Source organism: Stegodyphus dumicola, chromosome 8 (assembly GCF_044657685.1).
Source record: "Stegodyphus dumicola isolate Sdum_Otavi_A_Nest chromosome 8, ASM4465768v1".
In the NCBI taxonomy this organism is placed as follows: Eukaryota; Metazoa; Arthropoda; class Arachnida; order Araneae; family Eresidae; genus Stegodyphus; species Stegodyphus dumicola.
Genome location: NC_140775.1, coordinates 30,450,286 through 30,738,643, shown reverse-complemented (window position 1 = coordinate 30,738,643; position 288,358 = coordinate 30,450,286). Strand labels below are relative to the sequence as shown.

Sequence of the window (288,358 nt, the reverse complement as noted above, 5' to 3'; positions counted from 1 at the left end):
CTCTTTAATAGAAATGACAAAAGCTATGCTAATAAACTCTAAATTACCGAAAGGATTCTGGGCTGAAGCAGCAGCTACTGCTGCATATCTTCAAAATAGGTTACCAACTAAAGCCACAGATAGAACACCATATGAATTGTGGAATGGTAGAAAACCAAACTTAAGTCACTTACGAGTATTTGGCTGTACAACATTTTATTATGTGAACAAACAAAAAGGCGTAAATTCGACAACAGAGCCGAAGAAGGAATATTCGTAGGATACGATTTACGAAGTAAGGGATACAGGATTTATGTAGGTGGAAGAAAAATAATAGTAAGTAGAACTGTTAAATTTTCAGAAAACGCGTCTTTACCTGACAAACTTGCAGAAAATAATGCTGAAGATTTAGAATTAATTCACTTTAATAACTCACAAGAAGATGAAGAAAATAATGAAGAAACATCTCTTGGCGATGATTTTACAGAAGATTCAAAAAGTTCCGAAGAGTTAATTAAATGTGAAGAAAATGTAGAAAGAAGGGTTTCTAGCAGATCAACCAAAGGGGTCCCACCGGAAAGATTCTCTTATAAAGCAGAAGACGAAGAATCATTCTTATTTAAAATTAAAGATCCAGAAAGCTTTGAAGAAATTCTAAACTTACCAAAACGTGAACAAGAAGCTTGGATCAAGGCTATGCAAGAAGAAATACATTCTCTAAAAGAAAATGAAACCTATAAACTTACAGAATTACCACCAGGAAAACATGCAGTAGGCAGCAAATGGGTGTTTAAGACAAAATATGATGAAACTGGTAAAAATATAAAATACAAAACACGCTTAGTAGCCAAAGGATTTACTCAAAAATACGGCAGTGATTATGATGAAACTTTTTCACCAGTAGTGAAACACACTACGATAAGAGTTTTCTTAGCATGGGCAGCGTATAATAATGCCAAGGTACATCAACTAGATGTTAAAACAGCTTTTTAGTACGGCAACTTAAATGAAGAAATATATATGGAACAACCAGAAGGATTCGTGGTTCCGGAAGAAAGACATAAAGTTTGTAAATTACAGAAGTCGATTTATGGTCTCAAACAAGCAGCTAGGTGCTGGAATGCAGAAATTGAAAATACACTGAAGAATCTGGGGTTCAGTCAAAGCAAAGCAAATCCGTGTCTTTTCACAAAAGTGGTTCGTGATAAAAGAATTAATTTAATAGTGTATGTTGATGACATCCTAATAAGTTCTACAGTAGAAGGACTAATTCTTCAAACAATTAATGATTTAAAGAAACGTTACCAAATAACGCATCTTGGTGAAGCTAAATATTTCTTAGGCATGGAAATAAATCGCAAGGAAGATGGAAGTTATCTCTTATCACAGAAAAATAAAATAAATCAACTTGTCAAGCAATTTCAACTTGAAGAAGCGAAACACGCTAGCACACCAATGGAAACGAACTATTATAACCTAAACAAGGAAGAAAAATCTCCTAACTTCAAATGATAAATTTCGCCAAGCTATTGGATGTCTTTTGTATATATCGTCTATCACAAGACCAGATATCACAGCTTCAACTCACATACTCAGCAGAAGGTGTAATAATCCACGTCAAAAGGACTGGAATGCTGTTAAAAGAATCATTAGATACTTAAACACGACAAAGAATCTATCCTTACAAATTTCGTCGAGTGAAGAACCTAATATTACAGTTTATTCAGATGCTGATTGGGGACAAGATATTGAAGATAGAAAATCTACATCAGGAAGTGTTATTTTATTAGGAAGGAACTGTATTTCATGGTTTTCAAGAAAACAAACTTGTGTTTCTTTATCCTCAGCAGAAGCTGAATATGTTGCACTATCGCAAGCTACGCAAGAACTATTATGGCTATTAAAATTAACAGAAGATTTCAATCTACCCCAAACTCTACCGATAAAGGTATTTAAAGATAATAAGTCTACTATAAGACTTGTAGAATCTGAAAAATTCAGTTCACGCACTAAACATATTGATACAAAAGTTCATCATATACGCGACTTGAATAACAAATGAATAGTAAAACTTGCTTATCTTTCAACAGAGGAAATGGTTGCTGATATTATGACTAAACCAATTCCTAAAGCTAAATTTCAGTTTTGCAGGAAGGAATTACAATTGGTATGAGTTTCATTAGCAAAACAGGGGCAATGTTAACATAAATTTAGGTATTTTGCATAATGAAACTCGAAAGGCATACTAAACGAACGTGCGCCAAGGTATATATTGGCGAGAGAAATTAAAGCTCGTGTGCAATGCAGTATATTTGATTTTCACCCTAGCTACTTGTACCTGGCCAAAGGTCTAATCCAGTAGTACTTTCTTCTCTTTCAGGTACGATGGCAAAGTATATTCCTGTTTATTTTTCTTATTGCCTAATATAGGTAAGCCTGATGATATTTAGTACTGATGAGGATTCTATGTAAGTTATTCTTTTGAATACTTCAATTTTAATGTCCTTGAACATTATTACTTTTTGTTATGCTTAAGTTAAGCAAAATTATCCTATTTTATAAAATAAAGATTTCGTAGTTAAAATTTTTGACTTATGATTCTTTAATTCTGTGCTTGAGGAAACGGTACTCATTACGCCTTCAGTGCTAATGCGCAACCAACATAAATACTAAGATGTATTTTAATTCTTGCATTATTTCTTGAACCCGAAGGCTCGATCCATTTTTGTGCTGACATACAGATTAGAGCGAAAATTGTAAACTTTTACTTTCACTGAAAATAAACCCTTTCACTGAAGGAAAAGTTTTTTTTTTTTTTAAGTAACATACATTTGTACCTTCATAATCCATTATAATCTCTTTAGCATCTATAACGCTTAATCAAGGAAAATAATCTTTTAAAATTATGCTTTAGCATAATTTCAGAATAAAAATACAGTGAAGGAATAATACTTATCTCGCTGGATGAATCAATAATAGTGTGACAGAACAATTTTTTATAAAATTCCATCTGTAAAAATTTTTTTTCGTTTTTAATTATTTCTTCGATTTTATTTGAAATATCTGATATTTTAATTCCTTTTGAATCGTGGAAAGCCAGAAAATGAATTTATCATCTAAAGCCAATAATTATTTTGGAATCCGTAACCCTTTTACAATAGCAGATCTTCTAGGATATACTTGACGCTTTGCCTGAAACTGCGTACAGTGCTTTTGATGCTTGAAAGGTACTAAAAAAAAAAAAAAAAAAAAAAAAAAAAAAAAAGTCTGAAAGCTTTCAGATCTTATATTACGCCTAGAGAGGCGTTTACAAAATATGAAATAGATAAAAAACATATTTCAAATTCCAAACCTGGGCTTTCAAATGCCCATATTCGAGTGGAGGACTACGTCATTAAAAATTCGAAGTCTCTGATATCGCTGTTTTTTCACACTGCGAGAAACACACATACATTCATTAACATTCTTCATTATTTAATTTCTTTAAATATAATGCAGGGCTCGAATATTTGGTGCAACAATTTGAAATGTGAAACGCCGTTTATAGTGAACCAACGCAAAATGCGAAAACGAAATTAATAGCCCTTCTGGGCAATTATCCCTTTGAACTAATAATATTTTTTTACAGCTATTTGTTTTATAAATAAGATTTAGCAGTATGAAACTGACACAGATTAAGATTTAATTCCTACCATTTTTTCCCCTTTTACCTTAATTACACTTCCGCTTTAAAAAAAATGCTAGTGGCTTTCCTTTTCGTCTAAAATTATCCGCAGCTAATCGTGTTCATTAAGGTAACTATTTTTATGTTAGCATCTAATGCTTCAATAAAATTAGAAGTATTATGAATTTGATGATTTCGAGAAAAAGGCCTAATCCAACTTAATAAATGACCTATTGTTAATGCAAATGGACGAGCACTTTTTTTTTTTTTCGTAGCGGGAATGTGGTAGATTCTTTTAAGCAGGAAGCATTTCATGAACTACACAGATAAGGACAAGTTAGCAGCAATTTTCTTTTCTTTGAACAATTTTGAAATAAAGTTAACTCTACGATAGTAATGGGAATCCTTTATACCAATAATCTCATCTCGAATTGCAGAAGTTTATAAATGTTTATAGCAAAAGACAACATATCAAAATTTTGAAGGAAGAATTCATGATACATAGGATGTCCTGAGTATGTTGATTCTCAGATGTCCTGAGGAGATCGTAATTTAACATCCTGAGGAAGTCTTATTTAAGTCGCTATGTCCAGGGATATGAGAGGATGTCCTGAAAATGTTGATTCTCAGATGTCCTGAGGACTTCACCAATTCCACATCCTGAGGATGTTCATACTGCATTGTCCGGAGGACTTCAGTTGCCAAACATTCTGAGGATATTTGTTCTCAAATTTACCAGTTTTAGTTTTTTGACACTGCACATCTGAAACTGTACATTAAAAATATTGATATGATTGATGATTTATTCTTGTTATTTTGTTATTAATTTTAACTGCTATTTTTCTGAATTCTTTAAAAATTTATTTAGTCATGAAGAAGATTTTTTTCAATGGATTAGCATTTTCTAGAATATTTGCTAAATTCTAAATAACACATAGTTTTTTATTAAAAAAAATGTTTAAATTACATGTATAATTACTTGCAGATTACGAACCCTACTATAAATATAGGCAAAATTAGAATTTTTTTTCTTTTTTTTAATAACGGAAACAAATTTTTTTTAAATTTAAATTTTTCCCCTAATTACAGGACGGAACATGTTTTCCAATTGCGCGATCTGTTATTGATATTGAATTACAGTCGTGCGATAATTTCGCAGTAAAAAGAATTCTTTCTGATGACTATCCAAGATTTTAGAAGGTTTGGTCTTATATAGAGATGGTCGTCTTAGAGAAATAATGCTTAATATCAGTATTGATTTATAATCTCAGAAATATTGGTCACTTTCAGAAGTGGTCGTTTGAGAGGCGATATTCTATCCATTTATTTACTAATACTCTCAGATTCCAAAATTTGTTTATATTCTCAAAAATATTGGATAGAAGGTGGTCGTCACATACATGAAAAATTGAGATTAAATTAAAATTAAAATTAAGATTTCAATGAAAATGAATTCAGCATTATTTAACTGTTTCCCTATTAATTAATTAATGAGATAAAGAAAAAAATTCTGAAATAGTACTGTTTATTACAGAATAATGTAGGAAGTTCTGAAGAACTATATTCTTTCGCGACATTGCACACTGCATCCGACAAACTACTAGTTCCTCGTATTCTTCCATAAATCAGTAAACGTCCATCTGATTTGAAACGAAATCCAAGAAGGCTGCGCCATGAGGTTTACTTGTTCTATGGATATTTTTTGTTTCATGAAAGGTAAGTTCAGTTGCAATACTTGTATGTTTACGTTTCTGCTTTTCAAATTTATGTCATTAATTACGTTTCGAATTTATGTTATTTATGTCATTTTGACAGTTAAATGTGTTAGCTATCACAGCTTTATGAGTTGTTACAGTTATGTCGTGAATTACGTGTATATCTCAATGGCTGTCTCTTCAAATATCTGATTTTCCCTGCTATCCAAATGTTTATGGCTGAATTTTTTTTAGTTTAGTTTATGCATTCAGGGTAAAATCCTAGTATACGGTGCAGCCTTGGCGCTTTTTTGAAAATTATCGCCAACACCAAAAATGACCCAAAGAATGTCTATGTATATACTATACACTATATATATATACATATATACTATGTATAACTATATATATTCATTGAATGACCCGTTTACTACTCATTGTATATGTCCTGTTTTTACTGCTCATTATAGAAGTCGACAAAAGTAGCCAAATCCCGTGTGCACCGGATACTAGGATTAAACCGCATTCAAAACATTATGTGTGATCAGATTCCTTATTATTTTATTGCAGCAATAAATTTATATTAAAAAATTTGAACAATTGTATAAAAATAAGAGTTTGCATTGTTTTGTCCAAAATATGTATGGTTGAAACATCTAGTTTGTAATTCAATTTTAAAACATGGAAAATTAGGAGTTTTAAGTTTTTTTTTTTTTTTTAGGGGGGTACTGTTCTGTTATCGGAACCGGATTCGAAAATATATGAACTTGTGTTTGTATGTATATGTATTGTATATACACATATTATTATATACACATATTTGTATATACACATACATATACAAATATACAAGCATACATAAATACATTCCTGAACCCGGTCCTGACAGGGAAGCACTTCCGCAGAGAACCCGGTAAATGTAAACATTGCCAACTTTGGCGATAATAGTTCAAACCTGGTAACCTAGCTAATTCATCCTATTCGCTTATGCGAAGGTTGTCGTTGATCGCATTTGGAGATTTATATTATTTTTCTCTTATTTATTATTATTTTTTCTGAATTTTTTAACAACGAATAGATAGAAATATTTTCGCATAATTAAAGAAGTTTTCGTCGAAAGATGCCGGTTCTCGGGTCGTCAGTTCGGGATCAAAGGAAGAAATTATGGCGGGAGGGGTGAATGCTAATTTGTAACATGGCTGTTCACGTTATGTTCTTAATTATTAACAGCTGTAAGCACGCAGAACCATGAGGTTTCCAACCCCTATAATAATTTTAAAATGTATAAAGTTCTAGTTTTATTAAAAATGCTACTGAAGAAAATTTGATTACTGTTGAAGGTTATTTGTATTGTGAAATATATTATGAAAAAGGATAGGTATTTGTTTCAACGTAAAATGCTTTAAGCTGTATGCAAGTAACTTGAAAAAAAAAATACTTAAAACTATGTAAAATGGATATATTAAAGGTCATGCATTCATTAATTTATTACATGGGCACCGAAATACATCAATCAACAGGCAAAGTACTTAATAGTGAAAAAAGACATTTGTAATAGAAATATTAGTATTCTATATGAATTAGAGAAAATACATATAAGTATATTGTAAACGTAAGTATAAGAATACTAATTGTTATTTTTTAAATGAATTTTTACTTCCCGTTATGTTTAATACATTGTTTTCTGTGCTAACTTGAATTTAATAGAAATTTATTTTCGTATATCACGTTTAACCTGTTAGTTTTATATCTACATACTTATTATCTGTGAATTTTTACTACCATTGTCTGTTAACTTGAATTTACATCACTAAAAACCACGTTTACAAAATATCACGCTTACGGTTCGGCTCATCCTCGATGAGCCGCGAGCTTGGCGAGTAAAACTGCAACGGCGCCAAAGGGTTCTTTCCCGAAGCGCCAACGGGTTCTCTGCGGATGAAAACCCGAACAGTACCTTTTTTAAAATCTTTTTGAATTTTTATAAAAGATTAAGCATTTTTTTCAAACTGCATATCATTTTAAGATTCGACTTGCAGGAAGACAAAATATGGTCATTCAATCAAATGCTTATGATTGCTTTTAACATTTTTTCATAAATATTTTTTGCATACAATTCATGCTAAGATAATTTATTAATTCAAATTCCCATCCTAAACTTAAGCCCTTTAGCATCCACTTTTAATTAATAAAATGTGCGTTTGTTTGTATAGGGGCGCATTAATGTGATGCATAATCCTGCATATCTTAAGATGAAGTGTTACATTAAAAATTCATCATGCAAGTAGAATTTCTGCTTCTTCAGCAGTCTAAATGAATAGTTGTACATCTGAAATTTTTAGACCACAATAATCTGGAAAACTGTTTATAAGAATATGTATACATAATGAGAGAGAGTATTTCACAATAATTTTAATTAACGCTTACATTTTGATTTATAAAGAAAAAAGCTTTCAGATGCTTTTACAGCTTTTTGTAACTCCCTAAAAATTTCAGTTTCTTTTAGAATATAAGGAAATTAATTTAATTTTACTACTAATATAAGTTTTAAGCGACTGAAAGTTTAGAATTATCCGTTAAATATACAGTTTTTTTATAGGATAGCAATCAGAAGATCTGTTGTTGAGTCACGGAAAAAGCTTAGCTCATTTTTTATACTCTCTGCACTGAGAAACTCCAAGTTTACAGTGAACCCGAATTAAAATGTGGTAGTCGATAATTCACGTGAATTAGGTTGCCTGCGTCTCGTGCCTTTTCTTACTATTAAAGTAGAAAAAAATAGGAAGAACTATGGCATTTCATCGAACATCATTTTTCTGATGGTATAAATAGAAACCCATCCAGCTAGCACTTGGAAGATCCTGTTGTTCGAATCACGGTGAGCGCATACCTGAATTTTCACACTTTTTTCTTCAGGGGATAAAACCTTAATGTTTCTGGATGGTAACTTCCTGTTTTGCAGCTTTCAAAATTCTTCCTAATTTCACAAATTTGTTAAACTTACTTTTCCTTATATTGCATTTTTTCATTTTTGCATGATATTAGGTAAAATATTATACAAATATCTATCTAATTTCAGTGCAGATATCTTTGTTAAAATTTTATCAACTTTTTATTATTAAAATTTTATTTCTCTAAATAGATAAGTGAAAATTCATTTATACCTTCTAAACGGCTATCCTGAACTGGCTTGGTTTCTTTTCAACATCAGTAGTAAGCCGGGGTAACCGGGATCCCAACAGATGCCGCCATGACGTAATAGAACAATAGATTACGTAAGAAAACAATAGATAACGCAACAGGGGATATGTCCTTGATGTGCCGCCACCGCCATCTTGGGTCACGTGATAACCGGAAGTGACGTAAATGGATGGGATGACGTAAGCGTGTTGAGTTTCGTTTTATGGTGTGGCAACGATCTTTTCAAAGCTTTTATTTTTTGTGGCAACGTGTGAACCACGTGTTTGGAATCACATCACTTTTAATTTATTATTTTTAATTATTTACGTTTTTTAATTATTTAACACTTTATTAATATTAATTATTTACTCTTTTTAATAAGTATTTTAATAATTTTAATTTGTCATATTTTAATTACCTTTAATTAATTTATATTCAATTTAATATTATTTTCCCTGAATTTTAAAAGTTACTGCACGAGCGGGTTTCGAACCCACCATCTCTTGCTTAAGAGAAAAGCACGTTACCTCAAGGCTATGCTTTATCTTTTGAATCTTGCCCGCTTTGTCCCTTTGACTTATTTGCACCATTGATATCATAAGTTTGAAAGTCTGCGCATGCGCTTTGACATGAAAACTGAGACACACATTTGTTTTTACACGAAGGCTAGGATTTCTTTTGGATTCTTAATCATTACTTTATTCATTGCTGTTTTAAATGTAAGATTTTCCCACAGTTTAATTTCTTTTATTATTAAAATATTTTTAATTGTTTTCATTTTGCATCTCATTCTTACTTTTTTTTAAGTTATTAGTTAATTTATTAATTTTTTATTTCATTTTTTTCCCTTTCCCAAACATAAATTTTATTTTTAACTTTCGCAAATTGACGTTTACTTCCACAAAAGTGAATTTAAATTTTCTTTTTACTTTTTATCTTGAAAAGTTTATTTTTTTATATTTATTTATTTATTTATTTATTTATTTTTGGTTTTACAAAAGTAATATTTATTTTTACAAAATAAATTTTCCTTTCCGCTTTTTATTTTAAAAAAAAGGTGTTACTACATTTTTAACTTAATTTTTTTACAAAAGTAATATTTAGTTTCATAATTTTATTTTTTTGAGTTTTTTGTTTACACAAATGCAGTTTTTTGTTTTCTTCCTTATGCCTTTTACTTCCTAAAATAAATTTCATTTTTTCCCCCTTTCCTTTAAAATTTTTTTTTTGTTACATTTTTATTTTACCCTTAACTTTTTTCCCTTGTTGCGGAAGTTCTGTACGGAGAACTCAAATCCATATGGAATACTGCACAAACTAGCAACCTCCAAAGTCTTCAAGCCGGATCATCTGTACGCCGAGACCACAAATCCACCCTCCACCGGCAACATAGCAGAAGATACTGCTACCACATATCTGAATGCCGTTTTCAGGGAAGATAACCCAGAGGATGACACGCCACAACAAAGACTAACAAGAGACTGTCAAGACGTCCCAGATACCCCGGATGATATCCCTTTCGAAACGGAGGAGATTAAGCAAGTCTTCAAATATCTTCCGCTCAAGAAAGCTCCAGGCTCTGACGGACTGGACTATGCAATCATCAGGGTCGCATACACTGCCTGCCCAACATACTTCAAGGCCTTCTTTAATAAATTGCTAAGACAGCAGATATTTCCATCGGCTTTCAAAAAGGGCCAAGTCGTATTCTTTCTTAAAAAGAATAAATCAACAGAAGACCCCAGCTCCTACAGACCGATATGTTTATTGTCTGCGCTGGGGAAGGTTTACGAGAAACTTCTGGTGAATAGGCTAAAGTACCACCTTCACCGTACCAAATTCCTTAGCAATAACCAATATGGGTTCAGAACTGGCCTCTCTACAGTACACGCTCTAGATAAAGTTAGAAGCCACAATAACGATAATAGAGCCAATAACCGGCACACGGCATTTATATCACTAGATCTTCAGAGTGCCTTTGACTCCCTCTGGTGGCCTGCAATCAAGCATGCCCTCAGGGAGGCAAACTGCCCCAGGAATCTATATAACATCTTCAACGATTATCTGGACTCAAGAAGTCTCATAATCGCAAACAATAGTGGTGTCTATACAAAGAAGCAGGAGAGGGGCTGCCCACAAGGCTCTTGCGCGGGGCTCCTGCTTTGGATAATTACGTTCAATGCGCTACTGAAACTCAATTGGCCTGACCACACCAAAGTAGTGGAGTATGCCGATGATGCGGCACTGCTAGTTACTGGCCGTACGCGAGACGAACTGGAGAGGAACGGCTCCGGCACTTGCTCCAAATTCTATGACACGTGCCAAAAGCTGAAACTCGTTATCTCAGCCCAGAAATCTACGGCCATGGTCATACCGCGTCCAGGTACAAACCCCACGAGACGACCTTGTATTAAGCTACTGGGCAGAAACTTGAAAATGACCAAAACGTTGAAATACCTTGGAGTCATGTGGGACCAAGGCTTGACCTGGCTACCACATCTACAAGAAGTCAAAGTCAGAACAGCCAACATTGCAAAGAAAGCCAGGCAGTTTCTGGGACAAAACTGGGGGCAGAACCCTTACATTCAAAAACTGCTCTACTTGACGGTTGCAGAAAGGATTGTACTCTGTGCCTCAGCTATTTGGGCACTACCAATGGGCAGCCGTAAAATAAAATCCCTGTCAACAATACAAAGACCTTTTGCTCTCAACATTAGCAAGGCATATAGAACAACCGCGACAAATGCAGCACTTGTGCTTACCAGGCTCACACCCCTTCACATCAGGGCCAAGTTAGAAGCAATATATGAGCGGGTAATAAGATTAAAGTAGAATGCTGCACTCGGCACCACAGTCTTCAGCACGCTGCAGTACGAAACACCAGGCAGCACACACCACGTGCACCCAGCACATAAAAACTCGGGCATACACTTCAAAATAGCAAAGAGATCTACGCCGCGAATAGAGGATGTACCAGTCGCCTCGCAATTCTACACAGATGGCTCCAAACATGATAACGGAGTGGGTTGTGCTTATGCTTATTATGAGCATGGTACACTTCATAGTCAATGGAAAGGTCATCTTGCAGCTCACAATAGTATCTTCCAGGCGGAGGCCATAGCAATTGAAGCGGCAATACAGTACGCACATGACATACAACTTGCACGAACAGAAATCTGCACAGACAGCATGTCAGTGCTGCAGGCATTAAAGAATCATCATCACACATCTCCCATAATCCTGCAAATCCAACAGACACTGCATAGCAACCAGCAATCTAACATCAAGCTAAAATGAGTAAGAGGCCACTCTCGGATCGCAGGCAATGAGATGGCAGATCAACTGGCCAATGAGGCAGCAATCAACAATACTGCACAGGCTGTCTCAGCACTAATCCCGCCGTCATTTTTAAAAAGGCAACTAAGAGACATAGGGAATAAACAATAGCAACACGAATGGGAGAATGGAGATACCGGCAGAAGGACTTTCGAATTCTACCCTGTAGTAGATAAAGAACGCTTACAGGCCATATTCCCTTTAGTAAACTATATCACGGGGCATGGCCCTTTTCCCACCGTCTTTTATAAGCGTGCTATCTCCATGACAGAAGCGTGTGTGTGGGGGGAAATTGGCTCCCCCGACCACTACGTGTTCAACTGTAGCCTCACGACGAGCCATCACCTACCATATCCCACTACGGATATAGTACCTTAGAAGAGGTTCATCATCAAACACGCACCTGCGATAAGAAATATATGTAAAATTATACAGCAGCTGAGCGCCCTAGGGCAGGATGTCTGCCAACCAACATAGGAATAATAGCATACACAGCGCAATAATTCTATGTCTCTATTGTAACTTAGCAGGTGTTATGTCTAAAATTGTAAATATTTAAGTGTATAAGTAACTGTGTAATGTAAGTAATGTAAGTAATAGTGTAATGTAAGTAATTTAATCAATGAGTGTAATACGTCGTACTATGTGTACTTTTAACATAACGTAATCGGTAATGTAGTCATTAGCGCATGTAACGCGTGCCCCATGTGTATTATTTTAAGTAACGCATATATGATTATAAGGCAAAGTATGTGTGCCTATCTTGTTATATAGCATAATGTCATTTAAGAAGTAATAGCAATAATGTAAACTATAAGTAATCCAGTTATAAAGTAACTTAGCAATTTCGCAATACAATTAGCTTAACGTAGTACACAGTCAGGTTATAACTGTAATAAGTGTAGATTAATGTCATGCATTATGTATGTGTAGTCTAATGTCATGTGAAGTGTAAAGTATGTATGTACTAATTCATGCAAGTATTATGTATAAGTTTAATGTCATGTCATATATCATGTATGTAATGTTATGTTTCATGTATGCATTATGACCTATGAACACCCAGGTCAACCATTAACATAAGAATCTGTACAGAACCAATGTCAAACTGGAATAGCCCCTGTATGGCCATGTAAACTTTTTCATGAAGGCTCAGTAACTCCCGGTGCGCCCTTGTGGGACCCCAGGGAGTTCTTGTATCTATATAGGGGAGGGCGTGGGACATATGCCTGTTTACCTCCGTTAAACCCCAGGCGTCCCCGTCCTCCGTCACCTGTCACCTGTATACAGTAACACCAAAAATTCACACTAGCAAAGCAAGACTAACGAATGTCCGCTCTGTCCGCCTACGAGACTGGGACAGAATTCCAAAATCTTAAGCGTAACCACAGCACAACCTACTAGCTCGGAGTTACAGCTCAGAATAGATTGCAGTTACGCTCTCTACCAGTATAGATCTCGTTGGTCGCAGTAGTTCCTCAACTTTCAATTGCACTGCTTAAGTGCAATTGGTGGGGGCGTCTCCTGCAGGACTTCTCCTCCTCATTTACCCTATCGAGTGACTGGAATCTGTTACTGTTCGCAATTTCCATCGCTTCCGGCTTCTCGGGAATTTTTATCTCTCTCCCGTCTCTTCTCAGGAAACCGAATTTTATTTCTCTCTGTGTCGTTACTTGCGCTGAACTCCCGGAGGGGGAAAATTCCTTCACTCGTACAACAAAAGTTTCATATCCTGATCCTGATGAAATGCTTCTTTTAGCTCTTTGTCCATTGGAGTTACCTTCGAGGCTGCAGCCGGAATCTTTAACAAATGCCCCTCATTGCACCAGGATTTTATCACTGAAAATGGTAGTATTGCAATCTGAAATCATTCATTCTAGACAAAGACCCTCTATGCGACCTTACCACAGCGCTACAACCTATCATGGACTTCAGAGGCTTTATAAAAGTGAAGACACGTATCTTTCAGATGAGTCAGAGACGATGATGCTGACTTTCCTTACCCAATTTTACTTCCCTCGGATCATCCGTTAGCATTAAAATTGATCAACTCTGAACATGAAAGGCTAAGTCACACTGGAGTACAACTCATTATGTGCGCTCTAAGTGAAAAATATCGAATTATAAAGAATAGGAAGATAATACGTAAAGTTTGTAGAGACATTAGGATATTTAGGAAGCAAGAGAGATTGAAAAATTAGCAATGCCTTCGCCGGAAATCGAACCACGGGCCTCTGGAATACGCGCCCAGCGTGCAGACCACCACATCACGAAAGCATGCCAAGAAGGCGGGAGAAATACCTTATATACTCCCTCTTTTAAAAGGCAATGGGGGTTTCTAGGGAACCCAATCGCCAAATCCTGGGTGTGGAGAGTCATCATTCACCACCCTTTTAGTTAAGGCGCCACTGTAGAGACATTGGAATTTTTTGGAAGCAAGAGAGATTGAAAAATTAGCAACGCCTTCCCCGGGAATCGAACCACGGACCTCTGGAATACGCGCCCAGCGTGTAGAGCACCACACCACGAAGGCATGCCAAGAAGGCGGGAGAAATACCTTATAACTTTAAAATTAGGTGCGATGTCAAAGATTTGACTCTCATTCATGTAAGACTCCTCAGGCGCCACTACCTGAAAACAGAATAAAAGATGCTTTAATTTTTAAGATTACTAGTGTGAATCTGACTGGTCCCTTAATTTTGAAAGGAGGTCAGAAAACATGGATCTTCAATCTAATTTGAGCAGTATATAGAGCAGTTCACGTTGAGCTGATCTCACCTCTGTCAACCGGAAGTTTCCTGCAAGTTTTAAGCGGTTCATCACTCGAAGGGGTAGACCAATCACTGTATACTTCGACAACGGATGCAGTTTTGTTGGATCAAATAATTTGTTTACGACGAAATATTGGAATTCTGTCTTAGAAAATGCAACAGTTAAGAAAATTGAATGAAAGTTTATACACCTTTCCCGCCATTGTGGGGAGGGTGGTGGTAAAAATTAATCGGAGTACTAAAGAGAATTCTTCGAAAGGTACTTAGAAATTCTTCCCTGTATTACGAAGAGTTGTTGCAATCATTCGTGACTGCGTGAGCATTATGAACAACAGTACTCTCACTTATTTGTCAGAAGGCGTAAATGACTTGTAAGTTGTCACCCCAGAAATGATTCTAACAGAAATTCCAGAGACTGAAGTTCCTAAATTATATCTTTTGGATCAGTCCATCAATCATACGTTTACTCAGCCAAATTGAGAAAAAGCTTACAAAAAAGATTTTGAGCAGAGTATTTAGGGCAACTAAAACATAGCTCAAAACGAACCATAGTCTGTGAAAGTTGGTGATCTTGGTTATCGTGTCCAACAATGAAAAAAAGATAAACTGGCCTTTAGCTAGAATCCTGGAAAATTTTCTATCTCACGACGGATTGAAGTCTTAAAAGACTTGAGCTATAGGTCAGTTGAGGTCCATCCTCTGTTGATATGGGACCTCTGGCAGTAAATGGCTTTCAGGATAGACTAACGGATGTTAGTAGTAAGCCGGGGTAACCGGGAGCCCTAAAGATGCCGCTATGACATAATAGAACAATAGATTACGTAAGAAAACAATAGATAACGCAACAGGGGGTGTGTCATTGATGTGCCGCCACCGCCATCTTGGATCACGTGATAACCGGAAGTGACGTAGATGGATGGGATGACGTAAGCGTATTGAGTTTCGTTTTTATGGTGTGGCAACGATCTTTTCAAAGCTTTTATTTTTGTGGCAACGTGTGAACCACGTGTTTGGAATCACATCACTTTTAATTTATTATTTTTAATTATTTACGTTTTTTAATTATTTAACACTTTATTAATATTAATTATTTACTCTTTTTAATAAGTATTTTAATCATTTTAATTTGTCATATTTTAATTACCTTTAATAATATTATTTTCCCTGAATTTTAAAAGTTACTCCACGAGCGGGTTTCGAACCCACCATCTCTTGCTTAAGAGAAAAGCACGTTACCTCAAGGCTATGCTTTATCTTTTGAATCTTGCCCGCTTTGTCCCTTTGACTTATTTGCACCATTGATATCATAAGTTTGAAAGTCTGCGCATGCGCTTTGACATGAAAACTGAGACACACATTTGTTTTTACACGAAGGCTAGGATTTCTTTTGGATTCTTAATCATTACTTTATTCATTGCTGTTTTAAATGTAAGATTTTCCCACAGTTTAATTTCTTTTATTATTAAAATATTTTTAATTGTTTTCATTTTTCATCTCATTCTTCCTTTTTTAAGTTATTAGTTAATTTATTAATTTTTTTATTTCATTTTTTTCCCTTTCCCAAACATAAATTTTATTTTTAAGTTTCGCAAATTGACGTTTACTTACACAAAAGTGAATTTAAATTTTCTTTTTACTTTTTATCTTGAAAAGTTTATTTTTTTATATTTATTCATTTTTTTTTTTTTGGTTTTACAAAAGTAATATTTATTTTTACAAAATAAATTTTCCTTTCCGCTTTTTATTTTTTAAAAAAAGGTGCTACTACATTTTTAACTTAATTTTTTTACAAAAGTAATATTTAGTTTCATAATTTTAATTTTTTTGAGTTTTTTGTTTACACAATTGCAGTTTTTTGTTTTCTCCCTTATGCCTTTTACTTCCTAAAATAAATTTCATTTTTCCCCCCTTTCCTTTAAATTTTTTTTGTTACATTTTTATTTTACCCTTAACTTTTTTCCCTTGTTTTAAATACAATACGATGTTACATTTCCATTTCTCCAAAAGTAAACTTACCTACATTTCTCTGTCTTTAAAATTTTAAGCTGGAATTTACATGCATATAACTTCACTAGATAATATTTTCTGTAACATTAAGCCAATATACACAATGCTCTTTCTATATAGTTTATCTGGAATACTACATTTCTTTGTGGCGTTCCGACAGATACTTCAACTTCTATTCATGAGATGGCGCCACGTGTAAAATCCAGTTCTTAATCGGAGCAGCAAAGCGACATCTTTACTCACTCAGACTTCTCGTCGGACAAGTGTACGCGACGCTAGCACGAACTGTGTTCCGAGCTCTGTGTTGATCTCTGCAATGTAATTTAAATTGTAATTTAGTATTTAATATATTCTTTTGTTATAGGAGATTGTCTACTCTTATTTTCTTTAATTATATCACGCATTAAGCACACTCGACCACCAAAAGTGGTGACCTTTTGACTGAGCACGCTACTGACAATGGATTTTCAACGACCCTAAGCCACGTGCATCCAAGGCATTCTGAACTGACTAAAAATAACAACGAATATGGACATTAAACGTATGCTACAACGTACCCCTTCAATTATTTCTAGAAGTATTGATATATATTGCTTGTGTTTTTTTTTTTCAAAGTCGTGCATATCATCGCAAGGAGCTTCAGCAAATCATCAATGTGATCTGTTCCGTTCCGCTGACTTCGCCAGTCGTGCAATAATTCTTCGATCATTCAACTTTTGTGACAAATGTAATACAATAGTGATTTTCGCTAAATGTGCTACATGAGTAATTTTTCTGCAACGTGCTACGGCAAAATTCTTCCCTCAGTGTTCGAAAGTAGCGAATTCTTTTCCCATGTGCTACAGGAGTGATTTCATTTTTCCTTCGAAAGTGCCTTTCATTGTGAAGTGGTGATATTGTGCGCGCGCAATACAAAATTAACGCATCATTTTTTTTTCTCAAATAAGGGTTTCTTTTCAAATGCATTTCGGTAAAATATTATTTGTGTGTGTAATTGCTGACCCTGTCTTATTTGTGTGTGTATCGTTACGTAAATTTTTTCTGCATGGTTAAAATATTTATTGTTATCATGGTAAAATATCAATAGTGTATCTTCATGCTACAATATTTGTGCTGTTAAGTGTTTATTATTTAAAGTGAAAATTATCTATCAGTATGCCCGACGATATTCCACCAGAGCCACAAATCACACGCGTTGCGGTGAAGCCACCGCCTTTCTGGAAAAATAACCCTTCATTGTGGTTCACTCAGATCGAAGCACAATTTTCTATCGTTCGCATTAGTGAGGATTCTACAAAATTCAACCATGTAGTTGCAGCAATTGAGTCTGATATTCTGAATTCAGCGCATGACTTAATTCTCAAACCACCTGATTGTGATAAATACTCCAAACTGAAACAGCGGCTCATTGAAATCTATTCAGAAAGTGAATCTTCAAAAATACGTACTTTACTACAAGGACTTGAACTTGGAGATCAGCGACCTTCATACTTGCTGTCACGAATGCGTGATCTGGCAGGAAGCCATTTTAGTGACGACTTGTTGAAGTTACTATGGCTTTCGCGTCTCCCTAATAACATACAAATAATTCTTGCTGTTTCCAATGAAGATCTAACCCGTTTAGCAGCAATGGCTGACAAAATTAATGAACTTGTTACTCCAGCTTATGTCAGTGCTGCTAATGCTGCACCTTCCAGTTCATCCCTCGAACAACAAGTGGCTGAATCGACCAAAAAAGTATCTGAACTCTCTACAAGTCTTCATGCTTCACGGAGATACAATCGATCAAATCAGGGCCCACGTAATAAATTTCGTGCCCGAAGCAGGAGTCAATCTCGTCATAATACTCGAACGCAGTACAAAGAACCCACAAGTGGCATATGTTTTTATCATATGAATTTTGGAGATCAAGCTCGCAAGTGTGCCCCTCCATGCACTTTTGAACAAGCGGGAAACTAAATGGGCGGTCTTCTGCTGGCCAACAGAATGTCCGCCACATCGACAGAATAGTACTGGCTGATCGTTCAACTCAGTTATGTTTTCTAGTAGATACTGGAGCTGACATATCAGTGCTCCCGAGAACTAAAACAAATGCTCACCAACTTAATAAACTTGTACTGTATGCAACCAATGGTACCCAAATTGCAACCTACGGCACCAAACTATTGACACTTGATTTAAACTTGCGCCGGACTTTCAACTGGCCTTTTATTATTGCGGATGTAACTCAAGCAATTATTGGTGTCGACTTCTTGACACATTTCCACCTTCTAGTGGATGTCAAGAATAATTGCTTAATTGATGCTACAACTCAGCTGACATCACAGGGCCAAGCTTCTCACATATCGAATGTACCTACCAACATAAGTGTTTTATCGGGCAGCACACGGTTTCATCGGTTATTAGCAGAATTCCCTGACATTTTAAACCCATCCAAATCAGGACAGCATACTCATCAGCCAGAAGTGTATCATCACATTGAAACACATGGCCCACTTGTATTTTCCAAGCCTCGTCGTCTTTCTCCAGAGATGCTAAAAGCTGCTCGCAAAGAATTTGAATTCATGCTAGCACAGGGAACCATTCGCCCATCTAAAAGTCCATGGGCCAGTCCACTTCACATGGTTAAAAAGTCTAATGGTGACTGGCGGCCTTGTGGAGATTATCGTCGACTTAATGCCGTCACAGTCCCTGACAGATATCCAGTCCCACATATCCAAGACTGTACCCATCTTTTTCATGGAACAAACATATTTTCTACCCTCGATCTTGCCAGATATCATCAGATCCCAGTGCATGCTGAAGATGTGCCCAAGACCGCAGTGACTACACCATTTGGCCTCTTTGAGTACTTATATATGCCATTTGGCCTTCGCAATGCTGGCCGAACATTTCAGCGTTTCATACACCAAGTACTGTCTGGCCTCGATTTCTGCATCCCATATTTTGATGATATCCTGGTTGCATCTACAGATGCGGAAGAACATTTTAAACATCTGCGTCAGATTTTCACTCGCCTTAAAGATCATGGATTAAAACTAAATCCATCCAAATGTGTACTTGGTCAACCCTCAGTTTCCTTTCTTGGATGTCTTATCACCCAGAACGGAGTTAAACCTTTACCGGAAAGAGTCAAAGCAATTAACGACCTACCTCAGCCCAAAACCATTTCTGAACTGAAGCGTTTTCTAGCAATGTTAAATTTCTACCGACGCTTTCTGCCAAATGCCGCAAAAACACAAGCCTGCCTACATGAGTTTCTGAAGAATAGCAAAAAAATGATCAACGAGCTGTCCCTTGGACTGAATCTGCATCTGCAGCATTCGTGCAATGCAAACACGATCTGGCAAATGCAGCCACACTTTCTTATCACTCACCTAGTGATCAGCTCTCTATAATGGTAGATGCATCTGACACGGCCATAGGAGCAGTGCTTCAAGCCCATACCACTAAAGGACTTTCCCCAATGGCATTCTTTTCCAGAAAACTCACTACTGCAGAAAGGAAATACAGCACATATGACAGAGAGCTACTTGCTGTGTACTGTGCTGTTAAATACTTCCGGCACAACTTGGAAGGACACAACTTCATCATTTTCACCGATCATCGACCATTAACCTTCGCTTTTAGGAAAAACTCTGACTCATGTTCTCCTCGTCAGCTTCGACATCTGGATTTCATCGCCCAGTTTAGTACAGATATCGGATATGTCTCTGGTACTGATAATTGTGTCGCTGATGCCTTGTCTCGAGTAAACAATATCAACTTCACTACCCCAGATTTCTCTGAAATTGCAAAAGCTCAATTGCATGATGAGGAACTCAAGAACCTAATCTCAAATCCACAAACCTCCCTTCAGTTAGAACCGCTGCACATTGATCCAACGCTTAAAATTTACTGTGACATAGAGAACAATAGAATACGTCCCTATATTCCTGTCAATTTTAGACGTGAAGTGTTTAATGCCTTGCACAATTTGGCACATCCTGGAATCCGGGCCACCAAAAAGCTGATCGCAGACAGATTTGTCTGGCCAGCAATGAATCAAGACATCACAGAATGGACTCGTTCATGTATTAGATGTCAACGGTGTAAAGTATCCCGTCACACTCACAGTCCCATTCAACAATTTAACCTTCCAGCAAGACGCTTTGATCATGTACACTTAGACTTGGTTGGCCCATTGCCTCCTTCAAATGGTTAACTTACCTCCTCACTTGTATTGATCGGTACACAAGATGGCCTGAAGCCATACCTATTGAAAATATATCCGCTGAAACTGTAGCTCGAGCATTCATCTCCCAGTGGCTTTCAAGATTTGGCATGCCTACCACCATCACTACTGACCAAGGCCGACAATTTCAATGTCACTTTTTCACATCCCTCACCTCTCTTCTTGGCATTCGCCATATTCGCACAACACCATACCATCCATCTGGAAATGGGATGGTGGAACGCTTTCACCGATCTCTCAAACAAGGTCTGAAGTGCCACAGTAGCACACACTGGACAGATGCCTTACCCCTAGTCTTGCTTGGTCTTCGCACAGCATTCAAAGAAGACATTGGTAGCACTTGTGCTGAAATGTTATATGGTGCAACCCTCCGTCTGCCAGGTGAATTCTTTCACCCAGAATCTACTCCAGTTATCGACCCTCCAACATTCCTTCAACGTTTACGTGAGACCATGAGCAATATCTCGCCAACCCCAGCATCTTCGCATAACCAGCCAAGCTATTTTGTACATCCTGCGCTTGAGACATCTTCGCACGTATTCGTGCGCAACGATGCAATCAAGCCAACTTTAACACCTTCATATGATGGTCCATTCAAAGTTGTCAAACGAACACCGAAACATTTCACCATCATCTGCAATGGCAAACAATCAGTGATTGGAATCGATCGTCTCAAACCAGCATTTCTAATGCAAGATCCAACAACTTCCTCATCAACATCACTCCCGGAAGAAAGCTTACATCCCGTTAAAGAGCAACCTAAAACTACCAGATCTGGAAGAAAGGTTAAATTTAACCCAAAGTACTTATAACGTACCGATGGTACTTGGGGGGGGAGTACTGTGGCGTTCCGACAGATACTTCAACTTCTATTCATGAGATGGCGCCACGTGTAAAATCCAGTTCTTAATCGGAGCAGCAAAGCGACATCTTTACTCACTCAGACTTCTCGTCGGACAAGTGTACGCGACGCTAGCACGAACTGTGTTCCGAGCTCTGTGTTGATCTCTGCAATGTAATTTAAATTGTAATTTAGTATTTAATATATTCTTTTGTTATAGGAGATTGTCTACTCTTATTTTCTTTAATTATATCATGCATAAGTTGGAGATACTCAGAACTTTTCCTTCTAATGCATTGTACTAACTATTAATGACTGTATTAACGTTTTGGCCAACTATACAAAACTTTGTTGATTCCCTTTTACACGTCTTACTTTTATTCAAAGGATTCACCAAACTATGTCTGACAAATGTAATTTTTACACTTTCCATTTACACATTTACCCTTATATTTAACTTATAAAACATATTCATGCTGTATTTCTGATTCCTTTTTTCCCATAATAAATACAGACTTACACATGTTTCTTTATTGTAAGACCTACTGACTTTAAACAAATCTTATAAGGAGCAATAAATTTTCATGGTATGAAGCCCACTCAAACCAATGCATGGAGCATTTCTACCCAGTTAAGTTTAGATACGTACCAATAGTACTTCATTTCTTCTTATTTTACTCTACAGACATTTATACATATATATTCAGAACACTCCCTTTTATTCAGTAAAATTCATTGATACTACTAACACAAATTTTGCTAACTCTTTGAAATATTTTACAAAAATATCTTGCATTTTCTTGCACACATCCTACTTAAATCACCAAACATACACTGAACCTTGATTTTTCCTTCATGTGAAAACGTCACTCGGATTCTTAATGATTCCACCATTTACCGCAGAACTTTATAAACACTACTCTATTCGAACTTATCACAGCCTAACTCTCTTAACAAGGTACAGAAGATTGAATTATATTTTAACTACAGAGAAGAATATCCACATTGTAACGTATTATTTTAAACTTGAATTATAGTCACATTTTGTGAAGGAGAATTTAAAGTCTATAATACACATGGAATTAATATTCAGCCATGGAAATGAAACTTTATCGCCTTTCTCCCAATTTGGAATATAAAAATGTGTTAACTTGGAATATTCTTAACGTATTCATTGTAACTTAACTGAAAAATACCCATATTTCACATTGTCAATAATTTATTTAGCACTGAACTCTTACAGCCTTTTGAGAACGAAATTTAATTTATCTTACCTGATAAATGACTCCTACATAGTTATGATACATTACACGAAATATTGAGTAGAGTTCCAAATAAGGATCTAACATAGTAATTAACATAAAAGACATAACACAAATAATTTTAAGATAGAAATTTCAAACTGACATTGCCTAATAATGAACTTTTACAGCTTTTTTGACATTTAACTTCTCATAGATAATAAATAAAATTACACACAAATAATTATACAAAATAGGTAATAATGACAGAAAGTCCATATAGTGATCTACTATAGTCACCAACTTTAAAAATTTTAACGCACTTTGAATATGTCATAAGAAAGACCACACTTTTTTGAAAAGCATTATTTTAATTAAACATTGGAACCACGCAGTCCTGCGCACATGTATAACATTTTTTATTTATCATAAGCATGATACATAATAAGTAAATAAAATTTTCACAAAGTACGAAACACATTTCTCTTTTAACTGAACTGTACTCTTAAGAAAAATGCAGTATGGAATGCTTAGAACACTCAGGGCCACAATTCCTCATTTCCCCACGCATTGACCAAAATATACATGTACTTTAAAATCAGTTAAACAAATTCAAATGTTAGTATTCAAAGAGGAATACTTCACAAATTAGATAAAAGAAAGGTACACAATGAACTTGAGTGATAAATACAGAAAAGCATGTAAGGACCGAGAAAAAGATGTATTCGTGGAGAACTTTTTTAAGATAAACTTGCTCTATTTTTTACACATGGGTTACATTTTGCATTTCAGATTAAGGAAACATTCAAGATAATTCCTGTATAACTAGGGATTTTCACATGTTAGTAATGTAATTTATTAGAATAGTCACAGATATATAGGACAAGTATGCCATTTCCAAGGAAAACAATTTTCCCAAGCTAGACTTTAACAGTGAAATATAAAATAGAATAAGAAAATCCCATATTTAAAACAAAATTAGTATCTGAGTATGCAAAAACATGAACAAGAAATGAATATTTTTTCTGAAAATGTTCCAAATGGTTTAAGTCAGGACTAGTTTCATGAACAGAGCATGAAAAATAATGATGAATTTTTAATTTTATTTTGACTGTAGTACATTTACTTATGCTAAAATCTTTCATTTGGTTGACTGTACTTTACATTTAGACCTAAGTTGATAAATCAGAGTGATTTTGTGTTTTAAAGCTTCAGATTCAGAAATAGTACAATTTCAGAAATAATACAACTCAAAAGCAAAAAGATTAAAACGACAAGAGAATATACTGCAAGCAAGCGAACGTGATAAATGACTTTTTGGGCTGAATTTCATGAATTCATAGATGGGGTGCAAAATTTTAATGCACTGTATATGAACTATTTTTCAAATGTATTACGATCACCAACTTTACATAGACTTTAAGTAAACATTTCATGTTAATTTACCATTTTTTCCTGAGATTTATCTACGTATTTACTAAATTTTTCCATTTTGTTTATAAATGTAATACCAAAAGGACATAAGAGAACATTTGTTTCTTGAAAATGTCCATAATTTTACCCAACTGTTATTTCTTTCATAGCTTTGAAGTAACCTATTAAACATATAGTTATCTTGAATTGACCAGACAGCCGTTTTTCTTGCCAATGTCTGAGTTAAGTCACAAAGCTAGGGAATTTAAGTAATATTTTACCAGTACGGAGAACTTCTTACAGCGTTTTTGATGAAAATTGACCGAATTTAGTAGTTCATTACTAACCTATGAGCCTTTAACTATTTTTTTTTATTCGAAAAAAACACACCAGAAATTATCCTCAAGATTTTCCATACAGATTTTCCATGTACTACTTTTCATGAAATTACATTTCCAATGAAATTTGATTCATTGTCCAGATAGTTAAATGTTTGTTATTTTTTCGCATAGGAATGCATTTCGTGTCTCACATACGCTCATTACATATGATTTAACAAAATTACAAACGAGTTAGAAGTTAAGTCAATATTTCCTGAAATACTGTACATTTCATTTCGGAAAGTTTACACGAGTATCTTCATTTTGAATCCTTTAATGTTTCTTTTCCTGCATCCAAAGTAAATTTAGAGTAAAAAATTTTCAGTTTGGACGAAAGTTATTTACCGATGGTTGTGACGTGTTCGTGTTTTCATATATTTTTTTTTTGTGAAGTACCTTATCGATAACCTTTTGAACACTTTGAATGTTAGGGCCACTGCAAATCATTGCATTTTCAAATATTTTCGTATTTATCTTTTACAAGTCCTTGTAAAGATTTGAGAACAAATTTTTATTAAATAGTTGTATTGTATGATTTAATAACTTTTTACACGTTTGGAAGATTCAACTTCAACAACACTACCACACTGAATCAGAAATTAAGAAAAGAAATGGAATTTTTTATCTTGGTATACTACAGGAATAGATAAATTTTCTCTAATGTATTCGAATGTAGTAGATAATGGAGACTTTTAACACAGATCATACAGACTTTGAATATTTTCTCTAAGTCACCAAAAATTGCATTGTCATAGATTTTTCTCATAAAGTCTATTTCTTTCTTAAAAGAAGTTTATATACTAATTTCATTAGAAACATATCTAAGAAAATATCTCACATTCATAAGAAAATCAGCGCTTGTTTCTTTACCAAATTTGTACTTTCTGACTTCATTCTACTGAAACGAAAACATTCATAACTTATTGCGAAAAAAATTTTATACTTTTTTTATTAATTTTCATACCACAGTATTATCTTTGAAAATTTTTTCCTAGTACACTGATAATATATTGCTAATTTTCGTACGTGACAAAAAAACTCAGTTTAGAAACTTTTCTACTTAAAACCTTGTATTGCATTGCTGAACTGGGGCCATGCTTTCATTTTTATCACATATCATGCGAATATTTTAAAAAAAGCATATTTTTTTCCTTCTGTTAGCACAATTTTAACCAACATTTTTACTATTACAGAGACTTTTTTAGTAAAATTTCAAGTGTTAAATTGAACGTTTCATTACTAATTTTGAAGATTCTGGATATATCCTACTTAAAAGTTCATAACCGATTAGCAAAATAATTTATATATGTACTTCGTTGTACTCTTGGTTAATTTTCAAATCGTTGTTCAACTATAACACTTGATTTCTAGTGAAGTATCGAAATGATTATTTATTTTCCGCTTTTTCCAAAGAATTTTGTAGACACATATGTTCAGTACAGAAAATTTTCCTAACTTATCAGTATCATTACGAAAATAGAAAACATGCAAAATTTTCCTAAAAATTTATATATTTGTTTTTTTTACAAACATTTACACGAATACCCACATTTAATTATTTAATGTGTATTTTCCTATATCAGAACTAAAATTTCGAACGAAAATTTTTAACTAATGTTATGTTCCGTAAAATTTTTGTATTTGTGATGTCATCTTTTTTTCGCAAACGTTTTCAGGATAAGTTAGGAAAATTTTCTGTACTGAACATATGTGTCTACGAAATTCTTTGGAAAAAGCGGAAAATAAATAATCATTTCGATACTTCACTAGAAATCAAGTGTTATAGTTGAACAACGATTTAAAAATTAACCAAGAGTACAACGAAGTACATATATAAATTATTTTGCTAATCGGTTATGAACTTTTAAGTAGGATATATCCAGAATCTTCAAAATTAGTAATGAAACGTTCAATTTAACACTTGAAATTTTACTAAAAAAGTCTCTGTAATAGTAAAAATGTTGGTTAAAATTGTGCTAACAGAAGGAAAAAAATATGCTTTTTTTAAAATATTCGCATGATATGTGATAAAAATGAAAGCATGGCCCCAGTTCAGCAATGCAATACAAGGTTTTAAGTAGAAAAGTTTCTAAACTGAGTTTTTTTGTCACGTACGAAAATTAGCAATATATTATCAGTGTACTAGGAAAAAATTTTCAAAGATAATACTGTGGTATGAAAATTAATAAAAAAAGTATAAAATTTTTTTCGCAATAAGTTATGAATGTTTTCGTTTCAGTAGAATGAAGTCAGAAAGTACAAATTTGGTAAAGAAACAAGCGCTGATTTTCTTATGAATGTGAGATATTTTCTTAGATATGTTTCTAATGAAATTAGTATATAAACTTCTTTTAAGAAAGAAATAGACTTTATGAGAAAAATCTATGACAATGCAATTTTTGGTGACTTAGAGAAAATATTCAAAGTCTGTATGATCTGTGTTAAAAGTCTCCATTATCTACTACATTCGAATACATTAGAGAAAATTTATCTATTCCTGTAGTATACCAAGATAAAAAATTCCATTTCTTTTCTTAATTTCTGATTCAGTGTGGTAGTGTTGTTGAAGTTGAATCTTCCAAACGTGTAAAAAGTTATTAAATCATACAATACAACTATTTAATAAAAATTTGTTCTCAAATCTTTACAAGGACTTGTAAAAGATAAATACGAAAATATTTGAAAATGCAATGATTTGCAGTGGCCGTAATATTCAAAGTGTTCAAAAGGTTATCGATAAGGTACTTCACAAAAAAAAATATATGAAAACACGAACACGTCACAACCATCGGTAAATAACTTTCGTCCAAACTGAAAATTTTTTACTCTAAATTTACTTTGGATACAGGAAAAGAAACATTAAAGGATTCAAAATGAAGATACTCGTGTAAACTTTCCGAAATGAAATGTACAGTATTTCAGGAAATATTGACTTAACTTCTAACTCGTTTGTAATTTTGTTAAATCATATGTAATGAGCGTATGTGAGACACGAAATGCATTCCTATGCGAAAAAATAACAAACATTTAACTATCTGGACAATGAATCAAATTTCATTGGAAATGTAATTTCATGAAAAGTAGTACATGGAAAATCTTGAGGATAATTTCTGGTGTGTTTTTTTCGAATAAAAAAAAATAGTTAAAGGCTCATAGGTTAGTAATGAACTACTAAATTCGGTCAATTTTCATCAAAAACGCTGTAAGAAGTTCTCCGTACTGGTAAAATATTACTTAAATTCCCTAGCTTTGTGACTTAACTCAGACATTGGCAAGAAAAACGGCTGTCTGGTCAATTCAAGATAACTATATGTTTAATAGGTTACTTCAAAGCTATGAAAGAAATAACAGTTGGGTAAAATTATGGACATTTTCAAGAAACAAATGTTCTCTTATGTCCTTTTGGTATTACATTTATAAACAAAATGGAAAAATTTAGTAAATACGTAGATAAATCTCAGGAAAAAATGGTAAATTAACATGAAATGTTTACTTAAAGTCTATGTAAAGTTGGTGATCGTAATACATTTGAAAAATAGTTCATATACAGTGCATTAAAATTTTGCACCCCATCTATGAATTCATGAAATTCAGCCCAAAAAGTCATTTATCACGTTCGCTTGCTTGCAGTATATTCTCTTGTCGTTTTAATCTTTTTGCTTTTGAGTTGTATTATTTCTGAAATTGTACTATTTCTGAATCTGAAGCTTTAAAACACAAAATCACTCTGATTTATCAACTTAGGTCTAAATGTAAAGTACAGTCAACCAAATGAAAGATTTTAGCATAAGTAAATGTACTACAGTCAAAATAAAATTAAAAATTCATCATTATTTTTCATGCTCTGTTCATGAAACTAGTCCTGACTTAAACCATTTGGAACATTTTCAGAAAAAATATTCATTTCTTGTTCATGTTTTTGCATACTCAGATACTAATTTTGTTTTAAATATGGGATTTTCTTATTCTATTTTATATTTCACTGTTAAAGTCTAGCTTGGGAAAATTGTTTTCCTTGGAAATGGCATACTTGTCCTATATATCTGTGACTATTCTAATAAATTACACTACTAACATGTGAAAATCCCTAGTTATACAGGAATTATCTTGAATGTTTCCTTAATCTGAAATGCAAAATGTAACCCATGTGTAAAAAATAGAGCAAGTTTATCTTAAAAAAGTTCTCCACGAATACATCTTTTTCTCGGTCCTTACATGCTTTTCTGTATTTATCACTCAAGTTCATTGTGTACCTTTCTTTTATCTAATTTGTGAAGTATTCCTCTTTGAATACTAACATTTGAATTTGTTTAACTGATTTTAAAGTACATGTATATTTTGGTCAATGCGTGGGGAAATGAGGAATTGTGGCCCTGAGTGTTCTAAGCATTCCATACTGCATTTTTCTTAAGAGTACAGTTCAGTTAAAAGAGAAATGTGTTTCGTACTTTGTGAAAATTTTATTTACTTATTATGTATCATGCTTATGATAAATAAAAAATGTTATACATGTGCGCAGGACTGCGTGGTTCCAATGTTTAATTAAAATAATGCTTTTCAAAAAAGTGTGGTCTTTCTTATGACATATTCAAAGTGCGTTAAAATTTTTAAAGTTGGTGACTATAGTAGATCACTATATGGACTTTCTGTCATTATTACCTATTTTGTATAATTATTTGTGTGTAATTTTATTTATTATCTATGAGAAGTTAAATGTCAAAAAAGCTGTAAAAGTTCATTATTAGGCAATGTCAGTTTGAAATTTCTATCTTAAAATTATTTGTGTTATGTCTTTTATGTTAATTACTATGTTAGATCCTTATTTGGAACTCTACTCAATATTTCGTGTAATGTATCATAACTATGTAGGAGTCATTTATCAGGTAAGATAAATTAAATTTCGTTCTCAAAAGGCTGTAAGAGTTCAGTGCTAAATAAATTATTGACAATGTGAAATATGGGTATTTTTCAGTTAAGTTACAATGAATACGTTAAGAATATTCCAAGTTAACACATTTTTATATTCCAAATTGGGAGAAAGGCGATAAAGTTTCATTTCCATGGCTGAATATTAATTCCATGTGTATTATAGACTTTAAATTCTCCTTCACAAAATGTGACTATAATTCAAGTTTAAAATAATACGTTACAATGTGGATATTCTTCTCTGTAGTTAAAATATAATTCAATCTTCTGTACCTTGTTAAGAGAGTTAGGCTGTGATAAGTTCGAATAGAGTAGTGTTTATAAAGTTCTGCGGTAAATGGTGGAATCATTAAGAATCCGAGTGACGTTTTCACATGAAGGAAAAATCAAGGTTCAGTGTATGTTTGGTGATTTAAGTAGGATGTGTGCAAGAAAATGCAAGATATTTTTGTAAAATATTTCAAAGAGTTAGCAAAATTTGTGTTAGTAGTATCAATGAATTTTACTGAATAAAAGGGAGTGTTCTGAATATATATGTATAAATGTCTGTAGAGTAAAATAAGAAGAAATGAAGTACTATTGGTACGTATCTAAACTTAACTGGGTAGAAATGCTCCATGCATTGGTTTGAGTGGGCTTCATACCATGAAAATTTATTGCTCCTTATAAGATTTGTTTAAAGTCAGTAGGTCTTACAATAAAGAAACATGTGTAAGTCTGTATTTATTATGGGAAAAAAGGAATCAGAAATACAGCATGAATATGTTTTATAAGTTAAATATAAGGGTAAATGTGTAAATGGAAAGTGTAAAAATTACATTTGTCAGACATAGTTTGGTGAATCCTTTGAATAAAAGTAAGACGTGTAAAAGGGAATCAACAAAGTTTTGTATAGTTGGCCAAAACGTTAATACAGTCATTAATAGTTAGTACAATGCATTAGAAGGAAAAGTTCTGAGTATCTCCAACTTATGCATGATATAATTAAAGAAAATAAGAGTAGACAATCTCCTATAACAAAAGAATATATTAAATACTAAATTACAATTTAAATTACATTGCAGAGATCAACACAGAGCTCGGAACACAGTTCGTGCTAGCGTCGCGTACACTTGTCCGACGAGAAGTCTGAGTGAGTAAAGATGTCGCTTTGCTGCTCCGATTAAGAACTGGATTTTACACGTGGCGCCATCTCATGAATAGAAGTTGAAGTATCTGTCGGAACGCCACAGTACTCCCCCCCCAAGTACCATCGGTACGTTATAAGTACTTTGGGTTAAATTTAACCTTTCTTCCAGATCTGGTAGTTTTAGGTTGCTCTTTAACGGGATGTAAGCTTTCTTCCGGGAGTGATGTTGATGAGGAAGTTGTTGGATCTTGCATTAGAAATGCTGGTTTGAGACGATCGATTCCAATCACTGATTGTTTGCCATTGCAGATGATGGTGAAATGTTTCGGTGTTCGTTTGACAACTTTGAATGGACCATCATATGAAGGTGTTAAAGTTGGCTTGATTGCATCGTTGCGCACGAATACGTGCGAAGATGTCTCAAGCGCAGGATGTACAAAATAGCTTGGCTGGTTATGCGAAGATGCTGGGGTTGGCGAGATATTGCTCATGGTCTCACGTAAACGTTGAAGGAATGTTGGAGGGTCGATAACTGGAGTAGATTCTGGGTGAAAGAATTCACCTGGCAGACGGAGGGTTGCACCATATAACATTTCAGCACAAGTGCTACCAATGTCTTCTTTGAATGCTGTGCGAAGACCAAGCAAGACTAGGGGTAAGGCATCTGTCCAGTGTGTGCTACTGTGGCACTTCAGACCTTGTTTGAGAGATCGGTGAAAGCGTTCCACCATCCCATTTCCAGATGGATGGTATGGTGTTGTGCGAATATGGCGAATGCCAAGAAGAGAGGTGAGGGATGTGAAAAAGTGACATTGAAATTGTCGGCCTTGGTCAGTAGTGATGGTGGTAGGCATGCCAAATCTTGAAAGCCACTGGGAGATGAATGCTCGAGCTACAGTTTCAGCGGATATATTTTCAATAGGTATGGCTTCAGGCCATCTTGTGTACCGATCAATACAAGTGAGGAGGTAAGTTAACCATTTGAAGGAGGCAATGGGCCAACCAAGTCTAAGTGTACATGATCAAAGCGTCTTGCTGGAAGGTTAAATTGTTGAATGGGACTGTGAGTGTGACGGGATACTTTACACCGTTGACATCTAATACATGAACGAGTCCATTCTGTGATGTCTTGATTCATTGCTGGCCAGACAAATCTGTCTGCGATCAGCTTTTTGGTGGCCCGGATTCCAGGATGTGCCAAATTGTGCAAGGCATTAAACACTTCACGTCTAAAATTGACAGGAATATAGGGACGTATTCTATTGTTCTCTATGTCACAGTAAATTTTAAGCGTTGGATCAATGTGCAGCGGTTCTAACTGAAGGGAGGTTTGTGGATTTGAGATTAGGTTCTTGAGTTCCTCATCATGCAATTGAGCTTTTGCAATTTCAGAGAAATCTGGGGTAGTGAAGTTGATATTGTTTACTCGAGACAAGGCATCAGCGACACAATTATCAGTACCAGAGACATATCCGATATCTGTACTAAACTGGGCGATGAAATCCAGATGTCGAAGCTGACGAGGAGAACATGAGTCAGAGTTTTTCCTAAAAGCGAAGGTTAATGGTCGATGATCGGTGAAAATGATGAAGTTGTGTCCTTCCAAGTTGTGCCGGAAGTATTTAACAGCACAGTACACAGCAAGTAGCTCTCTGTCATATGTGCTGTATTTCCTTTCTGCAGTAGTGAGTTTTCTGGAAAAGAATGCCATTGGGGAAAGTCCTTTAGTGGTATGGGCTTGAAGCACTGCTCCTATGGCCGTGTCAGATGCATCTACCATTATAGAGAGCTGATCACTAGGTGAGTGATAAGAAAGTGTGGCTGCATTTGCCAGATCGTGTTTGCATTGCACGAATGCTGCAGATGCAGATTCAGTCCAAGGGACAGCTCGTTGATCATTTTTTTGCTATTCTTCAGAAACTCATGTAGGCAGGCTTGTGTTTTTGCGGCATTTGGCAGAAAGCGTCGGTAGAAATTTAACATTGCTAGAAAACGCTTCAGTTCAGAAATGGTTTTGGGCTGAGGTAGGTCGTTAATTGCTTTGACTCTTTCCGGTAAAGGTTTAACTCCGTTCTGGGTGATAAGACATCCAAGAAAGGAAACTGAGGGTTGACCAAGTACACATTTGGATGGATTTAGTTTTAATCCATGATCTTTAAGGCGAGTGAAAATCTGACGCAGATGTTTAAAATGTTCTTCCGCATCTGTAGATGCAACCAGGATATCATCAAAATATGGGATGCAGAAATCGAGGCCAGACAGTACTTGGTGTATGAAACGCTGAAATGTTCGGCCAGCATTGCGAAGGCCAAATGGCATATATAAGTACTCAAAGAGGCCAAATGGTGTAGTCACTGCGGTCTTGGGCACATCTTCAGCATGCACTGGGATCTGATGATATGCTCTGGCAAGATCGAGGGTAGAAAATATGTTTGTTCCATGAAAAAGATGGGTACAGTCTTGGATATGTGGGACTGGATATCTGTCAGGGACTGTGACGGCATTAAGTCGACGATAATCTCCACAAGGCCGCCAGTCACCATTAGACTTTTTAACCATGTGAAGTGGACTGGCCCATGGACTTTTAGATGGGCGAATGGTTCCCTGTGCTAGCATGAATTCAAATTCTTTGCGAGCAGCTTTTAGCATCTCTGGAGAAAGACGACGAGGCTTGGAAAATACAAGTGGGCCATGTGTTTCAATGTGATGATACACTTCTGGCTGATGAGTATGCTGTCCTGATTTGGATGGGTTTAAAATGTCAGGGAATTCTGCTAATAACCGATGAAACCGTGTGCTGCCCGATAAAACACTTATGTTGGTAGGTACATTCGATATGTGAGAAGCTTGGCCCTGTGATGTCAGCTGAGTTGTAGCATCAATTAAGCAATTATTCTTGACATCCACTAGAAGGTGGAAATGTGTCAAGAAGTCGACACCAATAATTGCTTGAGTTACATCCGCAATAATAAAAGGCCAGTTGAAAGTCCGGCGCAAGTTTAAATCAAGTGTCAATAGTTTGGTGCCGTAGGTTGCAATTTGGGTACCATTGGTTGCATACAGTACAAGTTTATTAAGTTGGTGAGCATTTGTTTTAGTTCTCGGGAGCACTGATATGTCAGCTCCAGTATCTACTAGAAAACATAACTGAGTTGAACGATCAGCCAGTACTATTCTGTCGATGTGGCGGACATTCTGTTGGCCAGCAGAAGACCGCCCATTTAGTTTCCCGCTTGTTCAAAAGTGCATGGAGGGGCACACTTGCGAGCTTGATCTCCAAAATTCATATGATAAAAACATATGCCACTTGTGGGTTCTTTGTACTGCGTTCGAGTATTATGACGAGATTGACTCCTGCTTCGGGCACGAAATTTATTACGTGGGCCCTGATTTGATCGATTGTATCTCCGTGAAGCATGAAGACTTGTAGAGAGTTCAGATACTTTTTTGGTCGATTCAGCCACTTGTTGTTCGAGGGATGAACTGGAAGGTGCAGCATTAGCAGCACTGACATAAGCTGGAGTAACAAGTTCATTAATTTTGTCAGCCATTGCTGCTAAACGGGTTAGATCTTCATTGGAAACAGCAAGAATTATTTGTATGTTATTAGGGAGACGCGAAAGCCATAGTAACTTCAACAAGTCGTCACTAAAATGGCTTCCTGCCAGATCACGCATTCGTGACAGCAAGTATGAAGGTCGCTGATCTCCAAGTTCAAGTCCTTGTAGTAAAGTACGTATTTTTGAAGATTCACTTTCTGAATAGATTTCAATGAGCCGCTGTTTCAGTTTGGAGTATTTATCACAATCAGGTGGTTTGAGAATTAAGTCATGCGCTGAATTCAGAATATCAGACTCAATTGCTGCAACTACATGGTTGAATTTTGTAGAATCCTCACTAATGCGAACGATAGAAAATTGTGCTTCGATCTGAGTGAACCACAATGAAGGGTTATTTTTCCAGAAAGGCGGTGGCTTCACCGCAACGCGTGTGATTTGTGGCTCTTGTGGAATATCGTCGGGCATACTGATAGATAATTTTCACTTTAAATAATAAACACTTAACAGCACAAATATTGTAGCATGAAGATACACTATTGATATTTTACCATGATAACAATAAATATTTTAACCATGCAGAAAAAATTTACGTAACGATACACACACAAATAAGACAGGGTCAGCAATTACACACACAAATAATATTTTACCGAAATGCATTTGAAAAGAAACCCTTATTTGAGAAAAAAAAATGATGCGTTAATTTTGTATTGCGCGCGCACAATATCACCACTTCACAATGAAAGGCACTTTCGAAGGAAAAATGAAATCACTCCTGTAGCACATGGGAAAAGAATTCGCTACTTTCGAACACTGAGGGAAGAATTTTGCCGTAGCACGTTGCAGAAAAATTACTCATGTAGCACATTTAGCGAAAATCACTATTGTATTACATTTGTCACAAAAGTTGAATGATCGAAGAATTATTGCACGACTGGCGAAGTCAGCGGAACGGAACAGATCACATTGATGATTTGCTGAAGCTCCTTGCGATGATATGCACGACTTTGAAAAAAAAAACACAAGCAATATATATCAATACTTCTAGAAATAATTGAAGGGGTACGTTGTAGCATACGTTTAATGTCCATATTCGTTGTTATTTTTAGTCAGTTCAGAATGCCTTGGATGCACGTGGCTTAGGGTCGTTGAAAATCCATTGTCAGTAGCGTGCTCAGTCAAAAGGTCACCACTTTTGGTGGTCGAGTGTGCTTAATGCGTGATATAATTAAAGAAAATAAGAGTAGACAATCTCCTATAACAAAAGAATATATTAAATACTAAATTACAATTTAAATTACATTGCAGAGATCAACACAGAGCTCGGAACACAGTTCGTGCTAGCGTCGCGTACACTTGTCCGACGAGAAGTCTGAGTGAGTAAAGATGTCGCTTTGCTGCTCCGATTAAGAACTGGATTTTACACGTGGCGCCATCTCATGAATAGAAGTTGAAGTATCTGTCGGAACGCCACAAAGAAATGTAGTATTCCAGATAAACTATATAGAAAGAGCATTGTGTATATTGGCTTAATGTTACAGAAAATATTATCTAGTGAAGTTATATGCATGTAAATTCCAGCTTAAAATTTTAAAGACAGAGAAATGTAGGTAAGTTTACTTTTGGAGAAATGGAAATGTAACATCGTATTGTATTTAAAACAAGGGAAAAAAGTTAAGGGTAAAATAAAAATGTAACAAAAAAAATTTAAAGGAAAGGGGGGAAAAATGAAATTTATTTTAGGAAGTAAAAGGCATAAGGGAGAAAACAAAAAACTGCAATTGTGTAAACAAAAAACTCAAAAAAATTAAAATTATGAAACTAAATATTACTTTTGTAAAAAAATTAAGTTAAAAATGTAGTAGCACCTTTTTTTAAAAAATAAAAAGCGGAAAGGAAAATTTATTTTGTAAAAATAAATATTACTTTTGTAAAACCAAAAAAAAAAAATGAATAAATATAAAAAAATAAACTTTTCAAGATAAAAAGTAAAAAGAAAATTTAAATTCACTTTTGTGTAAGTAAACGTCAATTTGCGAAACTTAAAAATAAAATTTATGTTTGGGAAAGGGAAAAAAATGAAATAAAAAAATTAATAAATTAACTAATAACTTAAAAAAGGAAGAATGAGATGAAAAATGAAAACAATTAAAAATATTTTAATAATAAAAAAAATTAAACTGTGGGAAAATCTTACATTTAAAACAGCAATGAATAAAGTAATGATTAAGAATCCAAAAGAAATCCTAGCCTTCGTGTAAAAACAAATGTGTGTCTCAGTTTTCATGTCAAAGCGCATGCGCAGACTTTCAAACTTATGATATCAATGGTGCAAATAAGTCAAAGGGACAAAGCGGGCAAGATTCAAAAGATAAAGCATAGCCTTGAGGTAACGTGCTTTTCTCTTAAGCAAGAGATGGTGGGTTCGAAACCCGCTCGTGGAGTAACTTTTAAAATTCAGGGAAAATAATATTATTAAAGGTAATTAAAATATGACAAATTAAAATGATTAAAATACTTATTAAAAAGAGTAAATAATTAATATTAATAAAGTGTTAAATAATTAAAAAACGTAAATAATTAAAAATAATAAATTAAAAGTGATGTGATTCCAAACACGTGGTTCACACGTTGCCACAAAAATAAAAGCTTTGAAAAGATCGTTGCCACACCATAAAAACGAAACTCAATACGCTTACGTCATCCCATCCATCTACGTCACTTCCGGTTATCACGTGATCCAAGATGGCGGTGGCGGCACATCAATGACACACCCCCTGTTGCGTTATCTATTGTTTTCTTACGTAATCTATTGTTCTATTATGTCATAGCGGCATCCTTAGGGCTCCCGGTTACCCCGGCTTACTACTAACATCCGTTAGTCTATCCTGAAAGCCATTTACTGCCAGAGGTCCCATATCAACAGAGGATGGACCTCAACTGACCTATAGCTCAAGTCTTTTAAGACTTCAATCCGTCGTGAGATAGAAAATTTTCCAGGATTCTAGCTAAAGGCCAGTTTATCTTTTTTTCATTGTTGGACACGATAACCAAGATCACCAACTTTCACAGACTATGGTTCGTTTTGAGCTATGTTTTAGTTGCCCTAAATACTCTGCTCAAAATCTTTTTTGTAAGCTTTTTCTCAATTTGGCTGAGTAAACGTATGATTGATGGACTGATCCAAAAGATATAATTTAGGAACTTCAGTCTCTGGAATTTCTGTTAGAATCATTTCTGGGGTGACAACTTACAAGTCATTTACGCCTTCTGACAAATAAGTGAGAGTACTGTTGTTCATAATGCTCACGCAGTCACGAATGATTGCAACAACTCTTCGTAATACAGGGAAGAATTTCTAAGTACCTTTCGAAGAATTCTCTTTAGTACTCCGATTAATTTTTACCACCACCCTCCCCACAATGGCGGGAAAGGTGTATAAACTTTCATTCAATTTTCTTAACTGTTGCATTTTCTAAGACAGAATTCCAATATTTCGTCGTAAACAAATTATTTGATCCAACAAAACTGCATCCGTTGTCGAAGTATACAGTGATTGGTCTACCCCTTCGAGTGATGAACCGCTTAAAACTTGCAGGAAACTTCCGGTTGACAGAGGTGAGATCAGCTCAACGTGAACTGCTCTATATACTGCTCAAATTAGATTGAAGATCCATGTTTTCTGACCTCCTTTCAAAATTAAGGGACCAGTCAGATTCACACTAGTAATCTTAAAAATTAAAGCATCTTTTATTCTGTTTTCAGGTAGTGGCGCCTGAGGAGTCTTACATGAATGAGAGTCAAATCTTTGACATCGCACCTAATTTTAAAGTTATAAGGTATTTCTCCCGCCTTCTTGGCATGCCTTCGTGGTGTGGTGCTCTACACGCTGGGCGCGTATTCCAGAGGTCCGTGGTTCGATTCCCGGGGAAGGCGTTGCTAATTTTTCAATCTCTCTTGCTTCCAAAAAATTCCAATGTCTCTACAGTGGCGCCTTAACTAAAAGGGTGGTGAATGATGACTCTCCACACCCAGGATTTGGCGATTGGGTTCCCTAGAAACCCCCATTGCCTTTTAAAAGAGGGAGTATATAAGGTATTTCTCCCGCCTTCTTGGCATGCTTTCGTGATGTGGTGGTCTGCACGCTGGGCGCGTATTCCAGAGGCCCGTGGTTCGATTTCCGGCGAAGGCATTGCTAATTTTTCAATCTCTCTTGCTTCCTAAATATCCTAATGTCTCTACAAACTTTACGTATTATCTTCCTATTCTTTATAATTCGATATTTTTCACTTAGAGCGCACATAATGAGTTGTACTCCAGTGTGACTTAGCCTTTCATGTTCAGAGTTGATCAATTTTAATGCTAACGGATGATCCGAGGGAAGTAAAATTGGGTAAGGAAAGTCAGCATCATCGTCTCTGACTCATCTGAAAGATGCGTGTCTTCACTTTTATAAAGCCTCTGAAGTCCATGATAGGTTGTAGCGCTGTGGTAAGGTCGCATAGAGGGTCTTTGTCTAGAATGAATGATTTCAGATTGCAATACTACCATTTTCAGTGATAAAATCCTGGTGCAATGAGGGGCATTTGTTAAAGATTCCGGCTGCAGCCTCGAAGGTAACTCCAATGGACAAAGAGCTAAAAGAAGCATTTCATCAGGATCAGGATATGAAACTTTTGTTGTACGAGTGAAGGAATTTTCCCCCTCCGGGAGTTCAGCGCAAGTAACGACACAGAGAGAAATAAAATTCGGTTTCCTGAGAAGAGACGGGGGAGAGATAAAAATTCCCGAGAAGCCGGAAGCGATGGAAATTGCGAACAGTAACAGATTCCAGTCACTCGATAGGGTAAATGAGGAGGAGAAGTCCTGCAGGAGACGCCCCCACCAATTGTACTTAAGCAGTGCAATTGAAAGTTGAGGAACTACTGCGACCAACGAGATCTATACTGGTAGAGAGCGTAACTGCAATCTATCCTGAGCTGTAACTCCGAGCTAGTAGGTTGTGCTGTGGTTACGCTTAAGATTTTGGAATTCTGTCCCAGTCTCGTAGGCGGACAGAGCGGACATTCGTTAGTCTTGCTTTGCTAGTGTGAATTTTTGGTGTTACTGTATACAGGTGACAGGTGACGGAGGACGGGGACGCCTGGGGTTTAACGGAGGTAAACAGGCATATGTCCCACGCCCTCCCCTATATAGATACAAGAACTCCCTGGGGTCCCACAAGGGCGCACCGGGAGTTACTGAGCCTTCATGAAAAAGTTTACATGGCCATACAGGGGCTATTCCAGTTTGACATTGGTTCTGTACAGATTTTTATGTTAATGGTTGACCTGGGTGTTCATAGGTCCTAATGCATACATGAAACATAACATTACATACATGATATATGACATGACATTAAACTTATACATAATACTTGCATGAATTAGTACATACATACTTTACACTTCACATGACATTAGACTACACATACATAATGCATGACATTAATCTACACTTATTAGAGTTATAACCTGACTGTGTACTACGTTAAGCTAATTGTATTGCGAAATTGCTAAGTTACTTTATAACTGGATTACTTATAGTTTGCATTATTGCTATTACTTCTTAAATGACATTATGCTATATAACAAGATAGGCACACATACTTTGCCTTATAATCATATAAGCGTTACTTAAAATAATACACATGGGGCACGCGTTACATGCGCTAATGACTACATTACCGATTACGTTATGTTAAAAGTACACATAGTACGACGTATTACACTCATTGATTAAATTACTTACATTACACTATTACTTACATTACTTACATTACACAGTTACTTATACACTTAAATATTTACAATTTTAGACATAACACCTGCTAAGTTACAATAGAGACATAGAATTATTGCGCTGTGTATGCTATTATTCCTATGTTGGTTGGCAGACATCCTGCCCTAGGGCGCTCAGCTGCTGTATAATTTTACATATATTTCTTATCGCAGGTGCGTGTTTGATGATGAACCTCTTCTAAGGTACTATATCCGTAGTGGGATATGGTAGGTGATGGCTCGTCGTGAGGCTACAGTTGAACACATAGTGGTCGGGGGAGACTATTTCCCCCCACACACAAGCTTCTGTCATGGAGATAGCACGCTTTTAAAAGAAGGTGGGAAAAGGGCCATGCCCCGTGATATAGTTTTCTAAAGGGAATATGGCCTGTAAGCGTTCTTTATCTACTACAGGGTAGAATTCGAAAGTCCTTCTGCCGGTATCTCCATTCTCCCATTCGTGTTGCCATTGTTTATTCCCTATGTCTCTTAGTTGCCTTTTTAAAAATGACGGCGGGATTAGTGCTGAGACAGCCTGTGCATTATTGTTGATTGCTGCCTCATTGGCCAGTTGATCTGCTATCTCATTGCCTGCGATCCCAGAGTGGCCTCTTACTCATTTTAGCTTGATGTTAGATTGCTGGTTGCTATGCAGTGTCTGTTGGATTTGCAGGATTATGGGAGATGTGTGATGATGATTCTTTAATGCCTGCAGCACTGACATGCTGTCTGTGCAGATTTCTGTTCGTGCAAGTTGTATGTCATGTGCGTACTGTATTGCCGCTTCAATTGCTATGGCCTCCGCCTGGAAGATACTATTGTGAGCTGCAAGATGACCTTTCCATTGACTATGAAGTGTACCATGCTCATAATAAGCATAAGCACAACCCACTCCGTTATCATGTTTGGAGCCATCTGTGTAGAATTGCGAGGCGACTGGTACATCCTCTATTCGCGGCGTAGATCTCTTTGCTATTTTGAAGTGTATGCCCGAGTTTTTATGTGCTGGGTGCACGTGGTGTGTGCTGCCTGGTGTTTCGTACTGCAGCGTGCTGAAGACTGTGGTGCCGAGTGCAGCATTCTCCTTTAATCTTATTACCCGCTCATATATTGCTTCTAACTTGGCCCTGACGTGAAGGGGTGTGAGCCTGGTAAGCACAAGTGCTGCATTTGTCGCGGTTGTTCTATATGCCTTGCTAATGTTGAGAGCAAAAGGTCTCAACATTAGCAATTATTGTTGACAGGGATTTTATTTTACGGCTGCCCATTGGTAGTGCCCAAATAGCTGAGGCACAGAGTACAATCCTTTCTGCAACCGTCAAGTAGAGCAGTTTTTGAATGTAAGGGTTCTGCCCCCAGTTTTGTCCCCGAAACTGCCTGGCTTTCTTTGCAATGTTGGCTGTTCTGACTTTGACTTCTTGTAGATGTGGTAGCCAGGTCAAGCCTTGGTCCCACGTGACTCCAAGGTATTTCAACGTTTTGGTCATTTTCAAGTTTCTGCCCAGTAGCTTAATACAAGGTCGTCTCGTGGGGTTTGTACCTGGACGCGGTATGACCATGGCCGTAGATTTCTGGGCTGAGATAACGAGTTTCAGCTTTTGGCACGTGTCATAGAATTTGGAGCAAGTGCCGGAGCCGTTCCTCTCCAGTTCGTCTCGCGTACGGCCAGTAACTAGCAGTGCCGCATCATCGGCATACTCCACTACTTTGGTGTGGTCAGGCCAATTGAGTTTCAGTAGCGCATTGAACGTAATTATCCAAAGCAGGGGCGCCGCGCAAGAGCCTTGTGGGCAGCCCCTCTCCTGCTTCTTTGTATAGACACCACTATTGTTTGCGATTATGAGACTTCTTGAGTCCAGATAATCGTTGAAGATGTTATATAGATTCCTGGGGCAGTTTGCCTCCCTGAGGGCATGCTTGATTGCAGGCCACCAGAGGGAGTCAAAGGCACTCTGAAGATCTAGTGATATAAATGCCGTGTGCCGGTTATTGGCTCTATTATCGTTAATGTGGCTTCTGACTTTATCTAGAGCGTGTACTGTAGAGAAGCCAGTTCTGAACCCATATTGGTTATTGCTAAGGAATTTGGTACGGTGAAGGTGGTACTTTAGCCTATTCACCAGAAGTTTCTTGTAAACCTTCCCCAGCGCAGACAATAAACATATCGGTCTGTAGTAGCTCGGGCCTTCTGGTGATTTATTCTTTTTAAGAAAGAATACGACTTGGCCCTTTCTGAAGGCCGATGGAAATATCTGCTGTCTTAGCAATTTATTAAAGAAGGCCTTGAAGTATGTTGGGAAGGCAGTGTATGTGACCCTGATGATTGCATAGTCCAGTCCGTCAGGGCCTGGAGCTTTCTTGAGCGGAAGATATTTGAAGACTTGCTTAATCTCCTCCGTTTCGAAAGGGATATCATCCGGAGTATCTGGGACGTCTTGACAGTCTCTTGTTAGTCTTTGTTGTGGCGTGTCCTCTGGGTTATCTTCCCTGAAGGCTGCATTCAGATATGTGGTAGCAGTATCTTCTGCTATGTTGCCGGTGGAGGGGTGGATTTGTGGTCTCGGCGTACACATGATCCGGCTTGAAGACTTTGGAGGTTGCTAGTTTGTGCAGTATTCCATATATGAGTTCTCCGTACAGAACTTCCACCAGCTGGCGATCTTCGCCTTTAGGAGGTTAATCTTGTACGCTGCTCTTTCCTTTCTGAATGCTGCGAGGATTGTAATCTTTGCTTCCTCGTCTGTCGTAGAGCGTAGACGGCGTCTTAACGCCCTGCACTTCTGCCGTTGTTGGCGCAGTTCTTTCGTCCACCACGCAATACCCTGTATTCGTTTTGCAGTCCTGGTGGGCAGGTATTGATCACATATGCATCGGATGGTGTCTAGAAGTTGTTCTGTATGGTCATTAAGGTCATTCTGATTATTGCATAAATCCAACGCTTGCTGCTTTTGTTGAAGCGCCTGCGAAAAGGCCCTTGTGAGTGCCTGTATTCTATTCTTTGGTAACTTAAATCTCCTGAGTATGCTAATGCTCGTATCACCTTCTATATTGAAGTAAATATATCGGTGGTCCGAACAACTTTCGTCTTCGGCCACCTGCCAGTCATAGACATTGTTGGCGATGTCCTGGGTAGTGATAGTGATATCCGGCCAGCGCTGATGGTAGGTATTATCAAAGGTTGGCTGTGCATGAGGTGCATTGATAATTTGAAGGCCGTTAGAATTCAGGAAATCTTCTAGCAGTTGCCCTTTAGGGGTAGTGGTGGGGTACCCCCATATGGTACTATGGGCATTGAAATCACCACCGAGTAAGTGCGGGATCGATGGGTACTTAAAGCTAATGTCCTCAATGCTTGAAATAGTCTCTTGAATGTCATCTGGAGGGGGGCTGTAAATTGAAGAGATAATTAACTGCATCCTCGCAAAACTTAATAGCATTGCTGCGTGGTCTCCCTGTTGCTTTATAATGAGAGGCGACCAGGCTGTGTTGCAGCAAACTATTGCAGTTCTTGGTGCAGGTTCATTTGCTGCGGCTTTGCACTGGTAAATCTTCCAGGCAATTGGTAGGCATGCCACCTCTCCAGTTCTGCAGTACGGCTCCTGTATTAAGAGTATATCTGGCTTATGGGTTACTGCGTGCTGTGCAAGATGCGCCGTTGCGGCTTCAGCCTTCTGCAGGTTTATTTGAATACATTTTATAGAGTCTCCTGGGGTACGCGATGCTGTCAGTTGTTGATCAGGCGGTTGCGGCTCAGTCATATTTTGTGCCTCTTCTGATTGTAGCGACGTACCTGCCGTACGACGGGCAGTTGACATCGTAGACAGGGTGGTTACAAGAGATGCTTCTGCCGGTCCTGTAGTTGTAGTCCGCGCAGTTAATGCAAGCAGGTCGTTGTGCACGGCAGTTTCGCACTTCGTGGTCGTCTGTACAGAACGCGCAGTAGTTTCTATTTTTGCAGCTTTTCTGGACGTGGCCAAATTCCTGACACTTATAACACCGCTTGGTGTTAAAAAACTCCGAGATTCTATAGACTCGCCAGCCAGTGTAAAGTCTTGGGGTCTGCAGGAGGCGTTTGAAGATAGATGGTTGACACTCAATGACCCACTTGACAGTGTTCCATCTGTCCCGTAGTTTGTAGAGGATTCTGGCTGTCGCTTTGGTGGCATTGAATTCTGATGCTAAAGTACGTTCCAATTCTGTCTCCTGTATATCAACTGAGACTCCGTGTATGGCAATTCTTGGTAGGCGTGTGGCCGGAACTTTTGTGTCCACTAACTCTTGGCCTTTATCACTTGTCAGTGAGCTTTGCAGCTTATTAAGATCATTCTCTGAGTGGCAGTCAACTGCCAGTCCTCCTTTTTCTATGTTTCTTATAGCCGCGACCTTTACTCCTAGCTTTGGCAGTGGGAACACCTCGCTGAGTTTAGTTTTGAGTTCCTGGCTCGTAGAGCAGGTGGCCTCCTTCGGATATATTAGTAGCGTGTGACTTGGCGCTGCCACTTGGTGTTGACTTTTTATCTTCGCTGTAACTGCCGCGTAGGTTTTCTGCTGCTGTACGTGCGGTTGCTGCGACTCCTCGTGTATGCTACTGTCCTGTTGCACTGTGCTCGGACTGCTGCCGTGTGCGAGATCACAACACAGCACTGTTGAAGTGTTTGCACTTGCTTCGGTTGTTGGTGGCTTGACTATAGGGGTTGGACCCTCAAGGGCTAACTTTCGCAGAGCTTCTAAAGCCTGTAGTAAGTCCTCTCTAAGATTGGTGGGCAGACAGTACTTACCACCTCTATACGTAAGTACTGCGCTTTTGATATGTTCGTGAACTGTATCCACTTTACTCTCGTAGGTAAGGTCAGAGTTCAGTAACACTGTTAAATTTGTGCAGCTGGGAGTTACGTCCCCGTCAATTGGTAGTACAGCTTGACGTGGCATGATGCATTTAATTGGCCTGTATTCACTGGCGTTGTCTCTCAGGTAGTCTCTGTTGCCACTTAGAGACACTGAGTACGTGATAATATAGTACTTAGTACTGAAATACACTATACACGGAACACACAAAAACACTGGTTCATTCAATTGCACTTATCACTGATGCACTGGATTATGTTACTGATGCACAGCACTAATACGCTTAGCATTAATATGCGCTATACATGGGAACACACAGAATATGCTGTTTCACATGTGAAGCACAATGCACGGTAGCACGCACCTGTATAAATATTAAGGCACTATGCACAAAACACAAAAATGGTGGTTCACGGAAACCACTATGCACAGTAGCACTTTAGATGTTAGAAATTCACTTCACTATCGCTTAAAAGGCCTTTAACATAATTTCACAATTCACTTCAAAACTCAATCACTATGTGCACTTCACAAAGGCAAATTTGCACATTTCGCGACTAATTTTAACTTTCACAATAACGCTTATGCGCTTGTTGCACTTATCACTTGCACCGGTAGCACTCACTATATCACTTATGCACTATTTGCATTTAACATAATTTGTACAATTCACTTAAAGGCTTATTCACTATGCGCAATTCACAAAGGCAGATTGTACACTTCGCGAATAACTTCCACTTCACTATATCACGTAAGCACTTGTTGCACTTCACTGACTGCACTTCATTTGTGCATTATTTGCTCGTACACTTATTGCACTTCTCTTATTAGCACCTCACAATAACACAATACAGATTTAAAATACAAATAATTGTGCTGAACCCTGAATAATGGATATACACTGAGTAGTTGAACCAAACAAGAGCACATTAACACTGAGAAGTATCACTATGAAAAATTATTGCAAATACAGAGTAAGTATACAAGGGAATCCACAAAAATTAAAACATAATGTAAGCATACTATACATTCAATAAAATATAAGCATTCAATAACAACAGAACCTGTGTTCAATAAGAATCGCATCTGTAATTAATCTAATTAATTTACAAATTCAGTTACTGCAATTGAGATGCTCATACCGATTAGAGTTGAAAGTTATCAAATGCTGAAAGACACTTATATGAAAACACACAAGGTATTTTTAAATGTCTGTATATGCAATTAACCTAATTAAAAATACCAAAACACAAGTAGTTGCAACTTATAAGATCAGCTAGACAAATTAGGGAGAAAAATCAGATGAAAAACACATATGAAGGCACATTATGTAATCAATATCTCCGAAATCAATTAATCAGTAGCTGCATTCAACAATTCATTGTCTGTAATTAGCCAACAGTTATTGACAGTTATTGCTGCTTTACTACTCTTGCCAGTTAGGATAAATAAGATAATCTTATGCTGAAACACACGTTATTCATGCGCAGTATACAGTGGTCAGTTGGACCAATGAATTGTCTTATAATTAATTACATTTAAAGCCTGCCCATGTAACAACCAAATTACTAAGCAACGTGACAGGACATACATAACGAATACATGAATCAACTTAGAATGTGCTACATACAAATTCAAATAATCTAGTGACTTCTAACCTAATAATTAAACTGAATTATGAAAGTTAATCAGAGAGCCTACCTTCTTGCTCGGCTCTGTTCTTCTGTACTCAGCATTGGTAAAACATTTGCACAGAGATTACGGAAACACAAGAGCTTGAACACTGCACACGCATTTCACAATTGCACAATTAAGACACTACGCTAATTAGTCATTAGCATGAACCGTAGCACTGGGATCGATGTTGACACTTGCACTAAGTTGGAAATGGAAAATAAATATGCTAGAAATTTAGAACTCTTTAACTACCAGTCCGATCAGTTCCAAATTTAGATACTCATAATCCCCTCTTAATGACAGGGACAATGCTGCTGGAATTAATTAGCTGACTCAATTAGATCCGGGGTAGCACTCTGGAAAAAAAGCCCCACTCTCTTTAAGTATCCTTTTGTTCTCGCCCTTCGAATTTCGCTCAGCAGGGGGTTGTTGCTTCCGGGCGACCGTTAAGATTCGCGAAAGGTCAGAGGTCACTGTTACCTCGTGGTTAAAAAAGGAAAATTATCTAAAAATTCGTATCTCTTGATCCAGCTGTCGGAATGTCTTGAAACTGGTATCCTTAGAATCCTGAGACAATGTCCTCTCCGATGATACCAATTACTAGGCATGTCGGGTGGCGGCGGCTGCTCGGCGGGCGTGAGAAGACATTCTTCAGTGCTAACAATGGGATACGCAATGGTAAGCGCTTAATTAGCTCGTAATTAGTAAACCAAGGCACGTAAAAACACAAATGATTATCCTCGTAATCCTCTAAACGTTGATTATCCGGTGCAACTGCTTTTGGAGCTCTAAAATTAAAACTTCCGCTGCTATAAAAGCTTAAATTGGAGCTGCGTGGTAACCACCTTCACTCTCGGCGTCCACGGCGCGTCTACTGTTACTGTATACATGCGACATGCGACGGAGGACGTGGGCACCACCCCTCTACGATAGGTTAATTGGTATAGCACCACATCCACCTTTATCTAAAACAACCCCTGAAGCCACACAAGGGCCCCACACCTGGCGCCCAAACCCAACGCCTAATTCACCCGGTGGCGGTCCTACTGACCAAAACTGCCCCCGGGAGTTCACTCCATCCTACCGCCCGGGCCCAGTATTTATTAAATCATAGAATTAATATAAAGATGGCCTTACAAGGGCTACTCATATGATTACATGCATTTTCTGGTTTTACATACAGATTTTGCTTTCTGGCACATTATATTGCTTTCTAGTACATTATAATTCTGTTTGTTACATTGTTATTCGATTATTACATATGAGTGTCTGTAATTACTGATACATATAATACAGTCATTGGATTTCTGTTTATTAGTTCGGTTCATTGGTAGTAGTTCATGTGTTATAAGCTTTGAGACATTCATAGTGTCGTCCATCCTCGGGTTCCTGCTAAACTTATTTGCTGCAGTTTATATTCACATCCCTTATTTGCTGCAGTTTTATATTCATATCCTGTTGTGAACGTTTGCTTTTGCACCTGTAATGGTGCTTGCTATCAATAGAAACTTATTTACATATTTACACCATTACATAACTTTCTTTCCACATTGAGGTATCACTTGTAATGTTGCTTGCTAGACTGAGGAGGCTTAATTACATATTTGCACTATTTATGCTGAAATCAATTTGCGACGCACTCGATTAATACTTTTGCATCAATCATATTTACATATTTACATACGCGGAGCATATTACATATTACAAGCGATGCTTATGAAATCTATTTACATATTTACATTCTTGAGTATTCTCTTAAATACTAGATTTATAATCTTTACTGATACCATTGGGTCTTATGATTGCATAAGATTTCTTATATTAAGGATGGCCTATGTGCACTATATGCACATTTTCGAGTATACAATGCACATTTTCGGGTACATATGTGATAATGCTGTGTGCCAGTAAATTGGAGTACACTTGGAAACACACTTGATTAACACGCTTGCTTAATAAACACATTTGCACTGAGCATATTTACATGTATATAGCGTTGTACTTTGAGGGGGATGCACTGTACATTGCTTGCTTGCACCACTCTACATTTCTGTTTGCATTGCTTGTTGAAGGTATGACTCATGCACATTTATATAGTATTACTCGCAAGCTTATTATATTTATTTACATATTTACTTTCTTAATACTCTCATTGATTCTGGGTCTATAATTTGTACTGCTGACATTAAATCTTATAGTTGCATAGGGTATTTTATTTTGAGGATAACATACGCTTTATGTTACGGAGCTAAATTTGGCACAAATCCAGATTGAGTTCCGCTAATTTGTCCATTAATTGCACAATCTTTTTAATTAGGTGCCGTTGCTTAATCAGATATTTACAGAACGGCTGTCTGTTATTGGCTGGTAGTCTAATGTGGAGACCCTCAGTCAGCGGGCATGTCTCCAAGTAATGCTCTGGCGAGCCCGGTCCTCCACATGCGCACTGACTTGTATTGCAGAAACCACGTTTGTAGAAATAGTCAGGAAAGGGACCGTGCCCTGAGAAAAACCTTGCGAGCTGCGTGTTTGCTATATTTCTGTCTGTGTCCACATAACCACAGAAGTAATGGGTCCTCCTCCCAGTGTTGCTCTCGTCCCATTCACATTGCCACTTCCCCATGGCTTTCAATCTCAGCGTACGCTTGAAGTAAGAACGCGGCCATGGTATAACTGTCTCTGCTATTGCTGTTTCTGTGGTGGCCTCCTTGGCAAGCTGATCTGCCATTTCATTCCCTTCATGGCCCGCGTGTGCTTTTATCCATTCTAATGTAATCTTAAAATTTGGATTATTTCTAAGGGCCTTCTGTATCTCTTGAATAATTTCAGAGGGATGGTCGGGGTTCCAAATCGCATGTAATGTTGACAAGCTGTCAGTTTTTACTGTGGCCTGCCTGCATCTTATGGAATGTACATAATGGATTGCTTGCAATATGGCCAAGGCTTCACTTTGAAAAACGCTGTTGTTTTGTCTGAGCCGGCCCTTCCATTTTTCTATGATGATCCCCTGCCTCTAGCTCAGCGCATAGCCTTAGGGTAATTAAAATTTCCTTATTTAGGATGCCATGTGAATCTTCTGATGATTATTTAGAATCTGGCCGATCGCTGAGATCAACGAAATCGCTCCAATTCCCGCTAAAGAAAGATGTTTTCTTCAAGTCTCCTAAAAAGAAGAGCAAAAAAGAAGAAGCTTAAAACAGCGACTGAATCGGACTTTGAGATAACGAAGCCGATAAATGTCAGCGAAGAGGAAGAGAAGTTAGAGCAACTGTTAAGCTTATTCAATAATAAAGGTGTAGGATATGTCAGCGAGCTGATGTTAGAAAAAGAGAAAAAAATGGCAACCCAGAAGGCCGCAGAGAATCTTATTGATGTAGAAAAAGATGGTCTTTGGATCTCGCCAAACTAGACGGCTAAAGTAACTCAAGAAGTGGAGCTGATGGAAAGTGTAAAAAAACCGTTTTGATAGTCTGGTTACGGAAAAAAAGGTGGAGAAAATATCAAGAACCGGTAGAGCGAGGGGGAGTCAGAGGGAGTGGCCACGCAGAAGGAAACGCCCCCACCTATTGTATTCCAAAGCGTAGCTATTGATTGGTTGAAAATCGAATAAATTTTGCGTTCTACCTGTTCGGAAGAATTTGAAGCGGAAACGAAAAGTAAATCTATATTTGTTAAAGTTAAAAATCTAATGGACTACTGAAACACCACATCTGTTTTACAGAAAAGAGGTATCCCCTTCCACACCTTCCAATTGAACTGTGAGAAACCCACCCGGGTGGTGCTGAAAAATCTCCCAAGCCATGTTACGAAAGAAGCAATTTTTTAAGGAGCTCGAAAGACGTAAATTCTCTATCGAGAAAGTAAAGCAGTTTTAAAGAAGTAAAAGGAACAATTTTGAAAAACTGGGAATCTATCTGCTAGAATTGAAGAAAAACAAAGCTGGTCACGCTATCCATAGTTGAACAATATGTTCAGCGTGAATGTTCGTATCGAAAATTTTGCTCCGAAGAAACGCCTCACTCAGTGCTATCGTTGCCAGGAGTGGGGTCACTCACAGCATTTGTGCAACAACGCGGAACGCTGCTATAAATGCGGAGAAAACCATAGAAGTAATAAGTGAGATTTAAAACCTGAAGAAACCCTCCAGCTGTATTTTCTGTCAAGAAAAACATGTATCCAGTTATCGTGGATGTAAGGAGTACCGTAAAAAATTTGAAAGGAAAAATATTCCTCAGATCATCAATCCCGCCACCAACAGATGCAGATTTTCCGGTATTCATAAAGCAGGTAAAAGGAGAAAAGCAGAAAATGGCCGAAGCAACCCTCTACAGTGACAAATTGAAGAGAAAACTCAAGCCACCCCCAGAAGTGCAAAGTGAAGCTCTGGATTGGTTAAGAGACAGACAAGTAAACAGTTTCTTGACAACAATTATTTCGCAGGTAGAAAAAATAAGAAAAGCAAAGTCGACTGCAGAGAAGGTACTCGCCGGTTTTAATGCAGCAATGACACTCATGAAACTTGCTGAATCTGAAGATTAAGAAGCAGGTGTTACATGACATGCACGAACTTTAATGGATTACTACACACAGCCCCACGACATCTATTTCCAGGCATCATGTAGACTTCGGTCTATTTTAATTTCTCTCCCTCTTATTTCTCCGCTCAGAGGAAACTCATTCAGGATTCTTCATTTGCCAGGCTCCGCATGGAACTCTTTGCATGAATGGGAAGTATTGCTTCGGCAACAGAAACCTAGTATAATACATTATATCACAGTATCTGCAACCTCCAACTGGTTCCAACATTAGTATCACGTGACTGCTGGTCGAATTCCGAATGTCAGGAAATACTTTACATTCATTTCTATACGACGAAAGACGCCTGCTCTGCTCGGTCACAAAATGGTTATCCGCTGCAGCGCCTATGGATGTAAAGAAAGTTTTGCAAAAGTAGGACTATAACCTTTCATTGTTAAGTTAAAACTGCATAATTTATTATTTTATTTCCAGTATTTTCTGTCATTTTACTATCTCTGTTGAATTGGTTGGAAAGTTTCAGCCATATTGTAAAAGAAAATTGCCGCTGTATATGACATTTTCATCATGTATTAATAGCATCAAAATGCATTAAATACTGTGACATTATTTACTGGAATCACGTTTTACAAATAATTGAATTTTATGTTCTTTTTCCGTGTACTCCGTTGAAATAGAAAGCTGCGCCAATTGGCGCTAATCTTTTTTCGCCAAGTCGTACGCGTTTTGGTTTCGTAAACAAGTACTGCCTGCGATTTAAAAAAAATGCTATTATTATTATTAAATTATTGAGATAAGATTGCGCGATATGTTTACTTTGTTAAAAAAAAAGCTAATTCAAAATCTATAAATGAGCTGAAAATTTGTACAATAGTGTATCTTAGCTAATAATGCATGAATCAATCCTAAATTTTTTTAAATTTAAGCTAATGTATAAGAATGATCTGGTAAAGCATGAATAAAGTGGCAGTGAATTCAAACTTACCAAACATTATAAGTATAAGGAATAAAATGGTATTAACTCGTAATGTCAACAGATTGCCTATACTTAAAAGTGCCACCTATTTATAACTTAATCATCTCAATATTTGATTGCAGAATTTTTGCTTTCATAGTAATATTTGTTTAATTTAGGATTTTTAAAAATATTTTTCCTTTAACACTATTTTTAGCAACATAAATATATCATAGCATAGAATTTTTTAAAATTTATAATGAGGATTAAGTGTGTATTAAGATTTTTAGTAAGAGTTAAATTTTAAAAAAATCCTTGAAAACAGGCCTTAACTTTTTGTTGCATACAAACAGTATATATATATATATATATATATATATAGTTTGTCCAAAGGAAAAAAAACCATCAAAACTATATCTGAGTGAACTTTTGCAGGTTTGAATGAGGCTTTCATCATTATATCTTTACTAGTTTTCACTTTCTATTCATAAAAGCTTTTTTTTTTCTTTTCTGTGAAAGTCAGTTTTATTTAAGCCCTGTATTTGTTAAAATTAAAAGCATGTATTTTAATTTGTACTTTATATTTTATTTACACTGCTTTATGTATTCATTTTTTAAAAGTAAATATCACATTCTTTATATATCTATAAAGATTTCCATGGTTTTACACGCTAATTTTTTTTTTTTTTTTTAAATTTATACCATCTCCAAAAAAATATTTGATAAGTCAAATTTCCCATATCAGAACCATATATAGGGTATTGTATTTCATAAAATTATTCATGTAGTACATAATAATACCTAGTTTCTATATTTCGGCCAAATTGTGTGTCTTTGTTTTAAAAAGCTCAGTACTTATTCACAAATCAAAAATAGGAAATTTGGAATATACTTGACTACCAGTTTGAGTAGGTGATTTTTGGTACTTGTTTCTAATATACTTTAGAAAAAATAATTTTAATAAATAAAAAAGTATTAATCCACTTAAAATAAATATATACTACTTTGGAATACCAAACTTTTAAATATGAGCAAGACATGCTTTTCAAATGAAAAGCTTTATTTCTTCAACAGATGCAAATTGGAATCCTTTGCAGCTGGTGAAGCACGAAAGCTTTTTGTTCAAAATGTGCGTCCTGCTCGCATTTAAAAGGTTGGTGTTCATACAAAGTAGTATATTTTTGTTTTACTTAATTTTTGAGTGTTTATTTGTAATTAAATCCACTTACTTTATAGTAAATACTATATTTAAATGCACATTTTCATAATGCGTTTATTTAATTGGGATACAGGAATAAAATAGAATATGTATTTCCATGTTTGAATTTATAATTCAGAAAGAAAATTTTATTTTGGAAATGTGCATTTTACAGCTGATCTGCAAAATATGAAATCTTACTAAATTTAATGTATAGCAGCATACAGTTAAGGCAGTAGCTTCCAAGTTTGCATGAAATTATTTTCTGGACATTGCTAAGTTTATAAGCACTTTAATATGCAAGTAACTGAATAAAATGGGCATTTACAACCAGTGAAAGATCTTTTTAAAAATAAAAATTTATTTACTATCGTACATTTCCAGAATGCAAGTACTATTGGTAACACTGAAAGGTCAAAGGTAAATGAAATTCTTCCAAAAACTATTTCTGACTTTAAATTAAGTAAAATCACGTTTATGTAAATATAAGAAAGTAAAATATTTTTCTGTAATAAGATTTCAGTATAATTTATCTTTTTGTATCATAAACTATATTATAAGTTTGGAAAGTAACAGTTTATAGTTCCAGCTGAAAGTCAACAGTCTGTATTTATATATTTCATCAATTGCATAAATACATATATTACAATGTGATTTTCTTTTTCTCTTTAGGATGCAATGCATTAAAAATAAAAGAGAATTTTTTTACCTTCTCAAATATTATAACAGTAGTGCAATTAATTTTTAAATGTTATTCAAAATTAAAGTTTCCATCTCAATTTTTTTATTATTTATTTTAGATATTCTTCCTAAAATTATTCAACCTAAACATCTTAAACAAATGTGCAAATAATTTAAAGCAATTATTAAAAATATAGATAAAAAATATTCAGGGGTTAAGTTATATCTAAAAATAATTGTAAAAAATCGAATAACACGAGGTCGTTGTCTGCCAGCAAACGGAAATAAAAAACACTACCTGCCATATCAAAAGATCGCCAAACTGGCGATGAACATCCTAAGCTATCACTCCCCAAAAGCGCCACGACCTAAGTCACGTGGTATATGTTGGAGACGGCGATACTGCGATATACTGTATTGTACTGGGTTTCTATTGCCGGAACAATACTTCTCAGTCATACAAGGAGTTCCATGCGGAGCCTGGTAATAGAAAATTCCTGATTGAGTTTCCTTTGAGGGGAGAAATAACAAGGAGAAAAGGGGATTACGGCGCAATTTTTCGCCAGGGCTCAGAAGCTGACGCGAGCATATTTGCAACACTGGTCCAACCAAGAACAAGTCCAAAGTAATTACTCCAAAGTCCGAACGATGCTCGTAGCCTGTTGGCACTTCACTGTGATTGGTCGAAATCTAGATTGGAATCCTTGTCAGAAGAGATGATGTGGAAAGATGCATACGGAGTACTGACGAGTAACACTTAATTATTGGCTTGCCTAATTGAGTGTGCAGCATAAGGTCGGATGAACAAATCGTCCGGGATGATTTCATGGCTCAGAATATTCTCAAAGTTAGCTGTACTGCTGGTCTTTGCTTTCCTGAAAATGGTATGCAGCTAATAAAAAAATAAAATGTTCTGAATGTTATCAAATAATGGCCATAGATAACACTATAGACATTTGCGAAAAATATGTCTTCATAAGAAACCTGGATAGAGGAAATCTAAAATATCCTTCCGAGGAAGTTATTCAGATTGTAATTTACAATTACATTATAATCACAAAATTATTATCACCTGACCACAAAGTGGATTTTTGTGAAGTCCAGAATCAAAGATCACTTGTGTTTAAAATTACATCAGCAATATTAAGTTCTAAAGAAATATATCTAGAATCAGTAAATTGTCCTTCAAGTCATTCTTCAGAAATTTTAATTTCAAAAATTATTTGGCCTTCAACAAATATTTTATTAAAAAATTTTTGTAAGAAAAAAAAAAAAAATGATGAAATTCAAAAAGACAATTTTGAATCTGTGTCTAAAAAGTGCAAGATTCAGACATTAATAAAATTATCTTAAATTTACAAATATATATATATATGAAGTATAAATTGAAATGGAAAAGTTAAACTTACGTTCTTCATTTCATTTTTATCTCCTCGTACTTGTTTGATAAGTATGTAGATATTGTATTTAATGTATGTATATATTGTATGTGTACTCGAAATATTTCCTAGTCTATGATATTATTGTTGTTTTATTTCTTTACTTTGTGCATAAAGTAATTTTGTGTGTTTTTGGACCTATTGCTGTAAAATAAAGGTAGTAAATTAATATATATATAACACAAAGAGAGATACATATCATATTGTATTCTTTTCAAGAATTTGTGATAAAATGTACATATTTCATTACACTTTCTAAATAGCATTTATATGCTGTTCTAATTTAAAAAATCATGGTTGCATTTGGATTTTTTGGAGTGAATGAATTTTCCATGAACAAATTTTAAATTGTATGTACAAATTTTAAATGCAACTTTAATTAATTTTACTATTTTGAAAAATGGCACGTTTTTAACCTTGAATTGTATATGAAATCTAATAAGATTTTATTCGGTAAATGTAAAATAAACTGCTATTTTATAATTCCATTAAATACCGTTAGTCAATTCTTAATGTTTATAATGTTTATGTAATTATATGTATTGTGTAAATCTTCTTAATTTTAACTAGCCCTGTGTATTAATTTTTTCGGAACAACTAGAAATTTTTTTATCTGCATGAATATTCTCTGGTTCAAAAATTATATTTTCCATCATCCTTTTAATTAGCTTAGCTATAGTCATTTCTCAGTCATACAGGTCTTGCAACTTCTAGAAAAAATTAATCAGATATAATTTTTAATAAACTTATTGTATTATACAATAATTATATTTTTAATAAACTTATTGTAAAATTCAATTTTTTTAATCACTATGTTATTATTAATATAAAACAGTTCTATGATAAAAGTGAGAAAAATTAGCAGTGAGCAGTGTTTATAATTGTGAAATATGTTCATTACTTTGTTAAATACTTGTCGTTTGAATATAGCTTCTAGAGGGCAATTTTAAAATATTTGTAACGTTGAGTGTTTGTATTTGCGTAGTTATGCAATTTAAAATAAAATTATAACTTTTTAGAAGCTAAGAATTGTCTGTTTAATTTTATCTAATAAAATTTAAATGTAATGAAATGAACTAGTAATAACAAGGACCTTCAATTTATCAAGTCAAAAGATCTTCAGACAACTAATTTCCACACAATATGTTACATAGGTCTCATTTTTTGTACTTTATTTGCTCTTAATCATGGTTTTTATGTGTGTACTAGTACCACTTTCTGTAAAATACAATATATAACTTCTACAACTTGCAACAATATTCTAATAATTAATACTAACTTAAGTTACACATTTTATAAAAATATTGATTTAAAAAAGTTAATTTAGATTTTAAAATTACAATCTTGATTTAAATCAGAAACCCAATTTGCAGCCTTTTCTTTATAATAACGACTTTTTAATACAACTTAATAAAATGTTCACTATTTTTGTTCTGGAAACTGATCATAGCAGATTTATAATTCTGGGCTAATTGAAATGAATACTATGTATAACCTTCCAGTGCATTTTATTCGGTCGCGGACACTTAGCTGACAACCATTTTACCGACACCAATTAGCCAACACGGACAGTTAGCTGTCCGTGTTGGCTAATTGGTTGGCTAATTTAGTTAGACATTTAGCCGACACGGACACTTAGCCGACAAGGACACTTAGCCGACAGGACAGTTAGCTGATATGACATTAAGCCGACAATGAGTCTCACTCTTCCCAATGGTTTTAAATTTCTAATACTTTCACATTTCATTACTACTTTGCTCAACACATCACACTACATTCATTCCCGTATAAAGCCATTTCGCTCCTCCCACTAAGGAAATTTCCTTTCCCTGTCAGGAAGTTGAGTGATTCGCCCTACTGCTCGCCACACTGGAACTACTTTTTATAAATCTAAAATGCTATTTACACTCTATACAATTACAGGTTAGGCATCGCATATTTATTAATATGGGATAGTACTCCGGCATGGGAATTCCTACCTCATGGCCTGCGAACAGAAGTAGGTTTGGTTTATGTAATTACAGCTAAGCCAGAGAGCTATTTGCCTAATGGGAGGGATGCACTCGTGGAGGACTTTCTAAGGAAAACTAGCTCGTATACAAGTTACACATGGGGAAACACCCGTGCAGACTGTCGTTCGCGGGATTCGAAATTCGGACCGAACTGCCAGTGTTCAGTGACTTTACCGCTCAGCCGCTGCTGGGCCTAACATAAATAGAGTAACCGTTTTACTTAATATATAACCAGTCTCTTCCAATAAAATTGCCTTTTTAGGCTAGAACTTTATAAATGCATTCAGGAAAATAGACACCAAAAATTTCCCTATTACCAGGTAGCTACAACAGAAACGAGAAAGAGAAGGAATGAAAGAGAAAAAAAAAGTTAATGTTAATGAAAAGTGAAATGAAAATTTATACATTTTTAACAGATACTGAGAAAGTTACATTTTATGAGAAAAACATGACACAATATAACACATTATATTGAAAATTACGCATCGCGACTTTCAAAACAGAGTACATAATATTATCTAGTTACATGACTGATTTAGTTAAATCTAGCTTTGATAGATGGCATTACATTAAGGTGACTTTTCAGGATGTCTCGCTTTGCTTCGCCAACGTCCAGAATTTCATATCAGCAACGTTTTCGATGTATGAAGAGTGAAAATTGTAGTTTTTGAGAACAGAATTCAGTTATGAATGAAATAAAACCTTAAAGAATATTTTACTTCAAAATGAAACATAATGCACCAGTTTAGTGCTATAAACATTAACCCAAGTATTTTAAGAGAGAGGCGTGATCAATAAAATGTTACAGAATTTTTATCTCAAATATGGTGGCATGAACAGCCCATTATAGAGGTCAATAATTTATACCTTTGCTTGTCTTGATGCACTTTTTTAAATTTTTTCTAATAACAAAATAATATATATTTCGAAACTAACCCTTTACCACCATATGTTTCTATAAAAAGTATAATTCAAGAATAACAATTTTTATTGCATTATTTAGATTTTTCATGACAGGGAAGGGAAATTTTATTTGTGGGAGGAGCGAAACGATTTTGTAAAGAAAAGAATGTAACATGATGTATTGAGTAAAATAGTAATGAAACGTAAAGGTATTACCGAAATTTAATTCATATTCCCTGACGAGAAATTTCAGCGCTTTTCCAGTTTGGCCAATATATACCAAACAGCACGATACATATCAAACAATGCTAACACAATAATTAAAAATTAAAAGCACATGTGAGATCTATAATAATCGAAAAATGAATTTTACTGATAGGTGAAAAAATAACTTAAATAATGAACTTATGGAGAAGTCGAGAAATTTTGTAATTGATAGTAAGTTTAAATAATTATTGGGTACGTGCCAGTTAAACGTCACTGTCGGCTTAGTATCCTGTTGACTAAAATTTTTCGTCCCTAGTGTGGACTCCTTATTCACTTCTCTCTCCGTAAACACTTAACGGTTTCGTTCATTTCCCTTTAGCCATTGCTTTTTCTTAATTATTTCAGTTTTCTTATCGAAGTTGTGGAGGTAATTGCATTAATTTGCAAAGGTACTCCGGAAGTCAAACGCCTTGGGCTTGAAGCTATTATTTGTATTCGAGAAACTTCTGTGGTCTCGAACACACGGCAAACATCTCAACTTTATGTTATGATGTTGTATTTGATTTTAGAGAGTGTAGTGGTGGGTAAAGTGTGAAATACATTTATGTTTACAAAGTTAAAGCCATGTTGGAAGAAAACAGTAATGATGTAAACACGGAAGAACACTTGAGTTTGGAGGACTGCAATGCTTTGCTGCAGTTTCCGTATCATAAATACACGGCTGAAGTTAAAAAAGAAATTAATGCTGGTATATCGGATTCAAAAGTGGAAGTGCCGTCGATTGTGAACAATGAAATAAGTATGAATTTTGTATCTCTCACTAAAGAAAATTATTTTAAAGATTATTTTCTTATTGAAATGCGGCTTACTTGCATATAACCAATTTTCTTAGCGCCTCTCTTTTCATCTTGTAAATGGCAGATAGCGCGCCATTTATGGCGGCATTTCAAACATGTCAATAAGACGCAAGAAGCGGGAAAATCTTCCTACGTTCTATATCTGTGGAATTTACTAGAGCTCTTTCTGTTTTTATTTATTTATTGTTGTATTATTTTTTTTCTTTAATCTGATATGTTCTTTTTAATATTTCATTACCATTTAATTTTTTTTGGTAATAATATATGGTAAAAATATATTTACGGGTGCCCCTTGGCGATTTTTGGCGGTACATGGACACCGAGTTTGTGCAAGTCAAAGAATTGCACAAACTCGGCATCCATGTACACATCGACCTATTTTCACTTAAAAAAATTCAGAGAATTGCACAAATTAGGCATTGTGCTCTCCCTTGACTTTGTCCATGTACACATTGATCTATATTCACTTAAAAAGTTAAAGGAGCAGCCAGCAAAAACTATATAATCTCAACAAACTACATTTTAAATCAAGTATTGAAATAACATAAAAAAGGAAAATCATCTTTTCACTATACAAAGGAAATATCCACTTACCTTATTAACAAATTTACTTGTCTTCAGTCAAACAAAATTCCTTAACAGCATCTAAATACTTCCTAAAATTATCTGATCTAGACTCTGTGTACTGGTGTCACCACATAAATTCACAAAAATAAGAGTAAAAACTATCCGGTAAAATCCTAGTATACGGTGCAGCCTTGGCGCGACTTTGAAAATTATTGCCAACACCAAAAATGATCCAAAGAACGTCTATATATATATTATACACACATAGTATATATACTATATACATACTATATACTATATTTAACTGTATATTTTCTTTTAATGACCCGTTAACTACTCATCGTAAATGCCTCGTATTTACTGCTCATCATAAAGTCGCCAAAAGTAGCCAAATCCCGTGTGCACCGGATACTAGGATTAGACCAAATATCCTTCACAGCTCCGGTATCTTCCGATGTTCGACCATACACAATTCCTTCCTACAAACAGGACACTTAATAATGGCTAACCTAATAAGTAAACCTTCATTTAACACCAGTCAATTAATGCTTTTTTCCCTTTCGTTCTAACTCGTACAGAAACTTCAAATTAATCTTAACTACATTTAGCAGTTTTACCGTGTAAATCCCAAAATAACAATGTAAAATCCAACACATACTTTCCAAATCTTTTCCCATGGTTCAAATTGACCGCAATCACGCAACCAATTTCATCATAATAGGGTTTCCATAACATTCAACTACTCAGGTTACCATAAATGAAACAATAACTTGGCGATAAATGAAACAGCAACTTATCGATAATCCAAGGGGTATCCTTAAATCTACTCTAACGTAATATATTTCACCGTTCTTACAGTGGCTTGAATTTGAATATTAAGCTGCGTTCAGACAGCGGCATAAAGGGCATAAAATATAGGAGTTTCGTTCACACCTGTGAGACGGGTCTAAGCTGTGGCCAATGAGAGAAGCTAAATTTGCGCATGCATGCATGGATGTTTACACCTTTCGTGCGCTGTTTTCTCGCTTGATTGATTTCCTGCGTTCGCTCTGCTTGTTTTCATTATTTTGTGTCATGGCTTTTTCAGCTCACCACAAAGTTTTACTGGCTCAACAGAATGCTATTTTATCTTCCCTTCTTATGAGCGAAGAGGCAACGAAAGAAGGTAAAATAAGAAAAAGAACTAAATGGTCTAGAGATATTTTTTTGGAAAGACGAATACTTGGTTTCACATATTTCTGTGCAAAGCGGTATGGAATATTTCTGCATTGCACTGTAGTACTCTTTATACTATAAACATGCATATTTATATATATAAAACCTTCTTAAATTTTTATGTGTAATTTATCGTAGGAGAAATGCAATATTCTAAATATGTTTAATTACAAAACAATTTTGAGGATAAGCGACAGATAGCCTGTACATAATATTTTTCTATTTTGCAGATGTAAAGCAGTTACGCGGAAAACAGTACTTTTCATACATTAATTATTATTTTTTTAAATTTTCAATCAAAAGGAAAATGTTTCTGTGCTTAGCGCTCCTGCAATGCCTTGCCACATAAATTCTATGGGATATGAGTTCTAATGTGGTCTGTCAATGTATTTCGTGGATCTCCAGAGTCTTTCTATGGTCTATGTGTATTGTTTGATTTCTGGATCAACAAAGTTATGGTAATGAATTGTTTTCATATGTTGAAATTCAGCTTCCTCTTATTTAAGTTTCTAGTCTTACCAGCAGTCTGAAAAAATAATTAAGTCGTCCTCAGTGAGTTCAACAATTTACTCGAAAAGCATAATAGTTTTCCGATTATGCACAACAAAGCATTTCTGCTTCCACTGCTACAACAAAGCATTTCTTGGTCTTGCATGGCTGTATTGTCCCTAAAACCAATTAATAAATTACTTTTACACAAAATTCTCAGTTGGCGTAACATGTTATTGTGAGGGCAGGATGTACAAATAATAGCAGTATTTCCTATGCTGCAAACACTTTTCAAGTATCAACATGTTTTAAAAAGGTGTGCAGAAAAAATGTCACTCGGAAAAAAAGGAAATGGAAAATAAGGAACGGAAAAAAAGGAACTCTAAAATCTCGCCAGATAATATCGCCAATCTGAGTTTGGGAAAACAGCCAAATTTTCATTTAATCAGGAGGGTTATAGTGCGCCGTATTCAGGGAGTGTTAAGTGTAAGACGCTGAGCTAGCTGCATCTTACCAAGGTCACTTAGAAAAGAGGTTTTTTTTTTTAAGATGCCTCTGGGAAGATCTAATTTCTTCCATTTCTCCCACACTTTGTTTTGCATTGTTCTGGAAAGTGATCCAGTTTCAGGGTAGGTCACCTGGAAGAAAAAAATTAATGGAGAAACAATTCTTCTGCTCTAACGCTTTAATGATTACCATCTGTCGAATTAAACGATTTCATCTGTCCCCATCCTAGCTGAGAACGAAACTAACAGTTCGTTCTCAGCTAGATTTAGTCCCTTATTTATGTTGCTGTTAAAGGCCTGGAATTCGCTGTTTTATAAAATAACTTATTTCATGAATTACCTGAATGAATCAGATAAAGTATATAAAATTATTGGATTTTGCAATATAACTAGTTATTTTATAGAATATTGATGGCCTAATCGTTATGAAGTATTAAAAAATACCTTCATTATCATATTAGAAAATGCCTGATCATTAGCAAAGATGGCACGTGTTAGCTGCTTTATTGAAAGCAGGATTAAGTAGCCTAATTAGTTTTATAAGTTGTAAAAATATAACTATTGGTGCAGTATAGTCTGTTATTTTTAATTGCTGTTTAATTAATACAGCAACAATATTTATTATTAGTCCAAAGGGGCTTTGTCCCAGAGGGACTATTGCTTTCGTTTGGTGACTTTGCGTCGAATCGCTCTGAATGTCACAAAATAAATTTAAAAAAAGTGTATCTTTAGAATTTCCGATATATAGTTCTTGCACGCTAGAGATAAATATATTTTTTCGTACAATGTTACCACTGCTGCTTTGGGATTGTTGAGTTTGTTAATCAAAAATTGGTTCACAATTTACAAAATATGAGGTAGATAATAAGATAGATAACAAATTCCAAACTCCAAATTTGGGCTTCAAGATGCTCATATTCGAGAGAAAGACTACATTATTCAAAATTTGATGTCTCTAGGTACTGCTGTTTTTTCATAGTGAGAGAAACATACATACATTCATGCAGATTCTTCTTTATTTAATTTCATTAAATGTAATTCTAAGATTTGGTGGCAAAATTTGAAAAGTGAAATGTCGTTTATAGTGAACAATACAAAATGCGAAAAAGAAATTAATATCCCTTCTGGGGAATTTTCCCCTTTGGGATAGTAATAAAATAAAATAAATTACTTGTCAGTGAATGGACTATCTGCATATTTAACAACTACCCTATTAAATCATTTTAAATAACAAGGATTAGGATTATTCAATTATGGCAAAGCACATGAGGGCTATCTGCCTAAACGGAGGATGCCTTCGTGGAGGACTTTCTAAGGGAAACTGGCTCGTATACACGTTACACATGGGGAAAACCACGAAAACGCCCATGCAGCCAGCCCGTTCACGGGATTCGAACCTCGCACCGAACTACCAGTGTTCAGCGTCTTTACCGCTCGGCCGCTGGTGGGCCTTTAAATTGCTAGATGACAAAGGAAATAAAATTCATTGTATTGAAAGCATTGAAGTTCACATGCTTTCTATATTATTCCAAAAAAAGTTTAATATTTTTGCTATATATGTTGACTTAACTGAAATTCGAAATTAAAGCAAAAATAATCACTCAAAATTATTTTACCGTTTTTTCTTCCCTATTTTGTGCAATATTTAGATAATAAGTAGCAAATCTCAAAATTAAATACTACAGCTTATTTTTTTCCTTTTATGCTTATTTTCTTTAACCATTATGCTTTTAGATACTTGGTCTGAAACAAAAGGGCCTTTTTCTTCTTTAGTGACATTAAGCTTGATAGCTAGAGTGAAAGCTGGACCTGATACGGAGGGTTATTCAGAACAAAAGCTTTACGACTTGAAAGTATCACCTAACCTTCGAAGTATTTTCCCTCCACTTGTTTGCTGAGGAAGAATGACTTTTCCTGATCTTACTTCTAAATGGAAAACAGTAGACTTTTTGGTCATTCTTTGTTAATCACATGATTGTTTTGGGAAGCGGGAAAGCAGTATTTTAATAAAACGTAAGTCTTATCTATTGAAAATTATTTAGGACTTTTTTTAAGTATAGGTAGTGCTGAAGCGGGAGGGCGTCAAGGGCACCCCCTTTAGCTATGTGCCTGTAGTTTCTCTTTTCTTCATTGAAGAAATGATTCCTTCTGCAATAAAACCTCCATTTCCAAAAGAACAAACATCCGATTCTTCCATTCTCGCCTCCTGTCAATTCTTCAGATTGCAGCTTTTTTTGTGGCTATATACGGTGTAGAAAGAAGAGGGTATTATTCTGTTTTGAGGACCGTAAAAAATTGCAGTGAAAATCAATCTGCAAAAGCACCAAATCTAGCAAACATGCTCATTTAACAGCACACCAAATCTAGCGTATGTGCTGATTTCAGATTGTGTGTTTATGTAGTTCTGTATTTCTTAAGACTGTCATTGAAATACTAGTTTAATTTTTAAATCCTTTTTTGATATCCTATGTATTTAACAATTTGGGAATTGCCCATGACGAAAAAGTCTGCAATAGAATTTTGGGTAAAATGCAGAATCACCCACTGCTTGACACGTTTTTAAAAATTGCACATACTTGGTATCCATACTTATACACATTGACCTATCTTCGCTTAAAAAAAAATCCCAGAATTGCACAGAAATGGCACTGCACACACCCTTGACATTATCTATGTACACATCGACCTATTTTCACGTAAAAAGTAAAAGAAAATTAACAAAAATCTAATTGTTTTTACCCTTGTACAAGGCGGCAAACAAATAAGTGGGCGATTCTACACTTTTAACGAGAATTTTTTCAAAGAAAAGGCAACATTCATTATAGAAAATTATGTTTGGACAACCAACAAGATGAAATTATGCTTTAGCGATAACTTGGTAGAAAAATAGCAATGCAGGTATCCATTCAGTTATGTTTAGCAATTTTTATATAAATTATAATAATGATCTGAAATAGTTATTTACTCTTCTGCTTCCATTCAGTCATGTTTAGCCTTTTTTTATATAAATTATAATAATAAAAAGTATTATATGAAATTAACCTTTCAATCTAAATTAAAACTTCAGTCTTAGATAGTTATTTACTATTATACTTGCTTTAGGGTTGTTGTAATTATTTTTGGCAGCACTGGCATCAACAATAGTTTAGCGCTTTTTTTTTTTTTTTTTTTTTTTAACGGCCCTCAAAACCTAATAGTACCAAGAAGAGTTTCCAATTCTTCAAGATCATTCCACAGTCTTTCTGTTAGTGAAACATTAAGGTTATTTACATCTTCTAAAAAAGTTCTTAATTTTGAAATCCTCTTTATCATCAAATATGTACTTCCTTATCGCGTTGCTAGATCAATAATTGCTCCTTTTCCTGCTCGCTTCCTAGGAATGGCATCAATTTTAGGAGCCACTATTGCTGCTTACTGAAATTTACCAGCGAGATTTGTAACTAAATGAATCAGTTTAATTACTAATTTTAAATATCACATCCATCCTCCTCCCTTATATTTATTTATTAATATGTTAATAAAATAGAAAATAACTATTTATTAATGTATATAGTCCATAAATACAAATAATAACTCAGCTTGTCATTAATTTTTTCAATTCGTCTAAATTTCATTTCAAATTCAAGCTGTCCACCAAGAACTGGAGTTGACCTGTTTTAGCGGCTCCTTTTACCTCAAAATCTGCCCGACTCTAATTTGGACTCCACATGTTGAGCTAGTAGAGAGCACTGATGAGTGTGGCATATAAAAGCTTGCTCGGCTAGCAGATGAGTGCGGCTAGCTGGATTCTTCATTTCCCGCACAGACCTTGAGCATCGTGTATTGTTATACCATTGCGGAGCTTACTGACATACGTTTCATGTATGGGGCTGCAGAAGGATATGAATTAGCTACTGAAAGGATGTACAGGGAGCGATTCCCGGAGAGGAATCGGCCTGATAGTAGAACATTCAAGCGTCTTCATTGAGAGTTATAGGGTAGTTCATCTTATGTGTCCAGGTGTTATAATGGCATTGGAAGAAATCTCAGAATTCTTCAGTGGAAGAAAGAATACTAAATTCAGTAGGGGATGATCCTTCATCAAGCTGGAGAGCTGTAGGAAGTGTGCTGGGTGTGAGCCATGCAACTGTTTTGAGGACTTTAAATGAAGATGGAATGCATCCGTATCATTCAAGCAATGACTCCTGACGATTATCTTCCACATCTCAAGTTTGCTCATTGGTACCTATAGCAGTCATTAGGCAATCAAATTTTTCCTGCTGCAGATGCTTTATTCACTGATGAGGCTACGTTTACACGGTCGGGTACATTTAACATTCATCATTCTCACCTGTGATGCATAAGCAAAGTTTAAAGTTATAAAAACATTTAACAGAAATAGCAATAGAAGCTCCCTAAGGTTATATTCTGTGCAGACATTGAAGACAAAAGTTTTAAACTTAACCAATTTGTTAACAATATATATAAAAATAAAAATACAGTAAATAAATTTAATCAATATCAGAAACTTAAAGAGTGTAACATTATCATTATCAAATTACACTTAGTTGACTATTCATAAACCCCAAGGGTTTTTCCTTTAAGAATATTACACTATTAATGATACAGTAAATATATTACCTGATCTTTAAATACTACCATTCAATATGTGAAAAACATATCACAGAACAAAAACTACACGGTTAATATGAAATTCACTTCACTATAAATAGGTCCATGCTTTTTGGCCAAGAAGGCACCTGAAAAAATTAAACTAAACTTTGAGTGCACTTGAAACGGCAAAAGCTGCTCACTGTAGTTACACACAAGAGATCATAGCTTGGAAAAACATTGCCGCTAGTCCTGGAAAAACACTTGTATTGAAGATGTCGCCTTCATGAAAACAGGATGCCGCCCACGGCAGTTGCTCACCGGAAATCACAGTTTGGGATCTATCGTCGCCAAACCGTAGAAACAGGATGCAATCCACTGCAGTTGCTCATATCGTAGCCACCTTGCAGAATACAGGAACCATCATCTCTCGGACTGGAACCACAGTACTTATCGCTGGACGGCACGCATCGCAATATCGTCTTCCAATGGGCACTGGAACAGCACACCAGGGAGCAATGAAACAGAAACCAGAAGGAATAAGCCAGAGCGATGCAAGATACTTGTACCTGAAGCAGACATGACGTCATATCACAGCAACCATCAGCTATCGGCACGACTCAGCTTTCCAGATGACATAACATCAAGTTTCGTTTTTGCATCTTAATTAAGCTGGAACAGTCCGTTCTTAATGCAAACAATGGCAGTGAAAAAGAAGTAGAAGCAATTGCTATATCCCTTTAAAATAAGAACTAAACCTTATGTAAAGATTAGAATTATTTCAAGGAGGAGAGATGATGCAGAAAAAGGGTTACAATAGGTCATATTTTCCAACAACCTGTGCGCTCACGATAACCCACGTGGCACAATTACACATGCCTAACAAGAAAGGTTTTCCATTAATGTTTGGGCAGGCATTGCACATGATAACTTAACCATACATTTTCCCCAGTCATTTAACTTGCCACATGAACAGCATCTTCCTACAGGATGTCTTACCTGAACTTTTCGTCGATGTTCCTTTAGCTGTTCGCGGACGAATGTGGTTCCAGCACAATGGAGCCCCAGGTCACTTCAGCCGGAACATCAGGAATCACCTGGATGTGTCTATTTTATGTTGCGAATTTTAATTATATTAATGTTTGTTTTAAGTTATCATTGTTCTAGTATTTTTATTTGTACTCATGTATATTTTAGTCTGTTAAAAATAGTATTCTTAAATTGTTAAAGCCTTATTTAGCTGGTAGTTTTTGAAACTGTAGTATAAAAAAAGACAGAAAACGTTGCGAGAAGACACATGGTTTATGGCCTTTTGCTAACATTGGAAGCAGTTAGGGATTTGCCATCTTGTTACTACAGAGGTCGTAAATCGGCTTTCTCATGTTCACTTGCTTTCGCTTTGTTATAGTTGCAATTTTCCTTCAAGATAGTGGGGATTATTGTAAGCTTAGGTAATTGGATTTCTCTTATTGCTAGTTTCCCCTTGTTAGCTGGGGGGGGGGTCTAGTTCCCACGTTTTTCCCAAAGTACAGATGGTCAGGACTGCATTGTCCAGATTGTCTTATTTTGATTCATTTTGGGGGTGTAATTTTCTCAGTTAAAGATAAAGTAAAATTCTGGGATTAGGGAGATTTAATTTTATGATTTTTTGGTAAGCCTGTGAAATTTTTATGAGCGGAGAGACGAGTTTACTTCGGAGCCTGCACGTTGTAAGAAGTTAGTCTGAGTCTTGAGTCTGATTTTGAGCAAAAAGGAGATGCGGCGGGGCTCCTCCTTTGAGGGACAAACACTGGCTGTTGATTCAGTTTCGGAGTAGAGTCTGATATGGAGTGATTTGAGTTGTAGCATTTTAAGTCTCGTAAGAGTGCGCGGGGGCTTTCGCCCTGCAGCAGGCTTCGGCCGAAGTGGTTCAGGATTGCATTGACTAGCCTACTAGAAGAGCATTTTGTTCTAGAAAGATTTAAAATAAAGTGAATACTTTACTGACAACCTTTAGTGCTGATTACTTCTGGTATCTTCTTTATTCTTTAAGAACTCTCTGCTGTTATGAATACAGCATTGAAGGCAAATCATTTTAAAATCCGTGAGGAGTATCCGCCGCTGTGCGGGTTTCGGCAACAGTTCTTCAGAGGGCAAGGGAAAATATGAAAGACGAGGTTTGGATTACTAAGGCTCACCTATCTACTGGTTATGTTAACTATCTCCTGCAACAGAGTTGTGTCTTCAAGGAAAGGAAAGAGACTTTCTCTGTGAGTAGAAGGATTGTATGTTTCAGAAGAAATCTAAGAGATGAATCCACAAAAAGGAAAGAGACTTTTCTCTGTGAGTAGAAGAATTGTAATGTTTCTAAGAAATCTAAGAAATGAAATTAATTAAAGGAAAGAGACTTTTCGCTGTGACTAGAAGGATTGTGTATTTTAGAAGAAATCTAAGAGGTAAATACACGAGAAAGGAAGAGACTTTTTCTCTGTGAGTAGAAAGATAAGAAATCTAAGAGATGAATTCACGAAAAGGAACGGGACTTTTCTCTGTGAATACAAGGATTATATGTTCTGGAAAATCTGTGAGTGATTTTTTAAAATTTGTCTACCTCTCTATCGTTTCAAATTATTTAGAAGAAAAACATTTATTTTATATGTGTAAACTATTAAGTGATTGGAATATTTTTAATAATGACCAATTAATTTAAAGTCTGTAAATGAAGGTTTAAAGATCTGTTTTTCCAGCTTAATTAGTGAGCTACTGAATGTCAAAAATAGGAAACTTACAAATAATTATGAGTATTTTAATTTTGGAATGAACGAGTGTTATTTTTCATCTTAAGATTTATTAATTACTGTAAGCTGTAATTTGGTGTGATAGTCTGTGTTATTTTGCATAGTATTATGGTAGGGAACTGATCAGTTTATCCCGTTAACTTATGTTATAGTATTCTAGAAATTAATAAATGTGTGTGCTTAAAATTTAATTGCATTTGTGTATTTATTTTGTGTGTATATATTTTTATGGTGGTCTGTCAAGTCACTCCATTTGTTTGAGCCAGGAGGCTTTTTAAAAAAGATGGAATTTTAGTGAATTTGGTTATTGTTATTGATTTTTCCTTTTTGCGTAGGTTTACTCACAATGCGAACCTAACATTTATTGTACTACCACTATAGGATTGTTCTTATGATGAATTTGATTTGATTATTTGTTAGTTTGGCACCATAAGTCAGTTAAGTTTAAGGTGTAAAGTATATAAGTTTAAAACCTGTAATTTACAGAAATGCAGCATCTATGGCCAGAACTAGATAGGATAGGGCGGACCAGTTCCCTGACCACTGCTTTCTCTTGATTTAACCTGCTTAGATTTCTTTTGGGGTCATATTAAAAACCTCATGTACGAGAGTGCAATTACATCTGCAGAAATTCTTGTTGCCGCTGGACATGTGCTCTACATTCCTGACAGCTTTTCTAATGTATGCCGATTCATGCGCCGCCATTGTGAATCTTGTATCGCTGTTGGTGGCCGCTCTTTCGTGCACCTATTGTAAACTGTTAATAATTTTTTTTGTCTTTACTTATCTTTTAAGTTTCCTGTGATTCATACTGCTTTATGTGCTAGCGCTTTAATGCGGCATTACCGCACACACATTTGAAATCTGCTTATTGAGGTTCCCTCTACCTGCCTTTACATTTTTGACATATAGTTTTGAACCATCCTGTGTGCTAGGTAGAGTCATCTCATGAATGTAGCTTATTATTAATAAATCATCATTTTGAGGAAGTGGATTAAAATTTTATGTTTCTTTTCCATCGAAATCATTCTGACTTTCAACTTATGTCGTGGTGATTATAATAGTATTTAGTCTGAGGACATTAAAACAATTCATTAGACTAAGCTGTTTATACTTTTGGGTAGATATGTAAAGGTATTAAGTATTTTTTTAAAGTAGGAGGGATGAAAAATGAGCAATACCCTCACCGGGACTCGAACCACTGACCTCTCGAATACGCGCCGAGTGTGCTGACCACTACAACAAGAAAGCGAAAGAAATACCTTATAGATATTCACAGAATGTCATAAAACTTGAGCATGAGAACAGGAGATCACTAGAACAAAAAGAGAAGAAAAAAAGCAATGGAAAAAGTCTTACTGGTAAAAAAATATTATGGATATACACACCCTTTAGAATAATTAAAACTATCTCTATGGTACATCATTCTTTAATGTTCAACAGTATAATTTTTTTAATATAAAAGATGCACAGCGTAAGAGATAAATAATAATTTTAAAAAAGCATTCTTAAATATTCGATTATTTGTAGTGTAATTTTATTTTTTTTCTTTTAATCTTTTAGGTAAGTCATAAATGGTTTTTAAAAACATTCTACTTCAGCAGTAGTGATATTTTTAACCCTTAGAATAATTCATAAAATAGTTTCAAGTTCCCCCTCTCCCGCCCATAATTTATTGTGTTTCGCTGATTTTATGCTCTTTTCTTCCTTTTATTTAATTCTGCAGATAATGTGTTCTTTTAGAATCCAGCAAAGGATAAGTGCATCGCGATATTTTGTCAATAAGCACTGCTTGTTTCATGTCTTAGAGTCCTATCACATTTGTGCTTTTTCATACTTTATGTTTTGAAAATTTGTATGTTAAAGCATTTAAGGCTCTTTTTATGATGATTGTGAAATTAATTCAATTAATAATCTTACGAATGTAATATTTAGCAATCATACGTATAATTTGCAATTCCAATTTTCCAAGACATCACAAAGTCCAAAAGATTTTGCAAGAGAATATATGATTTAGTACTTTGCAGCTTAGTCACACTTGATCAAACAAATTATAGGCTTGTAAACATTCGTTCGGGAGTAATTTAGTCAGGTAATTTTTTTTTTTAATATTAAGATGCAAAATGCAGTACTGATGTTAAATAATGCATAAATTTTAGACTTGATTTTATTTTAATTATGTAAGTAAAGAAGTTTTTGACTTAATATAGAATTACCATTTTTTATCTTACGAATTTTGCATGCGAAAAGTTTTACATTTAGCTGGAAATAAGGTTTATGTATTCTGCAGCAAAGATTTACATTCATTCGTATAATGATTTATGTGTATTGAAAATTGTTTTTTCATTTTATGGAAATTTATGCGGCAGAAGTGAATTTAGAAATTTTCTGCATTGGTTACAATTTTCACCCTTCTGCAGAGATGGATATATAAGCAAAACGCATTTGTCGAATTACAGCATTGGTATTTATTTAAATGGCGTTCCCATCATTAACTTTTGCTAACTTTTTTTTAGGATCCTAACATGTTCAAAAATTAAAAAATTTACTGTACTATTATGTAAATTATATCCTTATATGTTACATGGTGATTAATTGAATACAAACTCAACTAAAATACTTACATGCCTTTTTACTAATATTTCTAGTAATTTTATTTTTATGAGAAATGGTACCAGGCTTTGATGATATAAGGAGACTGAAGTCATTTGTGCTCTAAATTCATAAAGCATGATACATAATGCAGCCCATTAGTGCTACAGCGGTAAGATGGCTTAACACTGATCATTTGATCGGGTTGCAAATCCCAGCTAACAAGTTGGTTCCAAGAGAAATTTATTGTTTTTTCCAAAGTAAATGAAAGCCAGTTTCCCTTAAAAGTCCTCCACGAAGACATCCCTTCTCTTAGACAGATAGCCCACATGTGTTTTTATCATGATACAAGTAACCTAAGAAGAAACAAGGAGAAAATGCAGTATATATAGCTGGTCAAGCGATAGAACTATAATTAATAGATGTAGCAGAACATTTTTGAAATCATTTCTTGAATACAAATGTCTGGAAGTTCTAAATTGCTGAGAGTTCTTAAATGAATTCCTTGTCTTTATTGAATCTTAAAGTTTAGTTGACTGAGTTGTATTTATTGAATCTTAAAGTTTGCAATTAGCTAGGAAAGACAAATCATCTACAGTAGTGCTTACAACAATTCTGAAAATTCTAAATTAGTGAATCCATGTGCGATATGCATGATTAATTACTTCAAATGCTTCTAATAATTAATGTAAAAACTCTTAAAATTGGGGCGGGACTGTAAAAAATCTATAGATATTTAGAAATACAAGAAGATTTGACAGTTGAGGAAAATTGAAAAATATACTAATTGTCATAAAAGATGAACAGAAAATAATTATAATGTATGAATATTTTTTTCCCCTTTCTTTTTGTTTATTTTCACAAATTTTAAAAAATAATATAAATTTAAAATTTTGTTACTTAGGGAAACTGCTATAAATTAAGCGTATAACAGATCAGTGTGAGAATGGTTTTGCCTATGAAACTGAGACTGCAACACGTTTCAACCAGTTTTAACCAGCTTGAGATGTTAAAAAGCTCCATAATTATGATTTTTTCATTGTAAATGCACAAATTTTAAATCTGTCATTAAATGACTTAGCATTTACAGCCTGAATAATGAAATTATCATAATTAAAGATTTTGAATTTTTGTAATAATATGCGTACAAACTAATGATAAACAATTGATTCAAAGCTTTCTTATGAATACAATAATCCGAATGCAATGTAAAAGATTATTACTATTCTAATTTATATTAAACGTTGTTATACGACCTTGAAAAATCAAATTATAATTTATAAGGCAGACATGTTAAATAAACTGAAATTATTAAATGTCACAAAAATGCAAATATAATAAGACATTTCTAATGTGACCACTAACGGCTTCAAGCGATTTGGGCCACTTATATATAGATGGTTGCATTAGAGAGGCAAATGTACAAAAGCCTGCTTATTTATGTTGTAGGAAACACTTTTAGAGTTCATTTTCATGAGATTCTCTGTACTTATATGTAAAACAGTTACAAATAATATGTCTTACTAAAACGATCAGACATATTTAGGCTTCTAAAATGATGTTAAAAATTTAAAAAAGGAAATCTAACAAAAAAGTTGCTGAAATAGTTAAAGTAGTTAACACAGTTTATGATAAATAAAACATTAATTAAAGCATCGCAAGCTGCAGTATGAAAGTAGATTAGCATGATCATCTAATCAGATTATTTAGGTTATGTCAGAGTTTTCTAAGATTATCTTCCGAGAGGATATGGATGCCTTCATGGAGGATTCTTTATAGTCTGGAGTTGATACAAAAATGATTTCATACGTCTGATAGAAACTGACTAATTTTTATGTTACATGTGGAGAAAACCATGAAAATCTCCTTGTAAGCAGCCCATCTGCCATGGTTTGAGCATCAGTTTAACTACCAATATAATTCTACCAATATTCAACCGAGAGATTTTTACCTCTCGGTTGCTAGTGGGCGAAGGTCATCAAAGTTATTCTCTGAATTTCAAAGTTATGGATGTGTGTTTTATTACATGATTATTCATGCTCAGATTTTTGGAAACTAGGGATAAATTAAAAGTTGGAATTCTGCATAACCAAGTTAAATAATTAAATTTATTTAATTTTCTGTTGTGATATGTTTTAGGTTCTGAATACGAAAAGCTCCCACGTATGATTTATTTGGAGTTTAGACAGTAAAATGAATAAGTTTCTTTAATTTGGTTTGAATTATAACGAAGCACAAGAAAGCTATCTGCCTAAGAGTTGTCTTCGTGGATGCCTTTCTAAGGAAAACTCGCTCGTAACCACGTTATATGTGGAAAAAACCACGAAAAGCCGCTTTGTTAGGAATCGAACCCAGGTCTAACTACCCGTATTCAGCAACTTAACCGCTTGTCCGCTTACAAGTTTCCTTAAGCTTTACATGTAATTGTAATGAATGTAACTATTATGAGTAAAAATTTTTCTAAGATATCCATCCATGTTTCTACTTGATTTTTGGTATTCTGTGGAGGTGATCACCTTAGAAAGATGGTGTTCAGTGCAGGTGTTTATTTATACCTTTAGAAATGCTAGTAACTTTTGGAAGTGATCGTCTTAGGGAGGTAGTCGCCAATCGTTTATGGGCTACTAAATGGTCCAGATGTAGGTGGATCGTGCACTGGTGCATCGTAAAAGTGTATTAAATCCTCTGTTAGACGATCATCCACATTTTCCAGTTATTTTGGTCTTTGGTGGAGGTGGTCATGATAGAGAGATAATGCTCAGTACAAGTGTTTATTTCTACTCTGGGAAATTCTTCTGGAAGAGGTCGCTACTAGAGGGTTCATTGTATATTAAATCTTTAAATCCAGATCACATGGTTATAGAATCTATTTTAATTAGATTTTAAAATTTTAATATAATTTTGAAATAAACCTCTTAATTTTTAATAACTATGATTTTCTTTTTTTCCTATTTAGCCTTAAATGCAAAATTAAACAATTGTTTCCTGTGCAAACCTGTTACTTTTAATTAAAATCAAATGAGAAAAAAAAATATACGACAATTAATTAGCTGAAAAATTGAGTACTATTCTTATCGCAAACCATGACTTTAAATTGCATCTATAACTGTTTGTTATAATATTGTTTTATACCAAAGCTCAGATGATTTGTTTTCAATTATGCGACAATAACTGTTTCACTAAACCACAGCTTAAGGCTATAACTACGTGGGGTGCAAGGAGAGCAATTACTAATGATCTGATAATGACACCAGACTTCGCCAGCTGGGCACCACTCTATTTTTACCATAAGGGAGAAGCAGCAACTTGCACATCTTCTTGCAATCATTCTCAGAAGTTTCCGCTTATCCAAAGGTATGATTGCTATCATAGGTAATTGAGTCCTCTGTAGTATTATAGATAACTGAGATATTGCTAAACCCAACTAACGTTTTTAAGCTTTTCCCTCGGATGGAATTCTGAGGAAGAACACCTTGGGAGGGGGGACAGTATAAGGATCTTCCACCAATCTTCCTCTACCATCAAACTGTTGAGAAGATTTCAGTGTACCATGTATTTTGAGTACCTCCTTGCCACATAGATGCTATGCGCTTACAAACATCAGTGCCTTCTCTGGGAGGCCCACCAGCGGCTGAGCGGTAAAGTCGCTGAACACTGGTAGTTCGGTCCGAGGTTCGAATCCTGCGAACGGGCTGGCTGCATGGGTGTTTTCGTGGTTTTTCCCATGTGTAACGTGTATACGAGCCAGTCGCCCTTAGAAAGTCCTCCATGAAGGCATCCCTCCCCTTAGGCAGATAGCCCTAGTGTGCTTTGCCATAATTAAATGCACCAACACCAATACGCCTTCTCTGGGATTTGAGCTTGCGGCCTTTGGTACAACAGTCATTGACACTAATTACTGTTTTATGTATTACTAATCACTGTTTTACTGTTATTACAACACTAATTACTAATTCACTGTATCTGGGTGGCAGCCCATTGTAGCAAAAATTTTGGTGCTGACAAATGATGTTCTTAAAGGAATTGATGCCTCAAAGGTAATGAAAGTATTTTTGGATCAAATATCGCAGCCTTCTATAGTTAGTGCATAAGAGAGAGAATTTTAAAATATACTGTAAGATAATTCCTGAATGATTGAAATTAATGAAAGTTAGTTTAACAAAAAGAATGAAATATCATTGCATTGGTCAGTGGGTATTGGGAGAACTAGAATACAAGACTAGAAATTTCTTTTTGTGTAGCTGTTTATGATCGCACAGGCACACAAAGATCAGACACTTAATCACTTAAAGATCATCCTCAGACAGTCGGTGTTATTCAAGAGTAGATTCGCCAGAAACAACTATCATTTTAGACTGCTGGAGGACTTACTGAAGCCTACATACAATTGGCTTTGTCCATTTAGATGTATACTATAGTATTATATTTGTAGGTGAAATATCACGGACTCGTACTAAAATGATTGAAGATACATGACTGTACTGCCCCTCTATATGACAGAAATGGAAACATAACATTTTCGACCGAACTTTTGTGTGATTAAATTGAACTATGAAAAGTAGGGTAAAAATATATTTATGGGTGCCCTTTGGCAATTTTTGGTGGTACATGGATACCGAGTTTGTGCAATTCTTTTACTTGTTATTTTGGCTTTGTGTAGTGGCGATTTTTGCCCCAAAAATCTTTCGCTTCTCTGATAAAAACTTGACAACTGAAAAGTTTATTAGGTGTCTTTAGGTCTTCTAATTAACTGTAATATTTTAGTGATAAGTCTGAAAATTTTGTGTATTAAAAATTTTCCCCCTTTGAATGAGAATGAAAAATAATGTGATGCTCCTTTGCAGCAATTTAAGATTACATGTCAAAAATCTTATTAACTGCTACAAAATTTAAATTTTTTTCTTTTGATTGATAAATTACCACGATTTTATCAATATATTTCGCTGATGCACAATATTGGCTGGAAAATTAATATTTTAAGGTAATTGTTTCATCTTAAGACAGATTTAAAAAGCCTTAAAGAATTTATCATTTATCATCAAAAAATGGTTTTGATTAATTTGGGATGATGTGCAATGAGAACAAAATTTGCATAAATTTTCACTGCATTCCCCCCCCCCCCCCTGCTTCAGTTAAAAAAAATGCTGGAGCTATAAGCCAGAATTCAGAAACTGAACATATTTTTTCTATGAATTTCAAATTTTGTTCTATGATTATATTCTTTTGGAACTGATATTCCCTTATTATAAATAAAACCTGCAATTTTATTATGCACAGCACTACAAGAGTATGAAATTTCTCAAAGTCTTCTTGAGAAACACATCCTTTTTTTTTCTTTTTCTTTCACCTTTTATAAAAACATGGCTTGCAGATTTATGTCTTAAGTAAAATTTCTAGTATAATTTCATTTACTACTTTAATTCAATAATATGAGTTTCTGTATTAAAGCAATACTCGGAAGTTATGCACATTTGTAAACGGTAAGTATTGATATAATATAAATCTCATACTGCAAGTACAAATAAACAACTTTTTTAAGCCAGTGTGGTTTGTCTCCATATGTGTAGCAATAAGAACTGTGCATCATCAGTTTTGCTGGCTAACTTGTGATTGATTGAAGTAAAATAAATATATATCAAAAGTACCAACCAAAATATATATCATTAGAAAAATCCAAAATACCAGAATACTGAAATGTCTCTCTCTCTGTGTGTGGCTGGCAAATTAAATTTACTGATTGCACCTATGTGGAAAGTTCTTCCATTTTACCACAGTTGTGTCATAGCATATATGCTTGCAGTGACAAGACCTTAGTTTGTTCATTCTATTTGTTTTTGCTTCAACAGTCTTTCGCATAACCTCAGTTTGTATTTCTGTGTTTCTAAAACTATAAGAATTGTAATTAAGACACAATAACACGCCGAACAAATACTAATTCAGAAGTCAAACAACAAAAATCAGTGTTATATTTTCAAATTTTCACAGGACTAGTTTCGATGGTTTTACCGAACCACCATCATCAGCTGCAAAAGCGCAAATGAACGAGATAGGATATAATGATCAGATAAGATAAGCCTGGACAGAAAATAAGCTAGTGGCACCATCTGTTGATGAGACCAGAACTAAAATATAATTTCTTTAAAGGCCGAAGGCAAAGATGGATTGGAATTAGGATTATTAACTAGAACAGAAAGATTTTTTTGAATGTGAAATGCCTCTAGAAAATCCAGTTCTCCAATGGAAGATGTTTTTTGAATAATTTTGGCATCAGAAAAATAGAAAGTGTGATTTTCAAACCAACAATGTTGGGCAACAGAAGACTTCCATGTTTCCTTTCTAACATATGCCTCATGTTCCTTGACACGAAATTTTAAGGCTCTCTTAGTTTGGCCAATGTAAATTAAACCACACTGGCAAGGAATCCTATAAATACCCCAAGAATTCATATCCGGAATGGAGTCCTTGAGTCTGGGAACTCGGAATTTAATTGATGGGAGAATAAATGACCCGAAAGTTAAATTTCTGCAAAATATGTGCAGCTTTATAGGTAATTGATGGAAAGAAGGGAATGACAACAGAATTTTTATAATCTCCTAAAACAAGAGTGTGCCTTGTAGTGTGTTGAGATGAGAATTTTTTAACTGCTTGATTAATAATGTTGGGTGAAAAGCCCCTGTCAACAGCTATTGCTTTTAAATAATTTAGTTCTTCATCAAGAGATAGTTTGGAGGAGTAAACTTAAAGAGCATGGAAAACATAGGAATAAAATGAAGCTAACTTTTGTTTAGTCGGATGACATGATTTAAAGTGCGGTGGAAGGCAAACCAATGAAGGTTTATGGTAAACCATAGTACTGATGTTGGATGTGTTACGCCGACCAGAATGTTTTCATTCAAATCAAATCTAATCAAAAACCTTCCAGTCGCATTTCAAGAATTCGGTTAAACTGCAAGCTTGCCTTACTTCGGTCCATCATGAGGGATACATGTCAACAATTGTCCAAAATTGAACAGGAGCTCTATGAGCTTCATCTGGAACTCCCTAATTCATATCCAAACTTCACTGCCCTTGAACAAAAGTTTTGGTCTAGAACGGAGAATGCAGTTAACCATCATAAAAACACACTTGGAGTTAAATTCGTAAAACTTCTTTTACAGTCGTCCAGTTCAAGTAGTTCAAAAAAATCTTCCCATTGTAAACATTAATCCAATAGTTAATATTTCTAATGTTAGTTTTTCAGAAGAACAAAAAAGAATCCTAAAATATAATTTTAACTTCTCACAACCCTGTAAACCCTCGATTCCAAAGATTTTGGCTCCTATCGAAAAAGCTTTCAAGTTCGGTAAAGTTTCAGATTCACAGAAAGAAATGATTAGGCATCTTATCACTCATAATGTGAAATTCAATAATAAACCTTTGAAATCAAATCTAACTGCGAGAGAAAGAGCTACAATGCGCGAAATTCATTCTAACCCTGATATCATTTCAAAGGCTGAAAAAGGCGGCCAGGTAGCCGTCATGGATAAGAACATTTACATCGATGGTGTCACTAAACTCTTAAACGAAGGACCATATAATCTGATCCCTAAAGATGCTTCACCTTCGGACCTGTCAAAAATAAAAACTGCGATCAAATCTTCACAAATCTTTTCAAGCAACTTAAAACATTCGCTTATCCCACCTGTTGCGAATTGTGCCAGATTATATGCTCTTCCTAGAATTCATAAAAGTGGTATTCCTTTCCGCCCTATTGTATCAAATTTAAGTACCGCCTCGTATCCATTAGCTAAATATTTAGTTTCTAGATTTTCAACTCTATTAGACAATAACATTTACACCATAAAAAATTCAATAGAGTTTGTAAAAAAAGGTTAAAAACATTTCTCCTTGAAATTTACTCATGGTCTCTTTTGATGTAAAATCATTATTAACCAATGTTCCAGTGGAGGGTGCATTAAGATGTCTAGAAACCAGACTTCGTGAATTTCCTTTCTCTTGCATTCAAATTGATGAGTTAATTTCTCTCACTCAACTCTGTTTGAAACAAACACATTTTGTTTTCCAAAATAAATATTACAAGCAAACTGAGGGATTAGCCATGGAGAAGCCCCCTCAGTCCCATCCTGGCTGATATCTACATGCATTATTATGAATCAAAATTGTTTGAAACTTTGAATTTCCCGGTATGGTTCCGCTACGTAGACGATACTTTTACCCCTTTTGAAGGTAATAAAGATGATTTAAATAAAGTTCTTTCAACAATGAATTCTATTGATCTTGCTATTCAGTCCAATTGTGAACTTGAGACTTGCAATTCTCTTCCATTTCTTGACATTCTGGTCACACGTAACACATCCAACTTCAGTACTATGGTTTACTGTAAACTTTCATTGGTTTGCCTTCCACCACACTTTAAATAATGTCATCTGACTAAACAAAAGTTACCTTCATTTTATTCCTATGTTTTCTGTGCTCTTCAAGTTTGCTCCTCCAAACTATCTCTTGATGAAGAACTAAATTATTTAAAAGCGATAGCTGTTGACAGGGGCTTTTCACCCAACATTCAAAAATTCTTATCTCAACACACTAAAAGGCACATCTTGTTTTAGGAGATTATAAAAATTCTTTTGTCATTCCCTTCTTTCTATCAATTAGCTATAAAGATGCACATATTTTGCAGAAATTTAACTTTCGGGTTGTTTATTCTTCCATCAATAAAATTCCGAGTTCCCATACTCAAGGACTCCATTCCGGATATGAATTCCTGGGTTATTTATAGGATTCCTTGCCAGTGTGGTTTAATTTACATTGGCCAAACTAGGAGAGCCTTAAAATTTCGTGTCAAGGAACATGAGGCATATGTTAGAAAAAAGGAAACATGGAAGTCTTCTGTTGCCCAACATTGTTGGTCTGAAAATCACACTTTCATTTTTTCTGCTGCCAAAATTATTCAAAAAACATCTTCCATTGGAGAACTGGATTTTCTTGAGGCATTTCACATTCAAAAAAATCTTTCTGTTCTAGTTAACAATCCTAATTCCAATCCATCTTTGCCTTCGGCCTTTAAAGAAATTATGTTTTAGTTCTGGTCTCATCAACAGATGGCGCCGCTAGCTTATTTTCTGTCCAGGCTTTCTTATCTTATCTGATTATTATATCCTATCTCGTTCATTTGCGCTTTTGCAGCTGATGATGGTGGTTCGGTAAAACCATTGAAACTAGTCCTATGAAAATTTGAAAATATAACACTGATTTTTGTTGTTTGACTTCTGAATTAGTATAAGAATTGTGTTTACAACAAGTGTGTAACTAAAATATATTTGCAGGCCATGTGAAATTCCTTTGAGGGCCACTAGTGTAAGACCACTGCCCATAATAACTGTGCCGTTTTTCATGAGTATGAAAAGATTTATATAAAATAATTTATTTTATAAATATATTCTTTTTCCCCTCTCTTTAGAATAAAATTAAACTGAGCTGCTTGTCATTTTATAATTGATGCGTTTTAAAAACTTAATGCACAATTGCCAAACATTTTATATTAACAACAGATTTGTTGATTTCATAAAAGTATGGAGACACTTCCCCCCCCCCCAATAAAATTTAGATAATAATGTGCTGTATATTTCCGTTTATAAGCCAAGAATTTTTGGAACTTTTCCTAAAGCTAAATTATGGGATCAGTTTATATTTGATATATCTATAATTTAGCTTTTTCTAAAGTTAAATTATGTATCTGGTAATCTTATGAAAAATATAGGTATTTTTCTGTTAACTAGGTGCAAGTGATCTCCAAATATTGTATTTGTTTTTAATTTATGAAAAGTAGTTTAATAAAATGAATTGTTATTTTTTCAAAACTGTTTGTAAGGCTAATTTGTTGCTTCATCACCAAAATAAAAAATCTGATGTTGGTGAAATTTGTGTCCAGCTTTTCCACTGTTGAACTTGGGTTTTCATGTATGGAGAAATGCTCAGCATTCATAGTGTTGCTAGAATTTTCAACGAACACCATCATTTGTAATTTGAAGTATGTTATGTGAGAATTTCTTTACCTGTCCAGCTTTTAAACAAAAAATAAAATAGAACAGAAAATAAAACTGACACAGATACCAAGATTGTAAGCAAGACAGTAAATGAATGAAAAAATTGTGCTAGCTTCAAATAAAATTACTAAAGTTAAAACTGTGATTGGTATGCAGCATTTTACCTTTTTAATGATTTAATTGGAAAATATTCCACCCGTTTTGCTGGCTTGGCAGCAAATTCACATTCATGGCGATATGTTTAAATGTTGCATCCCCCCCCATTCTGGCTTATATATAGGTTTGGATTTTGGGTAAATTTTTGAAAAAAAAACTTGCACTTTGGGATCGACTACACAGGCTTACACGGATTGACTTATATTCGAAAATGTAAGGTACTTTAAATCTGTTTTATAAGGATTTTTATAGTAAGAACTATGGTATTGTAAAGTATATGGTATTTAAAAAAAACATTTGCATTAATCTAGCATCATAATAATATTTTTGCATTATACTACTAAAATTTACTTCTAATATGAAAGATTGTTTTTTTTATTTACATTCTGTTTAATTATTTTTATTTTATTTTATCTATATATTTTTTACTGCACTGAGCTTCATGATTTGTAAGCTTTTATAAGTCTTATTTCTTTTCGAAAGTTCAACACGTTTGATTGCTTACAGTGTTTTATAATCTAAATCCCATTTCAACTATATAAACAGCATACTAGTTGTTGAAAGTTAAAACTGCTGCACTGGTATTTTGACTCGGGTTTAAATATTGGCAGATAGTCTGGCTGCATGAGAGTGTTTGTAATTTTTCCTCTATGTGCAGTAAATAGAAGTCTGTTTCCCTTAAAAACATTCTGCATGAAAGCATCCCTCCTCTTAGGCAGGTAACTCTTATGTGTGTTATGTGCTTCAGCATGATGTAAATAATCCAATGCAATCCAACCAAATGAAGAGAAAAATGCTGAAATGAAAAACATTAAGGAAAATTTTAAGTTAGATTGTTTATCTATTATGGCAAAGTACATGAGAGCTACTTGCCTGAGTGAAAGGATACCTGCATGAAGGACTTTCTAAGGAAACTGGCTCATATTCACATCACATATGAGGAAAACCATGAAAACCAAACATGCAGTCATTTCATTTATCTGAGCTCAAACTACCTGCATTCGGAGGTCTTAAGAAAATGGCCATTCTTCGGGCTCGTGAATTTTAGGTTGTCTAATTATACCAAATTTTCAAAATAATTTGAAAGCCTTTACTGCTTCTTTCACTCAGCTGAAGGAAAGAAACTCACTAGAAGCCAAGAAAGGAAATTATAAGACTGTTTACTGTATTAATAGACTGAACAATAGGGCCTACAGCAACTTATACAAAAACATTTGACTAGTAAAAAGCCATAAAATAAAATTTGAACTTCTGAAAGTTTTACAAATAATGAATATAATGATTAAATGCAAAGTTTCAAGTAGTAATGATGTTAAATTATGCAAAAGCATAATAGTTAAAAATGAACTAAATTATTTGATACCTCTTTTTTAATTTAATATTATAATAGTATTTCAGAATGCACAAACAAATATTTTTATTATCACCATAAGATACTTTTTTTTATTGTAATATTTTTTTATTGTAACTTATGATTTTGCAGGGCTCAGAGTAAAGAATGAGGCTAATAACCGCCTTATCTTTCCTTTGTCAAATTTATCCAGGATTTAATTATAATAAAAGCTACTATATATATATAAACTTTTATTAGCTCTATACACAAAGCTTATAGTAATTGAAAGGACATGCATAATTTTAAGAACTTATTTCTATTTTGAAACACAAATACAATGAAGTTTTAAAATATATTTCTTTGTGGAAATTGGAAAATAATGGAAAAATTATTGTCTGGTGTACCATATATGTATCCATGTGGGCTTTTGCCACTGCAGGCATTTATGAATCTTCTCCCTTTTTTCTTTTTCAGATTCATCTGTTTCCAAGCCTGCTGAAAAGGTTAGTCTCTAAGCTTTTCTTTTTATAGTTTTTTTTTAAAAATTATTTTAGAAATCATTGTTGTCATTATTTATTTATTTATTTATTTTATCAAGCAGGTTGTTACTGATAACTTAAAGGAAGATTTGAAGAGGTTTCAGGGAAAAAATCTTGCTGTTCAAGAAAAAATTGTTGAGGCTTTGAGTAGAATTGAGACTACAATGCAAAGACTTGATACGTGTCGAGTAAGCACTGTTCTTTCTTCTGCAGTACAGAACTCCAGCATATTTAGTTGTATCTTTGTTCCAGTTTTGTGTTTCTAGTACTTCAATGCCTTTAATATAGAATTTGTAAAAATTTGTAAAAGTATTATTTACCATGGCTTGTTCACTGTCACAGTGAATGTAACTTGCTAAGATTCTAGCAATTATAATTAAAGAAGATAGTGTGCATATTTATATAAAATGGGTCAGTCATTATACTTGACAATGGAATCTTCTTTTAGTACTGTTATCCTGTCTAATAGAAATTAAGTTATGGTAATGTTGATACGGCATTTATTGTAAGAATAAGAGTAAATATGGTTGTATAATTTTAATTCTAAATTTTATGACAAATGCACTCATTTCCCCCATAAAAATATTACTAAAAATAGAATGTATGAAGTAATTAATTTTGAGGCACTAGATGCTATTTTTAATTAACCAAGGCCGACTGTTGCAGAAATATTTGCTTCCTGCATTTGAATGGTTTCATTTTATTTATTTTTTGCATAGAAGCAGTCCTTTTTTTATGGTGGTACTTAAATTAAATGTTAAATTAAGAAGTGTAGCTTAGACTCAATATGGTTATAATAAAAAATTATTTCCTAAGCCTGTTAAAAGTTGCTGTATCCACATATGCAATTTTAGTATCGGCAGACAAATTAGAAGGGTCTTCATTGTTCTTCCTAGCTCTTACGATTGTTGTTGATAGTTTCAGTAGCTGCAAATACTTTAAAGAGCTGAAGAGCAAAATCAAAATGTTTTCATAATTCTTAATATTTTTGCTATTGCCTTCATAATTTCCACACTTGCATGTTTTTATTAGTTGCAAGCAAGATCAAAATGCCCTGATAATTTTGTTTGTTTTTATGATTACCAATTATCAATGGCATTATCTTTAAATTTCCTCCCCTCTTCCTGTTGTAATAAAACATTCATATTTTTTGTGCATTGGAATTAGCAAAAAGCTTATTAGTTTTTTTTTTTTAATTAGAACATTTATTTATTATTTTACAATGTAGAAGTTTGTGTTTTCTATATGTACCACCACATGTCAAAAATCAAGTAAAAGTTTACTCTTTATCTGTCAGTTTTATACTTTTTTCTTTTCAAAGTAAAGCTCTACATGTTGAATTTAATGTGTTACAGTATTTTAGTAACAATTCAAAACCTTGGAAATAAATTTTGAAATTTTGTGACACCCCTTTTAGTACTGAAGGCATGGTTGTTTTGTATCCTCTTTATGCATTTTCAGTGTTAAAAATACCCAGAAGTCACCTGCAGTTTAGAGTATATAATATAGTGGGTCATAAAAAAATTCCCCAACATATGAACTTCAAGTGGCCTATCTGCTAACCAATCGAAATGAAATTTCAGATATTGTTATTTGAAGTTGTGCAGTCAAGATTATGATGATTTAAAACAACAGAGCTCTCACAGTTACAGTTACAGTGAAGAATTTCAAAATTTTCAAATGGCAACACCCACTTTTTTTTTGCACAAATTGATCAGTGCATTGAAAAACCATAAATGACATTACGCATGACGAAAATTGTGAGCATAAAACATTTGCGAAGAAGAGCACTGTAAAAGACCAATGACAATACAGAGTAGAGGTATACTGATTGCATAGTTTATATTACATATTGCATAGTTTAGAGGGATTAGGGGAAACAAAGATAAATTGATGAAACTGTTCTATCTAAATGGGGAAAATGCTGTTGAAGCATTGTGCGTTTTTTGATGAAGTCATAAGCTGAGGCCAAATTGTGATGTGATTTGGTAAAAATATTTGAAGAAATGGATGCACATGTGATAGACTTTTGTCTGGACCAGCATGTGTTCTTGTTTGATGCTGTGGAAGTATATAATATGATTATTGCAAGCCTTTTGCATACTTCAAGAAGTGTTACCCGCTTGATGTGGCGCCATTACGGAGACATTTATTCTCAGTCCATACTTCTTCTAAGAGGTCAGTTCCACAGGTATGAAAATATGCTTCATTGCGAGTGCTCGGTATAGAGCAATGTTGCAGGATTACATAATTAAAGAATTGTAGCAGTGAAATATCGTTAATGACATTGTATGGATGCAAGATGCTGTACTTAATATGAAAACCACTCTGCCTGCAGGGCTGAAAGGAGATATAATAAATAAAACAGCCTCTGACTTGTTCCTGTAAAATACTGTAAAAAGCGTAATTTAAGATGAAGAACTTTGGGAAAAAAATGTATAAAATTGTACAAATATTCTGAAAAAGGGAGTTTTAGGAAGTTTGCATTACAGTCTTAGTTCACTGGTGGGGGGTATATTATCACCATGCCTATGCCATAAAATTTCAAATGTTTTAATATTGCTTTTCTCAAGTTTAATGAAAATTTTATTTAAACTTGTGGTGTACTTTTACAAGATTATTTTCCTTGCAAACCATGAGAAAATGTGCTAGGTTCTTTTGCCTGTTGCCTTCAAGCACTGAAAACCACAGCCTTGAAATGGCAGCTTCTGACTCTTGAATGTATATTATTTGAAAATACAGAGTGAAAAACCTTGCACATAGCTGCTATGTCTCTAATACTGGCAAAGAGATTTAGAGGAAGTCTTAAAATAATTCAGTCAGCTCTTTCTGTCGATATATTTAGAGTTTCTAAAAATTTCAGATTAGACAACAGAAATAGACACAGGTTTATTGTATTAATTGCCATGGCTGCCTGATTATAATATGGCCTCACAAATAACATTATTGTGAATTTTAAAATAATTTGCAAGAAAATACTTTGGCTCATAAGGCAGCATTATATAGCACACTTGGTATGAAGAAATTGTTTAAGACAATTAAATGATCTAAATACTTTGGTGTACTGTGAAACTAAGTAAACATATTTTCTTTAACTTATAAATTAAGGTATTAAAATTTGTCTTAGCATGTTTATTAAATGCTAAAATGTGCCCATATTGTCAGTTTGACTTTAAAAAGGTATTTTAAAAGTCATATTGGTGCCAGAATGGGAATTAAATTTATTTTAAAGTAAGGTATTAGTTGAAATTCTAAAAAAATGTAACAAAATGTTTTAAATTAAAAATTAATATCATATGTTTGAAATTCTGTTCCAGAATGAAAATTAGGGAAGAAAAAGGTATTTTTCTTAAATATAGTGCGAGCAAATGTAGTAATATAAAGAAATTTTGCGTGAATAGAAAAGAAACTAGCCAATGTGACAATTGAAATCGCAATAACAACCTTTTATTTAGTATACATGAGTGTTAAAACACTCAAACAATTTCGAGGGCAGCTGAAGGTTCCTCCTCATCAGGAGAACGAAATTACCAGAAAGGGGAAAAAGAAGAAAAATAAAGCATTGGCAAAGGAGTCTCAGAAACACGTGGTCTTATCAGCATACACGTGGTCGTAACCGGATTTTGAATCGCATTACACTGGCCACCTACTTTTATTGAGCCAGGCTATCTGATCAAACATATAACACATAGACTAAAACGCAAACAAATCAAGAAAGTCAAAAAATAGGGAGTGAGGGGCAACTGCACCTTCACGCACCAAGACTGAACCTCAAATAAAGGGAAAGCAACCTCTGTAACAGCTTTTTATACCCTCCGGTAGTAGCAAACGCAAGAAGGCAACGCCATCTATTGGCAAAAATAATAAAGAATTATGATAATAGAATTTAAAGGCGTTAGGCAGGACTCGATTAGACTTAAAATCATTCACTAAACAGGTTAAATCCTTGTGAATATGAAAAGCCTCAAGAAAATCCAATTCACCAACGGAAGAACCCTTTTGGATAATTTTTGCAGAACCAAAGTCAAAATTATGATTAATTTTCCAACTATGATATGCTATTGAAGGCTTGTTAATTTCGCCTTTTCAGACATAGGATTCATGCTCCTTGATACAAAACTTTAATGCTCTTTTTGTTTGACCAATATATCTCAAGCCACACTGACACGATATACTATAAATTTCCCAAGAATTAAAGTCAGAAGCACAATCTTTTAGAACCGAACTGTGAATTTTATTGATAGGGAAGTATATGAGTTGAAAATTGAATTTCTGGAGAGTCCGTGCAACTTTATAACTAACAGAAGGATAAAATGGAAGCACAACAAGGTCATTAATATTATTTCTAACAATGGAATGTCTTCTTTGATGGGAATATGAAAATTTTTTAACGGCTTTATGAATGATCACACGAGAGAAGATCCTCGGTCAATAGCAACTGCTCTCAAATAATTAATTTCCTTGGTAAGCAAAGATTTTGAAGAGCAAACTTTGAGTGCGCGAAATACATAATAGTAAAAAGAAGCCATTTTTTGCTTAACAGGGTGGCATGACTTAGCATGGGGTGGTAAACAAACTGCAAAGGGTTTACGGTACACAGTAGTGCAAAAATCAATTTTATTGCGGATTATAAGAATATCAAGGAAAGGGAGGGAATTGTTGGATTCAATTTCAATAGTGAATTGGATGGCTGGATCAGTTGAATTTATAATAGATAAAATCTCGGATAAATCATTTTTATTACCATCAAAAAGCGTGAAAGTGTCGTTGACATACCGAATCCAAAGATGAAAAGATAGTTTATCAAATAATTTCAGCTCAAAATAATGCATATAAATGTCAGCAAGTACAGAACTGAGAGGATTACCCATAGGCTATCCTTCAATTTGACAGAAATATTCCTTTTGGAAAACAAAGTGGGTTTGATTCAGAGAGACTTTAGTAAGCGAAACCAACTCATCAGTTTCAGTATGTGTGAAATGGAATTCCCGAAGCCGGGTTTTAGTGCTCCTTCGACTGGAACATTAGTAAAGAGTGATTTGACATCAAATGAAACCATAATACAATGCAGTGGAGAAATATCTTTAAGTTTATCGATGACTTCAAAGGAATTTTTTGCGGTGTGAATATTGTTAACAAGTAGAGGAGAAAATCTGGAAACTAAATATTTGGCCAAAGGATATGAATCTGTATCTATGTTGGAAACAATTGGGGGAAAAGGAATACCAGTTTTGTGGACTTTTGGGAGAGCACAAAGCCTAGCGCAGTTAGTACTAGGTGGAATAAGTGATTTCTTCACCTATTACTAACTGCGCTAGGCTTTATGTTTTCCCCAAAGTCCACAAAACTGGTATTCGCCCAATTGTTTCCAACATAGATACAGATTCATATCCTTTGGCCAAATATTTAGTTTCCAGATTTTCTCCTCTACTTGTTAACAATATTCACACCGCAAAAAATTCCTTTGAAGTCATCGATAAACTTAAAGATATTTCTCTACTGCATTCCATTATGGTTTCATTTGATGTCAAATCACTGTTTACTAATGTTCCGGTCGAAGGAGCACTAAAATGTCTTGAAACCCAGCTTCGGGAATTCCATTTCACACATACTGAAATTGATGAGTTGGTTTCGCTTACTAAAGTCTCTCTGAGTCAAACCCACTTTGTTTTCCAAAAGGAATATTTTCGTCAAATTAAAGGATTGCCTATGGGTAATCCTCTCAGTTCTGTACTTGCTGACATTTATATGCATTATTTTGAGGTGAAATTATTTGATAAAATATCTTTTGGTCTTTGGATTCGGTATGCCGATGACACTTTCATGCTTTTTGATGGTAATAAAGATGATTTATCTGAGATTTTATCTATTATACATTCAATTGATCCAGCCATCCAATTCACTCTTGAAATGAATCCAATTCCCTCCCTTTTATTGATATTCTTATAATCTGCAGTGAAATTGATTTTTGCACTACTGTTTACCGTAAACCCTTTGCAGTTTGTTTACCACCCCATGCTAAGTCATGCCACCCTGTTAAGCAAAAAATAGCTTCTTTTTACTATTATGTATTTCACGTGCTCAAAGTTTGCTCCTCAGAATCTTTGCTTACCATTGAACTTAATTATTTGAGAGCAGTTGCTATTGACCGAGGATTTTCTCCCATGATCATTGATAAAGCCGTTAAAAAATTTTCAGATTCCCATCAAAGAAGACATTCCACTGTTAGAAATAATATTAATGACCTTGTCGTGCTTCCATTTTATCCTTCTGTTAGTTATAAAGTTGCACGGATTCACTAGAAATTCAATTTTCAACTCATATACTCCCCTATTAATAAAATTCACAATTTTATTCTTTGAGATTGCATTTCTGACTTTAATTCTTGGGGAATTTATAGTATATCGTGTCAGTGTGGCTTGAGATATATTGACCAAACAAAAAGAGCGTTAAAGTTTCGCATCAAGGAACATGAATTTTATGTCCAAAAAGGCGAAATTAACAAGTCTGCAATATCATATCATAGTTGGAAATTTAATCATAATTTTGACTATGGTTCTGCAAAAATTATTCAAAAGGGTTCTTCTGTTGGTGAATTGGATTTTCTTGAGGTTTTTCATATTCACAAGGATTTAACATGTTTAGTGAATGATTTTAAGTCTAATCCAGTCCTCCCTAACCCCTTTAAAATTCTATTATCATAATTCTCATTTTTGCTGATAGATGTCGTTGCCTCCTCGCGTTTGGTACTACCGGAGAATATAAAAAGCCAAGATAGTGGTTGCTTTCTTTTTATTTGAGGTCCAGTCTTAGTGTGTGAAGGTGCAGTTGCTCCTCGCTCCCTATTTTTTGACCTCCTTGATTTGTTTGCATTTTAGTCTATGTGTTATATGTTTGATCAGATAGCCTGGCTCAGTAAAAGTAGGCAGCCAGTGTACCGGTTACGACCACGTGTTTCTGAGACTCCTTTGCCAATGCTTTATTTTTCTTTTTTTTTCCCTTTCTGGTAATTTCGTTCTCCTGATGAGAAGGGACCTTTAGCTGCCTTTGAAATCAATTGAGTGTTTTAACATATGTACGCTAAATACAATTATTGTTGTTATTGCAATTTGAAATTTTGCCTGGTTTTTCAGACTGAAGTATAACACATTAAGTGGAAAAAAAATAGTCATTGAAAAGTCAAATTTATGTATGTACTAGCTTGGGTACCCGGCTTCGCTGAGATAATTGATGTGAGATTGTGTGGTAGTTGGAATAAAAGGAAAAATTTTTAAATGTAAGAGGTAAATTTTTTTTATTGAAAACATATTCTAAGTATTTAAAGTACTTATTTATAAACAAAATTTTTCATTTTGTTATTTGTTTGTTGCATATGTACACATTTTTTAAATTTCCTACTTGAGCAAGCTACGTACAGCTGACCGTGAGAAAACCATAAGTCTTTCAGGTTGATGCCACAGTGTTTTAAAGTTTTTCCTTGTACTTTATTAATTGTAAAACTATAGACTAATTTGATTATAAATTGCAGTTTTTTTAATTGGAATGGCAGTTCACTAGATATCAATGGTATTCTGAGGATAAATACTGTGTGTCCTTTGACCTTTCAAGTCATAAGTTCATCTTCGATGGTGTTATTAAATAGCTGCTTGACGACCATCCTTGTTCCATTACATAATTTTGGTGCGTTGAGAATTCTGAGTAGTATCATCGGAGATCCAATTTTCAGTTGATGTAATGGCATTTGCAAAGAGTTTAAAAATTCTGTAGGGAAGTTAATAGTTTCTTCAATGTTTACCATCGTGCCAATCGATTTATATATTCTCTCTTCACCAGGAAATTTCTTTTCAATATTAATGTTGATATCGTCAGCAATATTATTTTTAGTTGTTGAAATAGCCATTCCAGATTGGTGTGTTTGTTGTATTGGGTCGTAGTGAAATGCTTCATTTGTTAGGTTGTACTGTTTACTTGCCTTCGTCAGCACTTCTCGTAGGGTGATATTTTTGTGGGTGGCTTGCATTCACAGTCTTATTATTAGATTATGTTGCAATTCTTGAATTTGTTCATTTTGTTGTTATTCGGTTTCTCTGCTTCTCACGACACTCATTCTCCTTCGTTAGGAATGTAAACGTGCTTCACGCTCTTCGACTGTTTCACTTTTCCACTGTTCCTTTTGTTTTTTCCATCGTGCTTCAGAACTGACAAGATCTTCTTCTCTTTTGGGCATTCTGTAAAATATAAATCAAATCAACTTTTTACTAAGGAATAAACTAAGTACACACACTTTTCGTGCTTTATTTTCGATTTATATTCATTCATCATATTACTTTGATTACTCACATTTCACTGATAAGAAACTGACGTTCTAGCCTATGACAGATCTCGCTTTATATATCCCTACCAATGGGAAGCCCTACCGATACCCCCCCCCCCAAAAAAAAAAAAAAAAAAAAAAACTGAAATGTTTCAGATTTTAAATTACGTCCAAAGGGGCGTTTTTTTAACATTTTGTGTGTTACCTTTCTTTATTAAATATCATGTTCCTCGCACTTAAACCATAAGATCCAGTGCAACAGCAATATCGCAAAATAGTTTTAAAACGAGCATATCTTTAGAATTTCCGATACAGAGACTCACGCGCTGGAGATAAAAATGTTTTTTTCTGCACAACGTTGCCATTGTTCGCTTTGAAATCCTTGAGTTTGTTAATCAAAAATTCGTCAAAGTTTTAAAAATAGGAAATCGATCATAAAACAAATTTCAAATTTCAAATTTGGTCTTCCACATGCTCATATTCGTTGGAGGATTACGTTATTCAAAATTCGATGACTCTATGTACCGTTATTTTATGACAATGTGAGAAATATACATACATTTACGCAGATTTTCATTATTTAATTTCTTCAAATATAATGCAGGAATCTAACATTTTATGGCAACAGTTTGAAAAGTGAACCGACATTTATCCGTCCGACGCAAAATGCCAAAATGAAACTAATAGCCCTTCGGGATTCAAATCCCTTTAGACTAAAAAAAAAAAAAGGCTTCAATTGGTCTTCAATGTTCCAAAACATTGCACAACATTTGAGAGTGTTCTGGGGTGTTCCCAAACACTACACAGACTATTCCTGAACATTCTGGTATACAGGTAGCTCTCCTACAACATGGTATCCTGTAACAGGGTTTCGCTATAATACGAATCATAAATTGCAAGAACCCTGCTACAACACGGCATCCTATAACACAATAAGAAAATTGCCCAAGCAATTCCAAGAAATTTAATGAACTCCACATGATGTTTTTCCATATTGAGCAAAGCACCACCATAGTCCACTTTAAAGACAGCGGCCAAAATATAGGCCAGATTTGCAGGGTCTCCAAAAAGAAAAAAAGGCTCTGACCCAAATATCGGTCAGAAGTATTCTGCCACCCTCATCCTTTAGAATGCATAGATAGTCAATGTCCGACAACCTTTCCTGTCACTCATCCGATGACCTTTTGCACCTTCACCCTAGTCTGTTATCTGAAAATTAACTAAGGGGGCATACTAAAGGAAAGGTTTCAAAAGAGTGGTAGTTTCCCATTGAAATGGCAGTTGAAGGGGGTGGAAGTAACATTCCTATTTCCTGTCTTTTTAAGTAAACCTTTCCAAACTTTTCAGTCTTTTCAAGGTTAATACACAAGAATCCTTGTTTTATAAACCTTGTTTATGTTAATCCTTGTTGTTTCTTGGGAACCAGATCTTAGAAGAAAACTTGTTCTACCAGTTTTCTTCCAAGATCTGGTTCCCATAAGAACAAAAGTCCTGAGGGAGATGAGCACATGGTGGAGACCGACCGTTAAATTTTTAACTGGTAACAAGGGAAAATCGTTTACTTCCATGACCATCAAAGTGTAGCACAATAGAAACAAAACTCAGTCACAAAAGACCACACTCACCAGATAATCCAGATATCCTTCATTGGAAGGAACCTCAGTATTGCAGAAAATGAATGACATGAGGTCACAATGAGAGCTCCAGACACACAACTTGAGCATTCGATTTCCAGAATTCGAATCCTCATCTATGTGGCCTGAAAACAAGAATCTCACGCCGCTGGTCGTCAGTCTGTGTGGAACCACGGTTGAATAACTTCTTTGCAAGAATAACTTCTTTGCATTTAAGACATTAAGTTTCTGCCCCGAAACATGTCCGATAAAGATAAAAAAATGTTTAAGAAGAGATTTATTTCTTTAGAAGTAAAGCTACAAATCTTGGATCGTCTTTTAAAAGGTGAAAAGTCATCTGACATTGAAAAAGGTCTTTGAATGAAGCTACGGTCCAGACTATTAAGAGAAATGAAAAAGAAATAAGAAGTGCAGTTGCTGCAGGATCTTCGACATCTGCAAGACATGCAGCTCATCCCCGGGCACCAGTAATTGAGAAGATGGAAAAGGCACCCAGCATTTCTATTGATGATAGTTATAAAAAAGAATTCCGTTGGATGGTAATATCATTAAACAGGCACCTTAAAGAACATGAAGAATCCTCTGTCAATGCAGATTTTGGCAAGTAAAGGTTGGTTCAAAAATTTCAAAAAGCATTTTGCCATTCATAGCATAAGAATTCAAGGAGAATCTGCATTGGCTGAATATGAAGCTGCTAGGACGTTTCCTGAAAAAATTCAAAATGTTAGGAAGAGCAGGGATACATAGCAGATCAGTTTTCAATGCCGACAAACTGGGCTGTGGTGGAAAAAAATGCCCAGTAGAACCTTTATATCAAAAAAAGAAAAACTACACCTGGATATAAGGTGTCTAAATATCGTTTTAACCCTATTTTTGTGCAGTAATGCGTCAGTGGACATTTTGACAGATATTTAAATCCTTGTACACTTAAAGGCATAAATAAAAACACTTTACCGGTATATTGGCAAGCAAATCCAAGAGCTTTAACTAGAAATTTAAAGACTGGTTTTAAAATTGTTTTGCGCCAGACATTGAACGTTATTTTAAGACAGAAAAATTTGAGCTTCAAAGCACTATTGCTATTAGATAATGCTACATGTCACCCACAAGATTTGAATCATCCCAATGTCAAAATACTGTTCCTACCACCTAATACTACGTCGTTACTCCAAGCACTAGATCAAGGTTTTATTCATACCTTTAAAACGTATTACATAAGAAGAGCATTACAGCAGATTTTAGACGTAACCAATTCAAAATCAATTAATGTAATGGAAGTTTGGAAGAAATTTTCAATTAAGCACTGTATCGATATTATATCGTTGTCGCTGAAAGAACTGAAAACACCAACATTACATGTGTGTTGGAAGAAGATAGGGCCCTCTTCATTTGAAATAGAAAACTTGTATGAATCATCAAAAAATGAAATTGGTGGCACGTTAGAACTTGCTAAGTCAATAGGAGATGAAGGTTTTATCGATATGGCTATTGAGGATGTTCAAGATTTATTAGTGGAAGAAGAAATTGTCGAAGCAGATTCGATGGAAATGTCATCTGAAGCTGTAAATCAAATCGGTTCTGATGACACTAGCACTGATGAAGATTGTGCAGTTAATAATTTAAGAGAAAAAAAAAAATTAAAAGAAGGTTTAAGCTTATCTGAAAATCTCATTATTTTTCTTGAATACAAACCCCTCTAATGAAGTAAGCCGGAAATTCAAAAGGGAGCTGCAAGATATATAGAGATTTCAGCTTCTTCTTTATTATCTATTAAAAGTGTTTAAACACTGCTGCTTTATTCTGACATTTATAAAAACATGAAAATAAAAATACTTATTAAATACTGAAAAATCACATTTTTCTGCACGTTACATTGAATTGCAACAGATTTTATGATGTTTAGCTGTGTATTGTAATAGTTTTTGAAATACTTTGTTATAAATTGCTTCACTTTTTAAGATATGCTGTTAGTTGTTTATTCCTCCCCCTAATATATTGTATTTTCTTCAGTAAACATTACAGAGTGGAAAAGAGTAAAATATTCTTTATTTCTGAAAATAAAGTGCGAAATACTTTTCCTATAAAATTAAGCAGTGGAGTTGTTTTTTGGTACTATTCGGTTGGAGCGGTGTCAGTTAAATATGAAGAAAGAATTCTAAGTCAACAGTACTACAACAACTCGTCAGTTTTTTAATATAACCGATGCCACATAAATTTTAGCAAGTAAGACTCTAAAAGGTGGTGAGCAGTGGCTCAAGAATTTAATGTTTGAAGTATCATGGGTCGAGATTTCTAATTTTCGTTTGAAATATCGCCACTCACTATTTTGAGTATTTTCTATTTATGTGTGAAATATCCTGGCTCCAGATTTCTAGTTCTTGTTTGAAGTATTATCACTTTTTTTTTTGCCACACTTCACCAATTTTGTAATCCATAATACAATGGATTACAAAATTTTGCAATTATCTAATCACGAAGAGGCTGCCAAGGCTGCCATTTTTCAGAAGAGGCTGCCATTTTTCAGTATTTAATAAGTATTGACAAAGGAATAATTCATAGCAAGAAACTTTGTTTTTAAAATCATCTGATGAAGTCAACTTTACTCAAACAAAGCTCCTATATGACGTTGTAATGCATGTTCTTGCTGTGAAAAAAAAAAAAAAAAAAAAAAAAAAAGGATTGAGAACCAAAACATGGTTTGAAGGCTTGCATCTTTCTTTCCTCAATGCCATTTGTTTATCTATCTGTGGTGTCTAGAATTGACGTCGATTGAATTTTGCCAACTTCAGTTAGAAATCAGCCATAGTATGACAGTAGTTTGGAATAACTACTTTAAAGTCCTTTCACAAGGAGAAAAAACAACGTTGGACGTGTTCTTGTAGAACAGTGAGTATTAGGAGGTTTATGCCGGGAAAGCAAAGAATGTTTTCTGATCGCCGTTCTTGATCATTGTTTTACAGTTTTGATGAGTGCCATTCAGAGAAACATCGTAGATGGCAGCATTATATTTCCAGACTGCTGGAAAGAATATAAGAAAGAGGAATAAAGAAATGCTGTGTATGAACATTTCATCGTGATTCACAGTTATAATTTTGTAGACTCCGAAACTAGATGCCATACCCAAACTGCATAGCAATTGTGGGGCAGTGCTAAATAGAGAAATTAACGTCAGTGGAGCACCGCTCGCAAGCATTTAGAGTCATATTTGATAGAATTTATGCAGCATTGGTTATATTCAAAAACTGACATTTTTTCTGCAACACTGGATGAAATCATTTGTAATTTTATGCCACCTGTTTAGATTGAATTTTATTTTATTTTGTTATTTTTTTATTTATGTGTAGAATATTATAGATTAAAAAAATCATAAGGAAAAATTTACTTCTTTTAAGAATTAAGAAATTTAAAAAATTACTTTTGATGAAAATAATTTTTTTTTTAGCTTTTTCAACTCTATTATTATTCCATAATTTTTTACTTGGCAACAATTGGTGGCTAGCGCACTTTTAACTGACGCTGCTCTAACAGAATAGTACCATTTTTTTTTATTTGTCTGTATGTGCAGCTCATTTCTTTTCGAACTATAATGAAATGAAATGAAATTTATTGTTTTTACATGAACAAAGCTAAATGCATTATCCTGTGTTTATTTTTACTGTACTAAATATTGTTACTGTTTATTCTGTACTTACTGTACTAACAATAAACAAAAAAGCAAACAAAAAAATAAACATGCATAGATAAATAAAAACGTGTAATTTTATGTGGCCTAAAAAGAAAATAAGCAATCTGGAATAATTAATCTGCTGTCCAAATAACTAGAGATTTATCAAATGTCAAGCTTAACTTGATGTTTTTGAAAAATTAAAGTTCTATAATTGTAGAGTTCTGCATTAACTATTTTTAGCTGAAGTGTGTTAATTTTCTTTATGAATTTAATATTTTTAATTTTCATATTTTCTTAGCTTTTCCTTAGAAAGCATTGCTAATCATAATGAGGGATTTTATGTAGTTAAACTGTATTTTATTTTTCTTGATATCAGTATTTAAATTTTGTGTGATGAGAAATTAAGTTCTTTGTTTTTGATGTTAGAATTACATTTTTCTGTACACAATTTTTGTTTTTGGTGTTTGCATATTGTATGTTAGCTGTATCATGCATGTTTGTTCACATAAGGTTTTCAAGAAAGTAGAAAATGTAAGACAAACTTAATGAAAAATCAAATATATTCCAAAATGTATTTAGTAAGAACTTTATTTATTAGAAAAATACATTTTCATAAGAAATTAGTTATTATAATATATTAGCAAAAGTATATCTTTCAGTTATATTTATGTATTACTGATTGTGTTTTAGAGAGAGGCGAGGACACTACATAAGGCACTATTAAAGGAAGAAAAGCCAGATAAAAGCAAACGAGGAGCCTTATTAAGACCAATTTCTTTATTTGCTGCTCCTTATTTTCGGGACGTCAGAGGAATGGTATGTAAATTCTTCTCTTCCGAATAGAATAAAGTTTTTAATATGAATGAAATAAATGTATTTTTCCTGCATATATTGTTATAGCAGATAAATTAATTAGAATGAATTTTCTTTTCAATACTTCATTCAGGTTTTCTTTTTCATATTCCATTCAAATTACTTTTTTATTTACTGTAATTTATTTACTAATATATTTACTTTGGATTTTCAAAAGCTTTTTAACAATTTTTCATTTTCTTTGGTTTGAAATTTATTTAAATATTTTTGTAATTGAGCAACAATTATAGATTACCGACCACTTCCTTTGGAATTCCACACTAATGATTGGTGATTAGCGACGGTTGCCGAAATTTCCACCAGCAGTCAGTGGGATAATACATAAAAAAATACAAAACTGCTAAAAAACTTTGCAAATCAAAAGTAAATATATTTGAAGTAAAATTTTTTTGAGGAAATGAATTTATTTTAGAAGAAATTTGCTAAAAGTAAAATAATAACAAGTTCTAAAATATAATGGGTACTTCACCTTTTTTTAACCTTTTGATTGTCATGAACAAGCTCAGCTCGCATTTCAGTTACACACCATAGTGAGTGCAAATGAACACAGCTTGCAATACAAATTTATGACTAACAGATATTGCACATATTGGAAAGATATACATTGGAAAGAAAGGATTGTTTTAATCTCACCATCAAAGGATTAATTAATATGTTTTGTGTGAAATCCAAGGTTGGAAAGCTTGCTTCAATAGAAAAAAGAGCTGGAAGAAGTGAAACTGTTTTTTAAATTTATTTCAGATCTTTTATTTTTTAAACTTATTTTAGATGTATTTATTATCGTCTATTTTATTCATGTATTGCACTGGTATATTAGTAGTTTAAAAATTTTTATTTTCACAGTAATTTAACTAATTTTATTTACATGCTTGCAATATTTGATGTTTTGGTTATATATATATATATATAAAATAAAGTTAGAAATTTTATGATTTATTAGATTCATGCAGTGTGCTATCAAATTAATTAAATAATAAGGAGATAATAATTAAATCAGAACACTGGGTTTGATAAAATAACATAGTAAAATTAATATAATTAAGATAATAAAATTAATGTATAAAATTGTTGAAAATTCCTTGTACCTTTTTCAAGGAGCAGACAAAGAATTTTCTACAGAGCCATGTTTCTGAATTATATTTGAATTGTGAATTCTTGAAATAATTCAAATGAAAAAGCCAAATAAAAAGTTAATTTAATTGAAGTGATTAATTAAAATCCATTGAAAGTGCAGTAAAATAAAATGAAAGAAAAGTTAATCATTGATATATAATTTGCTTTGACGTGATCCTAAAACAAAAAGTACAGTAAAAATAAGCAGTATAAAAAAGAATAATTAAAGTAAGAAACTAGAAAAACCATTGGGTAAGTTGAAGGCATGTGCCAAATACATATTAAAATAGATTTTAAACCAAAGAAAATGCGGTAATTATGTATTATCCCATCGACCAGCCAGTGTAGTTTAGCACCAATTAGTGTAATTGAGTGACAATTATAGATTACCGACCACTTCCTTTGGAATTCCACACTAATGATTGGTGATTAGCGACTGTTACAGAAATTTCCACCAGCAGTCAGTGGGATAATACATAAAAAAATACAAAACTGCTAAAAAAACTTTGCAAATCAAAAGTAAATATATTTGAAGTAAAATTTTTTTGAGGAAATGAATTTATTTTAGAAGAAATTTGCTAAAAGTAAAATAAATAACAAGTTTTAACAATAGCTATTGCAGGAATGGTTTCACAGTTGAGAAACAAATGAAAAAAACCCTTAAAAAAATGGAGGTTTTATAGCCTAAAATAGGAAAAAGAAAAGATTAACAATTGAAAAAGGGAACATGCCTGAAATTGGGAAAAATTAAACTCAGACAGTTAATTCAGATAAATTAATTAGAATGAATTTTCTTTTCAATACTTCATTCAGGTTTTCTTTTTTCATATTCCATTCAAATTAATTTTATTTACTGTAATTTATTTACTGATATATTTACTTTGGATTTACAAAAGCTTTTTAAAACAATTTTTCATTTTCTTTGGTTTGAAATTTATTTAAATATTTATTTAGCACATTGTTTTTAATTTACCCAATACTTTACCGGTTTCTACTTCAAGAATTCTTCATTATACTGTTTTTGCAATATTTTGTGTTTTAGAGCCTTGTTGGAGCAGATAAAGTCTTGATGATTAACTAATACAAAAAAAAAAAAAAAAAAAAAAAAAAAAAAAACTTTATTGTACTTTTAATGGACTTAAATAATTTCAAATTTAGCACTTTCATTTGAATTATTTCAAGAATTCACAATCCAGATGTAAATCAGAAATATGGCTATGGCTGTGTTGAAAATTCTTCAGCTGCTCTTTGAAAAAGGCCAAGGAGTTTTCAACAGTTCATTATATTATTTTTATTATGCTATGTTAATTTGATTATATTATTTTACTGAATTTTTTCCCCAGTTTTGATATATGTACTTCTTGTTAGAGGGTTAACTTAGTTAAATTCCAGTTGAGTCTTTTCGTCTGATCATTTCCCAACAAAACTGTACCCCCTTCATTTAAGACAATTTCCCTTTTTTTCCTTATACACTTCTCGCAATAGTCCTAAATACTCAGCTGTAAAAACTCTTTCTTAGATCCCTTTTCACTCTAATGCGATAAGCAGTCTCTTCTTCAACTTATTTTCTTCCAAGCTATCAAACTTGGGTGCGCTGACTTTCCTAATATCTTTTAAGAACATTTCAGGAGTCAGAGGTTCCAAGTCTTCGGGACCTTCTGAAACATAAGTCAGCAGTCTTGAGTTAATGAAACTTTCACAATTGCATAAAACAGCATTCAGTTCGTGATGTTTTTCCTAAAATTTTCTTTAAAACTCTCTTCATAAGTGCAATGAATATTTCCCAGAAACCTCCCCAACATGTTAGGATCCAACAAATGTTAGGATGTAGGAATTTCCATGTAATTGGATATAGCTCTCCTATATTCTTCAACTTCTTTAAATCCACTTTCTCTAAGAGCCTAGAAGTGCCTTTGAAGTTAAAACCATTGTCTGAATAAATGACAGCTGGTCTTCCTTGTGCTATAAATCTCCTCAAGCCAAAAAGAAAATTTTCAGTCAAGATTAAGGTTAACAATTCAAGATGTACAGCACGGTAGAAAGCACAAGTCAGGATCAGAATCCAAGCCTTTTTCCCTCCCATGAGAATGAGAAGACCTGCAAGATCTATTCCTATGATTTTGAAAACTGCTGCATCTCTTATACAATCTGGATGTAAAAGTTGTTCTAAATACAGTTACAAGTTTCGTCTTAAACCTGTTGCAGATGATACAAGACCCGATTACTTCTTTAACAATTTTTCTAGTTTTCAGATTCCAATAATTCTTTCTAAGATGGCTCATAAGTAATTGAACTCCTGCATGTCCTAAACTTTTGTGCTTATAAATAATGAGATTTTTCACAACTGGATGGAAGTATAATTGGTAAGTGAAACTCTGATGATCATCTCTGAAATATATTTTGATCTTCAATCTCAAAATACCATCTGGGTCTGCAATTACCTGTAAAGAACTCAGTCTCATTGTTGAATATATTCTTGTGTACTTGCTTAAGCAAGATATGTTCACCTTTTATATATCATCAGTCATCAAATTCCCTGTTGTTCTATTACCTTTTATTTTCTTCATATTTGTTAAACTAATTATTCATGCTGTAATTCTTACAAGTTTAACGTAAGAAGAATAATGATGGTAATACTTTTCTTCACATTGCTCAGAAACTGCCATTATAATAGTTTTCTGCTCTGAATTAACTGCTTCCATATTTGGAAGGTGTTCCAGTTTTTGCCAATCCTCTTCCAATTCCGTGAGTCAAGAAGGCCCTTTCCACCAGTGTGGGATATCAGCAGGGTTCAGTATACTTGGTAAATATGTCCAGCTTTGCTCTAGATAGTAGTCTTCTTATTTCTTCCACTTTGTTGGCAATGGACATCACCCATGGACCTTCACTTTTTATCCAGTGAAGAACATGCATAGAGTCTGAACAAAAAGTTGATGATACATTTTCTCTATGCAGGTCTTTTTTTATTGATGCAGCTAACCTTTTTCCAGTTGTGCAGGCTAATAACTTTAGCTTTGGAATTGATATTCCCTTTAATGGTGCAACTTTCAATCTTGCTTCAATCAACTGGCACATTACTTCTCCATCCATTTCTGCTCAGAGAAAGCCAGTAAAAGTAGCACAGGACCATTTGGAAGCAATTAAAAAAATTGTAACGCAAGATTGGCATTTTTGAGGTCAAGGCTCGAGAGTCTTCAGGGAATTTTGTTGTTTTCTAAATCTACAAGCAGAAGCTTCTATTTTCTGTGGAGGAAGTAGTAACATTTTCCAATTTTACTAGATTCATTGAAATCAACCTTTTGGATAACATCCTCATTTTTCTATTCATTAAACACCTGTTCATAATGAGTTAGCTTTCCTACATTTCCTACAGTTTTCAAAGATCTAACAGTACGCTGCAGTTCTTTTTCAGTCAAGTCAAAATGATCTCCAAGTTTTGCATGACCTTCCATCTCTGGAATGCAAGTGATGTATCTGCCATCTTCATTTCTAGATATCACGTTTTTAAAATGCTTGAAAGCTAGATCTTTTAATTCTAACTTTGTTCACTTATCACTGGTATCTTTTATGCCTAAGTTCCCACAGATCTAATATATTTATTTTAAGATTTTAATCAAAGAGTGCACCAACATTGAATTTTTTGGTTCAATGTCAGATTCTCAATAAGATTTTCCTAAAACAGTCCATCCTAAATGTGTTTTTACTGCGGTGAGTACATAAGAAAGTTGTTTTACATGACCAGTCAATAATTTTCCAACAGTGTCAGTGTCCAATAAAGTAAGAATTTCATTAGCACCTTTCTTGGACAAAACAAAACAAAACAAAACAAAACAAAACAAAAAAAAAAAAAAAAAAAAAAAAAAAGAAGTTTATTAGTCATGTAAGAATTTGTTACAAATATATCCAATCCTTGCAAATGTTATAAAATGTTATAATTATTAGTTTTAGGTATGCCCAAGCAAATATTTTTCTGATCATTGACTTCCATAACAAATTCAAATTTTCCATCATGCTTACATAACTTAATCCTCTATCTATCATGAACTGAGGTCATTTTTTTTACCTCTGAAAGGTCCAGGTGTATCCATGTTTCTTTTCCAATATTGTTCAAACCCAATGTTTTCATAACATGTTTTGAAATTTAACTTTTCTGGTTTCCGGTGTCTAAAATCACTCTCACCAGTGGCTTTGAATTTTTTTTTTTCAATGTAAACAATTAAAGTTTGCAAAAAAATCCTCTCCCTTGGTGTGATTAGTTAAATCGGTAGACTCTGATTTGAATATTATTTATTCTTTCCTTTTTTTTACTGCACAAAACAAAAAAATTATGATGTAGTCCCAAACATAATTCACGTTTAGTTTTCTTAATGGGACTGTTCTGCACGGGTTTCTTAATGGGAGACATGTATTAGGATTCTAAACTTCTTAATTGCACGTTACAATTATTGACTAATTTCTTAAAAGTATTTAATAGAGTTTTTTTAATGGCTGCATAGCTAAAGTCTTAATGTGTGCTTGAATCGGTATCTCTTGATTGGCAAATTTGTCTTTTAATAACTTATCATAGTGTTCTGCTGAAATAGGAAATCCTTCTACAGTGTTCAAGGCAAATCGCCCCAAATGAGCCTTTAAATAATTAAATTTATCTACTTTGTTTAGGGACTCATTATTGTGAACAAATATTTCAAAACTATTCCAAAACATAAGCCATTTTGAACTGTCATCTCCACAGAATCAGGCAATATGGTACTTTGGAACTTTAAAAAGAATGCTATCCGTGTTCAAAATTTGTTCTAATTGAGGGGCTGCTGTAGGCCTATTGGTTGTCACGACTTGAGCTTTCGAAAATTCTTCAATTCCGAAATTGCCAAAGCAATATTTTTTCTCTATATTCTTGTGTAGTTTCAAATTCGGTATCAAACTCCTTAGGCTTCAAAAGTGGTTCAAGTTATTAATCAACTGGAGCTAGAAGTTCAAATTTAATGGGAAGAATTTCTATAAGATACCTTTCCAGCATTTAAATATGTATTCGATACTTCACTTTCGCCTTTGTAACAGCTGTTCTCAGCGATTGAATTTCCTTTTTTAATAACTCATATAACTGTGCTTTGGCCATATTTTAATACATATACAAATTTCTGAGAGCACTGTTAATTCAAATTAAGTTCAGAATTCAGAATAGTTTCAGAATATAAAAATCAATTAATTAAGCTCGCATCTCAGTAGGAGATGCCATGTTGAAAAGTTATAACTAAATTTTTCATTTCAAAAAGTTTGAAATTTCTGAAGTTTAAAATTTATAAGTTCAAAATAAATTCTTAGAGGAGCTTAATAGGTAGAACATCATCAAATAGTACTGGAAGACTAATTTCTGTAGAAAACACTTTTATTTTCACTTTTCTTACAATGAACACAAAAAGAATGTAGCTACAAAAACACAGCATATCTAGACCAAATCACAGATGATACTAAAAGAATTACAGTCAATGTTAGCTGTTTCTTTTTTTAATTGAACTACTGTTGCCATTGTTAGAAACAAAAATGTCAGTTCTTTTTGTTTGTGTTGAGGCCATTTTAGACACTGTTGGCTGCTTTGATGAATTCAGTTTTTTCAGTCTTATATGTTCATAAATCGTGCATTTTTTGCTTTGAAAGTAATTGAATTATGTTGTTCTTATGTTCCTCTTAAGGTTTTTATTTACGCCTTTAGTTAATCTGCGTGCAATAATTGTAGAATTATCAAAAATTTAAAAGTTGTTTAAGTGCCACTATGCGTAAACGGAAACACCATTTGTTTACATTTAAAAACTCGTAGTAGAATAGTGAATTAAGTCAGTTTCTGCATCCTCAGTGTCTTTTTGCTTAGTGCGACCAAAAGTAAACTTTCAGTTTTCAATAAAGTAAATCTGAACATTATACCAATTAAATAGTCAAATGTTATCAGTTGTCGAACGGAAACATTCCCGAAAGAAAATATACATAGTATTTATTTAAACACAAGTGATAACAAATTTAATTAATTTGAAGAATGTTTTGCTGAAACGAAATGCCATTGAGAAAATTTTAATAAACTTTACCAGTGATGATTAAGGGGAAAGTTGAATCTTATATTTTCCACAATACTCTATATTTCCCTTAAAATGAAATTTGATGGTAGAAGCATAATGGTTTGAGTTTATTTCTCAACTCACCCACCTGAAATTATGAACGCAGATACTGCCACAATATTTTAGAATTTTCTATATTACTTTGACTGTAAAAAAAGTTTGGTAAAGGCCGATTTTTATTTTAGTACCACTATATTGTCATCAATTGAGAATATACAGAACAGAGTAGATTTGTTGACATGGGTGTTGGAGAATTGGTATGATCTGCTTACAGTGCCATAGCTAGGGTGGTGCAAAGGGGGACACATCTGTCCCCGGGTGCAGCATCCAGGGGGTACCAAATTGATGATAAGAAATTTTAGAATGATCTGTTTTCCCATTCTTGGTACACAGAAAGGGGCACAAAATCTTCAATTGTCCCTGGGTGTTGAAAACCCTAGCTACGGCTCTGTCTGCTTAAAGCCCTAATTTCAGTCATATAGAGCATATGAGTTGGAATGTTAGCTTTAAACTGTGTTACGTCTCTGACAGACTCCTGTTCTCTTATAGGAATGGTATTCAGTTTAAATTGCAGTGTTCCAAAAATTAGGGGATGGTCTTCCTGATCGAGTGACAGATATTGTAGCGAAAGGTGCACCCTTGTCGTATTATTTCATTCTTATTTTCAAGGGAAGTATATTGTTGTGAATTTTTTACATATGTAAATAATTTTAGTGAAATTGTAGTATTTTTTGTATAATGTAATATGAAATGATTGAAAGAGAAGATGCTATGCCGGAAAAATAAGAATACAGGTGCAAGTCTATTTAACCTTGAGTGTATAAATGGCTATCTCACTAAATTGGCAAGAAATTACCAAGACAACTAATTTTGTCCTGAATGTGGGGACATTTTGGTTCAGTCCATGTATTACTGTACTTGGTATTGTGATTGAATAAATGTAATTAATCTATATATGTAACTGTAACCATATCCGGTCCTCACATGACTTCGAGTAATTTTGAGAAGTGAAAGGTACTAGAGATTTGTTGGTGACTGGGAGAAAACTATATAATACTGAGAAGAGCATTAGTTTCTCAGTTGTTTAGTTCAGTATGAGTTTGGAGTACTGAGAGATCTCCATAGGAGCTCTACTTTTTTAGATGCACTTTGCATTGTGTTGTCTTTAATGTTCTTAGTAGTTTCAAGTGTAACTATTGATTGTGTTTTGTGATACTGAGAAGAGCTGTATGAGTATTTCCGTAGAAAGTTCCAGAACTGTAAAGAGTTCCTTTTGGTAAAATAAATTTTATCAAGCTATCATCAGTTCTGTGTGCATTTGGTTTTTTATGAACTCACACACATGTAACATTATTAAAGTGTCTTGATACTTTTGATTAATGTTTGAGTGATTGTAAAATACTTCTTAATTGTGTGTAATATTTTTTATTTTATTATTTTTTTCATTCACTTATATAGACTTTTCATTTCCATGCATTTTGAATAAAATTTATTATAGGTGAGACATTAAAACATCATTATTGCAACATTTTGCTGAGTTCTTATATTCTTTTGTGTTTATATTGTTCTTATTATGATTCTTTATCGAGTTCTTATTTATTATTTTACTTCTTTATATAGTGTTTGTTTAATTTAAAATTCTACTCTTATTGCATTCCCACATTACGAATAATTTTGATATGCCTTATACTGTATTGTACTAGTTGTTTTTATAAAATATTAAGTATCTATTTAGGTTCCACCTGATAATGAAGATACCAAGGCGAAAATGAAAAACAATATTATTAATGCCTATTTAGTACCACCTAAGCCCTGTAAGTTTTAATTTTTGTTGGTTATCATACTGTTTGTCTTATTAGTGAAAGTCTTGTTATTCTAAAGTATAAAGATGTATGGACCTAATTTCCTTAATGTTAATCTCTGAATCTGTCAAGGCAGTCATGTGACTTACCATCTCTTCTTAATCTCTCAGCGAAGTAACCACGAGATAGGAGAAAGTTTAGAATAAACATTTTTGTTAGTTTGTTGGCCTAACAATTACACAACCTGTGTAGTAACAAAAATTATCTCTGCTGCTTATGAGAATAACAGAATCAAAATTAAACTAAAATTAAAGCATTAAAATATGAGATTTATAAGATAAAACAGGCCTGCAGTCTGTGGTTCAGGCCTTCAGTTTACACAGGCAGTTAAAGCTAACCAGGCTAAAGCCGATTTAAGTAATTCAGTCACTTAAATAATAGCAAGATGGTCAGCAATAGCAGCTGCAAGCTCTCTCTTAACCACTTGTGCTATGACTAAACTTTACGGTTGCAGTGCTGTGCGCTCTAATATAACAAGTGGTAAAGTGTCTCATTTACGCTGCTCCGCATCTGCGAGTGCAATCCAGAGCTGTAACTCGAGAAATAAACAATCTCGTTGTTAGGCGACATGTGCACCACGTTATTTTCATTTTTGCGATAAATGCCTATTGACGTGGTGTTCACGTCGCTCGCGGTTTGAGACAAAAGCATCTTGATGTGCGTGGCACGTCTTTTTAGTGCAAGTGGTTAAACTCAAGAACTCTGCTTTCATTTACATTAACTAATTTGCATCTTTGTTGTAGCTAACAAAAGTGATGGTAAACACAAGAATAACAATTGGTTAATAAACTTAAAATCCTTCAGCTGCCCTTCCTAGTCTTCTGGACCTTGTTAGTGAATTTTATAATTCTAAAATTCAGATTAAGTCAAAACTTATGAAGTTTATACATCTGAGGAAAGAAAAAGTTTTTTTTTTTTTTTTTTTTTTTTTAATATGAGATTCAGTTTGATGTATCTGAATTCCCTTCTAGACTTCTGGAAGGAAAAATATTTTAGCAAAGTATACAGACACTTTCAGTCACATAAATAGTGCACATAGACATATGCATATGAATTTACTTTAATATGATTTAAAACTTCTTGCTCTTCAGTTTTGCAGTGTGTGGAAAGCTATGTTATGTGGTATGTTATGTTTAAACAGTTTCTCTCTCCTGTTGCAGATTGTACATGGTTAATTAACTCGACTCAAACTCAGATGCCATACTTCAAAATCCAGGCTCATGTCTACACCTTAATTTAATTGAATGTCAAAACAAAGTGTTTTTGGAGATCCTTTGACTAAATTTATAATACAGTTTTCACATACATATATAAACTTTCTAATTTATTCAGTTTTACCGAATTTTTCGTTACATTACTAGATTTCTAATTTCATATAGGCAACACATAAATAGTATAATAAATTGCTGCTGTTTATAACTGCGCCAGTTTATGATTTGTTGACTGTTTTCAATTTCAATAATACTAATAAAAATTCAGGCTTGTGGCCATAACCTTCATGGTAGCATGCAAAATAAACTTTACAGAACATATTTAAATGTTTAGACAAAAAGCCCTCTAGCTGTTACTTAGAATTCTGAAGTTTTTGTTTGAGGTAAATTATAGACTAAAAATAACTAAGTTCTGCTTAAAGTCGTTAAAAAGTTTTTAATTTCCTTTTAAAGAAATGTGATAAAACCTGTGTGTTATATTAACACAAATATGTCATTCAATCATTCTTTAGCTTAAAGATATTAGTTAATTTCTCTGAAAGTGGAATGATTTTCTGATTCATACAAACTAATATTTGTGACATTGCATCAACATTGTATAAGATTTAAAGTTAATAAGAAGGGTTTGTTGGTGGCATTCGGTACATAACCTAAAAAGTTATGTTGTACCAAACTCATGGTCCATTAATAAACAAGAACGAAGTTATTCAAAACATAGTGTATTTAGAAAACTGCTAATGTTCATATAGCATCTAGTTTCAGTTCTCAAATTTATTGGCTAAATGTGGAAAGCAACTATAATGTTTCTGCCTGAAATATTATACATATATTCATTTCAACTGAAGCACTGCTTCAAAAAACTGTACGTGTTAGGTGATCCATTTTGTAATAGTGCTTGTTATGCTTACTGCCATTCAATATGCTAATTTGTTGGATTGAGGAATAAGAATTTATAAATGTTTTTTGTGAGCTTGATTGTAAATGAAAAATCTTTACCCAATCGATCAATCTATGAATACTCTCTGCTATTGCTTGTGACTTCTTTCTATCATGTAATAAATTTTTCAGTGCCTTAGTGATAGAAATCACTTAGTCTCAATTCAAAGAATTTGATCAACCAAACCTTCATGTCCACGACATTATTGAATGATGTCATGCACAAAGCATTTTGAAATTAATTGGAAGAGATGAATGTCTGACAGCTCAAAGTCAGATGATTATGGAGCATGAGGCAACATTTTCCATCTAGTTACTGAATTGAGACTTTGGTCATATTGGCAATGCAAAGACAGGTGTTTGGCATACCATTTTGCCTATTAAGTCATATTTGTTGAAATACTTTATTGAGTTTGTGTAGTTGTTGAACATAGAGACTCGCATTGTTTGGTTGCACTCAAGCATTTTTAATGAATTTTGCCTTGCTAGTCCCACCATACCTACAACATGATCTTCCGAGGATGAAAATTTTGTTTTACTCAAGGAGTTGCTCGTTTATGTTGTTTTATGCTGTTTTATGCTTGTTTATGTTTATAATGTACATTGGGCTGAGCCATTCTTTTTCTGGCCTCATATTGGCATTAAGGTACCATTTTTCAGTGCTAATGACAATGCAATAAAGAAAATGCTGTTTGTGACCGTGTGTCAAGCAATAGCACAGGAGCAAACTTGAGGGATTGTAGAACATTGAATTTTGTTGTTTCTGCTCAAAGTGTGTGGCATCCAAGCTCTGAGTTTCCAAACCTGCCCACTGAGTGAAAGAAGTTCACCACAGTTTTTTTATCCTAATCAATCTGTTCTACTAATTCTCTGGTCATTTGACATGCGTTCATATGAAAAAAAGTCCTGCATCTTTAAGGTCAAAATTCCCAATTTTAAACCATGAAAATTAATGTGGCAGGCAGTACTTTGAGGCATTGCTTCTTCTCCATAGACAGTACAAATCTTATGAATAGTTTCAGTGGCTTTCACACCTCAGTTAAATGCAAAAAGCAAATGGTGTTGAAAATGCTCGGCTTTGGGCATTGACATTGCATTTCAGTGATCAGAAAAGGCACAAAAATTAGTAATACAATACATTCACATGAGTTAAATAAAATTAAAATACACTATCCTATAGAGCAAATAGATTTCCTTTCAAATTGCATAAAACCATAGCAGAAACTAGAAGCAGTATTTTCCAGCAACATGTCATTTGCTGCAAGTACATATCAGACTTATGTCACTGAATTAAATTAGTTGAAATTCTTGAAAATGTAAACCTTCAACAACGAACAGTTTATATATTTGTTAAGAATACTACAATATCCCAAGTCTGAGGTACCACTTGAGTCTTAATGTGTTTTCATATAGGCTGCTGATTTTTATCTTCTTAAGGCTGAAATTAAATGAAAGGTGCATATGTTTATTATTATAATATATATAAACCATTTATTTTCAGTTTGTAATTTTGAAAACTCATTTTTTGATAAATTCCTTTTTCAACTGTAGCATTATGCATCTTGTATTTTATGTATTGCACTTTTTTGTGTGCTTATCTCATAAATTGTGAGTGCATTATTGGACTTTTTATTATTATTATAAAATAAATTATTAAAATTGATGGTTTGCTTGTTTATTTAGTTTCTATGATTTGTTTTAATAGGGCTTGCACGTGAAAACAAGATGCTTTTGCATGGTGTTATGTCTAATACACTAGCTGAGATTTTGAAACCGTATCAGATAAAGTGAGTGTTTAATTAAGATTTCACATTTTATTGATTTATCATTGTGTGATATGTAAATATTTTCTATAAGTCCTAGTTGAAAAGATTGCTAATAACATCATTTTATACTATTGTGTGCCACAATAGTAGGTGAAATTAAAAAAAAAAAAAAAAAAAAAAAAAAAAAAAAAAAAAAAAAAATGTTGATACACAGTAGAATTTATTCACCTTGGGACCAAATCCATATCTTGGGACCAATTCCACTCACCTTAGGACCAAATCATGTTATACCTTTATAAATTACATCTTTCTGAGTTCTGTTTACTTTTTTCCTTTATATCTTTAACATTACATTTGTATTGCTTGCACATAAATGACTGAAAGGTATTCTAACAGATATATTTTAATGTATAAAGAAAATGTTATCAGTACAAGGCAAAAACAGAGAGAGAAGAAAAATGAAAGGGAAATTTCTTGAAGAATGTCATGGTAAAAATGTATGATATTTAAAGTCGAAAATTTTTCGCTTTTAACAGGGTTCGTAGCAGTCCTTATAAGTGCTTATAAGTCCTTATATTTGAAAATAAAATATAAAGGCCCTTATAGGTGCTTACGTTTTCTTTAAAGCCCCCCTTTTTTTTGTTTTTAGTGCTTATTTTTTGCTTTTAGTGCTTTTTTTTAAATGAACGCGCAATTTTTCCCCGTACGAAAGCCGAAACTAAATAAACAACTTTTCTTCCTAATATGGAATGTCAGATGGTGAATCATATTCTCTGAAATAGCTATTCCCCCTTTCTTTGCACTAACATAACCTTTGGTGTACGCGGAGAGTATAGACAAGTGCCTGTCGTTGTGTTGGTCAAAGAATTACAAAAGCAGTAGAAAATTCCGGTACACTCTGCATTCTTTTCCTCCAACCCAAATACTATACATGTTTGAATTTCTATCAAGATCTTAATAATTTGCATTCTCGTTCCGCTTGGTCAGTTCATATTCATGTTTATTATGATTGTTATGCTTATATTATGAGCATATGTATGAATGTTTATAATAACATAGTTGCAGTAACTGCTGAAGTATAGTAAACTTCCAAAAATGATTGTGTTTTAACACAGATTAGCTTTCTAAGGAATAATATTCGGAAGGGCTTAAATAAAGGGAAAGTAATCAAATAGTCAAAATAATTTCATTTTTTTGGCCAATACATTACACAGTACGAAGGTTGGGAGGTTTTCCCCTTTCTCCGCAAAATCTCGAATATTGAAACTGTTACAGTTCGCTGCAAAACAAGCAACGGACTTTTTTTTTTGCCTCTTTCCAATCTGGATTGAATAGGACTAAAAGTTCTGTGGTCTACCAACCCAAGCGAAGAATGATTCTATATTCTGGAAATTTAACGCAGTCTGTTGAAAATTAGAATGAAAAACACCCCAGATTGGTAAGTATCTTTCTTTTCCTTTATTTAGTTCTTTATTCTCCCAATACCGGCAGCTGTTGAATCCAATTGTGTAATATCATGTAGGGAAGAATTACGGCATACGTATTGCACAATAACGTTTGCGATATTTTGCGGAGATAATTAATTTTGATGTTCGGTCTGAGATTTGTTTATGAATACTTAAAAGAGTTTTACTGTGCTTGCTAAGCATAATATTTTTCTGTTCCATTGGTTTGTTTTTGTACGATGCGCATATCGAAATGTCAAAAGCATTTATTTAGCGGAAAAATCTAAAGAACGGCTACAGTCTATCCCCCCTTCTGCTCCTCTTTTTCAAGTTACGCTTGACTGTACGAATATTCACCAATTTTCAAGTATGCAGGTAGTTAAGCTTTTACTGTTAAAGGATGACTGCATGAAACAAATTTCTGTCTTCTGATTTCAGAAATGTTGCTCTTTTTTACTTAAATTACTTTGCTTGCAATATCTGTTAAGAGAGAAACTGATATACGATGAAAATTTAGAAAATGTTCAGAATTTAGATTTAAATTAGTTAAATATCAATATGAGTGGAAAAATAAATTGTATTTATTGTTAAGTTCCAAGCGAATAGAATAAATATGCCTTATTGTTATTTATTTCCTCTATTTTGAACTGAAATTTCAGGGTGGAGTAGACTTTAAGGCAGGGGTCGGCAAAGTGGTTTATATAGACCCCTAGGGGTTTATTTAACAACAGTAGGGGTCTATCTGACCCAAGGGGTCGAATGGGGGTTTATTGGGACTCGAAGGAAAAACAGTTCTTAATACGCAAATCACACATATCTAACTGCGTACGTAAAAATTAAAAATATTTTTATAATTGACTTAATATTATATTCTTTATAGAAAATAAAATAATAAATCAGAAAACAATCTGCCCCTTTTTTCCTTATGGGTTTTCGTATGTATACCGTGACGTCACAACTTGACCTTGTGACCAGTTTGTAATTTGCACAACTCATAGTATGTAGCCAGAAGAGCGATTGAGGCTTATTCGTGTCTCTTGCTGGCGAACCCATCAACCAATTAAAAGCCTTTGGCGCAGACTTGGCGAGCGACGACACTGCCGTTGGCTTTCTATGCATTAAGCGCGAAGGAAATCTTCAGTACTCTGTTTTCTTTCTTCTTATGTGTGTGGTTTTAGTTCTTTTAGTTTTTTTCTTTTTTATACGGCAGTTATGCATTGTGTCGTTGGTTCGCCCTTTGTCTCCATCGCAAACCATATGAGCCTTGCATATGAGTCAGATGCATATGTGCGCTTGTCCAATTCTACACTGGATGCTACAAACGCAAATATCATATGCATTTTCAGCTATCTTTGTGAACTGTGAACAGTATTAAATGCTTGTAGTGTCATTATTACTACTATTATATCTACCATTGGATAATGAGTTATTTTTCTATAAAACTATTCGTTTAGTTTTGATATCAATTTTAATTATTGTTACTTGTGAAAAGGTAAGCTTTAATAATGTGGATTAGTATAATATACAACTTAATTTTAACTTATTTACAGAACCCTAATTTAAAAATGACAGCTTCAGTATCTAAAAAGAAATGTCGGTATTATTCATTGGATTACTTAAAATTTGGATTTATTTGTTCACCGACAAATGAAACTATTCCTATGTGTCTTATATGCGAAAAAACTTTTGGAAATGAATACATGAAACCATCAAAAATGAAAGATCATCTTGAAAGGCTTCATTCAGATAAAAAAAATGAAGAATTAGAATTTTTCAAAAAACTCAAAGAAAAATTCACATGTCGACCAACTCTAAAAAGTTTTATGAAACAGTCTACTGAAACTGAAAATGAAGGAGAATTAATTGCTTCGTACAAGATTTCGCTTAATATAGCAAAGAGGTTAAAACCCCACACAATCGCAGAAGAAATTGTAGTACCTGCAATTAAAGACGTCATTGAGAATGTGATGAAAAAAGACTCTACTGATGTTTTAAAGTCTTTGCCATTAAGTGCAAATTCTGTAAAACGGCGTATTGACGAAATGGCCGAAGAAATAGAAAACACAGTAGTTTCGGAGCTAAAAAATTGCAAGTTCTCTATACAACTTGATGAATCTGTTTTTGGCGTTTCTGCTATTCTTATGGCGTATGTTAGATATTTCAGTAAAATTAAAGGAGAAGTCATTGATGAATTTTTATTTGTTAAATATCTTGAAACCATGGGAAGGGAGTGACAATTTTTAGATGTTTACAAGAATATTTAAATAAATATGACATTCCGCTTGAAAATATAATAGCAGTAGCCACAGATGGCGCACCTTCTATGGTAGGGCGTTACCAAGGTTTTGTTACATGCCTCAAAGAAAAAGTGCCCGGTATTCGTACTATTCATTGTGTGTTGCATAGACACAACTTAGTAGCAAAATATCTGAGTTCAGACTTACATGAAGCTTTACAGTTTTGTATTAAATCTATTAACCAAATTAAAGCTCAACCTCTTAAATCAAGATTATTTGCCAAACTTTGTGAGGAAAACAATGAGTTATTAAACCAATTACTTCTGCACACCGAGGTTAGATGGTTGTCTAGAGGTGTATGCTTGCAACGGCTCGTCAATTTATTTGACTCCACGACAGAATTTCTGAACGAAATAAATCCTGTTCTAAGCAATGAACTCCAAAACAATAAGAACCATATTTTTTATTTAGCAGACTTATTTGGAAAATTTAATGACGTTCAAACAAAACTGCAAGGAAAAGATGTAACAATTATCCAAGCTCGGACAATACTGTTAGGCTTCCAAGTAAAATTTAATTTATTTAGATCTTCATTGCTACGTAAGGATTATAAGTATTTTTCAAATCTGCAACAATTAAAAATAAAAGAAGAAGACTTGGAAATATATACAAATCATCTTCAAAAATTAAGCGACGATTTTAAACTGCGCTTTGTTGATTTGGAAAACATCGACATCCCTGATTGGATTATTGCGCCATTTTCGGCACAAATTGATAACATCGACATCAACATACAAGATGAGCTTGCTGAACTATTGTCCAATCTTGAAGCAAAAACGCTTATTAAAAATTTGACAATACATAAATTTTGGACTAATATATGAAAAAAAAAAAAGCAAAAATATGTGAAACTTTACGAAATGGCTCAGCTGGCATTTATGCTGGCATTTCCAAGTTCGTATATGGTTGAAGCCGATTTCAGTCACGTTAATTAAATTTTAACTAAAAACAGAAATAAATTAAATGTGGAGCTTCGAGGGGATTTATGGTTAAAATTGACTAATTTCGAACCCAATATAGCGAACCTTGCCAAGAAACACCAGGCACACTCATCTCATTAAGATGTAAAAAATCTGTAGCTACTTTACTTACTGTTTCTGATTTATTAAATATTTAGACTAATATATAGTTTTATTTTAATTATCTGAAAATTACCTGAAAATTACCTTTGTGGGGGGTCTATGGAGATTTCGAAAAATTATATAGGGGGCGATGATCAAAAAAGTTTGGCGACCCCTGCTTTAAGGTACCCCTTGTATTATGACGAAATTGTTGTTTGATTTATCGCCGTTTCATTTATGGTAGCCTGAGTAGTTGAATGTTATGGAAACCCTATTGTGACGTAATCGGGTGCATGATTCAGGGAAATTTTGAATCATGGGATGTTTTGTAAGTGTTTTTGTGGTGTGTGTTGGTTTCATTCTTTAGACGGTAGAATGGCCGAATGTAGTAAGATTAATTTGAAGTTTCTGTATGATTTGGAGCAAAAGGGGAAAAGAGCTTTAATTGACTGGTGTGTAAACGAAGGTTTACTTAGTAGCCATTATAAGTGTCCTGTATGTAGAAAGGATATGGGTTTAGTCGAATGTAAAAACCATTTAGATGGATTTGAATGGGTTTGTAGGAAGAAAGGTTCGGATGGTCACTATGCGAAACGTTCGATCAGAAAGAGTACCTGGTTTGAAAAAAGTCATTTGAGTATGATTGATATTTTGATTTTTACGTGGCTCTGGGTGTACAAAGCGAACTCGAAAATCATGGTAAGTGAATATTTGCGTTTGGTAGTGCTTAAATGTATAACATGTTTTCCCTTTTTTATGTTATTTTATTGTTTGGTTTAAAATGTATTTTATTGAGATTATGCATTTTTTTGTATGCCTATATTGTAGAATTTGGTGCTCCTTTGACTTTTTAAGTGAAAATATATAGATGTGTACATTGACAAAGTAAAGGGAGTGTGCAATGAGGGTTTGTGCTATTATGGGATTTTTTTTTAAGTGAAAATAGGTCGACGTGTACATGGATAAAGTCAAAGGAGTGCGCAATGCCATTTTTGTGCAGTACGGGGATTTTTTTTTAAGTGAAATTAAGTCGATGTGTACATGGATACCGAGTTTGTGCAATTGTTTGTCTTGTTATTTTGGCTTTGTGTAGCAACGAGTCAAAGAATTGCACAAAATCGATATCCATGTACCGTCAAAAATCGCTAAGTTACGCCAAGGGATACCCTAAACTATGCTTTTACCAAATTTCATCATTAAATCTTGTAATATAGTTTAGTTCTGCATAGTTTTTTTTCTCTCATTGTAAACTAGTTCTGTAAATTGAACTGTTATTTAAAATTTAATAAAAAGTAATTATTTTCCATGGTTGAGGTAATGCTTATTCTCTCTTAATAAATACTGCATTTCTCATATTTTAAATTACGAGTCTAATTTTTAAGGTTATGCAGTTGTGTATAATGTAATTAGACAGGTGCTTATTTTTTTTCTTAAAATATGCTTGAAAAGTGCTTATAGGTGCTTATTTTTTTGACTAAAATGTGGCTATGAACCCTGTTTAAGCAAGAGGAATAAATAAATAAATACACTACAGATATTCCAGCAAAATGGTTTTCCTTAGATTGAATCCCAATGCCAACCCAGCCATTGCATTTTGTACTTGTATAGTTGGATTAATAACAGTAACAGCAGCACACAAAAAGCTTCAGATTTGAGATTATGGATTTATTAAAAAAAATTGTTTTGGTTTTTTGCTACTTTTAAAACCTATTTTTAATGCCAGGAAAATCCGTATTTACACATTAATGCAACCACTTCTAGCATGAAACATACTGAAGATAGATATCATCAAATTTTCAGTATGTTTCATGCTAGAAACTAAGCCAAAAAATTTATATTATGGTTTTCATGGTGGTGACTTTTTGACAATAATTGTTTTGAAGAAATCTGCTGAACTTTGTTAATTCGCAGTTGCTATTAGAATACATGCTATTGAAACTGCGGCTGCATTTGGCCATAATTTTTTCAGTGAAAGCTTGGTTTTATCTTAATAAGCAGTTTTTAAATGAAACTAAGATATGTATCCCTATATAGTCTTAAATTAATGCCTACACAGGAAATTACATTCTATAGTTGAATGCAAAAAAAGTTTGCTGATTTCATCATCTCCATGTATTAATACAGCAGAATGTGAAGTAATTGTGAGATGTGTGATAAAACCAGGATTTGTATGTCATCTTTAAATGTTAGGTTTTATTTTAGAACAGTTTTTGGTCCTTCAAAGCTCTTCATTTCGACCAGAATTTTCAAAAGGTCCTTAACATTTTCCATCTGATATTTCTGTGTCTTTCTATGATTGATGTTCTCAGCATGAATTCTCTTTGGATGAATACGGAATTTGGACCCTGCAGCTCTTAACAGAATCATCACAGATCAGCGTCGTGAATATTAAGGAGCGTTCAATTACTTCTGAATGAAAGTTTCAAGATGCTTACTCTAATTGAATGCTTACTCAACTTTGCAAAACATCTGCCATCAACAAAATGTTTGCATTGGGGGGAGAAAGGGGGTTGTACTTTGCAATTTATCACTAAGTGAAACATTTTCATGCACATTATTGCCTCTGTTTTTTTTTCAGAGGTGTAAATTCAAGAAGTCGTCCAAAGTAGTTCACTTGCTTCTCCTTCTTTAGGAGCATCATGAAATAATGCGGAGCATTCTCATGGGACAGATCTGCCACTCTGTTTAACTGCTGCTTGATTGAGTAGCCGTTGTCTAGCTACAATCTTCTTACCATTTCTTCAGAAGATATCTGGTTTTCCACATATTTTTACTCATTAGGGTGAGCTTAGTCAGATAGCTCTAATGTACTTTGCTAATAATCCAATGTAATACATTGCTTGCAATTCTTTAGAGATGAGGTTTTTTTAAGTCTTTTAAGAGTTTCTCCAAATCGCTGTCTTCCACCTTCAAATCCCTGTCTTTTGCTGATGAAATAATTTCACTTACTATGTAGTTTTATAACTGAATAAAAGCTGAAATCAATGTTCTTCGGACTCTACTAGACTGAGAAGCAACTTACCACTCCAGTCTGAATTAAGATAACAAAGTCCTACGAAAGTTAAAATGACCTTTTATATAAAAATTAAATCTTTAAAATTTACCAGAAGGCACCACTTGTGCTTGCAAAAATTTCACTTGCAGGTATTTAAAATGACATAAGATGAACTTCAAATTTAAGTAACATAAAATGGTCTATTTAAAGCTGGCTTATGTAATTAATAGCATGCTTTTAACCTTGACTAGCAAAATGACTGAAGCCAAAATAATCTTTAGCAGAGCTGGCAATAGAATATAAACTGCAAGCAAGGCTGCCAAAAGTTCAAACTTTAAAATATTCATAATTTCAGCTTAACTAATTTACGTTCTGGTGAGAACTATGGAAGGTTCAAATCATAATAATTTGTTAATTGCCATAAACCTTACAACTGTGTTGTTGTCAGCACCCTGGATATAGGTAAGTTAGATTTCTTGAAGTTGAACTGAGGATTCTTTCAGTAATCAGGTCATGCTTTCTAGATCAGTCTAGTTGTTTCTGTAAGGTGTAATTTGTTCTTCCAGAACTTCTAGAATCGTTAACATTTATTTCAGATGGAAAGTGATTTATTAAAATAAATCACTTTCCATCTGAAATAAATAACATTTTAAAGATGCATTAAAATGCATCTTTGCAGTTGTTGTCACTCCTGTAGATGAAATAGGAAAGTTGTGTTGGCAAGCAGATACTGGATTTTCAGCAACTTAATTAAAAAACAAAGCCCTTCCTTTAGGTCTTGTAGGACCCCAGACATATTATGAAGAAAAAAAGCATAGTTTCAGTTGTTTAACAGTAACATTTTTCATTGCAAGTTGCAAATAATCTTTGGATATTGAAAGTGCCAAATTTTAAAAATCGTATTTTATGTAATATTAGGAAATATGTTTACTTATCTACTGCTCTGATTGTCTTTGTTCATGCATTATATATAATTAAAAATAACTCCTATTTATTGTGCATACTTAGCCAAAAGTTAAGAATTTCAGTATGAAGACAAAAGTTAAACCTCAGCGAACTCGTCAGGACTTCGGGAATTCCAGATTTGGGATTTTTCCAGATATTAGATCATCAGTTTGAATGTAATAAGATGGCATGTAGAAATAATAAAACAAAAAATATGAAATCGGGATTTATGAAATAATGCAGCATTTAAGATCTAAACGGTATCAAAACTATATATATATTTGTTTAGCTTCTTTAAACATTTCTTTCAATGTAAGTTGCTTTGTTTTTTTTATGCTAATATTTTCTCTTTAATTCTATAGACCAACATAATATCTTGTTGAGTTATAAAGTTCCATTGTTCAAGTCCTGTAATTGCTTTGTCAAGCATTTTGACTAAGTTGTTAATTGAAATTTTTTTGTTTTCAATAACTTCTGTGTCACTTTCTTCAATATTGGTAGCGGTATTTTCTGGATTTAGAACCGTACTACAGATTTCACCATTCGTTAATTGATTGATGATTGTGGTGCCATCGCAATAAAAAATTTCTGTTATATCCTTAATTTATTACCACTTCTCCATATTTCTTTACGAAATCCATTAATTGGAAAATTTCACCTTTAGTTGGCGATACTCAAAAACCTTCAAATTTGCAGGTATCATCTTCATCATCCTACCATGAAATATGGTAGCTGGCCATACATTATGCCAAGCATTTTTTTTAAAGTATCTGGAGACACATCTTTCAATGATCTTGTGGGGCTCCACAAAGCAGGTTTTATGCTAAAATATTAAAAAAATTCTTGAATAGTCTTGCCATTATTTAAGAAATTTTACATGGATTTTAAAAATGCTACTTTACATTTGCATTTCAGCGCGCACACTATTCCGATATCGATAGGCTGAATGATGGACATACAATTTGAAGAAAAGAATAATACCGATACATTATCTTTCACTAAAACTTTAAATGAAGTGCGAGTTTAAATGAACCGTTGTCTACAATCAGGGCAATTTTTCGTCATTAGGTAAACCAACTGAATTCAAATGTTGCCGAGCTTCGGATATGAAGTGTGTTATCAAAAATTGTTATGTATTATTTTATTGTGTACAATTATTATGTATTATTTTACTGTGCATAAGGTATTCTTAGTATTTATATTATTTTACTGTGAACAATGAATTTGTAATGTTCATATTTAAGAATTAATGTATAATATTTAGTATTGTTTAAACTTTTAACTCAATTACGGCAAAGCTCTTTTAAGTTTAGCTGAAGTGTCAGAAAAAAGGTCAAGGGTTCTTACTTCTGTTTCCCACGAAGTAGTCAGTTATGGCCAGCTGCAATTTCCTTTTTTTGGGGGGGGGGAAGGATTGAACACACGTGTTTTCCTTGTTCAGAGGCGAATAGTTCTAAGGGGCGTCATTTTTTGACAGAGTTATAGGTTGGAAACATTCTTCTGTTGCATGGGAATGAAAGCTCATCTTGTAGAGAGTTCTGAATTTCTACAAATTCTTGAGGCTATTTATTCTTTTTGTTCTAGTGGGCTAGGGGGAGTCCAAATTTCTTTAACATTGGCTAAATATTAATTTTATTAATGTTTGAGCCAATGGTGAATTAGAGACGTTTCTTTGTGAGTGTCAACCAAATTTTCTTAAGCCATTGCACGAGAGGCAGGAGAGATTTTTTGACTGAAAGAAGATTTTAGCAGATTTTGGCAAATTTTGTTTTGCAGATTTTTCAGGTCTACAGTGGGTTTCCTTTTTGATGGCCGCAGTCAGAGATGTTCTGCTGCACTGATCAGTGGGCTATAGCAGAGTTTTTTGCAAGTTCTGACCAACTTTTCTGAGTGGGAGTGGAGGAAAAAAAAAAAGCAAACGCAGTGACCTTTTGGGGGTCGACCGTGGGTTGCAGTTAAGGGATATTACCACGTCCCTTTGGTTTGTGGCTGCGGAGATTTGTCAGAGCCGTGTGGACTCTCATCGTGATAGATGGCGGCAAAGTATTTTTCCTGTCTTGTGGCATAATGGTCTTGGTTACATCATGCTGGGTTTTAGTAAAAAGAGACAGATTTTCTGTTGGAATGGAATATGGAATAAGGGCATGTCTTCTTTCTCGTTTTAATCCCGAATTGCTCGCGCCGAAGATACAAATTTTGTGATGATGATATTGAATCAAGGAAGTGGCTTCTTTTCAAGTATAATTCCGATGATTTCGCTCTGAAGATGCAGATTATTGCTGAGATTATTGACTGTAGTCATCTCCTCTTGTCTGTTTGTCTGCTTTTATTCACCGTGTCAACACGAACATTTCAAAGGCTGATTTTAAAGTTAAAATGCTGCTGGTCACAGTAGTGCTGGAACTATGAGAAAATACCCTTGGTGCCTTTGAACAAACTCCAGTATCGGTTTCCCTGACAACGATGAAGTTGGACCTTTTTGTTTCGACATTTTGTGACTGGATCCGGGCAGCTCCCCGACTCCCTCAGACTGTGTACGCAGATTCCGTGAGCAAACACTTTTATTTTCATTTTGCTTTTCTTTTATAAGTAATTGTTAGGATTTTGGAAGAGTTAAATTCTAACCCCTTAGCTGACTTTTTATATAGATTAAAATTTGTATTTTACTGTTAATTAATTAATAGTTGAGAAAGTTTTATGAGTACTAAATAGTTGAGAAAGTGTTAGTTTCTTTTTAATGTTTAATTGTCATGAGTTTAAATTCTTGAGTACATGTTTAAAAGATTAATTAATATGAGGTGTTTCACTATGATTTTTGTATGAATTGAATAATGTTAAAAATGAGATGGATATTAAAAAAAAAACAAAAAAAAAAAACAAAAAAAAAAAAAACTATAAGTAACTTAAAAAGATTTTGTAGGGGTAGGCTGGCCAGCTATCTTAATTTATAATATTTGAAATATGTAATAAATATGTTTATTGATTTAATTATTGTATTTTATTTTGTGAGTTTTAATTGTGGTCTACTGTAGGTCACCCATGTAGTCCTTACGGAACATGGTTATTCAATCGAACCTGGGAAACCATATTGCGGTAGTAGAAAAAAAAGTCAGTTTTAAGAGTTGTGACTATAAGATTGGCTTAATTAATTTATTTTTATTTTGAGAGAGTAAGTGTTTAATTATAGTTTTTTTTTTTTTTTTTTTTTTTTTTTTTTATGTCGCGACACCAAGAAGTAGTCAGTTTAAAAGTTGAGTGGTAAAAGGTAATTTTAACTAATTTTTTTTCTATGTAAGAAATGATTTTCAAATCAATCATTCATTAACGCTTGTGTCATCCATACTGTTTTATTTACATGATATATAACGGGGAAAATCGTTAATCCTTTAAATGCCCGAGGTTGTGTATTTTTTCTGATTGTGAAAAGTTTTCACTTGTGTTCCTGCAGTTGTGCATGTTAAAATTGTTAGTCTTGTTTTGGAATCTTTGACACCAGTTGGAGCCTTTTCTGTAGAGGTCGCCAAGGTATTGCGCAGTGCCAGTTTATGGTCAGAAAAGACCAGTTTCAACAGGGTTATAAATTGGTTCTGGAGATAACTTTTCACTATTAATAAGTTCAATGAATTCATCTGCTATTAGTTCAGCAGCTTCAGTATCAGCTGAAGCTTTTTCACCTGAAACCTTTAATTGCTCTTTGACATGATGATTTTTAAATATGGTTAACTAACCTGTCGAATATGTGCATTCATTTTTTAAGTTCATTTCTTCATGAAGTATTTTGGCTTTAGCAATTAGCATTAGGAATTGTCAGTGGGATGCCATCACTGTGACATTGTCTGAGTCATTCAGTTATCACTTTTTGCATTGCAAATAATTTTTCAGTTTTATTTGTTAAATTTTTCCTGTTTTCATTTTGAGTGGGGTGTCGGAATCCACAAAATATTCAAAATTTCTTTTCCTGTTTTCTTTTGTTCCTTTTTCTGTTCTTCGACATATACAGCCGATTTTCCCATGCTGTACTTCCTCGAGATTTAGAGACGATTTATACCTTTATTAATTTTTTTGCAGCAATTCTATTTTTTAATGGACATCAAAATATGTTTTCACTTGTAGATCCTGTTGCAGCACCAGAATTATTTTGACATAATCAAAAGTTCAAACAAATTTTCATAAAATTGCTGTAATAATAACAGCCTGTAAAAAAATAATGAGCTGGATCAATTTAGAAAGTTAAGGAACAGCACAATCTGCTATTATAACTGAAATTCCTTGGAATTAATAAAGTATAATTTAGCTTAGCTTAATAGCATCTACTGTACATTATTAGCTATGCATCATGAGATTGGCGTTGGAAGACAAGTTGTTCCGTTAAATTTTGTCCTGCTTCAAACATGCTGAGACAATTAAGTCTGAATTGATTAATTATTTATTATGCTTACGCCCGTTCCTTTGCCCATGCTTAAGGCTGATTTGAGTCCTGAATAAATAAATTTCCACATATATTTAAGGTTTATCGAGGGCTGGCACTAGATATTTTACTGTCTGATGTAATCTCTGAAGGTCTTAAATTCAGCTACCAAGTGCCTCTCCTACCAAGTTCTAAATTTTGGGTCCCATTGCTGTCCCTAAATTCTAAAAATTTTGTCATCCCTTTCCTTAAATTCTAAAAATTTTGTCGCTCGGTGCTTCTCTAAATCCCCAAAATTTTGTCTTCCCTAAATCTGGCCATGCAAGCCTCTAGCACTGGTTCTAGTTTTATGTGAATAACAAATCAGTTATTCATAATTCAAATAGCACTAACTCTAATCTTTTCGCCTATGAGTATCGGGAACAAAATCTATTTTTAGCATAAGCAAAGAAATTTTTGTTAAGTTTTCCCTCATCAACATTTCTTAGTGCATTTAACTTTAATCAATGGGAAGTGCAATGTCAACATAAAAGGTTACCATATTCTTTGTTATTCAATTATTAATGCAAAAAAATTGTTTAGGCATCGCTGCATGAGTCCATTACTCAAGTTGTCATATGCTGATACATTACTCAAGTTGTCAATGCTGGTAAACATGAGGTGATGAAAGCAAAATGTAATAAATAAGGATGGACTAGGTTGGCGTCAGGAATATAAAATATTAGACTAATAGTGGGTGTAAAATCAGCAATGTTTCTATGTAGAATGTTTCGGTTTGAGATGTATGGCAAGCAGATACACAGCTATGGAGGAAAAATATTGATACACAAATTTATGCTAAAATAATTGTTTCTTCAATAGCGAGGCATTTTATGTAGTTCCGAAGTGAAATCAAGCATTGGGACTCTCCACATCTTTTATTATGGGAGGAAAAATGTCAAGTGCGCATACGCAAAACATAAAAAAAAAAAAAAAAAAAAAAAAAAAAAAAAAGTTGGCTTTGAGGTTTGGATTTTAGATCATTCCAGATATTGGACGTCCGGATCTCGGACTTTGTACTGTATTTGTATGATGATAATGTAGTATGTTGTTGATAATTTGATATTAGAATGAGTACTTGACTAAGAAAGACACCATTTATTTTGTAGTCATGAGTGGATTGAAATTAGAAGATCACTGAAATATCCATTAGGGTAGTAGAAGATGCCAGGAAATTTTGAAGAATTACAAAATCACTTGATAATCCAAACATACCTTTATTATTTGTTGATTATTTTATTGCGTAACACGTCACAATGAAAACAATCTGCACCCCACAATTTTTATTATGATGCATTACATTTTTAACAGTAAGTAGGAGCAAGACGCAGCAAAAGAGACATAGTTGCTGTAGCATTTATAAGCTTGAAAATTCTTTGTTTTAGTTCTGAATAACCACTGTAAAAAATATACAGCAATGCAGATACTGCGGGGAAATTGCAGATGCCTTGGAAATTAGTAAATTAAAGGTCTCTTGTCAGTTTGTTAAATTTTTATTTGGTAATAAATTTTTCTTCATATTTTGAATACACACATGTGTATATATGTAAAGAAATACACACGTGTGTGTATATATAAAGAAAGAAAGAAAATGTCTGTGTGCTGCCTAAGTGGGAAGTGAAACATATTTGACTGTATGTTTAGCATATTAATAATGTATCATATTCTTGAGTGATTTATAATGCAAGACAGAATTCATTATGTGCGATATTTGTTGTACCAGGTACCATTGTGTTAAGAACCTAATCACTTTTAATTCAAAAAATTAATTTTGTAATACGACAAACCAAAAATGGAGTTCGTAATTAATTATTTTTTTTTTTTTTTTATGTATGTCCTGAAATAAAGGTTTGATATTCTTGATTAAGGTTTTGTTAAGTGCTCAAAATTAATAAGCATATTTATTTGAGAAAATAATTGGACTCATAATGACTTTTTCCATTTTTGGGGGGTAGGTTAATTATTACACAAAAATGTAAACATTTTTATAATATGTCTTCACTATTATTGCATATTAGCAATTTGCTGGGTTTTTTCTAATGCAGTAAATTAAGTCTGTTTATTTTTTTAGACGAAATTACCTCAAGGAAAAATTAAAGGATAAAAATATTTCAGATTCAGAAATGCAGGAAATAAAGGAGGAGTTGATTTCAGAAATCGAAATGCAGATGAAAGAAATCAAGTAAATATATTTTTGTTTTTATTTCTTTTTTAATATTGTTAAATATATTTATTTTGCACTGTTATAAATATCTTTCTTTCATTTGAAGAAAAATACCAGTTACAGATTTACTTAAGAGGAGGGAAAGTGATATAGATTGGATGACTATTTCAGCTACATATGTAAGTCTTTTTCTTTTTTCCTCATGATTCTTCCTCGTGATATTTATTACTTTTTAAAATAAAGTAGCTATATAAGAATAGTTCATATTGATTATCATATTGAAAAGGGAGTCTTTAAATTTGTGCAAAAGACATTGCAATTTAGATAAATAAAATTCCCTTAGATCTTATAAAAAAATTTCATGTATTATCAAGAATGTTGGCTTTTAATATTGTGATTTATGTTTGGTTGTTGTTGTAAAAACGGTGCAGAGAAGAATAAAATTTTACTTCTGAAAATTGAATTCAAATCTATGGAAAAAAGCAATCTAATCTAAAATTTTAATGATAAAATTTTTATTTTTTTTAATGTAGTAACAAATAATATAAAAATATTCTTTTCTGTAAAATGTCGCTGAAAGTTAAACAATGGATCGAAGGCTCGATTTTAGCGCTGTCTGAAGTGAAATACTCTTATTGAATTATTAAAAAAGATGTGAAAAGCATGATTTTAAGATTTCAACATGCAAAAACAAGTGACATATTTAATATGAAAGGAAATAAATGTCAAAGTTTATATCTGAGTGGGAAGAAGGCAAAAAATGCATACCCAACAAAGGTACGTACAACTCTTATTAAATCTCGTGTTTTAAGGGAAAATCCAGATCCCAAAGAGCTATTGCAAAATCTTTAAATATGTCCGTAGAAACTGTGAACAAAATTATAAAATCTGATTAAAAGCTAATAAAAAAACATGATGTTCATCGCCTAATGCCGAAGCATTTTTCTCAGTTTAAGACTACGTCCAGATTGCTGTATGAAAATTATTTGGCAGATGAAAATTGGAAATGTATAGTTAGTTACAAGTGATAACACTGGGACATACTTATATGATTGCAATAGGAAAAGATCGATTTACTGCCGTAAAAGAGGAGAAAAAGACTTAATATGTTGGTTCAGAGAAAACAAAGAATGTTTTTCTAATGGTTTTATGGTTATTACTGAATTCTTTTATAACAGAAAATTTAAACTAAAGAAAGTAAAAAAAAAAAAAAAAAAAAAAAGTCAAAATTAATTTGGATTGCTATCAGAAATATGTTTCAACACCTATTTTTAAAGAAGAAATTCCATCTCTTTATCAAAACAATCTTCACTGTGTTGCTTCCATCAGGATAAGGCTTCAAGCCATACCTCTAAATCTACTGCTATATTTTTTGAAAAAATAAGAAATGAAACTGGGTTTCAAGCTATTCCCTTTAAATGCATCCCACCCAAGTCCCCTAATGTGTCTTCTACAGATTACTGTGCATCTGGACTTTAAAAACACGCTCTTTGTAAGTGGCATCCCCAAATACTGGATGGACTCTGGAAGATTGTGAAGGAGGAGTCAAATAAAATTAACCTTGATGTTTCAAGAAAGGGACTTTTATCTTGGCAATCAGGCAATCAAGGCGTAATATGATAGTTCAGCAAAAGGGCTATCAGACTGAACGTGTTAGAAAATAAAATCCTAAGGTTTTTTTATATATAAATATTTGTAAAATCATTACAAAAATATGTGAACATCCTCTGTATATTCACCAAAATATTATTTATTACTGTAATTCAGTTTTTAATCTTTAGTTAATTTATTTTTAATGTTATTCATATCATTTAATGGTGCTTCTTCCTTCTAAATTTATTTATTATTCGTTAATAATACTTTCAAATTTTAGGCTATTTTCTATGGCATAATCCTGAAACTAGTTATAACAGTATGATGACATACAATCACAAAATTGAATGCACATATTTTTTGCTTTGTATGCTGCCAAATAAATCTAAAATACCTGAATTTATTTTAAAATGTAATTAATTTTCTTTCTTTCGTTTAGCTGCAAAATCTCTGCAAAAAAAGACATTAAAGACATTTCTTAATTCAGATTGGGCAGATTCTAAACTCAATCTTCAGATAAGAAAACAACCCCTATAATAGATATAACAGTAATCTTTTGGGAAGTAATTGGCACATTTTTCTGTTTTCAAGTGGTACCATAATTAATTTACCTGTAGGCATAGCCAATGCGCACTACACAGGTAGACTGGAATTTTCTTAAAACATACCTGAAAAATCTGAAAAAGTCAGAAAATTTCATTCTCCTGTTTGAGTGACAACCCTGTAATGGCTTGATGGAAAAGCAAAAATTAAGACGCTACTTAAGGTGTGTATGAATGCTTATATCTTCAAAGCTACAAATGGAGCAATCAGTCTAAATACGTCATTAGGTAAACAAAAAAAAAACATTAGGGGGGAAGAGGGAAGTCAGAGGATATATGCATCATAATGCTCCAATAATAGCAAAATTATGGAGATTTAAAAGTTCCATGCACATGTGCAGTCACGTGTGAGTGGCAAGGCTGTCTGGTAGACAGTCAGTATGTTTGGGTGGTGTTTGCTGTATTTTTTTTTTTTTTTTTTATTATTTCAAAAACATGGCAAAGTTGTTTGGTAGACAGTCAGTGTATTGGGTGGTGTTTGCTATATTTTATTTTAATTTGCCAAAAATAATCAATGATTTTGAAAAAGGAAACATTAAGAGGGTCAATGCAAAGGTAAATAGAATGAAATAAATGATGTGACAATGTGCAATAAACAAAAGAAGAATGAAAGAAATGCTTGTGAAAAAAACGTAATAGACAATACTATGAGAAAACTAAATAAAAATTATCGAAACTCTGTAATTACTTTGTAGAGAAAGGAGCATCAACTTCGTGTAACACATGCCAATCTGTGGGTTTTCACTTTCAGTGAATGAAAAAAATTGATGATAGGCTTTCTATTTTAGTTTAAAGAGCTGCTATTGTTTAATGCATATGATTACTAATGGAAGTGTAAGGATGTTATACAACAAATAAATTCTTTGTTTGAGGACAAATAATTTATTAAATAATAATTAGTAATTTTATGCATTAAACACCAGTGGCTCTTTAAACTAAAAGAGGGAGCCTACAATTAGTTTTTTTTCTCCTGGAGAGAAGAAACCATTGCTTTAATTGTAGTGAGCCTATGGTGAGCTTTTCTGTTTATATCATTGCATGCTGTTTCTTATTAATCTCTGTGGTCTGTTGTTTTCAGCTTGTGGTGAGCTTCTGTGTTACATCAATGCCAGCTCGTGATCTCTTATTGATCTCTCTCCTTTTTTTCTTGTGCTTGTTACAATGCCGTGTATAGTAATTCAAAATTTGAACTAGATGTTTTGAGTCATGACTATGAATAAATTTTATTTTAATTTGATATGTGCCTGTTAAATTAAAAGGAAATTAAGTTATGAAATCTTTAAAAAATGTTTTTTTATTTGTTTTGTTTCAGATGGAAGGTATGAGAGATCCAGAAGAATGCGAAAATATGTGGAATAACTTCTTAAGTAATTCTATTAATAAAAAACCATTTACAGCTGCAGAAGATGCAAAATTAAGAGAAATTGCTGAAAGATATAATGAATTAAATTGGGATATAATTGCCAAAGAATTGGGGGTATGCTGATTTCTGTAAATTATATTGTAGATTTTATGCTATAAACTACTATTTTCCAAGTGTTTTTGAGAAATTGAAATTCTGATATGTAAATTTAACTGATATCTTAAACTTTGGTGCTAGTAAAGAATATTGTCGTATCACTCAATGACCTTGGTTCTCTATCTTTTTAAAATTGAAAATACTAAACTCTCTCTCTCTCTTTTTTTTTTTTTTTTTTTGCTTGGAACATTTACAATTTTTTTAAATCAAAGACGCAGTGAAAACAATAGCATTTGTTGCAAAAATAAGTTCAGTAATGACATGTAATGTGAATACTAGCCGGTTTCCTTTAGAAAGTTCTCCATGAAAGCATGCCTCTTTTAGGCAGTAGCCATTGTGTGCTTTGCTATATTCAGATACTGTATTTCCTTGCGTATCCCCTTTTTTCTAATTTTATTTCCCAAAAATGGAAAGGGGGGAATTATGCAAGTAATTTAATTTTCAAAGTAAGAAAAAACAAATGAAAAGTTATAATAGATAAACTACAGGTAACTCTCACAGTATTATTTCTTTAAAGAAACCTACATTTCAGTAAGAATACATAATAATATTAACATTACAATATTTAATAAGATATCTTCATTTCAACTTTCCTATAACTTGAGTCATGCCCATTCTCATTGTTGTCTCTGCTACTCCTTAAATCTGACATCATCCATAAATAATTAGAGAATTGTGAGTGGACAGCTGACACAACAAAGTTGTAGATTGAATTTCAGTTCGTGTTTGTTTCACTGCGATTTATTGGTTCTTGTATAAGGCTGAATTAAGTTTAACAGTTAAAAGGAAAGAGTTTGATGTGATTTTCGCAGGTAATTTTTGAGGGGTTGTCTTCATAAGCTAGATGACAGCAGTCAGTACACGGATGAATTCATTTTAAAATTTAAGGGAGCTTATTCTATGAATGCATTGAGAAAGGAGAAAATTATGCAAATGTTTCAAATATTTTCAGAACTTGGTGCTGAAATGCTACAAAGAAAAATATGCAAGGAAATACAGTAACCTAACCTAATCTACACTCATGTCCAAAATTATGTTTACATGCATAAATTCACGGATTTCTCAGAGACTATGACTTATAATTTAATGAATTTTCGTGGAATCATACATAACATGATGACACATAAATGCAAAAGAAAAAATTGAAGATCACCTGATATGATATAAAATTGTAGCATGAAACAATAAGAATGGTAATAAAGTGTGACAAAGAGAGTTAAAAAAAGGAATGATTCAGAAAAAGAATTAAGTCTTACGAATTTAATATGGAATATGATCTCCCCTGACTTGTACACACATATCACAACGTGTTTTAAGGCTGGAAATAACGTTGTTAACCACAGTTTGGGGAATTAATCTCCATTCTTCCAGCAATGCCGTCTTCAGAGCATTTACATCTCTAGGAGGAGGATGTATACGTGCAATTGCTCTTCCAAGGTAGTCCCATAAGTTCTCTATCGGGTTAAGGTCAGGAGAGTTTGGTGGCCAAGGTATTCGCTTAATGTCTTCACTTTCAAGGAATTCATCAACGAGGTTTGCTCGATGTGGACGTGCATTATCATCCATAAATAAAAAGTCAGGTCCATATGCACCCCTGAAAAGTCTTACATAAGGATCTAAGACCTCATCTCGATATATCTGGCCTGTCACAGATCCGCTGCTGAACACGTGTAGGGGCGTACGTCCATCGATCATTATTCCACCCCATACCATTACACCTCCACTACCGAAACGGTCACGTTCCACAATATTCGAGGGATCATTTCGTGTTCCTGACTCCCTCCAGATGTAAACACGTTTTAGAATCACCAGTTAAACTAAACCGCGACTCATCAGTAAAGAGAACATGGGACCATTGATGTTCAGTCCAGTTTTGATGTTCTTTACACCAATTAAAGCGATCCCTCTTTTTCTGTGAAGACAGTAAAACACATACCCTTGGCTTTCTGGCATAAAGGCCTTTTTAAGCCTTCTGTATATTGTTTGCCGTGATGAAACAGTTCCAGTGGCGGCTGCAAGCTCTGAACTTAACTGGTGAGCAGTAGCCTTTCTGTTACGACGGGCAGTTAATGCCCGATACCGATCTTCAGAAGCAGTTGTCATTCGTTTCCAACCTTGTCCAGGCCTCCTTACAACTTTTCCTTTGAAACTGTTTCCATAGCTTAGAGACTGTCTGTCTTGAAATATTCAGACATGTGGCTATTTCCATGATTGACTGCCCTGCTTCTAAACGGCCGATAATTCGCCACTTTACAGATTCTTCCAAATGATACTTCGAAGCCATAACAAACCGCTTTGAGTCCCTACACACTGAAATCAAACGTTATGTTGCAGAAATTCACTCAAATATTCAGTTTGCGCAAAGCGCTTGATGACGTAACGCCTAGGTTTGCATATCACAAACTGTTTGATTACTTTTGATTGGATAATGCTAATTAGGCTTGGTTTTCACACATTCCCTGCAAATACGGATCACATTGATTCGATATTTCATTGAATATCATCATTTTTGGGTATGTAAAGATAATTTTGGACATGAGTGTATGATTACAGAAATGAAGTTAATATGATTAATATGCTGAAAGAAGTAAAGCTAGGGCTATGTTTATTTTATTTCTTTTTAATTGCATATTGTTCCAATAAAATAAGATGAACACACGCATGCACAAACACATGCATGGAGAAAACCCTTACTTGCATTGCAATAAAAAAGTATTTAACTGCTTTTAGGAAAAAAAGAAAAAAAAAAAAAAAAAAAAAAAAGGACAACCTAGTTATTTAGATTTTCTGATTATTAGATTATGGGTAGTCATAGTTAATCTAGGTACAGTCAAAAGTCGTTAATTCGGACACCCATAATCCGGACCTCAAAGCTACAAACTTTCTGTGCAAGCGTCGCGCTGACGCGTGCGTGTAAGACCTATACGGCTGCTAGTGTGCATGTGCGCAAAATACGTTTACGAGTGCGCGTTTAATGTGTAACAGACGGTATAAGCTAAGCTAAAATTATCTAATTCAGTTAATGTTGCAGATTGCGTTGTTCCTTAATCTTCGAATTGGATTCGGCTTATTATTTTTTGCAAATTGTTAGAGCAATTTTATAAAAGTAAGCTTGAACTTTCGATTATGTCAAATAGAATTTCTGATATATATTTACTAATATATAAAGGATCTACAAAGCGAAAGTATGTTTCAAAGTCCATTAAACAAAAAGTGGAATTGCTGCAAAAAATGGATAAAGGCATATCCTTTCTTTATCTAAACTTTAACTTTGTTTATCTAAACTTTGTTTATCTTTAATGCGGCAGCGAATTGGAAGTTGATCTGTCAGCACTATCCTTATCTTCAGGGCAGATGTTTTTATTTTATTTGGCTTATTATTCTTTACTAAATGTAGTATTTCATCTCGATGTACTCCGTCTGTAATATGATTTAAATCAAATTCCTTGTCATTATAATTCGCTTCCGATAGCGAAGAAAGTGACAGAGGTTATTGAAAATGAAATAATTTCGATTGACAAATTAGTCGGTATTCTCGACACAGCAATTATAGGACTTGAACAGCGGAACTTTGTAAATGAACAAGAAATTATGTCTGTTTATAGAATTAAAGAGAATGTATTATCACATAAAAAACGAAGCAACTTAAACAACTTACATTGAAAGAAATGTTTAATAAAGTAAACAAATAAATATTAAGCTTTTTTTTTTTTGTAAATTTTGATACCCTTTAGATCATAATTGTTCTTTATTTCATAAATTATGGTTTCATATTTTTAATTTTATAATTTCTGCATGCCATCTTACCAGATTTAAAGTAATGATCTATAATCCGGAAAAATCGATAATCCGGAATCGCAGAAGTCCCGACGAGTCCAGATTAACGACTTTTGACTGTATTATGTTTTAAGTGTTATTGTAGTAGTATTATCAGGTTCAATGTTTCTTCTAACCTTCTTCGGAAACATACAATGACCTGACTAGGAACAGAGAGCTTACTAAAGCTATGTTCACTAATTGTAGTAAGTAGACAGGATACAGACGAAGGGTATACAAAACCCTTTATTTTTCTTTATATACAATGACTTCCGTACTTCGGAATACAATGACCCTCCACTCGGAGTCTAACGTAAAAGGTATAAAAAATAAAACTAAACTCTAATTTAACTTTAGAATAACACACGTGGAAGATTGGCCTTATAATAACAAGAAGCGTATGTAGCACAGAGACTGTGAACACTACAATACGTTTAATTTATTAAGAGGATTAAAACCTCTGGCCTGGAAGGCAAATAGCAACTGCGTAACTTCTAAGGTAAGCGGCCTGCTTCGAACTCACTGCTTCCTCTCCTTTGCTTGGCAAAAAGGCCACACTTAAATACTTGGCGTTCGCCAGACAAACTTTGCATAAAATCCTTCACGCTTATAATTCTGGCCGGAAGTAGAAAATAAGAAGTGATAGTAAAGATTTAAAATAAAATAAACGTTAGTAAAACTTAAGATCCTTACATACTTCCCGCCAGAGTTAATTAGTTTGAAACTGAGGTCTAAAACGATCTTGTTGAAAACTTTTAGCTCTAGAAACTAACGCGAGGCCAACCTTTTACAATCATAACTTAGCTAGAAACTAGAAAATTTAAAAGAAAGAAATTTGTTACAATAGCAGCTCCCGGGATATACAACAATCTTTTTTTTTTTTCATCTGTACTGCATCTAAACAGGAGCTTTATTCAATTCTGGTTCCTTCCAGAGATCTGGAAGGAAAACTAGTTTAATGAAATGTTACAGAATGACATTGCAAATAACATATAGAATATACTTCTCTTAACATTCTTATTTCATTCATGACTATTTTAATTATCTCTCCCCGTGCTCTCTGACATGTGTTGTAAAAGAACACCAAACACGAATGTGTTTCTGTCTACGTGTGCCACACTTCCTCCTACAATCAAAACACTAACGTGTTAAAGTTCAACATACGAGACCTCTTAACACACCCTACTTTTCAACTCTAAACCCTGAGGTACTATTCTAAAAGTGGCTAACTCTAAAGTGTAGCGTCAGAGAGCCTAACTCCATCATTCAACCTTTAACATATATTCGTCATGATTTAATCTTTACAGTCACACGAATAACAAATTTTTAACATTACTTTCACTTTTACCATATCACGGTATTTCTTAACATTTAAAATAACAGTTCACATGTATATAAGAACATATCAACATGCCGTTAATTTAACACATTTGAAAACATACATTAGTAGTACATTGTTAACTTCTATTCTTTTCAAAGCAAGTGCCAATTCTTTCTACATTGAAATAATACTACATTTCAAAAAGTCTTTCAGACTAAAACTTCTTTCTTGCTAGAATGTTTTAAATAAAATTTATACAATAACTTTTTACAATATTTAATTCTTTACCCAACGCTATTATACATCAACTTTAGTTTTACGCGCGAGTAATTGAAAAACATAATAAGAAAATCGGTTACAACTCATTTCTCGCCCTTTCGGCGATAAAGGTAGACCTCGCATGAGGTAAAACTTCTTGAAATCTGCCACTTGCAGTAAGAATGAAAGATTAACTCAAGTTTGCAAAGTAACATAAAATTTTACTTATCTTTGTAATATTCAGACATCCTTTTCTGGGCCCAGTCTTTAAATGTATAGCAGATAGTGGCTTGGTTGATCCTCCTTCTTGTATGGGCTCGCCCTACAGTGCTTTCCTCTGGAAGCTTCCGTTTTTCACCAGTACGGCCACCCTTGAACACCTTCCTTTTGTCTTCTGCTTGTGGTCTTGGCCGTTTGAAGGCAGCTGGTCTTGGTGGAACCGGGAAACTTCTGTCGTGATCCTGCTTGGACCTCGTTGTTGGCCGTTCAAATTTTTCTTGTACTTTTTCCTCCGCCGCTGATGGCCCTTCCGCAGTTCGGCGACTTTTGCTGCGGAGAGTTCTGTCGGATGAGTCGATCTTCCGTTTTAAAGTCGGGTAATAGTTGCCGTCCTTTCTCCCGGTCCTTTTCACGTCCGTCGTCCTTCTCCCTTCTTCATTCTGGGGGTGTTCGTGAACTCTGTTTTCTGGACGGTGGAACGGCTTCTTTTTCATTTTACCTTCAATTTTTCCGCGGGGCAATTTTCTTTTCACTTGCTTCTGTCTCTCATTGGCTTGCCCTTGTACTTGTCGTTTTCCCACCTCGGGAACTTGTACCTGCGGTGTCTGCCGTACCGGATCCTGCAAAAGATCTGAAAAGATTTTCATTTTATTACGATCGAAGTAGGGTTTAATTTGATCAATGTTTGTGGAACAGGTTTCACCATTTCTTGCCTTTAACACTACAACATCGTGAGTTATTTTTTCTATAACATATGTTCCTTCAAAGCGTGGAAAAAATTTGGCAGTTTTATCTTCTGGTGCTGAAGAAAGTGAATGCTTAATTTTTAGTACTTCATCCCCTACTTTATAAGTTACTCCCCGTCGTTTCAAGTCATAATACAATTTTTGTTTTCTCTGTGCTACTTCAGTATTCTTCTTTGCTTCTTTTATTAGTTTTTCTATATCACCCATTTTAAATTCTGGGGCTCTTTGTTGCACATAAAATAGTTTATCTAATGGTGTTATAACCTTTCTGCCTAGAAATAACTCAGCAGGAGTTTTGCCCGTTGTATCATGTTTTGCGGTCCTAAGGGCGAAAGCAAATTCATTGACATAGTTATCCCAGCTTTTATGAAAATTTTTAACATAACTACGGATAATTTTCACTATATTTCTGTTGACCCATTCCGCTATATTTGATTGCGGCCGATACGGGACCATTTTTAAATGACGTATGCCCAGTTTTTTGCACATGTCTTCAAATATATTACTTACAAATTGAGGACCATTATCCGATATAACTTTTAGGGGCGCCCCGTATTTTAAAATATATTTATTTAAAATAGAATCAGTAACTAATTTCGCGGAGGCTCGTTTTAAGGGAACAATTTCGGTCCATTTACTAAAATGATCAACCATAACAAGGAGATAACGACTTTTATTTAACTGACTTTTTGGGAAAGGGCGCAATAAATCGATGCCAATTATTTCATTTGGAAATTCGGATTTAATACTATTTAGAAACCCGGCCGGGCGGAAATTAATATAATTAACGGCTTGACATGTTGGGCAGGACTGGACATACGCCCTTGTTAACTTTTGCAGTTCAGGAAAGTAGACTGCCTCGCGTACGCGTTGAGTAGTTTTTCGAATACCAGCATGAGAAGCTAAAGGGCTGTCATGGAGCTCTTGCAGGATATTTAATCTAAGACTAGCTGGGATAACAGGTCGAAATTCGTTGTTGGAATTCGTAGTTTTTGTATAAAATAATAGACCATCTATTAGTTCGTAATGGGCCGCCCTATTTCTTATCGCCACAATATCTTGGTGGCTAAAATTTTCAGGATCCTTCAAATACTCATAAATACTTCCAAACTCAGGATCCTTACCCAGTTCGGTTATTACAGTTTCTCGGGAATTTATTGTACACGCTGTCAGCATTGCAACTTTTACGGTATTACCCTGTTCGTCTAATTTAATTCGTGATAGGGCATCTGCTACGATATTTTCCTTTCCGGAGGTATGCTTGATTACCAGATTATATTCTTGCAGCTTGAGTGCCCATCTTATTAACCTTGGGGATAAATTTTTCCCTGAGTACAATCTAGTTACCGCCGCATGATCAGAATATACTGTTATCGGCGCCTTTCCAAAATAGACTCAGAACTTTTGCACTGCTAACAGAACTGCAAGTGCCTCTCTCTCGGTCGCGGAATAGTTTCTTTGTGTTTGATTTAAAGTTCGGCTAAAAAATGCCACGGGCTGCTGATTTTGCGAAAGTACCGCTCCTACCGCATAATCCGAAGCATCCGCTGAAATTTCTAAATTTTCATCCTTTTCAGGAAATTTCAACACAGGGGCTTGCGTTAATGCTTGTTTTAATTTTTCGAAAGCACTATTGGCTTCAGCCGTCCACGAGAATCTTGCCTTTTTCCTTTTTAATTTTAACAATGGCTTAGCGATAGCCGCAAAATCTTTTATAAAGGACCTATAATATGAACAAAGTCCTAGAAAAGAAGAGAGCTTCTTTGCCGTGTTTGGAGTCGGATACTTTTGTACAGCGATTATTTTTGATTCATCTGTCTCGATCCCTTTTTGCGATATTTTGTAACCTAAATATTTTAATTCAGGGGCTGCAAATTTGCACTTTTCGACATTAACTTTTAGACCGGCCTCATTTAATAAAGAAAACACCTGTCTTAAATCCTGTATATGTTGGTCGAGATTATCACTAGTAATAATGATATCGTCTAAATAGATAAATGTGGACTTTCCAAGAACAGGTCTTAACACAATGTCCATGCATCGCTGAAATGTTGCTGGGGCGCCTGAAAGGCCAAATGGCATACGCAAAAATGCATAAGTGCCAGACTTGGTTATAAAAGCAGTCTTAGGCACGTCCTCAGGCCTGATCCCTATTTGAAAATAACCATTCGTTAAGTCTAAAGTCGTCATAAATTTGGTTGATTTTATGTTCCTTAAAATTTCTTCTATGATCGGTAACGGATATACCGGATATTTCGTTATGGAATTTAATTTACGGTAATCAATAGCGAATCTCCACCTTTTTGGATGCTCCAAAGGATAATCATTATTTTTCTTACATAAAACCACCGGGCTAGCATAACTACTTGAGATGGGCGTTATGATCTTTTTACGTAGCATATCGGTAATATGCCATTCTATAATTTTTTCCTTATTCTTATCATACCGGTATGGTTTTTGACGAACCGGCAATGCATCTCCGGTGTCAATACTATGGTTAGTAACCTGAGTAAATCCTGGAATATCACTAAATAAGGAAGCAAATTCACTTACCACTTGTCGGATTCTATCTTGCTCGTCATTAGGCAGGTGGTCAAGATTTAACCTTGGCGGTTCATCCTTTTCTACACGCACTGGTTTCATCGTCAGCTTAAGGGACGCTTCATTAAAATCCAGTGTAGCTTGTGCGTCTGAAAGAAAGTCTATTCCTAGGATTAAATGTGCTTGCAAATTCTTTACTATAAAAAACATCACCTTTACTTGTTCGTCCTTGATACGGATATATAAAGGTACTTTACCTACGCACTTACATTCTTTTCCTTGCGCCGCTAATACTGTCGTATTATCCGCATTATATATGCGGTATTTGCGAAAATACTTTCTAAAAAAGACTTCTGCCACACAGGAACACTGCGCGCCGGTATCCAGGAGTGCGGTGGCCGGGATATTATTTACCAAGACTTCAATCTTCGGAAGAGTTAAATTTTTCACCATTACTGTATTTAACTTGTAGGAAGAGGGGTTTTCGTGGCCTTCGGATTTCCGCACCCTCTCGTCAGCAGAAATCCGCTTTAGTTTAAATTATTTTTCCTTTCCGTGCTTTCCTTCTTTTTCCACTGGCCTTGAGACTTTTTTCCTGGGTTGCTATTGAACTGTCGACGTTCGCCGGCTGTTTTTGAATGCTCGGGTTTCCTTGCCCACTGATTCGCTTTTTCTCCATAGCCATGTGCTTGAGTTTGCTGTAGTCTTGGCGTACCAAATTGGTTTCACTGTTGATATTGGCGTCTTCTTTCGACGTCCGCCGTTCTTCTACTTTCAAACTGGATTGCTAGCTCAAATAATTTTTCCAGTGTAGTCGGATTTCTCAATTCAATAAAGTCTTGCACTTGGGGTAGTAACCGCGGCAAAATCACTTGAATTATTTCAGGATCCGGACGGTTTCCATACAAGAGCTTGAAAACGTGAATTTTTCTTAAAATAAAGCTCGAGAGGTTTTCCATTCTTTGTTGATATATACTGAAAAGTTCTGTTTCTAATTTCGCACGATCCCTTACAACAGGGAAGGCTTTTAGTAGGGCAGTCTTGAAATTTTCGTAAGTATAGGTGGGACTTCCTGCTTGACCCAAGAGACTTCTGCCGATACATTTGAACCAGTTAAGCGCTTGGCCCCTCAAAGCGCTGGTAGCTAAGGTAACTTTTTGAAACTCGTGCACGGGGTAGAGCATGAAGTGGTCATCCAATTTTTCCAAAAAACTGGTTACCTGTGAGTTTCCATTAAACGTTGCTTCTGGTTTCATCGAAGCGCGCATGGTCTGGACGATGTACCCAAATCCTTCCAGGGCGGCAGCTGGCATTTCTGGATTCTGAGCCGTTTCTGCAGGCAGCACAGGTTCTTCTTGAAATTCGGCCATGGTTATTCTTCTACGTTGGGCGCCACTATCAGGTTCAGTGTTTCTTCTAACCTTCTTCGGAAACATACAATGACCTGACTAGGAACAGAGAGCTTACTAAAGCTATGTTCACTAATTGTAGTAAGTAGACAGGATACAGACGAAGGGTATACAAAACCCTTTATTTTTCTTTATATACAATGACTTCTGTACTTCGGAATACAATGACCCTCCACTCGGGGTCTAACGTAAAAGGTATAAAAAATAAAACTAAACTCTAATTTAACTTTAGAATAACACACGTGGAAGATTGGCCTTATAATAACAAGAAGCGTATGTAGCACAGAGACTGAACACTACAATACGTTTAATTTATTAAGAGGATTAAAACCTCTGGCCTGGAAGGCAAATAGCAACTGCGTAACTTCTAAGGTAAGCGGCCTGCTTCGAACTCACTGCTTCCTCTCCTTTGCTTGGCAAAAAGGCCACACTTAAATACTTGGCGTTCGCCAGACAAACTTTGCATAAAATCCTTCACGCTTATAATTCTGGCCGGAAGTAGAAAATAAGAAGTGATAGTAAAGATTTAAAATAAAATAAACGTTAGTAAAACTTAAGATCCTTACAGTATAAATTTTGACAAAAGTGTTTTAATCAAATATAAATGCATTCTTGAACGAACAGAAATAGTTTTATTCTATTTCAAAATTTATTTTTAAATATGTGTTATGTTATATACCTTGAATTTTGATAATTATTCTTTAGACTGTCTTAAATTTTCTTGCATATTTCTTGCAGTATTTTTTTTTAAATCAAAAATGATGCATGTAATTTATTTTGGTAATTCTGAAGCTTAATTGAAGTAATTTTAATTTTATAATAAATATCCTGCCTGTGTTTTACTTTTTCAAAGAAATATAATTTAAATATTGATTAAAGTTTTTAATGCCCTTTAAATCATTTCTGATTCAAATAATTTTTATCAGTAAACTTTAAAATTTTTTTAGACTAATAGGACTGCCATTCAGTGCTTTTCAAGATATCAAAGTCATGTAAATAAAAATTTTGTGAAAAGGTAAGTTTCAAACAAAGTCATTTCACGTTTCCTTTTTTCTTGCACATTGACCTTGGTTTTTAATTACTTGTATTATTAAGTAAAGAAATGTATTCCGTAAACTAGGAGTATATATTGGCATTAATTTAGTGTGAATTTTAATGATAATGAATATTTTAGCTGTTCAATGAAACATGAGTGCAAATAATCATAACATTTATGTTTGTCTGTTGAAATGGCTAGGCTTTTTCTGTTTTCAATTCAACGTAACAAACATAGATCTATACTAAAAGGACTAAAAATGCAATTTTTTCCCACTCATTATTCAGTCTTGAGGGAAAAAATTTGTTGTATCTGGAAGCACTGGATCAGTCAGTTTTGTAATCCCTTTTAAAATATGTTTTTAAATATTTTTTTAAAATTTCCTTTAAATAAAACCAGATAAAAATATTAAAGCAGTTTTGCAACTTTTTTTAAAGGACAACTGTATTTTTCTCAAGCTTATGAATAGGTTCAAATTGATGTAATTATAATTATTACTCCAAAGGGGCAATTTGCCCTGAAGGACTATTAATTTTGTTTTGGCATTTTGTGTCAAAAACATTAAAAGGCTGTATCACTTTTCATGTTGTTGCCACCATGTATTATCACCCTGGCTTATATTTAACAAAATTAAATAATGAAGAATCTGCATAAATGTATGAGTGTTTCTTGCATTGTAATAAAACAACGGTACCTCAAAATTTGAGTAACGTAATTTTCCATAGAATATAGAGATGTGGAAGCTTTAATTTGAATTTGAAATCTGTTTAATTATCAACTTCATATTTTGTAACACTTTAATGAATTTTTATTAACAAACTAAACGATTTCGAATCAAGCAATGGCAACACTACGAAAAAAAAAACATTTTTATTTCCAGCGTGCGAAATTCTGTATCGGAAATTCTAAAGATATGCTCATTTTAAAATTAATTTGTGATATTGCAGTTGAACTGAATTTTATAGTTTGAGTATGTAGAACATAATATTTAATAAATAAAGGTAACACACAAAACGCTAAAACAATTCCTCTTTGGATGTAATTTAAAATCTGAAACCTTTCAGATTTTTCCCCCCCTTTAAACATTTGTACACAGCTTTCTTGAATGATGATTGTGCTCCTGTTCAAAGATTTAAAATTTTCAGCCAGTTTCTCAAAATGTTATCCTTAAACTGGTGTATATTCATATGTCTGAATTAGAAGTATTTTGTTGCGAATCTGTATAATTTGTAGCTTAAAAATGTTGTAAACATACATATACACTTTCTGGTTCCTAAAATTTACTGATTCCTAATGCAGTTTTAAAAATTCAGTGTTTAAGGAACTGCATCCAAAGTATTCTAATCACAATTCACTGCTGTAGTACATCACTACAAGATATTTGTAGTACATCACTACAAGATATTTTGATTTAAAGTATAGTAATTTTAATGCATTTAGTATTTACTAGAGTGACATTACTAGTCAGCTCTTTTGAAGGATTGTTCAGTTTAAGCCAGGTTTAAGAAAAATATATACAAAGGTTTTCTCACATGTTGATCTTGAACAATTTTTATTTCAGAGCTCGTTAGATTATGATAACGAAATATATGTGAATAGTTTCAGCACTGAGAATTCATTTTTGTAAATAAAAAATCTAAATGTTTACATTTTTTCTCAAGAGTAAAATATTTAATAAAAGGTTTATTATTATTTATTGAATTAAATGAAACCAGGTTTCTATGGATTTATATTCAAAATTTAAGTGTTTAATTAAGCCTGGTCTTGTGAGTGCTGTTTTATTTTTTAGTAAAACAGTAATCATAGTAATGAGTAAGTTTTGTTTTTAGTTCCTTTCTAAACCCAGTGAAAATGTTTGAAATCACTTTGCAATAATTATAGAGAAGTAATCTCTAGTAGATAATTTACTGCCTTCTATGAGACAGGATTTTAGAGGAAATCAATATTAGGCTGATTAATTAAAAAACATGCACAATATATATATATATATATATATAATTTATTTCTTAAACAATATTGATTAATTGATTATATTATCTCCTAAGTTTAATTAAAGTAGAATTATTTTAAAAGAGTGAATCCATACTAGTAAGTTATATTTTGAAAGATGTTTTGAAGTAACTTGAAAGTAATGTTAATAATGTTTTAACGGGGACTGGAATTAAATCATCATGAAGAACAAAATTTCAATGGTAAAAGGAAAAATTAAATTAAAAGCATGTAATTATTGTCTTTGATCGGAAATTAGTTGACTTTTCAAGGGGAATAAACCAACTCCCGTTCAATGAACAATAATTAATAAATAAATATGTAAATACGAAGGTGTTTTGTCTTTACTTGAGTAATAAGGTTAAGCGAAACTGGCAATTCTAGTCAAGCCAAATATTTCCACGAATAGAAGGGTTTATGAACCATTGTTGATACTCAAAGAACTTATTCCTATGAAGCATTTAAGCCAATTCAATTTTATAAAGTATGTGTTATGTATAAGTATTTATTCGACATTTTATTTTTAAAATATCAATAGTTTTTTTTTTTCCTTTTATATTTTGGTTTTGTTTTCAAGCACCATGAAGATAACTTTTCATGAAGATAATAACAATACCAAATTGATTGTTTTGTTGTATGCCATTGTTGATTTCAGTAACTAATAGGCTTCATTTTATGTTCACTTAGTTTGCCATCTCAACAACTGCAAGAAATAAGAAAAAAATATATTGTTACGGATTTTGTATTTAATTTGGTATTTTTTGGAGAATTATGATTAAAATTGTTTTATATCCCCATGCAATGCAGCACGGGACTTATTTGAAGAGAAAACTATGGCGGAAAAATTAAATACAGCAGCATGCGCTTTTAATAAATAGATATCTAGTAATTGTACTCTTTTGCGTTCCAGAAAAATCGAGAAATTATGAGGACAATCTCATGACAGATTAAAAAGCTTATAAAAGCTGGAGGGAAACATCTCAATTAAACTGTTTAAAAAATTTTTGTTGTTTACTGTAGCTAATTCGCTAATTTTATTCACTTTTCATCATTATTCTGCATTCAATTCATTGTGAACCTGTATGCATGCAACAAAATATATATAAAAAGAGTACTCCAACAGAGGTGCAAATGTACAAATGGCAACCGCTAATTAAAACATAAGCTTTAAATTTTCAAAACTGTGATTAACTATTTATTTTTTGGAAAAAGCAATACATTATTTTTAAGTACCACTTGTTTTTCAACTATCAGTATAAATGTAATTCAGAGAAAAAGTCTTTGCAAAAGTATTGTTGTTAAAGCTGGTGAATTTTTGACCAGTTACAGGAAATCAACGAAAGAAGATAATGTGAAATCTTCACTAAATAAAAGGAAAACTCTCCACGTTTCATACCAATTCAGTGCAGTTCGATATGGCCTCCATTTTTTGCCCTACACATACCTAAATGATATTCAAGTTCTTCCCACATATGGTTAAGACTGTCTGGTGTAACAGAGTGAATAACATCTGTGATTTTCTGTTTAAAATGATTAATGTCATGTATATGTTCACTGTACACATGGTGCTACAAGTAAAAGGCTAATGGTAAAAGTGAAACAAAAATGAGCCTACCACTTCATCATTCATCAGGCTACACCACATGTTTACCTTAGAGATGTTACATTCATACTAAAGCGTAGGCACGAGGATTTTCAGCAGACTATGCTCAGACATTATAGCGATGAACATGTCTACAGACATGAAATGTCGCCTCATCACTAAACACAATCTTCTGCAGAGATCTTTCAACATTATCAATCTCGTAAAGCAAATTTGTAGGAAATGCAAATCATTTGGGTCTATCCGCCAGTTTGATAGTGTGTAACAAACAGCTGCAATTTGTAACCGTAAAAACAGTAGCTGTTTCTTTAACACCTTATGAACTGTAGTCTTGCTTAGGTGTAATTGTTGAGCACACACACATAGATTTTTTAGGGCTCTTAGGTGGCTTTCCTTTATAGCTTCTATAGACTCACCACTTACTGATGGCATACCAGAATGGAGTTTGTCCAACAAACTACCATTATCCTTCAACTGTGTATCCCATCGATTAATGTTATTCCTATGTGGTGGTGCTTCATTGTACATGTGACGATATTCATGTTGCACTTTGGTCATGGATTTAAATTTAGCAAGCCACAAAACACACTGAAATTTTCTCTGCACTGTCTACATCTTGCCTGGTGTAGGCATGTGCTTATCCACTACTGCACAGTTGTGGTCTTACATCATCACCTGTGTGTGCTATAAAAACTTGGAGAATTTTCCTTGTATTTGGTGAAGATTTAATGTTTCTATTTTATTTTGTTGCTTTCCTGTGACCTGTCAAAAGTTCACTGTGACAAACACATTGTATAATACAAATTAAGGAAATTTATTTTTCAATAATTTTGTGAATTTTGGACAATAATATTTGCTACAGCGTGCGTTTTGCATTTAATTTGCTACAGCATGAGGAGCATGCTTCCTACTGTTGTTTTTATTCTACAGGGGTCATATAAATTTAAATTTTGCTTTTTAATAAATCTGTCAGTCCTCCTCTCCAGTTTTGATATTATTCTATTAAAAATCTCTGTCTGCTTATTTTTCTTTATAACTGGTAATTATGCTGAGAATCATTAGTTAAATAATAAGCCCTCAGCAGTAATAAGCCTGCTTTATGAGGATAAATACATCATATGGATTATTTATTATTATTTGGAAGGGTGACCATCAGAAAGAATGCAAGAAATTATATTTGTTTAGAGGCATTTGTATAAACAAATTACAGTCAAAAGTCGTTAATCCGGACTCGTCGGGACTTCGGCGATTCCGGATTATCGATTTTTCCGGATTATAGATCATCAGTTTAAATCTGGTAAAATGGCATGTAGAAATTATAAAATTAAAAATATGAAACCGTAATTTACGAAACAAAGAACAATTATGATCTAAAGGGTATCAAAATTTACAAAAAAAAAAAAAAAAAAAGCTTAATATTTATTTGTTTACTTTATTAAACATTTCTTTCAATGTAAGTTGTTTTAAGTTGCTTCGTTTTTTATGTGATAATACATTCTCTTTAATTCTATAAACAGACATAATTTCTTGTTCAGTTACAAAGTTCCGCTGTTCAAGTCCTATAATTGCTGTGTCGAGAATACCGACTAATGTGTCAATCGAAATTTTTTCATTTTCAGTAACCTCTGTCACTTTCTTCGCTATCGGAAGCGAATTATAATGACGAGGAATTTGATTTAAATCATATTACAGACGGAGTACATAGAGATGAAATACTACATTTAGTAAGGAATTATAAGCCAAATAAAATAGAAACATCTGCCCTGAAGATAAGGATAGTGCTGAAATATCAACTTCCAATTCATTGCGCGCCGGCCGGCCGCCGCATTAAAGATAAACAAAGTTTAGATACACAAACGTTAAAGTTTAGATAAAGAAAGGATATGCCTTTATCCATTTTTTGCAGCAATTCCACTTTTTGTTTAATGGACTTTGAAACATACTTTCGCTTTGTAGATCCTTTATATATTAGTAAATATATATCAGAAATTCTATTTGACATAATCGAAAGTTCAAGCTTACTTTTATAAAATTGCTCTAACAATTTGCAAAAAATAATAAGCCGAATCCAATTCGAAGATTAAGGAACAACACAACTGAATGCAACATTAACTGAAATAGATAATTAGATAATTTTAGCTTAGCTTATACCGTCCGTTATACATTAAACGCACATTCGTAAGCGTATTTTGCACACACGCACACACAAATTCGCAGCCGTAAAAGTCTTAAGCGCATGCGTCAACGCGACGCATGCGCAGAAAGTTTGTAGCTTTGAGGTCCGGATTATAGATCATTCTGGATTATGGGTGTCTCAATTAATGACTTTTGACTGTACCTAAATGCTGTATTAATTAAGTCTTTGCTGTAAGTATGCATATTTATAAATTTGGAAAAAAAAAAAAAAAAAGAAAGCAAGAAAAATGGAATGTTTTAAAACTTTATTTGAATTTCAGCAGTTTGTATCTTAAATTCATCTTTATATATTGGCATCTTTTTTTTTTCTTTTTCTTTTTTCTTTTTTTTTTTCAGTTTTTGGACTCCTGAAGAAGATGATCATTTAATAAACATTGTTAATTTATTACGAATTGACAATTACATCCCATGGAGTAAAGGTAAGTGGGAAAAAATATCTAAACTGCCCTCTGAAATGTTTCTGAGGCTGTTAGTGTAAGCACAATTAAATTAGTGAACTAATGATATTATCAGAAGAACACTAATTTTATGTTTTTTTTAAATCTTGCTTAATGTCAAATTTATGAAGCTTTTTTTTTTTTAAATCTTACTTATTTAATGTTTAATGCTTCAGTTTAAAATTTATTCAATTTTTTTCTATTTTATGTTATCTTTTTTTTCCTTTTTTGTTGTCTTTGTTTTTTACTGTACATGTCACTTGCCTGAGAAGTATGGCAATCATGTCGTTAATAACATATCACTTCTTGATAGAATGATAATGCTAGAAAAGTCTTGCTAACTCATTGTAGAATCAACCATCTGAAATTGTTTTTGCAGGGTTCGTACGGGCCTTAGGAGTCCTTAAAAGTCCTTAGTTTTGGCCAAACTCAGCAGAAGGTCCTTAATTTTAATCAGCAGAAATTTCTTTCTGTTTTTATAACTGCCATTTTGAGTGTGAATTGGCATGCTGGGGGAATATTTTTGGCGATTCACTGACATATATGGTTATTCTTTGAATGGGTTCATGGGTTATAATTTGTTTCTATTTTTAATATAAATTATGTTTGCTTGTTCGAGTTTCTAAGCAAGAAGTGAAACATAAGCATTTTGAAATTCATTTTTTCTAATAAAGAGCTTTTAAACAACTTTTCGCTCTTGGGATGTGAATTCTTTTATTAAACGGTTCTAAATTTGGCGACTTATCAATATTTTGGCGATTTTAAGATCAGTTTCTATAAAAAAATTTTAATTCCGAGATCTGAGAATTTTTCGATTTTTTAAAAAATATTTATATATTATATATATATATATATTTTAAAACATCATATATATATATTATACATACAATATATTATCATTATATATAAGTATATTTAAAAAATAACATTAAAATAAATCATTTTTATTTTTCTCTGTCATATAAAGTTTCATTTTTTCAACTTATTATACAATATTTTGAATCTGAAAAATAAACAAGGTATAATGCTGTAAAGCACAATTTATGAAACAGCTCTTAGCAAAGGCAAAATTAGCTTTGTAATTAATTAAAAATATCTTTTTTTTCGATTTTTTCATAGTAAGAGTTTTGGCTAAAGGGCAGAATCGCCCACTTATTTGTTTGGTGCTCTTTACAAAAGTAAGAAGAATTGGATTTTTGTTAATTTTCTTTGACTTCTTAAGCGAAAATAGGTTGATGTGTACATGGATTAAGTCAAGGAAGTGCGCAATGCCATTTTTGTGCAATTCTGGGATGTTGTTTTAAGTGAAAATAGGTCGATGTGTACAAGGATACTGAGTATGTGCAATTCTTAAAAACGTGCCAAGCAGCGGGCGATTCTGCACTTTCTCCAGATTTTTTCCCATGTAATTGTCTCAGAATATTCAAAATTCTCAGAATATGCATCAGTTTTCTCTATAAAATTGATTTTACAATTTTTCCCCTCCTTTTTTTTCCAAAATATTTTTGGCTTTTTGCTGTTACAGAATTGGTAGAGATAATTTTTCTTTAGGATTTCAGACATTGCAGCTTGGAAAATTTAGAAGGATTTGAAGGCAAGATTTATAGACCCACGATTCTAGAAGAATCGAGAAATATGTGACAAAATGAAAAATGTCTCCATTGTATCAACACGTAATGGATGTTGTTTGGGTCTCGTCCCAAATAACACTAAATAAATTTGCTGGTTCGATTCTTTATTAATTCTCATAATTAATTACAATTAACTCATAGCTGTGACCAGCCCTCTTACACCGTCGATGGCGATTCTCAAACTCGTCTGATCATCACATTACAGATGCGCATGCGTGGATTACATTACAGATGCGCAGGCGCGAACATGCCGCCCCGCGTTGCAATGCTTAGCATTCAGCTATTGTAATTAAGATATAGCATAAAAAAATTAAACAAGTATATCATAAACAATTTTGAATAAGTACTATTACATAAAAATCATTATTATAATTAGACATTTACCATATACGAGGGCTATCCAGAAAGTAGATTACGTTTTGGAATAAAAAAATAAACAAAGTATAGGAAACAAATTTTATTATATACAGATGAAAGCCACACTCAAATGCTACTTTTCTACATAGTCACCATACAAATTAAGGCATTTATCGTAGCGATGTACGAGCTTAGAAATTCCTTCGTCGAAAAATTCGGCCGCCTGCGCCTTCAATCACTTCGTTACCTCTTCTTGCCTTCCATCTTGCACAAAACTTGTGGTAACCAAGCTTTTCGCTGATGATTTCGTGCAACAAACTTCGCGAAATTTGTGGAAAACTCAAAGAAAGTTCCGTTATTGTGAAATTTCGATTTTCACGGACTTTAGCATCGACTTTTTCGAGAAGTTCGGCGGTCACTATGCTGGGTCTCCCACTTCGATCTTCGTCGTGAATATTGGTTCGGCCATTTTGAAATCTTATGACCCACTGACGCACTCCACCTTCAGTGATAATGTTGTCCCCATACATTTCATGAAGCTGCCGATAGATTTCTATCGGTTTACAGTTTTTTGCCATCAGAAACCTTATTACTGAGCGCACCTCGCAGCTCGCGGGATTTTCAATTAACGCAGACATTTCAAACCGTCACAGTATCTGAACGGAGCACAGCACGAACCTCTCACTAGCACGGCTAGATGCAGACTGAGCTGCGCAACGCTCTGACCCCAAGATGGCCGCGCTAGCCCCGCCCCTAGCGGACACAGACGGAAACGTAATCTACTTCCTGGATGGCCCTCATACATTAGCGTACAACTCAAAGCAATACAATATAACATTTCAGTTACATAATGACATTTTATGTGAAGCACATTCAATACTGTACAATAACTATAAAGACAATACTCATTTTTGTATTGGTAAGACACATAATTTGGTAATTGGTCGTTTGAAAGTTTGTTTAATCTCTTTAATTCTGCATTTGCACCTACAAAATTCGTAGTGTTATCACTAAATAGTGTTAAACTTTTACCTCTTTGTGCAAAGAAACGTTTCAAGGTAGCTATTAATGCTTCAGATGTTAGGTCTGTTATCAGCTCTAAATGAATGGCCTTAGTAACCATACAAATGAATATACACACATAAACTTTTTGATATGTACCTTTTCTCTGGTTTTTGTACTTAATTAGGAATGGGCCACAGAGGTCAACTCCAGTACAATTGAATGTAAGATTAGCTGTGATTCTTTCCTTGGGTAAATCACCCATGATTTGCTGAGCTACAATGGGATTAGCTTTAAAACATATTATGCAATATTTTACAATTTTTCTACAAGCATTTCTACCACTTACAATCCAAAATTTTTGTCTTATATGATATAACAAAGATTGAGGACCCACATGCAAATATTTTAAATGATAGTAATTAACTATTAACTCTGTTAATTTATGTTTAGAAGGCAGAATAATAGGAAATTTTTTCTCATAAGTTAAATTGCTATTTTTTAATCTACCTCCAACTCTCAACAGTCCATTACTGTCAATGAAAGGGTTAAGACTTTTAATAGAACTATTTCTTGGAACAATACCTAATTTTTTAAGATCATTTATCTTATTCATAAAATACTCACCCTGTACTAATTTTATTAAAGTTTCTTCAGCTGCTCTCAATTCTCCCACTTGTAAATTACCTACCTGCTTTTGTTCTTGCTTACAATTCTTGTAAAACCTAAAACAAAAACTTATAATACGAATTAATTTTAAATACTTATTACTGCAATTCAATAAATCATTAATGAAATTATTCACATTCAGATTTAAACATGTAGATAGTTCAGAATCAGCAAAGTTCATTACTGTCCTTTTCTGTAATTGCTTCAGGTATAACTCTTATAGGGTACTCATCCTTCATTAAGAAGTCATGAATGACACTCTGTATACATAAATGACCATTCCACCACAGTTGACTTAGTTGCAGTTTTTTGGCAGACATACCTCTAGATATGAGATCTGATGGGTTTTCTTCAGAAGCGATATGATGCCACTGTGCTATTTCAGTCAGATCCTGTATCTTTGAAATCCGGTTTGCGACAAATGTCTTGAGCAGGTGTGGCTCTTTGTTGATCCATGACAGCACAATCATAGAATCGGTCCAAAGGTGGATAGCAGTAAGCTCCAATTTTAACGATGATTTCACTCGATGCATTAGTTTAGCTAATAGCACTGCTGCGCAAAGCTCAAGTCTTGGGATTGTAGTCTTCTTTAGGGGTGAGACACGCGATTTAATGCACACCAACCTCACTGATGTATGGTTTGTTGCTGATGTTGCTTTACAGTAGATAACTGCTCCATAGGCGGCCTCTGAGGCATCACAGAAACCATGTAATTCAATCTTGATTCTATCTGGTAATAAAATACATCTAGGGACTTCAATGTTGTTAATTAGCTGCAAGGTAATGGAGAATTCTTTCCATTCTTTAGCCTCCTTTTCTGGCAAAACATCATTCCAGCTCAATTTTAACAGCCATAATTTCTGCATCAATATTTTTGCTACAATTATAACTGGGGAAACTATACCCAATGGGTCAAAGATGTGAGATATGACGGATAACACTTGCCGTTTCGTAACCTTTATGTTGTCTTTGATTTTAACATTGAAGCTCAAACAATCTCCTTTTGACTTCCATAAAATACCTAATGCTTTAGATTCTTCTGATTTACCAAAGGGATATGTTTTGTCGTTTGTTTGACACAGTTCAGTAGCATTACTACACCACTTATGGAGTAACATGCCTCCACTCTTCAAAATGCCTATTAATTGATTTTGAAGTTCTAACGCAGAACTTAGCGACTCAGCTCCAGATAGAATATTGTCCATGTACATGTCTTCTCTCAGTACAGGTGCTGCTAAAGGAAATTTATCTCCTTCGTCCTTTGACAGCTGTACAAGTGTTCTCATTGCTAAAAATGGTGCACTCACAGTTCCATAGGTTACGGTAGTTAGCTCAAAGTTTTTAACTGGCTTATCAATGCCTTCTTTCCATAAAATCCTTTGCAACTTCCACTGATTTGGATGGATAGAAATAGCTCGATACATCTTTTGTATATCAGCAGTGAAAGCAAAAATATATTTCCTGAATCTCAGCATAATTGAGAATAAATCATCTTGTATCACACCTCCATTATACTGTATAGAATTTAGAGAGTTTCCTTTGCTTGTCAAAGAAGAAGCGTTAAATACTACCCTCAAGGGAGTCGACTTACTTTTCTCTTCTCCCCTATATACTCCAATATGAGGAATGTAATATGAACCTCGTTCCTCCTCGCTTTCACTCACCTCGACCATATGTCCTAACTGTTGATATTCTTTTAAAAAATCTGAATATAATTTTAAATATTCGGGGTTCTTTACTAAGCGTTTCCATAAGGAATTTAATTTACTCGTTGCAATTTGTTTAGAACTTCCTAAAATGTCCGGATCCTCCTTTAATGGCATTTTAACAACGTACCTACCGGTTTTATCTCGTGTATAATTTTCTACGAAATGTTTCTCACAAATTAAAAATTCTTTGTTTTTGGGTTTATCAGTTTCAATATTTTCTAATTCCCAAAATTTTCTAAGAGTTTTATCTAAGTTGTCTTCTTCCTTTATCAACCCACAATGAACCCTGTTTTCAGTCTCTGTTGGAATGCTTCCAGACACGATAAAACCAAAAACTGTATCTTGAAAAATAAGATCAGGATTATTCATTCGAATTTGACTCGGTTTCAAAAGTTCATAAAAAACTCCCGCTCCCAACAACATATCTACCCTTTCTGGAACATTAAATCCTTCATCTGCTAATTTTAAATTAGGAAGATCTCGCACTGAAATTTTAATTTTGCGCGAAGGTGTTAAATCAGCAGTTATTTTTGGAATTACTAAAGAGTCCAAATTCTTTATAAAAGTTCCTCCTTCATTGCATATCGAAGCATTAATTTTATGCTTTATTGTTAAAGTAGCATCATTTATTCCCGAAATGGAAATGTTTGTTTTTTCTTTCTCTAACTGCAAATGCTCAATAAGATTCCGTGTCAAAAAGTTCGACATACTGCCCCGGTCCAATAGACACTTCACTCTGTGTTTTTTCCCCTCGTTATCAATTAGAAAACATACGACTGTTGAAAGCAGAACTGTACTCTGTTTATTCGAATAATTGCTAATGTCTTTTGAACGAACTCCTGCGCATTAACATTGAAGGTCGATGAGTCATCTCGTTTGGGAACGTTGCAGTCAGATACATTTGTTTTGTTTTTATTTTGTTCCGATGAAGAACATTCTTTCTCCTTTACGATATTATTTGCTTTCGGAAAGTGAATAGTTTTGTGGTGCCGTTTTTGACAAAAACAAGAATATTTCGATGGGCAATTTGATACTGAATGCATATGTAGACAGTTAAAACATAATTTATTAGATTTCACAACCTGTACTCTTTCTTGTACCGGTAATTTTAAATACGATGGGCATTTTGCCAATCCGTGATTCTCGTGGCATAAAATACAGTTATCTGTTTTAACATCTGATAAAAACACTTTAGCTACACTTTTTGAGCTATTATACTTACGATTAACATGAGAATTCTCAGTAAGAGGTTTTCCTCGTGACGTGAAATATAAATCTATTTCTTTACCTAACTCACTAGGTGAAAACCATGAATCACCTTGCCTCACTGCAATGTGAGAAGCTGTTCCCGCATCTAAAGATTGGTATAACCTATCTGAAACTATTAGTTGTTTGAGGGTCTCGAAGTCAGTTACCTTCCTTAATTTTAAATAATAATCCCAGGCAGTTATTAAGCGAGAAGCAAACTGCACATGAATTTCATGTGGTTGTTTAACAGTTTTTCTAAAGTTTTCTAAACACGAATATGGTGTTGGCTGAAACTCCTTTAGAATTACTTCTTTTACTCTTTCATAATTCGCGATATCCTTATCATGTAAATAGGTTATTATATTCGAACCTTTGTCTCCTAACAGATTTAACAGAATTTCTGCTTTATAGTCCTCCGAAACATTTTTTGTAATAAACGCTCGTTCTAATGACGAAAAGAAAAATCCCCAACTCTCAGGCCGTATAGGAATTTTTACAGTTAAGGTTCTGATACTTTTTATTAATTGATCTAGTGACTCTGATTTTGTTTCGGTTTCGCTTACACCATCAAGTTTAGTTTCTGCTTTAAGCTTAGCCAACTCTAACTCATTCTTTGATCTCTCAAGTTTTAATTTTTCTAACTCGACAAGTTTTTGCTCTTCCTGTTTTCTATTTTCAATAATAGAGTTTGCTATCTCTTTTACTAAATCTTGTTTAGTTTTAAAAATTTCACTATTCTCAATAATATCAGTCAAATCTGCTATAGTCATTTTTTCGTCAACATTTAGATTTATTTCTAAGGCAATAAGCCTTAAATCTTCCTTTTTAGCACCCTTGAATAACATTGTTATTTATAACAGAACAAGCACAGAAAGTACAGAATTAACAAGAGAGGAATCACTTACCTCTGCAGTGATTCACTTTTGATGAATATCCGTATCCCAAATCAGCGATATTCGTTGAAAAGAACAAGCTGTGAATACTGGCAAACACAGACACTCCTGTGTTCTCAAAAACGAAACACTACTTATTCATGCACAAACTCACACTCCGGCTCGACGGACCAGATATGTTTGGGTCTCGTCCCAAATAACACTAAATAAATTCGCTGGTTCGATTCTTTATTCTCATAATTAATTACAATTAACTCATAGCTGTGACCAGCCCTCTTACACCGTTGATGGCGATTCTCAAACTCGTCTGATCATCACATTACAGATGCGCATGCGTGGATTACATTACAGATGCGCAGGCGCAAACAGATGTATTTTAGAGAAAGTTTGCAATGAATTTCTTACTTTTTGGAGAACGTCTGGAAGAACAATGAAAACTTAATATTTGAATGTTTTACTTCTGATACTAAAGTCTTAATATGTTTATGTAACCCTTTATTTTCTCTACTTTTCACTAGACTCAAGCATGGAAAATATCAAAAATGCTTCTAATCTTATCACATGAGAGGCATTATGGAAAGGGATTTTTTTATTAATAAAGATATTGAAAACTTATAATTTAAAAGATTCATCTAATATGTTTTAATGTGTTATACACATAGGTTATACACTAGGCATTTTCCCACCTGATGCAATCTCTGTGGATCCTAAATTCTGCTGCCTCGTGACTTTCTAAATTCTGCTTCCAATGCCTGCTCTAAATTCTAAAAATTCTGCCACATCAGCTCTGTAACCAGTTTTTACCATATATACTTCATATTTCTTCTGAATGTTTGTATTACTAAAGAAATAAAATTAGCCGCTTTTTCTATACATTCTAAATGCATTTAGTGTTTTTTAGAATAACAGAAATCCTTAATTAAATTCAAAAATTCAAAAATGAAAAGGAAACGTGTTGAAGAAAGAAACTGAATACATAAAGAAAATTATTCTTCAAAGATATGTGCAGTTATTATTATGTAAATTACCCAACTGTTTATGATTTCAGCCTTTACTATATTTTCCCATTTCTGTTTCCTCATATGATAGAGTTATTGAGCCAGATTAAATTAAAATAAATTGTATAATCTCTGACCACTACTCCACATTTTTAGTTCGAATTTGACTATTCTTGTTTAATTACATCACCGTGAGATGCAATTGATTTTGTTAGCATTAGAACATGCTTTTATGTTCAAACTTCTTTTTAAGAATGAGGCTTATTTAAACCTTTGTCTGATATTGTAGTTATTTTCAGAGGTAGCGATAATATGCTTCACATCTCTCTGAGGGTTTGGGACTATTTAACTTTTACCAGATCAAGTAAACCCTCATAGGTACATTGTGAAGAGGTTGACAAGTTAGCAGATAAAGCATGCAGAAAATAGTCAGAGCATTGGTTTGCGTATTGAGACAAATTTCTGATTGTTAGAAACGATGGTTAAAGAGAAGGAAATCGATAAAAATTTGCCAAAATGTCTGGGAAAGTTTCAGATTAAAATGATGCATAAATATTTTGTTGAGTGTGGTTGTTACAAGACATAAATGTTTTGTAACAACAACACTTTCAGAACTTGCCAACTGTGCTTACAACAGGCCTTTCAGGTTTGTTCTAATCAGCAGGTCTCTCTCTAGACAAGCAGTGACAATATTCAGTCTTTTGTTATGAATCATGCTAATTATGATCTTACTTCTCATTTTAACCTATGCTGTTTGAGATAAAATCTACCTGCTATTTACTAAATTTCTAGACTGACTAAGTATGTGAGAAAATGAGAAATAAAAAAAAAATCAACATAAAGCTGACTGTTAGTAAAACGTAAATGTCATTTATCTTCTTTCAGATATGTCTAACTATTGTAAGTGTAAAATATTTAATGCTACTTGATAAATTGCTTAACATTTATTTTATTCTCAAACTTATTAGTAATTATGTTAATTAATTCATGTTTAGGAATAATGCATACTACTTAGGAATCTATTTTATTTTTAGGATGGTATTACAAAAGGGAAATTCAGGCATAGATAATATTTTTAATTGAATTTTATTCAGTTCCCATTTGCTCATATGTCCGTAATTTTTTTCATTAATGGTCCTTAAAAGTCTTTAAAAGTACTTAATTTCCGTGTGCAGAAATGTGTACGAACCCTGTTTTGGTGTGCAGTTTAGCAAAGTATGTTGAATAGGAAGATGACAGTGGGGATTTGCCTATTTCTAAGTGGTCAGAGGGAAGAAATGGCATTTCAGTACTTTCAGAATATTATATAGAGTATTTTTTCAATCATGCAGTGATAATGTTCTTACATGCAAATATCCAAGTGAGTAAGATATTGCAACAAAATTAAAATGAGAAATGCTGATGCCAAAGACTTTTTCCTGATGCTATTGAAAATGTTGAAGAAATGCAACACTCAGAAAATGAAGTCTCTATGAAAGTGCATGCCAAGGCTGTGATCTGGGTTATTAATAAATTTTATTATTATTATTATTTAACTGTAGGATTAAAAATGATGTTAATTTTGGCTCAGAAATATTAATAAAATGTTTCTGCTGTCTGCAGCATGCATATGAAAAATTAGACTCTTTTTTACCCTTAACCAAAAGTTAAAGTTAATTCATCATTTTTTTTTATTCATTTTAGTGTATTCATATTTTTATGGATAAAATAGTTATTCACAGTTATAAATGGGCATTTCAAAGGAAGGATCAGAGCTATGATATTTGTTAGTTTTATGTTATGTTAATTTATCTTGTAAAATTATTAATGCATAGTGAAGCTGGAAAAGAACAACAAATAAATTTAATAAAACATGCAATAATATAGTAAAAACATAACTGTCCAGCTGTAATCTAACTGGAATATTATAGAATATTAGAAACTTTTTTTTTTTTTGCTTTAAGTTAAAACAAATGAGAGACTTGTAACTAGTCAATGAAATTTCATAATTGGATAAGATGTTTTACTTTCATGAAATTAAGAAGGCCTGTGAAATATGTCTTTTATGTTTGAAATGCATACTTTATGAAATATTAAATAATTTTAAACATAGGCTTTTAATATTCAAGTTAATAAAAATAAGATTATTCTTTTTAAAATTTTAGACTGGACATTTCTTTCACTCATTTTGCTTTCCTACAATGAATTGTGTTTTTTATACTCTTAACTATCCAGAATTTTCAGATATCCGTCATTTCCCTAGATTTTTAAATAGTTGAGTTTTTAATGTAATTGTAAGTAAATCTTAGATATTTTTTAAAATGTATTTATTAGTCATTTTTTGGTAGGTATGAAAGTATGATTTGGGATTTTTTTTTTAATGTTTCACCTTTCAATTTTTATATGTTTTTGTAAAATAATACAATTTTTTTAAATCAGATTAATATAATGAACTTCAAATTATAGCAAATCAAAATTTTAGTCTCTTAAAGTTCATTATAATGGAGTTTGACCATGCTTTCTTTAATGTTTTTTTATTACTTCAATGTTTAGCTTTCATGCAAAGTTAAATTAGATATAATTAAAGACTGATTTTCAAAATACTAAGCTGGTCTTGATTAACTGACTTGATATTTTCTTCTTGTTTCAGTTTGTTTTTATATGGATGGTCGTAAGCGGCATCAGATAATAAATAGGTATGAAAGAAGCATATCGAGAGAAGTTAACAGATCTCCTTGGACCACGCAAGAAGATGCAGTAAGATTGCATTTTTCTTTTTTATGTTTTAAATGTGTTCTAAATTAAAAAAAAAAAAATTGTTAAAATTATGTGTGAGGGTAAATAATTAAAAACTTTGCTGGGGTGCACATACTTACCAACTTTTATTTATGAATTTTTTTTTAAATTCAGAATTTTTTCAATATGAATATCGGGTTTTGACGAAAGTTTTCCGCCACCACAAATATCATCTACGCAAGCCATTCACAAGCTGTTTTTAATCGTATTTTGTCAAACAATTCTTGGCATTTTAAAGAAAGAGACTTGCTTTAGATCACTATATTGTGAAATTTGTAAAAAAAAAGTATCGTTATCATTATGTACAAGGTGTCTGAAATGGAATTATCATGCTACCAGATTAGAACCATCATTTACTTCTAGTTATGTTGCAAAAAGTCAGCAACAGAATGTCAGCAAATCATGTGTACAACTTTAGGTACTAATGTTGTATCATATGACACTGTAAAGGTTTGGTACCCAAAGTTCAAAAACAAGGACACTCAAGAAGCAGAGAGCTCTGGCTGGCGCACTGAAGTTGATGAGGCCCGACTGCGAGTACTTGTGGAAGAAGATCAGTATCTCGTGAGCTTGCTAAGGAGTCAAGACATTATTGCAATACCCATTAGTTGTGCTATGCACTGCATAAACTTGACATATGAGTTCAATCGCTGGATGTCACATGAACTCACTCAAGCAGATAAGAACAGATGTGTTCGGACCTGCACTGATCTGCTTGAATATCAATGCCAAGACAAAATTCTGGAATGGGTCGTCACTTGTGATGAAAAGTGGATTTACTTCAACAACATACACCAAAAATTAAATAATGAAGAATCTGTATAAATGTATGTATATTTCTCGCATTGTGATAAAACAATGGTACCTAGAGCCATCAAATTTTCAATAACGTAATCCTCCACCGAATATGAATATCTGGAAGCCATAATTTGGAATTTATTTTATTACCTATTTCATATTTTGTAAAGCATTTATGAGTTTTTGATAAAGAAACTCAATGATTTCAAAGTGAGAAATGGCAACACTGTACGGGGGGGGGAATTATCTCCAGCACACAAGACTGTGTATCAGAAATTCTAAAGATATGCTCATTTAAAAATTATTTTGCGATATTGCTTTTGAATTGAATTTTATGGTTGAAGTGCAAAGAACATGATATTTAATAAATAAAGGTAACACACGAAATATTAAAAAACACCCCTTTGGGGGAATATGTAAACTCTGAAGTTTTCAGGTTTTTATTTAATTTTCTTCCTTTTTCTCTTCTTTTTTTAAAAAATTTAATGAAATGCTTTTGCATATTTTTAGCACTGAAATTTTTATTTAAAGAAATTATTTCCTTATGTTTTTCTGTTGTGCTACTTATACATCAAACAGTAACTTAATAGTCTTAGTGTTTATTAAAATAAGAAAATAACTGGAACTTAGTGTATTTTTTTTTCTTCTTATTACAATGTATTTCTCATAAAAAACAGATGCTGATAGCTTGCATTAAGAAATTTGGATATCACTGGAGCAAAATGAGGGAATTTTTCCCGCAAAGAAGTCTACATTCCATGCGAGAAAGGTACTAATTTTTGGTATTATAAAAAAATATCTGTGTTCAGTATCAATTTTACATCATACTGTTATATGTGTTTCTTGTACACAGTAATCAAGTTAAAACAGCATTTTGCACACATTAAACTAAAAATAAAATCTAAATTACACTATACATTAGAATAGGTACATTACTGATGTTTTAAAGCACAGTTAGGTCATGATACTAGAACTGGCAGCATTTGTATGGTTTTTAAAAGTCCGTAGATTTTTGGAAACGATTTTTTGGCCCTAAAAGTACATTTGATTGATGACATATCATTTGAATTCCTTATTATTTTTTAATGTAAGTGTTGCATACCTGAGTTTTAGCAATGAGATGCTGCCTCGACTGTGTTGAATATCTGAAAATGAGGGGTTTTGAGACTTTTTAAACTTTTAAATTTGATTTACTCATGGTGCCGGACAAAAAACTCATATATATGTATATATATAATCATCATATGAACATTCATATATCATATAAACAAGTGCAATTAAAATTCTAAATCAAACACATTTATTAAATTCTTGAATATAATAATATTATTAGTAAATACTTGGGTAACTGATCAGTATCCCCTACCACATATTTTACTATGAAAAGTAACACATAATGTCACACAAAATTTTAACTTTCAATAATTAAAACATTTAATTAATAATTAAAATTTTTTTCACAAATTAAGAAGGTGTAACATTTTAACTCTTCAAATTAACTGGTCATTCCCTTAAAATTTCTAATCACTTCTTAATATTACCAGCTAGCGATATCTAATTTATATAATAAAAATTTATCTATAATGGATAAATTGTTATTAACTAGACCATCATGGCATTTGGGAAGACAAAGAAAATAATCTTAAAAATATCACAGATGGAAGACAGTTTTTCCGGATTGAAGGATCTTTAGTGTCCAATCCACTGGGAAATGAGCAAAGACAAATTTTTATTTATTTATTTATTTATTAATTTTTCAAAACACTTTCAGAAGCGTTCAATGATTTCAGGAATCACTGGTATAGGATATTAAATACAAATTCTTCATTCAGCCAGGAACCGCTTTAAATATGTCCATTAAGGAGAGACAAATTCCGAACAGAAAAATCTTTAGTGTCCAATCCAATCCAATCCACTGGGAAATGAGCAAAGACCATTTTTTTTCTTTCTATCAAAATACTTTCGGAAGCATCCATTGATTTAAGGAACAAGGGGTGCATGATACCTCCTTCTGGAACAAATCTATATCTCATGACAAATTCCTTCAACTGGAATGTCTCAAACATGACTATTCAAGGAGTTCTCCAAAATACACGATAAAACGGTGAAATTAAATTTTGCATAGAGCACTTTCTCCATTCGAACAAATTCTCATCAGCAGAAAGCCATGAGAAACCTCACCTCAGACCACAGGCGCAAACCCCACCGAACTTTCTCTTTTCTGCTTTACAGCTTTGCAACTCAAATCTGTCCAAATCCGACTCAATAGCCGGCGCTCGCAAGAGCAAGACCCGCACGGGGTCAAGTACTTTTAGCGCCCCACTCTTTTCTCCTCTTCCTCTTAGCTCAAAAATCAGAATTGGAATGGACTCTAGCATGGTGCAAGCACCGAAGTAAACTCTCCTCTCCGCCCCCCCCCGAAAATTTCATTGGCTTACAAAACATTATAAAATTAAAATCACACCAATGCCAGAATTTTACTTTATCTAAACTGAAAAAAATTACAACCCCCACGCTACCAGGGGTTGCCACGCTACCTGGAAAACCGGGAGAACCGGGAAAAGTCAGGGAATTCGAAAATTGACCAAAAAATTCAGGGAAAAGTCAGGGAATTTAAGTATTTTTGTCAAAATCTGGAAAAGTCAGGGAAGTTCATACAATGATCCCGCCAAAAAAAGCGATTTTTTCGCCAACGTTGGAAGAGATAACTTTTTTGGCGAATTGCGTATCACGTGAGTGTCATTCGGGCAGCTGGCATTAGAGCCAATTTTCGCAGCTCCAATTTGATTGTCTTTTAGAAAGGCAAAGCAAGTTTCCCGCAACTTTTGGTTTTCAGTATTCTCGAGAATAGCATGTGCAGTGCATGAACTGAAGAAAGTACCTGTTCTCGTATAAAACAAAATTATACGAGAGCAAAATGGGTTTAATCTTAGCATACGGTACCATGGAGGTTAGAATCAAAGAATATGTATTGTAAAGAAGGAAAACCTCTCTGCAACAGACGTGGCTTCATTCCATCATAGAGGGAAACAGCTGTGCATGCGTGATATATCTGCTGCCAAAGCTCGAAACCGCTGTCGAAGTTCGAAGGTCACGTTATCAAGAGTTCATTAAGTGAATATCCTTTAAAATTTCTTTAACCACTTACGCTAAAAAGACGTGCCACGCATGTCGAGATGTTTTTGTCTCAAACTGCGAGCGACGTGAACACCACGTCGACAAGCATTTATCGCAAAAATGAAAATAACATGGTGCACACGTCGCCTAACAACGAGATTGTTTATTTTTCGAGTTACAGCTCTGGATTGCACTCGCAGATGCGGAGCGGCGTAAATGAGACACTTTACCGCTTGCTATATTGTAGCGCACGGCACCGCACCGCAACCGTGAAGTTTAGTCTTAGCGCAAGTGGTTAAACTCTAAAGGAAAAGAAAATATTTTTTGGCGCAAGTAAATTAATTCATGGGTTAGTAATTTTCAGGGGGGGGGAAACTACGAACATCCGTTTTTAAAATTATTGCGACAAATCTAAGAAGAAATGTCCTTTGATAAAACCTTTCTTTCCTTTTCCTTTTATAAATTTCCTTTTCGCAATAATTTAAAAACGGATTTTCGTAGCTTTCTTTTTGTCAAAGAACGTTTCTTCTTAACACGTTTCTCAATTTCCGGTACACATCGCGGAGAGGGAAATTCTGGCCGCCAGGTTCCATCGCCAAATCCCTTGGCATATTTTCCCTCCGCATTCTAGCGGCGTAATAGCATTTTACTTGTATGGAACCTTTTCTTCTTTACATAGACCAAAGAATCAGAGATTCTTTGCATAGACGTTCTTTGGTTAGAATAATCTCCATGTATGGTACAATGGGATTTGGCGACATGATGATGCGCAGTAAACGGGTCATTTTGGTCTTGGCGACAGTTTTCAAAATCGTGCCAAAGCCTTACCGTATACTAGAATTTTACCGCAAAATCTTTTTAAACTTTTTTTTTTCTTTTTAATAAATACCTTGCCATTTTGCAGTAAAATAAAAAAATAGTAATCTGTCATCTAGGCTAACCATGTAATATAACTATATTCGCTAAAATATCGTTGATTATTCTAATTCAATTTTTAAGTAATTATCTTTATTTTTATGTTATTCGTATAATTTAATGATGCTTCTTCCCTCTAAATTTATTTATTATTAGTAAATAATATTTCCAAATTTCAGGAAATTTTCTCTGGCATAATCTTGAAATTAATTCTAACAGTATGATGACATACCATCATGAAATTTAATGCACATATTTTTTCCTTATGTATGCTGCGAAATAAATATAAAATACCTCAATTTATTAAAATAGATTTCTTTCTTTCGTTTAGCTGCAGAATGTCTGCAAAAAAAAGCCTTATTTTATTCCAGATTGGGAAGATTCTAATCTCAATCTTCAATGGAGAAAACAACAACTATTATAATTATATTTGTGTTTTCAAGTGTTAAGGTGCTTTTTAAGAACATACCTCACACAAATTAAATTTACCTAAAATCTAACCTAACTATTTAGCATTGCATTGTGATTTATAAGGACCGGATTAGCCTCGTGTTGAACTGGTGATGATCATGAGTAATAATTAAATAAAACATACATTTGTTATCAAATTTATATATCTTAAATTTTATTAAGTTTCTTAAGTGGAAAAGTAAACAAAATTATCAAACAAAGTATACCAAGAATAATTAAGAATAAATGTCCTTTGGGATTTATTGAATAATTAAGTGAATTTGTTACACAATACAAATAATACCATAATTAATTTACCTCTTAGCGTAGCCAAAGTACATTACGCGAATAGACTGGAATTTTCTTGAAACACACCTGGAAAACCTGGAAAAGTCAGGGAATTTCATTCTCCTGTTTGAGTGGCAACCCTGTAATGAGTTAAATAAAGCTTTAACAACTTAAGAAACTCTTTTGCTGGATTAAAATATGCATGAATATAAATAAAAATACCAGAATAATGATAACTTAAAACACATATTAATAATTAAAATTCACGACATAACAACTGAAACATAAAGATTTCAAAATTATTTGTTTTTTGTGAATGAAGAGTTAATAAATTATTACTTGAAAAAAATTTTCCTTTTTGAAATTGTTTCTTTTATTATGCAGCACTAAATTTGTCGACTTTTCAACATTTTGGCAATTTCAAGGTCCAAAATCTTTTATTTGGAGATTCCTGAATTTTTGGAAGATTTTTTTAGAAATATGATAACATTGATAATTATCATGAAAATACTGATATATATTATAAAATATATTAAAATAATGATAACATTGATAATTATCATGAAAATAATGATATATATTATAAAATATATTAAAATAATTTTAAAATAAAACATTGGTATTTTCTCATGCCCTGTTTTAAATTGGCATTACTTTCCATTTTCACTTTCTGATATTTTGTTTCTGAAAAATAAACAAAATAATAAATGCTATAAATATAAAGCAGGAAAAAAATGTTTTAGGAGGGATAAAAGCTACTGAGTTCCAGATTAATTTTGTATGTCATCTTTTATATTTTTTCATGATAGGAGTTTTTTCCCAAGTAATTCTGTCAGAATATTTAAATATGTATCAGTTTTCTCTGGAGAATTATTCACTTTAACTTTTCTTTTCAAAAATCTTCTGGCTTTTTGCATGTTGGTAAGGATTTTAGACCTTGCACCTTGGAAGGTTAAAGGCCTTTTAAAGTGGGATTGTACAGCTACAATCCCACATAAAATGCAATGAAATGAAAAATGTCTTCATGGTATTAATATGTAATGGATGTGTTTTATGGGAATTTGTGATAAACTTCTTATCTTTTGGAGAATATTTGGAAGAACACTGAAGACAAAATTATTCAAATTTCCTCTTTTTGATCCCAGAAGCCTTTCACATTTTTATCTTCCCTTTAGTTTCTTACCTTTACACTAGACACAAGCTTTGAAGCAAGCCAAGAAGTAGAAAACTGACAATTTGTTAAAAGATTCATTTTGTATGTCTCAGCGCAGCACCTATCCTAAATTCTAAAGATTTTGCCATCCCTCTAATTTTTTGCTCAGTGCTTCACTAAATTTTTAAAATTCTGCTACAGTGGCTTTTGAACCTACCCTGGCATTATATGATTTCATATTTATTCTCAATACTAATATTGTTAAAGAAATAAAATTAGCAGTTCTTTGGAATAACAGAAATCTCAGATTAAATCTGAAAATTCTAAAGTGAAGAGGAAACGTATTGAAGAAGAAATTAATTTTATAAAAGAGAGAAAAGTATACTTCAAAATACATTGCTGAAACTTTAACAGAATAAGAGATGAAGCAAAGACTGGTGAGAACATTGATTTGTTTATTGAAACAATAGTGAAAATTCTACAGTTAGGATGGAAATTTATGTAAATTAGCTAAAATAAATGGAAAATTTCCAAGTTTAAAAAACCCCTCAATATTTTATTCATTGTTGTTGCTACAAAACTTACATGTTTTGTACCCTTTAATGTACAACTATACTAATATCATTTTAGAATCAATGTCATTAACTGCTGTAAAATGTTCTTAGTGCTTTTTAATGGATATTTTTTAGAAATAAATAAATTAATTGTAACTACATAAATCTGTTATGACTGAGGATATCTAACTATGTAAATTAATTATTTGTAAGAAACTGGTCACCCTGAAAAGTCATTTCTACCTGTTAAGGTGAGTTATCACCTTTCTTATTATGGATGTAAGATACAACACAAAATGTAAAAATTAACATGAAACTTTATTCCTTACAACTAATAACTCTTAAAAAATACAAAACAGCATATCACCTGTGGTGCTTCAGTTTATTAGAATTTTATATTAATGGGTTATAACTCAAGCACATATGCATGAAGCTATGACACTAATTGGGTCAAACAAAGTGCAGTTAACTTTCAACACTGATCAGCTGTATCAATGTCAGGCGTTCACAACTGTTCTGCTCAGTGGCTTTCTGTCTCTAAGAAGTAGCTGCGCAGGCAACAGCCAAGCTTATGTTATGAGTCATGCTGATTATTATTTTGCTCCTCAATTTTACTCCCTGTTTTACTCTTATGCCAGACATAAAATCTGCACACACCTTTGGACTGAGCGGGTATATGTTGAAATGAAGCATAAAAGAAAGAATCAGTATAAAGCTAACTGGTAGTAAAATGAAAAGAAAAGTCGCTAATCTTTTTAAAAATGTGTGGGACTGTTATTAAAATATAAATATTTCAAGAAATGTTATAATTTAGTGCTAATTATGTGAAAAGATTATTAAGTTGATTTTATTCTTGACTTTGTTTTATAATTAAGTTAAATATTAGATTATGTTTAGTAATAATGCATCCTACTTGCAGATTTATTTTATTCTACGAATTACAAAAGTGCAGTTTGGGTTTATATAATTGCTTTAGTTATTCAGTTTTCTATTTATATTTATTCCTATTCAGATTCTATTGCTGATAGGGGCTTAATTTTTTTCATAGATCGTCCATAGAAGTCCTTAAATTATTTAATTTCCATGAGCAGAAATTTGCTGTAAGTCTGAACTGCAAAATAAAAGCAAGGCAAATGGAACCAATCACTGTGAATTCAGATTTTAGCATTTTCGAATGTGAAAATTATTTAACAAGGAATTTTATTTAGTTAGCAATTTTTATGGATCAGATGTTGATATCCATATGCTTTAAAATAAAAATTAATATTTCTAATTATTATAAAAATAAACATAACTGAATGAACTTTTTCCCTTTTATGTCGATGGCTCCTTTGCTGAGCTTGTGACATCAATTAATTATTCAATTCTGGCTAATCACCTTAAGACGAATTGAAGCGTCTGAATTTTCCATAGTAAGCTGCTCCTGTTCTTCAAATAAATTGCGTGTGTGGAAAATATTTGTTCTCATTCGCAAGTTGAACTGAATGGTAAAGCAATTTTTTTGGAATTATGGATCGGCATTGCCAAACTTATTGATTTCTTGAAATTATTACAGTTTTTATTTTTCTAAAATAAAAATGAATATTCATTATTGTGACTTTTTAATCAAACAAAAAAGTCATTACTTATTTTCAGTTTATTTTTTTATTTTCAAGTGCTCATTTCATCTTTATATTTTATAATTTATTTTTATATATTGTGCTTTATTTTCTGAAATGAAGTGGGTTGCTTGAAATTAAGAAATAAATCACTCGGTGACCTATGGGTCTTAGGTTGCCAAGGTTTGTTATAGATTTTTAAATTCTGTGAAGAACAAACATTGAATGTTGCACACATACACATGTGTTTGCAAGAAATGTGCAAGATGTGTTTTTTGTAATTTATAAAGAATATTTTTTAAATCCATATTATAATATTAAAAATTATGAATTGTGATTTAAAAAATATTCTACCTTGATTCATACCTTGAGAGAATGATTTCAAATCTAAGGCCAAAAGAAAGTTCAAAGAAGTTTGTATATTAGGGGCCAGGAATGGACAAACAAAGATTTTGTGTCGAAAGTTTGCGTGTTAAGTGGTTCATAATTGGAGGTACCACTGTGTTTTAAAGGATGCCTCATTTTTGTATTTTATAGTGTGTTTGACTTGTGCATGGATGGATTTGATATTAGCAGAATATAACTTTTGAAAATTTGAACTATATTTATGTTTGTTCCAACACTGATTTTGTTTCTATTCATGGAAGATATTTCTTCATAGAATGTACCTGTAGAATAGACAAGAGTATCATCGTAAGCATTTAGAGCTACTTATTACATTTCTAGATCTTGCTGTTGCATTTTTCAGAAAGAAGTGGACATTGATCTTCGCTTATGAAGCTGGTTGTTATTGAAACAATGCAAGTTTCCCTAAGTTAGAACTGTTCTGTGTATCATTACACAGCTTAGAACTCTCTCTGCAATGGAATACTCTGTGTTCTCTTTGGAAAAAGAGCTTTAATGATAAAATTGAAACACGAAACATAGACCAATATCTCATGAAATAATAGTATTTAATAATTCCCCTAATGGATTTTTTTAAACCTAATCTTTTTTTTTTTTTTTATAAAGAAAAATTCAGAATGTTCATTTACATTCTGCAAACTAGAGGATGAAATTTTTTGTTACAGTGCATTCTCGGCTGCTGTGATATTTCTGGGATTGCAAGAGCTAGTAAATCAGCAAAGGCAAGGAGCAAACCAAATCAGCTTAGAAATAAATTTAAAACTGTTTACTTCCTTATTAACAGGGTATTGTCAAATTCTCTAGCTGCTAAGTATAATGGGAAAAAATGTGATCCTCCTCTGTTACTGATTCTTATTCTAAAAATCTTTTAAAACTCATATCAGTGGCTTAGTCTTTTGATTAGTTATGATTATCTTCAGTTGCAACTGTTTTGTATTGAGTGAAGTTCAGGGATGGGTTCAATATGGCCATTCTGTGGATTTGAATCATCTGTGAACCTATTTTGGAGTTAATGATCTGAGAACAGAACTTTTTCAGGAGCCTGTGACTGTGTAACCATTTGTGCTTGCTGTGTGACATCTTTAATTATTAACTGTTATACTAAATTATTCCTAAATGGAGCTTTGATAATGATATGGATAAATTGATATAATATTCAATATGTAATTTTAACTAATCAGTATTTTATAAATTTCTTTTGTACTTTGTGTAGGAATTTTATATTCATTTTGAAACAGCTATTAACTGCTGAAGGATAGGCATTGCTTTTTATATTATTTTTTTAGGCTTGCTATATGCACTAGATTGTTCTGATTTAATAGCAGCAATTGGGAATTTCCTAACTATGGTATCTTTCTTGTAAAAATTGTTAATTCAGATGGTCCATGTTATAATAAAGCAATTTTTAATATATAATTCAAGCTACTTATTTAAATTTTCTTTAGTTGTGATGGTATATATGTATTACAGAAAGTGTATGAAAGCTAAAGAATCTATTGTTTATTGGAAAGTTGGAAAAATAAAGACAGAAGTGTAGCAAGATTGTATGTGTGTATAAAGATGGAATTTTTTTTTAAAATATAATTTTGCACAATCTCTGCAAATATTTGTATTAGCTGCTTTTGACTGTTATGTTTATGAGAATGATTTCATTTGCTGGGAAATAATGTTCACTTAATTTTAACTAAGGGCTAAGATTTGTAAACTGTTCAAGTGTGTTAATTATTTGTAAAAATTTCTATTAATAAATGTACAAAATTATTATTGCAGGTATTTTAATAATCTAGACCCTGAATTAAAAATTGGTGATTGGTCTAAAGAAGAAGATCAGAAACTTATTAGATTAGTTAAAGAAATTGGTTATGGTAAAATTATTTAAAATTTTGTATTTCTTCTTTTTTATGTTATTATGTGTTGTAGTTTTCAGTGCCCAAGTAGGTTGAATTTTTCTTAGCTAAAAAATTGTAGGTGCAAAAAGAAGAGTTATTCATAATAAATGTGCTGTCAGAAATTTGCTAGTTTTTTCCAGTCTTTCTACAGTAAAATATTGTTATGAATTTTACAAAGTAACATGAATGGCTTTAAGAAACACGAAGCTCTGCCGGAAAAATAATATTACAGGGGCAAGTCTGATTAATATTGAGGCTGTCTTCTAAATTGGTGAGATATCGTCAAGCTGCCGATGGTTTTGGCAACTAATTTTTATTGTCAGATCTGGTGAGAAATCAACAAAAGTTGCCAAACTTAGCAACCATTTGGTGACATTATGGTCCAGTGCCTGAATAATGGTAATTGATATTGCAATTGAACAACTGTAAATGATCCCTTTATGCAAGTGTAATCATAACTGGCTCTTATATGTAAATTCAACCATACATGCCTTCCAGTAATTTTGAGAAATGGAAGATATTGAAAATATCTTCACAGCTGGGGGGAACTACATAAGACCGTAGAGAACATAATTTGTCAGTTTTTAGTTCAGAGCTGACTTTGGAGTATTTCCACCCCAATTTTGAGGAAGAGGATCCGGGGGTCACCCACCCCTCTCCTCTCCAAATAGTCTACAAGACAGGACTTTTGGCTCACCACATATTTAGAGAGCTGTCATGCTGCCCTGACACTATATATTTACAAACATGCATGTCTTACCCAGGATTCAAACTTGGGCCTGTCAGTACTGTAGTAGGCTCTCGTAACCATTATATTGTCTGGGCGATTACATTATGTTGTGTTTAATGTTAGTAGTTTGAAGTGGTAACTACTGGTTGTGCTGTGTCCACATTGAGAAGAGCTGTACGAATACTTTAGTGGATAGTTCAGAACTGTTTCAGAAAAATAAGTTTTATCAAGCTATCATCGCTTCTGTACATTTGACAAATTACCATTGCTGAGAGTTGTTGCCATTCGTAACATTAAAGATAGTGGATTTTTCTCTGAAATTATAAATTATATTTCATATTTAAAGAAACTGAGCAATTTGAAAACATTATATGTACTTCTGAATAATTATCTTTATTGTATTTTTGAAAAATATATTTTATTTAATATATCTAATTTTTTATACACACTGGTCTTCAAAATTAAAGAATAATGACAGAAATAAAATGTGACTGATACTTAATGAAAGATGACTAATAGAAATTTGTACAAAAACTTAAGTTAACATAAATTAGAATGTTTGACAGTTATTCACAAAATATTGAAATTAAAACCAAATTTATGGAAATTGGAAAATGATGGAAAAGTCACCTCTTGTAAGAAAATTGTTTTCTTCAATATGGTGCACAGTCACCTCAGAATGCACATCTTGATTTCACAGACTTGACCAGAGTGTTGATCAAGTCTTGTAGAATTCCGCACCACTCTTCTAAAAGTGCACTTTTCAGCTGCTGGAGCATCTGGAGAGGAATTTGGCATCCTGAGGCATCCAACACATGCTGAGTCAAATTAAAGTTGGGTGAGTAAGTTGACCAATCCATTCGACTGTTATCTTCTGTTTGCAGGTATTCTGACAACGCATATGCTCGACGAGGCTGAGCATTGTAATCCATAAGCAAAAACACTGGATGAACAGCATTCTTAAACAGTCTAACTTGGGGTTCCACTACCTAATGCATATACCTCTGAGCGGTTACAGAAGCTCCTTGAAAGATTACAGCTTGGTGCAGCTATTTATCATGATTCCTTCCCAAACCATTAAGCCATGGTTGCAGAAACAGGATATTTCACTGACAAGAGAAGGCAAGTTGCATGTTTTTCCCTCTCTCCAGATTAAAGCATGTCTAGAATCACTATTCAGACCATATCTGGACATGTCAGTAAACAGTGCTCGGGTCCAACCATCTTGGCTCTATTGAACATGTACAGCACCAGTTTAAATGGGCCCTTCTGGAAGCTGGAATGAGTAGGTAGTAGAATGGCTGATTTGAGTTCCTGTGGCAGTCTGAAGATCTAAAACCAAATCTCTTGTAATCACTTCATGGTTTCTGTGATCTGACAATGACAGAAAATGGTCTTCTGATGCAGTTGTTGCTCTTGGTCGCCCTTGACGAGGCTGTCTGTTAACTGAGCCAGTGCTTAAAAAGGTGTCCCTCAAAGTGTCATATCAAACTCTTGATATGACACTTTGAGGGATATTCAAATCTTGGGCGACCTCCATTTGTGTTTGACCTCCCTTGATTCTACCAATTATTCACCGCATTTGACCTCACTTAAATGATGTCTTTGAGTGATAACTACAGAATACTGACCACTCTCAGAAACCACATTCACTTTAAACAATACTACGGACCAGAATTCCAACATGTGCCCATTGCGCGCAACATTGTCAGTCATCAAATTTTCATATTTTCATTGCTAATGTATGCGCAGAAGTGCAGTCTTACATTCAATTATATTTAATTAACATAAATAATTACAGCATTTGGCATTAGTTGCAACATTAACCTAGTAAGCATATTTTTTCTCATTTTCTCTTAATTTTGATGATCAGTGAATGTTTAAATGATTAGTTTATATAAAATATATTTAATGTCATGTATTATGTAGGTTAATACAAGAGGATAGTTTGAATATCCTCTTGTATTATCCTAGAACAAATTTACTGTATTTTCCCACTCTGCATAAAAAATATTCTTTTGTATTTTTTCTTTGTAATCAAAATTTTCTTCCTTGTCTTTTTTAATATCTATTTTGCAGGATACTTACGTATTAAATTTATTTAAAAAATTAAAAGTGTAGTGGTTGCAAATTGCATGCTGGCCATATGCATGATCTGAAGGAGCTGGCAGGCTACATACATGACCTGAAGTAGCTGGCAGGCTACATTCACAACCTGGACCGCCTTTTTTTCTTTTAAACAAAATTTCTAACTTAATTTCAAGTTTCACTTTCTAAATATTTATTAAAACATAAATGAACAATAATAATAATGCGAAAGAAAACACTCAAGTTTGTTGTGCTTTTTTTTCCTATATGTAACAAATTTCTGTTGGCTACATTTCTTGATTCAAATCTAGTAGCAGCTAAATATTAAATTTTGGGGTTGACATTTATTTCAAATAATTCTCATATGTTGAAGTAAACATTAAATACTTTCTTTTTAATGTAAAAAAGGATAAAGTCCATGGATAAAGTTTGCTGTTTTAATTACCATTCCAATATCACCCATTTGCAAACTTTTGGACAGAGTACTTCTTCGTGAATAATGCAGTGTATAGCGCAAAATGTATTCTGAAAATTTTCTTTTCACTAAATTTCATAATTTTAACCCCACATTTTGTTTTTACACCAACCATAGCAGCTCCACCATCACTTGCAAGTTCAGCCATCCCAACTTAATTTATATTCATTTATTACAGTTTTTACTTCAGAATGCTCTGTTCATCAATTTTTCCTTTCATAGTAATTATTTCCAGTAATTCCTCAACTAGTAATACCTCATACGAAAATGGCAACATATACTATGTCTGCGATATCAGTACTGTTATTACGTACTATTGAGAATTCAGCAAAATATATAATTTTTTCATTTAACTGACATTGTAAATCATTAGTTATTTTGTTAATATGTTCCGCTACTGTATTGGCCGACAAACTAATATTTTTAACTAATGGTTGTTTTTCAGGGAAGTTCGTTCAGCAGATTTAATTAAACATTTCCATCATTTGAAATATTTCTTTATATGTTTGTCTTATAATGGTGACATAAGCTATATTCTTTTAGAACTGATTTTCTGTTATTACAAATAAAACATGCTATTATGTTGTGCACAACACCAAAAAAGGACATAATTTCTTGCTTGTTTTGAAACACATGCCTTTCTATCTCTTTTATTTTACCCTTTGTTAAAAACATGGCTTTCAGTTTCACCTCTTAGTTAAAATCACAATTATAATTTTGTTTACAACTTTAAAATTCAAATAGAGTTTTCATGTGAAAGCAACTCTCAAACATTTAGTTTGTCTCCAGCAATATGAATTGCATAGCTGTACATCCATCTTAAGCTTAGTCAGTCACTAGTTTGCTAGTTGGTGAAGCTAGTGATTGACTCAAGGAAAGTACCAGATCATTGTGTGTGTGTGTGGGGGGGGGGGGAGAACAGGCAGGCCAGAGTATAAAAGTTCTACCTACTGTCGGCTAGCGAATAAATTTATTGATTGTACTGACTTCCTACCTAAGCATACAAAGTCTAATTTTTTCATTTAACTTACATTGTAAATTTATTCATTCTGGTTCTTTTTCATTCATTAGCAATCGTGCATATAAACACAATCCATATGTGTCTAATGCTGTTTATACTAAAATTTTAAATTTTCATTTTTGAGATGCAACAATTAATATCCTTTTTCCTCAGCTTCTTTTTGTGGATCTGTCGCAGTGATATTATATGCATTACATATGCACGTTTGGCTCTCTGCCAGCATTAAACTCCGTTGCAATTGGTTGCTGAAATGTTTGTTAGCACTTGCTTTCTTAATGAACACTATTGCAACCCGTTGCACAGTAAATTCGTCTTATATTGAAATTTAAAGCACTGTTAAAACATATGCATGTATTAGTAGGCCGCATAAAATTACTTCAGGGGTTGCATGAAGCCCACAAGTCATCAGTTTGAGACCCCTGCTGTAGTGTAAAGCAAATTATTCAGGAAATGAGCATATAAGAAACCTTATGTCTGTTATAATTTAATCTATTTTCTCAGTTAAATTTATAAGAGAGTTTCTTTTTCAGCTGAATTTTTTTTCAGTGATTTTCTTATGCATAGTAATTTAATTAATAAAATTTTAAGTTGTATGTGTTTATGCATATATATTTTAAATTTAAATTTTCAGTGTAAACTCCCTAAGTGCTAAACTTTATTATTTAAAATCCTAATTTCAATTACTTTATTTTTATGTTATATATATGTACATGTGCTTACACCCAGGTTCTGTTCATTGTATAGTATCTTTAGTGATTAATTATTGTAAATGAAAACCAAAATATTTGTAATTGTTAGTATATAAATATTTTATTTTAAGGACTGGCTTTTATTCAGAAATCAGGATATATTAAAATTATATGATCTTCCGTTATGTTAATTTAAATGACCGTTTATTTATACTTTTTGCTTGTAATTTTTTTTTTCCTTTCATTATTATGCACATAGTTTTAGAAAATGCTTTGTATTTCTTTTTAGGTAAATGGTCAAAAATAGCTAATGAAATGCCAGGCAGGACTGATAATATGTGTTTGATGCGAACTAGTCTTTTAATACATCATTCAAAAGGATTGCAGTTTCATTCGGTAAGCTCTCAGAATAATTGCTTTGTTGGTTATAAAATTAAATTTTCATTGATTTCTGAAATATTGCTGGACTTATGATTTTAAATTCTGGGCTATATTTTTGTGTTTTGTTTCCTGTATTTAAAATTGATACAGTTATTCTGTTTGACTGATTTAGGTAGTAGTATAATGGCTCTGATAATACGGTGGGGGGCTGCGATACTATGGTTTATGTATGGCTCTCTGTTGTTCAACACTTTAATGTTTTAGCAGAGTGTTGTTTGTAGCAACATCTATGGGTCGGACCAGAAGTGCAATGTGAGAGGCCACTTGGTCTTGGAAGCAGAACTTAAGTCCATGTCATGGGAGTGGAATCCTGTACTACTAGGACAAAAGAGCTCCTTTGCATTAGATTAAAAAATTCAGACTCTTTAAAATTTGCAAGTGTTGAATGGCTTTGCAGACCCCATACATCTTCCCCTAGCATTTTTATACTAATGAGGATGGATGACTCGTTGCCATGTTTTAACTTGTAGCCACAGCCCATCTTAATTTTTGAAAGCTAGGATTTTTTGTATGATAAATTTATGTTTATTTTAATCAAATAGGGAATCATATATTTTCTTGAAAATAAAATAAATTTTGACAAGACTAAAAAATGAAATTTTTTTATGGTGAATGAAAATATGTAAACTAACACATCTAAAAGTAAACTTCAAAAATTAAAAATTAATATGAATTTTTTAGTGCAGTAAAATTAAAGACACGTTATTTCTGCTGTAGTATAAATTCATTCATGTATTCCCCCCTTGCTATTGCCCCCAGTTATGCAGTTTAGGAATTGTATGTGTCAATTTTAATTTATCCTTGATTTCAAGAATGACTGTTCCATGGAATTTCTAAAATTCACATGCTCTGCACAAAAATTACAAGCCCATTCATTCAGCTCTTTCAAAGCCATTCATGTAAATAAGCCAGGAAATGGCAAATTAAAAATGTAAAGATACCACCTGGAGATTTGATTACTGGAAGCTGATGATAAAGGCAGGATTTTAAGAAATATTTATGGCAATGGAGCTTTTTTCTCTGCCAGGAAAGCCTAAATAATCGTAAAGATCAAATAGCAGTATAGCTCAGAATTTTAGAAAACAGGCCATTGTTATGGTTAAACAGTGATGCCTGCAGTAAAACGAAAGTAGGCTAGTGTATGATTTGCAGTTACTTTTTCATTAATATTTATAATTTAAATATCGCTAAACATACACCAATTTATAAATAGGTCTCTAAATTAATTTAATAGTTTCTTAACTTTTTGTGTTTTTGCTAGCAATAGAACTAATGAAAGGGTCCACTGAGTAAGGGGCTTATGAGTGTGTTAATGAAATAAACAAATAAGAGCTAAATACTGTGTCCTTTGGGACTTGCAATGTAATGTGAGGAAAAGTAAAAAAAGGACTGAAACCAGAAAGTAAAGTACATGGTAAACACATTGCTATTAAAATTAAGTGAAAAATGCTGATGACATCTTATGTTGAGTACTGATATGATGCTGCTACCTACTGTAAATTGCTTATCTCTAACTAATGAAAAACACATTGCATACAGTGTTGCTTGTTAAATACAATCTTAATGAATGTGAACAGTTATGATAACTTAAAAAAAATCAGATGCTACATATTATAATAAACTTTACAAATTGTTACACAGTTCAATATGTTATATGTAGTGCAATATGTTACACAATTCTACTCGTGCAATATCTGTTTTATATATTTTTCACTATTACAGTGCATGTTAGGTTTACAAATAGAATAAAGCCAAGGTGTATATACAGATATAAATTAAATCATTATAAATATTTATGCATCACAGTCATTTATGAAGTAAGAATTATGTATTAAATAAGGTTTTGCAAGAATGTGCTTGGATACATGTTGCATTTATAATATGCAAATACAGAAGCAAGACAAAATGTATGAAATAGCAGACTCAAATCCTCAGATAACATTTGTATATTAATTGCAACACGGAGAATAAATGCCGAAACTGTTAAGGTAAAAATGAGCTATTACACATGATGCAGTATGCAAAGAAACAGAATGAAATAATTATGTATAATATCTTCGTGCAACTGAAGGTATTTATATGGTGCTTAATTAGTTACAGAACATATTGTTGCTAAATGAAAAATATACTGATGTTATGTTATTGGGAACATTAAAGTTAATTGATTAAAGCATGTTGCTAAAGCCACAAGTGGTCTAGAGCTAGTGTAGCTGATGTTATTTACAAATCAGTCTAATTTCCTTGTGACAGTGAGAGCATGGGAAGTACAGGCCTTAATGCAGTATGTTGCATGCCCGTGTTTTTCAAATATTAGCATGACACTCTCAGCTGTTACCTTCCAGAGATGGTACTTTGGGGTAACTCAAATGCATAATGGTCAAGGTGTCCAATCTTACCACACATGCAAATGTCACTTTCTGTGAAACCAAGCTGATTGTAATAACTAATAAATATATCATGCAGTGAAGAACTGGTGAGCTCTGGGATGCCATTTATAACACAGCTACATTGATTTTTTTTATATGAAATTTAAATCCCTTCTGCCTGTAATTTCATTGTCCCAGTTTAATTGCCATTTATTATAAAGAAGGTAACTTAAAGACTGATTTTAGATGAGTAGTTGGCAGTTTTATACTGAGATTGCTAACATCAGCGCTGTCGAACTTATCATAGCCCGCGGGCCATATTTTCTTCACCAAACATTTCGGGGGCCAAGGAGGTTGATAAATGAAATGTCAGTTTATGTTGATTAAAAAAATATTTTATTTATACTAAAAAGAAAACTTTAAAATATTCGTAATATATTAATGAGAACATTGTGGGCGTAATTGTTTAGCAACAATATCATTTATATCCACATAAATATTTGTTGTGGAAAGTCTAATTATATCTTCAAGAGTGGAATCTTTCAAACTTTCTATATTTTGACTTTATATATTTCATATCGGAGTATGCACGCTCACAGATATATGTACTTCCGAACATTGATACAATTTAAAGTCCAGAATCTCTCAATTTTGGATATTTCTCTTTATCTAAAAATTTGAATATTTCTATTCCAGTTACTCCATGAGATGTAAAAAATGGGTCAGCCTGCAGGTCGCATAATTCTATTTGATATTTAAGATCAAGGGAGTTGCAGAGGTGCCAACTCTCCTGATTTAGGCGGGTGACTCCCGATTTTCGACAGCTCTTCCGCCAACCCGATTTACAATATATTTCTCCCGACTTTTTCTTCTTAAAATTTCTCACGATTTTTATGGAACTTGGCTTAATACTTAGTTATAAAAACAACAACAACAACAACAAAAAAAAAAGTGATTTTGAACGTCTGAAAGCAATTGAATTTTATCTAGATTATATCTAAAACAAAACCTTGTGAATCAGATAAGAACTTCTGCTTTGCGAGTGAAAGCATATACGTATCCAGAAACGTCGTTCTCCAGTTCTCCAATGGGCATCGAGCTCCACTGCATGTCATCTGATATATATTAGCTAATGAGCACAAAGCAAGCTTAAAGCTGTTAATTGGATGTTTTTTAGTTATTTCATTCATCTTGCCCTGAGTTGTGTGAGTACACGTGCCTTCGGGAAATAGTTTTAGAAATTATCATCTTGTTATGTCTGCGAGAAAGGTGAAATACTCGTGTACATTTCAAAAATCGTACTTATTTGACTTTCCTTCCATTACTTCCTCAATGAAATGTAATAAATTTGCAGTGTGTAACGTCTGTCATTGCGATTTTTCGATTTTGCATGGTGGAAGGGCGGATGTTCTCAAACATGTGCGTACACAAAAACACAAAAACAGCATAAATTGTTTTGAAAAAAATGAAAAATTAAATTTTTCTTCAGAAACAAATAATCAAAAAGTTATTAATGCACAATGTATGTTCTCTGCTTTTTTACTGGAGCACAACCTGCTACTGAATGCATCGGATCAACCTGCAGCTTTATTTAGAAAAATGTTTCCCGATAGTGAAATCGCTAAGAAATACTCAAGTGCAAGGACCAAAACAGGTGCAATTGTTAAAAACGTGGGTTTGAAAAATTAATCTTCAGTTACTGATTGCATTAAAACAGCTTTATTCTGCCTCTCTACGGATGGAAGCAATGATACCATTTCAAAACTGTATCCAATTGTTGTTTCTTTTTTTAATCTAGAGTCTTCAGAAATTGAGTGCAGTTTACTTTCTGTCCCAACTTTAGAAGGACATTCGACAGGCTTTAATATAGCACAGCTAATTATTAAAACTTTAAAAGAAAATGCAGTCCCTCTGGATAATTGCTTAGCACTTGGTGATGATAATGCACCAGTAATGGTAGGCTTGAAGATTGGTATTGCAGTCATCTTAAGAAAGGAAAATTCAGATTTGCAGATTATAAGGTGCACCTGTCACCTCTTAAATTTAGCTGTTAAAAAAGGGGTAGCTTCTTTAACAATAAATGTGGATAAACACATTGTTGATATTTATTATTATCTTGAAAGGAGTTCTAAAAGGAAAGAAAAATTGAAACAGTTCCAACAGCTGCATAATACTGAAATGAGAAAAATTTTGAAACGTGTGTACATGCTGGCTGTCTTTAAAGAAATGCTTATCTAGAATCCTGAATCGATGGAATCCACTTCTTGCATTTTTTAAAGAAGAAGTAAATTCTTCGAGATTTAAGATAAAAGGCTCTATTGAAAGTTATAAAATACATAAAGTAAATGAAGATGTAGTTACTACTTCCATTGTTAAAAATAGGTTTGAGAAAAATAAAGTAATTTCTGCACAATTCACCAATTCAACTGGCAGTTCTCAAAATAATACCACAAAATATGAGCGTAAAGCTGATACAAATTTCTCTCAGAATAAAAAAATTGCTCATCACGCGAAACATTTTCCGATTACTGTGTGTTTATCTTGTGAAGAACGAATATTTATGTTTTTTTCTTCAGATCTTAACAAAGCGTTTTGCTTTTTTTTTACAATTCATTTTGTCATCATTCGATGTTCTTAACACAGTTCTACAAAGCAGAATTCCATTAATTCATGTTTTGCAATCAATGATTTATGATCAACATTTTAGCAAAAGACATTTTAGCAAAGCTTGTAAGAGCATTTTGTGTTTTGTCTTGTAATTCTATTTATGATGTGATTTATGGTGAAATAAAAAATCAAGAAAGATGAAGATTTGGTAATAGGAGCTGCAACTACAAAAGTAGAAGAACTTTCAGAAGAAGACAAAAATAAGTTTTATCTTTATGTTAGAAGTTACTTCTGTCGAGTATGTGATTACATTCTACATAAATTTCCAGTCAAAGATGAAGTGATTTTGCATGCTAAAGTTGCTGATGTTTCTGCTCTATCAAATACATCTTTTTCTGATATAAGTTACTTTTTGAACAGATTTCCTGTGTTACTTCATTTAGTCAAGAAAGATGATGATATTGATGTTGCCACTGATAATATTGCAGTCGCAATTTTGTAGTTTACAATTAGAAAACTGGATGAAGTTATAAAATCAGATAGGATTGACACCCAGTGGAGTTTAATTGGAAAACTGAAAGGTGCTGATGGAATTTTAAAATATATTGAACTGTCTAGAATTATGTTGGCCATCTTGACAGTTCCCCGTAGTAATGCAGAATGTGAGAGGATTTTCAGTGCTGTTGCGAAAATGAAGACTAAATTTAGATCTAATATTAGTGATCACACATCAGAAAAACTATTATTAGGTAAAGCAGGCCTACGTGGCAATTGCTATGAACAAAATTGTGAAGTTTTTTTCTTAACGAAAGCAAAATCTGCCACTGTTCATAACATTTGTACAAAAACTGATTAAAGTGTGGTTTCCCCCCCCTTAAACGATGAAAGTAATAAAAATGATGCAAGAACTAAAAATTTTTTTTATGTGTAAGGTATTTTTGTGTTGCATGCATTTAAGAATTAGTAACTATTTAAAGTTAATTCATTATTAAAAACTACATTTTTATCATTTAAAAAGTCTTTTTAACATAGTGAAAAATCTCCTGATTTCTTAAAAAAATCTCCTGATTTTTGAGTGTCATATGTTGGCAAGTATGGAGTTGATATCAATATTAATTGGATCACAAAATAAATCAATAGACGGTTTAAGATCATCAAATTGAGAAAATCTTTCACTGAAATCTGTAATTAGCATATCCAATTTTGGTAGAAATATTTTTAAATTTGCTTCTATATTACATTCCTTCATTTATTCATTAAGTTTAATTGGAAAACTGAAAGGTGCTGATGGAATTTTAAAATATATTGAGCTGTCTAGAATTATGTTAGCCATCTTGACAGTTCCCCATAGTAATGCAGAATGTGAGAGGATTTTCAGTGCTGTTGCGAAAATGAAGACTGAATTTAGATCTAATATTAGTGATCACACATCAGAAAAACTATTATTAGGTAGTGATGGGCAACTTCGGTACTTTCTTGTACCCGGTATGAGAGTAACGGGTACAGACAAGTACCCAGTACAAAATATCCGTTACTCAAGTAACCGTTACTTTGAAAAGTACCAAAAACTGATTTCAAGTACCGAGTACCCAAGTAACGATTTGGAGTACCGAAGTAACGAAATACCGGAGTAACGGTTTGCTGTGCCGGAGTACCCTTGTAACGATTTGGGGTACCGAAGTACCCTAGTAACGATTTGGAGTACCGAAGTACCCCAGTAACGATTTGGAGTACCGAAGTGCCCTAGTAACGATTTGGAGTACCGAAATACGCACCTAACAATTTTGCGCACTGAAGGAACTCTGCCACGTCACCACGTGTTTGATTTTTATCTGTACGGAGTAAGATTTTGAATATCAGAAAACATGTCAACTACGGAAGTGTTTGAGGAGCAGAAGAGCGCGGCGGGTTGTTTCTGGTGTTGGGTTTGTGTAGATTCTCTTTGATGGCCAGTGGGGGTTGGGAGGATTGGCGCAGGAAGTGGATGGATGGAAACATTTTCGCTTTCGGTTGTGTCTTGTGTGCAGGTGCAGCAAAATCGATGGGTGCTCTATCAATTTCGTGAAAGGAGTCGTCCATAAATGATGAGGGAGGGTTAGTGAAATTGTGACAGTTTGTGACAAGGCGGGGGAGGGGGTAACAAGAAGTGTGACATCATATTTTGATTAAAATAAAAATGTTTAAAATCAGCAGATTGAATTTTGAAGTTATTTCAAAATTACCAAAATTTGAAGGTATTTCCTTAATTGGGGCGAAAGCAACTTTCATGTGATTTTTTTTTTTTTTTTTTTTTTACTTACATTCCTTTCTTTTCAAAAAAAAAAAAAAAAAAAAAAAAAGGCATTCAGAGTAGGTTTTGAGAATAGGTTAGCGGCAGAAATTGTAATTTTATTGCTATTGTGTATTAATTATGTTTTTTGCTGTAAACCTTTCTCTTATTTCATACAAAATAAGTGCACGAATCATTATTATTGTTATATTTACAGATGTCATTAAAACATATAGTTTAAATTTAAAAATAAAGTCTGAAATATGATCTATAACGTAGTGCTACGTTTTTGAACTGCAAGTATAAGTTTACGTAATATTGCGTGACATGTGACAAAGGGGGGGAAGGGGTATGTTGAAGTGTGACACTTTGTGACAAAGAGGGGAAGGGGGTCCAAAATGTTGCAGGAAAGTGTGACATCATTTATGGACAGCCCCAAATGAGCATAGTTGCGTACTTGAAAAACGTCGGAAGATTTTCTTTGTATGATATTGAAGGAAGGGAGAGTACACTATGTTTTTTTTTCCGGCTGTTTTGTGTTGTTATAGGGAAACAAAGGAAAAAAAATCGGAAAATAGAAATTTTGATGCAACACTATACTAAAACGTCGCAATAAATAATAAAACGTCGCAATAAATTTAAATAGAAAATTAACTGTAACTAACTGTGTAGCAACCCGATAGGATGCAGTTTCCTAAATAAATATCAGAAATTTAATGATCAATCTGTTTTAATATGGACACAAGGAGCGCATATCACCATTTCGCAAATACAACCAGATACTACTGTCCTTGTACCAAAACCAAAGTGAGCTGAACTCTCATCGATCCTCCAATAACGAATACCGAAATACCGAGAAGGGACGCATATTTTCGTTACAAAGTAGCGAATACCGAAAAGCACCCGTTTCGGTACAGAAATAACGAATACCGAAAAGTACCCGTTTCGGTAGAGAAGTAACGAATACCAAAAAGTACCCCTTTCGGTACAGAAGTAACAAATAATGAAAAGTGCCTGTTTCGGTACAGAAGTAACGAATACCGAAAAGTACCCGTTTCGGTACAAAAGTAACGAATACCGAAAAGTACCGATTTCGGTACTGAAGTAAGGGGTACTTGGATGTACCGATTTTCAGTACCCGTTACAAAATACCCGGTTCGGTAGTACCGACTCATCACTATTATTAGGTAAAGCAGGCCTACGTGGCAATTGCTATGAACAAAATTGTGAAGTTTCTTTCTTAACGAAAGCAAAATCTGCCACTGTTCATAACATTTGTACGAAAACTGATTAAAGTGTGGTTCCCCCCCCTTAAACGGTGCAAGTAATAAAAATGATGCAAGTACGAAAAATTTTTTTTATGTGTAAGGTATTTTTTTGTTGCGTGCATTTAAGAATTAGTAACTATTTAAAGTTAATTCATTATTAAAAACTACATTTTTATCATTTAAAAAGTCTTTTTAACATTGGGAAAAATCTCCTGATTTTTGAGTGTCATATGTTGGCAAGTATGGAGTTGATATCAATATTAATTGGATCACAAAATAAATCAATAAACGGTTTAAGATCATCAAATTGAGAAAATCTTTCACTGAAATCTGTAATTAGTATATCCAATTTTGGTAGAAATATTTTAAAATTCACTTCTATATTACATTCCTTCATTTATTCATAGATCTCATTGCAAAATTGAAAATGAAATAAATTATTTTGCTCCAAATTAAACCTTAACAATTTTAATTTGTTTCTAAATCGAGTAACATAAAGGCAACACACATTTTGATCTTGTCCTTGCAAGGACATCAAAATATTTAAATAATTTGTAATGTCCATTAGGAAAGCAAGTGAATAAATAAAATTTTTATCAACTAAATTTGCTGTCAAATTTTCATCGACGGCAATTTCTGTGAGAAAAAGTTGAACTTCGAAGTGCAAAGAATCTCCTCAAGCACTTTCCAGCACTTAACCAACGATCATTACTGTGTAAAAGCCGATCTCCATACTTAGTTTCTAATTCATCCAAAAATGTTTTAAATTTTCGCTGTGTAAGAGAACGATTTCCGTCACGAATTAAATTAGTAATTTTGAAAACCTTGTCCATTACGTCTTTTAGTTGTAGGGATAAACCACATAATGCCTCCTGATGGATAATACAGTGTAATATACGACATGTTATTCCTCCTTTTTGCAAAAGTCCTGCGAGCCCAATATTTTTGCCCGTCATAGCTCTAGCACCGTCGGTTAATCAATCTGCCATACTGCTCTACTGCACTTGCCATACTGCTCTACTGAACATTTTAATTGTTTGTAAATATCTTCACCTTTTGTTGTTCCGTGTAATGATTGTAATTTTAAAAGTTCTTCTGAATAATTTACAGTTCTTATAAAGATAAGCATTTGACTTGTATCGGAAATGTCTGTGCTTTCATCCAATGCTACTAAAAAATAGCAGAAACTATTGATTAGGTTTTCTAATTTATTAGTGACATGCATGCTAATCTCGTTCACACGTCGGCTAACAGTTTGGTGAGAAAGTGATACTGCTTGAAATTTTCTTACCATTTCGTTGTCATTAAATGCTTGAGCCATTTTTATGGCACATTTTTTAATGAATTCTCCATCCAAAAATGGCTCCTTTGTCTTTACTATTTCTAAACAAACTTCAAACGATGCAGCTACAGATGCTTCTTGAAACTTTGGTTCCTGATTAAAATAAATCGTTTGATGATCCAGCTATTTTTTCATTTTTTCGCTAGTGGTATTTTCATATCTCGCGTGTACGAATGATACTTTTTTCATGCATGGAAAGATAATGATGCTTCAAGTTATATTCTTTACACACAGCTATGATTTGTAAACATTCCAAACACTGTAGTTTACCATTCTTGTTCAGAGTAAATAAATAATCTATCTCCCAGCAATCTTGAAATTTTCGATTTTCGAGGTCTATTTTTCTTTATTAGTAGCACTTATATTCAATAAGTATTTTAATTAATAAATAAATATGAAATTAAGTTAATAAATTATAACACAGTCACCCCTCAACAAATTCTAGACAAGACTGCACTCACACGATTGCATGAATCAACCAAATAGCGCAGGGTAGTGTGTGCATCACGTGCACCAACCATAGATAAACAACAACCAACCACAAATATAATATGTGGTGCCAATGTTGAGCCAACCATCATCAGACGTTAAACAGATTGCTGCTGTGTTCAGCCAGGTTAAGTGAAGTTACGCTAACTAAATAGTACCTACTTTAAATTCAAATTAGATTTAAATTTTCACATAGTAAAATAATTTTAATATTAATAATAATAATTTAGCAACATAAATTTCTTCATAGTAAAATGCACTCGCAGGTCGTAAAAATAATTTGGCGGGCTGTATACGGCCCGCGGGCTGCCAATCGGACAGCCCTGGCTAACATTATTATCTGTTGCTGTTAATTTGGCAACCTGGTATATTATTTCATTGCCAAAGATTCCATTATGGGCTGGTAGCCGCTGCACCTTTGGTGTCGGATTGTTGGGCAAAGAGAGCCAAATTTTTGTAATATTTCTCATGATTGTGATTTTGGTATCTATTTCCATGAATTACTTTTAAGCTTGATGCAAAGTCCATATAAATGTTAAAGTAAGAAACATCAGATATGCAGAATCTCAGTGCTGCTAATGAGGCAGCTGGTTTCACTTGATAGTTATTATAGTTGATTTTTCTGGCCCATGTGCTTATTGTGTTCATGCTATTTAGAATGCTATATCCACTTTTGGAATCATCGGTGAAGATTGCCCTAAACTGGGTGTACCATGGACTGCACATTCGGTTATCATCTCAACCTCAGTCATAAGGCTGGGGAATATATATTCATTATTCCAGATCATACATTCACTTTTGGCCTGAAGATTTGCACAGTGGTGTTTTCACTCTGGGCCTACTAAGGAGGTATATTGCAAAGACGTTTAGGACACTGACAAGAGAAGTAGGTGTCTTCAGAAAGTAAATGATGTTATGTGGATTTGCTATGATTTTCCATGTGAGATAAAATGTTTGCTTATGTGTCAAAATAAACTATTATGCTACCATCACGGACTCTAAGAAACTACTAAAAATATTCTAAAGTATTCATTTATTAACTTAAGTAAAACATCACTCATGTAAATAACATGTCATTCTTCTTTAATAAGCCCAACTTAACTACATAAATATATATTTTGCTAATTCTATAAATTGTTGTGTTGCCACTTCCAAAAAACTAAACTAGTAATAATTATTAGTGGCCAAACGATATTTTAAAGGAAATAAGTATAAAATACAAACTGCATTCACTTGAAATCCAACAGAGGTGTTTGTTTCTTCTGTTGAGGCTCCATGTGATGCTGTCTTTGGATTCCAGATCTTGAGCGTTTGCGAGAGCATTTCAGAAGCAACCAGTTGTGTTCTATCCATACTGTTAGCCAGCTTACAGAGTTTTTCTCTAATATCCCTGATATGAGGTTGCCATTTCATCTACTGGCACCCAGGTATTTGAGTTGCCTTATGATTTTAATGTTTTTGGTGTGAAGTTTTATACTTGCCTGGGCTTAAAGCCATAGTTTGGGCTTTTGCTGCAGAGATTCCAACTAGTATTGCTGAGACTAGTTTATCAATAGATCAGTGGTAGTTTGAACATTCTGATTTCATATATTCCGATACAAATCATATGAGGCGATGATCGCTAAGAGACAGAATGTTAAAGTGAACTTTTTTGGAGCTCCACTGTTATGCTGTGTGGGGAAAGGCATGCACTGTATTGTATTAACTTTTTATATTATTGAAATAAAGAAAATTAAAAGCAGGTAAAGAAATTAATAAGAAGCATAACTAAGTCTTGAAAATAAAATCTGTTGTCTAGTGCACATGTGCATTTTTATCCGTTCTTCAGAAGCTTCTCCAGTTTTTAGAAATGATTTGCTAAAGTGTCAATTGAAGTGCTTGCAGCAAGAAGGGCCCAGCTCCACTTTGGTAGATTTTGTATTCATGGGTCTTTTGTTTTAAAAAAATCATTCTTTGCTTTGGAGTAGAAGTAAAAAATCATTTTCACCAGCTCTTTTAATAAGGACAAACGTTTAGAATATATGTTAAAAAATGAATTTTCGAAATTTTCTTAAATTTTCTGAAAATGTAAAAATTTTCAGCTGGGACCTTCTTGCTGCAAATCCTTCAATTATTTATAGTGAAAGATTGTAAAAGCTGTATGCCATATTCAAGAATACTTTTAACTTTTTGTATTATTTGCATGTATGTTTTTCATGCTCACTGTTATATTAACTGTTAACAAATCTATGGAGTAATTATAACTCTAAATAGAGTTATGATTATATCTGTTAATTTTGTCCTAGTGCAGCTTTGAAATTCACTCGCTATGGAAATCCATGTTGGAACCAGTTAGTGATACACTGTATTAAAATAGTCTTGTAAAAATTAGTTTGATTTATTTGGCTATAACAAAGCAGTAGAGAGTTATATGTTTAAGGAAAGGGATGCCTTTGTGGAGGACTTTCTAAGGGAACTGCCTTATATATATGTCACACAAGAGGGAAACCACAAAAATTCCCATGTAGCCAGCTTGTTTGCAAAGATTCCAACTCTGAATATTTATATATAAACATATATATGCTATAGTATTGAAGGGTTAGTTATATATACATGAAGGTTAAACTAAATTTTTTTAAATCTGTTTGTCAAGGTTTTTTTTTTTTTTTCCCCCTTCTTTTTTTGATAGATGGTAGGATTCAGTTATTTGAAAATTTTGGTGTGCTGTACTTGCATAGGTTTCTTTAAGTTTATATATATATATTTAGGTTTACATGTATAAGTTTCAAATTATGAAAGATGAAGTGTTGCAATGCACCTTGGAAATTTCTCCATGGTGGTGGTTCCATGGTTCCATTGTGGTTTGATAATTTTCTTATAAGATTTAGAGGTTGGAGTTGTATCATTATATAATTACAACATTTATAATAATGTATCTTTTCCTTTACAATGAAGTGACCTTGGCTTGTGAATTGTTAACTCTTTTAATTGTAATACTGGATTTAATGATGTATTTTAAGTGAATTATTATTTTTTCACCTTTCATTTTTATGTTTTTTAGTCTTTCTGATAATGCACCAGAAGTGTAGCAGTTGCACAAAGCGTGTTTAATCAGGTGTCACTAGTGCTATAGATAAAATCACAACTTCCAAAGCATAATGAAAAATCAAATCTCTTTTGCTAGTTTTGTTTAATTTGTAATTAATATATGTGAAATATGTTTTTATTAGAAAATTTGGCTCATTATTATTTTGGTCTTGATTATTAAATTAAGTAATATATTAGTATAGTTTTGTTAGGTAAGTCATCAATTATCTAAAATTTGGGTTTGATATTTGTATTGTTGCATATGTACAGGTTCGTAATAGATTGGATGCACAAGTCCGATAAAAAGTTAACAAAATTTATTCTTATCGCAAGAAAGAAAACAAAATGCTAAAATTTGTCCTCACAGGTATTCATACAGTATCACAGTATCACACAATAGCTATATTTTAAACTACTAAAATGCTAAACAGAACACAATTCAAAGATCAGAGAAAGCTAATCCAATTTCAAAATTACAGCAGCTAAGTAAACAACAACTTATTAAACAACTTAACTGAGATGTTTTTCTCCAGTTTTTATAAGCTTTTTAAGTTGTGTTAACCAATCAGGATTGAGTTCAGAGGCAGCATTTGCCGGATGGCAGAAGACTGCGTGAGTTGACTTAACTTCAACTTCTTGACGCTTCAGTTTCAGGCATCTCATTCCAAACGTCCAGTTTATACCATGCTTTTTAAATGATTGCACTTTCAAGATTTCTTCTTGATGAAAAAAAAAGAAGTCAGATGGATTAATCTTAATAAAAATTTCAGGTAATAATAATAAAAATGCATATGCTAATAAAATAAATAGCTTTATAAATTATTTAACCCTCTCAGCATTAAGGCCGGAAAATTCCATACAGAAAATTGCCTTCCACATTCATTATACATGAAAATTTCTGCTAGCTTTTAATGTATCTGATTTCAGTTTGGATGTATATTGGAAAAAAAGGAATCAAGGTACAAAATGAAAGAGTCATTTTTTAATTAAAATCAAGAAAATATCATTTATTCATGACATTTTGAGGAACTTTGAAATTTCAAGGCTAAACCCGTAACGCTCAGAGGGTTAAAGGAAAATTATCAAGTTTATTAGCAGTAATAAACCTTAATAATCAACCATAAATGATATATGGTTTATAATCTTTACAGAATAATGTAAAGCAATAGATTGTTACGAGAAAATAGTGATCGATTTCAAAATCTCAGATTTTGAATTTTTCTTAAAATATATCTACATCAATTTAAGGTTGCTCTTGTTGCCTAGTGGATAAAACGTTGGCTTCTTGAGTTAAAGATTTTGGATTCAAGCGTCACCAGAAGTGGTATTGTAATGGAGTTGTTATTAAAAAAAATATATTTACAGAAAAGAAAACATTGCCGTTAGTTTCAGAGTAGCTCAAATGCTTCTCCAGTTTCCTGAGCGTGAAGTGTGAAAACCATGCTTACCCGCAAGATACCTTAAAGTGCAGAGGTAACATGCTCAGTAGGAGGTTCAGCTTCGGCATTGTGTGCGTGATTCTTCTTTTGACATTTGGCTGACACGAGAGTAGCAAAAGCGATACTGGTACAGTCAAAAGTCTTTAATCCGGACTCGTCGGGACTTAGGCGATTCCGGATTATCGATTTTTCCGGATTATAGATCATCAGTTTAAATCTGGTAAGATGGCATGCAGAAATTATAAAATTAAAAATATGAAACCGTAATTTATAAAATAAAGAACAATTATGATCTAAAGGGTATCAAAATTTATGAAAAAAAAGCTTAATATTTATTTGTTTACTTTATTAAACATTTCTTTCAACGCTCGCATGCGTAAAGCATACATTACGCATAGCCGATATTAGAAAATTGCAACCAGAAAACTATTTGATGTGTATTTGTGATATTTATAATGAATTTGATTTAAATCATATCAAAGACAGACTACATGAAAGATGTAGTCTGTCATGTAGTCTGACATGACAGTCATGTCATGTCAGACTAGCATGACATGACTGTCATGACATTAATAAATGTAGCATTTCATAACGAGATGAAATGCTACATTTATTAATGAATTATAAGCCGAATAAAATAAAAACATCTGCCCTGATGATAAGGGTAGTGCTGATAAATCAACTTCCAATTCATTGTGCGCCGCGACGTTCCCCTCCCCCGTAGAGCAGCGTGAAATTGATAAACAGATTTCGGAATGGTTAGAGAAACAAAGGAAATGCCTTTATCCATTTTTTGCAGCAATTCCACTTTTTGTTTTCGTTCAAGTGCATTTGTCCATATAAATTATTTGCATCTCCTTGCTGCAGTCATCTCTTACATATTAATATAAACAACTGCAACACAAAGCAAGAAGTAAAATAAGTTTTAATCGAGCAGAAATTAAATCCATTTTAATTTAAAAATATAATCATAAAAAGTCAAAATACCACACAAAAATTTCCTGTTTTTTCCCAAGTTTTTGATATGAAGCGCTATCTGGTACGAGCATATGACAACTTTAAAGTGAAAGTCGATGCGCTGGTGTGAACTGACATACGCGGAAAACATTTTTTCCCGCATTGACGCTTTTTGTGTAAAGGACTAGTGTGAACGGAGCTTTAATCAGTCACAAGAAACTTCTGGTAAATTTCTATTTTCTCGAGGTTTTTGGAAAGCAAAAGCAATAGCCTGATATCTATTTATTAAATACGTGTGCTCCTGTATTTTTACTTTTTCGGCATAGCTTTCTCTTTAAACTCATTACGTGCTGCATTGCATGGGGAAATAAACAATTTTAATTACAATTCTACTAAAAATAGCAAACCAAATACAAAAACCATAACAGTATTATAAAACTATTAGTAATAAATGTTTGACCTTTTTTTAAACAGAATGACATTGCAAAGCGAATGTTACTGAACTCCCCCCTTTTTTATATCCTATTATTTCTGAAGAGTTGAAATTGAAAATTTTTATTGTTTTTGTTTTATTGTGAATAATTATCTCTGCTCAAGCTAAAGTTCAGCTATCATCACCTCTGGTTGAAAATTGTTATATTGTTGAAATTTGCATTCCACTTTTTTCAGTTATGATGAAATTAATTTTATTAGCTTTAATACCATGATTAAATTTATGTTACACATGATACATTTAATTTTGGCTTTAAATTTGCATTTTTACTTTTATACGTGTTTGTTAAAATTTAAATTTAATTTGTTTAAAATTAAAATCAAAACTAAATAATATTTTTTTTTTCTTTTTAAATATTTTTTTAGTCTGAAGATGAAGATGATGATGATGATCCGGACAAAATTTTGAAAATTATAAAACCGGTTGCTCCCACAAAGAATTGTGTATTTAAGAACAATAAACTGAAAACAATCCAAAATAATGCTATGAATACACTTTTAAATGCCATGAAAAAATTATTACCTGAATTAAGCAATGGTTTTAATTTGGTAAGTTTTTAGTATAATGTGTTATAAAAAGCAATATGATGCTCAGTATAAAAAATAAATTATAGTCAATTACTCAGAGTATTAAATTTTCTGCTATGTCACTGTGACATTTTATAATGTTACTTATGTAAATTTTAGCAAGTTATTTTTATAATATAAGTATTAAAATTTACTTCTATCACATTTTATTAGAGATTAGCAGGTGCAATTTTCCAAGTAATTGTTAATATAGACTCCGGTTAGTCAAGAATTGATGAATATAAAATCATTTGCAAAATATGTTTGAATCACTATTTAAAAAAATTTTTTTTGTTTCTTATAAATTACTAAAATATGTAACTAACTTGTAATGATGTCATATATGATAACTTTAGAAATAGTTGTAATGGTTTTCATGAGGAGGTGCAAAATGAAATACATTCATAAAGGTGAAAGTTGAAATTGTAAACTTGCATCTGTTTAGGTTTATGATGATGAAATTGTTTTGAGGAATTAATGCAAATGAAGGTCTGCAGCCAGCTACCTAAAATAGTTAACATGAAAATGAAAAAATATACAGTCAAAAGTCGTTAATCCGGACTCGTCGGGACTTAGGCGATTCCGAATTATCGATTTTTCCGGATTATAGATCATCAGTTAAAATCTGGTAAGATGGCATGATGCAGAAATTATAAAACTAAAAATATGAAACCGTAATTTATGAAATAAAGAACAATTATGATCTAAAGGGTATCAAAATTTACAAAAAAAAAAAAAAAAAAAAAAAAAAAAAAAAAAAACCTTAATATTTATTTGTTTATTTTATTAAACATTTCTTTCAATGTAAGTTGTTTAACTTGCTTCATTTTATGTGATAATACTTTCTCTTTAATTCTATAATCAGACATAATTTCTTGTTCAGTTACAAAGTTCTGCTGTTCAAATCCTATAATTGCTGTGTCGAGAATACCGACTAATTTGTCAACCGAAAGTTTTTTGTTTTCAATAACTTCTGTGTCACTTTCTTCACTGTCGGAAGCGAATTATAATGACGAGGAATTTGATTTAAATCATATCAGAGTACATGGAGATGAAATACTACATTTAGTAAGGAATTATAAGCCAAATAAAAAAGAAACATCTGCTCTGAAGATAAGGATAGTGCTGACAGATCAACTTCCAATTCATTGTGCGCCGTGGCGTCCCCCCCCCAGAGCAGCACGAAATTGATAAACAGATTTCGGAATGGTTAGAGAAACAAAGGATATGCCTTTATCCATTTTTTGCAGCAATTCCACTTTTTGTTTAATGGACTTCGAAACATACTTTCGCTTTGTAGATCCTTTACATGTTAGTAAATATATATCGGAAATCCTATTTGACATAATCGAAAGTTCAAGCTTACTTTTATAAAATTGCTCTAACAGTCTGCAAAAAATAATAAGCCAGATCCAATTTGAAGATTAAGGAACAACACAATCTGCAACATTAACTGAATTAGATAATTTTAGCTTAGCTTTTACCGTACGTTGTACCTTAAACGCACATGCGTAAACATATTATGTGCATGCACACACGCATATTCGCAGCTGTAAAAGTCTTACGCGCATGCGTAAACGCATGCGCAGAAAGTTTGTAGGTTTGAGGTTCGGATTATAGATCATTCTGGATTATAGGTGTCCGAATTAACGACTTTTGACTGTATAGTTAGTTTTTAATGAGTCCAGCTAGTGTAATTTTACAAAAACTATTTAATATTTCTATTGAGACATCTCATAATTTGGATGTATTTTTATTTGAATCAGTTATGTTGAAAAGTAGAAAAAATATTATTATGAATTATTGCTTTTAAATTTCTTTGTTTTTTACTCAAAAACAGAAAAATTGAATTTGAATAATTACACTTTTTTGAATGGCAGCATGCTGGTGCATTGAAAATAAAAATATTTCAAGCTGTGGTAATACATTTGCTGAATTTGTTGATTAAAATTGAAAGATAAACATTACATTTTACCAAATGGCAACAGTCTGATACACTTTCAACAGTATTGCCAGGAATCATCATTTTCAAATCACTGAGTTTGTTAATAAAAAAATTCATTAAATTCAATGGTTCCTTGAAATGATCCTCTTGAAAAAGACCAAGGAATTTTCAACATTAAAAAAAAGTATTCATATAAGTTTTTATTAATTTTGTTTCAATTTTGAAATGTTTCTTTTTTCATTTTAATTTTGATATGTGTAGCTCCTGTTAGGGTAACCCACCTTTCATGATTCAGTTTTGATTTATTTATTATTTCTTGATTATATCGTATATATATACTATATCTTAATGCAAAATAAATTAAATATTGCATATAAAATTCATCACATATTCAATCTGGAATAAATTACATGCAAAAACCCCAAACATAGAACACGATGGCAGACTGCAAGAAGTAGGGTCAAAATATGCTAAAACCAAAAATGAAATATGAAATTTACATCTTTCATCATTTTCATTTCCACTTTTGTTGGCGCAGTGAAAGGATTAATGAATGAAACAACCGGTTTGTGAACCAACAAAGACATGGACCTAAATTAAAAATAATCTTAGGGAAAAAAATAAATAAAAGTAATCTGTGCCTTTATCAGTCCAATCCCTACAGGCCGAAGTAAGCAATGTGGACTGCAGGGGTTGGACTGAAAGAAGACACAAATTGCTTTTATTTTTTTCGAAGATTATTTTTAAATTTTAAACTTTTAATTTGTCAATTTAGAAACAGACTGTTTTATTTATTTACTTCTTTTGTTGGACCAAACCCTTGATGATGATGCAGTAAAAGATCAAAATTGAGATTTCATTTTTTGTTTTAGCACATTTTGACCCCTATTTCTTGAAGTTTGCTGCTACGCTTCTGATTTTTTGGCCTTCGCATGTGATTTTGTTCAACTTGAGTATATGATGAATTTTAAACATATTTTTTAAATTATCTTTAAAGCAATCTTTTTATTTGCCCAAAAAGAAAAAAAAAAGTTCATTGAAGTATTTAAAAGTTTTTCTTTTGGTTTCAAAATTCCATCTTTTGTTCCATGTTTTAGCCTTTTGAGCAATTACATTCTCACCAAGGTTTTTCAGTTTCACCAATGAAGCCAAAGTGGAAAACCTATATGTTACTACAGTTACGATATTCCTAGCTTCGATTGTGGTCTAATAAAAGTGCTCAAGGTTTTTAATTACTTATTGTGAGTTTTAATTAAATCTCTTCACCTAAGTTTCATAATTTCACTAAAGTTTAAAATTCTTTGGATTATAAGCTATATGTTTAAAAGTAAAAGTTCGATTTATATTTTTCACTGAAGTATTTTAACTTTTCACTTTTGGTTTCAATTCTTTAAGTAATACAGAATTCTCTTTATTTAAGGTGCAAGATTCTAATTAGGATTTACTTTTATTTTTCCTTGCTCTGGAGAAGGGCTAGAACTTTTTAGGTGAATTATTATAATTAAAATACATTGAAATGGTTCATCGGCTAATTCTAGATACAGAAAAGCAGGGATTTTTGTAGATGACAGATTTCAATTGATTTCAGTATTCCTCCCCCCTGACGAAGTGACATTAAAATTGATTGGATTCCTCTTCTGTTATGTGCTCTTTTCATTAAATTTCATTAATTTTTTGAATTGGGGTATTGCTTGTTTAAAAGTTTTGGTTTTAACATTTTTAAAATTCTTTGCAACATTTATAGGATTATTTGAAATTTATTATTTATGAATTTCAATTTTTGGTCTTTGGGAAAAATTAGTTCTAAATTTCTTACTTTGTCTTTACTGATAATTTTTCAGCAGCTTAATATGTGAAAATACTTGGCATGTTTATATTTTGTTCAAAAAATTTTTTTTCAGAATTATATGTATATAATTTCTGTTATTCTTTTTAATTTCATACATTCGTTTTTCTGAAAAACATAGTGCTTGAATTTTCAAAATGAAAAAAGAAATCTTTTTATTTTTTTAATTTTTAAGATGATTTTCGTAAACATTTTTAAAATCTGTTGAATTGCGTAAAGTGTTTATATTTTTGCCTTGTCATTATTTTCAGAATTTGAAAAAAAATTTATTTTTCACATATTGTATTTTTCAGGAGAAATTTGATTTTCCATCTTTAAGCCTATATTTGCTCCGTGGAATTTACAAAGAATTATTTTCTAATGGACACAAAAAAGAAAATATATGTTGGGAGTCGGAGACGCAGCGCCGCCGCCGAAAAGTTAAGAAAGAATGTCCAGAAAGTGATGATGAGGTTTCCAAGAGCAGGTTTAAGAATCCTGAAGACAATGGAGAACAGGGGTCAGATAGTGAGGAAATAGATAATTTAATAAAACAATGTCAAAAAGAAGAAGAAGAAAGCAAACTTGATCCTGCAAAGCATAGATGGTTACGGAAGCTTTTAGAGCAGAAATTTCGTGAAGCTGCCTCTGTATCGCTCAGCTTTACGAGGAAAAAAAATCTAGGTAGACTTTTATTATAGTGGAATTTACTTATAATCACCATTGTTTGTTTTGTTGATTTGCTTTGATAAATTTTATGTTAGTGTTTTATTAACTTGTATTATTTATTTTTAAACATGTAGCAATGAATGGACGAGAAACAGCTGAATGCTCATTATACAGATCTTTTTTATACAAGGTACTTTCTTTATATTTTAAGTACATTTATAGAAAATGATGTATGTGATTGATATGATATTTAGCATTTACTGAATTCTTTACTTACTTTTGTATTACTTAAGTTTATGTGTGCTGCATGATATTGGGAAAGGGGTTCTGATTTTGCAGTAGCTGAGCTAATCTCCTCCTAATCTTTCAAAATGTCGTTAGAAATAACAAATGGTAGCAGATTTCAACAACCAAAATTTATGGATATCTTGCCATTATTTGCTAAATTCTGATAGTTTTCTGTAGCAAATTTAATGTTCTTTGTAAAAAAAAAAAAAAAAAAAAAAAAAAAAAAACCTATTTTACAGTTTTAAATAATACAAGATACATAGTAATTATATTTAATACAAATAAATATTTGTATAAATTTACAAACGTATTTAATGAAAGCGAGCATGTTTAGAAGCTTCATAACATTGTAACATATTTCGCTTCATTGTAATATATTTGATTCCAATTAATTGGGATATTTTATGATTTATGAAACTGCACTCCTTATCCAAAAGTACTTATGTTAAAGTCTTACAAGACATAATTATGTGTAGTTACAAAGTGAGTGTTCAAATGAATTACTCAATAAAAAGCAAAACGTATGTAAAATGTTAAAAAAAAATTCATATTGAAATCTTACCTCTTATTTTATTCTAAAAGAACATATGGGATGTCCTCTTTGAAATATATTTTTTCCCCTTAATGTCTATAATCTCATTCTTGACCATCCTTGACAGTCTGATAGAGAGGCTGATTTTGACATTGTTGTGCTTGGGTTCAAAATCCTTCTTCAAGTATGATGTATTTGAGTTCAAGTCTTGCCTGAGACTGTAGTGTTTATGAAGAGTGGTGAATACATTTCCTGACATTTTTTAAAAGTCATTAATTTAAATTCAGATATGTCAGTCACTTTATCATATATTACCTTATACAGTCAAAAGTCTTTAATCCGGATGTCCATAATCCGGAACGATCTATAATCCGGACCTCAAAGCTACAAACTTTCTGCGCATGCGTCAACGCATGCATGTAATACCTTTACGCAAGCGCATATGCGTCTACGCATGCGCATAACATGTTTACGCATGCGCATTTAATGTATAACGGACGGTATAAGCTAAGCTAAAATTATCTAACTATCTATTTCAGTTAATGTTGCAGATTGCGTTGTTCCTTAATCTTCGAATTGGATCCGGCTTATTATTTTTTGCAGACTGTTAGAGCAATTTTATAAAAGTAAGCTTGAACTTTCGATTATGGCAAAAAGAATTTCCGATTCTAGAGCTGCCAAAGGATCTACAAAGCGAAAGCATGTTTCAATGTACATCAAACAAAAAGGGGAATTGCTGCAAAAAATGGATTAAGGCATATCCTTTGTTTCTCTAACCATTCCAAAAAATATTTATTAATTTCACGCTGCGCTGCGGGGAGGGGGGGGGTCATCACGGTGCGCAATGAACTGGAAGTTGATCTTACAGCACTATCCTTATCTTCAGGGCAGATGTTTTTATTTTATTTGGCTTATAATTCCTTACTAAATGTAGTATTTCATCTCAATGTACCCCATCTTTGATTTAAATCAAATTCCTTGTCATTATAAATATCACGAATACACATCAAATAGTTTTCTGGTTGCAATTTTCTAATTTCGACTATGCGTAATGTATGCTTTACGCATGCGCGTGTTGAAAGAAATGTTTAATAAAGTAAACAAATAAGTATTAAGCTTTTTTTTTTTTTTGTAAATTTTGATACCCTTTAGATCATAATTGCTCTTTATTTCATAAATTACGGTTTCATATTTTTAATTTTATAATTTCTGCATGCTATCTTACCAGATTTAAACTGATGATCTATAACCTTTAAAAAACGATAATCCGGAATCACTGAAGTCCCAACGAGTCCGGATTAAAGACTTTTGATTGTGTTTGATATAAAATGCAATGAGTTACGACAGATAATGGCACTGGTTCCAAAATAAAACTAACTAAGTTAGGTCACACAAATATTTAATTATTTACATAGTGTACAAGGTTACAAGTTAGGTGCTCCATTAGCGCAGACAAAGTGGAACAAACGAATGCACCATAGGTCCGCTTCGTACCTTCTTCAACAACCAACTCAACTAAATTTGGCTTCTCTCACAAGAGGGCGCTGATCCTAGAGGGCGCTATATTAAACCGAACATTCCGCCCTCATTGAAACAAGTTTCAATAATGCCATAAAAGTTTTACAATCAAATTCAAATTTAGACATACATATGAAATACACAATGAAATGCAATTTAACACAAATTATTTCAATTACAATTAACTTCAATATCATATAATATAAAAAAATAAAGATATTATACTTGCAATACAAATACATACAAATTATACACATACAAATATTAAACTTGCACTAAATGAATAATGTAATAATGTCCATTCATAATATAAAAAATTTATATTTGATAGTTGTCTGGTATGGGCAAAATACTTAATTTTGCGACAGGCCTTTTAAAGAAACCCTTTGCCGTGCGTACACTAACTACTCTAACTCCTTTATCCAATGCGGGTATAATTTCTTCAACTCAGCCTAAAACCCAGTGACAAAGAGACAAATTGTCTTCCTTCACGAGCACCATACTTCCTGATTTAATGTTATCTTTTTTTAAACTGCCATTTCGTTCTCTCACGAAGTTCCGATAAATAATCCCGTTGCCACCTTTTCAAAATATTTTGAGTCATTTTGGTGACTCTTTCCCATCTAGACAATATGTTGTCAGACTTATTTATAATTTCTGGTTCTTCAGGGGCTGTTATAGAATGGCCAATTAAAAAGTGTTCAGACGTTAACGCATTAAAATCCCTTGCATCTGAAGAGAGAGGAGAAATTGGTCTGAAGTTTAATATTCCCTCTATTTGTGTTACTAAAGTTAAAAATTCTTCCATAGTTAATTTTGAATTCCCAACCATTTTTTTAAAATGTGTCCACCAAAGCCCACCAAAATGCGGTGCTCTAGGAGGTATAAATTTCTACTCAATCTCCTCTGACAACAAATAGTTGGATAATCCTTGTTCTGGTACTTTGGCTAATTTAAACAGCTTGCTTAATTCATTTCGAGTTCCATGAAAGTTTGTAGCGTTATCACTAAATATGGTTGAGCTTTTCCCTATTCTAGCAAAAAATCTCTTTAGGGTAGCAATTAATGCTTCTGAAGATAAGTCTGAGACAATTTCTAAGTGAATTGCTTTTGTAGCAAAGCACACAAATACTGCAACATACATTTTTTGAAAAACTCCTTTTCTTTGATTTTTTGCCTTTATAAGAAACGGACCGCAAAAATCGATTCCACATTTGTTAAAGGTTGATTCAACTGACACTCGTTCAGCAGGCAGATCACCCATTATCTGATTCACTGGTACAGGTCTGTGTTTGAAACACTGTACACATTCATTTACTATTTTCTAGCAAGATTCCTGCCGCTGATGGGCCAAAACTTTTGTCTAACAGTACTCAATAGAGCTTCTGGTCCAAGATGCAAATATTTCAGATGATAATAGTACATGATCAAATAAGTCAACCTATGTCTAGCTTGCAAAATGATTGGATATTTACAATCATAACTTACCTGAGATTGTGCAAGTCTGCTACCGACGTGTAAGATTCCATCATTATCGATGAATGGATTTAACGACTTAAGCTTGCTCCTACGAGGTACTTGGCTATCCCTCTTAAATGACTCAATATCAGAATAAAACTCACCTTTCTGCACTTCCCGAATCAATGTTAGCTCGGCTCCTTTCCGTTCCTCTAAGGATATAGGCCCTGAAACCCTTTCCTTATTCTTAATGATTCTGAAGAACCTAAAAATAAAATTACAAATTTTGATTAATTTTATCTAATTATTTGTTCGATTTAAGAGAGAGGTTAAACTAGAATTATTTTCTAATATTGCAAAATTAGAGTCTGATAAATATTTCAGTTCCTTGACATAGTCATTATCAATGGTAGGCTCAATAGGTTGTTCTGGATAATGCATGTCCTCACAGAGAAGGTCTGGTCCATTCCACCAGATATCACACGTAAGAATGTCATTGGCATCCAGTCCACGCGATATGACATCAGCTGGGTTACATTCAGATGGCACATATTTCCATTGGTATGACCCTGTAAGCTCTTGTATTAAAGTAACTCTGTTGCTCACGAAAGTTTTTAGTAAGTGTGGTGATTTTCTAATCCAAGCAAGAGAAATCGTAGAATCAGACCATAGAATTACTTTTTCTACTTTAACATTCAATGAAGATATCACTTTATCCATCAATCTGGATAATAGAAGGCAACCTGACAGTTTCAATCTAGGAATTGATAAGGTTTTTATCTCGTGACTTGCTACACAAAATTCAAATGGTTGGCAATCCTGAAATTGGCAAAGCTTGAACATAGATTGCAGCTCCTCCGTATGCCGAAGATGACACATCTGCAAATCCATGGAGCACTATGTGATTTTCCTGGAATACAAATCTAGGAATCTTAAGATTACTTAGTTCAGAGAGCGTGGATATGAAATTAATCCACTCCTTGGTCATAGAATCTGACAATGTGTCATTCCAATCGAGTTTAGCAAGCCAGAGCCTTTGCATGAATATTTTGGCCTTTGTAACCACTGGCCCAATTAAATTATTAATTAAGTGGATCGGAAATTTTCGAAATTAGTGACAGAACATCTCGTTTACTATAACTGTTAGAGTGAGGAATGGTCTTTGCAAACAAAAAACAGTCAGTCTGAAGATTCCATAGGACACCAAGAGTTTTTACGGATGAAGATTCTTGTCGTTCTTCAAAAGTGCATTCTGAATGAGCGGTAACTTTATTTTCAGACAGAAGCAGATCTGGATGATTTGCACGCCATTTATGCAATTCCATTTTACCTAATTTCAACAAATCTGTTAATTGGGGTTGTAGAATTCTAGCCTTTTCGAGTGATGATTCTCCGGAAAGTATGTCGTCGACATAAAAGTCAGTAAGAGCGATGGACGATGCTAGAGGTAAGTTTTGGCTTTCATCTATAGCTAACTGTTTAAGAGCTCGAGTTGCTAGATAGTAGGGAGCGTTTGACGTCCCATACGTTACTGTGTTGAGCTTATAAGTTTGCACTGGTGCATCAACACTGTCTTTCCATAGAATTCTGAGCAAGTCTCTTTGTGGAGGATGTACTAGAATCTGTCGATACATTTTTTGTACATCTGCTGTGAAGGCATAGTGATGTTTTCTAAATCTAACAATTATAGAAAATAATTCCTGCTGTTTAATTCTTCCCTTCAACAAAATATCATTTAATAACAATCCTGATGTCATGGCAGTTGAAGCGTTAAAAACCACTCTTAAATGTGTACTACTTTTGTCTGATCTGTAAACCCCATGGTGAGGCAGGTAGTACGAATCAGTTATGGATTCAGATCCCTCAGATAGTTCCATATGCTTTAAATCTTTGTATTCTTGCATAAATTCAGAATACAATCGTTGTAAATTCGAGTCCCGACCCAATCGTTCCCAAACCTGCTAAATTTCTAGACTCTCCCAACAATTCAAAGTCCATCATGGACATGCATACGACGTACTGACCTTCCGAGGTTCGATAATGAATTTCATTAAAATGTTTTTCGCAATATTTCTCTTCAGGACTAAGTGCTGAATCCGGAAAATTAATATTTTCTACCTCCCAAAATTTTTGCAATGTTTCTTCAATTTTTTCATTTTACGTAAGTAGACCACAGTATTGTGATTCAACTGGTGAATTATGCACAATACCACTAACTATGAACCCAAAAACCATTTCCTGGAGCAATAAGACTTTTGTCTCGCTGCGAACTTTACCTGATTTTAATAAATCAAAGAAACATTCTGCACCCAATAATAAATCAATTTTCTCAGGTAATCTGTAATCTAAGGAATATCCCTGGGGATGTCAATATTTTCAATAGGTATGGGGGTAAGGGGAGTCATATCTGTAATTTTGGGAACAATAAAAAGATCAAGTTCTCTAGAGAATGTTTTTTCCCTTTTGGCAATTAAAGTCCTCAATTTATAATTTAAAGTAATATCAGTTCCATTTAATCCTGAAATCGGAACGAAAACCTCCCTAATTGTTTCGCAAAATGATCAGACACGCAGTTAATCTGTGAGCAGCTGTCAAGAAGAGCCTTTCCTTTGATAAATGTCCCTTTTAAAGATTTCATCATAACAATCGCAGATGGCAAGATAATGCTTTTATTCGTAGCTAATAAACAATTTGAAAGACTCGTCGCCTTCCCATTAGGCGCCGGAGAAATATCCTTCCCGCCAGCTGTCTTCTGCTCTATTGTCTGCGGATGTTTATTTGAAACAGAATCCGAATTCGATGACTCATCCTTATGAAGCAATGCATGATGTTTTGAATGGCAAATATTGCAAAAGTTATTCGTTCGACATTGCAAAGCAAAGTGCTTTTTTCCCAAACAGTTCATAAACATTTTTCCCAAACAGTCCCAAACATACATAAGTTATTTCGTTTTACTAGCGTAAATCTTTCACCAAAATTCATATCAAGGAATTTACTACATTTAAAAAGGGAATGTGGCGAATTACATATAACGCAGTTTCTTTCTGAATTATTTGAATGAACAAGAAGGTTCTTTTGGTTTTATTTCATTTGTTTGTTTTGATTTTATTGTGTTTTTTTGGATATTTTCCAAAGTTTGACTTCTTTTTTCTAAGAATGTCATCGAGTTATCGAAATTAGGAACATCTGAAGCGTTTACCGATAATTCGAATAGTTTTCGAATTTCCTTGTCTATTTTGTCTAAAATTACAGTAGTAATTAAAAAATATCAGAGAATTTGCTTCATTCGAAACCCAAATTATTTAAAGCTCTAATGTTTTTATTCACAGCATCTACTAGACGCCTTAATTCTTTCGATGATTCATGAATAATTTTTTTCAAATTCTAAAATAGCTTTAATGTGAATATTAACAAGAATTCTCTTGTTTTCGAAGTGATTTTCTAAAGCCCTAAATAATGATTCAAAAGTATCTTCCTGAGTTTGCAACAATTTTGCTTCTCCCTTAAGAGCGGCATGCAGATAATGCAGCTTTTGTGCATCTGTAAATTGAGTATTCGAGGTAACAATATAATCAAATTCAATTTTAAACATGCTCCATTCTTCATACTTTCCGCTAAATTGTGGAAGTGGAATTTCAGGTAACTTTATTTTACAACTACTCTTTGCAATATCAACCTTATTAATATTAGCAACATTATCAATTAACATTTGATTGAAACTTACCTCTAGATCGTCGATTCTTGCTTCTAGATCTAATAATTCCTCTTCTAATTCAGAAGTATCATCCTTTTCAGGCACAGCAATATAATATTCCAATCGAAGTGTGTCCAATGCAACAGACATCTTTTCCAAGGCCTTGAGCTTGGCATCTAGTTTGATTTTTGTCCATGCACTGGTACTATCCGCTATGACAGTCTCTATTCTAGTTAGCTGGGCTTTCAGTGAGCCCTTCTTTCGATTTAAAGCAAGTATAGTAGCCCTTATATGAACTTAGTTAACAAAAACAAAACAACTCCGGCTCGACGGACCATAAATTATGTTTGATATAAAATGCGATGAGTTACGGGAGATAATGGCGCTGGTTCCAAAATAAAACTAACTAAGTTAGGCCACACAAATATTTAATTATTTACATAATGTACAAAGTTACAAGTTAGGTGCTCCATTAGCACAGACAAAGTCGAACAAACGAACGCACCATAGGTCCGCTTCGTACCTTCTTCAACAACCAACTCAACTAAATTTGGCTCTTCTCACAAGAGGGCGCTGATCCTAGAGGGTGCTATATTAAACCGAACAGACTATATTGATATTTTGATAAAAGACTTAAATGATTTTATCATTATAGCTTTCATTTTCTTCCTGACATTTGATATTTTTACTGTATCAGTATGGTTGATTTTCTCTGTCTTGCATGGTGCATCTATTTATTTAAATATATTTATCTTAGAAGTAATATCATGTAGTTTTGGGAAAGTGATATATTTGGACATATTTATTGAAGATATTACTAACAGGTGCATTGTCACATGGGTGCTAAAATCCATTAACTTACTTGTACATTCATCCATTATTCATGCTTCATCTGGAGCTTGTCATGAAATAAATGGGAAGAAAAGATAATTGCCGATTTCATCTGATACAATTTACTGATTGATACATAAATACTTATTACTGATAATTACTGATTGCTGCTCAGAAATGTCGGATACAGAAAAAGCTAGGATTTGCTGCTTTCCGTTCTCTGGTTCTACATATTCATGTGAACAATCTTTTTCAAGTATTAACCTTATCAAAACGGAATTGAAAAATAATCGTATTAATGAGGTATTAGAATCCTCCTTGAGATTAAAAGCAATAGCGTATAAACTTATCTGAACTTCCCAAAGAAATGCAAGGTCATTGTTCCCATTAATTGTCTTTTTTTTAGTTTAATGTAAAAATATTTTTTTTCCAATAAATAAGATTATTCTGATGTCTTATTTTAGTTAATGGTAATAGCTAGTTTAAACCAGCTCCTAAAACCATTTATGCATATCAAAGACACTTTATGCATATCAAATGCAAATGTAAGAACTCCGGTATTATAAGGATGATTCTAAATTGTTTTTACAAATTAAGAGGCGTGATAGTACTCATCCAGATGAGCAATAATTACCATAGAACATGAGGTTGCATTTCACTCAGAGAGGCAGAAAAGAGGCATATTAGAGTTCCATCCTGAACTTAAACAGTGTTGGTAGATCGAATGAATGAGACCAGAAGTTGCACAATCAGTTGAGTGAAAAACTTACCGAGAGTGCACAAAACGGATAAAATAGAAAACTTGGCATTTCAGTGTTAATTCGAGCTCTGACTTTGATGGCAAACACTCAACAACCTCGCAAACGATTGTGACAAGTTAATTATCTAATGAAGGGCTGAATACTATCAACTAACTTCAACTTCCGCAGTATGCCGAGATAGCACGAAAAGTTCATGCTGTGTTCCAGCTGTTAGAACTTCATGTCCCATAGAAGGGCACTTCAAATAGAATGAGTGCAGCACAGTAAGTCCAGAGGACAGGATAGAATATAGCAAAAAGGAAAAAAAAAAAAAAAAAAAAAAACTGCTACCTTGATATGAAGTATCAAGGTAGCAGTTTTTACCCCTAATAGATAATTTCCCCCTAATAATTTAGATAATTAATTTGTTGCAATCGTTTGGGAGGTTGAGACCTTGCCAACCAAAGACGTGCATCTGAGTGTTTGTCATCAAAGACTGAACTCAAATTAACACTTGAAAGCCAAGTTTTCGGTTTTATCCATTTTATGCTCTCTTTGTGAGTTATTCACTAAACTGATTGTGCAACTTTCGTTTTCGTTCATTCGCTCTCCCAACACTGTTAAAGTTCAGGTTGAAATTCCAATATTCCTCTATTCTCTCAGAGTAGAATTTGACCCTATGTTCTATAGTAATTATTGCTCATCTGGATGAGTACTATCACCTTTCTTAATTTGTAAAAACAATTTGGAATCACCCTGTATATTAGAAGGAGTTTTTTGTTTGAGAAATTTCAGTAATTAAAAAAATTAATGTTATCAAAGTTAATCCTGAATTTTTTATGCCACAACTTTATATGAAATGGTTATACTATGTAAAATTTACATGAAATTTTTGTACCATGCAAATTTTATAATAATACACTTAAGATCTATCTGTTTATGTAGTTTTCAAGGATTCTGTTTTAATCAAATCTCAATGTGGCATTCATTTTTATTTCTTGTTAAATTTATGTTGTGATTGGAAATTGATGTACTTTTGAATTTGTTGCAGAATTATCGTTGTTTACGACCTTCTAAGTCTGATTTAGATATAGAAAATGTTACATTTAATGGCATTGACTACAGTGTTACGTTAGCTGATGTGGTATATCATTTCGTACAATCACCTATATCAGAAATTGAGACAATGATTCTTTCTCCAAATGTTATGACATTAAATGCAATGGAGGTTCTGGAAGCCACTAAACCTCGAATGGAAAATATGTCCAAATTTGTTGATCACAGTTTGCCATACATCCAGTATGTTACTGGGGATGATGATAATTGTTCTAAGTGCCTTTTTTGTCACAGTATAGAAAAGAAAGAATCACAAGAACTACAACAGGAGAGGTTTAAAGCAGTTTTAAAAAGCATGGTAAGCATAACATTTTATTCATTATTTTATGCTGTTGCCATTATTACCTTTCTTTTAAGTTTGTAAATAAAATTTACCTTACTTAGAAATTGCGTTGTAGAAACAGCAAATTGATAATAATTAAAATTGTCATTCAATTATTTTAATGTTCTTCAAATTTTAATCACAATGAAACTTTTATAAACATTGAAATAACATATACTGAGTAAAACAATATATACTCAAAGAAGTAAAAAAATTAGAAGTATGTCATATTCAATAAGGAATAAATTTGTATTCTTACAAAGCATTTTTCTTTCAATTGAGAGTTAAGAATTAGGGAATTTTTGAAATTTAATGAGTAGTATATTATATTTATTTGAAAGTAGTACCCCCTTTTTTTTGCTCTTTGTTTTAAAATTGGATAGGATCTTATAAATGGATATTTTGATTAATGAAATTGCAGAATGAGAGAAAAGATGTTTAATTAGTATAATATATAGAATAATTACACCGTTTGAATATTAAATAAACCACATAGATAATTACTAAATTACTGTATAAATACACTAATTACCATGTCTCTCTGAGGAATTTCAGTTTGAGCCTGCATCCACTATTCCGATTTCTGATAAGACTGAAAACAAATAAGTGGTACTGTATCATAATTTTTCCTGATTTTTCTTTCATGTGGTCTTCAAACTCTATTCTACGGAACCCCAGGGTTCCACAAATCAAACCCTGGGGCTCAGTGAGTCAAAATAAAAATTCAAAAAGAAAATTATGCACTCACATTATAAAGTGCTAGCTAACTAGTGTTTATTAACTAAAAAATATAAAGATGCATTTAGTTACAGATAAGTTTTAAAGCCCAAACATGGAGTCATCACATGTCAAAAAGAATGATGTGCAATGTTTTGCAAAACTAAACAGTTATGTTTATGTCAATATGAATTGAATTTAGATGATAGTGCTAAAAATTATACTACAATGGAGCAACTTTTGCATTTAAAGGAAACTATAAGAGAAAATTTCCCTGAAGAAAAACTAAGTTTGACTGCATAAAAAATCCATTCGAGTACCAGGATAAATTAGAAAGCTTGCCAGTGAAAGAAAGGGGATGACAAATTTGGCATTAAAATCTAAATTTTTAAGAAAGAGCTACTGCTAAAGTTTTGTGATGGCTTCCTGCAGGATACCTAGAAATTTCTCAAGCATTTTTAATGCCATTCGGAGCAAAATATTTTATTAAAAAATCTTTGTCAACATTATTGAAAAAAAATATAGAAACAAATTTAATGCAGAATGTGAAATATGATGCAGATAACATAGTAGAGCTGGACTTCAACAGTTTGTGTAAAAAAGTTCAAGCACACCACTGTTACTAAATATAATGCTAGGGTAGATGACACCTGGAGTCTCAGTTAATGCTATTAATGAAAAAATTACATTAATTTTACATTCAAATTTTTTAATAAAAATTACATTATTTTTCTTTCATTGTCTTTATGTTAAATACCTATAACATATTGATCTACTTTAAATATTATTATTTTTCTGAGGTTCCCCACAAAATCCCTTTTACTTCTTAGCGCCCTTGAGTTAACAGAGTTTGAAGACTACTATTCTATACCATAATAAAATAATTTATGTGCCTTTCATTTCAATCAGAAACAAATTAATTCTAATCAGAATCATGCTGTTGTCAAGTATTCACCATGTTTTATTTCTTAAACACTTGCGCTACAACTAAACTTCATGGTTGTGGTGCCCTGCGCTACAATATAACAAGTGGTAAAGTGTCTCATTTATGCCGCTCCGCATCTTTGAGTGCAATCCAGAGCTGTAACTCGAGAAATAGACAATCTCGTTGTTAGGGGACATGTGCACCACGTTATTTTCATTTTTGCGATTAATGCCTGCCGACGTGGTGTTCACATCACTCGCTGTTTGAGACAAAAGCATCTCGACGTGCGTGGCACGTCTTTTTAGCACAATTGGTTAAAATTTATCCTAAAATATAAGAGGAATCTTATATTTGAAGAGTTTTTATTTTCAACTACGTACAGTTAATTATAATTTTGGAAAAATGTAAATATGTAGTCGTGAAATTTAAAACATTTTAATATTCTCAGAATTTTAGTTAAAATACCATGACTGAAACCAGGTAGTGTGCTGCATTTTTTATTTAAAAAGTCTTATTAAGTGTAAGAAGTTTCATTCGATAGTTTTAGTGAAATGTTTAAGGTTTCATTCAGATGTGTACAGCATCAATATCTCTGGCCTTATATTTTGCTTTTTCTTAAGGTATGCCTACAAATAAAATGTTAATTATTATAATATATTTGAGTCAGTGCATTTATTTATAATAGAGTGTCCAATGAAGATTACATAAATTCTGCAGAGCAAGATTCCTTAGACAATGATGTTAATAGATTAATGAGTTAATAGATTATATAAAAAATTACTCAAGCAACATAACATATCTTTATAGCCCAACATCTTTCAGTGAAATGCAAAAGAAAAAGTATGATGCCACATCCCTTATTTGATAATGGTTGACTGAACACGATTGAGCAGTGTTGTGTCCACAAACGTGAATGCAGCATTAAGATTAGCAGTTAAATCTCTTTCTATAATTAAAGAAATTCTATGAACTAATTCCTTCATATAGTCTCATATAAAGAAATTCAAAGGTGTAATATCTGGTGACTATGGTAGCTAATTGGACTCCATGCTCAATCGAGTGACCTGGATATTCTTCATCCAACCATTCATCTACAGAAGAATTAAATGTGGCAGTGCACCATGGTTAATAAGAGTGTCATCAGGAAATGAGTTAATAGATTATATAAAAATTTTAAGTCTGAATATTGAGTCATTCAGGCAGCAGATAGGACCCAATAATGCAGGATTATCCAATGTGCCATCCTGTGCATTTACAAACCATTTGGCCTTTGCATGTGGATAACAAGAGGACTGGATTGCAACCGCACATGGTTATCATGACTAAAATATTCCTTCATGTCTGAAACTCATTTCATATGCCTGTTAAGTACATGCATTGAGAACTTCATGTTGCATTAGCTATACATAGAAGTCAGTGCATCGTTAAAAGTAGCCTGGGTGCAGAATGTGATTGGTCTTATAGTGAAATAATTACTGCCTTTGTGCTCATAGTGTCTTGACACAGTACTTCTACTGGCACTAAGCTGCATATCTAGTGTATATTCAGATTATCATGCCACCAGTGGCAGAGACTACTGATTGTAGCCTTTGAGGAAATTTTCTCCCAATGAATCTTCTCCCCAGCATGGGAAAGATTCTGATAAAAATTATCTGTGCTAGACTTATGCCTTATCTTGATGATATACATGGCTGGTAATTTGTCCTGGATTAGAACCTGGGTGTTGATGCATTTTTTTTTAGGTCTGACTGCATGGTTGGTTTTCATAGGCATCCCTCCTCTCAGGCAGATAACCCTCCGGTGTTTTGCCATGTTTTGATAACCTAACAATTTTTCATAGTATCACAATTCCCTGAGATAGAATAAGATATTTATGGATTCTACCATCAGTGTTGTAGAGACTTTTGTCAGGAGAATGCTTCCAGCATTTCTGTTAATTAAAATAAAAAATCCAGCCTAAGGAGGCCTCTGGAGGCATTGGGATAATGGCCTAATGAATAACAAGATATCCATCTTGCACTTCATAAAGCATTACCATCAGGGCAATTTTCTGTGTAGCCATTAGGCCATCAATTTTTGGAAGCTGTCATCAGTGCTGTTTTCACAAATGACGAATAATAAAGGTGTGTTTTGTTTTTAATTATTTTTATGTTTAATTTACGCAGAAGACCGATTGTATTGGTTATCTAGGGCATCAAAAATGCTAGAGGTGGCCCTGATTACTATTACATTAGTCAGAGATAAACTATAAATTACAATATTTAGAAAAGGAATTGCTATATAAAACTTTGCTGTCAAGCAAAGCCTTACAAACATTTTATGTGTGAGCCAAACAATGATTGTTAATTTGCATAACAGCTATACATCTGTTATTCATCTTTTAATATGTAAATATTCCCTTTTTGCAAAGCTCATATTTAACACATCAAATGTGATATATTGTAATGCATTTTCTACAGCAATTTTCTTACAGACTATGGGTTAAAACTAGAGGTATGACTCTTAAATAACTTTTTGTGTACTCTGTGAGAGATATCTTGCCTAAGAGAATGTTATTTTACTGAGAAATCGCATATGCAATCTTCAAATGCATCATTCAGAATCAAATGACATTGATTAATTTGTGGAATACTTTAATGATTGAATTATAACTCAGTTAACAAAGCAGTTTTTTTAGTCTTCTCTGTTTTTATTTATTTATCTGCTTTTTGTTAGCTAATCGATATTCAGTCGATTACAGATAAAGCTGTAATTAAAAATTTAAAGTTACTATCAGTTACCTAGGTATATCACTCAAAATCAAACTTAAGTAGAAATCCTGAGCTTCATAACATTGGCATTTTCTGGAGCAAATGCATTTATTTTTATGATGTTTCTTAATTTTTATCTCAATTTAAAATTTATTTTAAATTACTTGAAATTTCACGGTCACAAATCAGTGTTTTCTATTGAGCAAAACAAAAGATTGCTGAATAATGACAATTTGAATTTTTTACTTAATTCCCCTGAGCAGTTTTCTTAATTGTAATATGGTTGGAAAATGCTGCATTTATATTACATTTATTACCATGATATATATATATACACACATAAAAGTTAAAAAATATGTAAATGAAATTAATAATTTAATTTAGTCATAGTTTCTTAATTCCTCATTTTTAATTTGGGTATTTCCTCTCTGTATTCTCAAAGTAGTACAGTACAAAGTCAGTAATCCGGACTCGTCAGGACTTCAGCGATTCCGGATTAGGTGTTTTTCTGGATTATAGATCATCAATTTAAATCTGGTAAGATGGCATACAGAAATTATACAATTAAAAATATGAAACCGTAATTTATGAAATAAAGAGCAATTATGATCTAAAGGGTATCAAATTAAAAAAAAAAAGGGGGGGCTTAATATTTATTTGTTTATTTTATTAAACATTTCTTTCAACGCGCGCATGTGTAGAGCATACATTACGTGCATGTGTAATGCGCATAATGTATGCGCACATTATATACGCGCATGCGTAAAGCATACAAAAAAAAAGTTTGTGGCCTTTGAGGTCCGGATTATAGATCATTCCAGATAATGGATGTCCGGATTACGGACTTTGTACTGTAATAACTTTCCCGACTGTGCCATTTCTAGATTAATCTATGCCACAGAGCTTGCTTAAATCTGATGCTGTAGCTTATTTGAAACTCGAACTCAGAATTTTGAGAACTGAAACCTTTCTACCTAAACCAAAACCTTCCTCTTGGGTGAGCTACCAAATTGGATAAATGTGCCCTTTTAGGCTTTCTCTGTGTGCTGCTTGGACACAATTATGCTGTGCTCTCTTCCTATCGCAGCTGTATCAAAAATGTAAATGTTCGGGAAATAGGCATAATTAGAGTGCCAAGTAGATTGTGGCCACAAATGTCAATTTAAATAAAAATGGAATTTAATCCACATTGACTGCTAAGTTTTCTAGTCATTAAGGATTCAACATTTTAACATTCTACGCAATCAGAATTCTCCCTCTTCAGTATGGATCTGTGCTTCACAATCTATATTGCTACGTTTCTACGCCTCAATGTTCCTTCATCTGCACTTCTAATTTCATTTTTATTATATACATACACGCACACACACACACACATATATATATATGTTACGGTGAAACACCAAAATCTGGAGAATGTCTACTTTCACCGATGAATGTCAGCATTCACATAGTCGCTTGGTGTATGTCCAAAATATTTTCCAAATACTCTTATTTCCGACTTACACCGGTAATGTTGACATTCACCATGTACTAATGGTGATTGTTGAACATATAAGCATATTATATTTTCTTCTCTGTAATTCTGTCGCGAAAGAACGCACTTGTGACTTAAAATAAGAACTTAAAACACACAGTACATTCAAAATGAGAATTGAAAATAATAGAAGTTAAAAACACTTAATTATACAGTACGTTCTAAAGAGAAAATAAAATAATAGTAATAAAATCTTATTAACTTATGTGATTCAAATCTTATTTATTGCAACAACTTAAACTATTATAACACTTTGAATTGTCGAATCCTCTCTTTTCGACCTACACGAGAGCATATCTGTGATTGTCGACATACATCAGTGAGGGTCCGAATGTACAAGAATGTAATGCAATATTCAATCTTTCACTGACGTATTTGGTGAGTGTTGATATTCTCCGGTGAAAGTCCACATTCTCCAATTTCGGTCTTTCACAGTAACACACATATATATATATATATATACGTATTGCGTAGAAGACATCAGTACTTTTAAGTTTCGATAATCGTCATGGCTGAGGGTGAAGGCATAAGATGCTGACAAAACTAATTTCGGCAAACCACTATCTTTATTTTTACTCATTTCAAATCATCTCTTTCGCAGACAAATGACTTTTCAATCATAGTTGAATACAGTAATTTTTATGTACATGGGTTTTAAAAATAAAATGTAAGCATTTTAGACAGGAAAGCATAGCATTGCAGAGTTGTTGGCAGAAGTCAGGAAAAAAAGGGATGTAGTTGCTTGCGAGATTTTAGTTCCTCTATCAAGCAGTGTTATGTAACATGGAAACATCTTGAATTTGGGAGAACAAATTTAGAATAATCAATTTTAAAGTTGCCAATTATTTCTCAACACAGCCATAGTATTTTATTATATTTTACATATATATATATATATACACACACACAAACATATATATATTACATTTGTTTACGTAATTTTGAAACTGATGCTTACAACATTAAAGGAAAAGAATAGTCTTTCCTTTAACGTTTCCAACCAACAAAAAAATTTTAAATTATTTGGTTTTGATTAAAACCTTTGCCAGTCTAAAACAGCCTTTTTTCATAATTTTAATGTGTAATGTGAAAGCAAATTTCATAACATGTTAAAGGCAGCCATGGTGTTCAGAGTCTTAAATCCACTAATAATTTATGAAGGTATATTATGATTCAGTAATGAATAATAATTGTCGTTAGTTTGTTTAATTTAGTATCATATTTCATAATTTGCAATTTAAAAAATAAGGTAATGGTATTTTAACTTACCTTTAGTGGTATCTCTGTTAATTCATAAACATTCTGCCATATGAGTAGGTTAAAAGGTATTGGTCATGATAACTGTAAATGCAAAGACATGTAGCTTGAAATGGGTCCAATTGTTCAAGTAGTGCATATATTTGAAGAAAAGGATTCAAAGTACAAATTAGGAGATTCATTTTTAAATTATTATCAAGAAAATATAGATGCTTCTTACTCATGGCATTTTGGGGAATTACTAGGGCCAGACTCATTTCATGGATAACTTTAGGGCTTTGATCACTTGAAATAACGTGAATTTTTTTAAGTATCCATTATGAATCATCTACCATTTTAAAATCTGCAATATGTGATAATTTGTCCAATCTTTTTTAAAAATTTGTTTACTATCTTTGTTCCTAAAAGAACCATATTTCATCTTCTGATAGCGAATGTACACTCATGTTTAAAATTAAGAGACTTTGCAAATTTGTCTATTTTTACAAAAAGTGTTGAACCAAAGGTACTAATTATGCCTCCGAAGAATTATGGAAATATTTGGAGTTGAATAAGTGTACATGTTTATATCTGCAGAGGGGGGGATATAAGCACACGAGGAGTTTTCAGAAATTTGTGTGCTCGTACTCCATCACAACCCTCATTGTGTTTCTTGTGAAAGAGTTGGAGAAATTTTATAAGGTATCAAGTAAAACAAGTAGGTTATGAATGTATGGATGATGGAATGAGATGGATAATTGTTGGTAGATTGGAGATAAGCAATAATAAGTGCAGCTGGCTACAAAGCTCAGTGTGATGTTCAGTGTCATCTGCAATTTGTGAAAACAGTTTCAGGTTACTGGTTCCATATTGAGAAGACCTGGAAAAGTCATCCAAGATCTACAGTGCCGAATGCGGATCATTATTTGACACTTTCAGGAGTGCAACACAGGACTGCTACATCTTCATATTTCTCATATGAGTTGTATTCTGCCACTGGAAATAGAGTTTCATGTTCTATAGTTGCCTGAAAGCTTCATGAGCTAGGGCTGTATGCCAGAAGACCTACTGTTCACATCCTGTTCACTGCAGCACACTGGAGAGCTTTTATCATGGTGCAGACAGCATTCACCTTGGACTAGACTTCAATGCAGCACCATATTATTTACAGATGAGTCGAGGTTCAGCCTGAAATTGATTCTTGGTGTACCTGGATCTGCAAAGAGCCTGAACACAATACCATCTCTCCCTGAGAAAAGGATCATTATGATGGTGGAGGTGTAATGGCTTGGGCAGGAACTATGTTGGATGGCCACACCCCTGTATGTGTTTGACAGAGGATGCCGAATTGCTGTGAGGTAAAGAGAGGAAATCTTAGAATCCTATATTCGACTTTTCAGGGACACAGTTGGTCCTGAATTCCTGTTAAAGGACAACAGCTGTTGTCCACATAGGACTTAGCTGGTAAACTATTACCTTGAAAGAAAGGAGAAAGGATATGCACCACATGGATTACCCAGCTACATCTTCTTACCATAATCCTCTAGAGCATCTCTGGGACACTTTTGAGAGGGCAATCTCTTCTTGCCATTTCTCTGAGAACATCCAGCAGTTGAAAACTGCCTTCTTGCAGGAATGGAGTTGACAGCCACAGGGTCTCCTCAACTGCCTCTTGTCCAGTATGTTGTAATGCTGCACAAACTGTCTAACTGTAAGAGGGGACCATATACTCCATGTTAGACTCATTTTCAATTCTCATAATTTGGATTTTAAATATCCCTGCATTTGCATATCAGCTTTACTGATAATCATGCATAAGTAAAATGACTTTTGAATGGTACATATCTTTCTCCATTATAAATATGTATTCATATGAAATTTCATTCAAATCTGCTCATTAGTCATTCAGAAATTCAATGTAATCTGCAAATTCTCTTAATTCTATAATGAGTATATTTATAGTTTCTGAAAATGCAGTATTCTGTAGATTAAGAGGTATGTGACTGGAGAAAATGGAAATGGCATTATGTTTGAATTTAGCTTTGCTTTGGCATAAAATAGTTTTAGTCAGCATGAAAGGCAAGTAGTACATTTGTTATTTGTCATGTTATTCATTTGATTTTATACAGAAACAACAAAATGAGATGACTATTGAACCTGGAAAAACATCATATTTATTCTGGATTTAACAATGATTTCACTTTTTTCAAAATGTAACTATTTTCAAGTTCTAATAGTTTGGTTTCCTTTTAAATAATTTTGTACTTAGTTCTATTTTTAAAAAAAAAGTTTAATGGGTTTTTTTATTTCTGCAATTAAAATTTCTTAATTAAATTTTAAATTTATTAGCTTTATACCGGCACAAGAGAATTATTTAAATTTAATTTAACTTTACTATGTTCTTATGAAACATATTTATTCTGGCATATTTTACCAAATTTATGTTGCTTTTGTGTTGTTAATATTTTCTATAGTGCACATTCAACTATATTAAAAAGTAGTTATGGAAAGGAAAAGCCATTTTGTTAGCCCAACAGTAGACATTTTTTAAAATACTTTCAAATGCTTAATCCAAATACAGTCATGTCCAAATTTATTTTTATGTATTCAAAAGTAATATTCTGTATAATATCTAGTTCATGTAATCCATTTTTGCTGGGAATGCATGAAAGACAAGTGTAATGAGCAACATCTAATAAAAAATAATCACAATGCTATTTCTGATATGCAAATCAAATCATTACATCATCTGCTGGTGATCAAGCACTTTGTGCAAAGTGAATATCTGAGTGAATTTCTGCAATACAACATTTAATTTCAGTGTGTTCAGTCAAAATGTTTTGTTATGTCTCCAAATTATCATTTAGAAAAATCTAGGAAGTATTTGCTTAAAAGCAGGATAGACAATAATGGAAACAGCGCAGTGTGTGAATATTTGAAGACAAACAATCTCTACACTTGAAAACAATTTCAGAAGTCTTAAACTGTATGTATGTTCTTTATTTATGTGTATGTATTTTTTATGTGTGTTCTTTGTAATTATGTGTTTTGTATTATGTGTTTATCATTGCACATAAATTCATAAAATTATAATTCACAGTTTCTGAGAAATCCATTATTCCGTGCATGTGAAGATGATTTGAGTGTATATTGTGCAAATATATCATTTTGGTACAATATTTTAGCATTAAAAAAGTTTATGGTTTTTTATTACTATGACATTTTTGTCAAAATTTATCTAAAACAACATTTATAAAACATAGTTAGAATTTATTTTGATTTTATGTTTTTGCATTAGAATTTTTCATTTGATCCAAGATTCGGTTTTAGAATAGCCCTGGAATAACAGTTAAATAACCATAATAAGTCAAAATAGCTTATCCATATGTAATGTTAGTAGCAGAAAGGGCTACATTGTTCTGTATGTGATATTTGAAACTTGTCTGTATTTCATTATTATTATTATTTTAATTTTAGAAGGAGAATTACATTGTAGTGGATGGAGATTTGGAAAATGATGTTGCTTGTGAAACCGCAAGTGAAGATGCAACAAGTAAATGCATATGTGATGAACTTGTTAAATCTAAAGAAGCTGTTACTCTCTTTATCAAGAGATTCTTTTCCTTGTTTTTGTGGCCTACACTGTTATCAGGTGCTGAAATGAGTCAACAGCAAGAAAACTTGATCTGTGCTGGTGAAAGATCTAAATACTTTTGTGGTACAACATCTAGGTATTCAATGAGGTGAGTTAAATATTGACATTCATGTTAGATTCTTTTTGTATGAAATGTCATGTTATGTGAAATGGTGTTAACTGAAGTTACAAGTACAGTTTAAGTCCAATAATCTAGTATCCTCTAGTTCAATAAACCTATTAATAAGGCATCCACTTCTCAATGTTCTACTGTAATACAATACTACTAGAATTCCACTTAGCAATATTTAGAAGGACTTGAAGTTACTTCTTATCTTTTTGTAATTTCGCTTAGTCCTTTGTTCATGTTTATATTGCTTTTTTCTTTATTTGCTTTTTTCATCTTTATTTATTTAACTCTCTGAATGGCAAGCCGCTTTAGTCAGTTATGTAGTTTTTTGTCACTTGCATATATTAGATCACACTTAAATAAAAATAATATATAATAAATATTTTGATAAAATATTTTGCTTTCCTACTTTCTTTAGTACTGTAACTATTATCTTAATGAATGTAAGTTTATGAAAACAGAGACTAAATTAAGTAATAATAAATATTTAGCTAATAGAAGCTGTTTAAATACAAGTCTTGATGAGAAAATCTAAAATAGCAGTGCCGCTCAGAGGGTTAAAATATTTTCAGGATTTGAAAAAAATTATTGAGTGCATAAAACAGAAAAATGGGGCATTAGTATATTCAAGCTTTCAATAAGTTAAATTATTGAATGAATTGAAAGCGACAAAAATAAATGAATAGTTTAAAAGAATGAAGTGACAGAATGATTCACATTGTGTTAAATCTGCAGATAGCCCCCCTCCCCCAAAAAAAAAACACGATGAAGAGAAACTTTGAACTAAGGTATCATTTACCATTTGACATATGTTTGTGAAATTTTCTGAAAAAAATAAAAAATATAATATTGAAGAAACAATAAATATTCATATTCCTTGGAATAATTAAAGAAAGAAATCTCTGAAACGGCCATTTAAATTTTATTTGAAAAGATTGCATGCATTGGTTACATTGATGATTCCAAAATTAAAACTGGTTATACAATTAAACTGTATTAATATACTGGCAAGTTTGAGTAATTAATTATGCTTGTGGAATGACTTCGAGCATTTTTTTCCCCATTTCTCAATGCATTCAATAATGCTGCTTCCCCCTTACACACACACACACACGAGGGGGGGGGAAGGACATTTTGTGGCATTACACAATTTTAGTGTGATAATCTGGCACTGCTAAGTCTTGAATGTGGCAGATTATTGACTTTTCCCTGCATGCATGAAAAGGCTAATTCATTCTTTTTTCATCATTTCTCCTTTGATACAGAATCGGTAAGAAGCAGTTATACAATGAATACTTTAATTGAAAACTGAATAATAATAAGTAAAACACTTTTGAAAAACTGAAAATAATTTTATTTTCAAGTCATTTTTTGAAGATAACATCCCTCATATGAGCTCTGTTGGAGGTAAAGCATATGTTAGCATATTGTGTGATGTTATCCATGACTTTTCACAGAAAATTCAATGGAACTGCATGAATTTCATCTCAGATGTAATATTTGATTTTCGTTATAATAAAAGGTTGGTAGGCATAGACCTTTATCCTTCAAATAATGTCACGGAAGGGGGAATCACATGCTAATAAAGCAGGCCAGCGTAAAGGCCATTCAACATCTCCAAAATGAGAGATATGTTATGGAAACATTCCTTACACAATGACCACCGAATTTCTTGCTGTTTGAGCAGTAACAACGTCCTATTGGAATTTACCAGGTATGTGTCAATATGCCACCAATAAAGTTCAGACCTCAGAACAGCACCACATATCTATCTGATGTGACCATAGAAATTGACCATTAGCATTTTTTAAGAATTAGGCCCTATTCACTCTGGATGCACAAACAGCACACCTCACTGTAACTTTTTAATTGTGCAGTGATTTCTGATGTGATATGCTTGGATTCTCTGCTGCTCAAGTTCTGTTTGTTGGACATATCCATTTTCGTGAAAATGAGCTTCTTCTGACATTATCAGGTGATTCAGGTATTGCAGCACATTTTCAATCATTTGCAATGATTCTTTGCAATAATTTCAAGTCATGGGAAGGATTTGTTCAATTATTGGATTTTAAAGGGATAGAATTCTCATGTAAGATGTTTTAAACAGTTCTAGGAGTAAGTATAAAATGGCTGAAAGGTGACAAGCAGAATGTTGAGGGTATGCTGAAAAGCTTATGCTACTTTATGTATATTTTCTGCTGTTTACGCAGTTTGAATGCAACCAATAGGTAATTGTTGTTGGTAATAGATGCACTTGACCTGAACTGTGCTATCACTGAGCTTGTTATTAAAGTCATATTTTCAAAATCATCAGCTTGTATTTGATGAATATTACTGGTGACAAAATGAATGTAATGGTGAATGAATGAATTTAATGGTATAATGACAAGAATATGCAGCAATCAAAAATTCTTAATATGTCATTTAAAAGAAATACAAAAAATTTCATACTTCATTCGAAAGCAGTTTCAACCACTTTGGATAAAACCCAGTTGGATAACTGCTACATAGCTAAAGCTGTTAAAGTTTGATAAGGTATGGAAAGCAGCTTAAAAGCTCTTTCTAAATCATGCACAAAGTTATTTAAGACACAATATGAACAAGCATTATCATCAACACAATTTGTAGTATTTACTAATGGCTTCACAGATGAATAAGGCACCATTAAAAAAATGAAACAAACATTTATTAAAAATTAACGTTCAAAGAATAATACTATACTCGGAGCAGTACCTCACTCCTACAACATAGCGAAATCTTTTAAGCTGCTTTCCATGCCTTATCAAACTTTAATAGCTATGTAGCAGTTATCCAACTATGTTTTATCCAAAGTGGTTGAAACTGCTTTCAAATAAAATATGAAAATTTTGGTATTTCTTTTAAATGACATATTAAGAATTTTTTATTGCTGCATATTCTTGTCATTATACCATTAAATTCATTCATTCACCACCTTCCTCCTCTGAGGCTAACATGCAACTGCCGTCTCTCTCACTTACTGGACTCTGGCAGGCAGCTGATTGGCTCACTGCAGCCAGATACATGACACCCCGGTAAGATTGTGCTACGCCAAAGCAAAGCAGAATCTGAAAACTGAACCAGCAAATGAGTTCACAAACTTAAATTGTATACTCCACAAACCAATGCTTAATAATTAATACACTTATTAATATTTAAATCCTCTCACATTGAAATAAACAATTAAGCACTTAAATGACATATATAAACACTTTTACGAACGTAATACCAATACTTGCCTAGTATCTCAATATATATATTTTTTCTTAACCAAATTAATTCAAAATATATGAACATGTATACATGATGTAATAACATACTTTAAAATAAGTGCAATAAACATTCATATCACAACAGATGAACAGGTGCTTTGATACAATACAGAAGTTCTGTAATAAAACATATATGCAATAGTATTTCAAAACACAATATTATAATGCAACATTAAATGAAAACCACTATTTTTTTTTTTTTTTTTTCCAAAACAGATGGAAAGTAGCCCTTGTACAATTCCGGAACAAAAGAAAAATAACTAATACAAAGTTTTAAACATATTAGTTCATACTTAGTTCACACCTATTTCATTCACCAACTAGTCTTGAAAGACTATCTGCATTTTTTAATAGTTCACCAGGGCAATGAGAAATATGAATATTATAATGCTGAAGTGCCATTGCCCATCTCTGTAATTTGGCAGAATATGGTGTCGACTTATGCAAATATAATAATGGATTATGGTCTGTGATCAGCTCAATATTCAATCCAAACACCCAACACTCGAACTTTTTTAGTGACCACACAACAGCATAAGCCTCGCGTTCAATAGTTGACCAGTTCTGCTGAGTCTTCGAAAGTTTTTGACTGGCAAAGCTGATAGGAGCCTTTGCTGTCTTGTTGTGACAAGCAAGCACCGACACCATATGAACTAGCATCACACTGTATGGTGTAAGGTTTTTCTGGTTCTGGAGTGTACAGTTTTGGTGCTTCACACAGTCGACGTTTCAGATCTTGAAATGCTGATTCCTCAACAGCAGTCCATGGAATTATCTCAGGAATTTTCTTTTTCGTAAGCTCCGTCAATGGGCGAGCTATTTCTGCATAATTCTTTATGTAATCACGATAATAGTTGAATAAGCCTAATGCACTCTTTAGAGCAGTCTTTGTTTTAGGACTTTTTATAATTTCAATGGCTTGTAATTTTTCAGGATCAGGTTGATATCTTCCAGCTCCTATTATATGTCCTAAATACTTTATATCCGAACGTGCAAAAACACATTTCTTTATGTTCACCGTAAATCTGAGATCACTTAATGTAGTTAGCACAGCATCTAAATGTTTGATATGCAAATTCCAATCTGGTGAAAAGACAGCAATATCATCAATATAGGCTTTGCAAAAATCGCTATGTTTTCTTAAGGCATCATTCATCACTCGCTGAAAAGTAGAAGCTTCATTTTTTAATCCAAAAGGCATCACCTTCCAACGATATTGGGAACGATGTGTCTTGAATGATGTTAAATCACGACTTTCTTCTTCTAAAGTTATTTCCCAGTAACCTTTCAAAACATCTAAACAGGTGATAATATTCGCATGTCCAATTTTATTGATTAGATGAGTCATATTCTCCATTGGAAAATCAACAGGCTTGGTTACTTGATTCAACAATCTAAAATCAATACATAAACGCATACTTCCGTCTTTTTTGGCAACGCATATGACTGGGTATGCTCTTTCAGCTTCACTTGGCTCAATAAGACCCAAGCTCTCTAATTCCTCGATCTGTTTATCTACTTCAGGTTTTAAAGATTCTGGGATCTTATAGATATATGGATTTTTTCTTTCAGCTCCAGGTAACAACCAAATTCTATGTTCACCAACGCTGGCTATTTGGATCTCACCAGAAAATAACGTGATGTACTTGAGTAAAAGCTCGTGTAATTCCTTTTGTTTGCTACCCTCTAAATGTCTAATATCCACCTCGATGTCCCTTCTAGTTGCTGCGCAATCTTCTTTGTTTGGACTTGGATAAATTTCCCCAAACTCAGAATCATCTTCAAATATCACTCCCACAGTTTGTGCTCGAACATAAAATTTTCTTATTTTGTTACATGAACATGCCGCACACTCCCATTGGGTAATTTAACTTTATAAGAATGAGGATTTACTCTTTCAACAATATCGCCTGGACCTGTCCACCTAGCATATAGCTTGTTGCTAGAGTCTGGTATAAGTAAATATACTAGATCACCATTTTTAAATTCTTTCATACTTTTGCGACGGTTAAAATAATATGCGTAAGCTTCTTCTTTTTCCGCGGCAGATAAAGAAGTGAACTCAGATGCTTTCTCTAAATTTATCTTTAATTCTTGTACATAATCAACTGCTGAATTACTCAGATTAAGAGGTAATGGTATTTCACCGGACCATGTTGATTTTAACACAGCTAAGGGACCTCTAGCTTCACGACCGTACATAAGCATAAATGGAGATACACCTGTAGTGCAATTTGGAACTTCACAATAAGCAAAAAGTAAATAAGGCATGTACTTGTCCCAATTAACAGGGTCTGTGCGAATTACAGGATGTAACACATGTTTAAATACCCGATTCCATTTTTCCACTGAGCTGTTTGATGCTGGGTAACCAGGCGTTGAAAACCGAGGATGAGTTCCTAACCTTTTTTCGAATTCTTGAGTTAATTGTGAAGTAAAATTAGTGCTTTGATCACTACATATTATTTCTGGAATACCGGTTCTCATAAAAATATCTAAAAGAGCATCACAAGTAGCTTTAGCGGAAAGACTTTTTAAAGATATGACTTCTGGCTATTTTGAATGATTATCTATCAAACACAAACAATATTTATGTTTCCTTCCTGAAGGCGGTCAAATTTCACCAATAATATCTGTATTTACTGTATGAAAGGGATATGGCGTGCAAACAATAGGAATAATCGGAATTTTATCCGATTGTCTTTCTGGACTTTTTAATTGACATCTTTTGCATGTTCTACAATAATTTTCCACATCTTTGGATATGTTCAGCCAATAAAATAAAAGCTTAATTCTTTCTTTATTTTTCCTCATACGTAAATGATTTTCGAATATGGAATCATGAGCTAATTGAAGGACTTTACTTCGATAATTCTCGGGCAAAACTAACTGTTGTATGTTTTCCCCACAAATTTTTTCTTTATGAAATAATTGTTTGTCTTGTAAAAAGAAATTATTCTTCCCTAATTCTGCGTCCTTAAAAGAATTTATTAATGTTTGACAGTTTCTCTGATCGACCATAAATTTATTCGATTCCGAATTCTTTTCAGTCTTTCATCATCCTGATTCGCAACTAAGCTATAAAAAAGATTTACATTTGACAGTTCAACAGCGCCAACCTTAGGGTGTGTTTTTGTTTATGAGTTTCTGGTTTCGTCTCAGGGAAGACTGTTAATTCATTCTCGTCTTTAAATATGCGATCCCATTACATCTGGTGTAATTAAACATTGAACGTTGAGCTTATCTGTCAACGTGAAAAGAGCTTCTACGTGCGAATATAGAGAACTATTTGGTTTTTTGTAATAAATGGGAATAGAAGCTAACATTGCCTCTATGACGTTGCCAAATGCAGAACTTAAAATGATTTTACCCTAACTTTCTATTTTTAAATCAGGAATTAATGTAGTGTTCAAAATTGGTATTTCCGTACCTGAATCTTTTATAGCTTCTACTTGCTTCCCTGCAATGTAAATAGTAATCTTTTCCAAGGAATAAAAATTAAGTTTTCCTTCGAAACACTTCCGTTTTTGTAAATGTTTAGAATTTACATTTGTAACAATCGCATTGTCCTTCGGTTTACATGAAATGTTAACTTTCGGTTTGACTGGAAAATTATCGTTCTGTTTTTTGGACCTCTCAAATTTATTTCGCCTGTTCGGGCAATCCTTAGCCAAATGTAAACTGCTACTACACACATAACATTTTCGCAGTTTAAACGAATGTTTCTGTTCATTTACCACTGAATCTTTTCTTAGCGCTGGTGGAATATATTTAGAGTTTTTGTTGCATGAATTACGAAAATTAATGCATTTTTCACCTCTTATGTCATCAAAAGATTTACCTTTTGCGATGAAATAAGTGTTGCATTCCTTCGCTAGTTCTTCTGGACGTAGCCAACTTTCACCTTGTCGAACTGCAACATGGCACGCTAAATCACTATCCAATGTTTGAAAAAGTTTGTCAGAAATTATTAAGTTAATTAAAGACTCAAAATCATTGACATTTCTACTTTTACAGTAATGGATCCAACATGATCTTAAACGAGAGGCAAACTGCAAATGAGTTTCCCCCATCAACCTATGAGCTTGACGAAAATTTTCTAAACATATAATTGGCGATGGTTCATATTCCTTAAGGACTAAAGATTTAATTTTTTCATAATCTTTCAAATCATCATCTTTAATATATACTAGAATATTAGAAGATTTATCACCTATCGGTTTAAGTAAAATTTCAGACTTAAACTCATTTGGTATGTTTATATGCTTAAAAGCCCTTTCTATTGAATCAAAAAATAAGTTCCATGCTTCTCCCTTTTTAGGTACAGAAATCTATAATGCCTGTACAGCCTTCAAAAGCTTATCTAATGAAAGTGTATTTTCTACATAGTTACTAGATTCGTTGCTACTTTCGATTTGCATTAAACGCAGTTTTACAATTTCTTCTGACTTTTTCCTTTCTTCAACCGTAGTATTAAGGAATTCAATAACAAAATCTTTATCTTTCAAATATTCTTTAGAACTTAAAAGCTTATCTTTTAATTCTACGACTTTTAAACTAGAATCGACTTCTTCACCAAGTTCCTTCAGTACCGAAATCAAATCACTTTTAATTACTCCCTTAAACATATTTTGTTGTAATTTTAAGAAATTTTCCTTAAAATTACAACAAAAATTTCTCACCTTTTCTCAAAATCCAGTCACCTTTGTTCGCTCTGGTTCTCGTAAGAGAGCGTGCTGTAATGGCTTCACGGATGAATAAGGCGGCATTAAAAAAACGAAACAAACATTTATTAAAAATTAACATTCAAAGAATAATAGTATACTTGGAACAGTACCTCGCTCCTACAACATAGCGAAATCTACCACCTTCCTCCTCTGAGGCTAACATGCAACTGCCATCTCTCTCACTTACTGGACTCTGGTAGGCAGCTGATTGGCTCACCGCAGCCAGATACATGACAATCATTGAAAAGATTTATTTTGGGGAAGGGAACAAGTGAAAAGTAGCAGCATTTAGTAAAAGAAAAATATGCTGACTGTATTATATTGCAGTGAAATTGATAATTCATGCTCTAACTTTCCGCAGAACTGTTTTGGAAAGAAGCAGTCAAATCAGGGATCATATTTGAGTGGTTGAACAGGAATTCAATATCTCTTGTGAAAAAATGGATAGAGGGAAAGAACTAGATATAATTGCTGCTGATGAAGCTCCTTGTTGGATATAAGCACAGCAAGAGCTTCATCAGTAGAGATTAAAATAATATTTTCTACTTTTAAAATTGTAGATAACAAATTGAAAATTCAGTAAGAGTTTGAAAAAGGCAGCAAATTTTTTTTTTAATGGTTATTTTTATTTTTTATTTAAAGCATTGAATACAAATGACTAGAATACAGGATGGGATGAAGTGACTGGATCTTATGAACTATTTAAAAAATATTATATAGATTGCAGATGTAGGTCTGATTCCTACATCTGGAATCTATATAATATTTTTAAAATTAATAGGAGTTCATATATCTGGGATGTACTCAATATTTACTCTTGATTACTTATTTTATATTAAAAATCAGAGTGATATAACTGTAGGATTATTGAACAGTTATGTATGTTTTTTTTTTTTTTTTTTTTTGTTTAATGTAGTGTCGCTTCAGTTCCGTTAAGTTTCTAATTAAATTTAGTTAAAGCGGAATGGCAACATCTTCTAGTCTCTGCGAAGAACGAAGTAAAAAAACTTCGAGTTTTTGTCACGCGATGCTACGTGCATGTAAAATGTAAATAAATCTTATGAATAAGAATCTATAACATTGTAAGGGATAAAATATTGGTTCCATTGGAGTCAGAGAAGTGTTATTTTTCTATATTTGCACACCAGACACTTCACTGGTGTATCCCGGCGTGATCGAATTCTACAATGGCTGACGAAGACGAAATCGAAATTAAAGCAACAACTCCATCTGTCGCCAAGGTAAGCGTTAAAGTTCCTCCTTTTTGGAAGCCAGATCCTAAAATATGGTTTATTCAACTAGAAGCACAATTTAGAAATGCGAAAATTAGTGCAGATCAAACAAAATATGATTATGTTATAAGTTCCATTGAACCCGATATTTTGTCACAGGTATCTGATATTTTGCTAACTCCACCACAAGATAATAAATATGAGGCAATTAAAAATAGACTAATTTCATTATATGCTGATTCAGAGACTCAAAAAACCCAAAAATTACTGAGTGAGTTAGAACTGGGTGACAAAAAGCCATCTCAATTGCTATGTGACATGCGTAATTTGGCTGGCGATAAAGTAACAGATAGTTTCCTAAAAACATTGTGGCTACAACGTTTACCCGTTAATATGCGTAGCATTATATCTGTTAGTAGTGAAGATTTGTCAAAAGTGGCTACAATGGCCGATAAGATTTGGGAATTAAACCCTGTTACTCCCCAAATAGCTGCTGCATCATCCATAACGGTAAAAACGGAAGTGATTGAAAGTTTACAAAAACAGGTTAGTGAACTTAGCTTACAAGTTTCTGCTTTAAACAAGCAACGCCACAGTCGTCCCTATTGTCGTAACCGATCCAAATCACGAGATAGGAGTTACAGCGGTAACAGATCTAGTGATATTTGTTACTATCATAAAAAATTCAGTGATAAGTCATTTAAGTGTAAATAACCCTGCAACTACTCATCAACATCACAGACAAATAGTCCGGAAAACCAGCTCCCCGTCTCTCACTGACGACGGAGGGACAAGGGGTGCAGCTGAGTCGTCTTTTCATCAGCGACAAAGAATCGGCTACCCAATTTTTAATAGATACTGGGGCAGAAATTTCTGTCATTCCTCCCTTGCCTGCAAATAAAAAAAACATCTCAAAATTAGAACTATTTGCTGCAAATGGTACGAAAATTAAAACATATGGCCAAAAATTACTCAAGCTTGATCTTGGACTCAGACGATCATTCACATGGCCTTTTGTAATTGCGGACGTAAACAAACCGATAATAGGCATGGATTTTCTTGCAAATTTTAACCTTTTGGTAGATTCTAAAAATCGCAAGTTGATTGATGGTACTACATTCTTAACAACCAATGGAACTCCTTGTTTTCAAAATAACAATACTAATATTCCAATTTTAAATGCCGTAAATGATCCATATAAATGTATCATTAACGATTTTCCGAATTTGTTAAAACTGAATGTAGTTAATAATAAAGTTAAAAATCATAACATCGAACATTATATCGAAACCAGAGGTCCACCAGTTTTCGCTAAAGCCAGGAGACTGTCAGCTGAAAAACTTAAAGCGGCTAAAAAGGAGTTTGAATTTATGCTCCAAATGGGTTTATGCAGGCCATCCAAAAGTAACTGGTCGAGCCCACTACATCTCGCTATGAAGAAATCAGGTGATTGGAGACCTTGTGGAGACTATCGAGCGTTAAACAATGTCACGATTCCTGATAGATACCCTCTCCCATTTTTAACAGATTGCAGTTCCATTTTAGCTGAAAAAAAAGTTTTCTCATCCATAGACCTCATTAGAGCGTATTAACAAATTTCAGTTCGCGAAGAAGATATACAGAAAACGGCCATTCTCACTCCCTTTGGCTTATTCGAGTTCCCATTCATGACGTTCGGCCTACGAAATGCGGCCCAAACGTTCCAACGTTTCATGAACAGTGTGTTGAATGGACTAGAATTCGTGTTTTGCTATTTGGATGACATTCTAATAGCCTCTCCAGATGAAGAAACTCGCCAAAAACATCTACGAGCAGTCCTTGAGAGACTAAACGAATGTGGCCTGTGTATTAATGCGGCAAAGTGTAAATTTGGTCAAGCAAAACTTGCATTCCTGGGATACGAAGTGTCAGCTGAAGGACTTAAACCTCTCTCAACGAAAGTTGATGCCATCAAAAATTTCCCAGAACCAAAGTCATTTACTTGTTTAAGACGATTTTTAGGTATGGTGAATTTTTATCACAGATTCATACCAAATTGTGCGAAATTGCAACAACCTTTAACAACATTGCTCAGTGGTATTAAAAAGAACTGCAGAAAAGAAATAACCTGGACGGCAGAAACAAGAAACACCTTCCAGATCTTAAAAGATGCACTTATTCATGCCACAAACTTAAATCACCCATCCGAAAAGGCTGAAATATCGCTAACAACTGATGCTTCCGATACTGCCATTGGAGCCGTTTTACATCAGATTGTGAATAATGAAAAACAACCCTTAAGTTTCTTTTCCCGAAATTTGACATCAGCACAACAAAAATATAGTGCCTACGACAGAGAACTCTTAGCCATCTATACAGCAGTAAAACATTTCAAATACATCTTAGAAGGGCAAACTTTTGCAATATACACGGATCACAAACCACTAACATTTGCCTTCCAACAAAAGTTGGAAAAAGCTTCGCCACGACAAGCTCGAGAACTATCATATCCCACATAGCACAAAAACATCCTTGGGATATCCCAAGGATGTTGCTCGCGGGACATGCGCACATCCTCAGGACATCCCAGAATATCCCGCGAACCTCCTAAACACCTCCTCCCGAGTGCTTAATGTCACATCCCGGGATATCCTCAGGACATCCTAACCAAGTCCCATCGACAGCGTGCGGGATGTTATTAGGATATGATAGGTCCCGGGATATCCCACAAACCTAAGCACATCCCATTATATCCTAAAAACATCCTATCTATGTCCCATCGACAGCATATGGGATGTTATTAGGATTTAAAGTCCTACTTACTACATCCTCAGGACATCCCGTAATATCCCAATTTCCTCCTGAGCGCGTAATGTCACATCCCAGTATATCCTTAGGACATCCTATCTACGTCCCACCGACAGCGTATGGGATGTTATCAGGATTTGAAACACTAGTTACAATATCCCTTTAACCTCTTATATACATACTCTCAACTGCTTAGTGTCACATCCCAGTATATATACAGAGTAAAATTCCAGTGAAAGTATGTGAAGGTGTGATGATCTAAAACCTACTTTTTTTTACACAGATAGTCTCAAATCGTTCTCCTATGGTTACTATGGAAAAATCAGAAATGTTGAAAATATTTATACAACTTATTTTGTTTTTAAATCTGAATTTGTGAATATATTAAAATTGAGCAAGGAAATTAAAATTAATTATTAATACAAAATATTAAAACTGAAAATTTTGCTTTTGATTTTTATTAAAAATCTTTTGATCATTTTTAAAGATCCAATAGCCCCCAAATTGAATTATTCATAATTAAATTATTTTACAAAATCAGTTTCTAATTTCAGTTAATTTGTATTAAAAATTGAATAATAAAATTACCTATTTAATAATCTTTACATAAATGAATCATCTTTCTTTAAAACATGTAAGGAATTTATAGTGTTTTGATGACACTGTTGGGAAATTCTTAAAAGGAATAAATTGTATTTTTAAAACTAAATCAATTCCTAGCCTCAGAATAAATAAATATGTTTTCGTAACATGAGAATGCTGCAGGCTTTTTTATATATTTAATATTTAGTTGTAAAAATTTGACATTATGTTAACAATTCTTTATATCATTCAAAAGGTAACTCAAGAAGCTCTTCTAAAATTCTATCTTTCCGCTCACACAATTAAAAAAAAAAAAAAAAATCTGAAAGGCCTCAGATTTTAGCAGTCACTCAAAGAGGCTAAAAGTTTATGAATGTATAGATTATCAATACAGTTGGGGCAGTGGAAATAGCAAAACATTTTATAAGATACGGACACCAGAAAGTTATATATCTTCTATATATTTGAAAAATGAAGAAATATATCATGTAATTATGTAGAAATATTAAAATGTTTTCAATTAGATATATCATGAATTAAATGCATTTTAAATCAATCAGATTAAAAATTAAAAAAAGCATTGTTAAGAACTGTGTGTAATGCTTTTAAATAGCTTGGCTCGTTAGTCAATAATATATTATATTTTAAAGGTAAATATGTTAAATTTTGCCAAATGGCAAGACTTGAATGAAAAGCGAAACAAGTTTACGAGTACGATATGAAGTCACATTTCAAAACTAATAGCCCTTTTAGATTTTAAAAAAAAAAGTTCTGAAAATAATGTGCAATGGTTCATTGGTATTATTTTACGCAAAATTCAGTAAAATGAAATTTACCCGTTGAAATCAGCACCAAATTAAACTTTGTAAATTCTAGCGCATGTTAAAGGTTGTCTCATCCATAATTTTATTACTAACCATTCATTTCAGAGCAAAATAAAACAGTAATTGCCATTTATATGACAATCAATATCAAAAATTTAAATCTGCATTTTATGCAACATAGAAAAACTTCAAAAGATCTACTGTTTACCATGCAATTAAGGCATTTTATTCTGCTATCAACTCTACCAATTATTAATTCCATTAAGTATATTCAGTTTACTCTTTCTGCTCAATATATGCAATGTAAAATTTTCCATAAATTTATTAATTCATTTTATTTTGAGGTGAGCTTTTATTCAACTCTCAATGTCAACGAGAATGTTTAGTTCATTTTTATTCGGTCTCAAAAGAGAAATCAAAATACGTGGATTTATGTACGTGTATTTATGAATCAAAATACATGAGAAATCACAGTAAGAAAAGCACTGCTACCTTAAACTGTGATTATATAAAACAAATGCAGTGAATTATAGTTAAAAAAACAGTGAAAATATTTATATTTCTGAACTATTTCATGTATAACATTTTCAGTTTCACATATGTGGCAATTTAAGAACTTTTTTACGTATACCAATTTTTTGAAATATCTGCAAATTTTTTATCTTCAAGGAAAGCTTATTCTTTCACCTTTAGTATATAAGTAATGGTAATTTACCAGATAAAATTACTTAATGGGGAATACAGAAAAATATCTAACCACTTACCTTTGTGACTTCATCTGCAAAGAGACTAAAAAAGTAGTTCAGCTAAATCTGCTATAATAAATATTTATAATAATGCTAAATTATGCAATATCTATTAATATGACAAATTTTTGTAAAGCTATTTATTTGGATGAAAAATAAACACATTCAGAAATTTATGGCACTATATTATGATTAACAGAGGAAAAACACTTTTCAAAATTCAAAATAGATTTTATTAATCCAATTTATCACATTTTATTTGAATTCATGAAAAACAATCTTATATCCATGTATTCTTATGTATATAAGAACTGTTGATAAATTGGATCTCTGTCATTGCCTTTCACAGCACCTAAAATAAAATAAAAAAAAAAAAAAAACACTCACAATTACTATATGTGAATATAATTCATAATTAAATTTAAACAAATGACTATTAGAATGCAAATTAAAGGAAGCATTTAAAATATTTTAACATTTAGTACCTATAAACAGAGTAGCAATTATTTGATTTTTCGATTATAATAAAAAAATAAAATAAAAAACATGGGGGATGCCTTTTAAAATTTTTTATGTCAGAAAATAAACTCAAACCACCAGCTGAACATACGAGCAGTTTTATCAATCAGCCACTGGTAGGTAACCTGGATACTGAATCGACATATAAAGTTGCCAAGATAAAGAGAGAAACAAAATTATGATAATCACATCTTACCTATTCATAAAACTATTTTAAATTAATGTGTAGGCAAGTCCAAAAAGAGTGAGAATGAATTTATTTTGCAACACAAAGTAAAGTCTTGCAGGAGCAAAAAAAACTTGTCTCATGAGATTGGCAAGTAAAAAATAATTAACTGCATCTGGTAACATTTATCTGACAACACGTAAGTAATTGTTATCTACGTGCAGAAAATAAAATCTGATCAGGGGCGTAGCTAGAGGGGGGCAATGGGGGCCATCTGTCCCCGGGTGCAGAATCCAAGGGGCGCCAAACTGATGTTAGAACATTTTAGAATTAAATGTTTTCCATCCTTGGCAAGCAGTAGGGGGCGCGAAATCTTCAGTTGTCCCTGAGCGCTGAAAACCCTAGCTATGACTCTGAATCTGATCATGTTAATGCAATTTTAAACTTTTGAATTTAACTGCAGAAATTTACCAAAGAAGTACTTGTAACAGTAGTAAATGAAGATGTGGCTAATCTTTACTGTATGGTACACCTTGGTTTCTGTCTGAAAAAAAATCGCAAAGTGGTATTGGTTGTTTGTGAAATGTGGAAGCCCATTGCATCAAATAAGTTTTTCGGTAACCCTAATGTTGATAATGTTGGCAAAAGCAGCCTTTGGGGAAAAAAAAACTTTTTTTTTTGTCAACAAAAAGGAGTTATTTCTGCAAATATTGCCAACGTGTGATAAATTTAGTTTTGGGCTACTTTTTTTAATAGTAAACTTTTTGTACGGTCCCATGTTTTTGGTTCTTACCATTCTTTTCAATTGCTGTGTTTGGTTGCACGGAAGTGGTATGGTCTTGTATTTTGAACATGCTATTTATTATTTTGGTGTGGGTACCATCATTTGAGTATGTTTGAGGTGACTAAGAGACAAAAAATTTAATTGAATTGCTTACCTGGAGGATGGTGGTGGGAAGCCTAAACATATGCATGTGAAAAAATGGTATGTTAAAAAAATGACGTTTCATTTATTTTTTTGTCTCTGTGTGTTAATTTTTGTTAGAAGATTTGTTGTTTAATGTTTTTATGTTAGGAAATAAGTATTTTTGGTAACTTATTCCTCTCTGTTTGTGTATTTTTGGTTGTCTGTGTGTTAAGACAGCGGCGAATTTTTTCTGGTAACTATGATATTTTTAACTTTCTGATTTTCTTAAAGTGAAAATAGATCAATGTGTACATGGACAAAGTTAAGGCAGTGCACAATGCCCAGTTTGTGCAGTTCTCTGTTTTAATAGGTCGATGTGTACATGGACACAGAGTTTGTGTTTGTCTTTGACTTCTTATTTTGGTTTTGTGTAGCAGCCACCTTGAAATTAGTGCCGATCCTCTCAGGTGACGATCTTGATATAAAAAAAAGAAACGATTTGCCAAGGGTTACAGTAGAGTAAATTTTTACCAAAGATGTTCTACCATAATCACTATTTCGGTGGTTTAAACACTAGTGGAGCAGTATGCAGAGATGAAGATTTGAATTTTGTTTACACAGCATGATGGTTTAGGCACTCCAGCCATTACAGTGAACAAAATTATAATAAACATAGCCACAATAATTGTCTATAGATATTGATGTATAACACTGCATTGACTAATATATTTCTTATGCTAGTATATACAGAATCCTTAATCGAAGGGAAAATCAGAACACTGTGCATGCATTTTCCTTTAACTGAAACATGGATTTGACCATACAAATCTCAGTCTTACGGGACATGCCACACTATGCAGATAGACAGTAAAAAGTGCTTGTGTTGTTTTTATTTATTAGAGGTATGAAATAAATATACTTCTAGATTTTAATTTTTTCTTTTCTTGTTTTACATTTGGATTACCTATCAAAAGTAAGGAATTTTGATATTATTACAATATCGGAGTTAAAATAACAATTATTGGACATGTTAAAGTAATGAAAATTTTAAATTAGGTTAAAAAGTAACCCTTAATGTGGCATATTTTTGAATTAAACTCTATCGACATTAAAAAACAACAAAACGTTCCTCTTTATTAAGGACTTTAATTAACTAATTTTAAATACGGAGCTATGAATGAATTTTTTCCCTTGCATGTTATAATAACTGAAACAAAATTACTCTGATACAGTCAAAATTCCTAAATGCAAGTACATAAAATTTACTTTAGCAATTTAAAGAGATGAGACACACTGAACACATGAATAAATTTCTATCAAATAATAATTTATTAAATTTGGCCCGGTCCATAGTAAACTTTAACCATTAGATTACATTATTACACCATGTTATCAGTTTGAAAAGCAAGTCATATGCCAGATCTTGGATGTAAAAGAAATGCACAAAATAATATACAGATTATTGAAAAATGATGTATACCAATGTTTATAGATATGATTAAATGTAACAGAAAATTTACTGTCACAACCACATTTTTAAGTGAAATGTATTATTTTAACATTTTACAATATTTAAGGTATGGCATTAAATGCAACATTATGTGCCTGGATATAAGTTAGTAAATTAAAAAAAAATAATAATAATAATAATCAAAGAATGAATGTCATGAAAAATTTCTAAAACAAGCAGAATTTAATTTAGAAGACCTTTAGACACTTATGATAAATAAATTTGAGAATTCTTCACCCAAAATTAAATTATAATTAACTAAAACCAGTTTGACTGACCTTTTACAAAATCCATTAGCTGCAATTTTTTTTAGCTTGAAAACCAAATTCTTCTCCACATGGTAATAACATCTTAACCAGTTGAAATTCCTGCAGAAAGTTTGATAACACAGTAATAGAATTAATAGAATAGAAAAATTAACACAAAAGTATAGAACATCATTTAAACTTAACATTATTACAAATTTTGGTGCTTTCTGACTATCTGCAAAGCTGTGAAAATTGGCAAAATGGTTAGTTTATGGTTCATATCTACTGCTCTGTTCACAAGTAGTAATTCAAATAAGCACTTTATAAGAAACAAGAAATTTTAGGATGCACACACACAAAAATATATACATTGGGTCAGTATTCACATATTTTTCATCCAATGGAATACTATTCAGAAATAAAGATTAAATATAAAGCATGTAAATACATGTGTGTGGTATGCATATTCATAGTTTGCTATTATCGTGTGCATACTCTTGCTGTTTTAGCATAAGTTGAAGCTGTGAGGGCAGATGATAAGAAAGTATCAGAATTTTCATGTATAAGAAAAGATTGCCCTGACAATAGTATCTCAATTGTTTAGCACTGACATTTACATAGTGCATTAGAAATATATAGTAATATATGTATAATAAAAAGATAATTGCATATTATTAATTCATTTTTTTAAATGCCAAACTTTAACAATTCTTTCACGTATAATTAAACAGAATTCTTTCACATGAACATCTAAAATCCATTCTTAACTAAAGAATAAATAATAAAACCATGTAAATTTCTTATCAAGCCCATCATTTCCGAAATGTCTACTTCTGAAAGTTCCCAGCATTTCTCAATATATTATTAAATTACTAAACTAAGCATCAATGATCGTCATGTTCGCTAATGTGGCAATATCTTTCACACTTCTTTGTTACCACAAGTAACAAGTAGGCTTCAATAAATCTTTAACTGTTACATGCTACTTTTGTCTAAAATTTGTACAAATAATAAAATTAAATGAGCTCTTTATAATATGCTCAAAGAAATAATTTTGTATGAAAATTTGTATGTTATATATTGGCCTGATTAATGATTCAGGAAATAATTCGGGTTTTCAAAGTGCTTCCAATAATTAAAATTTCAGCTTGTGTCAAAATAAAATCTATAACACAAAGATAAGCAAATTTCCTTATGAACAATGCATTTTAACATTATTCAATCACTGGCAATCACACAGTACTGATTGCTTCAATAAACATTACTGTAACTGTGTTATTTAAAAGACTGTAATGTTTTAATTATTTCCTTAATTAAAACATTACAGTCTTTTCCTCCTTCTAACACCAAAAGAAAACCCAGATAAGAAATATAAAAATATCAGTAAAAATAAATTATATTATTGAATGAAACTTTACATTAATTACACTTATGCATATATTATTTTATTATAAATTATTTCAAAATCAAAGAAGAGAAGGGGGAAAAACTTTAATATTGACATTTCTAAAATGATATAAACATTAATCATTTAGTACAGTTTGTTATTTCAGGCAAAAAGAATTCACTTTTCTGGATAGCATTTATATTTCCATCTCACTTTCAATGAAACATTAAGAGAAATGCATATAATTTAAACACCAATTTATTTTATTTATCAGACAGATTATGTCAACTCGAAGAAACCTATCAGTAAAATTCAGTAGTAATAATTCTGAATGTTAGGCAACTTGCAAGATTCAACAAAAATTATCAACACTTTTATTATAATGACAATACTACAGTAACATGAACATAAAATTAAACTGCATATAACTATAAAATAAGGCAGCATATAATAATGGTGCATTGGTTTCTAAAACAATGGGCTCGATGAAAAAATACATGTATTATGGTAGCTATTCATATTCTTCAGCTTTCCTAATATTTTCATGTTTACTTTACATAACTAAATTATCTAAAATACAATAAAAGTGCAAACAATATTTATGAGAAAATGTTAAAATCAATCATAAGCATTTGATTGAATGACCATATTTTGTCTTCCTGCAAGTCGAATCTTAAAATGATATGCAGTTTGAAAAATGCTTAATCCTTTTATAAAATATTCAAAAAAGATTAAAAAAAGGTACTGTTCTGTTATCAGGACCGGGTTCAGAATTGTATTTATGTATGCTTGTATATTTGTATGTCTACATATACACATCTATGCACATACTTACGAACACAGGTTCATACATTTCCGATTCTGGTCCCAATAACAGAACAGTACCCCCAAAAAAACTTGAATTACAAACTAGATTAAGATAATGTTTCAACCATACATATTTTGGACAAAACAATGCAAACTCTTATTTTTATACAATTGTTCAAACTATTTAACATAAATTTATTGCTGCAATAAAAAAATAAGCAATCTGTTCACACATATTATTTTGAAACTGAATGCATAAACTAGACTAAAAAAAATTCAGTCATAAACATTTGGATAGCAGGGCAAATTAGATATTTGAAAAGACAGCCAGGCATTGAGATACACGTAATTCACGACAGAATGGTAACAATTCATAAAGCTGTGAAACATTTAACTGTCAAAATAACATAAATTCGAAAAGCAAAAAAAGTAAACATACAAGTATTGCAACTGAACTTACCTTTCATGCAACAAAAAATATCCATACAAGTTAACCTCATGGCGCAGCCATTTTGGATTTCGTTTCAAATCAGACAGATGTTTACGGATTTGCGGAAGAATACGAGGAACTAGTAGTTTGCCGGATACAATGTGCAATGACGCGAAAGAATATAGTTCTGCAGAACTTCCTGCATTATTCCGTAATAAACAGTACTATTTCCTAATTTTTTCTTTATCTAATTAATTAATTAATAGGGAAATAGTTAAATAATGCCGAATTCATTTTTAATGAAATGTAAAATTTTGCATGTATGGGACGACCACCTTCCGTCCAATATTTCTGAGAATATAAACAAATTTTGGAATCTGAGAATATCAGTAAACAAATATATAGAATATTGCCTCTCAAACGACCACTTCTGAAAGTGATCAATAGTTCTGAGATTATAAATAAATATCAATATTAAGCATGATTTCTATAAGACGACCATCTCTATATAAGACCAAAGTTTCTAGAATCTTGGATAGTCATCAGAGATGTATCTTTACTGCGAAATTATCGCACGACTGTAATTCAATATCAATAACAGATCGCGCGATTGAAAAACATTTTCTGTCCTGTAATTAGAGGAAAAAAATTTTCCTTATGAGGTATTTCTCCCGCTTTCCTAGCGTGCCTTCGTGGTGTAATAGTTCTGCACGCTGGGCCGGTATTTCAGAGGTCCGTGGTTCGATTCACGGCGAAGGCGGTTGCTAATTTTTCATCTCTACGGCTTCCCAAAAAAATCCTAATGTCTCTACAGTGGCGCCCGAACTAAAAAGGTGTTGGATGAGGTATATCCACACCCAGGATTTAGTGATTGGATACCCTTAAAAAAAAGTAGGCCTTTAAAAAGAGAAGTAATATAAGGTATTTCTCCCGCTTTCCTAGCGTGTCTTCGGCCCACCAGCGGCCGAGCGGTAAAGTCGCTGAACCCTGGTAGTGTGATCCGAGGTTCGAATCCCGCGTACGGGCTGGCTGCATGGGCGTTTTCGTGGTTTTCACCACATGTAACGTGTATACGAGCCAGTTTCCCTTAGAAAGTCCTCCACGAAGACATCCTTCCTCTTAGGCAGATAGCCCTAGTGTGCTTTGCCATAATTAAATACAACACCACCACACCTAGCGTGTCTTCGTGGTGTAGTGGTTCTGCACACTGGGCCGGTATTCCAGAGGTCCGTCCTTCGATTCCCGGCGAAGGCAGTTGCTAATTTTTCATGTTTCCTGCTTCCAAAAAAATACTTAATGTCTCTATACCCAAATTAAAAAAAAAAATTCGTTTCCGTAATTAAATATATATATATCTAATTTTACCTATATTTGTAGTAGGGTTTGTAATCTGTAAGTAATTATACATGTAATTTATACATTTTTTATAAAAAAAATATATGTTATTTAGAATTTTGCAAATATTCTAGAAAATGCTAATCCATTGAAAAAAATCTTTTCCATGACTAAATAAATTTTTAAAAACGTCAGAAAAAATAGCAGTTAAAATTAATAACAAAATAACAAGAATAAATCATCAATCATATCAATATTTTTAATGTACAGCATTTAGAAACAACTTAGTAAAATACATATGAAAAATAAAATAATGTGCAAGTTTCAGATGTGCAATGTCAAAAAATTAAAACTAGAACAAATATCCTCAAAATGTTTGACAACGAAAGTCCTCCGGACAATGCAGAATGAATGTCCTCAGGATGTGAAATTGGTGAACTCCTCAGGACATCTGAGAATCAACATCTTCAGGACATCCTGTTATATCCCGGGACATAGCGACTTAAATAAGACATCCTCAGGATGTTAAATTACGATCTCCTCAGGACATCTGAGAATCAACATCCTTAGGACATCCTAAGTATGTCCCGGGATATTGCGACTTAAATAGGACATCCTGAGGATGTTTTGTGCTATGGGGGATATAGGCCAGTTCTCAACCGATATCCGATTCATACAAGGGCATGAAAATACCGTCGCTGACGCTTTCTCTCGCATAGACACCATTTCTGTACCATCTGCAATAGACTTACAAACTATAGTAGACTGTCAAGAAGATGACGACTTGGAGATACTTAAAAACAACCCAAACTTAAAAATCCTACAGATCCCTATACCGGACAGCGACAAGAAAATTTACTGTGATACTTCTACAAATTATAATTGACCATACATCCCTGCAAAGTTTCGGCAGAAAATATTTTCTTCAATCCATAATTTATTTCATTCCTGGAATAAGATCCACGATAAAATTGATAACATGATGTTTCATATGGCCCAATATGAATAAAGACTGCCAACTATGGACTAGAGCATGTTTATCTTGCCAAAGATCTAAAGTTCACAGACATACACATTCATCTTTGGGAGAATTCAAAGTACCTCCACACAGATTCCAGCATTTCAACATAGATCTGGTGGGTCCGCTACCTCCTTGCAAAAGATTCAAATACCTTCTAACCATCATCGATCGTTATACACGATGGATCTAAGCGCTACCATTAGAAGATCAATCAGCAGAATCTATTGCTAAAGCTTTGATTTATACTTGGTTTTCACGCTTTGGAATTCCGAATAGCATAACATCTGACCAAGGTCGGCAATTTGATAGCCAACTTTTTCAAGCTTTAGGAAAATATCTTGGTTTTCACACAAACACTACAACTGCGTACTATCCACAGGCAAATGGCCTGATCGAAAGACAACACCGAACTTTAAAAGCAAGTCTCAAATGTCATCTACTCGAATCAAAATCATGGCTGGAAGCATTGCCTTTCGTTCTTTTAGGCATAAGATCTGCCATCAAGGAAGGTTGCTCATCCGCAGAACTTTTATACAGAACCCCTTTAGCATTACCTGGTGAATTCTTTTCAACAGTACCTCATATGAAACAGTCTGAATTTTCTCAAAACCTTCAGAAAATAATAGGAGCTATGAAGCCAAGTTCTACCACCATCCATGGAAATAGAACAGTCTTTGTTTCTAAACATCTTTCCAACTGTTCTCACGTATTCCTATACGACAACATTAATAATTCGTCGCTACAGCCTGTCTATCTAGGACCGTATCCTGTAAGAGCAAGAAAGGATAAGTACTTCGATATTGAAATCCAAGGAAAAGTTAAAAGAGTTTCAATAGACAGACTAAAGCCATGTTTCCTAGTGCAAGATTCTGATATTCCTTTTCAAAACTCCCATTCCAAGAAAGCGGAACTTGGGGAAACACCTGCACTTAAGAACACTGAAGAAAATTCAGAAACTCATCATGAAACCAATACTACTAGAACCGGCAGACATGTGAAGTTCCCCAGTCACTTTAAAGATTATCTTCCATAATCGCTGTCACTAGGAAGGGGGTGTGTAGTGTCGCTTCAGTTCCATTAAGTTTCTAATTAAATGTAGTTAAAGTGGAATGGCAACACCTAGTCTCCGCGAAGAACGAAGTAAACAAACTTAGAGTTTTTGTCACGCGATGCTACGTGCATGTAAAATGTAAATAAATCTTATGAATAAGAATCTATAACATCGTAAGGGATAAAATATTGGTTCCATTGGAGTCAGAGAAGTGTTATTTTTCTACATTTGCACACCAGACACTTCATTTAATATAAAAAAATATAAATGCAAGAGTGCAGGTTTTGTGCTTATTATTATGTATGTGCAATGTAAGTTATCATTTAAATGATTAAAATAAGTTTGCAAATTACTGATGCTAAGAAGTTTTATTTTCTTATACTATGAATTAAATTATGTGCAATTTCCAGGGTGGTCATAAAGAAATTTCCCTGATATACACAGTGTTTCAAAAAGAATATACCTATTACAAACTATCGATCACTGCTCCTCGGCTTGGCTATTGGTGAAACGAACACATAGTCGAGTTTATATTAATAGCCACTAGATGTCAGTTGTCTTCTTGCATGTTAACCATCACATGTTTAAAATGGCTACTTCGCAGCAGAAATTGTTTTGTGTTCTCGAGTTTGACACTCTATAACCTGTGGGGTTTGATTAAAGACAGCGCTTATATACCACCACTCCCACAGAACCTGGAAGAGGTGAAGAACTGGATTCGTACTGTCATAACATCACTGATGACGAACATGCTTGCCCGAGTATGGGAGGAATTTGAGTTTCAATGTGATATTGTCCGTGTCACTGATGGAGGACATATTGAACATCTGTAATCTGAACTTGAGAGGTTCGTAGATATGTGTGTAAAGTTTCATATTCGTATGTTATGCAGTTTAATAAATATATGCATTTAAAATACATATATTCTTTTTGAAACACACTGTATGAACTCCTAGTGGCCTATTTGCTCACCTGATCGAAATGGAATTTTGGGTATTGTTATATGAAAGTATGTGCTCAAGATTATTATGATTTAAAATAATACAACTCTCACAGTTATGGTTACAGTGATTCGAAATTTTCGAATGGCAATACTCACTTTTTCCCTACACAAATTGATCAGTGCATTGAAGACTAAAAATGGCATTGAATACATGGGTGATAATAAAACATTTGTAAAGAAGGGTGTCGTAAAGGTCCAGTGACAGAGGAGGTGCATTAACACATTTTGCATAATTCACAAGGATAGACAGTAGAAGCACTAATCACAGAACACCATGCATGCAAAGCAATGCTTTTGGAAAACCTTTAACCCTCTGACTGCTCAATTTGTGGACCGAAATCGCTTCAAAAATTGTGTAATTTTTTTTTTTTTTTTTTTTTTTTTTTTTTTTTTTTTTTTTGCAAATTTTAAATCTATATATATTGGAGAATTGAAAAATGCATTTTTTCTTTCTAGAAAATATTTTTTATACAGATTTTTATCATGAGAAACTAAGTTGCCAGAAATACCAATTTTTAAATGTTAATCACCAAAAAAAGATTTTTTTAAAAGTAAATTTCAGTCGAATTACAGTTAATTTATATTTATTGCATAATATAAAAGGTAAAATTATAAAATTTAAGAAAATATAAAGCACTGAGGGAAAAATACATTAAAAATGCAGTTTAGTATGATAGAGTTCAAAACGTTGTTCAAGGCAAAGTCCAACTTCACAGTTTTTGCACGAGATTCAATAAATCTAATTAATAATCAATTTAATTATTAATCTAATCAAAAATCTAATTAATAATTCAATAATTTAATTAAATAATCAAGATAATCGCTGAATGTTTTCGAGCGGCCATTTCTGTAAGAAAAAAGCGGCAAAATGTCGTGTTTGAGCGGTAATACCACGTGTCTTCAAACGCCCCAATTTAGCAGACAACTAACGATATTTGTTGTCCAAAACGTAAACTAAACGTCTAATACTGTATATAATTTATTTCAGTGGTCAAATGGGAAAAAAACGGGATGCGCTCATCAATAAAGGAAGAAAAACACATGCCCGCAGGATGAGCAGATTTTGCTACATTTGAGTTGCCCGGGAAAATCGCGGGATAAGCAGCCAGAGGGTTAATAAGCAGTGTGGGAAGATTGTTTCTTCAATCAGGTTTCTGAGCATGCTAATAAGATGGCACTTACAGGGAAACAACTAGGTGAATTAATAAAGCTGTTTTATCTGAGGGGGAAACATGTTCCTGAAGCAGTGCAAGTTTCTGGGTGAAATCATAAGCTAAGACGAGGCCCGTGTTCCATAAACACTGTATACGACGTGGTAAAAAAATGTGAAGCTGTATGCACATGTGGCAGACTGTGATTTTGAACGACCATGTGTTCCTGTTGAAGTTCTTGTGGAATTGCATAATACAATTACTGCACACAACACATTGCATACTGCAAAAAGTGTTGCATGCAGTTTAGATGTACCAAAAACCACAGATATCATGTTAACCAGAGGCATGCTGTGTTGTGTATATATGTTTCCTTATTGATTCCAATGAGACCAGATATTGCAACCTGGAGATGAGCAACAGCATGTTAACTATGTGAATTTTTCTTTATCAGATATGATGTAGATGGCTGCTGTGAGTATTATGAATGGTTGAGGTGCATTTCTTCTTAATTAGGAATGTAAACTTCGAGAACTGTGTTCACTGGGCTGTTGAAAATCCTCATGATGTGGTACCAGCACCTTTACACAAAGCTAATATAGCATCGCAAGCACATTTGTTCTCAATCCATATTTCTTCAAAGAAGTCCCTTCCACAGGTATGAAATGTGCTGCATCACAAGTGCGACATTGTTGCAGAATTATGTAATTCTTGAAATGTCACTGTATGAATGCATAATGGTGCTTTTGTACACATCATCACCACATGTGTTCAGCAATTCTTTTATCTTTAACAGAACTTTGGAGACAGAATTATCTCCTGTAACTTCATTTCGCAGTTTTGTGGCCGCCACAGTATCTTGACCTCACTCAGATGATCCATGAGATTTGACATAATTGAAAGATGCATGAAACATGAAATTATACTGATTCCTCATATCACATTACATTCGTCATTGTAGTCAACAATCTACTACATGTGCGCTATCGTCTGCGAAGGTGAGCTTTTTGAAAATTTGTAATTCCAATAAAGGTTTTTTCCGCTGTCCTCTGTTGCTTTGCCATTGGTCCTTTACAATGCTATTCTTTATAAATGTTTTATGTGGCAATTTTCCTCATATATATATATATATATCATTTTTATGTGATTCGGGTTTTTCAGTGCATTAATCAGTTTGCATGGGAAGAAACTAGACGTGGCCATTTGAAAATTTGGATATTTTTTCATTGTAACTGTAACCATGAAAGCTCTATAGTTTTAAATCATCACAAACTTGAGTGCATACCTTCAAATAACAAACAACACCTGAAATTTCATTTCTGTTGTTTGGACAGATAGACCAACATAGGTTCATATATCAGGGAAGTTTTTATATGAGCACCCAGTATTTTCTTAGTTATTAATTTATTGTATTAATATATGTGTAAAAATGTGTTACATTTTTTAATATCATCTAATTAGAGATTTAATGAAACTTTCAATGCATGGTAACTGTCTAATATAAAGTTAAAAAAGAGAGAGAGATTAAATAACAAATATGTAATTTAATTAAAAAACATTTTTTATTTAACTTTCTAAAAACATTCTGATGTATATGTATGATACAGATTATTAAGCTAAAGCAATATGTAATGTGTAGAAAACAAAAGAATTGTTTAATCAAACGTTTGTTAAATATAATTTAAAATTTAACTGTAAATTGACTTTTATTGTAGAGATTTCATCAAACATTTTGTTAAATATAATTTAAAATTTAACTGTAAATTGTCTTTTATTGTAGAGAATCCCCTTCATATTGATAAAATTTGGTAAAGTTTGTCTTTTTTGAACTGCAATTATTTTGAAAAATTTTTTTCTTCAGGCTTACACTTGCTTAAGACACGCAATATCAAATAATATATTGAATTGAAGAATGTCAGATAATGATAAAATATCCTTTGGAAAACAAGTGAAAATCTTTTATTTAATTTTAATTAGGTTTTTTGATTTCATGTTGGACTCTTTTAATATATGAGACTTAAAGTATGTAATTCTGTTCTTATATGCAAGCCTTCTGTTTTTCTTGTGAATCCCCCTTATAAAATACAGAGTGAGCCCATCTTGTATTTGGCAAATAGAATAATTTAGTCTCGTCTGTTAAAATTGACTGATATTTTTGGATTTTTGTTTAAGAAACTGTTCATTATGCATTTGGTTTATTTATCAATGTTTCGAATAATTTTCAGAGGAAAATGTCATCCTGGAATGGGAAGGAAGCATAAAAGGAAAAGGAAGGGTAGGAAGCGTAAACTGTTAGAAGATGAAGATATCTGTCTCAGTGAAGGTAGGAAGTAGATTGTGTTATTCATTAGAAGTAAGAAGTAGATTGTGTGAACGTAGGAAGTAGATTTTGTTACTTTTTAAAATTAAAATAATCAGTATTAATTTTAAAAATAGGAGAAAGTGGTCCTGAAAGGAGACAAAGGAAATATAAGCACAAAATAAAAATTGAACCAGCAGAAGGTATTGAGTCACAAGTGCCTTGTCTCAGTAAAGGTATTTAAAGAGGATTATTACTTATATTTTAGTTTCTTCTCTTTAAATTCATAATTGATTTGCATTAATTTTAAGCAGCAATCTTTATTTTATGTTTATTGTAGTCGAAAAATATACAAATTTATTATATTTATATGCATTATATTGTTTTAAAATAATCTCATGAATCCCATTATTTCTGATAAGCATTTTTATGTGGATAATCTGATATGTCTAGATCAGTGGTCTTCAAACTTTTTTGACCCATGCATCCCTTTTACCATTGCTAGAAGATAATTCCCACCTTTCCTTTCCAAAACTAAAAAAATACATGCATATTTATGTAGATTTAGATATTGTTTTAACAACACATGAAGCAGGTCAGGTTGACCGATTCCCTTTCCCTGAAATTATGAAATTCTTCTTTGGATATACCTTCCGTTTAGGATATGAGCATCAACATTCATCTGTAAAGTAAAACATTGTTTATCTCCCCCTCCCCATTTTTCTTTGTGTTGTGAACAAAGGCTATATAAGACAGGTTGTAGCACTGAATTCTTGAAGAACAAGGTTACAATAACATATTATTACGAAATGCCCAGCTGCATTAACCCTTTCCGGCACGCTACCTTTTAAAGTTGGAATTTCGTTAAAAGAAAAAAAGGTAGGCAGTCTAATTAGGCCTAGAGGAGTACACAAGTAAAACATTGGGAAGATAGCACGTATCGTTTTAATTCTGTGGGTGTGTCTGAAGCGGGTCACTGATTGAATAGACAGGCTTCGTACGGTCCTTAAGAGTCCTTAAAATTTTTGGAATCGATTTTTGGTCCTTAATTTTGGCCAAAATCAGTAGAAGGTCCTTAATTTTAATCATCTGAAATTTCTGTATGTTTTTACGACTGCCATTTTGAGTGTGAATTAGCATTTTGGAGGAATATTTTTGGCGATTTACTGATGTATATGGTTATCTTTTGAATGTGTTAATGGGTTATATTTGTTTCTATTTCTAATATAAATGATGAGATACTCAAGTTTCTAAGCAAGAAGTAAAACATAAGCATTTTGAAATTCATTGTTTGTAATAAAGAGCTCTTAAACAATTTTCGCTTTTGGGGATGTGAATTCTTTTATTAAACGGTTCTAAATTTGGCGATTTGTCAACATTTTGGCGATTTTAAGATCAGTTTCTATAGAAAATTTTTAATTCCAAAATCTGAGAATTTTTCAACAATTTTTTTTAAACATCATAACATTGATCAATTTCATTAAAATAATGGTAATATATTGGAATTATAGTATTTAAAAAATAACATTAATTTTTTTTTTTTTTTTCCCTGTCATATTAACTTTCTTAAGCCAGCGGTACAGCTGTAGTACTACAAAATTTACTTGCTCTTAAGCCGGCTATGGTACAACTGCTGTACCAAGCTTTCCGTTCCCCCTTTTAGAGTAATTGCCCATCTTTAGATTCTCTGGGTGTCTAGTTTTCTCTTCAGAGCAGCCTCTGGCTATGTAATGTTTCCCATTTCTTATCTCTTTGGCTAGCTTTTGGCGAAGACCATAGGTTTCATCTCGCGCCAATGTGCTTGAGAAAAAAACAGATGCTATCTCTCTTTCAATCATTAGAGCTTTTTCTCGTGATTTCTGTGTAACTCGCGCTCTTATTCACTTCTTATAATGGCACCTCATTTCAAAGGTCTCAGTCAGGACAAAATTAATAAGTTGCTAAGAGATTTAGAAGAGGAAACTTTTGCTGATACAGATTTGGACTGTTCAGATACAGAAGAAATATGTTTTAATCAATCTTTTAATGAAGATAAAGTTGCCGATAACTTCAAAAGCAACGCTAATAATTTATTTGAATGGAGACAGCCAAGTGAGCATGACAAAGCAAACATATTGACCTTTACTGGTAAACCTGACATAAAAACTGAATTTTCGGGAATTCATCTTGCTGTTGATTTTTTCAAGTTATACTTTTCACATGAATTGTTTAAAATCTTAACTATAGAAACTAATCGATATGCTTCTCAAATCTTAGAGTTGCGGCCAGATATAAGCGGAAAAAGAAAACAAGAAACTGACTGGATGCCAATTACATCTGATGAGCTTCAGAAATTTTTGGATTAGTCTTACTCATGGGACATGTTGAAAAGGACAGCATTCGAGATTATTGGTTCACAGATGATTTAATTGACACACAAATTTTTCGTAAGGTAATGTCAAGAGACAGATTTTTAATGATTTTAAAATTTTTGCATTTTAAAAACAATAAAGAAAACCCCGATAAAATTATGAATTATGACAGACTGTGGAAAATTCGAAGAGTTTTTGATCATTTAAAAACAGCTTATAAACAGATTTACAGCCCCGCAGAAGAACTCGCAATAGACGAAATTATTGTCAAATTTAAAGGGCGAGTAATATTTAGACAGTATATCCCAAAGAAACGCAAGCACTGGGGTATAAAATTATACAAGATCGCTGATAAGGAAGGGTACACCTACGATATGGAAGTTTACCTTGGGAAAGATAAATCTAAGGATCCCAACTTCTCAGCATCTTATAATGTCGTTAAAGAAATGAATGGCTTTATTAGAGACAAAGGGCATAAATTATTTATGGACAATTTCTTTTCCTCACCAGAACTTTTCGTTTATTTATTAAATGAAAATAAAATAAATTCATGTGGAACTATTCGTCCGAATGGGAAGCATTTCCCAAAAGATGTAAGCAAAGGAAAATTGAATAGAGGAGAAACCACTGTGCGTTTCACAAATGGGATGACAGCTCTACGCTGGAAAGATAAGCATGATATTTTCATGCTGTCAAATATGCACAATCCAATGGTTATAGCCTATGAGCAGATAAAGCCTGAGATCATAACATGTTACAACAAAAATATGGGCTATGTTGATTTAAGCAATCGCATGGCCAATAGTTATACTTTTGGCTGAAAAACTTTGAAGTGGACGAAAAAACTATTTTTTCATCTACTTGACCTAACAGTGCTAAATGCGTACATTCTAAGCAAAATAAGCAATATCGAAAAGAATCACAAAGTTTTTTGCATGAATTTGATTAGAGAGCTGATTAATTATTCTGATCTTCAAGCTCATACGCTGTCTCCATTAAGTCGAAAAAAACGATGCACGTATCTATGCCCCCCATTTGCCTTTTGATACAAAGAAAAGACGAAGATGTGCTGTTTGTTCTGCAAAAGGTTTACAACGGAGATCAACTGTCATACGTAAAGCATGTGATGTAGCACTCTGCATAAACTGTTTTGAAGCTTATCACACATCATTTCAGAAAAACAGTTAAAAGGAAAAAAAGAAAAAAAAACAGCAATAGTTAATTAAATGAAAGCACCTTCCTATAATAGCAAACGCAAAAACAAAAAATTACTAATCTTACATCAGAAAACAAAATCAGAATTTAATAGAGCATGTCTCTATTAAAGGCCTTTTTATAAGGGCCAAAAATTGAAAAAAAATAAGAAACTACACTCAGATGATCACAACAAACTTAACATTGAATATATAACTCTGAATTTTTCATGTGAAAACAACTCAGTTTAGATACCGGTGAATGAGCTATCTGTATGATCCTTTTCGTAGTTTTCCTGTTAAAAACGTGAACATGAGCCAGTTCTGTCAGTCTTCCACGAAACATCACTTTTCAGTAAATAGTACTATTATACTTAATTAAATAACCCGTCTGACGTTTAAGCATCTTCCCTTACGCCAGTAAATATGGGATTTAGTTACATCGCTACACTCAGGTGTTATGTAGATAAAACTATTGACGATTTCGTTTGGTAACAGATAGTTAGATATAGGTTCAATACAAGCGAATAAACAGGCTCCATAGGATTCTCTCCCCCCCCATGTGTAACGTGATTATAAACTGCTTTTTCTCCAAATGTCCTCGACTAAGGTTACATTAATTAATTCAGTAAAGCAACTCAAGGGCTATCTCTCTATGGGTACAGATGTTATCATGGAAGACTTTCTAAGTGAAACTCTATCGCATTCAAATTATACATTAAGAAAGAACGAATCTCACATGTTCGTTTGGATTTTAATCCAGGTTGAACTACCAGTGTTTAGTGATTTTACTGCTCTTTCATCTGGTGGATTCCTCCACGAAGGCATTCATATTTTGAACAACTTATAAGATATTTTCTCCCTCCTTTCTGCATGCCTTCATGGTGTAACCGTTAGTAGACTTTGCAAGTATTTTGAGAGATCCAGATTCCTGTCCCGACGAAGGCACTGCACATTTTGTCATGTCTTCTGCTTCAAAAAATAACCTAATGACTCTATAGCGGTGCACGAACTAAAAGGTGATGGATGGTTATTCTTCACCACTGCGATTTAGCTATTGGGTCTCCTAATCCCCTGTCGCCCTTTAAAAGGGCAAGTCTATAAGGTAGTTTCTCCTTTCTCCCTCCTTCCAGCATGCCTTCGCGGTGTAATGGTTAGCACACTCGGCGCCTATTTCGAGAGGTCCGGGTTCGAGTCCCGAGGAGGGCATTGTTTTCACGTCTCCAGCATCGAAATAACCTAATGACTCTAAAAATTAATCTTAGCTTGCTTTGTCAACCTCGAGTAAGCAATAAGCATTTTGTTATAATAAACTCCATAAAATAAATAAAAAGGTTTTTCACTTGGCTAATAATGTTTGCTAAAGATGAATAATTTTTATATTATGTTTCAAATTTCAGCGATCTTGCACTCTGTTTGAGATTTAATGTTTCTAAAGCTCCTTTTACAAAGTAGGCAAAACTACTCTTTTAGGGCCTGCTTTACACTTGAGGCTTAAATCTAAAAAGATAATACTTTGGCCTTTCTTGCTGCCGAGGTCATAAAACTGTTCAGTAATGTTAACTCCGTTCGAACTTCTACTATTATGCATGCAACTTTCTCTCATTTATCCTTTTGTGATTTTCATTCATTCTTAAGTAAATAAAGTGGAAAAATCCACATGTAACCAACCTGTTCTTTGGGATTTGATTGGCCTTATTTGGTTCATTCACTGGATTACATCAAAGCACTCGACAGCTATCTGTATAAGGGTAGGGATGTCTTCATCAAGGACTTGCTCAGTAAATCTGGCTTATACTGATGTTACTACAAAAACCATGAAAGCGCCCATGAAGCCTGTGATTCGAACCCGAGAAAACTACCAGTGCACTTTAGCGCTCTCCGCTAGTGGGTCCGTAAAAAATAGACCAAGAAAAATGATTGAAATAACCGATTTAATTTTCTAACCTATGTTTATCATTCGGCAATACATAAATTAAAAATTTTAGGTGATTGTGAATAAACTACAGTCAAAAGTCGTTAATTCGGACACCCATAATCCGGAGCCCAAAGCTACAAACTTTCTGCGCATGCGTCACGTTAACGCATGCACACAGGCGTTTACGAGAGCGCGTAAGACCTTTACCGCTGCGAATATGTTTGTGCGCATGCGCGTTTAATGTGTAACGGAGTTATACGCTAAGCAAAAATTATCTAATTCAGTTAATGTTGAAGATTGCTTTGTTCCTTTGATTTAATAATAATGTTTCATTTTATGATTTTACATGGAATTGCAGCACTATGGAATTATTTCTCATGCATTTATTTATTGGATCCGGCTTATTATTTTTTGCAGACTGTTAGAGCAATTTCATAAAAGTAAGCTTGAACTTTCGATTATGTCAAATAGAATTTCCGATATATATTTACTAATATGTAATTTGTATCTACAAAGCGAAAGTATGTTTTGAAATCCGAAATCTGTTTATCAATTTCACGCCACCGATTGGAAGTTGATCTGTCAGCACTATCCTTATCTTCAGGGCAGATGTTTTTATTTTATTTGGCTTATAATTCCTTACTAAGTGTAGTATTTCATCTCAATGTACTCCCTCTTTGATATGATTTAAATCAAGTTCCTCGTCATTATAATTCATTTCCGATAGCGAAGAAAGTGACAGAGGTTATTGAAAACGAAAAAATTTCAATTGACAAATTAGTCGGTATTCTCGACACAGCAATTATAGGACTTGAACAGCGGAACTTTGTAACTAAACAAGAAATTATGTCTTTTTAATAGAATTAAAGAGAAAGTATTATCACATGAAACGAAGCAACTTACATTGAAGGAAATGTTTAATAAAGTAAACAAATAAATATTAAGCTTTTTCTTTTTGTAAATTTTGATATCCTTTAGATCATAATTGTTCTTTATTTCATAAATTACGGTTTCATATTTTTAATTTTGTAATTTCTGCATGCCATCTTACCAGATTTAAACTGATGATCTATAATCCGGAAAAATCAATAATCCGGAATCGATGAGTCCGGATTAATGACTTTTGACTGTATATTACAGTTTTCTCCAATGTTTCATATTGCAGTTTTACATGGATTTTTCAATGTTTCATTTTATGATTTTACATGGAATTGCAGCACTATGGAATTATTTCTCATGCATTTATTTCGCTCCATTCATCATTCTGATTCTTTATTCTGCCAAAGAAAAGATTTTGCACTTTAACAAAAAGACACATAAGAGGATACTTTATGAACAATTTGTCGGGAACAATTTTCTTAATTTTGCTTTGAAAATATTCCTGGGTAATCGTTTTGATCACTGAAAGAAATATGAAAAATATATTTCCTACACTGTAAATGTCAATACCCTGTGTGCCCTTATTCTTTTGAAAGTATGAAAGGTTAATCTTTTTAAAATAAATTAGAAAATTTATTATGTTTATTTATTTTGTATTTATTATTTTATTATGTATATGTATATCCATTTCATTTAAAATCAAGCTTTGGATATAACGATGGTTTTGAACAAAATCCGTGTACTAAAGAAAATTGACGTAGAATTCTTTATAGACATAACTGTTCTAAAAAATATTTTTGATAAATTTATATTTCCTAAAATTTTAAATCATATATTAAAATTCTACTCAACAAATATTAAAAAGAAGTCTAAAAGTGCTTTCTCTCTCTCTTTTTACGGATACCCCGAAAATGCAAAGATTTAAGAAATTATCTCATCAGACTTCACTTCACATTGCAGCTATAAAATGGATTTCATATATGGGTAATCCAGTTTTATAAAGAAAATTCTCTGTACAGATATACCTCCTTTGCAAAATAGTCCATAGATAACAAGTAATATTTGTTAAAATTATATAATCAAACGCAATTAATATATCTCTGATTTTCTTTTTTATATTACAATAACATAATTATGAAAAAAAAGTTTTAAAGCTTTATTATTGGTATAAGTTCATCTCAAAATCTAATAGTAATGAATCATATTCTAAACATCTAACGGTAATGAATATTATTAATGAATTCATTATAATTATTTCATTAAATTATTCATTATTGTTATTTTATTAATGAAAATAAATTATCAAATATTGCATTTCGACCTGCAGGCATACAAAGCTAGTTCATATTTGTTATATTTTGTCATGTTCTGTTCTCTTTTCCTAATTTCTAGTAAAAACAAAGAATTCACATAAAATTCACAAATTATTACCGAGATTGATCAGAATTAGTAAATGTTATATAAACATTGTATACATTTTGCTCTTAATAAATAAATGCAGTTTAGTTTAAATTAAATCAAAATAAACCTCGAAAAAGTCGCAAATATAGTAACCTATTCCAGACTATTGTCCAGCGTGCGACAAACATGTAAATTTTACTGCATCTATGGAGGGGACAAATGACCACCCTAATGACTTTTCTCATTAGGGAACAGTAAAGAAGGGGGGAAACAATTTTTTGGATCGAGCCGTCCTAAAGGTTATATTATGCGAATTTAAGCCTGGTTTTAGAAGGTTAAACTTTCATTTCGGCAACTTATTATACAATATTTCAAATCTGAAAAATAAACAAAGTATTATGCTATAAAGCTTAATTTACGAAACAGCTCTTAGCAAAAGCAAAATTAGCTATGTAATTAATTAAAAATGTCTTCTTTTTAATTTTTTCATAGTAAGCGTTTTTCCCATGCAATTGTCTCAGAATATTCAAAATTCTCAGAATATGCATCAGTTTTCTCTATAAAATTAATTTTACACTTTTTCCCTCTTTTCCCCCCCCCCCAAAATATTTCTGGCTTTTTGCTGTTATAGAAATGGTTGGGATAATGTTTCTTTAGTATTTTTGACATTGCACCTTGGAAAATTTAGAAGGATTTGAAGGCAAGATTTATAGACCCACGATTCTAGAAGATTTGAGAAATATGTGATAAATTGAAAAATGTCTCCACGGTATCAACGCGTAATGGATATATTTTATAGAAAGTTTGCGATGAATTTCTTACTTTTTGGGGAAGGTCTGGAAGAAGAATGAAGAACAATATTTGAGTCTTTTAATCCTGATACTAGAATCTTTTTCTTAACATGTTTATCTTCCTTTTATTTTCACTACTTTTCACTAGACTCAAGCATGGAAAATATAAAAATGCTTCTAATCTTATCACTTGGGCAGGCATTATAGAAAAGGATTTTTTTATTAATAAAAGAATTGAAAACTTACAATTTAAAAGATCCATCTAATATGTCTTAATGCATCATACACAGAGCTGGCACTAAACATTTTCCCATCTGATGCAGTGTCTGTGGATTCTAAATTCGACTGCATAGTGTATTCAACTGTACTTGTAAGGATCCTCCTCTCCTAAATTCGACTGCACTTGTAAGAATTATGTTAATTTTATTAACAGTTAAATTTTGAGCTAAACTTCCTTTCCTATCGCTTCTTAATTTCAACTTACCACTTCTGGCCAGAACGTAGTTCTAGAATCACGTCTGAATGCTAATGAGGAAGAGCGGTATTTAACCGCAAAGTTTTATTGTCTTAGTGAGAGAGATACCAGGTATTCTGGCTAGCACGTATCCGCCTTTTTAGGCTACTCTCTCGTAAGCTATTATTACGCTCGGCCGTACTTTAGGCCCTTGATAGCTTCACAGTCAATTAGCATTAAGGGATCATCTCTGTTAGAATTTTGAAAGCTTCGGCTATATCTCTTTAGTTAAGATTCATTTAGTTCAATTCTTAGTCTCTTAAGTTCAAGTCTGAGTGTCGGCTTTATTGTACAACTCCAAGACGGAGTTCTGTTAAATTTTATTTGAATAATAAAGGGTCTTTTAACCCTTTCCAAGTGAATGCGCTGTCTCACGAACTCAATCAATTATTCATTTGCTAGTTCTTAAGATTCTTCACTTTTCACTGTAATTTAGAATTACACAGTGGAGAATCCTGCAGCCTTTCTAAATTCTGCTTTCAATGCCTGCTCTAAATTCTAAAAGTTTTGCCATTTCTTGATTTTGTTGTTTGGTGTGTCCCTAAATTCTAAAAATTCTGCCACACTAGCTCTGTAACTGGCCTTTACCATATATATTTCAGATTTCATCTGAATTTCATATTACTAAAGAAATTAAATTAGTCACCTTTTCTATATATTCTAAATGCATTTAGTATTTTTTAGAAAAATATAAATCCTTAATTAAATCCAAAAATTCTAAAATGAAAAGGAAGCATGCTGAAGAAAGAAACTGAATACATAAAGAAAATTATTCTTCAAAGATACGGGCAGTTATTATTATGTAAATTATCCAATTGTTTATGATTTCAGCCTTTACTATAATTTTCCATTTCTATTTCCTGATATGATACAGTTACTGAGCCAGATTAAATATAAATTAAATTATATAATCTTTGACCACTAGTCTACATTTTTAATTTGGATTTGACTGTTCTTGTTTACTTATGTCACCATGAGATGTAATTGACTTTGTTAGGATCAGAACATGCCTTTATGTTTGTTTTAAGTTCTTTTTAAATAAGAGGCTTATTTAAACCTTTGTCTGATATTGTAGTTACTTTCAGATATAGTGATAATTTGCTTCGTCTATTGGGGGTTTGGGACTAGTTAACTTTTAAACTGTAAAATAAAATTAAATAAACGTCTACAACTCAAAACTACTAAACATAGTGCTAGCGAAACTTTGAACGAAAGCAAAAGAGAACTGCTCTAGTGAAAAACCAAAGAGCTAACTGATAAAATTACCCTTGGCCTTCAGAAAATTACCCCAACAATTTGTTAGTTAATAACCAAATGTCCCCTCCCCCCCCAAAAAAAAAGGAGGGAGAAGAGGAAAGAGAAAAACAGGAAATAAAACACAGATGTGTACCCACTTTTCTGTTGTCAATGAACTGACTGATTGCATGTGGAGAAACAAAGAATACAGTCTCTCAGTTGTTCTAAAGTCTTGCCCAGTATGGGCACACCTCGGGCTCGCCGTTCGATTTTAAGCAAGATTTCAAGATAAAAATTTAAAACTAATATAGAATAAGGAGATTAGCATACAGCCAAAAAAATAACGTAGAAATTTCTTTTTAAATGATTCTTTTTATACCCTAAAAAAATTTGGAGGATTTCTTTCAGAAATGAGGGTCTTAAAAAACTAAACATGGCTAAAATATATGGACTGGTTTGTGTTGAGCTACCATCTACTATAAATAAAGCAGGTTCAGTGTAACCTATAGTAACCTTTATATCCTTTTTCATTAATTTTTTCTGTGCATACAGAAGGAAATTTTTAGGTGTGCCCAGACAAGTATTTAAGACAGCTTCACCTGCAAAGCCAGGTTATGGTTGCCAGGTTTGGTACGAAATCGCCTTTTTGGCGACAAATTGGCGATATTTCATAGACGGAGTGAGAACATTCTAGAATGAATTGAGAAACTAAAACTGTATGATTTCCACCCACAGAGAAAATTTGGATATGAGGAAAATTTTTAGAAAGGTGGAGGATAGGTATGCTGAAGAAGCATTGCTGAAATGATTCAAAGAAGATGTAATTTGGCAATATCTGTACAAGTGCTTTAGACAAAGGCTAATGAATTTGTTAAGTACTTTGGAGAGACTGGAAAAGGATGAAGAACAAACTGCACATAATTAATAATTGCAATTAAATTGCATTATGATGTTTTTTTAAAGTTAGATTTATTCTTGACTTCCTTTGTTTGTTGTAACCAGAGCTGCTACACATCAAGGTTTGCTGTTGTGTTATGTCACTAACTCACAGTCTACTCAGAGGTATATTCTTTCTTACTCCCTTTGTCTCTTTGTTTCTCTTACTTCTTAAGTGACATCAATGTTAGAAAGAGCCTAACCTTGTTTATCTACTGTAACTGAATGTGACAAAGTTAATAAGTTTTTTTCTTCATTCATCATTCAATTTTTACACATTTTTGTGAGCTAATCTGTTTTCTTATTGTTTTGGTTATAGTGAACCTATTTCCAGTCTCTTGAAGTTCATTATAGCTGGATTCATTTGTAGTTTAAGCAAATGCATTTACATAATACACGCACAATTTTTGCATTATTTTTTAATGGATGCCAGTTATGTATTCTTCAAGTTTTTAACCACTATTTTGGTATGCAAGTGCATTCAGGAAAATGTTATTAAAATTTTAGTCTAATAATTTTATTTTATATTTGAATGATGCATAGGGTTATCAGTTTAATGCTAATCTATGGGCCTATCATGATGGCAAATACATAGTTTTGTTTCACATTGCACAACTCATTAATGAATACTCAGGAAAAGCACATTCACACATGCTTTATTGTTCTCTTCTATCTCTCAAACAGTATAAAATGTCACAGCTCAGTTTACATTCGAACAGCAGAACACCTTCTGGCAGGTGCTAGCACTTCTTGGAAGGACTGGCTGTTCAGAAATAAACAGCCAGAATGGTACTAAAAAATGTCTTTTTTACAAAATATAACTGATGCTCAGAAATATGGAAGATGAGAATGAACTCCTGTAGAATGTTTTAAATTGATAATGCCAAAAATGCTAAATATTTTTTTTAAGTATCAATGTCAAATAAATTATTAAATAACAGCATATAAGTATGAATTACTCAAACATACCTTAGACAAATTCTTAATTAAAAGCATAACAGATAAATTTTTATATGATTTTATGGATGCATTTTACAAAGGAGAGTTTGTTGCTGTACTATTACATAAGTGAGTAGTAATGCAAATGCATTGCAACATTATTTCCCAGTGCCACGTGTGATTCTGTGCTTATTATTTATTCATCTGTGCTATATTTTTCTTGGAGGCTAATTTAGCTTGTTGAAATTTTCTTCAAACATGGTGAAAAAAAAGCCAGTTTCTCATAAAGAAACCCTTACATTTTTTACCAGTAAGTTGGTAGATTCTGGAGATAATATTGTAATGTGAAAGAATTATTCTTTATGTTGCTAAATTATGTAAAAAAATTTACCATCTGCTTCTGAATATAAGCCAAGAGTGTGTATTTTGTTAAAAAATTTACCCAAAATTCTAAATCAGTATATAAGCGCTTGCCCCCCCCCCCCAAAAAAAAATGAAACTTAATTTTCAAACATCCCGCAATGAGGATGAAAATGATGCCAAACAGGTAAAATGAGTGGAATATTTTCCAATAAAGCTGCTGTAAATGCCAGATATCAACGACAGTACTTTTAACTTCAGTAACCCTATCTGAAGCTAAATTTCAAATTACACATGATCACATTTGCTTGAAACTCTGATGGCAGACTTAAAACCCTCCCAGCTAGGGATCACTTTAGTGCAGATTTGGCCCACAAGGTCTAGAGAGCTTCTCATCAGGTGTCGAGAAAAAGCTCACCTGCTACGCCTCAAACAGGCAATTGAGGACATGCCAGCACTATTAGAGACACTTGAATTTCGGGAGCCCAGGCCAAGGAAAGAAAGTGTCATTATTTTTGGAGTACCTGAGAATTTAAGAAAAGAAGATCTAACAGCAGCACTTGTAGACCAACTGCCCAACTTCAATCCCAGTGCTTATCAAATAAGAACGAGATGTTCCGGGCAAAACGGAAGGAAAAACTGTGTGAGTTTTTCCTTCCGTTTTGCCCGGAACATTCTAAGTCAGCAGAACACCTAGTTAAGTTAGGCCGTCTTTTAGTGGGTTTTGAGTCCTGTTCTCTTTGTCCATATATTAGGATCATATGCTGCTACAACTGCTAGGACTTGAGTCACTATAGCAGGAACTGTAAGAACACTCCGATTTGCGCGAAGTTTGGTAACGGCCACCTGACATAGTGTAGCTCAGAAAAAGTGAGTTGCACTAATTGCTGCAGTAGTAATTCTGAAAAGGGGACCTCTTTCAGCACAGATCACCCAGCTACTTCAAGCTCCTGCCCAGTGCATGGAGCCCATTTCAAGAGCCTGAGAAAGACCACTGCTAAGAACTAAGACAAGATGACACTAAATAAACGCATAGCAGGTATTCGATTTTTTTACAGTGTAACTTGCAGAAGTGCTATGCAGCAACCATAAGCACGTTGCAAGTAATGACACCGTGCTGCTGCCAATATCGGAATCTTCCAAGAGCAATACGTTTACATTGGAACGATTCCCAGTTCCAACACAGCAGAACGTTTTTCTCAAAGAATCAGCTAGCTGCGATTATTTACAGTGGCCCTCTCTCCCCTCTCCTAATGAAAGTCACAGAGCATACAGTCTCCATCAGTCTAGGCACTAGTAATTGCTGCATTGATATTATTGCTGTGTATCTACCCCCGAGCGAAGATATTACTTCCCTATTAGAAGAACTTAATTCTAACCTTCTAACTGGGGCATCACACTATATCATAGCAGGAGACTTTAATGTCACCACTTAACTATGGGGTGCTGACTTGGAGAACCGAAGGAGGATTGCGGACTAGGATTCTTAGACAGTAAACATTTCATTGTCATCAACACTCAGGACTCACCGCCTACCTTTGAAACATTTAGAGCACAAGGGTGGCCAGATCTGGCAATATTAACTCCCAGTACAACTCCGTACATGCAAGATTGGACAGCAAGTGATCTGCCATCACTCAGTGATCACAAAATTATTACTTACAGGCTGGATACTCCTATAGACTACATAATAAAGAAAAGATTCAAGATGGAAAGATTTGGAGGACATTCTGTTTTACGGGAACGCGTGTAGAGAAATTTATCAAAGATTTCAACAACTGCCAAGACAGAAACTCCTTAGATCAGTGTTTCCCAACGTGGGACCCACGCCCCACAAGGGGGCAATGCGACTGTTAAGGGGGGCAATTCGAAAATGGACTCATCCAGAGTTTAACCCATTAGCCGCTGGTGTTGCGTTGACGCAACGCTCAAAATAAATGCGTATATAAATATAACTACCTAAGATATTTTATACCAGCAGATGATTTTGTGTAGGGAATATTATGAAGATTATTTCTGTAAAAAAATATTTGCCTTCAACACTCATTTTGTTTATAATAATTAATCTCATACTTTAAGCAAATTTTCGACTGGATATTTTTTCTGAAAATATTTAATGAAAGAATCGCCATCTTTATGAGTGATCTATTTTTAGTCAAGGTCACCGTTTATCAGAACATTACATCAGTCAAATGTTTATATTTGTGTTGGGAAGGAAGGGAAAATGCATTGACACAATGTCAGCAGGAAACAGGTAGTCAATCTCCTTTTTCACTCATTCCTTTTGATGTTCTGGTTGTTTAAAAATGCCCAGAACAAGGTATCATACATTAGAAGAAGCCCTTCAAAGATTTTTTGATGAAAAAACAGATGATGATAATGTTAATAATGACCAGAATGAAACTGATATTGTTGTTGTTCCTTCAGAAATTGCAGAAGCTAGTGACGAAGAAAGGAATGGCAATGCTTTAAATAATGATAATGATATTTTACCAAATGATACTGCTGGGGAAGTAGAAATTCACGTAAGAAGTAAGTATCAGTTTTCTAAAAGTAGTTATACTAAAAAGTTTAAAAAGCAGAAGAATGAAATCTTGAAGTGGATAAAAAAGGAACTGTTAGTTATGTCTCAGGAAGAACATGAAGAAAGAGATAGAAGAGAAATTATAAAAGACAAAATACAACGTAAAACTAGTGCACTGATTTTCGATTTTCTTTTTGGTTTAGACATTTACTCTCTTCTCATTGAACAGACAAATATATACGCTCAGCAGGAAAAAAAAAAAAAAAAAAAGAAAAAAAAAACAGAATTTATTGCATTTGAAGCCTATATGAGAAGATTTATTGGAATATTATTGCTTACAGGATATCATTTTTTACCTCAAAAAATGTATTGGTCTTTTGATAAGGACAATTCTGTTCCTGTTGTACGAGAATCGATGTCACGTTTGCAGTACAGGAATATGAAGCCAAATTTGCATTTGACAATAGTCAAATTGACAATACTGATAAATTATATGAGGTGAAACCATATCTAAACTTACTAAATATCGCCACTTTTTTTATTACTGGAAATATACTCTTTTAGATTTCAGATGCGAGAATGTATTATTCCTTGTGCAAACTCCTATTGAGAGTTTAGAATTAGCCAGAAATAGATCAGCAACAGGAAGACCTAGTAAATTCAGCATTCAAAAACCATTGCATGGAGATGGTAGACATTTTATCATAAAGTCTATTGATAACAAAAGACTGTTGTAAAGAGTACCATAGCCAGACTGTTTATAGATGCAAAGTATGTAATGTAGCTTTACATCATGATCGTAATCAAGCTTTTCATGCTTGAATCTTTCAATTGAAATAATCTGTATTTGTAAAAGAAATACATTGTATATTTTAACATTAAATTAATTACAAGTACAGTGATTTGTAGATTTATAAAACGTTATACAGCTAAAAAGTAATCCTGCCCTCCACTCGAAAGAAACATCACAGAGTACAATCCTACTCACTAAACATCCGTAGTCTTATTCCGCTGACGTTGCGCGAATGCAACACTCGCGTTTTCCACAGGTAAGAGCATTTTTTTTTATTTTCAATGTAAATTTATGTTATAAATGCTTAATTTAATATTTGTTATTATTTTCATGAGAAAAGAAACATTCCATGTAGTTCTGGCGGTTAATGGGTTAAGGGAACAAAGGACGTTCAAATTTCTAAATATGCTTCATGAAGTCAAAATTTTTCAAATTTCATTTTTTATTCCCCAAAATAAAGAGAAAGTGATGTATGTAAGTGATGTATACGTAAAAAAGTTTTTAAATTGCAATGAATTTTAAATATTTTATAAAGAATTCTTGCTGTAGACATAGACATTTAAATGCTTTTAAAAGGCATATCATTTAAATGCTTTTAAAAGGCATATCATTTAAATGCTTTTAAAAGGCATTTAAATAACTGACACATTATGCTTTCCAGACGTTTCTCGCACATTTCAGCCAACGAATTTATTTTATTTTTTACTGTAGAAATGGCAACCGGTATATTATTCTTTCCTTGAATGGCAACAGCAGCTGCTTTCAGCTTTGTTTATATTGATCTTATATTTATTTATTTCAGCCCTTAGTGAAATGAGGGGTGCAAGCAAGAAAAAAAGATCGTCGGTATTCGGAGGCGTATTTAAAATTTGGTTTCATACTCGGTGCATAAACCGTCAACTTCTGTCTTTTATGCCAATAACGCCTGACCAACGAATCAATGAAACTAGGTCGTCTTGAGGCACATTTGAAGGCGAAACATATTGCTGATATTAATTCAGATTTGAATTATTTTCCCACTTTAACGAAAAATTTTAAAAAAGAGTCATTTTAAAGTCTCTATTTACTGCTTATAATGCAACTGTTAATCGTGCTTTTGAGGTTATTCATCAAATTTCATTACTCATTGCTTAATCTGGGAAAAGTCGTACTATAGCGGAGAATTTAATCAAACTATCAATATCAGCATATAAAACTGCTCTAGAAAAAGGTGACAGAGATGTTAAAGCTATGCTACTAAATAACAATACTGTTTGCATAAGAAAGATGAAATGAGTGAGGATATTGAAAACAACTTGTTGAAAAGCTGAAAATAAGAAAATTTTCGGTGGATGAACCAACTTTGAGAGACAGTTAGGCCGTACTTGTAACTTATGTAAGATATGTTCATAAAGGGGATTTTGCCGAAGAAATGTTCTTCTGTAAATCATTAGAAAGCACCATTACCTCCAAAGATATTTATAGTAAGCTAAAAAATTACTTAGATATAAAAAATATGCCAATAAAAATGTAATACATCTTGTACTGCAGATGGTACTCCTAATATGATGGTTGAAAAATAAAATAAAGCACGGAATAAGAGAAAGGGTTGCTTAAAATTGATAAAAGATGAGAATCCAGAAATGCTTCTTGTGCATTGTGTTATTCATAGAAAAAACCTTATAGCTAAAAGCAATTCTCCTGTTCCAAATGAAGTACTAAATTCAGTTATAATGTGTATTAATGCTATTTAAGTTAGGGCCAAATGTGAACATATTTTTAAGTTATTTTATGAAGAACAAAATGAAGACTATATGAGACTTATACTTCACACTGAAGTAAGAAGGTTGTCGAAAGGGAACTGCTTGGAAAGATTTATGGAACTATTTGATACTCTTAGTTATGTTTTAAGCGACAAACCTGAAATGAAAAATCCATTAACGGATAATAACAAGGCAATTGTGAGTTATATAGCCAATATCTTATTATATTGTGAGTTATTTAGCCGAAAAATTAAATATATCAAATAAACAACTTATGTCGATGCAAAAGCAAATAAAACTTATGTCGATGCAAAAGGAAGATATTTGCTTTCATTATCTTTATTGAATTATGTCAGGCATATACTACTAACCACAAAAATTTTGAAAAGTTTCATTGGCTCCAAAAATGTGACGCGACTACCACTGTACTTGTCATTGGTGATCATCTGAAAATTTTATCGGCTGATTTAAGGGTTTATATAACTTAAAATGAATTAATTTCCCAACTTGGATGATGCAGCCAATGCTAGTGGATTTGACCATGACCTTCGAGAGAGAGAAGGCCATGACATTTTATAAACATGCTGGAGCTTTCCGTCCGATGTTGTTGTCGGAAAGTCATCTGGATTTTTTAATTTTCGTCGGAAATATAACTTTATCATGTTGCTTAGTTAATTAAAATACCTGAAAGAAAGGAGGCTTTATATACATTATTTTCTTTAGCTTTTTAGGCTTTTTACAGATATTTTAATTAACTTTGTGCATAAATATAATTGAAAAAAAACGAAGAACAAAAGAAAATTTTGCAAAATTTTAAACGCTGTTTGAACATTGACACAGTCACGATAAATTGAGAAGGGGTTCTTAAGATAATAATTAATATTTTACCTAGGCTCAAGTATTAATTTATTTGCTTTTCAAAGCAAAATATATAACCATCAACTTCTATATCTCCAACGTATGTAAATGAAATACTATATAAATTATCTAATAAATGTGATAAAAAATATTTCATACAAGAAACATAAATCTTAGAACAAAAAAGACCTTCCAACATTCATATTTGAAATGAGATAATATCAGAACAACATACACAACTGGCAAAGAAAAATATATATATAAATGATAATCGTAATTCCCATTATCTAAAAATTTAGAAGCTAAAATATATATACACACCTGCATATGATTGAAAGAAATGGTGTTAAGAAACATCAGCATTACTACTAAATATTATAATCTATAATTATTGCATTTTAATCATATAATATTTAAAAAAACATTAAATTTTACATTAAGTGCAAATTGCAATTCTGTTATTTTTCTCTTGGAATTTGTAATATATCTCTTGGTATGAATACGAATGTTGCAAGTTGTGTTTTTTAATTATTACATTTCAATACATTCCATTTTCATTGCTAATTTTTTACATGCTTGTGATGGCAATAAAATTCATGATAAATGGGAAAAAAACTTTTTGTTGTGTGCTATTTAATGAAGAGCAGATTTAAATGTGCAGTACTTACTTCTTTATATTCAAATATTATTGATTTGAACAAATGAATAAAATGGCCATGAGAATTTGCCATTGTCTAAAACAAGTGTGTATATATATATATATATATATACATATGATCAAAAGAAATGATGTTAAAAATCATCAGCATTGCTGCTAATTATTGTACTTTTAACAGCTTGCTATTTAAAATACACTAAATGATTTTTTATTAATTGGAAATAGTAGTTCTGTTACTTTTTTTTGGTAACTTTCAAACACTGCATAGTTTATGTGTTTTTTTAAATATTGCCAATTGTGTATGTTATCTCATTTCAAATATGAAAATTGGGAGGCTTTTTTTGTTATATAATATTTAGTTATGTTTCTTGTATGAAGTATTTTTTATCACATTTATTAGCTAATTTATATAGTATTTCATTTACATACATTGGGGATATAGAAGTTGATAGTTATATATTTTGCTTTGAAAAGCGAATAAATTAATACTTGAGCCTAGGTAAAATATTAATTATTATCTTAAGAACTCCTTTTCCAATTTATCATGACAGTGTCAATTTTCAATCAGTGTTTAAATTTTTGCAAAATTTTCATTTGTTCTTCGTTTTTTTTTTTTTTTTTTTTCTTCAATTATATTTATGCACAACGTTAATTAAAATATCTGTAAAAAGCCTAAAAAGCTAAGGAAAATAATGTATATAAAGACTGCTTTCTTTTAGCTATTTTAATTAACTAAGCAACATGATAAAGTGATATTTCCAACGAAAATTTAAAAATCCAGATGACTTTCCAACAATAACATCGGACGGAAAGCTCCGCCATGTTTATAAAGTGTCATGGCCTTCTCCCTCTTGAAGGTCGCGATTTGACTGATATTTCAAATATGCAGTAAAAAGAAGAACTCGCAGAAATGCAAAATGATGAGTCAATTAAAACTTTATTTAATTTAAAATAAGCTATGACATAGCTTTGTGAGGAAACCAGAATCAGATATCCAAATGCAACAAAATTTGCAAGAGAACTATTGTTACCGTTTCCATCTTCATATTTTGCTGAATGTGGATTTAGTTCCATAAATGTTTTGCTGCTAAAAAAAAAGAATCGGTCGGGTATAATTAAACCGGGAGACTTGAGACTCAAGTTATCTTAATTGCAACCTGAGATAAAATTTCTTTGCAGCAAATATCAAGCATAAGGAACTCGCTAAATTTAAATAATAAAAATTACTAATACTTAACATAATATTAAAAAGAAACTTTCACTAAAATGAGTTTGTTCTTGAATTTCAGTTCTCCATGTTTTGAAAGTTCACTTACTGTCTTTGCTCAGTAAATTTCGTAGTCATTTCTTCCTAAAAGCTATCATTCAAGTTTCTTTGGTGAACATTTCAAGTTTTAAGTATTAAAAATTATGTATATGCTAGGGAGAGCTTAAGAATTTTGCAGAGGATTAGGTGGGGCATGGCACAAAAAGGTTGGGAAACACTGCCTTAGATAATCTCTACGACTTACTAGTTACAAAAATAGTGTAAGCCATTCACAAAGCATGTCGTTTGAAATCTGTAAAGGCAAGACACTTCATATCCTGGTGGTCACTATAGCTTAACACAGATAGAAGCAGAGTTCAAGCACTTCGCAGAAAAGCACAATCCACAGTAGATCCATATCTACGATAACTCAAAATGGTAACATACAACAAAGCCAGAGCTTTATATAAAAGAAAAATTAAAGATGCCAAGTTAATCTCATGGAGAACTTACTGTAGTAATGTCACCAAAGCCTTTGGACCTGCTCAAAAGATAACATATAACAAGGTGTTTCGTCTTACGACCCTTATGCCTATGGTGAATAGCACTGCCTCATCCAACATCAAAGTGATCAGTGCGATCATAAATGCAGTTTTTCCTTATGATGATGAAGAGGATTTGTTAGGGGAGCAAGAGGAAGTGAGAAAAACCTACAGTAGGAAATTTCGCCAAGCTACCAGAAGAGACGAACCCACTCCTATGCAAATGGAAGTGGATAACATCATACGTACTCTGGCACACAAAAAAGCCCCAGTTCTGGATGGAATTGATAATATCATCATTAGAGAGCTACACTGGGAATTCCCAAAACTATTCTTCGGGGTCATTTCAGCTTGCTGGAAACATCAGCACTTTCCTAAAAATATGAAGTTGGCAGAAGTAGCGTTATTTCTAAAATCTGGCAAAACTCCCGCAGAACCTTCATCTTACAGGCCAGTCTGTCTACTGCCAGCGCATGGTTAAGGTATTGGAAAGAGTAATTCTTTCTAGACTGGACTTCTTCCTGCAAAGGAACAATGCCCTTCATCCCAACCAATATGGATTCCGAATGGGCAACTCAACTGAGCATGCCTAAAAGACTTCATGGCCACTATCCAACAGAACAAAGATAACAATTTGCACTTACTGGCAATAGCCATTGACATCAAGGGAGCCTTTGATTCCCTTTGGTGGCCAGACGTAATAACTTTGCTGCACAACATGGCCTGCCCAACAGCTATTATTACCATCCTTCACTCGTACCTTCAAGAACGAAGTGTACAAGTAACATCAGACAGCAGCATTTATATCAAAAATGTCTTTAGAGGGTGCCCACAGGGGTCATGCCTTGGACCAACCCTGTGGAATATAGTGGCAAACTCGACATTTCGTCAGTTTGAGAGTGTAGAATATGCTCAAATCATGTCCTATGCTAATTGTTGTAGGATTTTATGCTAGTTGTTGTAGGAAGCAGCAGTCTCGAAATGAGATCTCAGTACTGTGTTGATCTGTTCTCCCGATGGGTGATTGCACATAAGCTTCAGATTTCGGCAGAGAAAACTAAAGCTTTACTCATAGGACGCAGCAGGCAGCTTAGACGCAACCCAAGCATTAAACTCCATAGGATACTGGTAAAATGTTTCCCCCAATTGAAATATCTTGGGCTATTACTTGACAACAGACTCTCCTGGGTGCCACATGTCAGGAATCTTAAGACTCGAATTAGCATCCTAAGCAACAACATGAGACACATGACTTCGCATAAATGGGGTATCTCATCTAAGGTACTAAAAATTTGGCATAGAAACATTGCAGAAAGAGTAATAACTTATGGAGCAGCAATCTGATATGGTGAACTTACCTCTCGTATGAGAAGATCCTTGCTTTCTATTCAGAGACGATAGCTACTTCAAGTATGCAGGGCCTACCGTACCACGTCAACACTAGCCCTACAACAACTGGCAGGAATTCCTCCTGTAGATTTGATAGTAAAAAGGGAGGCAGCTATCATAAGGGTTACCAAGCTGGGTCAAACTTCAACACTCTAGGGTCATAGTTATCACCATTCAGACTACGAGGAGCAAAACATCTGAAATAACTTTCATCCAGCAGCTTTTAATCTCTCCGACGGTATCAGCATAAACGGCGAACTAATTCAGAGCAACAGCAATAACGTTTTCACAGATGGCTCCAAAACGGAGAATGGCATGAGCAGCACCTTCTGTAGACTGGAAAATGGAGTTGTAACATTCGAGTGGAAAAGGAAACTAGGCTTGAACAACTCGGTATACCAAGCAGAGCTTCTATCTATCAGTGCTGCAATTAGATATGCGAACACATGTCAACAGGAGAAGTTCTCCATACTCAGTGATTTGGCATCAAGTCTGGCGGCTATCACAGGTCAAAACAGCCGGAGTCCTTTGGTATACCAAATTCAGAAACAGCTTCTGGCAATGCCTATTTTGAAAAGACCTACTTTAAAATGCGTTCCCGCTCATACAGGGATTCAAGGCAATGAAGCCTCTGACCTACTGGCGAAACAGGCAGCCAACTGCACGGATATATTAGAAAGACCAACTAAAATTCCTTGGTCTCACATTAAGCGAACAACTTTGACAAGTCTGCTACAAAATTGGCAAACTTTTCTTGATCTAGTAGAGAAATATGTTCAAAGTGTATAAAAATAATTTAAGTACGGTACAAAGTCCGAAATCCAGAGTCATCGGGACTTCAGCGATTCCGGATTTGGGATATTTCTGGATATTAGATCAGCAGTTTAAATCTAGTAAGATGGCATGTAGAAATTATAAAATTAAAAATATGAAATTGTAATTTATGAAATAATGAAGTATTTATGATCTAAAGGATATGAAAATTTACAAAAAAAGCTTAATAATTATTTGTTTACCTTATTAAACATTTCTGTCAATGTAAGTTGTTTAAGTTGCTTCCTTTTTTTATGCTAATACTTTCTCTTTAATTCTGTAGACACACATAATCTCTTGTTCAAAGTTCTACTGTTGAAGTCCTGTAATTACTGTGTCGAAAATTCCGACTAACTTGTCAATTGAAATGTTTTCGTTCTTATAAACATGCGGTGATGAAAGGAAATATAATAAATAATGATTCCCCAGGTTGGCATTAGATCAACGATGTATCTATGTGGAATGTTTCGGTTTGAGATGTGTGCCAAGCAGATACACAGCAATAAATGAGCCAAACTACTGATCATACAAATTTATGCTAAAATGATTGTTTCTTCAATAGCAGGGTATTTTATTTAGTGAAGTGAAATTAAGAATCAGGACTCTTCAAATGTTTTATTATGCGTGGAGGGGGGAATCAAATGTGCATGCATTTAAAGCCTATGAGAAAAACGTTTTTAGTGGTTTTGAGGCCCAGATTTTAGATCATTCCGGATAATGGAGGTCCAGATTTCGGACTTTGTACCATATTTGATTTTGATGTAATGATGTAATGTAACTGTCAATTCACAGGTGTTGGTGAATTTGCTTATAAATTAAAAAGTCACAATAAAAGTAAATGTAACAAGGGAAAGAGTTTATATTGATAACCTTTGTTAGTATAATCTAACCTGTACTGTAATTTCTTGGAATAAGATAATACTAATGCATTATCGTAGAATTAATACAGGGTTATTCAAAAAGAAAGAGCAGATTGGTCTCCAGATATCACTCCTTGCGATTTTTATCTCTGGGGTTACATAAAAGAGCGTGTTTTTATCCCTTCTATGCCTGACACTCTTGAAGATCTATGACATCAAATTATTGAAGCAGTGAATTCGATAACCAAAGACCAGAAAACCTTAAATTAAATCCCCCTCTAAAAATTGCAAATAAATACATTCAGATTCATTTATTAATAGGTTTCTTATGGTAGGTGCTGCACTAAGCTTATCATCCTTCTAATAGGATCAAGTCATACATATTAGAGCACAAGCTTTATGTGATAATACATTCTCTTTAATTCTATAAACAGACATAATTTCTTGTTCAGTTACAAAGTTCCGCTGTTCAAGTCCTATAATTGCTGTGTCGAGAATACCGACTAATTTGTCAATTGAAATTTTTTCGTTTTCAATAACCTCTGTCACTTTCTTCGCTATCGAAAGCGAATTATAATGACGAGGAATTTGATTTAAACCATATCAAAGAGGGAGTACATCGAGATGAAATACTACATTTAGTACGGAATTATAAGCCAAATAAAATAAAAACATCTGCTCTGAAGATAAGGATAGTGCTGACAGATCAACTTCCAATTCATTGCGCACCACGGCGTTAAAGATAAACAAAGTTTAGATAAACAAACGTTAAAGTTTAGATAAACAAAGGATATGCCTTTATTAATTTTTTTGATGCAATTCCACTTTTTGTTTAATAGACTTCGAAACATACTTTCGCTTTCTAGATCTTTTACATATTAGTAAATATATATCAGAAATTCTATTTAACATAATTGAAAGTTCAAGCTTACTTTTATAAAATTGCTCTAACAGTCTGCAAAAAATAATAAGCCAAATCCAATTCGAAGATTAAGGAACAACGCAATCTGCAGCATTAACTGAATTAGATAATTTTAGCTTAGCTTATACCGTCCGTTATACATTAAACACACATTCGTAAACGTATTTTGCGCACACGCATATTCGCAGCTGTAAAGGTCTTACGTGCATGCGTCACTGCGACGCATGCGCAGAAAGTTTGTAGCTTTGAGGTCAGGATTATAGATCATTCCGGATTATGGGTGTCCGAATTAACGATTTTTGACTGTAACTATCTAATTTAATTATTTGTAAGTAACTGCTCACCCTTAGAAGTTATCTCTGCTTGAAACAAGTCATTGCCTTTCATTAATCCTTACTGTGGCAGGGTTCGTACGGTCCTTAAAAGTCCTTAATTTTTTCAAAAATGGTTTTTGGTCTTTAAAAGTCCTTAATTTTGGCCAAAATGAAATAAACGGTCCTTAATTTTGCTCATTTGACATTTCTTATCATTTCTAATGATTGCCATTATAAGTGTGAATTACGATTTCTCATGAATATGGAATTAAAATTACACGGCTCTTAACCAATCTGTTGGCGAATTTGCGTTAAAAAAAAAAAAAAAAAACAGCTACCCCAACGAAAGTGTCGGTGTCTGATTGGCTATTCACCCAATTTTTCAAAACAGGTGTTATCCATAAATTTAGGCAGATTGTGACGAAAGCGTGAAGCCGGAAGTTGTTTAAGAGGCGAAAGTGATGATGAAGGTGCTCGATAAAAAAAAAGGGGGAGAATTCTGAAAATATTTGCCAAAATTAGAGCAATCCCAGCCTGGAAGGCCACAACCCTTCTGACGCCAATAGGAACGAGATGCCTGGAAAGTGCATTTTCAATAAACTGTGGCTTCATCAAGCTGACTACAAAGACTGGATATTGATGGATGGCAATCCTTAAATGTGGTCTTTGTCTGAAACAAAGTGAAATTTCTAGCATGGGAGAGTCAGCGCTGAAAATTCACATGAAAATTAAGTTTCGTTTTATCATTTCAATTTGTTTTTACACGGTTTTGCTTAGCTTAATTTCTGTGTTTGTTTCAATTAAGCCATAAATTAATTTTTTATCACCTTCTACGAAGTTTACTCTTTTTTGCACATACTATATGTATGGGATATCGGGATTGTGAGTTTATTTCTGCAGAGGGTCTGTTATCGATTTCGCGGGAAATCTGTTAGCTCCATTTCGATTGATTTTAGGTCGCCAAGGGCAAATTCGATAACGCTAGCCGAGAAAATGTGAAGTTCGGAAATACGTTTTGAAGCTTCAATAGACAATTAAGTATTTGGTTTAAACCTATGTTGTTGATAGTAATGCATAATTTTTGCTAATGGCGATACAATTATTAGTTGAAAATAACTAATTAAAAATGTTTTAATATTTTTAAAGCTGAAAACAACTAATTGAAACTAATTTTCCTGAATTAACTAGACGCAAAATTAACTTTCATGAATTACTAGTTATTGGGTAGAAGTTTAATTGAAAATATACATTCCGTATTATATATATATATATATATATATATATATATATATATATATTTATACAGTACAAAGTCCGAGGTCTGGACTCGTCGATCCCAGATTTGAGATTTTTCCGGATATTAGATCATTTTAAATCTACTAAGATGGCACGTACAAATTAGAAAATTGAAAATATGAAATCGTGATTTATGAAATAATGAAACATTTATGATTTAAAGGGTATCAAAATTTACAAAAGAAAAGAGCTTAATATTTATATGTTTACTTTATTAAACATTGCTTTCAATGTGAGTTGTTTGATTTGTTTTCTCTGCTAATACTTTAGACTAATACTATAGACATATAATTTCTTGTTCAGTTATTAAGTTCCATTGTTCAAGTCCTGTAATTGCTGTGTCGAGAATTCCGAATAACTTGTTAATCAAAATTTTTTCTCATTCAGTAACCTCTCTGTTACTTTCTTCACTATCGGTAGCTGTATTTTCTGGATTTAAAACCATCCTACAGATTTCGCCCTCCGTTAATTGATTGATGATTGGGCATTGTCATCGCAATGAAAAACTGCTGTTTAACTTCGCTAAATTCTGCCACCTGGTGCGGCCATGCGAGCTCTGGCGCTGGTTCTGGCTTTATGTGAATAACAAATCAGTTATTCTTAATTCAAATAGCACTAAATATAATCGTTTGTCCTATGAGTATCATTAACAAAATCTATTTTTAGCATAAGGAAAGAAATTTCTGCTAAATCTCCCCTTGTCAACATTTTAGCGCATTAAACTTAAATCTGTAATCGGATAATACTCTGTTATTTGGCGTCGCTGCATGATTCGTCACTCAAGTTGTCATCCGTTGATAAACATGCGATGATGAAAGCAAAGTACAATAAATAATGATTCGCGATTTCGGCATCAAGGATATAAAATATTAATTGGTGTAAAATTAACAAATGTTTCGGTTTGAGATTATGCCAAGCAGATACGCAGCTATGGAGTCAAGTTACTAATCACACAAATTTATACTAAAATAATTATTTCTTCAATAATGAGATATTTTATTTAGCGCCAAACTGAGATTAAGAATCGGAATTTCCGGCATGTTTTTTTTTATGATGAGGAAAAAAAATCTAATGCGCGTGCGTAAAGCATACCCCTTCCCTTCAAAAAAGCCCTAAAAAATTGGTTGGTGGTGGCTTTGAGGTCCGGATTTTAGATCATTCCAGATATTGCATGTCCAGATCTCGGACTTTGTACTGTACATATATACACATACATCTTTCAAAATATAACTTACCAGTATGGATTCACTCTTTTAAAATAATTCTACTTTAATTAACTTAGGAGATAATATAATCAATTAATCAGTATTGCTTAGGAAATAAATTATATATATATATAGTAAAAAATGTATATTTTCACTATGCAAGTATTCACTGTGACAAGTAATCTTATCTTGTCACGTGAACAGGCCTCTGTGGAAAGGGGCTTCTCTGTAAATAAAGCAATTGAAATTGAAAATTTAAGTGACTCATCATACATTTTTCAACGCACAGTATTTGATTACATAAAATTTTCTGGAGGTGTTCTTAATATCGAAATTAATAAAGAAATGAGATCAGCAGCAGCTTCTGCAAGAAGTGGAGTTCGTTATTTAGAAGTTTAGTATTTAGAAGAACAAGAATCTTTAACTAAATCTGAAAATTCAAAGAGGAAAAGAAATATTATTGAGGAAGAAATTTGATTATATGAAGCAGAAGAACAAATTTCTTCAAAGGGACATTAAAGATGTTAATGAAGAAGTAGATGCTTTAGCAGATGAAGCTGAGACCAGCATGAACATTGATTTGTTTATCAAAGCAAATGAACTTAGAAGAATAGTTAAAGAAAAGGAAATAGACATAAATAAATTAGATGTTAAAATAGCTGAAAAGATTTCAGGTTTAAAAAAGGCACAAATGTTGTGTATCTTTTATTGTACAGTTTATTATTCTGGTATCTTTCAAAAAACCAAGGAAATAAGTTGTATGTTTACAAATCAGTTATTTTAATCTGCAAAATAATCTTACATTGTGATTATAATAGTAGTTGACTGTGTTTAAATAAATATCAAATAAGTTAAATAATAATCATGTAAATCTCTAAAATAGTGACTGTTATTAGTGTAAAATACACTTATACATGTTTTTCAAGAAATTATGTCTCTAATTTAATGTTATCTACTACAATTTTCAAAATTGTTTTATGGTAAGTATTAAATTGAATTTAATAATAGTGCATAATACACACTTCTGTTAGTTTCTTAAAGTGAAATTACAAGCATGAAGTCGGTTGTATGGATAATTGCTTTATTCTATTCATTTTTTTGTTTGCTTATAGGTCCTTAATTTTTTCTTTGATGGTCCTTAAAAGTCCTTAATTTTCATGTAAGGAAATGTGTACGAATCCTGTGTGGTCGCAAGATACAGCTCAAAAATGTAAAAATTAACGTCAAACTTCTTCTTTGTAGCTAGTGAAACTTAAAATAATATAAAATATCTTATCACCTCTAGTGCTTTAGTAGTTTAATAAAACCTTAAAGTATCCAGGAACTCTGCTTACTGGGTTAATCTAGCACTGGGTTACTACCCCAGGAAATCTACATGGAGCCAGTGGCGTAAATAAGGGTATGCAAAGAATGCCGTCGCATAAGGGTCTGAAAGCTTAGAGGGCCCTTGAATGTCCTGCTAAACTAAATTTATATGTTTAAACCTATAAGATGACGGATTCTTTTATATACCAGGTGGCCATAATTAATCTGACAGTGCTCACAGTGTTCTGTAGCGCGATCTATTTGCGAGAATGACGCCACATTTTGTAGGAAGATTAAACAAGACAAGGGACAAAGGATTCCGCAACAAAAACAAATTAGTTCCAAAAGTCACTGCTAGGGGAATATTTGGCGCTGTGTAATAGAAAATAGTGAAATAACAAATGCAAATTAATACGGAATAAAATTACCTTTTATTATGCACATTTTCTGATTTAGTTTAAGTGCAATATGGCAACACTTTTAAAAAAGCGTAAAATCTACATAAACACCGATAAAGTCTTGTGATTTGCAATATCAGGTACGCTGAGCAGAAGAAGAAGTTCTTTATTCAAATTTCATGTTACATCCATTCGCACAGTGCCAGCTGCTTGGGTTTTAAAAGGCAATGTGTTACGTTTCGAATCAATCGGATTGAAAGTTTATTTGCAATGTCTCCTTCTTTAGTCGAGCGTGCGTTACTGGTCAAATTCTTTTACCTCAACCAGTGCAACGCGCCAGCCGCTCTTCATGCTTTTAGAACGCACAAAAAATGCGTAAAGGTAATGGTCCTGTGTAAGTTAATGGGCTAAAAGCAATGGTTGCGATGTTTGAGAAAACAGGTTCTCTGAAGGTTCAGTCAGGCAGAGGACGAAAACCAGTACCAAAAGATACAATCTAAGCAGTTGCCACGGCGATTGTCGACAGAGGACCAGACAATATTGCTGCCACCTCTAGCGCTCATGGAGTAGCTCGGAAAATGGATATGCCTTACAGTACGGTATGGAAAATCTTAAGAAAGATTATCAACTTCTATCCGTACAAGATTAGCCGTGTACAGGAGTTACTGTACCCTGACCATGATAAGCGATTGACTTTTGCTCTCACCTTTCTGGCCAGAATGCAGGTGGATGATGCTTGGTCGTGGAAAATCTTATGGGGAGGCAAGGCCCACTTTTACCTGAATGGAACTGCGAATACGCAGAACTGCCGAATTTGGGATGACAAACCACCACATGCAGTCACAGCGATTCCCTTACATTCACTAAAGGTAACTGTTTGGTGTGGGTTCACAGCGGAATTTATCGTAGGTCCATTCTTCTATGAGAACATTATCCCGACAGGACCAGAAACCTGTTCTGTTACCGGAGAGAAATATCGCCACTTGTTGAACAGCTTTGTCATTCCGGCACTTCAGCAAAGACAATGCCTGGAGGAAATCATTTTCATGCAAGATGGAGCCCCTCCACACATTGCTGTACCGGTGCAACAGATGCTATGACAGAAATTCACAACAGAAAGAGTCATTAGCCGCTACTTTCCAACTGCATGGCCACCTCGGTCGCCTGATCTTACCCCGTGCGACTTCTGCTATGGGGTTACCTTAAGTCCAAGGTCTATCAAGGAGTGGTCCAGGACCTGGCTACGTTGAAGGATAACATATAATGGATTGTACGGGAAATTCCTGCAGACATGTTACTTTCTACTGTTGTGCATACTGTTCACAGAATGCAATATGTGGTCCACAACAACGGCAGCCACATTGAACCTCATTTGAATGCAAAATAAAAGGTAATTTCTGTATTGATTTGCACTTGTTAACACTCTATTTTCTATTACACGGCACCAAATATACCCCTAGCGGTGACTTTTGGAACTAATTTATTTTTTTTGCGGAATCCTTCGTCCGCCATCTTGTTTAATCTTCGTACAAAATGTGGCGTCATTCTCGCAAATAGATCATGCTATAGAACACTGTGAGCACTGTCATTTTAATTATGGCCACCCGGTATATAATAGAATCCGTCTTTTAAATTTCCAGGGGCCCTCTGCGTCATATGACACAGGGGCTCTTGGAAGCAGACAAAAAAAAAAAAAAAAAAAAAACTGAATTCAGTGTTACATACACCAAAACTTAACTGAATAGAAAGCAAAAAAGCTATATGTGTTTTATTTTGATTCTCTTCTAGAGGAGAGCTTTCGCCATGCAAACTGTATAGTGGTTAGTGTCGCTGACTGCCGTGCCGAAGGGTCCGGTTTCGAATCTCGGAGATGGGATGGCATGGATGTTTGTAGTGTCGGTGTGGCATGGTGGCAGTCTAAATATGCGGCTAGCCAAAGTCCTCTGGTGTGGCAGAAAGAAGATCTTTGGAACAGAAGAATTATAAAATGTTCCAGAAAATATTTCGGCATGAAATCACTGAAGAAGGCAAACTATCATAAAATAGGTGACGAAAGGTCAGACAATATTCCAACTGCTCTTAGAGATGTAAAAAATGAAAGTTATTCATCTGATTTTGGTCATTATCCAGAAATTCTTACAAAGAATAAGAAAGGATTTATTTTAAAATTTGGCCTTTCTAGGCCAAAAGATATCAATTTTCCCCAAAATGAAGACAGCAGATCATTTTCTTCTGTTCATTATACAGTGATTAATAACTCCCTAAAATAAAGTATTAGAGACAGATTTTGTTATTCACTTGAACTTAACAAAGACTATTGCGAACCATGTTGGTTAATTTCAAATAAGGACAGATGTGGTCGACAGGAATACAGCACTGGCAAACGTTACCCATAAGGAAAAAAAAAAAGCGCGAGAGAAGTTCTCATTATATCGCAAGCTCTACTGAAAAGAAAAATTGGGAAGCAAATGGCTGTATTGCTCAAATATGGAAAAAATCTGTAAAGGATGAAATCGATTTCAGTTAGTTTAAGAGACAATGGTTACATACAAATAGCTAATTTTTTACCTGATGTCAAATTATTGGAAGACGTTGTGATGAATGACGTTGTAGAGACATTAGGTGTTTTTTGAAAGCAGGAGAGATGAAAAATGAGAAAAGCCCTCGCCAGGACTCGAACCACGGACCTCTCGAATACGTGCTGATCATTACATCACGTAGGCATGCCAAGAAGGCGGGACAAATACCTTACATATTACCTTTTTAAGGGGCTACTGGAGGTTAGGGGACCCAATCACCAAGTCCTGGTGCTGAAGAATCATCATCCACCACCATTTTAGTTCGGGCACCACTGTAGAGACATTAGTTTTTTTGCTTGAAAGCAGGAGAGATGAAAAATGAGCAATGCTCTCGCTGGGACTCGAAACACAGACCTCTAGACCACTACATCACTACATCACAAACACAAACCACTACTGACCACTACATCACAAACACAAACCACTACTGACCACTACATCACAAAGTCATGCCAAGAAGGCTGGAGAAATACCTTAACGTTATAAAAATGCTCTCAAGCACTGTTAAATATTTGAATTCTGCTACATAAAATGAGTTAATTGATTGTTTAAGTAGAATTTGTTTGAAAACAAAGCTTTTGGATGAAATTAAAAATTATCTTTGTTTATTTCTTTGTATGAATATCGTGTACAAAGTAATCGCAATCAGGAAAAACTTCGGCTATCAAATTTCAATGGAAATATCTATTTTGACCATTCCCGAATCTACCTGGGGCCCCCCAGCGGCCGAGCACTAAAGTTGCTAAACACTGGTAGTTCGGTCCAAGGTTCCAACCCCCCCCCCGAACGGCCTAGCTGCATGGGCATTCGTAGTTTTCCCGATGTGTAACGTGTATACGAACCAGTTTCCCTTAAAAAAAACTCCACGAAGGCACCCCTTCCCCTAGGAAGGTGGCCCTTGAGGCTTTGCAGTAATCTCATGAACCAAACCGAATCCATTTTGTATGGGGGGGATGGCATTACGTCTGTACGTACAGACAAAATAATCTTTTTTTCCAAAATGGATTCATAAGGGATTTTTTCCTCGACACTTGTATGTTCGCATGTACGTATGCAGCATTAAAATTTTGCACATGGGGCTGCTATAATATCCATTTGTGAACTTCTCTTTTTTATTGCAGTTGGCAGTGTACATCTGCATATATATATCACTCCCTTACCCCGGCCTTTATTTTCACAATCGTTGGTCGTAGTCATATTTGCCCATTGCAGAAGTAAAAAAAGATAATTTTCGGCAAATAATGAAAATTAACTTTTCATTCGGTCTCCCGATTCCTATACTTATACTTGGGAAAGATTTGTACTCGTTATGAAAAAATTAATTAGAAGAAGTTTGACTCCTGTGCGAAAAAAATGGCTGGGATATTTAATTCAAAATTTTCAATTTTTGATGTCATTTTCAACTTGCCTTGAGGCCCACCAGCGGCGAGCGGTAAAGATGCTGAACACAGGTAGTTCGATCCGAGGTTCAAATCCCGCGAACGGGCTGGCTGCATGGGTGTTTTCGTGGTTTTCCCCATGTGTAACGTGCATACGAGCCAGTTTCCCTTAGAAAGTTCTCCACGAAGGCATCCCTCCCTTTAGGCAGATATCCCTCATGTGCTTTGCCATAATTAAATAATCCAATCCAATTCAATCAACTTGCCTTGAGAGATCGAATAATTAAGTTAAAATTATTCGAGGAAATAACGTTAAATGAAATGCAGCAAAAAGTGTGTGTAATTTAATAGGCGATACAAGGAAGTCATGTGTGTCCATATCAGATTTTTAACTATTAATCCTAATCTTATAAAAATCATTATCAAAATGTTGGCTCCTGGAAACCTCGATTTGGGGGCGGGGGTTAATACTGTAAATTTATTTAGGGGTACAAGAATTTCTTTTGCATAGGGGCCCTAGAATTCTAGTTACGCCACTGCATGGAGCTACAACATAACTGTGTCAGGCAGATAGAGCATAACTAACTTTCAAAACTTGCCAACTGTGCCTACATCAGGCTTTCAGGTCTGTTCTGATCAGCAGGTTTATCTCTAAACAAGCAGTAGTGGTTGCGACAGTCAATCTTGTGTTAGGAATCATGCTGATTACGATTTTACTTCTCATTTTAACCTATGCCATTTGACATAAAATTTGCCTGCTATTTATTAAATCTCCAGACTGAGCAAGTATGTGATGAAATGAGACATCAAAGAAAAAATCAGCATAAAATTAACTATTAGTAAAACATAAATAAAATGCCATTAATCTTTTTTCAAATATGTCCAACAGTTATAAGTGTAAAATATTTAATGTTACTTGACAAATTTTATAGAGTTTATTCTCAAATTTTTTTTATAATTATGTCTAATTTTTTTTTATAATGCATCATACTTATAAATCAAGTTTATTCTTAATATGGTATTACAAAAGTGAAGTTCAGCCATAGTTAATATCCTTAATTGAATTTGATGATAGGTCTTTAATTTTTTTCATTAATTGTCCTTAAAAGTAGGTCCTTAGAAGTACTTAATTTCCACGTGCAGAAATGTGTATGAACCCTATATTAGGTACTAGTGAAATAAATCGTTGATCTTCATATTGCTAGCGGATCTATTTCCAGTTATAACATGAAAGCTCACATGAGAGATTGCAATAATTCCTGATATATCTTGAATATTTATTTAAACATGCTAAATCAAAATTGGATGTGAAGTATTGGGATTCTGATTTATTTAAACAAGAAAGGAACTATATGGATAAGTATTAGGCATGTACTTTTATTAGAAGGTTTAAAAGTATATTTACTGAACATTAGAGGTGACATGCATCAATATTTTAATGGTCTAAGTTATATAACTAAAATGTTTTAATATAATATTTTAATTAAAGGTTTTATTACAGGAGAAAATATTGAGCAGTCATCTGATGTAGAAATTGTTGTGAAAGAGGAACTCTCTGAATCTGATATAGAGATGTCTGTTCCTCAGTCAACATCAACCCCAAAGGTTTTCCAGTCAAAATCAACCTCAAGAGTTTTCCAGTCAGCATTTAGCCCAGAAATTTCCCAGACTACATTAAGAAGAAGTCAGCGATTAAGTGCTTTAAACAGAAAATCATATAAATTTTTATCTTAAATGCATAAAAGTATGTTATACTGTCACTGTTATTTAAAAATTTGTATATATTTAAAAGCTTTATTCAATAAAAAAGATTCTATAAGGCAATAACAGTTATAAAAAATTTGGATGAAAGCAGAGGAAATATTTTATTTTATTTATTTATCCCCTCTCCCCCCCCCTTTTTTTTTTTTTTTTTTTTTGCAAGGGAAAAATTTGCTTTTGCAGGAAATTTAGAGGATGATAGGTAAGATTGGCAGAGCCATTATTGATGGATTGTTAATGAAACAAATAGAATTTTGTATTGTGGAGAGATGTCTTTAATGATATATAACACTATCAATATATGCAATAAATCATATTGCTTAATAATAATTACCACTTAAAATTGTTTTACATAAGATATAAAATTCTTACAGCAACAAGATATCATTTACTGCATATACACTCACATTATGTAGATTAAAAAGTGACATGTATGTCCAATCATCTTCTAGGAATACATGTAAGAATTTATGCATCCTAATTATATAATCATAGAACGTTTCTAAAAGATTACAAGAATAAGTACCTGTTAAAGTTTTATCTTATATAATGTTACAGTATAAAATGTTTTCAAGAAACAGACTATGAAGGTTTTGGTTATATGGCAACATTTAATAAAAATCCCATTGCTCTAGAAAATACAAAGTTAGCTGTAATATATTTAAGAGAGATTTGATGTCTTCGTACTACCTCTATTATTTAAAAAATATTTTCTTACTAGCAGCTTCACTGCCAGCCTTCATCTGGCTTTTAAATGTACGGAAAAAATGGCTGAAGGGAATACCAAACGTTAAATTTAAAAACTGTGTAGAATTTTACTTTGCAGAACAACTTCATAAAAAAAAGTTATTACATATAACAAAATTACAATGAAATAAGCAATATCCCTTAATACAAATATTAATTATCCTAATAAATAAATTAACCAACTTTCTGTTGAAGAAAACAAATCATGCAAAACTTTGCAATATCTTACAAACAGTGAAATAAGCAAAAAATAACATGAAAGCAACTCAAAAAACATAAAATTCCGCTCAGAATTTTACTCTACAGAACAACTTTATGAAAAAAAATCAATAAAAATGTATTATATATATATATAAATGACAATGAAATATGCCATTCTCTTAAAAACAGTGAAGTAAGAAATACGATGAAAAATTGTTGCCAAACCCATATTTCTAAAAGAATGAAACTATTCAAAATGATGCAATTTCATCAAAAATCTATCAACAACAATAAGACAGGAAAATTGTTGCCAAAATCACAGTTTTAAAGATGTGAGAAGTGTACTTGGAAGCTTCATTTAAAATTTTTTTTAAAAATACAAAATATTATCATTTTTCCAAAATTCTTTTTGTAAAAGCATTCGCAAGGATAAAAGTTTAACGTGTCCAAAAATCAAAGAAAAATAAACTGTACATTTTTAAAAATAAATTTTTTTTTAGAAAAAATCCCGTTGAAAAGGTGTTAAGCTCCCTTTGTTTTAATAAATTCGTATTTAATTGATTTATTGAAACACGAAATTTATTTTAAGTTCATAAAATAGCTAAGTGCCTATGTTTCATGACGATGTGAAAATGGAGGGTGTAGAGTAAAATCTCACTTTCCTATAGCCCATTATGTCACAAAATGACGCGCTTTTGTCACAAAACATAAAATAAAAAAAATTCTAATTTGAATTTGGAAAAAATCGCTTCGAGTTGCACTGGCTCTTGTCTAGATGCACCTATGTACTAAATTTTGTAGCCGTGGGTCTATTAGCTTACGGGCAGCGGGAACGAAAGACGCACACACACACACAGAGACAGACTCTTCTTTTATTATATGTAGAGATAAGAGTTCCTCCCTAAATTTTTGTATATAAATTGTGGTTTTATAGAATTATTATTAGTAACAACTAATCATAATGTTATAAACATGCTAAAATATATTTCATGTTTTTTAGAAATATGTAAAAAAAAATGTTTTTGCAAATCTGTAATGTTTTAAAAGTTATAGTGTATTTTAAGACAGGAATGGGAATTTTTAGTTTTTCTGATTCACTGTAAACATGCATACTTATCTAAAAAGTAAGTATGATTTCCTCTTTCATTTCAACAAAAAAAAAAAAAAAAAAAAAAAAAAAAAAAAAACAGAAATCTATTTATTACATGAACATGTAGATCCAGGACATAAAGAATACAGTTTTACTTTGTTGTCTGAGTGTAGATTTTATCTACTGCTAAAGGTCATTATTCCCGATTACATTTATATATAATGATGTATGGGTTTACAGATACTAATTCGTATTTAATTGATTTATTGAAACACGAAATTTATTTTAAGTTCATAAAATAGCTAAGTGCCTATGTTTCATGACGATGTGAAAATGGAGGGTGTAGAGTAAAATCTCACTTTCCTATAGCCCATTATGTCACAAAATGACGCGCTTTTGTCACAAAACATAAAATAAAAAAAATTCTAATTTGAATTTGGAAAAAATCGCTTCGAGTTGCACTGGCTCTTGTCTAGATGCACCTATGTACTAAATTTTGTAGCCGTGGGTCTATTAGCTTACGGGCAGCGGGAACGAAAGACGCACACACACACACAGAGACAGACTCTTCTTTTATTATATGTAGAGATAAGAGTTCCTCCCTAAATTTTTGTATATAAATTGTGGTTTTATAGAATTATTATTAGTAACAACTAATCATAATGTTATAAACATGCTAAAATATATTTCATGTTTTTTAGAAATATGTAAAAAAAAATGTTTTTGCAAATCTGTAATGTTTTAAAAGTTATAGTGTATTTTAAGACAGGAATGGGAATTTTTAGTTTTTCTGATTCACTGTAAACATGCATACTTATCTAAAAAGTAAGTATGATTTCCTCTTTCATTTCAACAAAAAAAAAAAAAAAAAAAAAAAAAAAAAAAAAAAAAAAACAGAAATCTATTTATTACATGAACATGTAGATCCAGGACATAAAGAATACAGTTTTACTTTGTTGTCTGAGTGTAGATTTTATCTACTGCTAAAGGTCATTATTCCCGATTACATTTATATATAATGATGTATGGGTTTACAGATACTAAAATATTTGCATTTACTTTAAAGGTACTGTTGCATGCTAGAATTCTGTAGAGACATTTAAATAACTAGGCCAAATGAACAAGTGATCTTATTTATTTCAATAAAGACTTACTTTATTCAAACTATTTAAATAGTTTTAAATAAGGAGTTAAAAAGAAATGAACAAGATTCTGCTTAACATGTGAGGAATATTTCAGATCACTGAAACCTTTCACATAGCAGTTTTACGGCAGTACTGACTTAAGTTCAGTACAAAAACACTTGCATGAGTGCTATGAATTAAATTCAAGCTTCAATGCAGCCTCGTGTATATGGATTTGCTGAAGAAGGAGAATCAGCGCTTCTAGGATTTTTCAGAAAAAACCACTCTTAAAACTTTAAAAAAATGCATTTTCTTGAAACTTCCAGAATGTCTTCAGCATGGGGACAAAAATTATCACAAAGGCCGTGCAGGCCATATCTACTACTCTGCTTAAGCTGTCTATACAATTCCAATGTAAGTGTATTCAGAATTGCAAGTCCTACAAAACCATACATGAAACAGACGCGAAAAGAAAAACACAAATGCAAAATTAAATTATTCACTAATGAAGCATAAAATTACTGCACAAAATGCATTAAAGAAGTAAATTAATAAATGAAAAAAAAAAAAAAAAAAAAGACAAATGTGTAACAAGTTAAAAATACACAAAAGCAAATAATGAATGTGTAATCAACATTATTATTAAGTAAAATAAATAATTTAAATATGATAAAAAGTTAATATGGGTCATCTGCAAAGATGAGTTACATTTTAACACATTTGCATTTAGTTTTTCTTTTTGAAAAGCCATATATATTGTAAGAACTTGAGGAAACAGAAGTAAATTAAAATTGTCAAACAGACAGCAAAGTAGGCGTATGATTTATTGATTACCATTTATTTTTGTTGTCTTAAAATAACTAGTATGAACTGCTATTATTTTAATAATTTATGAATTATCAAAATTTGTAAAATATTAATGTGTTTTATACCCCTTCTTTTGTTTAGATAAAGAAACTGTACATCTTTTCTTGAATGAGAATTTGTTGTTCAGTTGCCATCATATAAAAAGCTTTTAAAGACTGAAATGTGTTTATAAACCTGAAATATTAAATGTATGAGATTTGTTCTTAATGTTAAAAGGTCACATAATTATATTTTTTTGTCTGGACATTATCTAGTCCTTAATATTATTGGGATATTAAATGTGTAATTAAAAAAGGTTTTGTAAATATTACTACTGCTATTTGAAACTAAGGGAAAATTCCTTTTTCTTCATAAAGCACACATTTAATCCAACTTAATTTAAATAATTTGTATATTTGTGGCTTTTGCTCTGTTTATAGTTTCATCTTAGAATATACCTTGATTTACTGTGAGTAATTTTTCCCCCCTCCCATCTGAATAATATACCTTTTATTGCATTCCGAATTTTATAAGCAAAATAACGTTTCTTACCTGCTAAGCATTAAGTATGTGTGGATGGTATTAAGTATGTATGCTAAACATTAAGTAAATGTATTAAGCATTAAGTATGTGTCAATGTATATTTCTTATCTGCTAAGCATTAAGTCATCTGAAATTAAAATTTTATTATTCTTTGTTTCTAGCAAAAAAAAATTTTGAACTGTGACAAGTAAAATATGTCTCAAGACTATAATTGTGTTTTATCAAAAATAAATCTGTTATCTTAAATGTAGAAGAATTGATAAACTAGTTTATAACCGCAGATGGGGAAACAAAATAGTTGAATATGGAAGAATGTAACTTTTCTGATAAAATTACATTTCTAATGATTTGAGAACTATCCCCGAATCTATTTTAAAAGTTCATATCTGAATAAAATTTAAATGTGCAGCTTTATTTTTGTATCTGTTTAATCTACCATGGAAATATACATAAGAATGAACCTCTACTTTGAAAATATGCTAGAGATGAAAGTGTTTGAAAATTTTTGTAAAATGATAAAATGTGAATATTTTCAGCATGATTAAATTTCAAAGAGATTTTATGAGAATTGTCACTTTACATTATTTTTGTATTAGACAAAAACACTGCTAAATTTTAAAAAAATGTTCAATGTTGTAATTTTTTAAAAATTGTAATAAATGATTTTAAGAATATATGTATAATTTAAAATTTTCCTTCTGTGTTCCACCACATTATATCGGGAGTTCCAGTAAGTCTCCATCATTTTTTAATCAAAAATTGGGTATTTATCTTAAGCAGTTATGAAAGAATGGTACATTATGTTTTAGTCAGAGTATTGGCCATCACTAGCCACTTCTTTTTTCCATCTTTGTGGCAACATACGGATGCCACATCGGAGGAATGCTTCATCTTTCGAGGCTGTTCACAAATCAATCCAATTTTTGGTGTCTTCATATAATTTGAAGAGCTGCTCAAACAGGCTATGTGTCATCAACGAAAACAAGTAGTAATCACGAGGAACAGTGTCTGGTGAATTCAGCAGGAAGGGGGTAACTTCTCATTTGAGTGTTTCCGAGCAAGTTTTGACTGGCGCCGCAACATGTGGATGAGCATTATCATGCAGTAGCATAATTTTGTCATGTCTCGATGCCCACTACTATGTTTTTGAGTGCTTGATTGTCTTTTGTCTTTGAGTGCTTGATTCAGTCTCATCATTGTGAGTAATGGTTTCATTCAGTTTGAGCAACTCGTAATACATGACATCAAATTGATCCTACCATATATACAGCATGATTTTTTCCCATGAATATTTGGCTTGGCTGTTGATGCTGAAGCATGGCCAGGTGGTACCCATGATTTCTTCTTCTTTGGATCATTGTAGTAGGTGAATTTTTATCACAATTGGAAATACAATGGGAGAAACCGTTTATGTTTATGCTTGGCGAGCAGCATTTCACATGTAATGTTTCTTACTTTAATTCATATAGAACCCAATTTTCATGTTTTTGAATCATTCCCAATAATTTTAAACAATGTGAAATTGCTTGTTGAGTCACTCTGAAGTTAAGTAAGAGTTGTACTTACGTTTGGCACAAATCTTCATCCAGTAATATTCCAATTCGATGTCTTCATACACTTTCATACTTCTGCTCTGTTTTTTGTC

The 288,358-nt window shown here is 33.2% G+C and overlaps 1 protein-coding gene across 4 annotated transcripts; it reads left to right on the top strand.

Annotated features, from left to right (window-relative positions):
* Nucleotides 1-59,182: 59,182 nt before the first annotated feature.
* Nucleotides 59,183-285,100, top strand: Pbp95 (proximal sequence element A Pbp95). 4 transcript variants are annotated; one of them, XR_015042526.1, is made up of 24 exons: nt 59,183-59,426; nt 84,230-84,258; nt 84,354-84,482; nt 98,600-98,725; nt 107,738-107,816; nt 111,717-111,798; nt 127,039-127,149; nt 127,238-127,310; nt 130,639-130,803; nt 142,103-142,170; nt 148,316-148,398; nt 159,553-159,659; nt 161,174-161,265; nt 170,747-170,841; nt 176,158-176,264; nt 192,971-193,153; nt 197,256-197,625; nt 197,745-197,800; nt 207,723-208,085; nt 218,752-219,017; nt 246,987-247,084; nt 247,198-247,296; nt 275,853-275,950; nt 281,903-282,040. XR_015042526.1 is itself a non-coding variant. In XM_085821708.1 (23 exons), the coding sequence occupies exons 1-23, from the start codon at nt 59,252-59,254 to the stop codon at nt 282,133-282,135; spliced, it is 3,186 nt and encodes a 1,061-aa protein (XP_085677834.1). In that variant the 5' UTR covers nt 59,184-59,251; the 3' UTR covers nt 282,136-285,100. The 4 variants fall into 4 exon arrangements, 3 of the variants coding, with proteins under 3 accessions (XP_085677835.1, XP_085677834.1, XP_085677833.1); XM_085821708.1 differs by lacking the exon at nt 275,853-275,950 and having other exon boundaries at nt 59,184-59,426; nt 84,357-84,482; nt 281,903-285,100; XM_085821707.1 differs by lacking the exon at nt 275,853-275,950 and having other exon boundaries at nt 59,184-59,426; nt 281,903-285,100.
* Nucleotides 285,101-288,358: the final 3,258 nt, after the last annotated feature.

Coding starts and splice junctions, on each gene's coding strand:
- Pbp95 (XM_085821707.1), top strand. CDS start 59,252: ATGTTGGAAGAAAACAGTAATGATGTAAACACGGAAGAACACTTGAGT. Junction 161,266..170,746: donor CTACATTCCATGCGAGAAAG/GTACTAATTTTT, acceptor TTATTATTGCAG/GTATTTTAATAATCTAGACC. Junction 247,297..281,902: donor AGTGCCTTGTCTCAGTAAAG/GTATTTAAAGAG, acceptor GTTTTATTACAG/GAGAAAATATTGAGCAGTCA.